This window comes from Rhipicephalus microplus, chromosome 3, assembly GCF_043290135.1.
Source record: "Rhipicephalus microplus isolate Deutch F79 chromosome 3, USDA_Rmic, whole genome shotgun sequence".
In the NCBI taxonomy this organism is placed as follows: domain Eukaryota; kingdom Metazoa; phylum Arthropoda; class Arachnida; order Ixodida; family Ixodidae; genus Rhipicephalus; species Rhipicephalus microplus.
In genome coordinates this window covers 255,729,791-256,018,137 of record NC_134702.1, presented here as the reverse complement: position 1 = coordinate 256,018,137, position 288,347 = coordinate 255,729,791, and the positions used below count along the sequence as shown (strand labels likewise).

The 288,347-nt window shown below is 46.7% G+C and overlaps 4 protein-coding genes and 1 long non-coding RNA gene across 5 annotated transcripts; 3 read left to right on the top strand and 2 right to left on the bottom strand.

Moving 5' to 3' along the window:
* Nucleotides 1–65,356: 65,356 nt before the first annotated feature.
* On the top strand, nt 65,357–111,824 carry LOC142804222 (testis-specific serine/threonine-protein kinase 2-like). The gene is made up of 4 exons (XM_075890916.1): nt 65,357–65,572; nt 98,059–98,233; nt 101,707–101,897; nt 110,963–111,824. The coding sequence occupies exons 1-4, from the start codon at nt 65,399–65,401 to the stop codon at nt 111,194–111,196; spliced, it is 774 nt and encodes a 257-aa protein (XP_075747031.1). The 5' UTR covers nt 65,357–65,398; the 3' UTR covers nt 111,197–111,824.
* Nucleotides 74,402–82,393, bottom strand: LOC142804223 (uncharacterized). The gene is made up of 2 exons (XM_075890917.1): nt 82,001–82,393; nt 74,402–74,501 (listed from the first exon to the last, which is right to left on the bottom strand). Exons 1-2 carry the CDS (start codon nt 82,375–82,377, stop codon nt 74,411–74,413), a joined length of 468 nt encoding a protein of 155 aa, XP_075747032.1. The 5' UTR covers nt 82,378–82,393; the 3' UTR covers nt 74,402–74,410.
* Nucleotides 111,825–122,115: 10,291 nt separating the features above from the next.
* Nucleotides 122,116–284,134, top strand: LOC142803193 (uncharacterized). The gene is made up of 4 exons (XM_075888286.1): nt 122,116–122,149; nt 122,329–122,706; nt 188,234–188,372; nt 283,141–284,134. Exons 1-4 carry the CDS (start codon nt 122,116–122,118, stop codon nt 283,349–283,351), a joined length of 762 nt encoding a protein of 253 aa, XP_075744401.1. The 3' UTR covers nt 283,352–284,134.
* LOC142804220 (uncharacterized) lies at nt 220,525–241,379 on the bottom strand. Its single transcript, XM_075890915.1, has 8 exons — nt 232,598–241,379; nt 229,093–229,202; nt 228,829–229,026; nt 228,677–228,764; nt 225,392–225,607; nt 223,651–223,825; nt 223,463–223,536; nt 220,525–220,846 (listed from the first exon to the last, which is right to left on the bottom strand). Exons 1-8 carry the CDS (start codon nt 232,736–232,738, stop codon nt 220,586–220,588), a joined length of 1,263 nt encoding a protein of 420 aa, XP_075747030.1. The 5' UTR covers nt 232,739–241,379; the 3' UTR covers nt 220,525–220,585.
* LOC142804221 (uncharacterized) lies at nt 272,688–274,507 on the top strand. The gene is made up of 2 exons (XR_012894525.1): nt 272,688–272,906; nt 273,029–274,507. It is a non-coding gene; the product is annotated as an uncharacterized LOC142804221 (long non-coding RNA).
* Nucleotides 284,135–288,347: the final 4,213 nt, after the last annotated feature.

Sequence of the window (288,347 nt, the reverse complement as noted above, 5' to 3'; positions counted from 1 at the left end):
AAGAATTTCTTGCTGAAGTGCCGGAACCAGCCCTCTTACCGGACTCCTCGTACAAAAAGAAAGACGTGTATCTGCGGCGAAGGCACGCAAACTTCAGAGGTGAGTAAAATATTTTATAAGATGCAAACTTTCAGAGACAATTCTAAATATTTCTATTCCTCTAACACTATTAGGTTGTGAGCTGTGTCTGAGGATATTTGGCGCCACAATCGCTCTGTGATCGTCGTCAACAAAATAATTTTCATGAATTTGTAGTTTTGGACGAAGTGATATTCTAAAACGGTTCATTGCATCAGGTATCGAAATATTTTCTCTTTTTTTCTTTGGCAGGCTTAACTCGTAGATGCTGTTGGCCAGCGCATTATGTCCACTGACGTGAAGCAGCTGGTATGCGGTAAAGAGCTCAGTGATATGCGGAAGCTGCAACTAGGCGCGTCATTGGAAAAATACAATGGTGCTTTGTTTGTGCGTGTATTACTGATGTAGTCGGGGGTCTGCCCATTAGACCAGAGCTAGCCAAAGTCCCGGGTAGATGTCGAGGAGAGGAACCGGTGTGGTTGACAGGAGCTTTTATTTACACTATATACAGGTTCAAGGTAGCGTGATACTACGATGTTTTTGGTAGCATGCCGCGAGCGTCTCTGCGCTCGTGTTTTCAAAGTCCATGTCTTCCAAGGATTTCTTGCAGGGGAAACAATGAAACCCAGGATGGTCGAATCAAATTGTCCTCTTCACCTCCGCCCTCGAAATTGGAGGGTGAAACACCGGCTCGTTCTTAAAACAGGGAAATAGGGGAGAGGCACGCCCAGTTCATACCATGGTGAGGGAAAAAACTCTGCACAAACATTGCACCAGGCGCACAACACAGCACAGCGCGAAGATATTGGGTTCTATGAAGAAATCAAGTCCGTAATTCGTTGCAGCGAGGAGTCAACGGCGCCAGACAAGCAGCGGTTTGTAGAAACGGTGGCATGGTGGCAACGCAGAGAACTTGAGATGCACTAAACATAGACTTCAGTCATTTGGCCCATTGTCCGCGGTACTCCGACGAGCAAAAACGTACAAAGATAACAACACTTTTTCAGCCACTTTGATTGTAAACAGCCATTCATAGGCTGTCAGTCGGACGAATAAGTTCAAAGGGTTCTACGAGAAGAGACGTCTGCGCCGCAAAATTCCAAGTATGGTTAGCGTGTCGTTGTCGCTTTTGGTTCACCTCTGGGAGCGCTGTCCAGCAACCGTCTCACGTCTAAGGGGCACCATGCCAGGGAGGCTGATCACAACAGCCCGTCCACTGTCACAGGAGGTCTCGAAGGGGATGCAGAACCAAAATACTCCACACATACCGTAGGCTTCCTCCTTTGAATTCATTGACGTAGGCAGAACCTCGTTTTCGGACCTGGACAAAGGTTTGCAAGCGCCAAAAATGAACCAAGCGAAACCCGAGGAACAACAAACGGAGAGCACTCAACCGATTTTGAGAAATTCCAGGTTATATTTTCTGATAAAAATTCCCTCAAAATTTTCTATCGTGCGTTTTTTCGTGAAAATCAAGAATCAGCTCATAAAGCGAAGAAACACAGACCTACTGTATGCGAAGAAAATAAAGTGCATAGCGTTTGGTATGATTTCTCAGAGAAAATCACAGCCTTTAAAGCACGCAGCTGCTACGGATGACACGGAAATGAAAAGAAGAGATTCATGAAAGGAGTAATACATGCAGTATATATAAAAGAAGGACACAGGGTGTAAAGGGCGTAAAAATGAATTGGCATTACGCTTGAAAGCCACGGCTTAACCCTTTAGCGTTGCAATCATCGTGCCCTTTTTTGTACTTTACATAAAAGCCGTGTTTCTCCAGTGCAAGTCTCCAGCGAAGCAACCTGCCATTTTTTGCAGACACGTTACGCAACCAGGTCAAAGGGCAATGATCAGTTTTATGAGGAACCGTGACCCTGCCAAATAACATTGCACTTTTCTCACGGCCCAAACTAAACAGGCACATTTTTTCTGCAATGTGCTATAGGCCCGCTCACATTCCGTTAGGTTTCAGCTCACGAATGATACCGGATACTCTTCATTATTGTTGCTCTTCTGACTGAGCACTGCACCCATCCCCCGGTCACTTGCGTCACACTGCAGAATGAACGGGCGTTCGTAGACTGGAGCTCTTAAGAGCGGTTTGTCAATCAGCGCTTGTTTGAGCGTGATGAACGACTCTTTTTTTTCCTAATTCCGCGTTACCCTCACCGGCTCATTCATTCGCAGACTGTCGGTGAGAGGGCTAGCGATCCCGAAAAGGTTGTGGATGTAGTGCTGGTGATAGCCAGTTAACCCTAAGAACGAACGTACTTCAATTTTAGTTAGGGGCCTTGGATACTTGGAAATCGCAGCTACCTTTTTCTCAGAGGGATGGCTGTATCCGCGGCCAACAACATGTCCCAAGTAACTGACCTCAGCCTTGCCTAGCTGGCATTTTTCGCCTTTCAGAGTTAAGCCGGCAGCTCGCAATCGTCCGAGAACGTCCCTGAGGTGACTCAGGTGTTCCTCCCAGCTGTGAGAAAATACAGCTATGTCGTCAAAATAGGGAAGAGCGTAAGCTTACGTGCCTTCCAAGACGGGGAACATAAGTCGGGAGAAAGCGAATGGTGCGTTTTGCAAGCCGAATGTAAGCACAAGAGGTCGAAACGTACTCAAGGGTGAGGTAAACGCGGCATATAGACTAGCTCGTTCGGTCAACGGCACCTGCCAGTTGCCCCTAGTCAGGTCTAGTGTAGAAAAATATTCAGCACTGTTAATTGTTTTCACTCGTTCCTGCAAATTAAGAATTGGGTAACCATGATCACGCGTAATGACGTTTAGACGGTGATAGTCAATGCGAAGTCTTGGATTTTTTCCGTGAGCATCTACCAGTATGAGCGGTGACGCATACTCACTTTCTGATGGAACAACCAATTCCAACTTTAACATACGCTGCAGCTCGCTTTGTAAAGTTTCTCATTGTCTAGGGGAAGGTCGGTACGGTCTGCATTGAACTGGCTCATTCGAAGTCAGTTCAATATCATGCTCGATCAAGCTAGCCCTTCCCGGCCGGTCGGCGAAACATTCCTCAAATTCTCATAGAAGCTCTTTAGGCTGCCTCTGCTGATCTGCGTTAAGATCAGGGTCCTGGGTTGTCTTTTCCAAGACCTTCTCAAGAGGAGCTGCAGATGGGAGAATGGGATAGCCACACTCCTCCTCGGGAACGTTTAGAACGAGCTGAACCTTCTGTAAAGCTTCATCAAGTTCGTATCACATATTGTCAACTCCTTGCGTCTGCCGGGTAGCCCAACTACATAGTTTGTGTCTGACAGCTTTGTTACAACCTCAGCTGGTCCTTTCCACAGAACGTCGTTTATTCTTTCGTGAAGCTCTTAACAGAAGTCCATGATCAACCTCATGAAAGACCCGTTTTCTCGCGTTTCTGTCATAGTACAACTATGCTTTGCTCTGCGCGGCTTTCATGTTTGCCTCTACCAGTTCTCCACAAGATTGCAGATGGTGCAGTAGTTTCAATATGTACTGGACCACTGTTGGGTTCTCTTCACGGGCTTCCCCTGTCTCACGCACCATCTGAAGGGGTGAACGAAGTGACCTCCCGTATACAAGTCCCGCAGCGCTGAACCCTGTGGTTTCATGAGGTACTGATCTCAAAGGAAACATAGTGGCTGGCAAACAAGCCTCCCAATCCTTCTTTTGTTCGTAGCACAATGCTCTTAACACTCCCTTTAAAACGGCTTGCCATGCTTCTACACTGCTGCTCTGTGGATGCCTTACGGAACTATGTATGATGGTAATGCCACATCTTTCGAGGAAAGTAGTGGTAAGAGCACTTGTAAAAACACTTCCCTGGTCACTTCGCAACTCGGCTGGGAAACCTATTTCAGAAAATACTGAAAGCAAAGCCTTGACTACTTCAACCGAACTTACATCTCTCAGTGGTATGGCTTCCGGAAACTTTGTTGTAGGACACAGGATAGTTAATATATACTTGTAATATATACTTAGTTAATATATACAGCCACCAAGCGCCTGAGTGGCTCAGCTATTACAGGCACCAATTTCATAGGGGCTTTTCAGCTTTCGTGCGGCTTCCCAATCCTCTGACATGCTTCACATGTTTCAACATGATTCTTAACGTCCCGGAATCACCCCGGCCAGTAAAATTTCCTAGTAGCCTATCTTTAGTTTTCTTTACTCCTAAGTAGCATGCCCAACCTTTGCCATGGGACAAGTCGAAAATTTGGTCTCTATTTCGAGGGAAGAACTAGCTGGTCATACTGCACCCCTTTCTTATCTTTGTACTGATGGTACGAAACCCCTCTACAACGTTGGAAGCTATCGTTTTTCTTAGCCAACCTTTTCTCGAGAGTTTCACTACGGAGTGAGGAGTCACTCTTTTTTCCGCAACTATCTGTTCTCCATCCACTTTTAAGAGATCCAAGAAGCTTTCCAAATGCGGCAATACCAAGGCACTTTCTTGTTGCTCCGCAATCATCGTTTCCCGAAACTCTAAGGCCTCGTCACTTTCGCACTGGTCGCAGCCTTCAACCTGCGCATCACTTGAGACTCGTTCTCCCTGAATCTCGTTGCACTTTATCTCAGCTGCGATCTCCCGAGCTTTCGAACGTGTGAGAGCCAGTACCGTATGGTCACTAAAACAGAAAACCTTTTTTCTTAAAAGCGTATCAGACTGATTAGAAAAAAATAGGGATAGTGCTTCGGTAGGTTCTGTGACACGGCAGCCCCTGTCACGAGCAGTCCGAAGAATCACTCAACCTTTACGCGTGCTATCGGCAGGCATACACTGTTTTACTCGACTACTTGCTGGATCCATGCGCACTCGCCAGTGAAATTTTCAGGTCTCACGTAGGGCGGATGTACAATGTCCATAGTTGCGGCAGAGTCAAGCAGTACCAGTAACTAACGTGAGCAGTACCTGTAAGCAGTAACTAACGTTAATTGTTAGCTCATAAAGGTAGGGCTTTAATAGCGCTAAGCTATCATCGCTGCTGTCGGAAAAATAAAAAAAACAGCTTTGGGCTTTCGGCAGCCTGTTGAGACATGACCAGGCTCATTGCACCTGCAACAAACGATTGGCTTTTTTGCTTCAAACGCCCTCTCTTTCTTCTTCTGATTTTTTGAGCCACTTGTGGCAGTTTTATTCTCGGCAGCTGCACCTTTCTGTGGTTCTCCCTTCACGGTTTCGGTACCCCTACTTTGCAAGGGTTGCTTATTGTCGTCTCTACGAAATTGTGAAAAAGGCTTACTGGGCGCTCTTTCGGACTCACGACCTGCCATGAACTCATCCGTTAACTCTGCAGCCCGTTCCATGTCCCCATCGCCTATTCTGTCATGTACCCACAAGCGCATTTTGGGGCTTAGTCAAGTGTAAAACTGTTCCAGGCATATAACCTCAACTACCCTGTCGTGGTTTCCAAAAGCGTTCTCCCCCTTCAGCCACTGACCTAAGCCAGCATTGTGTTTGTAGCTAAATTCCTGAATCTACCCATTCGATCTCTTAGCTGCTTCCCGAAAACGGCGGCGGAAGGCGTCAGCGAAAAGACGGTATTTCTTCAACAAGGTGGTTTTTACTTTATCGTAATCACCGGCATCCTCTTTCTTTAGCCTCGCGATTATTGCGGCCGCTTCACAAAGGAGAACACTCAGAAGCCTCTGGGGCCAACTGTCACGTAGAAATTTATGGCATTCTCAGAGCCTATCAAAGTTTACAAGAAACAGGCCCATTTCGTCATTGACCTTATAAGGTTTCATAAGATCTTTCATTTTTTTTGGCTGCAGGTCTCCCGTTATTCGAGTTAATGGTTGCCTGTGCCTCTTGCAAAGACAAACGGCTTGATTCGTTTTTCCTGTCCTCCGCTGTCTCTTTTTGCTTTTTTTCTACAACTTCTCAACACTCCCTAATCTGATCATCCTCCGCACCACACTGCTGAATTGCCCCGATCAGCTGCGGCTTTCTCTCTCCTCACTTCACCTCAATCCTCAGGTCTTCACACAGTAGCAAGAGGTGTGGTTTCTTTAGCTTCTTTACCAATCCCATGGTCTCCACGAGTTAGGACTTCCTTTCTTGTCGTAATGTTAAGTTGCGAATCAGCGAAGCCTACGTTTACTTAAAGTTACTGCCGGTTTACAATATTATTACGTAAAAATGACACGAGGTGTGTCTATTTAAAATCTATATTCAAAAAGATGCGAATGGCGTCGACTAAGATGGAAGCAGCACGCGCAACCGACAGACCACTTCCTCGTTGTCGTCTTTTCACCGCTGATACGTCAGCTACGTAGCATTACCCCCCCCCCCCCCCCCGGCGGTAAAAGCGCCGTCTCGGTGCACATTAACTATGGTCTTCAGAAGGCAGACGGTAAGGTTTTAGCCTGCTGACGTGCACAACATCACTGGGTGTGGTTGCAGGCAGGCTTGTGGTCTCAGATGCAGGAATCATCTCATAGGTGACGTCGGTTACCTGGCGGATGATACGGTAAGGACCCATGTAGCGAGACAATAACTTCTCTGATAAGCCAACTCGACGAACTGGGCACCACAGGAGAACAAGAGAACCGGGTGAGAAGTGAACGTCAGCATGCCGGCTGTCGTAGATGGCTTTCTGGGTGGCTTGCGAAGCCGAAAGTCTAGAGCGGGCGATCTGACGTGCGTGGTCGGCACAAGCAATAGCGTCGCATGCATATTCGGTTGACGGCGTTTTAGTGGTTGGAAGTAAGGTGTCGAGTGGTAACGTCGGATCACGGCCATGAAGCAAATAAAAGGGTGAATAACCAGTGGTGTCGTGGCGCGAAGAATTGTACGCGAAGGTCACGTGAGGTAGCGCCAGGTCCCAGTCATGGTGATCGGAGGACACATACATCGCGAGCATGTCCGTTAGGGTCCTATTTAGCCGTTCGGTAAGGCCATTTGTTTGGGGCAGGTAGGAAGTGGTCAGCTTGTGGTGCGTCGAGGAAGAGCGCAGAAGATCATCGATCACACGGGACAAAAATGCGCGGCCACGATCTGTGAGTAATTGGCGAGGAGCGCCATGCTGTAGGATGACGTCGTGGAGCAAAAAGTCCGCAACGTCAATAGCGGTGCTGATGGGGAGCGCTCGAGTGATGGCATACCCAGTCGCGTAGTCTATAGCAACAGCGACCCACTTGTTGCCCGATTTCGACTCGGGAAAAGGACCGAGAAGATCTATGCCAACACGAAAGAAAGGTTCGGTTGGGATGGAGATCGGTTGAAGAAGTCCAGCCGGGGGCGCAGTAGGTCGCTTCCTACGTTGACATTTATCGAAGGAGGACACGTAACGGCGAACGGACCGGGCGAGACCGCGCCAAAAGAAGCAGCGACGCACGCAGTCGTACGACCGAGATACACCCAGATGACCAGCAGTTGGTTCATCGTGAAGCTCGTGCAGCACGGTTGAACGCAAATTTTTTGGCACGACAAGAAGGAGCTCAGGGCCATCTGGCTTGAGGCTACGACGGTACAGCGTGCCATTCAGGAGGACGTACATGCGAAGTGACGTGTCGTTCGGAGCAGATTCGAGACGGTCAATAAGTTGTCACAGAGAAGCATTACGACGTTGTTCATCACCAATCTGAAGAAACTGGGACATTGACATGACGCTCAGGCTAGGCTCGATATCTGCTTTGTCGGGCTGATCAACAGGGTAGCGGGATAAGCAATCGGTGTCCCGATGGAGACGTCCAGACTTATAAGCAACCGAGTAGGAATACTCCTGTAGGCGTAATGCCCAACGACCAAGTCGTCCAGTGGGGTCCTTCAGAGAAGAAAGCCAACACAGCGCGTGATGATCTGTGATGACACGGAAAGGGCGGCCATACAAGTAAGGACGGAATTTCTAAACCGCCCAAACAAGAGCGAGTCATTCCTGTTCTGTTATAGAATAATTGCGTTCAGACTTAGAAAGCAGACGGCTCGCGTACGCGATTACACGGTCGTTGCCCCGCTGAATTTGCGCGAAAACTGCACCAATTCCGTGACCACTCGTGTCTGTTCGCACTTCTGTGGGAGCATCGGGGTCGAAATGTGCAAGAATAGGAGGTGTCGTTAGAACGGTGATTAGCTGAGAGAAGGCGTCAGCTTGAGGAGGGCCCCAAGAAAATGGGACGTCTTGTTTGAGAAGGTTGGTGAGTGGCCGTGCGAGTGCCGCAAAGTTTTTCACGAACCGGCGAAAGTAGGAGCAGAGGCCCACAAAACTGCGAACATCATGGACAGAGCGTGGGACTAAGAAGTTTGTTACAGCGCGTACTTTCGCCGGGTCTGGCCGTACGCCGGCAGCGTCAACAAGGTGACCCAATACGGTAATCTGACGAAGACCGAAGTGGCACTTGGAGGAATTGAGCTGCAGGCCGGCCCGTCGAAATATGGATAGAATGGTCGAAAGGCGTTCAAGGTGGGTTGCAAAGATAGGTGAGAAAATCATCACGTCGTCCACGTAACACAAACATGTCGACCATTTAAATCCTTGTAGGAGCGTGTCTATCATTCTCTCGAAGGTCGCTGGAGCGTTGCAGAGCCCGAATGGCATGACCTTGAATTGGTAAAGGGCGTCAGGGGTAACGAAGGCGGTCTTTTCTCGGTCCATGTCATCTACAGCAATTTGCCAGTAGCCAGATTGGAGGTCGAGAGATGAAAAGAAGGTGGCGCCATGGAGGCAATCAAGGGCATCGTCAATGCGTGGTAGAGGGTACACGTCTTTTTTGGTAATTTTGTGGAGGTGGCGATAATCAACGCAGAAACGCCATGAGCCGTCTTTCTTTTTTACTAATACCACGGGAGATGCCCAAGGGCTCGTTGATGGTTCGATTACGTTTTTCGTAAGCATTTTGGCTACTTCTTTCTGAATCACTTCTCGCTCAGATGCTGACACGCGGTACGGCCAACGGTGAATGGGTGCAGAGTCACCAGTGTTGATTCTGTGAGTGACAATTTTAGTCTGGCCCAAGGGACGATCGTCAGTGTCGAAAATGTCACTGTATGAGGCCAAAACTTGGTTGAGAGCGTCGGCCTGGTGAGGCGACAGCTCCGATCCAATCATGTTTCGAAACATACTATCGTCTGAGCTGGGTGACCGTGAGACTGCGCTTCGATCAAGAGCAGATACAGCAACAACACTGACATCGTCCTCTGTTATGGCAGTTAGCTGGGCTAGAGACATCTGGCAGGGCAACACTTGAGGGGTGAAACCAAAGTTGAGGAGCGGAAGTAACACACAGTTATCCGCTATGGTCGCGATGGTATAGGGCACAGTAACACTGCGCGTCAGCCGAACGTCAGTAATTGGCGTAACGATATAATCACCGTCAGGAACGGGGTCGATGACAAAGGCACGTACGGGACGGCTCGAGGTGGCAGGCGAACGAAAGGGGATGGGCTCAAGCGGCTGGTGGGCTTTGCAGAGTAGTCGGCAAAGATTGGTAGATAAGGCTGAGGGTACCAGACGAACAATCAATTAAGGCCGAGTGTGCCGAAAGGAAATCAAGGCCAAGTATGAGGTCATGAGGGCAGCAGGCTAGCAACGCAAAAAGGACCACGGCGTGACGACCGGCAATCCTGACACGAGCAGTGCACATTCCGATTACTGGTACAGTACCACCATCGGCAACACGTATTGCCTGCGTCGTAGATGGCGTCATAATCTTTTGTAAGCGGCAGCGTAGAGAAGCGCTCATAATAGACAGGTGCGCACCTGTGTCAATGAGGGCGGTCACAGGAACATGGTCGACTTGTACTTCAAGCAGGCTATGGTGCGTGGGAAGCGTCAGTAGAGGATTTTCGGTCGTCATTGGTATTGCAGCTTCACCTCTATACACTGCAATATCTAGTTTTCCTGCTGCGGTCGTCCAGAAAAGCTCGGCGAGGAAAAGCGCCGAGGTGGCAGAGAGCGCGATTGGCGACGTAGCGGCGACGGGGAGCGAGAGCTTCGGCGACCGGACGAAGGGGCGTCAGGGTAGCGGCGACCGGGCCAAGGGGCGTCACTGGAAGGCTCGTAAGATGACGACGAATAGAAATTAAAGGGTGTGGCGTCTGAACGTCGAGGGCTCGTCGGATGCATGAGCGCCGAGGCAGAGAAAGTCTGACGTGGTTGGTTTGACCAACGGCGTCGGCAATAGCGAGAAACGTGCCCAGGCTGGTGGCAGGAAAAACAAATAGGTCGGTCGTCGGGTGTTCGCCATTCCGAAGGGTTACGGAAGGGCATTGTTGGAGGTGAACGGCGAGCGTGTCCTCGGGAGTAGGACGGGACTTCACAGCGAGTCAGGGGACATGCTGAGGGAAGTCCGAGGTTCGCAAACTCCTGCCTCACCACAGCTTGTATTAACGCCACTGACGGCTGTTGTTGGTCAGAGGCGAGCGTTGCGAAAACGGGTGGCTGAAGAGGAGCCGGACAGGCGGCTTCGATTTCCCGACGAACAATACGTGTGACGTTGTCATACGTGGGTGATTGGCGGGCGGCTTCACACGATGAGGTCACGGCCGTGCTGGGCAGCCGGGTGAATCGCTGAGTAATACGGCGCTCTTGGCTTCTTCGAACCACCGGCACTCTTTAGTGATGGCGTCGACGGTGGCAACGTTGTTGTAAACTAGTAAATTAAATGCGTCGTTTGCTATGCCTTTCAGCACATGGACCACTTTCTCCGACTCACTCACGTGCTCGTCAATCTGGCGGCATAGGGTGATGACGTCGTGAATGTACGCGACGTACGACTCCGTCGACGTCTGTGCACGGGCCACCAGTTGATTCCGCACTGCGATCTGCCGCCAATGGCGTCGCCAAAAAGGTCGCGGATCTTTTCTTTAAAGGAGTCCCAGCTCGTAATCTCCGCTTCGTGCGTCTCGAACCACGCGCGCGGTGGGCAATCGAGGTAAAAAAGCACATTGGCAAGCATAAGAGTCGGGTCCCACCTATAGCTTGCGCTGACTCGTTCGTACCGGTTTATCCATTTGTTGACGTCAACGCCATCCTGACCGGAAAAGACACCGGGATCCCGAGCAGAAGGTAGAACGACGTATGTAGAAGTCACGGTAGGGGCAGGTGGCGAAGACGATGGTTGTTCAACCTGTGACATGGTTGGACCTATGATGATGCGGCCGTTGCGGAGCTTCGTGATGAAGACGGGGAAGTACCCAGCACCTCCACCACAAAGATGTTACGTAAAAATGACACGAGGTGTGTCTATTTAAAATCTATATTCAAAAAGATGCGTATGGCGTCGACTAAGATGGAAGCAGCACGCGCAACCGACAGACCACTTCCTCAATGTCGTCCTTTCACCGCTGATACGTCAGCTACGTAGCAATATGAAAGCTAAACGTTTGGTGAATACCTGTGACGTATGGTAGCGGTACAATTAAGCCTATTTGCACAGAAGATTACACATTGTTTTAGAAAACCACGAAAGCTAAAACCTGGCAAAACTCAAAGAAAGTAAAGCACTCACCATATCGTTGAGGCCCGAGTCCAGCATGAGACATCCCGTCGCTGCCAACCAGTTGATGTGTTGCGATTGTCAGCTGCATCCTATTACTGCCACCAGATGATGTAGTTGGCAGTCTGCCGATAATACTTGAGCCAGCCAAAGTCCCGGGGAGATGTCGGGGAGAGGAGCCTGTGCGGTTGGCAGGAGCGTTTGTATACAATATATACTGCCTCGAGCGTCCCTGCACTCGTGTTTTTAAAGTCCATGTTTTCCCAGGAACGCTTGCAGGGGAAACAATGGAACCCAAGATGGTCCAATTAAATTGTCTCTTCACCTCCGCCCTCAAAATGGGAGGGTGAAACACCGCCTTTCTGCCAACCCAGGCAAATCGGAGAGAGGCACGCCAAGTTCGTACCATGGGGAGGGAGAAAATTATGCACAAACATTGCACTAGGCACACGACACAGAACAGCGCGAAGATGTTGGGTTCTATGTAAAAATCATGTCCGTAATCCGTTGCAGTGAGGAGTCAACGGCGCCAGATAAGCCGTGGTTTGTAGAAATGATGGCATGGCGGCACCACAGAGAACTTGAGAACGTACTCAAACATGGACCTCAGTCGCTTGGCCCATTGTCCGTGGTACTCCGACGAGCAAAAACGTACAAAGATAACAACCCCTTTGAAGCCGCTTTGATTGTAAACAGCCATTCATAGGCTGCCAGTCGGGTGAGTAATTCAAAGGGTTCTACGATAGGAGATGTCTGTGCCGCAACATTCTAATTACAATTAGCGCGTCGTTGTCGCTTTTGGTTCGCCTGTGGGAGCACTGTCCAGCAACCGTCTCGCGTCTAAGCAGCGCCATCCCAGGGAGGCCGATCACAACACTACGTAAAGCATCTTGCGTATCGCGCTGCTTTTGGCAGTTTCTTGGCTTCACTCAAGCAGTCGGTAAATGGGCTGGCATGAACGGACCTCCACAGTCGGAAAAAATGTACAGGATTTGTTCATATAACTACACTTCATTTGAGTCAGGCACGGAGCACAGTTCGCGTGCTTAAGCCACATCAAAAGTTTATCTACAGTGCCTATTTTATAGGTATTGTGTGTGCTTGTTTCTTACATTGCTCCTATATAAAGGAAAGCTTTCTTGCAAGTATTCCTCAATTTGAAAACTGCTGTAAATTTCTTGTTATATTTGTTACTTGAAGAATTCTTCATTTCATACAAAATGTCAAGTCTTGGAGCACTCCACACTAAATCTCTCACTTAATTTTTTTGACGAACGTTCATATGAATATTGCGCCGAAAGAATACACATCAGTGGATTCATAGGAGGAATCGCCGAATGCAGTTGTGTCAGATGCTTTATGCAAGTTTGTCTTGTTTGCCTTTTACGGTGTTAGCACTTTGACCGCAAAGTTACAGAGAAAATCTGTATCGCTTTTAATTTGCCAATTCTACTGAGTTATGAACGATGCGTTCCAAAGATCTCGGGCCGCAATCGCCATGTCGGGCTTTTCAATCAGCGAACAGACCCCTTTCCAATGCTTACTCAAGGTCTAAGAGTTGGTTTTAGTGGCTTCATGCAGGATTTTGTTGCTCTATAGGATGTGTATCTGACCATCAGAAAGTGTTTCAAAATAAAGCTGAATGAAGGTAAAAGTTGCAGTGCTTTATTTTATATTGGTTGACGGCTGCTTGGAGGGTGTATGTACTTGTTGTCCAGTGTAAAACGGCTAATTACGATAATCAGCGTTCAGTTCTCATCCTGCTTAATTTGCCAGCTATATATTATTCACCTGGAACAGCATGACATAGAAACTGCAATTATATACAAAACGCACTGCAGATATTGAGTGGTGCTCAGACGCAAAATATTAGCTGTTGGATGCAACATTAAAAGAGTATCGAGTGAATTATTGACAGCCTGTCTCCTATTTGTTGCTGAAAGCCTGCACTCTAAACCATATTCCTTAATAATATTGTTACGTGAAGTTACACACGAAACTAGGTGCTTCAAGATATATTTACACAGCGCCAACGCGCAAGCCAAGATGGAGAACGAGTGCTGTGCTCTACACCAAAATCATGTCGTCTTTCTCCGCGCCTATCTAACCACAATTGTGGTATATTGTCTCATAACATAACCCCCGGGCGCTGAAGCACCGTCTCGGTGCTTTCTATGATGTTACCGAGTGGTAATGCTTAAGGCGAGATGCATGAACAATGTCTGTAGACAGCGAAGGGGAGGAGGAGGAAGACTCGAGCGCGGCTATCTCGTAGGTCACATCTGTCACCTGGCGCAATACGTGGTAGGGTCCCGAGTAGCGGGAAAGCAGTTTTTCAGAAAGTACAACGCGCCTGCTCGGAGTCCACAATAGCACAAGCGAACCCGGAGTAAAGGAATCTTGGCCGTGATGGGAGTTGTAACGCTGCCGCTACTGATCTTGCGATGCTAAGAGGCGCTGACGGGCAACTGCTAATGCTTTTCGAGCTCTGGTGATAGCATCGCGGGCGTATTCGGTCGTCGAGTCGACGGCTGTCGGAAAGATGGTGTCAAACGGTAAAGTTGTATCGCGGACTAACACGAGATATAAAGGTGAACCAGGTGCATCGTGGTGTGAGGAATTATAGGCGAACGTAACGAAAGGCAATGCAACGTCTCAGTCCTGGTGGTCGGACGATACGTACATGGCGAGCATATCGGTTAGAGTCCGGTTGAATCGCTCATTCAGTCCGTTAGTTTGCGGGTCACCATGGCTGTCGTAAATTTATGTTTTGTCTCGCAGGAGCGAAGCAGGTCGTCGATAACTCGGGAAAGGAAATAGCGCCCACGATCTGTGAGGAGTTGGCGTGGTGCGCCATGATGAAGTATGACGTCGTGCAGGAGAAAATCGACAACCTCCGTGGCACAGCTGGTTGGTAGAGCCCGTGCAATGACGTACTGGGGTGTGTGATCCGTCGCAACAGCTATCCACTTATTCCCAGAAGTGGACGCAGGAAAAGGGCCTAGGAGGTCAAGATCAAGTCGAAAGAACGGATCAAAGGGAACGTCGAGTGGTTGGAGGAACCCAGCAGGGCTCACCGAAGGTTTTTTTCGGCGTTGACACTGGTCGCATGAGGCGACGTAGCTGCGGACCGAGCGATAAAGACTGGGTCAGTAAAATCGGCGCTGTACACGGTCCTACGTCCGAGACAGTCTGAGGTGACCGGCAGTGGGAGCGTCGTGGAGCTGGCTGATTACGCTCGCACGTAAATGGGAGGGTACCACAAGGAGCAGTTCGTTTCCATCAGGGCGGACGTTGTAACGGTACAATGTGCCATCCTTGAGCACGAACAGTTGAGTAGACGGATCGAGTGCCGTAGAATGAAGCTTCTCGATGATGTTACGTAAGACAGGGTCTCGGCGCTGTTGCTCACGGATGTTGCTCAAAGCGGAGAGAGACAGGACACACGGCGCTTCATCGAACGCCTCAGGTAGGTCCACTAGATTCCGAGATAAGCAGTCAGCGTCATGGTGTAAGCAGCCAGATTTGTAGGACACTGAGTAGTTATACTCTGGGAGACGTAATGGTCATCGACCAAGGAGCCCAGTGGGGTCCTTCAAAGATGCGAGCCAGCAAAGTGCGTGGTGATCGATTGTGACGGTAAAATGTCGACCGTGTAAATAGGGCCGAAATTTCGCTACTGCCCAAAACGAGAGCAAGGCATTCCCTTTCGGTGATTGAGTAATTCCTTTCCGCCTGTGAGAGGAAACGGCTGGCATAGGCGATAACGCGGGCGCAGCCGCTTTGATGTTGGACCAAAACAGCACCAATTCCGTGGCCAGTGGCATCGGTGCGGACTTCTGTAGGGGCGGAATTGTCAAAATGGGCCAGAACAGGTGGCTCTGTTAGCAATGCAATAAGTGTAGAGAACGCCGTAGCCTGCGCAGCACTCCATGTGAATGAGACATCTTTTCTCGGTAAGGTTATGAGACGACGGGCTACTTCCGCATAGTTGTTGACAAAACGTTGAAAGTACGAGCACAGACCGAGAAAGCTGCGGAATTCCTTGGTGCAGGTCAGAATGGGGAAGTTCCACACGGCTCGCACTGTATCGGGATCCGGGCGTACACCAGAGGAGTCGACAAGGTGGCCCAACATGGTTAGTTGCTGGCGTCCGAAGTGGCACTTTGACGAGTTCAGTTGGAGACCGGCATTGCGAAAAACAGCCAGTATTGAGGATAGGCGGTCGAAGTGGGTCTCAAAGGTGAGAGAAAAGACGATAACGTCGTTAAGGTAACATAGGGAAATGGACCATTTGAACCCCCGCAAAAGAGAGTCTATCATCCGCTCGAAGGTGGCCGGAGCGTTGCATAACCCGAGGGGCATGACCTTAAACTGGTAAAGACCATCGGGCGCGACAAAAGCGGTCTTTTCGTGGTCCATGTCATCGACAGCAATCTGTCAGTACCCTGATCTTAGATCAATGGACCCAAAAATACTTAGCGCCGTGAAGACAATCCAGGGCGTCGTCTATGCGGGGTAACGGTAGACGTCCTTTTTATTAATCTTGTTCAGATGTCGGTATTCAACACAAATCGCCAAGTGTTGTCTTTCTTTTTGACAAGAACTACAGGGGAAGGCCATGGACTACATGATGGCTCAATTATGTTTCTGGCGAGCATTTTGTCGACTTCTGCTTGAAATATGTGACGCTTGGTTGGAGATACGCGGTATGGCCGTCGATGGACAGGGGAGGCATCGCCGGTGTCAATGCGGTGCTGTACAGCAGCGGTTTGACCTAGCGGACGATCACAAAAGTCAAATACGTCCCAGTATGACTCAAGGACGTGAAGGAGTGCGTCAGCTTGATGCGGGCAAAGGTCTGAAGCGATCATTTTTTTAACGTCAGCAGACGGGCTTGCTTGCGAAGATCGAGCATGCGTGTAGCGATAGTGTCCAGCATCGTTCGAAGAGAAAGCTGAGATGACGCATTCGTCAGAGGGAGTCAGCATGGCGAGGACAATTCCACGAGGGAGCACTTGTAGACACAGAGCAAAGTTGAGCACAGGAATCAAGGTGTGGTTTGCACGTAGCTGAATAACAGTGTGTGGTAAGGTAACACTGTGAGTCAAAAGAATGGATGTAATGGGCGGAAGAACATAGTCACCATCGAATACAGGTGGCGAGGGCATTACGGTGATGCAGGTCACAGTTTGCGATGACAAACGGACATGCTCAACAGAGCACGTACGAACTTGGGTGGACTGGGCGGATCAATCGGACACGATAGGTCAAGTTGCACAGTACCAGCTGAGTAGTCGATGAGGGCAGAATGAGTGGACAACAAGTCAAGACCGAGGATCACATCATTGGTGCAGTGAGAGAGAACAGTGAAGAGAATTGAAGTTTGACGGCTGGCGATAGTGACACGTGCAGTACAGACGCCATGCAGAACAAAAGCCGTACCACCATCAGCAACACGAACACTGCGTGAAGGGGCTGGAGTAAGGACTTTCTTTAGGCGGTCATGAATGTGCAAGCTCATCACAGAAATATGGGCGCCAGTGCCCCCAAGGCTTTAACTGATAAACCGTTCACTTCAACGTCGATCAGGTTCTGATTGGTCGGCAGCGTCAACAGAGGAATTGAAGAGCAAGTCGTATCAGCAGCGTCATCTCCAGGAGTTGCAGCCTTTAGTTTTCCTAAGAAAACTGCCGGGCAGAAGATGGGGACGGGGAACGGGGCGGCTGCGGAGACCGGGAAGATCTACGTCGAGGTGAAGTTGAGCGACTGTACTGGGCAGTAGTCATATTGTTGGCGTCGTAATTAGCTGAGCCATCACGCCGTGGTAGTTCCCGACCATAGAGATGGGCTGGTGAGTGGAGCTTGGAGAAGCTTGCGTTTGCCCGATACGGTGAAGTCCACGTGCTTCGGCAATGGCGGGAAATGTGTCCCATTCGTTCACATCGAAAGCAAATCGGCCTGTCGTCAGGCGTCCTTCACGCATTTGGGTCACGGTTACGTGGAGCAGGGTGGCGATAATGCTGTGGGTGGCTGGAGGTAGACGAACTGACAGCGCCGGGACGGTGCACAGAACAGACCGCGTGAATACCCGCGTTGGCTAGTTCTTGGCGAACAACGGTCTCTATTAGCGAGATGGTTGGATGAGGATCACTCGGTGCTAGTGCTCTCAAGGGTGCGGGTGATATGGCCTCGATTTCGCGGCGCACAGTTCTCGGATTGTCACCGGAGTGTGAATAGGGATGCGTCGCTATACGAATATCCTCGCAAGTTGACGTTGCAGCAGTGTTGGGAAGGCGCGTAAAGTGGTGGGCAATGCGACGCCTTTTAGCCTCTAGAAAGCGTTGGCACTGCGAGATAACATCTTGCACGGTAGAACAGCTTCTGCACACAAGGAGGTGAAATGCATCGTCTGCGTTGCCCTTGAGCGCGTGCGATACCTTGTCTGCTTCAAGGTATCCATACCTTGTCTGCTTCAAGGTCAATTTTATGGCAAAGGGTCAGCACACCTTGTATATACGCCAGGCAGGACTCCGTGGACATCTGAACACGTGTGCCAAGTTCTTTCCTAGCGGCCTGCTAGCTGCCGGCAGATTGACCAAACAGCTCCCGTAACTTGGTCTTGCATACGTCCCAGCTCGTGATCGCGCCCAAATTGTTAATAAACCATGCCTTGGCCGTTCCTTACAAATAAAGGATGATGTTCGCCAGCATCAAAGTCGGGTCCCACCTGTGGTTTTCGCTGACGAGCTCGTAAAGTTTAAGCCACTCGTCCGCGTCCTCGCCTTCCGTTCCCGAAAAGTTGCCGAGATCGCGGGGTGGAGCGGCCACGAGAAAAACAGGGGAGGTCGGCGCCGTTGATGCATTGGGCGTGGCAGTTGACGAAGCGCTGCTGCCGTTGAACATGTCGGAAGCAGCAACTAGGTGTCCTCTGCGTAACTCCGTCGTGCGTTGTAACCCAGCACCTTCCACCAAAATGTTACGTGAAGGTACACCCGAAACTAGGCGCTTCAAGATATGTTTACACAGTGCCAACGCGCAAGCCTATATGGAGAATGAGTGCTGTGCTTTACACCAAAATCACGCCGTCTTTCTCCGCGCCTATCTAACCGCAATTGTGGGACATTGTCTCATAACAATATTTCAAGCTCATATTGCGCTGTCACCGTGTTGCGTTCTATATAGCTTGCACATGTGCAAGATAAAATGTGCAAGACAATTTTCGTTATTAGTCAATTAATGCCAAGCATATACGCGTACACACCCTCCAAATGGTCACCAAGACCATACAGCCTAAGAAATATTTCCTTTCAGCTTTCATTTTATGACCTGTAATCATGAGAAAAGCACGTAAAAGGGCAGGAGACTACCGCATTAGGTAAAGAGTGAGAATAAACGTTTATTAGTGCACTGTGAGTAACTAAAGCGGGTGAGGTCCTTCATACAGAGCTGCACTGGCTATAGCGGCTCGCTGGGCCTGTATGGTTCAGGGTTGCCGATTGGCTTCGCAAGGAATGATCCGAGAGTGGCACCTCCTACGACGAGTGTGGTAATGTGTGTGCTTGTATGATCGTCGAGTTTGCCGAAACAGGGCTTTAGGGACAGCCGTATGTAATGTGAGTAAGCGGGTATCCCTCTGCACCAGGGGCGCTCATCATGGTATTCGGAAGAGTGTATTTTAGAAAGTGTGTGTAGGTTGGGGTACGTATTCATGTGAAGACGGCGCCAGTCTCTCGATTGTGTTCTCTTTGGTTTCGGGTGATGTGGTGCTTCAGCCGTTGAGCTTCGAGAATATCCACTCGACCACTTGGTCGCTTATCTTAGTCAGGGGATATGGTGTCGTTTACAGATGCGTGTGTCATTCGGTATGTACTTGCGCGAGCGAGTTGATCGGCCCGTTTATCACCGGGAACACCCGTATGCGCTGGGCACCAAATGATGCCGTGGTCAGATGCGATGTGTGAGTCGCCGAGGATTCTTAGAACAGTTCGTCGTATTATACCATGCATGTAAAGTCGACATGCTGTTTGTGAATCTGTGAAGATGGTGGAGTTTGTATTTCACTTGTCTGCATCTGTGATGGCCAGGGTGATTGCGGCGGCCTACACTGTTGCAATGGAAGAGGTGCTTATTGTCGCTGCTGCCACCAGCTTTTCTCTATTACTGACCACTGCCGTGTACGTGTGTGACCCAGCTGTAGTGGTGCCGCAAGGGCAGGCAGGCGTCTGCATAGTACACGTGAAAATCAGTGCCATGGTTGCGAAGCTTCCGAGCACGAGCGTGGCGTCGCGCACTGTGGAAGACTGGGTACATGTGACGTGGTGTCGGTGCCACGTGTATCTACGAGCGTATAGTTGGCGGCAGTAATTCTATACTATCTCCACAGTACTGCGAGTGAGAGGAAAACCAAGCTTGACCAGTATAGCCTGTCCTTGTGGTGTGGTCTTTAGTCGTTAAAGCTGCGCAAGGAGGGTAGCTATTGCATATTCTTCATTCGTATTCAGCATTCCGAGCTAAAATAGAGCTCTGGTGCTGGCACTTTGCGGCAGCCCAAGGGCTGCCTTGCAAGCGATTCCAAGGAGTCGGTCCGCTTGCTCGATGTCTCTCCTACGGGTTGCTTGATAAGACAGTGCACAGTTAAGTGATACGGCTGACTACGAAAGCGTGCACTAGCCGTAAATTGTCAGTTTCGCGCATGTAGTTTCTACTGAGTGCGATGCGACCGAAGAGGTCGGTGATACTCCTCATGGTGCGTTTGAGATTCGCAAGACTGTGCACTGTACTGTACGTTTCCTGGACGTTCATACCCACAATTTGAAGCTGCGTTATTTTTTTGATCGTTTTGCTTTCTAGTAGAAGTTGGAACTCGAAGGATCTATCAGCCTGAGTATACTTTTGTCGCACATGAATGTACGCCGATTTAATCGGTGAACAAGCCGTGTTCAATTTTTTTCATTTATTTATTTATTCATTTATTTCGACATACTGCCAATCCCATCAGGGATTTTAGCAGGAAGGGCGTGAACATAAAAATTCTAATAGGTACACAATAAAGACATACATCGCGATAAAGTACAGAATGAAACTAACAGAATCGGATCATTTAACAATTTCAGATTAAAGAAGGCATAAAACATTAGTGTAAAGAGAAGTTGTCAGAAGAAAATAAATGCAGCGACTTGGTTGACACATTGGTTGACATATTGGCATATGCATCAAGAAACACAACAAGAAATCACAGCAATAAGAAACTACCCTACAATATGGCAAAGTATTTCAAGGAAGGGCAAATTTATACACATTGAAAAACAGAAACATGTTCAAGAATCAACAGGGCGATTTCTCTTCACCTGGATTCAGTACTAAAAATTGCTTAAAGAAAAAAAAATGATGACATGATACTTCGCTCGTACATTGTTCACACGAATACCCATAATAAAATCAACCAGGTGATTCCGTTTGCATAATACAAAGTTCATTTTCGACAAGGGTTAGAAATTTTGCTAATTCGGTAGTGCTGGAGATACTCGGATCCAGTTTATTCCATTCATTAGTGGCTAACGGAAAGAATGAGTACCTAAAGCAGTTTGTGTTGAAGGAGTATTCGTTAAGTCTCATTGGGTGTTTCTGGCGTGTTTTTCTAGTTTGATCAAACGTAAGATAGGCGGATACTTCAATGTTTAAATGACCATGTATTAATTCATGTATGAATTTTGCACGTGCTAACCTTGTTCTATTCATTAGAGTAAGTAATCCAGCTTTTTTCATTAGTTCAGTCGGAGAATCTGTATGTCTGTACTTGTTGTAGATGAACCTCAAAGCTTTCCTTTGTATTCCTTCCAGTTTCGTTATTTGCTGTTTTGTGAATGGTGACCAAATAATATTACCGTATTCCAGTAATGATCGCACAAGGGAAGTGTATGCAAGCAGTTTTAGAGAAGGCGGGGCCTGGCGAAGCCGGTATCTGAGTGTAAACAAACGGCGTAGTGCAGCTGAAGTAACGTAACTTATGTGTGCATCCCATCTTAGATTTTCAGTTATAATAATTCCAAGATATTTATGCTGACTTACTCTAGTTATGGGAATGTCATTAATGGTGTAAAGAAAATTTGACCTAGTTTTTTTTCGACTTACTGATAAAATTGTACACTTGTTTGCATTAAGTGACATCTGCCATTTACGGCACCAGCAGGAAACATCTTGTAAAGCACTATTTAAAGCTACATGGTCCTCCGTGGAGTTTATTTCTCGATATAGCACGCAGTCATCCGCGAATAATTTGATTTTTTCCTTAATATTTGTAGGCAAATCATTAATAAAGAGAAGAAACAAAATTGGCGCCAGCACACAGCCCTGCGGAACTCCAGGTGTGACGGAGGTGGTAGCAGAGGTTTCATCGTTAAATTCCACATACTGTGTACGATCAGTAAGATAATTTTTGATCCAGTTAAGAACAGTAGAATTTCCTAAGGTGGCCTCAAGTTTTTGAAGTAGTTTCTTGTGCGATACCTTGTCGAATGCTTTGGCAAAATCGAGGAAGATTAGATCAGTTTGTTTTTGGTTGTCAATACTCTGGGATACCTCATGTGTTAATTCCACTAATTGAGTTATGGTTGAAAGACCTCGGCGGAAGCCATGCTGATATGGAGATAATATACGTTTTTCTTCTAGGAAAACAGTTATTTGTTTAAGAATTATGTGCTCCAAGATTTTACAGATTGTACATGTCAGGGATATAGGTCTAAAGTTAGATATATTATTTCCGCATCCTCCTTTATGCACAGGAACAACTTTGGCCTTTTTCCACTCCACAGGTAAAGAGCACGTTGATAGTGATTTGTTAAACATGACGCACAGATATTTAGCTAGCACCTCTGCATATCTTACAAGAAAGATGTTAGGAATGTTGTCAGGCCCTGCTCCTTTTTTTGTGTCCAAGTTTAACAAGAGATTTATGACACCGGCCTCATTGACAATAATCGGTTCCAGGGTACCTTCCGCACTAGTGTCGATGTCTGGAATGTTTCCGTCATCGACAGTGAATACAGACTTAAAATAGTTGTTCATTTTGTCTGCAGTGATCGGGTTATCTTTTTCCGGGGGTGTGTTGCTTTTGTTGTTTTTTGCAGGCTTTAGGTAGCTCCAAAACTTGCTGGGTGAATTTTTTAGAAAGTTTGGCAATGTTTTAGTGAAATAGTTGCTCTTCGCTGTTTTGATTTTTGTTTTTAAGTCACTCACAGCAGCAGTCAAATTATCTACTGTTACTGCTCCGGGTTTTCGTTTCATTCTCTTTCGTATTCGCTTTACTTTGCGTTTCGCATGTATTACCTCACGTGTTATCCACGGGTTGTGTTTCTTAATTTTTTTCACTCTAAGAAGCACAAAGGTATTAATACAGTGGTGCATAATTTCTTTTAACTGAGACCATAATATTTCAATGGTCGTGGAACTATCATTCGACAATTCTTCGAAGGACGGAAACTTTATAATTAGATAATTTAGTATGCTGGTGTCGTCGGCATATTTAAAATCCGGGTAAGTAATTTTTATGTTCGTTGGTTCTATTTTATCACGAAAGGGGACAGTGCACAAAGTGAGCTTGTGATCAGATATGCCATCCATAACTTCAATCTTTGATTCATCGGCTGGGAAGTGGTTACTCAAGAATATAAGGTCAAGAATATTTGAAGTTTCTCCCTGGACACGTGTTGGTTGGTTGACTACTTGGTGAAGATTAAATCGCAGCATTGTGTCGATAAGGACATCTGAGCATGCGGAATGAAATTTCATGGATTGCCAGTCGATATCAGGAAGGTTAAAATCACCCAACAAGATGAATCTTGCGCTTTGTATGTTTTGTTCAATGTAGTTGTAGAGCGATTGCATGCTATCTTCGCCAGAAGTAGGACTGCGATAGCAGCAGCCCACAATTGTTGTGTGAAGGCCAAATTTTAGTTTCAAAAAGACAGCTTCTACACCTTCAACCTCTGGCAGCACAGTGTATTGAATTTCGCGTTTTATCATTAACGCTACTCCACCGCCTCGTGTCGGTCTGTCCTTCCGTATTATATTGTAATTTGCGGGCGTTAGTTCACTATCTAAAATGTCATTATTTAACCAGGTTTCGGTTAAAGCAACAAAGTCTGGCTCAAGGTCGAGAAGTAGGCATTCAAGAGATTCTAATTTGTTTAAGACACTTCGGCAATTCACATTTATAAACCTCAACTGGGGCGGTTTCGAGTGCGAGACGCCGGCCCGTTGCTTGGCAGGTTTTTTTTTCCAGTTGAGGGATTTTTTGCCTCGCCAATCATCACTTTATCGTTTACGGTGTCATCCCAGCGATAAAGAATACGGTCTATACTAATTTTGTCGTAGACAAGATGTACCTTTTTCCCGGATTTCTTATTTGGTTTCGCCGAGTCCCACAATTTTTTCCTTATATTACGCACACGCTGGGAAAAGTCTTCACTAATTGATATGTCGGTATCCTTTAGTTTATGACAGTTTTTCAAAATCTTTGTTTGTCTCGATCATCAAGGAGTTTGAAAATTATTGGTCTAGTTTTCTTCGCGCTTGGTTTACCGAGCCGATGTATCCTTTCGATTGAAACAGGTTCAATTTTCAGAACACCTTTCGCAACTGTATTGTTTATTACTTGCTCTAGTGATTCCTTGTCTTCTTTTTCATCCTCAGGGATGCCATACACTATCAAGTTACTTCTTCTTGACCGGTTTTCTAATTCATCCAGCTTTAATTCTAGGCCTGATACTACTTTTTCTAAGGCGGAAACTTTGTTGGTGCAGTCCAGTATTTTTTCATCTAAGGCAGCCAGTTTTTCTAATTTGGACTCAATAGCGGTTAGTCGTTCTTCTTTAATTTGTTTAATATCACCAGCAATTTGCGTTAGTTGTTGAGAAATTTGTTTTAAGTCGGGCCCGGGGTTTGTCTCGACGTCACCTGCTAGTAATAACAGGTCCCTCAAATAGCAGGACAAGTTACACAAGGGATCACAAAGCAACCGTGGGCACGGCAGCACAATCAAGAAGAGGCAGTCAGAACGCATGCATTCGCCGTAGCGTTTTCTCACCTGTACGACATACAAGAAAGGATTAGCGCTCTGCATGCTTCGGGTGCCGCCGTGCCCATTGATCACCGTCGCTTGGGGGGCCGTATTTATATCCAGGGTTGTCGACGTTGAGTGAGGCACCGAGGGGGCGCTGAAGATGGCGTCGGCGCAGTACGTCGCTGAACCCAACGGGTCCAACTTGAAGGGCCGGCCATCCATACCAACCGGCGCGTGATGCACGTGGCGGGCTCTGACTGTGGTATAAAGCCTATTGCCCTTTGCAACACGTCCTTGCTAATTTCATACCAGCCCTTATTTGCCCAACATTTGATATTATCGCCCCGCCGCAGTGGTCTAGTGGCTAAGGTAGTCGGCTGCTGCACCGCCGGTCGCGGCATCGCATACCGCCTGTGGCGGCTGCATTTCCGATGGAGGCGGAAATGTTGTAGGCCCGTGTGCTCAGATTTAGGTGCCTGTTAAAGAACCCCTGATGGTCGAACTTTAGGGAGCCCTCCACTGTGGTGCCTGTCATAATCATATGGTGGTGTTGAGACGTTAAACGCCACATATCAATCAATCAATCAATTAATAAATCAACATGTATTTTTATCTGGGTAAATGGTCAAGCCAAATTGCCACGCCGCGGTGGTCTAGTGGCTAAGGTACTCGGCTGCGGACCCGCAGGTCGCGGGATCGAATCCCGGCTGCGGCGGCTGCATTTCCGATGGAGGCGGAAATGTTGTAGGCCCGTGTGCTCAGATTTGGGTGCACGTTAAAGAACCCCAGGTGGTCAAAATTTCTGGAGCCCTCCACTACAGCGTCTCTCATAATCATATGGAGGTTTTGGGACGTTAAGCACCACATATCAATCTGTCAAATCAATAATGGTTTAGCCCAAGTCGGGATTCTCCTGTAGGTCGAGAACCATTCTTCGCATGGCGAGATTCTTTTCCCACTTCTCTTTAGAGAAGTGAGAAAAGAATGAAGCCTTGCACGGTTCCCCTGTTTCGAAGGCTGTATAGTGGACAGTGTGTTGTGCCCAAACCAATAGTGGCGGTATGGCCACTCAGAAAGTCTCGTACGTATTTGTAAATGCGTTCACCAAATCTAATATCCTGAAGGCCTTGCAGGAGTGCTTCATGAGAAACGCAGTCAAAAGCCTTATTGATGTCTAGGGCGAGTAAAATCCTGTCCAGACTACCAGGATGAGGATTGAGGACGTCCTCTTGAAGCATCAGGAAGACATTTTGGGTGGATATGCCTTTCCGAAAACCAACTGTGCAGTCTGGCAGAAGGCCGTGTTGCTCGATGTGGCATTGCACGCGCGTGAGGATGACCCTCTCAAAAGGCGTTATTAAGCACGACGTAAAAGATGTCAACTCAGATTCTTCAAGTCCCGTGGCGATTGCCGAGTTTCGCAATCAATACAATAGCTCCGACCTCCCAGCGTTCCGGTATACTTCCATCTGGTGCCCAGACGTCTTCGTTAAAATAGTCTGTGAGTAGTTCGAAGGTATGGTCACGTAGATTTTACAGCATTGCACTTGTTACCCCGTCTGGTCTTGGAGCTGTGTTTTTTCGGAAAGCGTGTGCAACGGCATGAAGTTCCGAAGTACTGATGTTGACGTCCAAGGAATAGTTTGCAGGACTTCGATATGCGCTGACAGATGTTATCCCGACGTGATCCCCATTGTTGGTACCAGTGTAGTCTCGTTTGAACTGCGTGAACAGCTCTTCCTCTGAACCGTCGTACTCTACCACAAGTTTGGTGAGGGTACTTGCGGTTGCTGTACGCGTTTCCACGAGGTCTAGCCCGAGGTCGGTGGCTTTGAATCTATCTATCTATCTATCTATCTATCTATCTATCTATCTATCTATCTATCTATCTATCTATCTATCTATCTATCTATCTATCTATCTATCTATCTATCTATCTATCTATCTATCTATCTGTCTGTCTGTCTGTCTGTCTGTCTGTCTGTCTGTCTGTCTGTCTGTCTGCCTGCCTGCCTGCCTGCCTGCCTGCCTGCCTGCCTGCCTGCCTGTCTGTCTGTCTGTCTATCTATCTATCTATCTATCTATCTATCTATCTATCTATCTATCTATCTATCTATCTATCTATCTATCTATCTATCTATCTATCTATCTATCTATCTATCTATCTATCTATCTATCTATCTAGCCGCCTACGACTTTTAGCTCTCCTGACCGTTTCAATAATGGTATCCATACCAAACTTGGTACGCCATAACATGACTGCATAAAGAACATATTTGACTAGTCATAACATGAAAATCATGACTTGTATGTCATGAATGTCAAGAATAATATTTCATGGTCCTGCAGCACTTGTGATGGTTTCTTTCACATGACTTGTTGCAAAACTGGTATAGTATGACGCAAATGCATGGCTAACATAAGCAACAGACCCTAACATGATAATCATGACATGCGTGTCTTGTACAACATGACTACATGCTGCGCTCACGATGCGCTCGCTGCCGTTTCACTAGCTTCACTTACACCAAATTTGGTATTACGGGACGCGAATACATGACGAAGGTATGCGACTGGTGCAAACATGATAATCATCAGGTGCGTGTCATGTAACAACATTATTACATGCCACACTTACTCTGCACTCGTGCCGTTTAGATGACTTCACATATGCCAAATTTGGTATTACGTGACGTCAATGGACGTCGAAGCTATTTGACTGGTGCAAACATGAAAATCATGACATGCGTGTCATGTAACAACATGACTACATGCTACGTTCATTATACGCTCGCGGCCGTTTTGCTAGCTTCACATGTACCAAATTTGGTATTACGTGACGCCAATGGATGACGAAGGTATGTGACTGGCGCAAACATGGTAATCATGAGATGCGTGTCATGTGAGCGCATGACTACATGCCACAGTCAAGGAGCCAATACATTTCGACGTGACGTGGTGCGCGTGCTCGCCGGCGTTGCCACGCCAGGCGCCGGTCCTGCCATATACTGGCAGGCGCGCGCCGCGCTGCGTTGCTTTGACGCATGCGCGTTTCAGCGCGTCCTGTGTCCCTCCGCCACTAAACGGGGAGACGCAGCGTCGTCTGGATAACGCATCAGCGCAAAACGCAGCATGTCGCATTTCGCACTGGTTGCCGTCGGGCCCAGCCGACGGCCGCTGGTCGTGCCTGGCGTCAGGCTATAGAGTGCTTGCGTTTTTCGAACTTAGCGGCGGTGTGCCCAGCGTGCGCGCGCGTTGACGCTACATTGGAGGATACTGGGCCCTTCAAGATGCGCTCGCAGCCGTTTCACTAGCTCCAAATATACCAAATTTGGTGTTACGTGACGTCAATAGATGCCGAAAGATATGACTGGTGCAAACATGATAATCCTGACACGCGTGTCATGTAAGAACACGACAACACAAACAACGATCATAGCGTTCTTGTGGCCGTTTCGCTAGCTCCACATATACCAAATTTTTTCTCACGTGACGTGAATAAATGACGAAGGTAAACAACACATCCAAACATGATAATCATTACACGAAAGTTATGTACGGCATCACATACCTTCACCTCGTAACGTTGTACTGATTTCAAAGTGACATACCTAAATTTATCATTCGTGCTTCGCATATCACCGATTCCCACTGCACGTGAGATCTGCCAATTTCTGGTGGTTGTAATTACCACAATATTTGTTTTATTTTCATGTTGCTTTGTCTTTACACTATATACCATTGACCATATTTCTATTTTGTTAAATATATGCAACGACGTACCATTTTAATTGCTTTTGAGAATACCGTGAGATTAGCGCTGTCAAATTGATGGCTTAATGAAATCAGTTGTTAGTAGGCGTTTGTCCATGTCTGTTGTTGTTTTCGTCTCGTTCGCGTCTAATTGCTTCCGTAAAATATGCACCTTACAAGCCCAACAAGAAGTTCTACAAGAAACATGAAGTTCCAAAAGAGAAGGATGTGCCAATAGGGAAGAAGTGAAAGCTAGTACAAGTTTTTATCACGCATTGCGTGACACATGGGAGTAAAGTCTGGAAAAGGGTCAGTAAAGGTATAGGAAGACAGGCGAATTCCCTCCCTCTTGTAAACCCATAAGGAGACAGCTAGGAAGACCAGTCGAACTTCTTAGGGGCCTACTTCAAGCAGGCCTCCAGCTCGTCACACTACACCAAGGTTCTTCAACAGTATAAAACAAGAGTAAAAGACAAAATCTGGAACACCAATGTACAAAAGATGAAGCATACTACCAGCCTTTTAGCTTGGCTGAGCTGCAGACATCGCTAAGTAGCTGCAATGATTCCGCCCCAGATTTCCACCGCGTGGTTTATGAATTATTGAAAAACCTACCTCCCGAAACGATAACAATATTACTTTCTCTAGACAGAACCTTATGGTTCTCCGGGGAGATCCCTACTTTTTGGAAAGAGGCTATTGTCGTTCAATTATTGAGGCATTGCAAAGATCCGTCATCTATGTAGGTAGTTACTGATCAATATTACCATGTTAACTAGCTGTGAGCATTCCGAAAATATGTATAACGAATGACTAATATATTTTCTGCATACCAACAATCTAAAGTATCAATACCAGTGTAGATTTAGCGACGGTAGATCTACCGCTGACCACCTGCTACACATTGAGAGTGAAATACGCCACGCTTTGGTTGATAAACAATTTTTCTTTCTATATTTGTCTATATGACGAAAGCCTGTGGCATCATGTGGCGCTTCGCTATCCTCCTATCGGTGTTCGAGGTAATACGCTGATCGTAATCGGAAGTTATTTGCCGAATCGTACAGTGTTTCTCAGGGTGGCTAATGTATTGTCTCGAACATTTTTCAAGGCGACTGGAGCACAGCAAAGCGGTGTCCTGAGTTGCACACTTTTATTATAAAAATGTATACCTTGCATTCCTACATTCCACGCATTATGTTTTATTGCGCATACGTCGAGAGTGTACCGATAAGGTTTAAGTCATGCAACCTCACAGTGAGCGAGCGCCAGGTTTACATAGGTTTGAATATAAGGTAAACAAATGGGCTGAAGAGAATAGTTTCACGCTTAATTCGCAAAATAGCACACGTGTTTTATTTTCAAGAAAAAGACATCTTCAACCAGATTCGTTCATTGAGCTTCATGGTCAGCGGTTACCTGTGACAACACAACACAATTTTTAGGTATAATTTTAGACATAAAATTACCACTTGTACCCTACATAAAATATCTCAAAAAGAAGTGTCCGAAAACCATGACAATTCTCAAGTGATGTCACGTACTACGTGGGGAAGTCATAGAAAATGTCTGATGAGTTTTACAGAAGCTTTATACGCGAGCGTCTCGGTTTACGGGGCAATCACCTATCAGTGAGCAGCACCAAGCACCTTGTAAGTGCTTGATCCTTTCAACCATTTGGCCATTCGTCTCTCTACGGATGATTTTCGCATTAGCTCCGTAGATAGCCTCTACATAGAATCAAACGAGAGGTCGCTCCATCTGCAACATTCTTACACGTCCTTTGTATACTAAATGAAAGTGACCGCAGAACAGGAACCCGCATCATACTTCTCAATCAGTGATATATCCTGGTCTGTGCTGTTTGAAGACCGTCTTTTGTTTCCACAGCCCTTGTTAGGGCTCTAGCCGAGGAAACGCATGTCGCACTTGAGCACTGCTTGCTGGCTGCTGCAGCAACATGGCAGTGGCTGATTATAAAGTGTGATGTGCCATTCTTAGAGGTTACGAGGGGGATGAGGCCCATTCTTTTTAGGATTGAAAATCAAAGCAAAGGTGATCCCCGCAACTGTTTGCAGCGGATGGAGATGTATGAATAAGTGGAGGCATGGATGCGTTCAAGTTAAGCAGTGCTATAGCTGTCAAACAATAGACATGGCGCAAGCTTTTTTATGCCATTGAACAATAAACATAGAGCTACTCCTCTAAGGACACATTTACTTTCATGTTTTACCGATTGATATGACGTAGCAATGAACCATGTTCTTTTTTGAACATTGACCTTGAAACACAGGACTGGGCTCACTGTCTCCATGGGAGAGGGCATTTCCTCAACTGTGGGCGCAGTCATGCCGCTAATATATTTAACATCATCAGCAAGCAAGAAAAGAAAATGTGTGAAAGGAAAGGCGTGGATGTTAACCAGTTTGCTCCAGGTTATGCTACTGGTATCTTACCCTGCGCATGGGGAAATAATGGGGCAGATTCAAAGAGGAGTAATGACAGAGAGAAGCACACACGCACACACATGTCTTCAACGCACCGAGCGTCAGTGTTGTGCGGTATACGGCCTCATAAGAGCTACTCATGTGAGTCTGTTGCCCTTCGTAAGTTGAGCAATGCCTTGGTCGCTTGAATTCTGGATGACTTTTCAGGATGGTATTTTAGAATAATTTCAAGTGTCATCATTCTGTTGCCAAGACGAGTGACAGCGCATGAGAGGGGTCGTCTCAGCACAGCGTAGCGTGAGCAGTCGCAGATGGTAAAAAAGTCCTCTCGTTGCTACAGACATCGCAAAGGGCGTTGTAGGCCATTCGAGAACGCTTGGCGTCGACGTTGAGCGAAGTCGAACCGAGGGCTTAACGACCAACTGAAGTTCGTTTAGAGCTGTGGTTGCACCTGCGAGAGGTGCAACTGTTAGCTTGGAGACCAACCACTCAACAACATTAACGGTGGCACAACGCGCAGCTTTTCGCGCTGCACTTTGCGCTGTCAATCGCGAATAACCACAACGATGGACAACTTTTAGTCACTGCAAAGAAGCCTTACAACTTCTCTTATCAGTCCTGCGGCATGGACCATAAGAACAACTGGTATTCAATATAAAACAGCTTATTCATACGTCTTTCGAGAAGGGCCACTATGTCGGCTACGAACATGTTTAAAATACTGCCCAGTCAGCTTTACAAGATGACCCAAAAAAGGCTATACCCTTTCCAAAGTTTGATGCTGCGATACTTCGAAGAGTCACAAAAGATATTTCGCACTTCACACTGACTACACCAAGAATTGAAAACTATCAGCAACGGCATCTGTAACCTTAACCTGTACCCGCAACCTCTAGGGGTAGCATCTGTTTAAAATGTAACGAATTCACGCTAGTTAGGCATCAAGATTTTTTTATAAGTTCGGAATATTTGACAGATGATCTGCCTTGTGTTTTTTTTTCATGTTCAGACAATGTGCTTGAGGACGTATGGTAGGTCATGGATTACAATTTCGTCGCATATATAGGCAAACAATTATTTCAAAAGTGACATTTGACAAGGCATGTGGCCATAACTATGCAAACAAACTCATTCAACATTAGAACTGGCTATGTTTTATAAATATTATACTATCATATACATAGTACGAATTAAAATAGTGCATTTAACAATGTCAGCTAAAAAAGGTGTTAAATATTTTTGCTTTGACCAACTTTCGGATTTAAGATTGACGAAGTCTGACCAAACAACCTTTAACTGAGGTAAAGACAGACCTGAAATTAGGGAGGGTAGTCTTTTGCTCGTTACCTTCTGCTCACACTGCCTACGACATACCGGTAGAGGGTACATGTCTTACTCAAAGCAAAACAAGCATGGTGGATTTGTGGAGCGAGTCCCCGAGAGCGTCCGACTACTCACCGGAGAGCGCCGAAGCCAAGGTGCTCTCTAGGAACGGCTACATGCTCGGTGCCGAGATTGGGTCCGGCTCTTACGCCACAATCGCGTAAGGAAGACGCTCTGCATGAGTCTGTCGTGGCATGGAAGTCTGCCAATATTGCTTCGCTTGCTGCATTTATTCATGAATCATTCACTTTTTCATTTCGTTAACAGACATTTCGCATTAACAGGAAGTACTTGATATTGTATAAAAGATGGGTTATGATGGCCTAACCAAATTATAAATTCAAACTTGTTGGTTGATGCGTATATAGAGAGTTCTATGCTTGAGGAGGAGGGCATCTGATAAATGTTCCTTGCGGTAATTTTATCCATTGCTTTACAAAAGGGGCCTGAAACACCAGTTTGCCTACTCGAAACCTGCTCCGAAACACGATGTTTTACCTGCTTCTGACGTAATTTCTACTTTCACCAGTCTAGTCTAAAAAATGTCTTTTTATTCTCGATGTAAAAGCACAAAGACTACATCACGAAAATCATGTCGAATGCATGACGCCACTAAGTCATGCATGCCACGCGTGACGTAATTTTTAAGGCTTCATCTATCATCTATGCTCGTAAGGCAAGCATATCATGCCATGACATGTCATGCCATGTCATCATGCCATGTCAAAATGACTTCTAGAGCACGGGGAACGCAACATGCAAGTTATAACCTACATTGCAATCATGGCGTGATAATCGTGGTATATTTTCTTTTTATGTTTTTCATACATTCACGTCATGCCAGCTTTGCTGCATGTCAGGTTAACGAAACGTCCGCGGGGTCGCAAAGGTCGTTGCATGTCTCGCATGACATGAACGATGAATGACAAGATTTTCCATTGCGTGACTGGTGACATACAGGGTGCTTCAGCTAAAAAGCACCAAGTAATAAAAAAATTAGTCATGATGACTACGTTTCTCCGGTTAGTACAGTATTCTTCCGGGCTACAAAGGGCACGTCCGATTACTTTTTCTTACGTTCTGCCAAGCTTTTAAATTAACTTAAATTGCTGAATCAAGTTTTTGAACAGTGACTCTAGAAAAACATTTTGAATACAAAACTTGGAGCACTTCTTCAAATTTTATAAAATTTTCAGTCTACGTTACTTTAACAGTCTATACTATACGTCTACGTTAATGCTGCTTAAGTTTTTTTTTCCAGATTTTGTTCAAACTGCGCCTATTTGAAGAAAAAAAATAATGCCACGCAATTGTCGCCTAAAGTGCACCGTTTTTAGCGCTCTCAATTGTAAGTTCAACAAATTATCAAGGACTGCCCACACGAAAAAGGTCGCTTGAACAGGGTATCGGTGACTATGATGGACGTTAACCAACGGTAGGTTCGTATCGATAAAAAATCATGATGAGAAGTGGGGCAAAGCGTCCATCTGTCCGTCCGCGCTTTCGTCTATCCGTGCGTCTATCTGTGCGATCCTCTTTGCGTTCATCCGTCCAACCGTGTGTCCGTCCATCCGTGCGTCCATCCGTGCGTTCTTCTTTGCGTTGATCCCTGCGTTTGTTCATTCATCCATTCATCCATGCGTCCGTACGTCCGTTCATTCATTCGTGCATCCCTTTGTGCATCTTTCCTCCGTTCGTTCGTTTTTCCGTGCGTCTGTTCATTCGTCCGTCCTTCTAGTGAACACTCCATGTACCGTCATACATCGACATTCCAAGGACTAAATGAGAGGTGGCATGGCCGGACTGAAGAAGCGGCACGCATATATTTTGTTACGGCCTGAGCTTCATGTCTAGTTACCAGTTCTACCTCTCACCGCCGCAAGAGTTCATGACACTGCGTCCCAACCCTCGCGAAACTTTGCTGAAAACAAAGAGGTCACGCCCAGCGAGTTTAACGTAGCAACCCTTTCTGGTCAGATAGTGCGCAAAATGCGTTCTTCTGATACTAGTTTTTTTAGTAAGCATGAAATTCAAGGAAAATTTCATTGGAGATTACGTCCACGATTCTCGTCTCTGTAGGTTACTTCAACAGAAACAACAATTTTTTATATATGATTAACGTGCGCGGGTATCTACCTCAACTCAAAAGGGTGCGCGCGTGCCGCTCCTCTAGCCCGGCAGTGGAGGTGGTTACCTACTAAAACGACGACGACTACAAACATCGCGGACACACAACCCACGGCTTAGGGAGGTTCACACCTAAAAAAAAACTATGGACTATCTCCCCGAAGAAAACACTGGTGGTAGGCGAAGGCATGCGCACGATGTTGACTCGGTTGAAATGGACATCGACTTGGTACTGGAAGATTGGTTCGAAGCGGAACTCAGTATAGCGTTTACTCGAGTAAATGATTCTTTGAATACGGCTGGACTAGAAACGCGCGTTCTGTCTCACGGCCTTCGCATTGAAGTTCAGAGCAATGGTAGCGTTTTTCCGCAGTTAGAGCCACTGCTCAACGCGAGGGGCGCAGTGACCATGCCGTAGGTAAAAGCGTTTTCGCCTATGGCTTGGCGTCTGAATCTGTGTTTTTTCTCCGTTGCGTGTCCGCTTTTGCATGGCCTGCAGTCACGAACGCAACGGGGAGCAATGGCATGGTCACAACGACAACACGGTGCTGCGGTGAGAGGTGAAAACAGACGCACTGCGAAGGCCATAAGACGGGACGCTCGCGCGCACTTCCAGTCCCGCCGTGGTTTAAAACGCCGACACGGGAGGCGGGACGCGCTGAAGACGCTTGCGCTCGACTTCCTTGGCTCATGTCTTGTCGATATTGCCCGTGCGCCGTCTGTATTCTCGAACACGATCAGTGTTTGTGACTCGCACCTCCTCGGTGTCGCTGGTCTTCCTCTGCCGACGCTTGCGTTTGGCTTCCCTGGCTCGCGCCTCGTTGGTGTTAACGTCACCATTCGCAAACGCGATCGGCTTCACTAAAGCCCTGACCACATGCATGCGATCACCTCACGACAACGACTAACGACAGCGACAAGCGACAATGTTTGCTGTTGCGGAGGCCCATCCGTCACCGACGCTTGTCGCGTCACGCGTTTCTGGAAAACTAGAAAAGGTCACTTGTCGCCAGGAAGCCAGCGTGGCGATTTCCGGCCACATGGCTGTGCCCTTGGTGGTCGGTTTGGTTGCCATTTGCTCTCGATGCTTGTTATCCATGCGCACTTCAAGGAATGCAAGGTATCAGCTACCTTTTTTACATTCTCCTCTCACACGAAGAGTGAGAGAGCGGCCGTATTTTGTCTTGAATCTCGTTATGGAGGGTTTCTTTTGATGTCTCGACGCATTGTAGCAAGCGGCAGTTGGGTCTCTTGCTACAATGTGAAATCATCAGTGAAGAGCATCGTAGTCGTAGCGTACGTTTTTGGGTAGCCTGTCGTATTTAAACAAAAGAATGCGAAAAAATGAGTTCGTGAAAAACTTTCGTGGCTTCGTTATGTCACACAAGACAGTAATAAATTTGTCATGCTGTCATGCTGTCATTGACCAACTTTTAAATTTCTATTCGCAATTTATGGGTATGCACGTGACAGTTTTCAATCAAGCAACAAAGACACTATGTCTCCTACAAGCGGTTGCAGTCGTCGTGTCGTGACGGAGTGACGGAGCAAGCTTGTCGGGGCCGCTTGGAAATCACGTGCATGCGGTTAGGGCTAAACCACCGCAACGCCGGCGGCGGCCGGGAAGGGTACGCGCACATTATCGTGAAGCATGACGCGACAGCGTCCCACCCGTCTGCTTGATCGCTCGGCAAGTAGCGGGGGGAAGTGATTTTTAATGAAAAGAAGAGAAAGTTGGGCGCCGTAACTGTCTCTCAGGGGGATCTATCTATCTATCTATCTATCTATCTATCTATCTATCTATCTATCTATCTATCTATCTATCTATCTATCTATCTATCTATCTATCTATCTATCTATCTATCTATCTATCTATCTATCTATCTATCTATCTATCTATCTATCTATCTATCTATCTATCTCTATCTATCTATCTATCTATCTATCTATCTAGCAGCCTACGACATTTAGCTCTCCTGGGCGCTTCGGTAAAAGTACCGATACCACACATGGTATGGCATAACATGACTGCATGAACATATTTGACTAGTAATAACATGAAAATCATGACACGTGTGTCATAAAATTCATTATTTACATTTCATGGTCTTGCAGCTCTTGTGATGTGTCGTTTACATGGCATGTTGCAAAACTGGTATGGTATGGCATGATCGCATGGCGAACAAAAGCGACATAGCCCAACATGAAAATCATGAGATGCGTGTCAAGTAATAACATGACTACATGCCACGCTCATGATGTGCTCGCGGCCGTTTCGCTAGCGTCACGTATATAAAATTGGCTATTACAGCACCTGATTGGATGACGAAGGTATGTGACTGGTGCAAACATGGTAATCATGAAATGCGTGTCATGTAACAACACGACTCAATGCCACGCTCATGATACGCTGGCGGCTGTTTCGCTAGCTTCACTTATACCAAGTTTGGCATTACAAGACGTGAATAAATGACGAAGGTATGCGACTAGTGCAAACATGATATACATGACATGAATGTCATGTAACAACATGACTACATGCCACACTTATGATGCGCTCATGGCCGTTTCGAAAGCTTGCTTCACTTATACCAAGTTTGGTTTTACGAGACGTCAATCAATGACGAAGGTATGCGACTGGTGCAAACATGATAATCATGAGATGCGTGTCATGTGAGAACATGACCACAGAGCGCAGTCAAGGAGTCAATACATTTCGACGTCACGTGGTGCAGTGCTCGGTGGCGTTCATTTCATCGCGTCACGCCGGAGTTGCCACGCCAGGCGCTGGTCTTGCCATATACTCGCGGCCGCACGCCGCGCTGCGTTGCTTTGGCGCATGCGAGTTTCAGCACGTCCGGCATCCGTCCGTCACGAAAATAGGGAGACACAGTGTTGTCTGGGTAACGCATCGGCGCCAAAATCAGGCAGCATGTCGCATTTCAAGTTGCTTGCCGTCGGGCTCGGCCAACGGACGCTGGTTGCGCCGGTCGCGCCTGGCGTCAGACTAAAGAGTACTCGCGTTTTGCTAACGTAGCATCGCTGTTCCCAGCGTGCGCGCGCGTCAACGCTACATTGGAGTATATTGGGCCTTTCATGATGCGCTCTCGGCAGTTGTTTTGCTAACTTCACATATACCAAATTTAGTGTTACGTGACATCAATTAATGGCGAAAGTATATGACTGGTGCAAACATGGTAATGCTTACAAGCGTGTCATTTAAGAAAATGACAACATACCACGCTCAAAGCGTGTTCGCGGCCGTTTCGCTAGCTTCTCATGTACTAAGTTTGGTATCACGTGACGTGAATAGATGACGAAGATAAACTACACACCCAAACATTATAATCACGACACGGAAGTTATGTACTGCATCATTTGCCTCCACCTCGTAACGTTGTGCTGATTTTAAAGTGACATATAAACACTTCTCATTGGTGCTTCGCATATCATTCATTGACGTAGGATCTGTGCGCGGGATCTGCCATTTTTTATTTTTGGTTGGCTTGTACCGATATATCTGGAAGAAGTTTAGTAGGAAGCTCTGTAAACTTTAGTTGTTTGATCGACCAGTTCTTTCATAGTGTTTAGCTATAAACATTGGTGAAAAATTAAAATAGTAAGCGATATATTCCTTGCTGATGGCGTCCTAGTTACCTTTGCCATATAAGTGAGTTGGTTTATTTCATGATTCCTGTCTTGGCAATGTGAAGCTGAAGACTGCATGGATTATTCTGTTGTCGCTAATTTCGCGGAGGTAAGAGATTGAAGAGAGGCTATCAGGACTATTTGTTCGTATTAGGTCTAAACCCTAGCTGAGTCTTGCGTAACGCGTGTTGGTTGCAACACAAGCTGACCTAAATTGAAATTTAATCAAAGATCAATTAAGTAATTATCAGTTTTCTCAGTGACGAAGGTGGATTTATGTGAGAGAAGTTAAAGTCTCCGAAGAGCAATTTATGAGCGTTGGTGTATTTTGTCGTGAGTCTGTCTAAGACGCAGCTAAGCTTCTCACTAGAGCCTGTATCTGTTCGCTGTGGGTGGTAGGCTACACCAAGTAAAATGGTCTGACCAGAGGAACGAAAGAGCAGCCATAGTATTTCAGGGTCACTGGGTATATAAACAATGAACTCATTGATAATGGAATAATTGGAAGCGCAAACCAACGGGACACAAGAGAAGAGACAAACAAGCGCAGATCGAAACTCAGTTTATTCAGAGAAGACGTTATATACCAGAAAGATGAGAAAAGGAAACAACTGGGGAGAAGGTTCCACCTTGATCGGGTGTTGTCCAGAAACGATATTTCACAATCTAACAGTGATATAGACGGTGAACTAACACAACTATCAATATTCTTTTTAATAAAAAAGGCTTCCGCAATCTCTCTAGTTTTCGTGTCATCATGGCTGTATAAGATAGATGTGCGTCAAAAATCAGGTACGCAGCCACACTTTTTGCAATGGGAAACACTTAACAAATACATCCTGATGAGAGATATTATTAGATACCGTGTCGCGTTTAGAAGTGTTTCGTCCTTTTGGGGACTAATGGAGCTGATTGATTGATTGATTGATATGTGGGGTTTAACGTCCCAAAACCACTATATGATTATGAGAGACGCCGTAGTGGAGGGCTCCGGAAATTTCGACCACCTGGGGTTCTTTAACGTGCACCCAAATCTGAGCACACGGGCCTACAACATTTCCGCCTCCATCGGAAATGCAGCCGCCGCAGCCGGGATTTGAACCCGCGCCCTGCGGGTCAGCAGCCGAGTACCTTAGCCACTAGACCACCGCGGCGGGGCGACTAATGGAGCTGCCACAACCATTAACCCCTTTAAGGACTAACGGCACCGGGTCTAACAGTTAGTCCCCACATACGAGCTCAAGGAACTAACATTTAGTCCTCACATTTACACCATAGTGAGTAACCGTTAGTCCCACAATTCATCTCAAAAGACTAACATTTAGTCCTCACGTTTGCACCCAATAGGGCAGCTGTTAATCCCCACATTTACACCTTACCGGGCAACCGTTAGTAATCACAGTTGCACCTTGCCGGACGAACGGTTGATTCACTCAAGTACTCTAATAGGATGAACGTTTTGTTCCCAGTTCAAACGTTGTTTTTTGTTTATTTTCCGCCAGGTCTAATACTTTTTCGCCTGTTTTTCTGCACAGTGAGCAACACATTGCACTGAAAAGAACACGCGAAAAAGTAGTTAGCCACCACTGTGTAACTGCTTTCGCAGTCACGACAACAATGAAAGACAAAAGTGAGACATCGAAATATTTTATTTTTCTACATACACATGAAGTTTCTTCATTCTTTTAAGTGAATTCATGGTGAAGTGTCCAAGTCCAGTCTCGTTGTCAAATCTTGTTCACTCCTTGGGGAGCTCCTCTGACGGAAGCGATAGATGACAGGCAATGCAGACACCAGCACACGCAGCCTTCCGCGTGTTGTGTTCCCACGGCTGCACGTACAATCATATGGTAAAAATGACAGGAGATGACACGTGACACGTGACAGTAAAAACACGTAAAATGACACGTAAAAATGACTCGTGACAGGAGATGAAGATGCACGCATATCACGAGTACGTGCACGTTAATATAAAAACAAGCGTTAAATTATGACACACAAATAACGTTACCTTCACATCTCGCACAGTCCTCCTGAAGCTGCCCTGACGAAAGAGATGGATGACGGGCATCGCAGACGCCAGCGCACACAGTCTTCAGCATGTTGTGTGCCACGGCTGCACTAACAGTATGCAAAATAGTGAGACACATGTGACAGAAGATGATTACAAATGCATATGAGAAATACGTGCAAGGTGAAATATAAAAATACGTGAGATATGGCATGCTAAAAATTTCACCATGATGTCACACTTCGTCAAAGACTCATTTCGATCCCCGTAGCGCAACAGCTTAGGAGCGGCGGCCGCAGCCACAACTCCGCGAACCCCCATACCACTAACAAGTCGGCGAGTCTAAGTGAGTGACGTCGTTCAGCTCGAGCAAGCGAACGCGAGACCAAACACGGTGCTGCACGCGGAGTGTCTGCCGCCAGCGTACTTCGAACTAGAGAGCGAGCATACGCTTGGCCGCCGCCACCAACAGTGCCGAGCTGGTTTGGAGCTAGTGCCGGAGAAATTGACGGTAATGCGGCCCTTTTTCACAAACTCGAGCGAGTGCAGCGCTCAAACGCGAGTCCGCCGCCACGCCCAATGGACGGCGCCGAGCTGCTTGCAACCGACTGACGGGAAAGCCAACTGTAATGGCGACCAATTTTCAGTGAGTTCCGACGCTAGCGAAAGCCCCGCCAGCCCATGCTGGTGCACTTGCAGCGTGCGACATACTACAATCAAGCTCTTTACGAGAACCCGCAACGTGTTTTCGACGACTCCCAGCACAGCGACGAAAACTCAGCCCAATACCATTAGCCCGGAGCTCATCGCGGCGGCGAAGACAGGTGAGCACTCGATGAGTGAGCGTACGGGAAGCCGACGGCAATGGCGGCCGATTTCCAGGCGATCGCAAAGCACAGGCTAACAGCAGACGCCGAAGCTGACGTTCGCGATGCATTTCGTGCGTGCAATATACAACATGACCGAGCCCGTTGCCGGCAAGCGCGATTCGTATCACGCACGCGACAAGTGTAGTAGAATAAAGAATGATAACCTACTTGCCTTAGAATCCAGCGCTGTTTTCTGCCCTGTGTCGGGCTGAAGTATATATTCGATAGGCATGTTGTCTTCTCGGCTGCTATATTGGCCCTACCAACTGTTGCTGTCGTGTGTTGGTCGTGACTATCTTGAAGCCAGAGATATACAGTGTTGCGTGGTGACGTGTCGAGACTTTTTCGAGACTTCATGGGTGCAGCAAAACGCAAAAGCAGCAGCCCACGCTCATCCAAATGCACACACAAGAACCACGTCGTAATTCTTAGATCATCGAATCCAGGCGCCCGTGGTCGAGCACTCCGAGTGCGACGCAACGCCAACCGTCGCCGGCAGAATACGGGGAAAGACTGAGCCAGCAGAGGAGGAGAAGGGAGGAGGAGGGATGGTCACCTTGGCAACGCCTTTCGCGCTGCCTGCAACCCCGGGCGGTTCATCCCTTTGGAGCGTGTTTGGAGACTAAGTGGTTTCGCGCGGCACGATTTCCTCTGTGGTTGCTCCTCAACGGTCTATCCGTTCATCGCGCGCGCCTATTGGGCTCCGTTACTCCTTTTCCGGGTAATTTTGCCTTAGAGTATGAGGTGGGCTGAAGTGGCAGAAAAGGCCTACCGCGAGTAAGATCTCTCGCCTATAGGCAGCCACTTTCCCTTAAGATGGGATAAATAAAGTTGTTTCTATCTCTCTTTCCACCGCAAGCAGAGCTCAAGGTGATAGACAGCAATATATTACACATGTTGGAAACCAAATGTAGCCTGCAGGAGAGGTGGAGGCGTCAATGCCACAGTGGAACGCTACGCAGACGCATTGCACGGCTAGCAGAGATATAGAAGAGCATGTCTTACTGGTATGCTGAGCGCAATGGAAGGAGACGCGTAACGGCATGGAGAAACAGCTGGGATAAAGAACCAGCAGGAAACAAGTTACTGCACGAATACGAAGGACCGTCAGCAGATTTTATAGATGACGTGCGCAGCCTTCCAAGTCCTCAAGCCCCATCGCGCACCCGGCATACGGACGCTATGGCGAGAGTAATGCGCAGCTAGAGGAGGACTTTATTGCGGCAGAGATGAGAGTGGTACTGCGCAGGCTCGACCAGAGTGGGTGTGAGATTGACTTCCATGAACATATGCTGAGGAGGCTAAGAAAGTGCCATTTCAACCCTTAATTCAGCCTGGAGGCTCCGCCCAGAGTGGCACTGGCAGCCGAAGGCTTGTAGAGATGACCCGGGTCCTCTGGACTGCCTGTAGTTGCTGCTTGTATTCGTTGCTCTTGAGGGCTTCCTACCAAGCCGCTTGGGTATTCAGTCATGCTGCGCTGTGGGTAGGGCACAGCCAAAACATGTGTTCGAAATTGCAAGAGATGGTTACAAAGGGAGCATGTGGGTCGTCTGTCGGGATCGACTCTGTATAAGGTGAATGGTGTTATGTACATACGTGTTTGCAATCTTCGTAAAGTTAGAGCTTGTGCTTTGTTAAGTTTTGGGTGCGGTGCTGGGAAGGCACGTCTTTGTCCCCTGTAATTTGAAGTGACCTCGTGGTATGTGAGTGATTTGTCCTGACTGCAGAGATTCTCGTAGAGCCCTCGCCTCGAAGGGTCGTTGTCCACGGCGCGGCGTGTGAGTTCACGTGCCAGGCGGTTGACCTCTTCGTTGGGATTGGAGTGGTAGAGTCCGAGTAACTGTCCCATGTGCGCTGGGAACCAGGATACGTGGATTACATTGATTAATTGATATGTGGGGTTTAACGTCCCAACACCAGTATATGATTATGAAAGACGCCGTATTGGAGGGCTCCGGAAATTTGGACCACATGGGGTTCTTTAACGTGCTCTGAAATCTGGGCACACTGGTTACAACATTTACGCCTCCATCGAAAATGCAGCCGCCACAGCCGGGATTCAATCCCGCGGCCTGTGGGTCAGCGGCCGAGTACTTTAGCCATTATACCACCGCAGCGGGGCTACGTCGATTCGAGCTTTCTCTTTTTCAATAAGGGATTCTTTGCTCTCGTACTGTCCTTTTACGTCGATGGTGATCGGCTCCAGGCCCGGACCGGATAACAAACAAATGCTGTGCAACTTTAACGATGAGTCGTTAAAACTGACAGCTACATGAACGAGTGCTGGGGTGCGGGCGTAATAGCAAGCTCGTGGAAAACTGCGCGCATAACTATAATCCACAAACCGGGCAAGCGAGTACAGATTAATAATCTTCGACCGATATCACTGACTTTCTGTATTGGTAAGGCCATGGAGCACGTGGTCCTGGCTCGTCTGACCGACTACCTCGAAGGCCGAGACATGCTTCCACACACACTGTTGGGGTTCTGTCGTAACTTTTCCCAGAAGGACGTTGTGCTTCAACTCAAAGATGATATCGTAGACAATACCAAGCAATCTACAAAAGTTATACTCGGGATCGACTTCAAGAAGGTGTTCGACAACGTTAAATCCTCCGCAATACTTGAAAGCACAAAAACCGTTGGAACTGAGCGAGAAAACATACCACCAGCGCCTCCTTTATTTCTTTCAATGCCAGTGCAAACGCGCGCCGAGAACCGTCATCCCACCTTCGTTCAGGGAATGGTCGTGCTGCGACGCTGCGTGAGGGGTCACGCTGCTTGCATCGCACGTACTTTTGAGCACTTTCCGCCGGAGGTGGGATAGACGTGTTTCCCACCCCAATATCGTGCGCTTGTCAGATTTTTTTTGTTCTCCTTTTTTGTGGCTAGAAGCAACGCCACCACCGCATCAAAGCACAGCGCATGTAGTAGCGTTGCAGTGCCGCTTCCTCACTAGTTGCCCGCATAGCACCACGTATGGTGACGCACTATCTCAAAACACCGTATTTTTTTACGGAACCAGCGTGACCGCCAACATAGTGAACAAGAGGAATGCAAAACGTTGCCCTACGGATGTGTGCACAACTGAAAGAATAATTACTTCTTATGGTTTCCGTCGTGAGGCACTGTATGAGAAGGCACCCTCCCCCAAGAATGACAGCAAAGCGCTCGTGAAGGCTATAGGCGATGGGCGAGAGCAGAAAAGGCCTAGAGGCGAGGGTGGGTAACGGCTAGATTGGGCGCATCTGGCTGGCATTGATAAAATAGAGGAGGCTTTGGTACCACAGAACATGCATCTGCCTCATCAATTTGGTCAGTGCAACAGATGGGCGCAAGACCTGGAAAAGAAATTCGGCAACAGTAAAAACACCCTTTACGTAGATGCGGCCCGTAACGAGCGGCATCATGTTTCCCCCGTAGCAATCACGAATCACGTAGGAACTTGCATCGCGAGTGGTACAATACGCACGGAAGAAACGAAGGTGGCCGAATAAGTGGCAATAGCTACAAGTAATTCCGATATATGACTTTGAGGTGGTCATACGAAACTACGCCAGCGGCTGGACCTCCCTTGAAGCGGCACAGATTAGGCACTTTTAGCTGATCGATTTTGTGATCAGTTTCCCGTTCCGCTTAGACGCTCCACGTTACCGGAGCGCAACGGGCGTTTTCGGTTTTCGACAAGCGTCATTCGGTCAACGAAATTGTGACGCCAACAGTATATGAAAGTTGTAGTAAAAAAATGAAAATTGTTCTTATCTTGCGGCAAGATAGAAAATTTTATTTCAAAAAAGTATGGAATATTTTATACTGTTTGACGCATAAGCTTACTTTATTTTTTGTCACCCTAACTTAGAGCTAGACTACAATCGAAGCCTTAAAGGAAGCGCAAACACGTTTCAAATGCCCTGCCCAGAAGCAGCGCCTTCATCGCAGTCCCTTGTAGCTAAAAACTAAAGTGTTTTTTTGAATAGGTGAAATAGTGACTGCTGGTAAACTAGATCGTTTCTCTTGTTACATAGAATCATTACTATCGAAGATTCACGGAGCCCTTTTGATAGAAGTGCTAAAGAAGCATCTAGAGATGCTCTTTTATGGTCTTAAGTGTTAACTGTAGATAATTTCGTGAACATTTACGCCACATGTGCGAAATCTTGAAGGAATTGGCTGCGGCGACTTCTCAAAGGAGGCATAGATCCTTGTGTGCCCTGAAAAGCCGTTGGTGCTTTCGTGTTTGCCGAAAAACCACTGCGTTTCTCGGCCCCCACTGCCAAAAAACTGCCATTTTGGTCGTTTATTTTCGCGTCACGTGGTCCTGTGCTTGCTACAACGGTCCCCTCACACGCTCAGTGCCTGCCCATCTAGCGCATGCGCAGTGGCGCAAAACCTACTTGCTGGACGGAACGGGAGGCAAAATACGATCTGCTAAAAGTGCCTACTCTCAGAATTTGTGAAGGCAATATTTGCCATAAAAAACATTTTTGAGGGAAAAACAAAACACATTTGCCACAGTTTGCTCGAATAAACCTCCGCCAAAACGTAACCTTCACTCGCGGGCATCGCGTCTACCCACGCTGCGGCTCAAGACCTTGCACGCTGAGCTGTGGCACCTGCCGGCAGCCCCGATGTCTATCAGACATAGAGAACGATGAGGAAGTGGACGAGGGGGGGGGGGTCGCACGACTACTTTCAGATACATCACCCAACACTACAGTCTGAACAGGTGCAAATATCCACCACCACACGACAAACTTAACAAGAAATAGCAGGTTGCGTGGAATCAATTACAGACTCACACGCACCCGAACCCAGTGATCCTACGCCTCTGTTACTCAGAAATTTATACACCCGACAAACGTAAAGCGTGTGGAGCAAGACCAGTGTGCACCACATGCTCCGGCAGTGTACCGTTAGCGTGCAGCAGTACCCTATGAACCGGTCGACAACGCAGTTTCGAACTGCGAGGCGCGATACGAGGTGGCTCTGCTCAGCCGCGGCCTCGCCGATCATTTGTGGTCAGTCCGGAACGCCCAGGTAGCCACCCGTGTCCAAGGACTCGAGGACATCAACTAGACTGAGGTGCTCGAAGCCCTACCCCGATAATTACCGCTACACATCGTTAATAAATATTTTAATCTCTCACTCGTATCCACGAAGTGAATGATGATGAGTGGGATGAAGCGTCCATCAGTCCGTCCGTCTATTCTTGCCTGCATCCATCCATGCGACCGTCCGCGCGTTCGTAATACCCCTGTCACACGGGCCCGCGGAAAGACCGTTTCACTTCCTCGTCCTTACGACAACAGAGATGCGGTCCGTGTCACACAGCCACCCTTATGCAAAGGAAGGTAAACGGAGCACTTCGCAAAAGACGTTCAACGATCTCCCTTCGCAGCGAATCGAGGTACTCGCGTCCCCAGCAGTCTAGAGGTCAGAGAAAAATTTTGAGCACTAAATTGCCGCAGTAAAAAAGAATAATACATTTTGGCAATATTAAATGTTCGTCTGTTGGAGTCGCCATTCACAAGGCGTCTTTGTTTACATATATTTACACCCTCCAGAGATCACTTACTCTCAACATCGATGCCCTACACACCGTGCCTCGCGAGTAGGGCCAGCCAGTGACATTTAAAAATATTTCGTCCATCCATGTGGTTGTCGCCGCCGTGTTGACGTTTGCGAAATGACCGACAAGGCTGCATCATCGTCACCAACCTCTACGGCTGCGGGTATGAGTAATGGGACCCCACCAAATCCGAGGGTACCCTGGCACGAAAGTGACACCTGGGTGTTGTTTAGAATCTGGGAGGACCACCTTCCTGACCTCAGAGGAGAAAAACACAACGAAAGAGTGTATGACGCTATTGTCGCTGCTTTTGCACAGAGGGGTATTTTGAGAACGCGCCGACAAGTACTACCCAAAATCGACAACCTCACACAGAAGTACAGGTGAGTTCGCACGCTGTTGAATGCATACAGCAGAAAAGCACGTGTGTTCCTAATAGCTAGTGTGTGACCATGTGCTAACCGTGAAAGTTTTGTTGGCACTTCCCGTTGGTGTTATTGCATGACGCAAATTTCGTTACAACTGTTATTTTGAAGTGCTAATTGCGTGTAGATATTCAACCGCTGCGTTACGTGATTTCTGTGTGTGAACGTTCAACTTTGCTTATCTGTAATGATGCAATTGCAGGTACAGCTCGTGCGCGTTATCTGGTTAAAAATAACGTACATTTGGGTCACCACAAACATTGAAGTATTCGACTGATTACCTGCGTACGCGTCCTATCTTCTCTTTTAGGACTCCCAGCATTTGTGAGCATTGTTAGCAACCTGCGAAATGAGCTATATGGTTGAGTGAAATTGCGCGCACGAGCTACTTGTCTTTATACAGGTCTTCATTCTGAACATCAAAAATAGCTTGTGGTTGCCTTGCCTACATCGTTCACCGTTTTATTTTTAGCATGATTCAACAGTACAGGCTTGCGCGTCTACACAAGAAAATAAGGAACAAACGTTGCTAACCGTGACGCGGAGCATGACACGAATGTATAAATGCAGTGCACTGACTCGCTAGGAAATGAACCGAAAGTTACGTAGCAAGTCCAGAGATAATGTGCTTAATACATTACATCACTGCTTTTATAAAGGCAAATTGAGTTATCAGGAATGAAGCCCGGGAGAAAACTACCGGATCTGCACCTAGTGCTTGGCCGTTTTTCGTAGAACTCCATAGGTTTCCGGCCACACTGCGCATAAACGACCGCTCTTTCGTGCAAGAGAGTTGCCCTTCAGCAAGGGAAAATGTCGACGAGGTATGTAAATCATTTTTATAAGGTAATGTCATTGCAATAATAACTAAAATTTGTCGGTGCCACGCCCAACTGCTGATTACAGAATGCAACCTAGGATTGCGACACTCCAAACCGAGCTCTATACTGTAATGTCAATTATGATTATCGACTCCACTCAAGGGCATTTGATATCTACACGCAATGGAAACAAATAAAACACAGCATGGGACGAAACTTTTGCACTAATATGCACCCAAAGAACAAACGTTTTGTGACAGGTAAAGCTTGGAGTGCATCTTTCTAGGGCTACCCGATATGATTAGTTCATTTTTTTGCATGCTTCATTCTTGCGACACTTCAAGAATGTGCTACACCATAAATGCCACATTAGGCTGAAAGCAGCTTGATGTTATGCACGCACTAACAGATTTTTGCCTTTCATATTATTCGGAGCATGGAGACGGGGTCAAGTCTGTCCTCAGATGAATGCTGGGCCACTGAAAGTTGTTCCGTGACAGATGCCTGCAGCAGTCCCTTGGAGCTGCAGCAGGAACCCCCGCACAAGCCAGCCTGGCACCAGCACGAGCCAGCCACAAGGGAAGCGTCGAGCGCGAAAGAGAAAGCGGATGTCTACTATTGAAAAATTTTAGAGTGCGCTGCTTGAACAGCAAGAAAAGCTCATTGCAATCACAAATTTCAATCATAAAGTCCAAAGTAAACATGATACTGAATATACGACAAGCCATAACATTTCAAAAAACGATCTCCAGTCCACCCCAGTTTCAAAAGATGACAGCGAAGGTTTGTTTTTCAGACCTGGTGGACATACTTTACAAGATCCAAAAAGGAACAGAACAATGGGGATTAAAATGTGCAGATTTAAGGAAAGAATGTGTGAAATATGCAAACTTGAAATTTTTTTACAGACTGCCAAACTAAAAAGAAGACATACGTAGATGTGGTGCTTGGGGGGGACACAACAAAGAATCAACATGGAAAAAGGTATAGCACTCTGAAACGCAGTTTCGAAAACACAGCGCGGTTTATTAATGCATCTCCGCCATTTTTCCAACTACTTCTTTTTTTTTCTCCTCAGCAGACTACCCACTACTAGCTTATGTCCCAAGTGTGTCGTGCCGGAAGAAGAAAAGTATGCCACAACTAGGCCCCCCCATCCCCCCTGCAGACAAGTGGCCGTGGGCACTTTAAGGAAAAAAAAAGATCAGAACGGGTGCCGGCTTGTCAGAACGGGTGCCGGCTTGATCCTTTCAATGCTGACTGTGTCTTCATGCCCATTACGCAGGATTGTAAAATGATGTTTAGAACGCTTCATGACTAGGAAAGGACCGTCATAGCGAGGCTGAAGAGCACGGCGAGACGCATCGACACGAACAAAAACGTGTGAATACGTCTGTAGGTTTGCCGGCAGAAAAACGTCGTTCTTAGTGTGAGCTGAAGTTGGGGATGGGCGCAAGTTTAGCATGAAGATCCGCCGACGCTGGATGAAAGAAGATGGATCCGAAACACTCTGCATAGTAACGGGGCTGACGAGGACACCAGGCAAACGGAGTGTGCAGCCATAAACCATCTCGGCTACAGAGCAGACAAGTTCTGGCCGAAGTGTTGAACGAAGGCCGAGAAGCACGATGGGGAGGTGTGATACCCAATCTTCGGCGTGAGACTGCGAGGCGAGTGCTGTTTTTAGATGACGGTGCTGTCTCTCCACTAAGCCATTTGATGCTGGATGATACGCAGTTGTGCGAATACGCGCACAACCCAGTAGAGATGTAACAGAGGTGAAAAGCGCTGACTCAAACTGTTTGCCTCGATCAGTAGTCACCGTTGATGGTACACAGAAACGACTAATCCAGGTAGCAAGAAAGGTACGAGCAACTGTTTCTGCCGTGATGTCAGGCATTGGAGCTGCTTCAGAACACCTAGTGTACCTGTCAATACACGTAAGCAAATACGTATTTCTCCGACATGGAGGTAATGGCCCCAGAATGTCCAAATGAATGGTGTCAAAACGTGCATCAGGGAGAGGGAATTTTCCCCATGGAGGCTTGGTGTGCCGTTGCACCTTGATACACTAACATGCTCTGCAAGTGTGAACCCAGTCACGATTGTTAGCGCGTATGCGCGGCCAGACATAGCGTTCAGTGAACAGATGTTGCGTAGCTCTTACGCCTGGATAGCAGATGGAGTGGAGGGTGTCAAAAACAGCACGACGAAGCTGTGAAGGAACATAGATACGAGTGCAGTTGTGAGAAACATCGCACCAGAGCGTAACGTCGTCATCGGGAAAATTGACTTGTTCCAGTCGGAGGGAAGTAGAGGATCGGAGTTGTGGAAGCTCATCGTCTAATGCCTGTGCCTCTGTGAGCGAGGACAATGAAAGGTCGGTAGTGCCTGTCGTGGCATTGATGGTAATACGACTGAGAGAGTCCGCTGCACTGTTAAAGCTGCCTTTTACATAACGTATGTCTGTGGTGAATTCGGCAATGAAAGCAAGGTGTCGATGTTCTCTAGGAGTGTGCGTGACACTGCAGGAACGTAAAGCCGAAACAAGGGGCTTGTGGTCGGTAAGAATGGCAAATGGTCGCCCTTCAAGGAAGTACCTGAAATGCTTCCCCGCAAGGTAGGCCGCGAGAAGCTCCCGTCCGAAAGTACTATATCGGCGCTCAGTATCGCGTAACTTGCGGGAAAAAAGGAAATTGGAGCCCATGTACCATTGATCAATTGATGAAGAGCGGCCGCAACTGCTTCTGAAGAAGCGTCCACCATGAGGCTAGTGGGAGCAGTTGGTGAAGGATGGTGCAGGAAGGTGGCCTGGGCGAGCGTGGTCTTAACTGCGGCAAAAGCTTGATCCGCGACCGTGTCCGAGGGAAGCGCGGCTGACTCGGCTTGCGAAGTCGAAAGTAGTGCTTCCAGAGGCTGCAGCAGTGTAGAGCATGTAAGGATGAAGCGGCTATAAAAATTGACGAGTTCGAGAAAACATCGTAGACTGCGTATGGACGTGGCAGGTGGATACTCGAGGATAGCTTGAACGTTGTCAGGTAGAGGAGTGATGCCATGTTTAGTGATCTGATGTCTGAGGAATGCCATTTCCAAGACTCCAAACTGACACTTTTCTACATTGATGACAAGGTCGTAATCACTCAGTCGAGTGAAAAGCTGACGTAGATGTGCCTTGTGCGTTTCAGCGTCCTTGGTGGCAACGAGAAGATCGTCGATATAGGCGAAAAAAAAACGGCAAGCCTCTTGTGACTTCGTCTATAAAACGCTGAAATGTCTGAGCTGCGTTTCTCAAACCGAAAAGCATTCGTATATACTCATAGAGCCCAAATGGGGCAAATATTGCAGTTTTGAGAATGTCAGAAGGCTCAACGGGGATCTCGTGATAAGCTTTCACAAGATAAATCTTCGAGTATACAGCTGTGCCAGTTAAAAAGGCAGTACAGTCCTGAATATTGGGTAACGGGTACCGATCTGGAACGGTGACTGTATTGAGAGCTCGATAATCACCACAGGGCCACCAGTCATCGTTCTTCTTGGGAACCATGTGTAGCGCCAACGACCACGAGCTTGATGACGGACAAATGATTTGCAACTGTAACATATGCTCAAACTCGTTGCGAGCAATTCGAAGTTTATCAGGGCTAAGTCGGCGAGGGCGTCAGTGAACCGCTGGGCCTGTGGTAACGATGCAGTGGGTCACAGTCTGCTTGGGGGTCTTATTCATAGGAGACTGCGTTGTAATCTCCGGATACTCGTTGAGCAGAGCTATATATGGTGACGTGGGCGGTTTCACGAAAGTGGGGTTTAGGTCCGTAGCGCGTGACAGAAAACCATTGACCGATAAGTCGGTATAGCTATCCACCAGGCGACAGCGGTTCATATCCATGAGCAGACGAAAATGCCTTAAGAAATCGGCGCCTAAGATTGCGTAGCGTACGTCTGCTATCCAAAATAACCACTGCAGTTTCCTCTTAAGACCGAGATCAAAGGTGATAGACTTCTGTCCGTAAGTTGCGATGACGGAAGGATTGATCGCTTGTACAGAAGTTGACTTCTCGCGAAGACGCTGGTCAGTTTTGGACGCTGGAATTATGCTGACTTCTGCTCCAGTGTCCACCAGCAAGCACAGACCTGTGGCTTTGTCGGTGATGTGGAAGAGGCGGCTTGATGCTTTGTCTTGATCGCCCGCCGCTGTTATTGACGATCGGCCGGAGCGTTTCCCATGCGCCATGAGCAAGGTGGCACACATCTGCGAGCCGCGGCACGAAAACGCCGATGATAATAGCATGTGTTCTGCGGTGAAAAACAGTGCTCGGGCTAGTGGAGGGGTCGTGGCGGAGCAGCCGACGTGGGATCGTCGATGTGGACGAGGCTGGTTGGCGCAAGTTGGTGACTTCTGCTGCGAGATCTTTTACCGTTTCTCGAAGGGAATCTGCTTCGGAAATCGGAGAGGTGTGGGCAGCATTTATGACGGCCGCAGCAACGTCCATCATGTGATCGGACATTTCAGCCAGCTCCGACGGTGGCTTAACCTGAGCTGGGACAAGAGCCATTCGCATGGTAGGCGGAAGACGCTGTAGAAACAACTCATGTAGTATAGATGTTTTCGAGCCGTCCGGCTGGTCCCCAAGCAGGTGCTGCAGGTACGTAGAAACTGTGTAGGACGGCGGTTCCCGAGCTCTTCGTTGCACAGAAGTTGCTGAATGCGCTGATGCTTAGGCGGAACGAGTCGGTGAAGAAACGCCTGTGTGACTGTCGTATATGGAGTGTCACCAGGCGGGACACGAGGATGTCGCGTATTTCGGCCATTGCCTGTGGCGGCAACGCTTCTACGAGGAGCTCATGCTTGCGAACTTCTGACGTGATGCGATGAATGCGGAACTTGTTCTTGACTTGAATGAACCATAAGGAGAAATCGGCAAGCCACAGCTGTGGTAGCGTCATGGTAGCAGTACCTCCAACAACACCCGAAGAGGGTACATGGCCGGGTGCAGTGGCAGTGGTGCCAGGGCTGAGGCTGTCGAGATGCTCACGCTGCTTCATAGAAGGTCGCGCTCGTAGTCCGGGTCACCAATAAATATAGCACTCTGAAAACGCGCTTCCGTAAACACAGCGCGGTTTATTATTGCATCTCCGCCATTGTTCCAACTACTACTTTTTTTTTCTCCTCAGCAGACTACCCACTCTTAGCTTATGTCCTAAGTGTGTCGTGCCAGAAGAAGAAGAAAAGTATGCCACAAAGGAAACTTCTCGCGCATACAATACAAAAGATAGCGATACTGACTCCAAGGCACACCCCAAGAAGCTCACAGGATGTTTTCAAAAGCACACAGCAATACAGCAGGCACCTTCAAAGCAGCCTGGTAAACCTACTGAGCTTAAAGCTGAAGCTTCTTGGTCTCTTTTGAGAGCAAATAAATATTTTCTGTTGCATAACCTATTCGATTTTAATCTAACTGCCTCCATGCTGCTGAAAATATTGCACGAGTGCACCTCTGACATCTCTGCCAAATCCAACTTGCATGGCTGTTGTGTGGTGTGGCTGCTCGTGCAGTGTGTTCTGCAGGTCTGCCTGATTTATCTATTACTGGAATACACTGTCATTGAAGTGTTCACAAATGTTGTTCAACACACAGCATGCTCTTATAACAAATGCAACATTCGTGACCTCACACCCCATACGCTTCACCACAAATCTGAAACGGGCCTTGAGTCTTGCAAAGGCATTGTCTAATAATTCGCCGACACCTTGAGAGCTGGTAACTGAACTCTTTTACGGCCGAGGTTTTTGTTGAACCAGGGACAGGCCTAATCGAATTGGGCGTCAGCGGGAATGCTTGATCGCACGCTATCAATGGTGGCAAAACAGAACTGTTGACAGAAATTGTAGGACTCCGAAATTTCGGTTTTCTCACATTGATTGGCAAGCTTTAGCTGTGGTAGAAATGGGTGTCGTGGCACCTGCCTGGGCAACCGACGTCGATGAATCAAAAGCGGTATTTGTGGTCCACCAAAGCCAGAACGATCACTCTGTACCTGCAAGTATATTAACATCACAATCAATAGGAAGATGATAGTGCACAAACAACTACCCAGTCACATTGTATAGAAGTGTAATAGAAACATGCCAATACCATGTACACTTGCATTATAAGGCAAGATGTGGCATGTTTGTGTGCCCATGCTAGAACAACACTGGCCTTGAGCTGTGTGCTGGAATGAGACACCGTAATATAGCTGATGATTCACATCTGAAATATAGTTTAGTGCGTAATAAAGCTTATCGAAAACAGGAATCATACGTTTGATATGATTTTTACCAAGTGACGCTTTCAATAATGAATTCATTTTATTTATTTAGAAGTTTATCTGGTGATACCCATGGGCTGATATTCCGTGTACATTGTGGTTCACCAAGTTTTCGTATTCAATAATGTATCAAGCAGCCCAGCTTTCAACTTTGTTGTAAGTTGTACACACTTACCAGCCCTTGTAATTGTAGTAGTTGATGGCATTTTCTTTGGGAGGCGGAACAGCAAAATGACAGCCATCTAGTGCTCCAACTGCCCGAGGGAAGCCAGTGACAACGTAAAATTCTCGTATGTGGTCAGCCATTTCATCAGCTGCAAGCATCCTGACCTCACTGATCTTGTAGGGCTTACACGACGATGTCACGAAATTCTCTATATATTGCATTCACCGTCGACCTGCCCAGGTCAAACAAATTGGTGACTGTTCTTCAGCAGAGGAACACAGCAGAGGAATCTTCAGCAGAGGAACACAGCTTGCAGAGAGCAACAGTGACCCTTTTTTGCACAAACACCGCTTCCCGCATGTTTGTAGTTTGTCGTTGCATTTGGCGTACATACATCTACGAGATATTTGAATGTAGCACGTGAAACTCTGAATGACTGCCGGAAGTTGTTCATGACAAGAAGGTGCTTTGTAGCGTGCACACTGTATCTAGCAGCCTCAATCTCAATATTCATGGGGCCGATCAACGTCACTACCAGCGCAATATCATACCACTTCTTCACGTCGTCCACTGTGTCACTCATGGCTGAAGAACACAAAATGTGCGCTCATGAGGCAATAAAGCACAAGAACTTTCGTACACGAGGATGTACACAGGCAACAAAACAACTAAAAGCACAATGTGGCAAGCATCACTGGCAGCATCGGTATACATTCAGCAAATGCGTTTTTATTTGAAAATATTTTTAATAGTTTGTTAAGTTCATACCTTCCTAATAGTGCTTTTTGTAAAAACCGCATAACGAGGATTCACAAAAAACAATAGAAATGAAATTAGAATAATTCTCCGAAAATCAAACGGTGCCAGCTGAGCTACTCGCGGCAACTGTTGCAACCTTATAATTGCCGTGTGACACTGCCACAACTCCTTCTCCGTCGAGCCCCCTATGGGAGATTTACGTTGACGGTGTTAACGGAGTTCGGTGGTGGCCTTGTGACAAGGGAATAAGTCCGTATGTTCATATGTCCGGCAGTCCACCTAGTGAAGACTTCAAGTACCGCCGCTTGCGTGTTTTCACCATATATTTGTTATATACAAGTACCACCAACTAGCGGACATTGTAATAACTAAACAAGAGCTGGCTAGTACTACAAACACGGAACGTACAAACCGCGGCGTAAAGAGCGTCGCCCTTAAATAAAAATTCGGCAGATGTCACGTACCTGGGAATCCGCGTTATGCGAAGCATGCGGAGGAAAGGTGACCATGTTGCAATTTTTTATTGAACGACACGTCATGAAATGACGCTAAACATATGTACAAATGTTGGACGCACAGACAAATGCTGAAAAGGTGCAGATGTTTACATAGCCAGTTGTTTGCACTTGCACAACGATGTCAACTGGAACATTGCGCATTAGCAACCCCAGACGCTGATATGAAGCGCTGATGCTCGCGAAGATGCTGGACCCGGACACAGCTGCATTAATCAACTTAAGCGCATGTCAGCTAACCACATCTGACGTTAACCCGCCGCGATAGCTGTATCAAAATAGCACATATGTAATGTTTACGAAATTGCGTAGACAGGACTGCAACCACTAGTACGGTGTTGTATGCAAACGTTATGTACAGAAAGATTTCATCCCAATTTTCGTGTTCAGTGTCTACCTACATCGAAAACATCTATAGTTTTGTTGAGACGCTTTGTCAGCTCGTTTGCCTGCGGGTGGTAAGTGGTGGTCTTACGACGCGTCGTTCCACTCAGAATTAGGACGGGATACCAAATAGCTGCCGTAAATGCGATTCCTCTGTCTGTGATCACGGCAGTTGGTGCACCGTTCCTCAATACAATATTCTCGATGAAAAATATTGCCACCTCCGCCACTGCACCTTTCTGAATAGCTTTCGTCTCGGCATAACGGGTCAGATAATCCGTCACGACGATGACTCAGCGGTTCCCTAGAGTAGAAGTAGGAAGTGGATCCAAAATTTTCATGCCTATCTGGTCAAATGGAGCTGTTGGGACTTGCACGGGTTGCAGGAGGACAGCTGGCTTAGTCGGTGGGGACTTGCGTCACTGGCAGTCGAGACAGATACGAACGAGGTGCTTCACGGCTGTGGTTAGTCTTGGCCAGTAGTAGCTTTGCTGTACTCTGGTAAACGCTCTCGTGTAACCTAAGTGGCCAGAAGTCACCTCGTTGGGGCATGCTTTGAGTACTTCGGTGCGAAGGGCCGCTGGAATGACGAGCAGATAGGCGGATCCCGTCGATGAAAAGTTTCTTTTGTAGAGCACTCTGCTCCCTAAACAAAACGATGACAACGCTCTTGAGAAAACTCTTTGTGCCTTCGAGATCTACCACCCAAGTAGTTAATTAAGGCAAGCAACTGAGCCTCGTCACTGGTGGAGGTGCTGTATACGCAACCCTGCCTGATGCTCCATACTCTCGCTGGGAGCCGTTCATACAGTTCGGACGCATTTTCACCTGTTGCAACTCCTGTGCATCGGTTCAGTCGATGGTTGCGAGGCCTCGCGCCAGAGCTCACTCCCTCTCCGGGACTTCGCAGCCACCGCTCACCTCAAACAATGGCCAACGCAAAGCCGCAACAGGCGCTCCAAGGCAACTTTCCGACACACCCATCTCAGGTGCCCCTCTTTCAACCGCTCGTTCCTGATCACTTTAGTGGCGGCGCGCATGAAGACGTTGACGACTGTCTTGAGCCCTGCGAGCGTGTTCGCAAGATTTAACAGTGGTTGGAACATCAAACGCTTTGTCATGCCTATTTTTACCTTAACGATGGTACTTGTACTTGGTATGAGAATAGAGAAGTTAGTCTGTCCACTTGGCCCTACTTCCGAGAAACGTTTGTCGAAACGATCGCCATTGTCGATCGATCGAACCTTGCGCAGCAGCTATTGGAGGTACCGGTTCAAAAACGAAATGAGACTGTTGCCATGTTTGCCGAGGACATGTCTCGTCTGTTTTGTCGAGATAACCTGAACATGACGGAAGATAACAATTGGAGCTACCTCATGCTCGGTAAGAGCAGCTTTTCGCCGGGCTACTGCACTAACCTCCAAGTACCGTGGTTGACATTATTAAGGAGGCCACGGTTATCGAGCGGACCTTTCATCAATGCTGCAAGCAATGTGATCGCATGCCCAGCAATTTCGCAATCAATGCGGTCGTCATGACGACAGAGAATCAGCTCCTCGCAAGTTTGGATTAGGGAGATAGTTCGTGAAGAAGTGCAGAAGTTCCAGGCTCTGGTTGCTTAAACTCCACTACCTCAGTTGTTGAAGTCATGCATGACTAAATCTGCCAAGCGCTGTCTACAACTGGTCCTGATGCTGAACAGCGTCCCATGAGCTACGCCGCCGCTCTCCGACGCCCCCCACCCGCTATGCCGACGCCATACCACCAGGCACAAAGTGCCCCTTCGTCACCGCCACAAGAGCAGACACTGCACCAACCACCCATCCTACCGCCATACCACAAGCCGCCCAGAACCACACCATGAGCAACGTCTCAAGAAGAGATGCTTAGAGGTCCACCACTTCGAAAAACAGGTGCATGGCGAACATTGGACAGGCGTCCACTATGCTTGAGACTGCGGAGGTGCAGGCCATATTGCCCGTCATTGCTGGCATCGAGGTGATTCGTTCCGTCCTCTTCAACCATGGTTTCATGCTCAACGTACCAACGACAAAAACACACCACGACACAACGAACACTCTTTCTGTGGAGCCCGTCCTCACTTTGAGGACTGCCGTACCACTGTAGAAGACGCATTGCCTGCTCACCAGCCGGGTCAGCAACGTCGGTCCCACTCTCCGTCTCCCACGTGATCGTCTTTGTTGCAGCGCCGCACGTACGCGGACCTCAATACAAGAAGGTCACCCAGCCCGCGCCTGGAAAACGGAGGGTGGTGACCTCCGGGCGTAAGGTTGAACGTAGCGAAGATGATGACAATAAGCCGCCCCCCCCCGCACGACGCCGTACAGTCGATAGGCCGTGAGAGCGATAAAATTGTCGCTCCACCGACCTTAGTGTTCTTGACGGTCACAAAGTGACAGCTTCAGTCGGCATATGTGTCAACATTTCTAGTATCAGTAACTACCTCGCCAACAGCCTCAAAAAAGTGAAGACGCCGTGGAGGGGCCCTGATACAAGAATGGCAAGCGGCCAGTAATAATGTCATCTAGAAGGTGTACAGCAAGAATCGACATCGGAAGCTCTCGTTTCGCTGCGTCGTTCGTCGTTTTCGACAACTTATAGACACGCGTCAATACCAAATTTTGTGCATGTAAAGCTAGTGAAATGACCGCGAGTGCATCATAAGCGTGGCATGTAGTCATGTTCTCACATGACACGCATGTGATGATTATCATGTTTTCACCAGTCATATACATTCATCTTTCATTCATCTCGCGTAATGCCAAATTGAGTGTATGTGGAGATAGCGAAACGACCGCGAAAGCATTACGAGCGTAACATGTAGTGATGTTCTTACATGGCATGCATTTTATGATTTATACGTGAGGACCTGTTACTTACGTTCACCATGCAGTCATGTGATACCACACCAGTTTTGCGGCATGTCATGTGAAAGAAACCACCGCACGAGCAGCAAAACCCTGACATTCAAATCATGACATTTATGACATACATGTCATAGTTTTCATGTTATGACTAGTCACCTATACTTGTCGTACAGCCATGTAATACTAACTTTGGTATTGATACCAATATCCAAATGGCCCGGAGAGCTGAAAGTTGTAGGCGGCTAGACTGGTAAATATTACGGTCAAACTCGCTAAAGTTGGTGAACAAATGCTTCACATAAAAAAAAAGCCCGCATAGTCGAAGCGATGCGACATGGCTCCTCAGCAGAACAAAGAGCCTATGGCGGGAAACGCCGAAGTATCGACGCAGCAGATTGAGTTCGCAAAGGCGGACCGGAAGAAAACAGACTACGAAAGAAACGGCTCGTACTCCACCTCGCGCCATTGTTTTGTCGGGTCAAACTGACCGCGACGCCGACGAAGAACGAAGCGCCGCAGCACGCCGACGCTGCCGGTGGCAGCCACCCACGACACTGTAGCGGAGCGCTGAGTGATGTCCGCAATGAAGAACTGCTCGTCATCAACTGCTTTATTTACAACTATATACATGTAATGAACACGTGCCTTTCAGGCACCACCTAGCGGTGCCTTTACAAATCGTTGCTGTGCGAAGCGCCACACGAATCAAAACCGAAACGGGAACTTGCAGAACAGGAACAGCACAGCAGTGGGTGCCATTTGATAATACTGTGTCATTATGATAATACTATGTTCTCACATCATGAATACTATGTCAATAATACCTTGATAATACTGCCACAAGGCAGTAGTGGGATTGGGGCATAAAGCGGTAGAGGGTCCCTGGCAAAAAAGAGAAGACTACGAAGTGGATAGAGACTGGTTCCAGCCCGCCAGTGCACCAGGCATTGTCATCGCGTGTAATCGTTGTAAATATCTGTAAATATACGTTTTCTTGTAAGATTATTGGTGGAGGTGCTGGGTACGCCTACCTGGCTTTTCCGGCAAACCAACACGGAACTTCGGAGTGGTCGCCACCTTCATTTTTCTGCAATGGCTCAACAGGCCCACCCACAAGAGCAACAGCAGCCGCAGCTGCAGCCGCAGCTGCACCAGCAGCAGCAGCACCAGCACCAGCAGCAGCAGCTGCCTCCTCTGATTCTCCTGCCTCCACGAGACCCCGGAACCTTCTCGGGCACAGGCAAGGACAAGGTGAATGTTGAAGATTGGGTCGCTTTGTACGAGCGCGTGAGCGAATACTATAGGTGGGACCCTACGCTGATGCTGGCCAACGTTGTATTTTACTTGCGGGATACGGCGCTCACCTGGTATGAGACGCATGAGTCGGAGTTGACCAGCTGGGACGTTTGCAAACTGAAGCTTCTCGAGTTATTCAGCAGGCCATTTGGGCGACAGCAGGCCGCGAGGAAAGACCTGGAATGTCGCGTGCAGACATCGACAGAATCGTATGTATCTTACATACAGGACGTATTGGGCCTCTGTCGAAAGGTGGACGAGAACATGAGCGAAACTGACAAAATCGCTCACATATTGAAGGGAATTGCCGATGACGCGTTCAATCTGTTGATCGTTAAAGATTGCGCCACCGTCGACGCGGTTGTGAAGGAGTGTCAGCGCTTCGAGCACGCCAAGAACCGTCGCATAACCCGCCAGTTTGCACGTCTGCCTAATAGTGCAGCCACTTCGACCTGTGAAGACAGCCCCAAGTTCACGCAAGCTACATCGTCCGAAAATGTCACCCGAATCGTTCGTCGCGAACTCGAAGCAATGGCTCCTGCAGCCATCGCCTCTGACGGTCCTCAAGACAACGCATCCACCGTCTCCCTCATCCAAGCCGTCGTTCGCCAAGAAATAGCAAATCTCGGCATCACACCTGTTTGCGCTGTTCGCACCACCGAGAGCTCGGCTTCTGTTAACCAGATTCCGGTGTACCCTTCACGCTACCCTTCCCGCTACCGGAACCCTGCTGAATGGAGAACGTCGGATGATAGACCAATCTGCTTTCACTGCTCTCGCGCCGGCCACATTGCACGCTACTGTCGCAATCGTTGGTCATCCAATTCATCTTGGAGCACTGGGACATGGCGTCGCTTTGAAGGCAGTTCTCGCCGCTTTTCTACTCCGTACGATCCACAGCCTGCTCCTACTAACGTTCAGGGCCGAAGGTTCAGCCGGTCGCCATCACCCCAAGGCCGCCGATCTCTCTCGCCGATGATTTCTCGATCCAGGTCCCCTGCACGACCTGGGCCCTCAACCTCGGGAAACTAGACCATGCAGCTCCTGGAGGTGACGCTGCATTAACGACCCATTCTGCAAATCCTCTGTTGACGATTCCTACACGCCGCAATATTTTGGACCTTTTGGTGGATGACGCTACCGTTACAGCCCTGATAGACACTGGTGCACAAGTTTCAGTCATGAGCGCTGCTCTCTGTACTAAACTGCGAAAAGTGATCACGCCTCCTATTAAGTGTGCAGTAATGCTTGCCGATGGGAGCACATCTGCCGTTCTCGGCATGTGTACTTCTCGCGTATGTATTGCTGGGCGCCAGACCGTCGTATTGTTCACCGTGCTTGAGCAGTGCCCACATGACGTGATTCTTGGCCTCGACTTTCTCTCTGCGCACTCCGCCCTTATCGACTGCTCGACAGGTCTTCTTCAGTTGGAACTGCCTTTTGACGCCGCTGTTGCCCATGACGCTCAAAGTCGCCTTTGTGCCACCTAGTTCCTGCATCTTCCGCCGCAAGCCGCGACTTACGTGCAGCTCGTGTGTGATCCGCCTGTGCGCGATGGTGAATATGTCGTTTCACCTATTACCGACGTTGTGCTAAAGCACTCCATTGCTGTCCCGCACACCGTCGTGAGAGTATGCCACAATCAGACCCATTTGTCTCTTTTGAACTTTGGTTTCTCCACGCATGTGCTGCCTGCTGGTATTAAACTAGGCGTCATGCCATCGCTGCAACAGTGTGATATTTCTGAACTGTCGGCTCAGCAACCTACTCCGCATGTCAACTTGCTCACTGCGCCCAACCTGTCAAGCATTGACATTGCCAAAATGATAGCGCCAGATCTTTCGCCCTCCGAAGCACAAGACCTCCACCGTCTGTTGACATCCTATGCGGACATATTCGATCTTGACAACCGCCCTTTAGGCCAGACATCAGTTGTGACCCATCACATCAACACCGGCGATGCCAACCCAATTCATCGCCGCCCTTACCGCGTCTCCGCCGCCGAACGCTCTGTCATCCAGAAAGAGGTCGAGAAAATGCTCGCCAAAGGCGTCGTCGAACACTCATCTAGTCCGTGGGCATCCCCGGTAGTGCTTGTCAAGAAGAAGGACAACACATGGCGATTTTGTGTCGACTATAGACACCTCAACAAGGTCACTAAGAAGGACGTTTACCCTTTACCAAGAATAGATGACGCCCTTGACTGCCTTCATGGCGCAAAGTTTTTCTCGTCCATTGACCTTCGATCTGGTTATTGGCAGATCGCTGTTGACCCACGGGACCGAGAAAAAACAGCATTTGTAACCCCCGATGGGTTATATCAATTTAAAGTAATGCCGTTTGGGCTTTGTAATGCGCCGGCCACCTTTGAGCGCATGATGGACTCCCTCCTGCGCGGCTTCAAATGGTCCACTTGCTTATGCTACTTGGATGATATAATTGTTTTTTCACCGACGTTCGCAAGCCATCTAGAGCGACTGTCCAGTATTCTCCAAGTATTTCGCAACGCTGGTCTTCAGCTGAACTCTTCCAAATGCCGTTTCGGCCGTCGGGAAATAACTGTACTTGGTCACCTCGTTAACGCATCTGGGGTACAGCCCGATCCGGACAAAATTCGCGCATTGACTCAATTTCCCTTGCCCTCTTCTCATAAGGATGTCCGGAGCTTCCTTGGTTTGTGCTCCTATTTTCGCCGCTTCATCCGAAATTTCGCCGATATTGCGCGGCCTCTCACCGAGCTTCTTAAAAAAGACGTCCCATTTACTTGGAATTCGCCTCAGAGTGCTGCATTTTCGGCGCTCATTGCAGCCCTCACGACTACGCCAATATTAGCCCACTTCGATCAGACTGCCCCGACAGAAGTTCGTACGGACGCGAGTGGCCACGGAATTGGTGCTGTTTTAGCTCAGCGTCAGCATGGACGTGACTGTGTCATCGCCTACGCCAGCCGCCTTTGATCCCCTGCCGAGCGGAACTATTCAATCACCGAAAGAGAGTGTCTTGCTCTTGTTTGGGCTGTCGCTAAATTTCGCCCGTACCTCTTCGGCCGCAGTTTTACTGTTGTAACTGATCACCATGCACTCTGCTGGCTTTCCTCGCTAAAGGATCCCACGGGACGTCTCGGTCGTTGGTCTCTACGCCTCCAAGAATACACCTTCTCGGTCGTGTATAAATCTGGTCACCTCCATCAAGACGCCGACTGCCTGTCACGGTATCCAGTGGATCCACCAGACGCCACAGAGAGAGCTACGGAGGCTTGCGTCTTATCAATATCAGACTTTCTTGATATCGCTTCTGAGCAACGCCGCGACCCGGATTTACTTCCCATCATAGAAAGCCTGAGTTCCGCTACTCCACCCACTTCTCTGAACTTGTATTTCCTTCATGAAGGAGTTCTCTACCGCCACAACATGCGCCCTAACGGCCCTGACCGCCTTCTCGTCGTGCCTTCCCATTTGCGTGTAGATGTTCTCCGACAGCTTCACGATGAACCTGCCGCTGGTCACCTGGGAGTCACTCGCACTTATGATCGCGTCCGGCGCCGTTTTTTCTGGCCACGCCTATATCGCTCTGTGCAAAAGTATGTTGCCAGCTGCGACCTTTGTCAACGTCGAAAACGACCAACATCGCTTCCAGCTGGCCTTCTTAACCCTATTGAGATCCCTGCTGAACCATTCTACCGCGTAGGGCTCGACCTTCTCGGGCCATTTCCCACTTCTGCATCCGGGAACAAATGGGTTGCCGTGGCGACCGACTACGCGACACGTTATGCGATCACCCGCGCTCTTCCAACCAGCTGCGCTACCGATGTCGCCGACTTTCTGCTACATGACATCATATTGCATCACGGCGCTCCTCGACAGCTCGTTACTGACCAAGGCCGATACTTTTTATCTCGCGTCGTCCAGGATATCGTACGTTCCTGTTCCACGAACCACAAGTTCACAACGGCATACCATCCACAAACTAATGGACTTACAGAGCGCCTGAATCGCACTATCACGGACATGTTGTCAATGTATGTTTCTCCAGACCACCGTGACTGGGACGCAACGTTACCCTACGTCACCTTCGCTTACAACTCCTCCAGACATGACACCGCAGGCTATTCCCCGTTCTACCTTCTTTATGGACGGGAACCCTCTCTGCCTCTTGATACACTCCTTCCCGCTGGTTCAAGCTCCCCTGTCACATACGTCCGCGATGCCATAGAGCGAGCCGACGCAGCACGACAGATTGCCCGAGAACGACTCATGCTTTCTCAAGCCTCTCAGAAAGATCGATACGATCGTCACCACCGTGAAGTTTCGTATGCACCAGGTTCTCTCGTACTCTTGTGGACCCCATGTCGTCACATCGGCCTCTCCGAAAAACTTTTATTTCGCTATGACGGACCATACAAAGTCCTTCGCAAGATCAGCAACCTCACCTACGAGATACAGCGAGTCGTCGACGAAGCGCACTCAATGCAACCACCATCCACTGTTGTGCACGTCGTAAGACTGAAGCCTTATGTGTCACCCAACACTCCCCTTTCGTGACAAGCGCCAGGTCGGCGCTTTAACGCCGCGGGGTAGTGCCACAAGGCAGTAGTGGGATTGGGGCATAAAGCGGTAGAGGGTCCCTGGCAAAAAAGAGGAGACTACGAAGTGGATAGAGACTGGTTCCAGCCCGCCAGTGCACCAGGCATTGTCATCGCGTGTAATCGTTGTAAATATCTGTAAATATACGTTTTCTTGTAAGATTATTATGCCATTAGGATAATACTATGTTCTCACATCATGAATACTATTTCAATAATACCTTGATAATACTATGTCATTATGATAATACTAAGTTCTCACACTCGATGGCAATGTACGCTTGTGCCACGCATTATTTGGGCAATATTTTATGTTGCAGTGTGAAGCATGTATACAGGACGTGTGTGTTTGTATAGAAAGTTTTTCTCACTGCTTTTCCAAGCAGAGGAAGTGTTTTTAACAGTATTTACAAGCAGCGGTGTGGCTGTGGGGTAAAATACCCACTAGTCATGCAAACAACCCGGGTTCAACCCGCACTCATCCCCAGAGTTTTCTAATATTTATTTTATTGCCAGCATTCTCTATTTTTATTATCGCAATGGTCATAATTTTTAGCTCACAACTAACGACGCCGACGACGGAATTTCAGAAAAAACGAGCTCGTTAACGTTATCGCGTTAATTAATAATATAAACGGCTTCGACAGCCGCCGATGTACGTGTGAAGGATGAGAACAGCATACCAAGTTAACCAAAATTTGCTTATGAACATAGGTGGGCAGGCGTGCCTTGCAATCGCAATAGACATTCACAATTGATGGCATTACTTTGGTGACACACTTTATTCCACTTCATGTTTCCCTGATCATATTTTACATTTTTCGGACCACAGAATCGTCGCTAAAGAAAATCTCGCCTATGCTTGCAAGATCGTGAACATGGGAGAGACTTCCCGAGAGTATCGAACAAGGTTCCTGCCTCGGGAGATCAACATATTGGCGCGACTTCGCCATCCAAACATCGCCCGCGTCTTCCAAATCATTTGCGAAGCGAGGAAAGTGTTCTTCATCATGGAGCTCGCCACAGCTGGTGACCTCCTCTTTAAAATTCAGGTGAGTCACGATTCTCATCCACTTAGAACACTGTTGCCGCGAAATGATGGAGTGTTCATATTTTTCTTATGTGATCGCAATCTAATAGACACTCTAGCTAGGCGGGTTCTTGCCGTCGGTTCTTGCCGTTGATTCCATGATAGCCCCGCGCATTCTGCACGCGAGTGCTATAGGGACGAATGCGGCTGATTTGAAACAAGCCATTCACCTTCTTCACACAAAAGGCGGAAGCCATAACATTGCCCTGCGTACGAGGCCTGCCTTCAATGTCTCTTCAAGCAGAAAGGAAACGCTCCGAACGAATGAGGGGCGTAGGGCGGTGATGGTGCGTCGTAGCGCAGCGTAGAAGTTCCGTCGTCGTGGTGTTGGATGCAATGCAGCCAGAAATTCACCTGGGAGATGAATTGGTTTCCTGTAGACAAGCTCTGCGAGAGCATAGCCTGAATGTCCGCTTTGGAGGTGGCGTGAAGACTAAAAATGATGGCTAGGATGGCCTCCAGCCAGGTTGAGTCCGGGCGGCGCCATGCCGTCCGGCTATCGTCGAGCGAAAGAGCATGCAGAGGCGATGGGGTCGGGGTGCGTCGCTTGAGCCGCACCTGCGAACATTGATGAAAAATTCGTGGTCCTGGGCACTTACTCGTCAAATAACTCGTATCCCCTTGTGTGGCCTGTACTCTCAACACTTCGCGCTGACAACCACTTCTTTCCTTGAAGCCTCTTTTTTTAAGGCTCGTTTTTCTGCTGTTACGCAATATTGGCCATCATAGAGCAAACTTACTTCGTAGAACAATTCAATTCATAGCTATCCTAAATTTCCGGAGCCCTTCACTACGGCGTCTCTCATAATCATATAGTGGTTTTGGGACGTTAAACCCCACATATCAATCAATCAATCAATTCATAGCTATCGCATTGTCTCCTTCGCAATTATGGCAACAGTATGATTTTTTTTGTTCTTGAAGATTTAAGGTAGCTGGTTGGGCACAAAGCACTTTATGTTTTTTTTTCCTGTGCTGCGTGCACAACACTGCGTATTTGCGGTCAGATTATTTACTTGAGAATGTCTAAGAGTAAATACGCACAATTTGGCCCGCATGCCCCAAACGCCCACATAGCCAGGCTCACCAGAGCCATCTAAGTAGATGCAAAATTTTCCCCACGCATTCACCCAGTCGGATGTGTCCTGTCACAAGGTCTTGACGTTGCCGAAGACAGGAGACTCTATGTTGAGATCAAACTGTTTATTTAGGTGAACCTCTACCCGGTGAACGGAAAGTCGGCTTACAGTAGCAGTCTTGCACTGATAGCGGCGAACGAAGCGGCGGCCTTCGATCAACTGAGAAGTGGTGAAACGTGTCGGCAGTTACACACTTACTATCGAAAATTCTAGCGTTATCGCTAGCGGTAACGAGGGTTCCGGAGTAAACTGAAACGTTTACGAAGTGGGCGTAATCTCAACAAAATTATTTGCGGCAACCCTGAAGCTTCTCGAACACTGTAGGCACGGTTTGCACTGAGAATCGCGTGCAGCATTACGGGGTGATCAAAAAACTTGAGGAAAGAACGTGGCATTGCCCTCCTCTGAAAAAGGCATCGTCCCGATGCTTCACCAGGAGATGAAAGTACAATAATTGTGCAAGAAAGTACAAATAAAATAAAGTGTGATACAGCAATAATAACAGCAACAAAATACGTTTTCAGTTCGTCAACGTACATGAAATGGCTTGAAGAGCGCCACTTGAAAGACTTCAGGTCGCGATCAGCGCCGTTGAGAGTTCGTAATGCCATCATAGACAAGTCGAGTGGGCTGAGACGTCGTACTACCCTGTATGGTCCGAAGTACCATAGCCGAAATTTATCACTAGGTCCACGTCGGTGTACTGGCGTTCATACCCAACCACGTTCACTGGGCTGGTATTCCGCAAAGCGTCGCTGAAGATTGTAACGGCAGCTGTCGATCGTCTGCTCATTCGTGATGCGCAGGCGGGCGACTTGACGAGCTTCTTAAGCACGCTGAAGAGGGTGACGTCGATGTTTTATTCGTCAGTGACGTTGGGCAACATTGTGTGGAGCGTCGCTGCTGGTTTCCTTCACTCTAAGAGCTGGTGCACACCGGCGACTAGGAGCGGTCGCGTGACCATTTGCGACTGGTCGCAAGCAGTCGCGAACGGTCGCAAACGCTCGCAAAGCGACTGCTTTGGCTAGTCACTTTCTGATCGATTTTTTGGTCGCGCGACTGCAGTCGCAAAACAGTTGGAGGCAATCAGCGAAGACGAGAAGTGACGTCAGCCTTTGTTTACATCCGGGGTCCTCGTATGCTTTCCTTTTTCTCCTTACGGTGGCCAACTGCCGTGAGGTACGAACGACGAGTGCGTTCCTCGATGGATGTTTGCTCACGTCTGGCGAACGCTACCATGGCCACCTTTGAGCCCTCGGCTGAGCTCCTAATCGGTGCGATTAAAATCTCCCCATATATGTATGACAAGCGGCACCCTTCTTTTAAAGATAGGACGAAGAAGGACCGGGCTTGGGCAGAGATCGCAAACATGTTCGGCATGCCGAGTAAGTACCAAGATTTTGTGTTTGAATAGCTATATAAGCTATATTAGCTATATATGTAAACTATATAGCTATATAGGCAAGAACAGTAGTGTAGTGCATGGCTGGCGTTGAATGATCAATAAAAATATTGGTACTTGTAGTGCAAGGTGACATGGTTAGTTTGCATTAGATGTATTGACTCTGATGTATGCGAGCGAGTTGTGTGCACGTTTATTCTCGCGATTTTTTGAGTTTAACATCGAAATCTACGCGAAAGAACATTGCATAGCTGATATTAAAGCTCAGAGATTCGAAATACTGCTCGCGGTTCCCGACTCACCTCGCGCATGCTCCTTGCTGTGTTTGTACGTCATCGTCTGGCCAAGGGCTTTTTTGAACGTGTGGCCTTTGCAATGCATAATACCGAGTGAGCAGTAAGGGAGGGGGGGGGGGGGGGCGTGGAAGCGTAATTTTGTCCATGTATTGCAGTTGTACTGTTTTAAAAAAGAATACAAAGTAGCTTCTGCTTGGGGGCATTTTGTGTGCTCCATAGAGGAGCGTGTAATTAAGACACACAAAATATGTTTAGCAGCACTCTCAAATTTCCGGATTTGGGAGTCAGACAGGCTGTTGATGCCAAACGACATAATTGTGAAAAAAAAAGATATGGTAGCGTTCTGGTGGCTGGGCGAACACTGAAGATGGGGGAATTTATTCCTCTGTAATGTGGCACATATCTATTTCTCATTTCTTCACAATTGTTCCTTTCCTCTCCTGTGTTTGTCTATTGGTGGCTTTATCTCTGGATTATTCCTCTTTATTCCCAGAAGTTATATCTCTCCGCTTCCTACTGTGCCTTGTTTCTATTTCTGTTTGTTTGTTCCTATATTTTAAGGCCAATTTTCCATGTCTGCTTCTATGTGTTGGTATGTTTTCATGTCTTGGTTTCTTTATTTTCTTCTTATATTTTCCTTCCTCTCGCTCTCCCTATGTTACACTTAGAATCATATACTATGTTTGTTTCATTTCTCTCTCTCAAAAATTGTCATCTTGCTCTAGTTCGTTTTATCCTTCTTTTCAAGTTATTCAACATGTTTGCTGTTGTTTGACAACACTCGCTCCCGCTGTACATGGCAGGGGCGCTTGGCCGATAGCAATGGCATATACTCACCTGGGGAGTTTTGCACACTGCAGTAATGCTTAAAAAGCTTCACTGTGAAGATGATGAAGACGTCAAGTGCTGGTTCACGAAATAGACTTTTTACGTGTAAACCTCAGTTGCTTACAGCATAAACAGCCTCTTTTGTACAATAGCTTGGCAGAGAAGCTTACCTTCAAAAAACAGAGTACATAACTCTTTGCGCAATTAATCATTGTGTCAGCTGTGATGTCGTGCACACGTAGGTGGACGGTCCGAAACACTAGGTGGTGGTGGCATTTCTCGAATCCTCGACTGCAGGTTCCCTCAATCATGTCGTGGTTTTGCGATGTTAAGCCCCTACCAATACTTTAGTATGGATAGCAAGCGATTCATTTTGATGCCCAATATTCTTATTTTTAGGGTGCTGCAACCGAAATGTGCTGCAACTGCAATCGGCGGCTGTTTTCTTACCGAAAACAGCCGCCGATTGGAACCACCTTCCCTCTTCCGTTGTATCAATAACAGACCCTTTGTTATTCAAGACTGCAATTTCTCAGCAATGCTTGTAACTATACGCAGTTTCCATTATCTATCTTTGTCTTGTATGTGCTTGAATTCTTATACATTTTTAGTTGACTTCTGTTGCCTTCCTGATTTGCGCATCTGATACTTGTTTCTTTATTTTGTCTTTTTTTCTTGTGTGTTATATATGTTGTACCCACCCCCTCTGTAATGCCCTACGGGCCCTGAGGGTATTCTAATAAATAAATAAATAAATAAATGTTCCGGACAAAGAAAATAAGGACCGCTCACAGTTGTGCAGAAATAATGTAAAAAATTTATCAGCGATACAGTATGCACAAGACATTGTTACAGCAAAGGTTTTGTTTTTAGGTGTCCTTGTTGGGAAACGATTTAAGAACCTTCGTGATATCTTCAAAAGGAAACAACAAGACATACGTGAGAAACAAAGAAGCGGAGTCGGAGCAGCCGACATTCTAACAATAAAATGGCCCAATTTTGAGGCCATGCTTGAATTAATGGAAGGCGAGTCTGAGCCTGTGGCATAAGCTCAATATTAGCTGACTATTGAGTACTAAACAGGGAAAGTGTATTTATTTCACATTACAGTTATAGATACACATAAATACACAGATATAAATACACAGAGGTACACTGCACATAAACATAGAAGTCCCAAGAGGTATTTCACAGTGGGCATGTATGTGATCATGAACATAGTGGCAATGGGCTGTTTTAATGTCGAATAATTGTGACTACAGCTACGAAGAATCACTCTGTGCATCATTCTTTCAGGGTACTGTGCAACATGAGTGCCATTGACCAAAGATAATGAATAATGCTTTCCATTCATTGAACAAAATATTAAATATTTTGGTTAGCATAGCACAATGCATCAAAACAACGCAAAAAATATAGCATACCGTACAAGTGGCATGTGGACAGCTTCACAAAACAGAACTTCGAAGACAGAACACCAAGAATGAGAGAATTGAGTGTACTTCTGTGTCATTCACAGTTCTCAGTTACCGAAAGAAAGAAAGCTTAATACAAGATCTAAAAATCTGGAGAGATTGCTTATTGCGTGTGTCATGAGGCTGTTCATAGGCAAGCATTACACATATTTATTACAAGAATGCAGCATGAGTGTTTATAGTATAGCAAAACAGTAAAAATGCTCTAAAGATGTACGCAATAGCACTGACAGAATCACATATTGCATGTTCTCTTGCAGCATCCACATCACAGCGGACGAGGCTAACGAGAAGTGAGCATGCACAAAAATGTTCGGTACCATGTGCATGCACTTGAATTTTTACACGAATGAATTCGAACCTAGAAACAATACTTTTTATTGCTAGGTGATTGTACTTTGCAAAACTATGAAAAATACAAGCATGTTTGAAAGGTGGTGTTCAATTCATTAGCTTGCCCCTACCACTGCAATTTTTAGAATACATTCAGCACTCAACACTGAACAGAAGCAGACGTCAATACATGGGGGCACAGGCGCTGTTTCTATGCGAATTTGCTTATTGTGCAACGTTAAATATTTCTGAAAAAGCAAAGTAGTATTCAGCGACAGGCCGCAATTAAGCAAACCAATGCATTATCTACACACACTGGCAACACATTCCTGTCATTTCATTATGAACAAGTGCCCAGCGCTGATTTCCATACAGGTGAGCTGAATAATGTGAAGCAGTCACTCATTCGTAGCAGTAAATTGATGCTGCGAGAGTCGCAAACAGCATGTGTTCAAAAAGCATAATGACAGCACGCACATTTTCATCAGACACATCGTTGCACAGCCATTTAAGATTTACTGTATAAATTTCATTCACATAGTCAGTGAGATATCTGTTGTTGTCATTTCGATGTGCAGCCTACATAGCATTTTATTAACATAATAGGTTCATTAAACTTGTGTCTGCACACCTTCTATACAGCAGTGCTTAATCAAAAACGCAAGTGACTTCTTATGATGAATGAACCTCGTGTTTAGTGCAATAATATTGGCATTTTAACTCCCGAAGAATGCCTAAAACAGTTCATGTACTAGTGGCACCGTCAAATACATAGAGAGAAGTTTTCATCACTGCAGTTCACCGTCTCGGCCAAGCCATGCAAAGGAACCTGAACGTACCTCTGATACGGCTGAGGAGACTGGTGTCGACATCTGCAGCAATGAGTAAAGCCTTTATAAATCCGCCTAAGTAATAACAAATTAAGCACATGCATAGAGAGCTAATCTAGTAAATCTTAAAAACATGTTTTGTAATTTTCTTCGTGTTCTAGCACATTTGGAGAATGTGCCTAATGTTTTCACAACACATTCTGCTGCAGGCAATTGTAACAGTTCAGAAGTTGTATAGTCATACTTCCTTCTTCTGCAGTGACGCTTCAGCAACCACCTCGTGAGAGCAGCCACCATCAAAACGGTGTGTAAACGGAAAAATTATTTTAGGTACTCCTGGCGAGAGATCACAATCACAACTTTTTTTAAAAGAATCTCTTTCTGTACATTTAAGCAATATGTATAATTCACAGCAGGTCACGCTCGTCAAGACGACAAAGGACCTGCGAGGGTGCTAGATGAGATATACCGCAAGAGCTAGAGGATAAAATTGCAGATTTTTTTCTAACAATTCTGCACATGATACAAAAAACAAAACTTTATAAGGTTAACGCTTGGTCAAGTTGGTACACAGACATAATAAAAAAAAGTGTGAGAATGACAAGGTAGAAATAGAAGAAACAGGACAGAGCACTGACTTTAAAATGATGTTTTTTATTGTGGGCACATTTATACTATGGCAGACAGAACCCATGCAACTACCGCAATATTAGACGTAAATACCACAACATCAGCACCCTGTCGAAAAACACGAATGAAAAGCCCCTTCATTTCGCAATGAGAGGTAGAAGCCCCATTTAAACATTTATCTTTTAGGTGTGCTGTTTTCTTTGCTTCAGTTACTCTATTTTTTTTCTTTCATAGTGTCCGAAATCAGAAACATCCGTTCAAAGTCAGTGCTCTCTTTTGTTTCTTCTGTTTCTACCTTGTAGTAGTTCGCACACTGTTTTTTTTTTACTAAACGGTGCTTTATGAAGTAACAATGGAACCTTAAATCGTTTCCCTGCCACGGTGGTCTAGTGGCTAAGGTACTCGGCTGCTGACCCGCAGGTCGCGGGGTCAAATCCCGGCTGTGGCGGCTGCATTTTCGATGGAGGCGGAAATGTTGTAGGCCCGTGAACTCAGATTTGGGTGCACGTTAAAGAACCCCAGGTGGTCAAAATTTCCTGAGCCCTCCACTACGGCGTCTCTCATAATCATATGGTGGTTTTGGGACGTTCAACCCCCCAAATCAATCAACCTTAAATCATTCATATGCATGAATCACAGATCACACTTGCTTTATAGCAATGCAGGAGAGGGCACAAGCCATGAAGCTGTGGCGCAAGCGTGCATGGAGCATCTTGAACACATCGGAGTGAACAGGGGGGTTATCAGAAAAGATAACATTGGTTTTTTTGCTCTACGTACCGATGCACGCCTCAGAGAGCTACCAGTGCACATTACGCAAGATATAATACATGCAGTAGAACTTATGCTGTATGAAGCAGAGGCGAAACTGCGTCAGAGCAGTGAAGCAACTTGAAGTGTTTTTATAACGCCAATAACACCCACCTTTTTTTTTATCTTGTGTTCGCTTCTCTAGTCCCAACTTAAAGGGGTCGTGTCTGGTCACCCGACAATTGACTGTTATCAGCAAAAACAAAACCATAGAGTCAAATGTGCTAGTACACGTGTCAAAAGTGGCCTTAAGAGAATATTTTAGTCAAAAATAGGCCGTAGAAATTATCGGCTCTAAACCAATCACAGGTGACCGCCATTTTGTCATGGCGTGCGAGACGTCACAAGCCGAAGGAGCTGTGGCAATTGGTGCACGCATTGCACATTCACAGGACCCATTTTGACGTCCAAAATTATTTGCTGCAAGTACCAGCGCTACATTGCTGATGCAGTAGCAATTTTTCAACTCCTGGACGTCAGTTAGCTTTAGTGGCGAGTTCAACAATGCGGAAAAAATTTGATTGCAAGCGCAGTTGACGACAAAACACGAGCGTTTGCCAGAATGCACACCGTGCAGCAGCTTGCCTAGCAAGCGGTTCGTGATGTCACGACTACGGAGTGCGTCAGTGTTGGCCAACTGTCAGGCCACTAGCTCGTTTATAAAAATATTCGATTACAAATAACAGCTCAGCCGAATCGCTCAACTTTTGCCAGCTTCTCTGTGAACATCCAAGAATCAGCCCGTACAACACATATTATGTCTGAAAATTGGGTGTCATGACCCCTCCAAGGCAACTTAATTCTGTAATAATTGTAGTGAAAACCGTGCAATAACTCAAAGACTTTAACATGAATTATTTATTTTTGTGTTTTCGTGGTTATATTTGGACATGACATAGTTTTCCATGTAACGTATCTGTTGGGACACCGGTGATTTTTCTCTTCTTTGTTTGGCTTAAGAAGATGCTAAGGACATAAGTTCTGTAAGCAATAAAATGCATTTACAACACACGTTCACCTTGTACGCCTCAAGTGCTGTTCACCACTTTTGTACGCCTCAAGTGCTGTTCACCACTTTGTCCTGCCAAGGAACCTGGCCGTCTGTGACGAAGTAGTGCGCCAATTTATTTCGCACTTCCTTGGCATACCTGCAACACATAAGTGCCATATGAAATTTGTGTCAGCCTAGCCTGATGGAGGACACACACTGTGAAAGGAGCATGATTAGCTTGAAAATCTCACGCATAGTTGCATTTCAGTGTCACAGTCATGACGCTATATTGCCAAAGTGTTGCTCGTTTTTATGTATAATTGAGCGCTACCTCTGCTGTATATCTTCTTCGGCATCATCACAGTATGTGATAGAATGCATATGTACTGATTAACTTTAGAAATTTTGATATGTCAAGTTCCATGACAGCCAAGTTCAGCAACTGCTCCCATTTGGACAAAAGATTGTACACTTTTCATAGAACGATCGCCCTGTACAGTTACACCCAACGAAATGTAACTCAGCCAGTTCAAAATTCATCGTAATTGATGGACCCGTTAATTAGGCATCAGCAAGGTACTCAACACAAATATCGTTTTGTTTTGTTAAAACCTCATCTTGCGCGGCACATGACAGTGCCAGCCAATTTGAAACAAAGTTGACCTCTATGTTATCTTATTGCTGATTCGTTAACATATTGCCACGTTCTATTTCCCAAGTTTTTGTTATGGTCCCAAACTACCACACGATTCTCAGCGCGAACCGCGCCTGCAGTTTTCGAGAAGGTTCCGGACTGTAGTAGATCATTTCGATAAGATCACGCCCACTGTGTGAACGGTACAGATTGTTCTGGAACCTACGCCACCGCCAGCGATAACACTAGAACATTCGACGGCAAGAGTATAAATGCCGACGCGCTTCGCCGCTTGTCAGTTGATCAAAGGCCGACGCTCCGTTCGCCGCTATCAGTCCAAGACTGCTATCTGTGCAAGACTGCTGCTGTAATTGGATTTTCCGTTTACCGGGCACAGGTTCGCCCAAATAAACAGTTAAATCCCAACACAAAGTCTCCTGTCTTGGGCCACGTCACGACCCCGTGACATCTAATGGAGGTGCTGTTTCTTCCATGTACCGGACGCCTCCGTCAAGCCGTGGACCCAGCCCACACCGTGAAGACACCGACGCCAGCAACGAGCAGCGAGTTGGCCGCAGGCAACAAGGTCTGCCACCGGAGTACGGGCTTTTACTGTACAAGGCTCGGAAAACCAAGACGTTGACGTCTACCACGGCAACCATGTCAACGTCGGTTCTACCTGCACCACTCCTGCTCCGGCAACCCAAAGAGCCGCCAACTTTCCGCGGTTCGCCACTGGAAGACGCATAAAGCTGGATCGAAAGGTTCGACCGCGTCGCCGCCTTCAATGACTGGACAGACGAAGACAAGCTACGGCATGTGTATTTCGCCTTGGAAGATGCTGCTCGGACCTGGTTCGAGAATCAAGAGTGAAGCCTCACAACGTGGGACGCCTTTCGCGCCAGGTTCTTCACCACTTTCGCAAGTGTAGTGCGCAAGGAGAAGGCCGCAGCTCTCCTCGAAACCCGCATGCAGATGCCAAATGAAAACGTGGCGATATTCACGGAAGATATGATTAAACTCTTCCGCCACGCTGACTCCGACATGTCCGAAGAGAAGAAGGTGCGTCTACTTGTGCGAGGAGTAAAGCAGGAACTCTTCGTCGGGCTGATCAGAAACCCGCCTAAAACGGTCGCCGAATTCATTGCAGAAGCATCTACGATAAAGAAGACGCTCGAGATGCGCACGCGGCAATATAACCGTAGGTTCTTGTCTACAAGCTACGCCGACATTCAAGCGCTCGGAACCACTGACTTGCGTGAGACGATCCGAGCGATCGTGCAAGAGGAGCTGCGAAAATTACTTCCTTCAGCGCAGCCTGACGTGGAATCCCTCGCAGACGTCGTACGCCAGGAGATCCAGCAGTCGCTGGGCGTTCCTCAGCCTCAAGAGCCACAGCTGCAAGTCATGAGCTATGCTGCTGCAGCACGCCGCCACGCCCCTCCTCCACGCGCACGCCAAAACGCCGCCCCATCGCACTTACGTCGCCAGACACCACCACCGCGACCACCCCCACCGACGACCTACCGTTCGCCAGCGGGCCAGCGCAGAGCGCCGAGGAAAACCGACGTTTGGCGCACCCCTGACCACCGCCCACTGTGCTACCACTGCGGTGAGGCCGGGCACACATACCACCGTTGCCAGTACCGACAGATGGGCCTGCGTGGCTTCGCTGTCGATGCACCACGTCCGCAGCCAGGGGAACGGCCACGTGACATCGCCGACTACCTGACAGGAACTCAATGGACACCACGAAGTCCTTCCAGTTCGCCGTCGCCCAGCCGCCGCATGTCACCGCACCCCCGGCAGTACTCCGGTCCAACGCGGGGCCGGTCTCCTAGCCCGTATCCGGGAAATTAAGGGCAGCAACCGGTGAAGGTGTGGTTGCTGTGCGACGAACTACCGAACATCCTCCGACGACGATGAAGCCGCGACGGAGCTTTCCAAACACAACGCCAACCAGGCAAAGCTCTGACGGCGAAAGCTCACTTACCGAAGGTGGCCTGACGACGCAACATGGAAGCAGCGGAACAAGCCGACGCAGCCGTGACCCGACGCCACGCCCTAACTGTGATGCGAGACGGAGAACTAGCGACCTCGACGTTCTTATCGACGGCCACAGTGTGACCACTCTCGTCGATACTGAAGCCGACTATTCTGTCATCAGTGGGTCGTTCGCCGCGAAGTTAAAGAAAGTTAGGACAGCTTGGAAAGGCCCTGAAATCCGCACAGCCAGAGGTCATCTCGTAACGCCTGCAGGAATCTGCACAGCGAGAGTCACCATTAACGGCCGTATTTATCCTACAGACTTCGTAGTCCTACAGCGTTGCTCGAGAGATGTCATCCTTGGCATGGACTTCTTATGCCTCCATGGTGCTGTCATCAACCTAAAAACAAAGTCGATAACGTTATCCACAGAAGAAGCACTACCGCCACGCACGCCGTCAGAAAACCATGCCTTGAATGTGCTGGAAGAACAGGTCACCATTCCGCCTCGCTCAAGCGTCATTATTTCAGTCAGCGCTCCTAAATCACCTGAATTGGAAGGCGTCGTTGAAGGCAGTCAGCATCTGTTGGTCACCCGAAATATTTGCTTCGCAAGAGAAATTGCAGAGCTGCGGGGAGGCAAAGCAACGGTTATGCTCACGAATTTCAGCAATGAGTACAAACATGTGAACAAAGGAACAATGGTCGCATACAACGAAGAAATTGCCGAAGCCACCAGTGCTTTCGCCCTCGCCGATTCTGCGGAACCTGCTCAGAGGAACCAAGCCCCTCCCATAGCTTTCGACGTCGATCCCAGACTTCCGAACGATAAGCAAGAACAGCTCAAGGCCCTGCTCTGCAATACGAAGATTGCTTTTCGTCGTCATCGAAAATTTGGCAGACCCCAATCACGAAACATCGCATCATAATCAAAGAAAATGGCAGACCACTTCATCAGAGTCCGTACAGGGTTTCGACGCGAGAACGTGAGGCCATGAAGCGACAAGTTGATGAAATGTGGCGGGATGACATTATCCAGCCGTCCAAGAGTCCATGGGCATTCCCCGTGGTGTTAGTGAAGAAAAAGAATGGGACCCTACGTTTCTGCGTCGATTATCACTACCTCAACAAAATCACAAGAAAGGACGTGTATCCTCTCCCACGAATAGACGACGGACTTGATCGGCTCCATAACGCCAAGTACTTTTCGTCAATGGACCTCAAGACTGGCTATTGGCAAATTGAAGTCGACGAAAGAGACCGAGAGAAGACGGCGTTTATGACACCGGACGGCCTCTTCGAGTTTAAGGTGATGCCTTTCGGCCTTTGCTCAGTGCCTGCAACTTTTCAACGCGTTATGGATACAGTACTGGCAGGATTGAAGTGGCAGACTTGCCTTGTGTACTTGGACGACGTCGTCGTGTTTTCCTCGAGTATCGACGAGAATCTTCGGCAACTTGAAGCTGTACTTCAAGCCATCAAGACGTCCGGACTCACACTGAAGCCAGAAAAGTGCAGATTTGCGTATGAGGAGCTCTTGTTTCTGGGGCACGTTATCAGCAAGTCTGGAGTTCGTCCCGATCCACGGCAAACAGCTGCCATGGCCGACTTCCCGCCGCCCACTGACAAGAAAGCCGTGCACCGATTTCTGGGCCTGTGCGCCTACTATAGGCGGTTCGTGAAAAACTTCGCCTGCATCGCCGATCCTCTCACTAACCTTACCAAGGCCGACGTGGAGTTCAAGTGGCAAACGCCACAGGAACACGCTTTCCAGGAGCTTAAACATCGCCTCCAGACGCCTCCGTTACTTGCCCATTTCGACGAATTCACTGAGACAGAAATACATACTGACGCAAGCAGCGTAAATCTTGGCGCCGTTCTTGTGCAGAGGGCTGACGGACTTGAAAGGGTTATTAGTTACGCCAGCCGATCGCTATCCAAAGCAGAAGCAAATTAATCCACAACAGAAAGGAGTGCCTCGCCATCATCTGGGCTACGTCGAAATTTTGCCCCTACCTCTACGGCAGGCCCTTCAAAGTTGTGGGCGACCACCATGCCTTGTGTTGGCTAGCCACCTTGAAGGACTCTTCAGGTCGCCTCGCACGATGGAGCCTGAGACTTCAAGAATATGACATTACTGTCGTTTACAAGTCCGGCAAAAAACACTCCGACGCCGACTGTCTTTCTCGTGCGCCTGTCGACCAGCCGCTTTCCGATGACCCGGATGACGACTACTTCTTGGGAAGGATAACTACCGACGAATTCGCTGAACGACAGCGGGCCGACCCGGAACTTAAGGCCCTAATAGAATACCACGAAGGCAGGACCACCGAAGTCCCGAATGTATTCAAGCGCGCACTTGCATCGTTCTTTCTACGAAACGGTCTTCTACAAAAGAAAAACTTTTCACCGCTTCGAGCTAAGTACCTCCTTGTGGTGCCTTCAGCTCTGTGACCAGAACTCCTGCAGGCCCTGCACGATGATACGACGGCAGGGCACCTCGGTGTTTCTCGCACGCTCGCGAGGATACAAGAAAGGTATTACTGGCCACGTCTTACCACCGACGTCACTCGTTATGTGAGGACATGCCGGGACTGTCGGCGACGCAAGACACCGGCGACAAGGCCAGCGCGACTTCTGCAGCCAATTGATCCACCTTGCCGACCTTTCCAGCAGATTGGTATGGACCTACCGGGGCCGTTCCCGACGCCGGCTTTCGGAAACAAGTGGATCGTGGTAGCTACCGACTACCTCACCCGCTACGCCGAGACAAAAGCCCTGCCAAAAGGCAGTGCATCCGAGGTAGCTAAGTTCTTCGTCGAAAACATCGCCCTACGTCACGGCGCCCCAGAGGTCCTTTTTACCGACAGAGGAACGGCATTCACTGCCGACTTAACTCAAGCGATCTTGGCATACAGCCAAACAAACCACCGCCGGACGACAGCGTACCACCCACAGACCAACGGCCTCACCGAGCAGCTTGCCCCGCCGCGGTGGTCTAGTGGCTAAGGTACTCGGCTGCTGACCCGCAGGGCGCGGGTTCGAATCCCGGCTGCGGCGGCTGCATTTCCGATGGAGGCGGAAATGTTGTAGGCCCGTGTGCTCAGATTTGGGTGCACGTTAAAGAACCCCAGGTGGTCTAAATTTCCGGAGCCCTCCACTACGGCGTCTCTCATAATCATAGAGTGGTTTTGGGACGTTAAACTCCACATATCAATCAATCACCGAGCAGCTTAACAAGACGATCGCTGACATGCTGTCAATGTACGTCGATGTCGAACACAAGACATGGGACGCCATTCTTCCGTATGTGACTTTCGCATACAACACGGCGCTGCAGGAGACGACGCAGATATCTCCATACAAATTGGTCTACGGAAGGAGCCCGGCAACGACGCTCGATGCCATGTTACCCAACGTCACCGACGAAAAAAACTTCGATGTGAACGAGTACCTTCAACGCGCCGAAAAAGCCCGGCAACTTGCGCGTCTCTGTATCAAGAATCAGCAGACGACCGACAGCCACCGTTACAACCTTCGACTACGCTTCGTGGAATACCTTCCCGGTGAACGTGTTCGGGTGTGGACGCCGATACGCCGACGTGGACTAAGTGAAAAGCTTCTGCGACGGTACTTCGGCCCGTACAGGGTGGTTCGACGTCTCGGCCCACTTGATTACGAGGTTGTCGCCGACGGCATCACGAACTCTCAACTACGCCGATCGCGACCTGAAGTCGTCCATGTCGTGCGCCTCAGGCCGTTTCATACGCGTTAACCAACTGAAAGTGTTTTTTTGTATTATTGTTGTATCGTAATTTATCCGTTGTACTTTCGTGCATTATTATTGTACCTTCATCTTTAGTTAAAGCATCAGGACGATGCCTTGTTTCAGAGGGGAGCAATGCCACGTTCCATTTCCCAAGTTTTTGTTATCGTCCCAAAACACCACACGATTCTCAGCGCAAACCGCGCCTGCACTTTTCTAGAAGGTTCCGGACTGTAGTAGATCATTTAGATAAGATCACGCCCACTGTGCGAACGGTACAGATTGTTCTGGAACCTACGCCACCGCCAGCGATAGCGCTAGAACATTCGACGGCCAGAGTATAAATGCTGACGCGCTTCGCCGCTTGTCAGTTGTTGATCGAAGGCCGACGCTCCGTTCGCCGCTATCAGTCCGAGACTGCTATCTGTGCAAGACTGCTGCTGTAATTGGACTTTCCGTTCACCGGGCACAGGTTCGCCCAAATAAACAGTTAAATCCCAACACGAAGTCTCCTGTCTTCGGCCACGTCACGACCCCGTGACAATATATTCACCTACAATAGGAAAGTAGAAGAATCAAGGACTCATTTCTGGTAAGTAGACACAGTCCTAATTGGAACAAAAAAAAACTGATATAGGTATATAGGATGCTGTTTGTAGTAATTAATATGTAAATGTGAAGAAATCAAATGGACACAAAGATTGGCACTTCTAAGGACAAAACTTGTGCCCACAAATCTTCCTGTAAGTGATCGGGGAGATTTGGTAGAAGCTACCTTGGTAGCACGCAGCCCGTTATATTCGAAGGTCAGAGGTTCATTTCACCGGCACCAAGGTATCCCTTCACTACAGTTCTTTCTTCATATTGTCATTGTGAATACTACCAGCATCCCCTATATTTCCCTTGCTTTGATGTTTGGTACTACTTAAGAACTTTCACCAACTCACGCTTATAATTCAAAGTAGTGAAAATTGGCTAGCTCGTGAGCAACACAGACGATTTGACATACAAGTAGTGTTGATGTCTTTACATTTTTTATTTTACGAAGTGCTTTCAAAAACGTCACTGCAGAGCAAGATTTCTTACAATGTGTGCTTGTCGTATGCTTTAACACAAAACCTACTGTGCGAGCGCTGTTTAAATGCTTATTACTAATGCAAAACACATGTGAGCCTCTCAGCTGTGTCCCTTCTGCATGCTTCAGTCTTTGTCGGTCGCGCACTATATGTGTCACAGCACCTCAACAGTCATAAATTGAATGAAAACATACCTCGCAGCATTGCAGCCGGTAGGCCTTGACACTATGAGTGCTCCAGCGGCTGCTTCCTTGTCCCTCCAGATTCCAGGTAAAAGATGTCCTTCCCGATTGTCGCTGTCTGTGGCACCAGGCGGGCAATAGGCAGTGGAGGATGCTGTGGACTCCTTAAAGAGAATGTTATGTAGCGCTATGCATGCTCCAATGTATGCCTCTATATAGACTTCTTTCGCCTTAATGGGTCGGCGCAGCACCATCCACCTTTGTGCCAGAATGCCAAAGGTAATCTCAATAGTGCGGCGTGCCCCCTGGACATCCTGTAATTGAAGACGCGATGCTCGTAGGACTTGCCGTCGTCTTAGTGCAGTGCTGAAAAGGAGGACACTGAGCATTGTAACAAAAATAACCTCACAAGCCTTATCTAACATAACGCTATCATTGGTGATTACTGATGAAACATGCAGTGAACCGTGCACTGTCACATAGGTGCAGCAAAGATGCTAACTTGCCATCACAGATGTTTCTGTAAGAGACCTTCAAAGGCCGTGATAAACTGTATAATTGTAATTGCCTACATCCGTGCTCGAAAAAGATCTCAAAATTCAAAACAATGATCACACAAGTAAGCACAATTAAGCGCACTAGTCGCCAGTGTGTGCTTAAAGAGTACGTCCTTGTTTTCCTCCTCGTTCTCAGTTTTCGTGGCTGTTCTCGCATTGCACCAACCGAACCAGTTTTGCATGCTTCTGAAGCACGATTGCCTACTCAAACACCCCCTATTGCATATTGTTTTTACGAATCTCACAGGTGATTTGTCGAGTCATATAACGATGGAATTTTTACCTCTCTTTTTTTTCAAATGTATGCAGCGAGGTTCTGCGTTCACCCGTGTTTGAGGCATAATTGGGAGCACATATTGCGGGTGCAATGTGTTGTAATTGTACCAATGCAAGCACCTTTTTCCCACAACATTAAACACGTGTCCAATCATGAGAGAGGTGTGCCAACATTTTCCCCTAAAATTCATGCATAGTCTACATTTCTACAGACACATCACGGTGCAACAATTCCTTAGTAAAATTAAGAGGGCACGTAACAGAAAACTCACGTAACCAATTCGCCGAAAACCACTGCAGTGACCCATAAGCCTTGAAAATATTGTCATGGGGTCGTGACAACGACGAAAAGAGTAGACAGTAGGTCGAAGATCAAACTGTTTAATCAGCCGAACTTATGGCAATTAGGGCAGCAGTATGATTTTTTTCTTGAAGATTTAATCTAGCTGGTTGGGCACAAAGCACTTCATGTTTTTTTTTCCTGTGCTGCGTGCGCAACACTGTGTATTTGCTGTGAGATTATTTACTTAAGCATGTCTAAGAGTAAATACGCACAATTTGGCCCGCATGCCCCAAACGCCGACACAGCCAGGCTCACCAGAGCCATCTAAGTAGATGCAAAATTTTCCCCACCGCATTCACCCAGTCGGATGTGTCCTGTCACAAGGTCTTAACGTGGCCGAAGACAGGAGACTCTATGTTGAGATCAAACTGTTTATTTAGGTGAACCTGTGCCCGCCGAACGGAAAGTCGGCTTACAGTAGCAGTCTTCCACTGATAGCGGCGAACGAAGCGGCGGCCGTCGATCAACTGACAAGCGGCGAAACGTGTCGGCAGTTGCACACTTACTATCGAAAATTCTAGCGTTATCGCTAGCGGTGACGAGGGTTCCGGAATAAACTGAAACGTTTACGAAGTGGGCGTAATCTCGACAAAATGATCTACAGCAACCCTGAAGCTTCTCGAACACTGCAGGTGCGGTTTGCGCTGAGAATTGCGTGTAGCGTAACAGGGTGACAACAAAACTTGAGGAAGCAGCGCGGCATTGCCCTCCTCTGAAAAAGGCTTCGTCCCGATGATTTAGCGGAAAACGAAAGTCCAATAATAATGTAAGAAAATACAAATCAAAAAGTACAGTGCAACAATGATAACAACAGAATACACTCTTTCAGTTAGTTAACGTTCATGAAACGGCTTTAGGCGCGCGACATGGACGACTTCAGGTCGTGATCGGCGCCGTTAAGAGCTCGTAATGCCGTCAGAGACAACCTGGTAGTCGAGAAGGCCGAGACGTCGTACTACCCTGTATGGTCCGAAGTACCGTCGCAGAAGTTTTCACTGAGTCCTCATCGGCGTATCGGCGTCCATACCCAAACATGTTAATCGGGCTGGTATTCCACGAAGTGTCGCCGAAGATTGTAACGGCGGTGATCGGTCGCCTGCTGATTCATGATGCACCGGCGGGCGAGTTGATGAGCTTCTTTAGCATGCTGAAGATAGAAGGTGACGTCGAGGTTATCTTCATCAGCGACATCGGGCAGCCTTGCGTCGTCGAGCGTCGTTACCAGGTTCTTCCGTAGACCAACGTGTACGGTGGCATCGGCGTCGTCTCCTTCACGGCCGTATTGTATGCGAAGGTCACGTACGGAAGGATGGCGTGCCACGTCTTGTGTTCATCGTCGACGTGCATGGGCAGCATGTCGGCGATTGTCTTGTTTAGCCAATCGGTGAGACCATTTGTCTGTGGGTGGTAGGCGGTGGTGTAGCGGTAGCTTGCCTGGCAATGTTTCAAGATCGCTTGTGTCAAATTAGCAGTAAAGGCCGTACCTCTATCGGTGATTACAATCTTTGGGACGCCATGGCGAAGGATGATGTTTTCAACGAAGAACTTGGCTACCGCTTTCGCGCTACCTTTGGGTAGGGCCTTTGTTTAGGTGTATCGGGTGAGATAGTCAGTAGTTCAGACGATCCATTTGTTTCCCCAATGCGACATTCGGCCCTGGTAGGTCCATGTGAATTTGTTGGAATGGTCGGCGAGATGATTCGATCGACTAATGAAAGCCTGCTGGCCTTGTCGGCGGTGTCTCGCGTCGCTGTCAGTCTCGGCAAGTCATCACGTAACGAGCGACGTCGGCGGTAAGGCGTGGCCATTAGTACCTTTCTTGTATCCTCGTGAGCATGTGGGAAACACCAAGGTATCCTGCTGTTGGATCATCGTGCAGGGCCGGGAGGAGTTCTGGTCTAAGAACTCAAGGCACCACAAGAAGGTACTTCGCTAGAAACGGCGAGAAGTTCCTTTCGAAGAAGGCCGTTTCGCAGCGAAAACGACGTAAGTGCCCGTTTCAATACCTTCGGAACAATAGAGGTCCTGCTCTCAAGGTATTCAATTAGGCTCCTAAATTTCGGGTCAGCCCGCTGGCATGCAGTGAAGTCGTCGGCAATTATTGTTCCCAAGAAGCAGTCGTCATTCAGGTCATCGGGCGGCGGTGGCTCGACGGGGGCTCACGATAGGCAGTCAGCGTGAGAGTGCTTTCTGCCGGACTGGTAAATGACGAATGTCGTATTCTTGAAGTCTCAGGCACCATCATGCAAGGTGACCTGAAGGGTCATTCGAGTTAGCTAGCCAACACTAGGCGTGGTGGACACTCAAAACTTTGAAGGGCCTGCCGTAGAGGTAAGGACGAAACTTCGATTTCACAGAGATGATGGCAAGGCGTTTCTTTTCTCTTGTGGAATAACTGCTTTCTGCCTTGGATAGCGAACGGCTAGCGTAACTAATAACCTTTTTTATTCTGTCAGTGCTCTGCACAAGGACAGAGCCCAGTTCTACGCTGTTTGCGTCTTTGTGCACTTCTATTTTGGCATTTTCGTCGAAATGCGCGAGTATCGGAGGCATCTGCAGGCGTCGTTTTAGTTCTCCAAACGCTTCCTCCTGTGGCGTTTCCCACCGCAATTCGACGTCAGTCCTCGTAACTTCAGTGACTGGCTCGGCGATGCGGGCAATGTTAGTAGTCAGCCAGCTACGTTTAACGGCTTTCGCAGTCACGGGAACTCTTAGTCAAGAGTGAGACATCAAAACCTTTTATTTTTCTACATACACACGAAGTTTCTCTATTCTTTTAAGTGAATTTATGGCGAAGTGTGCAAGTCCAGTCTCGTTGTCACATCTTGTTCACTCCTTGTGGAGCTCCTCCGACGGAAGCGATAGATGACAGGCATTGCAGACGCCAGCACACACAGCCTTCTGCCTGTTTTGTTACCAGGGCTGCACGTACAATAATATAGTAAAAATAGATACACGTGACAGAAGATGAAGATGCACGCATATGACAAGTACGTGCAAGTCAATATAAAAATATGTGTGTAAATTATGACACACAAATAACTTTACCTTCACATCTCGCACAGTTCTTCTGAAGCTGCTCTGACGAAAGAGATGGATGACAGGCATCGCAGACGCCAGCGCACACAGCCTTCAGCATGGTGTGTGCACGGCTGCACAATAAGTATGTAAAATTGTGAGTCACACATGACAGAGGATGAATACGAATGCATATGAGAAATACGTGCAAGGTAAAATAAAAACATACGTGAGATATGACATGCTAATAATTTCACCGTGATGTCAAACGTCGTCAGACTCATTTCGAACCCCGTAGCGCAACACGTTGGAGCGGCGGTCGCTGCCACAACTCCGCGAACCACCATGCCGCCAACAAGTCGGCGATTCCGAAGCGAGCGACGCCGTTCAGCTCGAGCAAGCGAACACGAGACTAAACACGGCGCTGCACGCGGAGTGTCTGCCGCCAAAGAACTTCGAACAGGAGAGCGAGCGTGCGCTTGGCCGCCGCCACAAACAGCGCCGAGCTGGTTTAGAGCTAGCGCCGAAGAAATCGACGGTAATGCGGCCCTTTTCCACAAACTCGACCTAGTGCGAGTGCAGCATGCAAACGCGACTCCACCGCCGCAGCCAACGGACGGCGCCGGGCTGCATGCGACGGACTGATGGGAAAGCCAACTGTAATGGCGACCAATTTTCAGTGAGTTCCGACGCTAGCGAAAGCTCCGCCAGCCCGTGCTGGCGCGCTTACAGCACGCGGCATACTACAATCAAGCTCTTTACGAGAACCCGCAACGTGTTTTCGACGACTCCCAGCACAGCGACGAAAACTCAGCCCAATACCATTAGCCCGGAGCTCATCGCGGCGGCGAAGACAGGTGAGCACTCGATGAGTGAGCGTACGGGAAGCCGACGGCAATGGCGGCCGATTTCCAGGCGATCGCAAAGCACAGGCTAACAGCAGACGCCGAAGCTGACGTTCGCGATGCATTTCGTGCGTGCGATATACAACACCTCCAAGCCCATTGCCGGCAAGCGCGATCCGTATTGCACAGGCGACAAGTAGAGTAGAATAAAGAATGATAACCTACTTGCGAAAGAATCAAGCGCTGATTTCTGCCCTGAGTCGTACTGAAGTATATATCCGATAGGCCTGCTGTCTTCACGGCCGCCATGTTGGCCTTCCCAACTGATGCTGTCGTGTGTTGGTCGTGACTATCTTGAAGCCAGAGATTATCGCGGCGGTGATAAAGAGCCTGCAATAATACAGGCTATTTGCTGATGATTGTATTATATGCGATAAAATTACCACACCCCACGACCAGATAACATTAAATAAATCTTTAGACCAAATTCAAACATGGTGCACAGACTGGTAAATGACCATCAACAAAAAAAAAACTGTCGCAACGACAATTAGTCGCGAAATGCACCCTATAACGTTTTCTTACTGTTTTAATAATGAACCTCTGGAAGTAGTAACGTACTATAAGTATCTGGGACTTATCATTTCTTACGATCCTAACTGAAATGACCACATTGACTACATACATAGAAAGGCAATGAAAAAACTCGGATACCTAAGGAGGCGCCAGAGTAAGTCCTCTCTAGAAGTTAAAATATTAGCCTATAAAACATTTATTCGGCCACTCCTGGAATATTGTGCCACTGTTTGGGACCCATACTCAAAAAGAAACATTTCAATATTGGAAAAAATATAGAGGAAATCAGTTAGGTTCACCTTTAATCAATACAGCTGGGAGGCATCAGTAACATCTCTTCTAGAAACGGCTGAGCTGAAAAAATTAGCAAATCGCCGATAACGCAAACGAATGAAACTATTTTACCTTCTTTATCATGCACACTTACGTATCAAAAAGGATACATATCTAAAAGACTCCCACCGGCGGCCTACTTAGTCCTTTCATAATAAAAAGTAAGCGAGTTCTGTAGTCACACCAACATTTCCCAGTATTCTTTTTTCCCGCGAACTGTAACCAATTGCCGTTCCCTCCCTTCAGCCTTGGTGAAATGCCCGTCGTTATCATCCTATCTACAGGCCCTTCAGTCCATGGGACATAGCTGTGACATATTTTTACATGAACCCTGTCGCTTTTTTTTCTTCCATATGTTTACGTATTCATGTTTCCACTAGTTATTTCAACACCTTGCTGCTGTGCTTGTATGAACTCGTTGTACTCTTCTTTTTTTGCTATTATTATCGCCACAATGCTTCATGTGCGTTTATTGTAGCCCTTTTCTGTACTCAATTTTACCCACTTCTGCCTAAGGTCTGAAGATCAGACCGGCAGTACCGTAATAAATAAAATAAATATACAGCGCGGCGTGGTAATGTGCCGAGACTTGCTTCAGGCTTCATGGGTGCAGCAACACGTAAAACCAGCAGCCCACGCTGATCCAAGCGTACTCACAAGTACCACGTCGTAATTCCTAAATCGTCGAATCAAGGCGGCTGTGGTCGAGCACTCCGAGCGCGACGCAACACGAACCGTCGCCAGCAAAATACGGGGAAAGACTGAGCCAGGAGAGGAGGAAGAAGGCTAGTGACCTTGGCAACGCTTTGCGCGCTGTCTGCATTCACCAAACAGTTCATCCGTTTGGAGCATGTTTCGAAACTAAGTGGTTTGAAGCAGCGTTATTACACATGATATTCCTTCGACGACGCGCTCGTACACCCGTATGCTATAAACGAGGCGAGGCAATGTTTCGCGAGCTAACGATAACCCACCGGCGCTCCGGCTTCACATACTGCTCTACGGCCGCCGTAGGTGGTGCATTGGAATTTCAGGAAGTAGAGTTACTCGATGCGCACGCCACCGCTCCGTTCAGGGTGGAGACAAGCACATCGTCTGCTAGAGCGGTCGCCACTACTCATCCCTATCACGACGATAATTATAGCGCGAGAAGAAAATGGCGACACAGAGACAAGGTGCACACGAAGGACACGAACACTCATGTCCTTCGTGTCCTTCTTGTCTCTGTGTCGTCGTATTGTTCTCGCGCTATAACTATCGTCATGCCATACCAACTAGCCCAAGCTGCCACCCCCTATCATGAATTCGCGCACAGCCAGCGTGCCGCCACTTCGTTCAGGGTGAAGACAAGCGCGCCGTCTGCTAGAGCGGTCGTCACTACTGATCCCTATCCTGAATGTTCGCACAGCCAGCGCGTAGATTCGCAGCCTTTTATTCACTTTTTGCAGGACTTGTTGCTTGTTACACGAATGGTGTTTGCTACAGGTGTGTAGGAATGCATAACAACATGCAATGTACTTTTTCTCGCCTAAAAGTGTTGCAGAATATAGTGATTATCTTTGCCGGCGTCACCACTGGGCTGCTGGCTGAGTGGTGCATGGCTATTCAGTTTTATACTTTGCGGGTGTATATGTTTGCGTGTTTACTTATTGAATTGTTTTGCACAGCATGCACACAGCTTTTCCTAACGTGCATCAAGGGACATTAATTTGCTGACGTCATAACCCCGAGGTCTACTGAGTGTTTAGTTAAATCTTAAAGCAATTAGGATTAACACGCAGGTTCCGAGGTGGCTTTTTTATGTCACCGATTGCCGGATATGCTCGTCTTCGTGTATCCTTTCCAGTACCCATTTAAAATACGGCTGTATTGCCGGTTTCCAGTAAATACCAACAAAATGTGGCTGGCATTGAAATGTCGTTCGCAATCACAGTGGAATTAACTGTACTTATGTGATGCTTCATTTTTTAGGAGCGGTGTCTTCTAGGATCTCACAATGTCATTTGTCGTCATGCTAGCTTTTCGTCAGGCCGGAGCGCACGTGTTGCACATCACGTGCTGGCAACAGCAAAAGTTTGCGGGATGTGCAGTGCGTGGCATCCCAGTGGAAAACTTAAGTCCTGGATATCTTTAGGAAAGTATCCCGGCTGCGGCGGCTGCATTGCCGATGGAGGCGGAAATGTTGTAGGCCCGTGTGCTCAGATTTGGATGCACGTTAAAGAACCCCAGGTGGTCGAAATTTCCGGAGTCCTCCACTACGGCGTCTCTCATAATCATATGGTGGTTTTGGGACGTTAAACCCCACATATCAATCAATCAATCAATCTTTAGGAAAGTACCATCATTCTTTTAACCAAGCCGCCGCGCCGTGCATACTCCTCTCTCGCTTCTCGGGCCGCGACGAGCATCGCGCATGTTATCAGCGTGACATGGCATTCTTGATAGGAAAGGGGCACGAGCCCGGTTATAGGGCCGGCGCCCGCGCGGTGGCTGTTCGGGAGAGGATATAGATTAGGTTTGGACACTTGGGAGAGGATGGCTGGACACTTCGGAAAGGATATGGCAGAGAGTGTCACTACTTTCTTTATATTAAGGGGTTTTAGTGGAAAACTGCATTGCTGCGCCACCTACCATGACGTGCACCACTGAGCTCCGGTTATTGTTCACTGCTTTAGAGATTAGGTCTAGTAGCACCACGTTATCTATACGCGCCGTCGCTGATCATCGAGGCCACGCATGGCAGCCTCGACACTACGCTGCGGCACAGTAGGCGGCGCAGCAGTACAGTTTCTCACAAAAGCTCGGAGGGAAATCTGGCGCTAGTGAGCTCCTGGATGCAAGAAAATGCCGGGATGTGTGAGGTTCGAGTTACACTGGGATTTTGATACGTCAAAGACGTGTCTGGGTTTACTATAAAATGGTTGATTTCTTCCTAAAAGGGCACGTAATAAGCTATTCAGTTTTATCATCGCACAGAAACGTTTTTTTTATTTAACAATGGATACTTTTACGTCAATGTACACCTTTACAAACCATTAGAAGTAACCAACGGCCCATAAACTTGGCAGGCAGAAGACAAAGCGAGCGTTCCCTCTACCACTTTATGTCGTCTGTTTCTTTCACCGTTTGGTTGTGCCGTCAAGGCAAGTGGACTTCTATTTTAGAATATAATACGCGTGGATGAGATCGCATTATAAGCTTTTTGTTTGAGAGAAACTTTATTTACGCTGTTATATTCCCTTTTGAGCCGAAGCCTCACTCAACACCAGCCGACACAAGCCTCGCAGACACATATACCGCCATTCCCAGAGCTCCAACGGGGCACCGTAAGAAATTCGCATAGATAGTGGCGCCACATTTCCCTCTAAGTATTTCATGAGAAATTGTGTGGGCACCCAAACGCAGTTTTCCGCCGCTTTGCCATGCGCTGCACATCCCACAAACTTTTGTTGTTTACAGTACGTAGAGCGTTTACACGGCGCATATGTTTTAAAACTAGACCGCACTCTGTCCGCCCATCTCAGCATGCATCCGTCCGCCCGTTCAGCCATATATCTCTCCGTCCATCTGTCCATGTATCTGTCTGTCACACTACACGTGAGTCCGTCCACCCGTGCATGAGTGCGTCCACTCGTGTACATGTCCGTTCAACCATGCGCGCGTGCGTACATGTCCGTACAACCATCTGTTCGTTCGTTCATCCGCCCGTGTATCTGTCAAACCATCCGTAAATGTGTGCATCCTTCTATGTGTCTTACCAGGAGTGCGTCCGTTTGGGTATGAGTCTCTCCATCCGATCATTCATGACCGTCCACCAGTGTATTTACATAGAAACTATCGTGAAAGCGCTACTAGACAGGCAATAAAAGCATGAACAGATGAGAACATGCAAATGCTTCTAACTTGTCTGTTCTCGACTGTTCCTTCTCGTGTGTCCTCTTTCGTTGGGCTCTTACGATGCCTTTCATGTCAAAACACCAACTCGCCCAACAGTCAACTCTTGTGAAGCCCGTGTATCTGTTTCTTCATCCGTCCATGTATCTGTCCGTCCGTCCAACCATCTCTCCCCGTATCTGTCCAAAAGTACGTGTGTCTATCAATCGGAGCATGCGTGCGTTCATGTTTCTGTCCATCTCTTAATAATCGGCGACTTCAACGTATATATTACGTACCTTAGGACATTTGCCCTATTATCATCCTTCACTTGATAGATCCGCAGACATTTTTTTTGCGTCTTGAATTCAGAGTATTAGTTGATGACCACTTAAGGTCCACGAAAAAGCGTTCTTTCAGGGAGGTAATTCAGGCAAATTATTTCACTTGATCACGAAATAAAAATCTATTTGTCGTTCTTGTTCTCCCCAAAAGTACCAGTCAGAGTGAATAGGTGCAGTTTGTACTAGACGCGATGATACTCGTTATCACAACTTCATGCATCAAAAGAAGGAAAGAAAGAAAGAAAGAAAGAAAAAGAAAGAAAGGAACAAAGAAAGAAAGTAAAATCGATGCCTGCGAACTCAAAAGCAACACCAAATTTGTGAGAACGGATCAAACGCCATAAAACCATTCGACGTGATCAGGTGAACTCAACGTTCGATCATGTGAATGCGTGCCAAAAAGACATCAACACGCAGTCAAAACCACACACATTACTTGTACTAGTGTAATCTTTTACTGCATTGCTCGTATTATAGACGCCGTTTTAAAAATCACCCCAAGAGCACTCGACGTAGAAAAGAAAAAGGGAAAGGAAACCAAGAGCTTGCGTTACTCAAGCTTCACGCAGAGGAGGCATTCGTTGACTGCCATTAGTCACCCTTTATTCTCACTCTATATGAGAGTCTTCTTTTCGGATACCTTGGAAAAGAAAACATCTTCCATTCACTTCTAAAATGGTTCCTGTACTGCTGTACGCAACACTTAGTCATCTTGCGGAACTCGCGACGATTCAGATGGGTGATAAGGAATCAGGCGCCACGTGCACGTTCAAACAAAGCGCAGAGTGGGGTAAAACATGGCAGATACGGGAGGCGACGCAGCATCGGCCCTTTCAAAGAATGGCCATACTCTAAGTGGGGCCGCTCACTTCGAGGCACTGTACCTGAAAATTTTCATTTGTCATAATGGGCAAATGTGTTGCTGTGGCCTCAGTGGAGCCACTATCTGGGTCGGCCGTTTGGTGCAGCCTAAACGCGGGAGTGGTTACCTACGATTAAAACCGAATATTCCACAACTGTGCATAATTATTCCTTCAGCCAATCAATAATGAAATGATGCATACGGTTTTATTCACTTGTAGTGTATGTAAATTTTGGAAGACGCTTGAGCTTCGCCTTGAAGAAAAGAACACGACAGTGTAATTCAACCCTGTTTGCATCACCCTCTCAATTGCTGGTCTGGTCTCACGTCTCGGTGAGCACCTCATCGGCAAATAACTCGAGGACAGAAGGGCCTATGAACCTCTAATTTGGTTCTTTCAAGCTATGCTAGAGTCCTCTCTAGAAGTGTGCTTCGTTAACATGAATACGGGACAAAAAATACATCACACAACACAAGGAGCGCCAGCTCGTTTATTTACAGTTACAATAACGTAGCCCTCTAAAAGGGTGCGCCAATCAATCATGCTCCCAAAAAAGACTGATGAGGCAGGAAGGATGCGCTAAGCGAGAGAGAAAAAACACAGAGGTAAGCGGAAGTCGTGATTCACAGAAACAACATCTACTCATAAATAGCTCGTAGCTTTTAAAACACTTACGGCAGCCGCTTAATGAATGATAATAAAAGCCCCCGAGCCTTCTTTCATATTGCTCAGAATCTAAAATTTATCTGTGACACGCTTCTTTCATGGGGCTACGATGTTGCCAGCCAATAAAGCAGTCCGCGCTCGTTCTGTTGCATTCTGCATTTTTTCGTTCCATGCACTTGTTAACAAAGCTCACTTTTGAAGATGAATCATGCATCGCAATATTCTTCTTATAAACTAAAGTACCTACTCCATATGGTTTCGTAGTGCCAGATACGACAAGATTCTTTTTTTTTTTCGCGTTGTTAAGACACCCACTATGGGTCCGTAAGACAGCACGCGCACGTGCTGCTGCAGATGCTTTTGATGGTGTTGTTCATATTGGCTAAATATGCCTTTGCGCTTTGTGATTGATAGGCCTATTAATCAACTACTCGTAGCGTAGTGCACATCTTCCGACAGCTGGTAGAATCTGGCGTTATTACCACGGAATATTACAGCTTTACGCTCCTCCCATTGTAAAATGTTTTTACGAAAGCGTTCTTTTTTTCTGAACAATTTCTGGAGCATGGACGTATCTTTTTGGTAGACACCTGCTTGCCTCACCAAAAAAGCCCGAGCTCTATTCTTACTCGTTTTAATGATTTTTAGATGCGAAGCATCTTAGAGTCGAGTTCGGTCCGGTGTGCCTGCGGTGTAACCACCCTTACTGCGCATGCGCGTCCCCTCCCCCTTTCTCCTGATCTATGCTCCTCTCTCTCTCTCTCCTCGCTACGCCGACGCAGGAAACGTCCGTTTCCTAGCCTACGCTCGCATCCCTCGCTCTCCTGTAGCCATAGTTCCCCGCACCATTTACAACTCCATAGCGCATGCGCGTCCTCTGCCCTTCTCTCTCCTCTAGCTCCTAAGCTCTCCACTCTCTCACCTTACAACGCCGATGCAGACAGTGTCTGCTAGAGAGCTTCTTCATTAAAAACAAATCGACTGCTCACACTCCTCATCAGTTCACTCCTCACCCCATGTAGTAATAGGCACTGGATCTTGACGTCCAAGATAATGCCAGTGGGAGATTTATCCTGTGCTTTGTTGAACAACTGAAATTCGTTGTGTGCACGTCAACTAAAAGCGGGCTGCGGGTCTCTGTGTCCACTCGGAGTCTTCTGTCTCTCATTGGCCATTATCAGCGATTGGCATGTTGCAGTAGAAAATTCCGGTCCACCATTGCGTCCTTTGTGCCTCCCGAGACTTGTCTCCTAAGCAATGCCGCGATGAGCGCCAGCGTCAACGCCACTGCCAGTGTAAGCGTCCGCGCCCGCTGCTTGGAATTCATGGTTCATTTTAGTGGGAAACGATGTAACTTTTTAAAGTTTATTCAACTCGCACATTTGTAGGCTTTGCGTAGCGAGTAAAATGATAAAGCATGATATGAAACCGCCAGCCCACAACCGAAAGCAGGCTCAGCGGTCACATTCTTCTTCTATATAAACATACTTTCGCAACGCGAGACTACGAGTAGCTACGGCGTAACTACGGAAGACGAGACAAGGACAGAAAAGAGCGCTGACTTCAACTGAAAGTTTATTGGCGAAAACGCTGAAAATACATACTCGAAACAGAAAGCAGCACATCACAGCACAACCGCGCAACCTATTGCGTCACAGCTAGACAATCAATATCTCGTTAAGTGGGTACGACACCACACTTTAGCCAAACTCGGAAACTATTATGTCATAACCAGATACTCGATTTTTTAATGAGTGCAACTGAAGGCATGCTGATACATAGATAACCCAGCTAAGTTCTATGTTTGAGTGCCGAAGCGACGTAACGCAGACAAAAGTAAACACTGAAGCTAAAAATTTGTGCAACGCAGTGCAAATAAGGAGGCTATCAAGATTCATTGACAAAAGCAAGAAGTTTAGCTTGAATATATTCTTCACAGTCAAGACTGACAAAGTCGACCGGCCGCTTTGTGTCATTGTTTCGGAAAATAGGATGTGGAAGAAGCAAGTGGCCTTGTTTTTACAAGACAACCTAAACTTGCTGACTATCGACGACCCTTTTGCGGCGAAAGTTTCTAATGACATTATTACATTTATTTCATGCAACAACAATGGTCTAAGTGCTTGCTTCGTTGACATCAAGGATCTTTACTACTCTGCACCCCATGACACGCTGCTATGGTGCATTGAGGACTGCCGTGACAACTTTGGCTCAGTTGCGTTCCAGAACTCGGTGGCCGTAACAGTCAGCGGCTTTCTTGAGCTTGTTGGCTTTTACTTAAAAACAACTTCTGTATTTGAAATGAAGGCACTTGCATTCAAAAAAGAGGAGTGTGCATCGGTCCATCCATAGCGCCAGTTTCAAGTGACATTTTCCTTGCATAACATGATCGACTCTTGGCTAGACACCTCGACTAAACGGCTGTCATAAAGTTTTTTATGTTTTGTTGACAATGTTCTCATACTTTTTGACTGTGAAAATAGGGGCATCAAAGCTTCTGTTTTGAACAGATGATTTCTTTTCGATGAGTGTATGGCATCTCTGACTTTGACGCATGAGCTGCCGCAGGATGCTTTGTTAAGGTTTTTAGATTTCAGATTAAACGTCTCAAGTGATCACCTATGCTAGAAATACGAGCCTAGAGGAAGCGAAACACTTCTAATGTACTTGTCAGCTCATTCGAAGCTCGGAAGCTCGTAAAGAGAGGAATCGCTAATCATTGTTTCAGAAATACTCTCCTTAAGTCTCGCGGACACTGGTTAAACAGCAGCTTTGTTGAGGAGGCTTGCCGTCTGATTAGTGCTGGTTTCCCCGATCATGTGCTGGTTTCGGTGGCATAAAAGTTGCTTAGGACCATTAGACAGGCCCATGGAGCAAAAGTGAATTGCGTGGCCAGTAAATGAAAGCGTGTGGCTTCGATTACCTATCTCGATAACATTTCTAACATTTTGAAAACGATAGGTTATATGGTTGATGTTAAGGTTGTTTTCTCTGCTCCAAAAAAAAAAAGCTTTCAGAGTTCTGCAAACGGGTAAATGCGCAGTCCGCACGAAGTTGCTGCTGCACAATCACATATAGAAGGCTTTTCGTATCTTATCGAAGACAGTCGTTTATTGGCTCCCGTTGTCAGGCGGCAATATATGTGTTGGGCAAACGGACCGGTGCCTGAATGAGCGTTTAAAGGAGCATCATTACCATGTATACTAAGCTGTGCAAGGTCATTTGGGCATCCGTTGTAGGGATAGTGGTCGCACACCGGAATTTGAAAAGTGCACTGTTGTAGCCAAACACCGTCACCAGCTAACATGATAGATTATGGAGGCCACTTAATAGCAAATGCTGGGTGATCTATGTATCAGCGTGCCTTTGGTTGCACTCACTAAAAAAGAAAACGAGTATCTCACTTTGACGCAATAGATTGTGAGCATGCGCTGAGGTGAGGTGTTGTAACCATTTAATGAGATATTGAATGTTCGGCTGTGCTGTAATGGGTTGCGCGGTTGTGTTGTGATGTGCTCCTGCCTGTCGCGAGCATATATTTTCAGCGTTTTCGCTAATAAACTTTTTGTAGAACTGAACGCACTTTTCTATCCTTGTCTCTTCTTCCGTAGTTAGGCCGTATATAATCGTAGTCTTGTGCTGTGCAAATATGTCAATTCCATATCAGCACCTAGCCCAAGCATCTGTCTTATCAAATTTCATAGGAAGAATTCACACAAGATTTTGCAATGAAAGCCGTACTAGAAGTTTCTCAATTGTGGTCCAAATTTTCAAAATTTAACATCTTCCTTTTTGTAACGTTTAATTTCAGTGATTTTCGTTTTTAAGGGATTACCTAAACTAGCGCTTATCCCTTTCTTGTCCTGAAGCCACGCACGTAAAGCATGCCTGTTCATATATGCATGATAACCCGAATATAGAAAAAATCGTACCCAGGGATTAGAACGCAATGCTTGGACACTGTACAATATCGTTCGGACAAACAGTGCGACACAGTGCTATTTTTGTTGAGCTGGTTTGCATAGAAGAACCGTACGCATTGGTTTTAGGCGCCGGGCATCACCTTTCTAGACGAGAACACATCCCACCTAGTGATGAGCGCTCCAGAATATTATCAAGAATTGAACTGCTTTTCTCACATCCATGTTCAATATGTGAGTGCATAGTAAATCTGCCATATGCCATAGGGCGGTTTTTAAATCGCAATCACCTTAACGGGCTTGTGTTGCTCTTTTTCGCTGCTTCACCGTAACTATATTCATAGCGTAAACAATGGTATGCGGACGCTTCACATACAATTCTATGAAGGAGACCTAGAATATGTAGTCTAGAAAACGTGCTAGACGGGAGTAGTAAATACGGATATTTCGCTTCAGAATGCTGGGCGTCTGCATGAAAGAACGGCTCATCACATATTCGTTCAACTTGCATCCGCCGTCGCCTACCTCCACCGCCACAACATTGCTCACCGCGACCTCAAGTGCGAGAACGTCCTCCTCACCACTCAGCTTGTGGTCAAGCTCGCGGATTTCAGCTTCAGCCGGTACTGCAGTAAGTGCACGCAACCTCGTTGCTCGCCAGTGTCAATCGCACCTCTCTGTGCAGGTGGTATATTACAGAAGGTAAAGCATGCCTTTTTTTTCGCTGTTGCACCGATAGCCTTACGCTAAAGTGGAAAGCAAGCACGACTGACAAGGTCTGACTTTGGGCTTCTTGCATGCCTAAATAGATCGTAGAAGGGTAACTTCTTTCCGTTCATCAGACCACCATTCAACTAATTCTAAGGTGTTCCAAAAAAAGAAGACATATTCTTAGTATTCTTAGTATTTAATGAGGTGCTATTTTTTCACAACTTATTATTTCAAGTGGGTATAGTTCTGATATTCAACATCAAATAAGTAGGACGAGCTATTAACCACCACATAAACTACTGTTAGGTACACCTATATGACTACATGCGTTTTATAATGTATTTTTTATTATTCCGTATTCATAAAAAAGATTAAAATAGCGGAGAAACGCTACAGTATTTCATCATCACTGTACAGTACTTCATCGTCACTGTACAGTACTTCATCGTCATTAAATATGACGATGTGGAAATCAAGTTTTGTAATTTATGTGGGAAGTACCGTGGGCACTTTGGGCACTCTTCACGTGTGCAGATACGAATATTGTCCACTTGCCTTTGTTTGTACGCCGATTTACGAATTGCTACTGTCGACTACATTTTGGAGCATCTGGCGATTATAGAATCGACAGCACTTCCTCTACGAGATTGTCTAAGCGGTGTGGCACCCTATTCTAGGTACAACTGCTAAATGAGCATTGAGGACAAGAAGTCCTTTCATTTTAAGCGTGAATTCTACAGCTTGCAATAACTGGCACACACACTCCAGCACATGCACCCAATTTATGCATGTGACTGGATCAAGAACTACTCATTGCAGCACACTGTTGTAGTACAATGATCATGACGAATAAAATCATTATTATGTGGAGTTCAATGTCCTGAAGCCACCATGTGATTATAAGAGACGCCGTAGTGGAGGGCTTCAGAAAGTTCGACCACCAGGGTTTTTTTAACGTGCATCATAATCTAAGCAGACGCCACAATGAATAAATGTACATACATTTGTGAAACTCAATGAACACTTTTTCACTTTTGCTGTGCAAAAAGAAGACAACAACAAAAACATAGCTGATCCCTTTTTACGAATATGTTTAACACGAAAGTGAAACGTGCCCCGCCGCGGTGGTCTAGTGGCTAAGGTACTCGGCTGCTGACCCGCAGGGCGCGGGTTCGAATCCCGGCTGCGGCGGCTGCATTTCCGATGGAGGCGGAAATGTTGTAGGCCCGTGTGCTCAGATTTGGGCGCACGTTAAAGAACCCCAGGTGGTCGAAATTTCCGGAGCCCTCCATTACGGCGTCTCTCATAATCATATGGTGGTTTTGGTACGTTAAACCCCACAAATCAATCAATCATCAATCAACGAAACTGAAACGTGTCTTAACAAAGGTAATTGAGCGTTTATTCCACAGTTTTTTTTCGCCACAAGGGCGCAGAAATGAATGCTACAGCAACGAATTGCAATGTCATGCGAACAACGGCAAGCATCTCGAAACTTGCCGCACACACTAAAAGCAGACAGCATGCACGAAGTAAGCATACATAGGACGAGCGCTGAAAATGAACGGTCACAGCTTGACACTTGAAGCATGCTGCTCAGACAGAAAGACGCACAAAACGAACGCCCAAGTAAACGCAAGATAATCACGAATAACTGTCACAATTCTTACTTTTACGTGTGTGCGCTGCGTGCTCATTTGTAAACACGGCTTTGGCAGCGAGTGAAGTGACCTTCATTTTTTAACTTGCGGTGGAAGCGCGAAGGTACAAAGAGACCGAATTCTGAGATAAGCGCGCGCGCACTAGTGAGCGCGTTTTGACTATGCCTTGTGTAGGTGCGCGGGCATAGCAACGCACGGAATGACGCAGGTTGGCGACCTTTTGAGCGAGTGTGCCCAACCAGCACCTGGAGGCGCTGGTTTAACGCTACTAAACGCGTGCGTTTCTCGCGCAATATGGATAATGATCACGGAAACGTTCTCAAATTGCTCCGCTCTTAGCATCGCCAACAGTCCATGGCGTATATAGATGGCCTGCCGTTAACGTTGCTGACTATGTACGCTCCGTGGCGTAATGATGAGCGCCTCGCGCTGCTGATTGAAAGGTGGCTGGTGAGATAGACCGCAATGTTTTTGTTTGCGTTTTTTTAATCGATTGAGATACATTTTACAACGTCACATCCGTGACGGAAGTACATCATCAAAGCCATGGTTGACTCCGTTTTGAGATATTTTCGCGATAAGATAACGTGACAAAATAGGTGTAAACGTAAAAAAACCAATAAAGAACACGATTTCAGCCATCTACATAAAGTTGGTGAGTCGATTCTCAGTAACTGGTTACGTATAGGGGCTTTCATTTGGTAGGCACAGAAGGCATCCGTAAATTGTTTCAATTGATATAAAGAAGTCTATCTACCTTTAGCACTTGTCACGCATTTGTGAAAGGCGAAGCGTTAATATGATTGCTTTCAGATGGGTGTTTGGCCTCAGCTCCTGTGTGGCGTCAGCGACAGCGCGCTCCTGTCGCGGAGCTGCTACAGTAAATGTTCACGCTGAATGCTTGGACTATCAAGACCAGGCGCCTTAGTTAGACAACGAACCTGAATGAGATGTTTACCGGCGAAGAATGCTCTTTGTTGTAAAGAATCAGCGCAAAAGAAATGAAGTATACAAGAGTAGAAGGACACAAAACTGGATGTGCAGTTTCTTGGTGATGCTGAACTCTCTGACAGGCTACGTCGAGTATTAGAGCTTGCTCCTAAGTTCTGGTTTGAGCCAGAGCTCTGTACGCTTCACTCATTGTACCTTACTCTCTCAAAGGGAGCGAACGTCGTGCGTATTCATTTCGCAATGTTCCTAGGAGCGGCCCGCAAGTTTTTTCATCTCATCGTGACATGACTAAGCAATGACTAAGTGACTAATGACTAAGTGAAATGACTATCAGTGCTGTTGGACGAATTCTACACTAAGGAGCCCATCAAGTTATCTGATTGCGAAAGTGCCTGCTGATGGTGAAGTGCCTTCAGGCACCGTTTAACTTTTTTTCTGGCAACCGAACTGATGATGAATGTAATTATTACAACTACAATAAATTACAGCCTTGCTGGATGGCGCAGGCAGTGAAATGGTGGTCTCTTGACCTAAAGTGCTATCACGGCATGGCATAGGTTGGCTACGTGAATGCTGGATAACCCAGTGAGTTTAACCTGCCGTAAAGATGCGGCACTTTCATCGCGCAGTTGGGGACATCTTGCTCAGAATTCTTGCTCTCATCTTATTGCCGCATATTTTGTCACACTGGTTCCTGTTATTGCCGCAATACAGAGAGCGAGGGCAGCGTCCTTGTGTTCCATGGTGTCTGGCGCACGGTAGCCTGGCCTCGTTTGTGCAGGTGGTACTGCGGGGAGGAAGAAGAAATTCTACAGTGAGACGTACTGCGGCAGCGAAGCATACGCGCCCCCGGAAGTGCTGCAGGGCATCCCCTATCAGCCCAGAAAGGCGGACATGTGGAGCCTCGGTGTCATACTTTACGTCATGATGACCGCCGCACTGCCCTTCGAGGATGGAAACATTGTGCGGCAGGTGAGTGAGTGAGCACGAGGCTTTGGAAATACGTTGTATTATGTGACAGTTGAGAAGCGGCGACGCCGTGCAATTACCTCATCATGCGGTGCCTTGTGGCGCAATCTTGACGCCACAGTGACACCACTATGACACCGTAGAATATCGGATTGTCATTTATGGTGTGATTGTACATTCAGCTAATGTAGTTTTTGGTGCACAGACTTGACATATTCACCCGTGTATCACCTGGCTTCTGACTGATTTTTGTTGTTTAGATTTTTCGCTACAACCAGTTGACCCCGACCATTTCCTCCTAAGTACTGCGTGGTGTTTCAAAATCTCGAAAGTGTCTTCAAACGTAAGATACACAAGGTTTTTTTTAATATAAGCAAAAAAGTCACCTATGCAAATTTTCGTCCCCGTAAAAGACCACCTTATGATACAGAAAAGCACCTTTCCCGTTCGAAAAAAACTAAAAACAAAACATAAATTCGTGCATATATGTTCACCATCTGTACATCTGTGCTTCAAGACTGAGTCATTTCTTACCAAACATCCCAGTGATATCGGCAACCATCTGAAAGGTATTAGAAAAAAAACTTTGTGCTGATTATTTTTGTTGAGAGCAATAAATTGCAGAATATTTCGGGGGCGGATAATTTTTTCGGTTACTGGTAGCCTTCCATGGTTCTCAGGGTGTCGTCTGAGTGTTGTTTGACCAAAAATTCATTCTGAAATTATCACCCCCGGTTTCAGTATCAAATTTACTTTCAATCAAGCAAAGACCTTTGTAAAATGTATTTAGAGCGCAATATTGTAATATTCCTGTGAGTTTCATTCCTTGTGATGGATTAAAATTTGACCAACTTATTTCATGGTTTCAGGTGCAAAATGTTGATTCAAACCGAAGTCTCAGCTTTTATTCATTATTAAACATTTGTCTCTCTTTTCTGCTGTAGTACATGATGCATAAATAGTTCAATATTTATTACTGATATGGCATGATCCTTTTCTATTTGGTATTTCACTTGATGTTGAAATTATTTTCAGGCCGCTGAGGGCTCTTACGTCTACTACAAATAATCACTACCCCGAAAAGATTATCAATTTGTACAACATTAAGACGCAACAAGCAGCTTAAAATAACAGAGCTAAGTTAGTTGACAAGTATTCAATCTGAATAACAGGGCGTTCAAAGAATGGCACAATAAAAAACACAGAATAAAATAACCGACAATGTTTGGGCGAACCACTACGATCGTTCGGTGTTACCGTAAATCGCCCATGACACAGACGCATGTAAATGAGTGTAAGCAGTGTACAGTGTATACAATGTTTATTGGTGATAACTGGTAGGTTGTGTTGAGTTGTTAATTTCATTTTGCCTTTATTATTACTGCTTAATGGTATCGGATTTAGCATGCAGCTGGCCAAGACGAGGTCTGTGCACGTTCCCTTGGTGGTTCTTGGGTGCCTCTTTTCCGCCTCTTTTCCAAGCTGAAACTGCAGTAGGCACTGATTGTGCATATATGTTGACTTAGACTTTTTGAAGTCCAGCCTTTCCCTTCTCTCTTGGTATGAAGCTCAAATGTCGAGCCAGATTTTTATCACATTTTCGCGTTTTGTGCATCGGCGTCTAGCAAAAGAAGCCTGTACGTTGCTCTTGATTGCTCATAATCAAGGCATAATTCGCAAGTGGCTCAGAATTCTGCTCAAGAAGATGGAATCGGCTCTAGGATTTGTCGTGGAATACCTTGCAACGACGTTGGGCAGCTGCTTCTGAAAGTTACATTGCTGCAAAGAGTTCATTCATCACAGGTGTTGTCGAGGGAATTGCGCCCTGCAGTAGCGAGTATTGGCAATCCCTGGTTGAGCACGTTCATCAAAGCGCGCGTCTGGCATCTTCCGAAAGTAATGTTGCTTATCATCAAGAAAGCACGGAGAATGTGTTAAACACCGAAGAAAGAAAAGTTTGATTAACTCGAAAGACAGTTCAATAAATCACTTCTTTACACTATGAACAAGGTTGAGGCCCCTGTCAGGCGGCCACCACCAAATTTTGTTGAACTTCATCAACGGAAGACTTCCCTAGGGAGCTCGACGGATATGGCGTTACTACGCCCATGTTACTAGACAATTTTACAAGCTTTGGACAGAAGCCGAGAGGGGCCGATTAGGCACTGCTGCACAATCTCAGCATGGAAGATTTCGCGACGAATCCCTCTGATATTTTCAATCGTACGATTCGTGTGAATCATATATGAAGGATAATTTATTTACGCTGAAGCAAAAAAAAATTCACCTTTTTTTCACAGATGCGTACACCTGCGAGCAGGTTGGCAGTAATGCTGAAAAGAATGCTGGCAATGCTGTACGTATGTTTTGATGCGCGTTTTCTTTACGTAAGCTGATTTTCAAACACTGCAAATCGTCGCTGTGCTCCTTTAAGTCACGCTACCACACAAGTTACATTGTTTTTTTACATTCTCGGAAGAGCACATGTCTTATGTTCAGTATACACGAAGCCTTTGCTCTGGATTGGCCTCACAACAGTTGGCGCATCTGGTGCCGGCATGACCACCAGCGTCGACCGAGAAGGAACAAAGCCCGCATCAACTACTGCTATCAATTTTTGCAGTGTTGAAGTACAATAAGGAGAGAACAAGTTGCAGAGAAGTAAGCAACATGTCGTGCACGGTTAGTGTGGCTGGCACAGACTCGAAGAAACTTCTTGAAAAGGGCGATGTGATGATTTTTGGCGAGGCATGCTGTGGAGAGTATACGTACACCTGTACGCGTATTTACGTTTCGTTCAACGCACGTTATCAGCGAATTAAACAGTGAATAAACTTGTAATAGCCATAAGGTTTATTTCTGTGTTGACTGAGGACCATTTGTGATTGCAGTTTTTTCCGTAACTACAGTCTACTGGGTGTTATGGATCGTGAAGTTACGTTTGCGCGTCATCCAACACGCATGCGCCACGCCCCTGCACCTTATCGCTACATACAGCCCCCACAGAAACCGTTCTTCAGTGACTGCAAGAAATATGACAGAAACAACGTGGCCACTACAACAGAACGACACGGAGTCAGCCAGGCCTTTATAGTGGAAGACGAGTGTCCGTATATGACACACACAGCAAAGCGTGTCCCGCCACAGTGGTTGGTCCTGCCGGGCCAACGAGGTCGTACATTGTGGATACAGACAATGGGCAGTTGCAGCTACGCCGCACAAGAGAACATATTAGAGCCACAGAAGTCGTGGCGCCTGCCTGTGAGTCCCCTGCAGAAAAGCAAGCAGCACCAACAGACGCAACTCGAGGCTTTCTTCGAAGAAGTGAGCGCAGAGCCGCAGCGTTATCCACTGCCATAATTTAAAATATAGCAAAGCTACTCATGATTGCAAACAAAAATATCCTGTAACGCTTGTTTTCTTTTCTTTTTTTGCCCCAAAGAAGGCAAGATGTAATGGAGCAAGAAGTTGCGTTTGAGCGTCATCCAATGCGCATGCGCCGCGCCCCCCCCCCCCCACTAATCGCTAGCCTCCTTATACACTCGGCTGCGTTGATGAATAAACGACTTTTGTTCTTTGCTACTCGTCTGGCCTACCCCAGGGTCGAGAGTACTACCTTCCACCGTTAAGGAATATCATTGAACTTTCTTTGCGAAAAACGTAGTTTAACTTCCTTCATGTAAGGAAGACCATATGGCACGGACCACATCTTTGTTGTCGTAAAGACGAGGGAGATAAACTGAGCTCGCGGGTGGCCGTGCGACCGTGGCATTAAATGCGTTGTGGTAAATTGTGCTGCATAGCTGCTTTTAGAGGGGCACTCATGGACGCACAGAAAAAAAAAGCACAACCAGAACAGGTGGGTGCAAACTATCAACTTTGGGTCTTCCACGAAAGAAGAAAGTAAAAACGAGTGAAGGGCTGAAATGGCAAACAGCGAAATGGGAAAGACAGATTAGGCAAGTGAAACAGCATTCAACAATGTCACACGTGTCTATGCTGCGCAGTGCTACTCAGCTGAATCGTTTTGCATAAATCCCTTCTGCATGCTATTCTTCACTTACGTGACCTTACACGTGCACCTGTTTTAATTTCTGTGGGTTTCGTGCACGTTCCGATGCTTACTGATAAACATTCATTTAGACATGTAGCCTTTTGCTGGTCACTCTTTAGCATCGATTACGTTTACAATAAGTGAGTTGCGAGTCAGCGCTCGCATGTATCGTTCAGTTCCTTTTTTATGTCTTCTCTACTACGCAGTTTGCTAGAAGATGAACTCTTTTCCTGTTCAGTTATTGCAAGACCGTAAGATATTAGAGACTTTTCAAAATTAAACCATGAGGATGGACACTACAGTCATTTAGCGGAAGCCCATAGCACCTTTCTTTCTCAAGTTTCGATTGATGTCAATGGTTTATTACACTCTTGGTGAAATTTATGAGATAGCGCTATTACCGACACACTTTTGTCTGCTGGTGGTGCCCTGATATTCCTGCGAAACTTTCATTTCTCCTCAACTCGCCAGCTGGAAAGTGCAGGAATTAATGTACAACGCTACAAACCCTCAACTTTATTTTAAACTTCATCGTAATTTGCCTTACTAGAATCACTGATTACCTCACCACGAAAAGCTCGAAACTTAAATGAATCAGCAGTTGAGAACTACCACAGCTTATCGCCCATAAGATAGCCATTTTGCACGCAATGATGGACGTTATGTGGATCTGCAAGAATTTGATTCCAAATATTGCGACCTCAAGCAGGGTTCAAGAAGAACGGAGCAAAAGTAAAGTGTAACCACTGTCCAAAGAAGCCACTATAAGCACACTGCTACTGCTTCGAAGATTCTTGAATGGAGTGCTTTTTAATAATTAATTTACTTTTTGATACCTCAAGGGTACCAACTAGAACGTTATATGAGAAATTGAATTGAAAATATAATGTACAGGTATAGAGTAAAACAGAAAAAAACATAAAGACACAAAAACGCGGCAATGAATTCAAGTTTGCATAGCTGAGAAAAATCGAGAATTTACCCCCGTTTTTGTAGGTTGTTTTATAAAAGAAACAGCAGTTACACCTATTAGTTGAAGCTATGTAGTAGATCTAAAGCACGTTGCATAGCGGATGAGCGCAGCCTCTCCCAGAAGGTCTTTCCAGTCAGGCAGTTCGAATGAACCATAGTCCAGGATTGTAGTGGTGCAGGCTCTTTGTTTTATTAGTGTTCAAATGACCTGTCCAGAGAGCTGGATGAGGTAGTTAGATCAGCTGGCTGTCACGAGGTACAGAGTGATAAATCTGTAATAGAGGCATAGGCGAGAGGTTCGATGACGAGAGTTAAGACGAACTAATTCCAGTTTACATTTTAGCGAAGAAACGCTAGTGTTGGGTTGAGTCCTCGTGTAGAAACAATCCAGCAAAACGATTCTGAATAGATTTGATAGATCTGCTGATGTTAGTATGGTATGATTCAAAGCCAGCAGAAGGGTATTCAAGCTTCGATAACACAAGTGCTTTGTAGACGAGCAATTTTATGTGTGGCTAACCTATGAAGAGGTTTGTCAGTATTTTGTCAGCTGAGTTGATACTGTGTGTTACATGCTGTAATACTGTGTGTTACATGTTACTCTTAAGTTAAGTGAAGACATAAGTACCTAAAAGAATAGATATAACACATAGAAGAGTTTTTATTTTGTACACTAAGGGAATGTAATTAGGTTTATAATCGCATGAAATGCGCACATTTGATATGAGCCTTGTATCACACCAGTCATGAGTAGGAAGGAGGTATTGCTGAAGGGAAAACACGTCAGAAGGGTTATGAATAGAGCGGTACAAGACGCAATCGTCTACAAAAAGATGTATTGCAGAGGTTACAATAAATGGCAGGTCATTCATGTGGATGAGGAATAGAAGTGGTCCAAAAAAGAGGCCTCATGGTACACTGGCGAGAACAGGAAAGGTAGACGATGTATATATCTTAGCGTGTGCAAACTATTTTTGGTTGGATGAGAAACATTGAATCCAGTTACGAACAAGTCGATGAAAGCTCAGGCGTGAAAAATTTAACAAAAGACATGAATTAAGCACCTCATCAAGCGCTTTTTAAAAATCTATAAAGATAGGGTATCAGTCGGGATATTACAGTCAAGGTTTAAATAAAGCTCTTCGCACGAGCTCTGTCCGCACGTAATTACAAAGATGCGTTGATTGAAACTTGAATTGAATGCCGTCACGATAAGACAGCTGTAAGATGGTCCACGCACATCAACAGGCTATTCGCGAGCAATGTCAAGATCAACAAGATTGTAATGTAGCTTTTAGGCGAGTGACGAATTCGTTAGGAGTAAAAGAGTGATCGGACATCACAATGCGTCAACAAAAAAAAACTTTGTACACTCACGTACAAAGGGCCGTTTGAGCTGACTCACTTGACCTTTTAAGGGCATGCATTTCGTGCACATTCTTTTCATGGGGCACATTGCACGGCTATCTTGTACTGGCACCTCACCGTGAAAGAGAACTCTGAATTCAGGTTTGACTCTGTTTAAAAGTAGGAAGTGGGATTGATTTGTTGTTGCAGTCTTGGTGCTAAATCCTCTTCAGAAATGTTCCGTAAGGTCTTTTAAAATGGCAACGTGGACTGACATTTTCGACACGGAACGAATCAATATTCGTCACGGCCCGCTAGCTACGACCAGTTTGAGACCCTGTATCTAAGAGAACCGAGGCATGGCGATTCACAGCTGCAACGAGACAACCCCGTGTTTCATTCTACAAGGAAGAAATTTCAAAGGAAGGTAGGTATCTTATCTGAAGATGATTTAGCCTTCAAATACTCATGAAGCATATCCACGACGAGCACAAGGGTTTGCAGTGACCTGGTTGTAAAAGACCAGAGAGGAGGACGTGAAGAGATCTGTCTGCACTCACTCCGAAACATCCATTGATTGAGGCTGAGAAAATTGTGTCGAAGCTCAGAAAGACCTTGCATCTTGCTTGACTCTACTTGTAGCCCCAAGCTCATTAAGAAACGAGAAAAGGAGTGTTGGGCTCGAACTTCGTGCGTTCCCCGAATACCTTATGTTACCAACCCAGCGGCCGGTGACCCCTCGCCAACAAGGAAGCAGGGTCACCGGAATGCGGGACGATGACTGTCTGCTGGCCACAAAGGACGCGACAACTCCCGTGCCGCTGTCGGGCTCAATTATGGCGCCTTACAGGAGACCAAGCCAGGCTGCAGGTGGCTGGTACACGTGGAAGGTACACGTGGAAGGTACACGTTGTGGTGTACACGTATCCCGAAGGAGTACGGCCACCAGCGTGGGTCCGGTCTTAGCGAGCCGCAGGGCACGCGTTAACCGTCGCCGTGGCGGGAAACACGATACTGCTCAAGTCGCAACACTTTATTGTGGCAACACCAAACGCAGTACAGCCCGTTGCAAAAAGGCGCGGCGGGAAAGCAAGTAGGCTTATCCACGCCACGGGCACAAAGTACTACACAGGGTGCCACGAGCACGTCTCCGCGGTAAAGGTAACCCACGGAGACATCGGAGCAAAGGCCCGGTTGCTCGAGCGAGGGCAAAGGCGCTCGCGTTGGCTTCGAAGGGAGACGGGTCGGCGTAGCGAGGCCACGCACTAGGACACCGTACTGCCCTTCGGCCGTGAGTACGCAGCGGGGCAACAAAAGGTGAGCGTTCGCATCGGGCGCGAGGCGCCGTCAGCGAAGTCCGACGAGGCCCGAGCGACGGGACTCGACAGACGGAAAAGAATGCGTGGCTCACCGTTTGACGTCCCGGACTGTACTCGCCGCTCCCGACGCAGCGCGCGAAAGCCTCTCGGGGGTCCCCGCGAGCGGCGCCACAGTCAACATCCGCTACCGGGTGAGGGAGTTAAACGTCACTCCGCCCTTCCCAGCGCGGCTGACGGCAAAGGAGGGCAGACATGTCGGGACATGAGAATGGCAGAAAAGGCGGGAAGGCCCGCGCAAAGGCAGCGGGCCAGCCTCAATTCCCACAACGTGGAAGGTACACGTACGCGTCCACCGGACAATCAGCATCAGCGGAGGCGACGGCATTGGCGCAGGCGCCAATTGTATTGATGGCCTGTCAACCCGGCATCGCGGGAACTTACTCGGAGGCGCTTTTCCACGACCTGCCAACGCCCGTCGTCGACCATTCCGGGAACCGGTGTGAAAGAAACCTGAGCGATGGCGGGGAACCGATGAGTGGGCAAGAGGCGGTGGGTCTTCGAGGTTGTGGCGAGGAGAGACACATTCGTGCGTTCCGATTGGACTGTAAGAGTGGTGCGTTACGATTGGACTGTAAGAGTGGTTGAATGGGGAGACAGGGGATAAAACCAGGGGTGCAGGGACAGTGAAGGGAAAGAAGGAGAAACGAATAAACGTCTCTATATCCAGATGATGTCGGAGCGGTCGTTTCCTCAAGGTGCCAGCAGATGAAAAGTTCTCGTCTTCGGCTTCCTTGGCGGCAGCAGCGAATGTCGCGCAACAAGCGAGAGGCGAGTAGAAAGAACCAAACGGAACGTTACTAGGAGGAAAGAAAGGATGGGGAAGTTAGCCAATTCTATGAAAGAATCTTATTGGGCCCACCGTAAACGGTGATTGGAAAGACTTGAAAATTTCGAAAGATTTAACTTCACTGGTTGGCACAGCAGGACCCACCATCGTCATAACGAGTAACACAAGGTCATGAAGGCCTGCAATAGTCCTCTGAATAACACTGCTGATTAGCTAGAAACATCAAAGGATCAGATCTATTGGAAAGTTCGGTTGAAATATAACAAAGATCAAATATTAAAATACCGCAGAGGAAGGATATGTAGAGAAGGGACCTCATGTCTCTTGACTGATGCTGAGTGGCATAGGTTTGAGACGAGAAGTTATTGAATATTCCGTTTACTCACGTCTCTTCAGAATGAATGCCGCACACCGAGTGTATTGAAGTGTATTTACATGGGTACACTTGCGAGTATTTATGTTTGATACCTCTAATAAACCCTTTAATAAACAAAAAGAAAATCTTGACTAAAATTTTTTGTTTTCATAGGTTCGCCTCCAGATGAACCGCGTGATCCGTTTTCCCCGACACATGGAATCGACGCACGAGTACCGCAACCTGGTTCGCCTTTTGTTAGAGCCGGTGACAACAATACGAGCAACCATGGGCATGGTTGTCAAGCACCCCTGGCTCCTGCTCTATCCGGACCCTACGAACACGCAAGTTCCGCCTTTGGCTGCAGCTGTGCGCGAAATGCACATAGTTCATTACTTATCGGCCTAAGTAAAAACGACGTGTATGACCATGGTGACGCTAGGACAGTGATGGTTGCTTGACCATTTAGAAGTACTTCTTCGTCTAGGTTTCCAGGGCACATGGCATCCAAGATGTACGAGTTTGTGTAACCGAAAGTTTGAAGGTTTAAAACACATGCTATCTTAAAAGCAGAGAGAGTACTACCAGAGCAGAACACGTTTGTTACTCTCACAAGTGTTTCATCTTGTTTGAAGTCGGTGCCGGTTTGACTACTGGACTTACTATTTCAGGTACGACAGAGTGGAGTAAACTGCTAATTGAACCCAGGTTAAGTTTTGCTTTAGCTGTTCCACTTGCCTCGCTGGTTGCGCGACATAAGCTGCTGCCGCCAAGGAAGCCCAAGACGAGATTTTAGGGGTGAAGCTTCTTAAAGGGGCACCCGTTCATCCCTCGTAGTCATAGTCGTAGTGTGTAACAAGTGTTACATCTTGACCTTCAAGGTGGTGCCGGTGGGAGATTTCTTCTGTGCTTTGTTGAACACTAAAAATTTTACGGAGTGTGCGTTAACTAAAAGCCAAATGCTCCTGTCTTTCATTCCCCATTAGCATCCATTGACATGTTCCAGTAAGAAACGTAAGTAGAAGTAGAAGTGTTAAAAGCCAACTTCTGCTGTCTATCATTCCCAGTAGCAGCCATTGTTTACCTCCAAGGTAGTGCCTGGTGAGATATCTCCTGTGCGTGATTAAAAAATAAAAAAAAAATTTGTTCAAAACGTCATTGATTGATGAAATAAACCAACGAAAGACGCCAGATGTTTTCTAAAAGCAAAACAAAATACACCAGGTGTTTTCTAAAGCAGTGGTTTTATAATCAAAACCATATCGATATAGGTTTGCAGTTGTCGATGCTTGTTGCCGTCGGTGTGTGCTCGTGTGGTACATTGAGCACTATCTGACAGGAAAAGGTTGCTACGTTATACTCGCTAGGCGCAACCTCCTTGGTTTTAGAAAGGTTTAGCGAGCGTTGGGCCGCAGCGCCATGAATACAGTGAACTAGCATATACCATGAACTCGCATATACCATGAACTAGCATATACCATTTTTTTTTTCATCTGCTGGCACCTTGAGGAAAGGACCGCTCGCACATCATTTCGATAGAGACGTTTATTTGTTTCTTTTCTTTTTTCCCTGCCCTGCACCGCTGGCTTTTATACCCTAACTCCCCATTCAAACACTCTCACAATACAATCGGAACACAGAGATGTCTCTCTCATCGACTCTCGGTTGGATGCTGTTGAAGTTGGCAGGCACGGAGTCCTACCTCTTCGGATCTTCCTCGAAGAACGATCGCCTCTCGTCACGCTCAACTTCGTTTACTCCGGTTTCCGGAACGTTCGATGTCCGGCGTCACCGAGCCCTGAGCATGCACCTTATGGGCACGTGCCTGCAAAGCTGGGCTGACAGGCCATCAGTATATTTGATCTGTGTATCGATGCCGCCGCTGGTTTTGGCTGCTACAACGGAGCAAAAGTGCACCTTCCATCCTTGCAGCTGGACTCTGCTCCCATATGAAGTAGGCACCACCATTAAGCCCTTTGGGAGACGTCAGTCTTCTCGTCCTTTGTGACCGACGAAGGTGGGCTGACAGGCCATCACTATCTGGTTCTTAATGCGTAGATGGCTCTGAGTCGTTTCTTGCGCGGCCGTGTTGTGCGCGATGGTCATGCACAAAATGATGGCATCCCACGTTTTCTTTTCGACATCGACGTACATGGCCAGCATGTAGGTGATGGCCTTATTCACACGCTTGGTGAGACAATTGGCCTGTGGTTGGTATGTGGTGGTCCAGTGGTAGCTTTTCTGGCTTTATACGAAGGCCGCCTGAGTTTGATCAGCAGTGACGGCTAATTCCTTGAATGCTATTAGCCTTGACTCAGTACTCTAATTGGCGATGAGGACTTCCGGGGTACCAAGACGAAGGGCGATATTCTCAATGAAGAACGTGGCTACCTGGGTGGCACAGCCTTTGGGCAGGACCCCTGTTTCTATGTGGCGGGTTGGTAGCTATGATGATCTATTTGTTTTCACAAGTGGACTTTTGAAATGACTCCGGTAGGTTTGACCATATATGCTGGAACCGTCGGCGAGGTGGCCTATTTGGCGGTGTCTTCGAATGCTGACAATCTCGGCAAGTCTTCACCTAACGGGACATGGAAAAGTACGCTGGAAAAGCTTAACGATTTCTCCGCGTTAGTTGGTCGTGAGTTCACAATTATTAGCGTTGGAGAAAACATCTATATTACTAGCGGCCGCAGTAGGTTGCGTAACGGCACAAATCGAGACGGACACCGCAGGGTCAGGCACAGCCGCAGAGAAAACGCAGTCGAAAACTTCATAGTCTCCGACACATTCCCCATGGAGTACTAATGAAGCGCTAGCCGAAGGATTACATGCGACACCTCAGCCTAACCATAGTAAAATGCGACCATAGCCAATGGAAGCGAGAAGTTCCGAGGGTGCGTGGTACTGGCTAATGGCATAAAAAAACAGGTGCTGTCGCAACAGGGGCACATGATACCGGACTGAGAGTGATGGAGAACGACGCAATGGTGACGTCCAAAGCTCCAAAAACCTTTCTGGATTGGCAGTCTTCAGGATTGAAGCAGGGCAGAGATAATGTTAGCTCAGAACAAGCTCAGTCCACTAGAGCAGAATTTTAGAATAGGAAATTCTATTCAAGAATGACGTCATGCGAGAAACGGAGCAGGATTACAACTTTGATGATATACATGACAGCTTGAATATTGACTCGTGCGGTGCGCAATAAGGACGGCTGAATATGGTGTCACGTAGCCGTTCAAAAAGCGATATCGATACGGAGAATGATCATCTTGTCCAAATTGCGGCAGGATTTCTCGCTTATAACAGATACAACCAGTCCAGTGTCGACAAAGGCACGTATATGAGCGCCATCTACAGATAGTTTAATGTAGTTCGAAATACAAGTACTAGGTCTTGAATTGTTTGGCCGTAACGCTGCTCTTGCCTCCGGAACTGAGGCTGTTAGTTTTCTCCTCGTGGTGGGCTGTGGTGACGTAGCATAGGGGGATAGATCGGTGACGAGGAGACATTTACCGGCGTCTGTCGAATCGGCGGTCGCTGGTAGTTGGGTCCGGAAGAGGATCAACAGGAATGGCATAGGAAGGTTGAGCGTGGTCATTATTGCAGGCTGCAGCACATGGCAGTTGCGGCTGAACGTAGTTTGAGGCCCCTGCACTGTCACGACGAGGAAAGCCGAGCCAGTGGCAGTGGCGAGTGACGTGACTTGGAATGCCCCAGAGAAAACATATAGGCCGATTATTCTGCGTGTGCCATTAGTTCAGGGCAGAGGCAGCATTTGCTGAAGAAGAAACTGAGGGTGGGCATGTCAGTAGTAGCTGAGACGTCTGAAATCTGCCAGTAACTTGACAGACGGCAGGAGGCGGCGGAGCACACGATCGAGCCGCAACAACAGCTTAGGTGAGAGGGTCAGCAAGAGGCAACGGAGTTGGACTAGAGGGCAATACTTCGGCAACTTGCGTCTCGATCACTTGACGAAGAGATGGCGTCAAGGACACCATCGGCTCAGATCTGGTGATAATGATGGACAGTTGCCGTGCAACTTCCTCGCGAACGAACTGTTTTATCTGTCGAAGCAAAGCGGTATGATCCATGCTGTCACGGCGAAAGCCCAGGCATGAAAGGTCTGCGCTATCTTGAGCCTCGCCACGTGTTGAAGCACGCTTTTACGCAGCGCTTTTACGCACCGTAACTACGTCAGATTTGATGACATGCGCAACTCTGAGGGTTTTTCGCAGCAAGTACCTGGAATGTATTGTCATCAACGCCATTCAGGATGCGTTTGATCTTACCTGCTTCGTCCAGGGATGAGTCGACCAGCTTGCAAAGCGAGAACACTTCCTCAATGTAGATCGTGAACGTTTCACCCTGTCTTCGGACTCTGTCATGCAAGCTCGAAGCCGGCGTACAGCAGGCCGTCCACAGACCTCCGTGAACATTGTGAAATCTGACCCAGTGGTGTATACGGTTTTATGATTCTTGAACCAGCCTTTTGCAACTTCGTTCAAGCAGAAGGTATGGTTATTCTACTTGTCTCTGGCATCCCACTTATTGCAAGTGGCCACCAGCTTAGACTCAGCCAGCCAGTCTTTCATGTCGTGCTCATCTGTTGCACTAAACATGGGAGGATCACGCTACTGGTGGGCGGCAGGACAAAAAACAGGCGTTGGTGCTGCATCGAGAGTGGCCTGACAAGGTCCCGCATCAGCCAGCGTGGCAGGTTGTAGTTGCGTCCGGTTACGCAGTTCCAACAGATCCAGGATGAAGATCAGGCTCACCTAGCCATTCCACCAATTCAAACAAAGTTGTGTCAAATGCAGAAGTCGCAACAACTGGCCACAGTAGCACGGTTAATTGAGCTAGTTGGTATTCGTTCATTTTTTAACTGGATAAGGGCACGCACACAGACACGGACACTAGAACAAGAAAAGGCACAGAACATAAGCGCCACTCACAACTAAAGTTTATTTGAAAGGAAGGTAGGTACACGCATATCACTTCTGTCACATGCCATGAGAGATAAAACATCAAAAACATAAAATGGGCCTATAAACACGTGCCTTGGATCAGACCCTCAGAATGCTAATGGGGTATAAAAATGCGCTTTTTGTTAACGAGATGGAGGGTGCGCTCACGCAATTATAGCTGCTGAGAAGTTTGTCCAACAGCTGAGAAGTTTGTCCATGTCGCATGGGAGCATGGCATCCAACATCGTCTGCACATCACTATCGTACAGAAGACGGAACGGCATGAAGCGCGTGGTTTTTTTGCGTGGTGGTATTGTACGCGAATGTTACGTAAGGCAGTACTTCACCAGTCTTGTGCTATACGTCTAGGTCCATATAATCAGCATATCAGTTATCGTTTTTTTCTGTCTTTTCGTCAAGTCGTTCGCTTGTGGATGATATGATGTAGTTCTACGGTGCATGGTATAACTTAGCTGGAAGACGTGTTCAAGGAGCCTTGCCTGTAAACGCCGCTTCTCGGTCTGGCTCAGGATGAAGCACCGTGGCGTAGTACCATGCTCTACAAAAAAGTGAGCAACTTCCGAATCTGTGCCTTTGGGAAAAGCCTTTGTTTCTGCGTAGCGGGTTAAAAAATGGGTATGGACGATTATTCACTTGTTTCCCGAAAACAATCCGAAAAGATTCATGCCGACCTGATGAAAAGGTGTTCTTGGTCGTTCGATATGGGGAAGTAATCCTGCAGGATTCACAGACGGGGACGTTCAGCGATGGCATTCACGGCAGCCTTGAACGTAGTGTTTAACGCAAGCGGCAAGTGTCGGCCACCAGTAAGACTTGCCCACCCTAGTGAGTGTGTGGATGATGCCAAGGTGGCCAGATGAAGGTTGGTCATGGCAGAAAAATAGAACTTCGTCACGAAGCCCTGCTGAAATGACCAATAGGTAAGTTTACTCGCTGGCATCTGCGTTTTTGTATAACACGTACTGTCGCAAACAAAGGGATGACAATCCACGAGATATATGTGGGTGTACAGATACATTGCGGCCCTTGACACGTTCATTTATGCGTTACAATTAAACACCCGCTCACTGCTTTGTAGCTACGTCTGTTATGCTTACGGCTCCAAGAAAAGTGCAGTTTTCTTCGTGGCTTTGAGCGGTAGGCTCAATCGGCGCGCTTGACAACGTGTCTGCATCTTCCTGGGCACGACCCGACTCATACACGATAGTGACGTCATACTCCTGCAATCGTAACTTCCACCGGGCTAGTCATCCTGAAGGGTCTCTCACGTTCGCCAGACAGCACAGCGAGTGATGATCCGCCACTGCCTTGAATTGGCGTCCGGAGAGGTAAGGTCGAAACTTAGCTAGTGCTCGAACGACAGCAAGGCACCCCTTTTTCGTGATTCTGTAGCTGCACTCTGGGCGTGATAGGGTGTGACTTACGACAGCCATAACTTTTCAACTTCCTCCTGCCACTTTACGAGTACCGCGCCCTGACCGATGTCACTGGCGTCAGTATGAATTTCTGTCTCAGCTTCCACGTCGAAGTGCCCGAGAATAGATGGTGATGCCAGGCGATGCCACAGCTCGGTGAATGCCCTTTTCTGTTCGGAGCTTCAAACGAATGGTATGTCGTTTCTGGTGACTCGAATCAGAAGTTCAGCATTTTTTAAAAATACCTATAAAGCGCCGATAGTACGGACATAAACCAAAGACGCCCCTTACACATTTCTTAACAGTGGGAGGCGGGAAGGCTCCTAAAGCTAGTGTTTTCTTGGGGTCAGGAAAGTTGCCCTTCACGCTCGCAACATGGCCAAGGAACTTCAATTTCTCGTAACCAAAAAGGAATTTCGGAGGCTTTGACGTAAGGTTAGCCACTCTGATTGCCTTGAGTATTTGTCTTAGCCGATTGAGATGTTCGGACAAGGTGGCTGAAAACATGACCACGTCGTCAAATTAGACAAGGCAGCTCTGCCAATATAAATAGGCTAACACAGTGTCCATCATGCGGTGGATTGTAGCTGGCGCAGAGACCAAACGGGAACACTCGAGATTCGTAGAGACTATCCCGGGTGACCAAGGTTGTTTTTTCGTGGTTGCGCTTATCAACCTCGATTCACCAATAGCCTACGTATCTTATCAAGGGAAAAAAATATTTCACTCACCGTAGCTAGTCAACAGAGTCATCATTACGGGGCAGCGGACAAACGTTCTTTTTCGTGAAGTTGTTAAGTTTTCTGTAATTGACACAGAATCTTTCTTCCTCACCAGGACGACCATAGATAACCACGGTCTGTTAGAAAAATGAGCAACACCGCCGTTAATCATTTACTTCGCTTGTCTTTGATTGCTCGCCGTTCTTTCCACGAGACATGGTATGGCTGTTGGTGAATAGGTCGCACATCGTCGAAAGTGAATATTATGTGCCGTGGGATGGACGCGTGAGTGACTTCAGAGGATTACGCAAAGCACGCCTAGAATTCAAGTAGCAGCTGCCGTGAGGCCTTCTGGTTCTCTTCCGATAGTGCATTATTAACATCAATATTCGTTGTGGCTGTTCCATCGCGGCTGCTGTAATCACACGCAAAACATTCGATGCCGTCTTTCAAGGCTTCAGAGTAGGCGACGGTAGTGCCACGAAACAGGGATGATGTTCATTTTTGAAATTCGTGATCGTGTCCTCTCTTTGGCTGTTCTCAAAAGAGCGCCAACATCAAATTTACTCATGTCAAGATTTTTGCGTCAACGAGTAGCTATTGACCCCCTAGTAGTGATTTGCGACCTAAAATGCACCTGAGGTACGAATGAATATCTGTAGTATTGATTTGTATATCTGCTATCGAACATGGTTCAAAATGGGTCAAAAGCTTGCCAAATTGTAGTGCTGTGAGCGCGACTTCACGGCCACGTCGAGGCCACTGCACAGCTGATGCTGCTTTCACAAAAAATGGTGACGTCATGCACACTGGCATTTCGTCTGCTAGGGGCACACGTGCAGTCAGTCTAGCTGTGTGTCTGATGATGTAGACAAAAGCCCCTCCATGCACTTTCCGTTAGCAAGGTTAAGTAGCCTCCACTCGTTCTTCCCCTCTTCCTGTAGCCCTGGCCTCGAGAAGGGGCCTCGTACCGCCAGCGAACCCCAACTTGTTCACCAACACAACATCTACCCTGGAGTAGCTCGGCGTAAAGTGAAGCGAGCAAATGCAGCTGTTCTTCTTAGGCACCCAGTCACTCTGTCCATCGGCCCGTACTAGGTCAACTCTCTGGCTGCGTTGAGGTTCGCGACTTATAAAGGCATGAAACGCCACGAAGTTTCCGCTTTTGCCGCGCCTTGACGTGAAAGGTTCTCACTGCGCAGTGGTTCCCCGAATTTCTGGCACGTATTTTCACTCTGAATGATTGTTCTCACGCTGTGAAGCACACGCCGAATCAGGTGGTGTGACACGATGAATCGCACGCACGCTTCAACACAGCAAGGAGAGCCATTAGTGATGGCATGGCCGGGAGTCGGCTCCAAACACACTCAGATCGTTGACGTCATTGTAACTAAGGTATCGTCACTCTAGATGCTATTTGTGGAATATAAACACCGAACATGTAGCACTAGCGCCGATGTCGCAGGGAAGTCTATTTTCAGTTTTTTCTCCTTAGCTTTTCTACGCTGTTTCACATTGAATTAAAATAACTTGTACACGGCGGATGTCATTCGACTTTGGCTAAGAAGACCTATGCATACCAAGCGATTGAATGATGGGCAAATATCGATCTTGAAATTTGACGTCAGTGCTTTGATCTCAATGATGCCTCGTGGCACAGGTATTTTAACAGCTAGTAACAGGGAGAGGTTGCACTCTCCCAGCGTTTCACCATCATTTGTGTCCTCATGCGTCACCTGAATCATGATACTCGCACGAGATGGTATTGCGACGCTGTCGTCGGAAACACGAAAGGGGCTGTATGGCGGTGGGTATCCTTTACGGCAGCCTTGGCTGAAGAAAATGAAATGCAGCGTCGGCGCAGGTCAACTAGAGAACCCTAATCTCCAAGAAATTTTATTCCAATAATCGATTCGCGGGAACATTCACGTAGCACGAGGTAGCTAATCAGAAACGTGGAACCTCGCAGTTGCAGCCTGATGATGCACACATCAAGGGGCATGACGATGAGTCCTCCCGCTGTGCGTACGTTTGACCCTGTTGAAGCAGTGATAACTTTCTTTCAGTAGGCTTGCCAATATACCGCTAATAATCGAGTGATCTGCGCCAGTATCTACTGAGGCTGTCACATTTCGACCGTCAATGGGTACAGGTACGTCCATAGAAAAGTCACCAGCCTGAGACAAAGGCGTCGTCGAATTTCCGTTGGTCCAAAGTCGCGTCGATGCGTTGATTGAAAGTCGTTGTCTTCAGCACGTCGAGAATCAGGGGCCTCGCCTCGAGAGGTCACTGACTTTAGTTTTTCAGGCGAGGGCACGGAGACCGTCTTGGCGACATTCAATTCCTGTTGCCGGAATAGGATGCTGATCGTGCTGACGGTGAACGCGACTGACCCCTGGGCGGTATAATCTTCGATCTTAGGTGGTCGATGTCCGAGCCGGGGATGGGTTGAATTTACAGGTAAACCCTGAAGCTCCAGTTGGTGGTTGCCCTCTCGGTACACGTGACTCGCCTCACCACAGTGGTATCGAAGTAGCCATCGGTCGGGCATGCGCCAAATGTCGGATTTGCGTGCGACGGGTCGAGTGCTTTCAAAATAAGGCACTGCCTGTGCAGACTGGAGCGTGGCATACGGAATAGCCACCAATATTTGCGCTGGTGCGAGTGAGTTGTATATGAATGTGTCGGCACAACTGCCGTGCATAAAGCCGACTCTCACCGAAGGTGTCACTGCCGACGGTGTGCGTCTCAGGGTGTCGGCATATGTCACGCGTTGACGTTCGCTGGATAGAGCGAACGGCTGAAGAGGTACACCAAGGTGAACAGGTGTCTTACGACGAAGTGCGCCGTGCGTCTGTGTGACTCGTATTATGCTGGCTATGCACCTAGCAGTCGACTGCTACTGCACCTGTTGCAGTTGTAGCTTGTCGCGAACGACCAAGCGTATGAGCTAACCAAGTGCTTCTTCGTGTGTCTGAAATGATCCTAGCCCGATCATTCACTTGACGATCATACCGGTTCTGCTGCTGCAGTGCCTTTTCCATGGTGACGGCTTCAGTAAGAAACTCCGCAACAGTCATGGGCGGACTACAAATGAGACCAACAAAGCGATGTTCCTTCACGCCCCGCATCAAGTGACGCAGCTTCTTGGCTTTTAGCATGTGTGGATCGGCTCGATTGAAAAGACGGACAATATCCTCCATGTACAAAGCAATACCTTGTTGGGTATCTGAACGCGATACAGGAGGGCCCATTCCGCTCGCTCGCGAAAATAAGGCCTCGAGTACATGTCCTCAAGTTTGCAACATACCTCACGCCGTGACGTTAGGAGGCCGTTGCGGTTCTGGAACCATGTATGATCGCCATTCAAAAGACTGAAGTGCACGTTTCTGAGCTTTGCCATCCCGTCCCACCCTTTTGAAATCCGCTGGGTGCTCGAACTTCGCTAGCCAGTCTTCACATCTTTAAAAAGACCCCCCACAGAAGACACATTCTAAACGAAGGCAACGTTTAAACAGTGGCTGGGCAATGTCCAAGTCATCCCGAAGAGCAATTGGCACAGGGGTGTGATTCTGGACACAGTCTAATTCCGCCATATTGTCAAATTTTGTAATGGCGGTATTTTAAGCCAATCAGAGAGGTCATAGCAGCTCACTTGGTCAATTATCATGGATCAATGGCGGAATCTGACAACATGGCGCAATTGGACTATGTCCAGAATAGCACCCCAGAACAGCCGAAACATAAGCGCGTGCGCGAGAACTTCTGCGCCTTCGTCTGCCTCTCTCACGCTGGCTGGTAAAGTGCGTGGCAATATAACATAGCTAACTGCGGCATATTGAGCCCGCACACACGCTTCAAGAGAAGCCTTCCTCTGGTACTTCAAGCGCCTTGATGATGATATAACGGTGGAGCAATTTATGTTCCCGTGCTGTCCTGTGCGTTTGTCGCTTGGCGGAAGGCAGGACAAACTACGTATGAAAACTTAAAGCGAGAAAACAGTGGACAAATAGAAACAGTGAATGATTTATATAATAATTTAGTTATCTCTGAGGTTTAACGTTTCCAAACCACCATATGATTATGAGAAAGTATGTAACGCAATGTTGAGGAACTTTGTACTCCCTTGAATTTTTTAATGCCCACCGAAATCTGAGTAAACAGCCATCTAGAATTTTCGCTTCCGTCAAAAATATGGCACCATGGCCTCGATTGGATTCCTGAAACTGTGGGCCAGTAAGAGAGCCGATAAAAAGAAAAAAAGAAGAGAACAAGAAAAGGGGAGAAATGTGAGGGAGCTAACTTTCAGGCTTTGCACCACCAGGGCAAAGCTGCCTTTTTTATTCTGCTGCTGGGCATTGTGAGCCCTGTTTCAGACTTGTGTTGTCTGTAAATGAATGTACATGCAACGTGAGTGGACGACAAGCGGGATCCATCAGTTATTGTAGGAAATTGCAGGCTGACCCGAGAAGTCGAGTCGCGAGTGGTGAGCCCTGTGCTACAGGGTCCGGTGCTGGTCAACGAGCGGCCAGCGGTGATCGACGAGCGAGGCGACCCCCTGCCTCCGCTAACCCGGCAGGCGGCATCCGAAAACGTGCACACGGGGGCATTCTGGGCAGAACCACTATTCCCCGAAGAATCAGAGAGCGATGACTATTTCAACGAAGACTTGCACACATATGGCCAGGAAGAATCGGGCAATGTAGACAGTCCGCTGTTCCTCGAAACCAGCTCTGCGGGGTTGCGGGACACTGACTCTCAAGAGAACATTGACAACTTGCCACTTTCAAAAGGTATGTACAAAAACATACACGGAGAAAACTTTCGGCTGATTTCATGACTGGCCTCTCCCCTGGCATATTAGCATATGTTGAGTGAGCGCCTTCTTATTTTTTTCAGTGTCCGGGTGAACAATCTCTTTTGGCCGTCGAGCCCGCGCTCTTCTTCCGCTCACCGCTGCCGCATGCTGGCGCTGCGCGAGTAGACTACAGCATCCTGGCGCTGAACGGCCGCACGTATTAAGAAGCTTGCTAATTCGTGATTTCATGCGAGTTATTTGGCAGTCGTGCTTCTTGTCGACTTCACGGGTGCAAGGAGGATGAAAAGTAACCCGAACATAGCGTCGCGCTGTTTTCACCAGTCTCTGTCAGGCCGTGCTACCGGTTCAATATATGCGGTCGATTTTTATACCATTCGCGTATTATTTTCTTTCCAAGCTATTTAAACACCATGATTTGCATGCCTCATTATATACTACTGCTGTGTACCACTCTGCATGTCTGACGATAAACAACATTTTTTTTCACTTATCAATAGTTGAAAAAAAACTCACCGGTCCTCTTATGAGTTTACCTGAGATAACTTGTTTGTTTGGTTGTAGCCTGGGATCCATGGCACATACCTATTGTGGGGAATCGGCCAAGACAACATATATTATCTTAGAGACGGTAAATCTACCATTGCTTACAACAAAAAGAAAAGAAAAATGTTCCCACCTAGAGTTGTGAGCCGGCAAGCCCTAGCGACCCGAAAAGGGAAAAGAGAACAAAGAAGAGAGTGTGTGAGCGCTTCGTTTAAAAATACACGCTCGTGTCTTTCTGCCCCGCTCTTCCTGTCTTGTCTTCACGGCTCTTGGTGCGTGACAATATGTAGAAGGACAATATAAAAAAAAACAAAGATTCAGAAATTGAGAAAAAAGCAATAAAATAGTCTCTAATGTAATAATTATACCTAGATTTTGGGAGCTGACCCGACAGCAGAGCATATTAAACCCAAATAATTTGGGATGTATGCCTCATTTTTATTGACATTTCAAAAATTACTTCTCGACTCTGCTTTTTTTAAGTAAAGTGTTGAGTCAAAGTGTTGAATGAAGTGTTCTGAGTTAAATTTGTTAAGGTGGGCCTCATGATAAAATATGCTTAGTGTCTGGAATGAAATTGCACACTGCAACAAATACATCTCTGTGGCGATTTCTCAAATCGGAGGCACCAAAATTTAGGACATTTTGTGTGGTTAAACTTAATCCTAGCTTCGCAAACGGAATAGCGAGCAATCTTTTCCTAATTACCACGTAGTTACAAAATATTGTTCAATAGTTTCTGATTCTTCGCAGAACGGACAAAGAGTGGACAGTGTCAGACAAGCTCTGTGTAATTAAAAATTCAATGGGGGAACACGGCACCGGAGTCTGACGATAATAACTTAAAGTTTTAAGACGGACTGTACTAAGATTTCCATAGAAATCCGAGACGACTAAAAGGAAAGAACTATCCTCGTTTTTTTTTTTCAATTCAATGCACGAAATTTTTCCTCTTTTTCTCCGGGATATTTCTGCGCTTAAAATGGTTTTCTTACTGCCTCAAGAATTGCAGACTAAGCTAGCTTTTTGTCCCTCAGCTGGTTATGCGCTGCCTTCATGATCAACCCATTTCAACCAAGCGAAGATGTTATATGATGCCGTCAAGTTATGTGACCTTCTGATACTTCACAAACACTTATGATATGTGACGTCATATGATCACGTTTTCACGCAATGATGATTTTTTGTATCACTCGTGTTCGCGCCACCATCGTGAGAAAAAGCCTGACGCCACTGGCGATCAATTTTCGCTTTTCGTGAGACATTTAAAGCTATCGCCTTCATGCACTGTACGGCTCTAGCTTCGTGAATTTCAGATTCCACAGGTGTTCGGGGGAGCGTTCTTGCAGTAATCAGGCAGAAAAATGGGTCTCTTAGTTAATCTTCCTACCACATTCTAATATGTAGAGGTCATTTACAACCTGAGTATTTTATAGATCACGAGTTGTGGTGGCTTAAGACTACCCATCACGTTTGGCAACATGGTAATTGGGTCACTAAACGGGAGCGCGCATCATTCGAACAGTCAACAAATGAGTCTATTAGTAGCAACACTGCCTCGTGATCATTGCCGTGGGCAACGCTAACATTACGCCCTTAAGCTGAATCGTAGCCCATGGGCACCACACAGCCATTTGGCCTCTACTCTGCTCGCTACCGAAGTAAGATACCAGAGGGAAGCAGAAAGAAACAGAGCTAAGCAGCCAGATATTAGGGCTACAAAAATCCGTCCACGAATACACAGACAAGCTCAAGCAACTGACAACAGGCCGCATTTTTCATGTCTGTCACCTTAACTGAAGTTCAGAGTCAGCATTAGACTTCAGACTTAACAGCACCTGTTAAAAATACGGGCAACGATCACATATATTGCGCCTCATATGGAACTTTTATTTCACGATGATTTCATTGTTTAAACTCTCAAATGGTGAAATCACCTGCCACAGTTCTTCATTTTCAGACACTCGCTTTTTCTCGGTGGCAACACATGCCAGGCTTTGCGAAGGGACCAGATGATGAGCAATACCCCTGGACGCAGTGTAGTGGCATTGTCTGCTTTTAGGGCATGAAGTCCAGCCTTGCGCATAGGGTGCTACGCCACTAGAGAGTACCAAGCATCGGGAACACTAGGCATTCAAGCTTTTAATATTAGCTTCTGGCAAAAGCTTTCTTCAAAAGTCAACTTTCAGTTTTTCGAAAAAAAAACAACTCTCAGTCTAGCGAACGCCTCGGTGACAAAACGATCTTCCGTGGATTACTTGCATGAGCTATCGAGTATTGGCCTAGCTAGCAGATGACGCACGAGTGCCTCGATCAAGTAGCTGTGAACGACTCAAGCCTTTGAAATGAGCTGATTGCCGAGAACAACAAGTGCTTCACGATTCTCGTTTCCAAGTTTTCATTACACCTAAAAAATGCGATTACAGCCGAAAACCGAGCTGTATAGTAGCTTTGAACACAGCCGCGGCATTCGTTTCCACGAGAGACGACATGGCGGCCTCTCTGCTTCAATTTCGACGCCTGGCGGCGATATGCCGCACTAGCCCCGACGGCCGCTTCCCATTGAAATCCGTTCCTTAACCCGGGCACTGAAAAAAATAGAGGAGGCGCTGGTTGGATCTGTGCAAAAAATGTGATAGAACATGGATGCTATGAGGGGCCCGTTTGATGAAGTGGAAACTTGCAATGCACCAAGCTCCATTTTTATTTCTTCGTAATAACTTTTAGACCTGCAAGAAAAATGCGCGAACTGGCGGAAACCAGCGGCGGCAGCGAGCGTGGAGCGTGTCGTCTGCTAGAAAACCGTTTGCTCGGTTGCTTCAGTAAGACCTCCGAACGAAACGTATACATGCATACCCATTATGAAATACAAACTAAAAACATCGTGCCATTGTTTTTACACATATGTGAAGCACTGTTACAGAAATTTAGACAAAATGGACGAAAAAGCTGCTGAAAAAGAACGACAGAGCAGACGTGCGCCTGTCTTCCATGCCTCGAAGCCTGAGTTGCCGTATTAGCCAGACATTTTCATGTTACACCCTTTGTTTAAAATGTCTTGAATATGCTTGTTGATGCTCGAAGGGACAAGATATCTTCGTATCTGTATGTGAAGACGCGGGGTAACCGGACAGAGGGCAAATAAGTGTTTGGTTCTCGGCTAAGTGTCTGGTTATGGCAAAGTGTGGGAGAAGATTCCGCTCTTCGCGGTTCCATCTGATCCTCTGCTGCTAGATCAGTGGCTTAGAAAAGTACCCATGAGTATGTGACCCCTGAAATCGAAGGACAAAATATGTACTCGACACTTCTATAAGCACCTCATGTTTGATAGGTAGTTTAGCGAAACAAAGAAAACGTTCTACAAGACGTAATTTAAGCACCTCGACTTCGAAAGGGAGCAATTCGTTCCATGTTTGGAGCTAGCGTGGCTCAACTCAATCACTCTGAATATCAGAAGCAATGAGCAGATAATGGTGCCGAAGAGCGAGAGCACATAAATTTGTCTACAACCACATATGAAGTGGTTGCCTTTCTGTGCCCAGATTTATGAAAATTCTCAGCCATGTATATGAGAGGACTCCTTCAGTTGGTCGCCTGGCAGGGATCTAAAAAAAAGACAACTGCTTGAGTGTGCCACCTAACGAACAATGTGCGGCAGAAAGCGGTGCAAGTGGATCTACTGCTATAAGCGAGTACAGAGACTCTCTGGGCCGTGATTAAAGTTCACTTTTTGCATATTTAACTCATGTGTTAAGTTTATTTATATATTGCTACGTACGAGCAGCCTAGTGATCCACACGATTAAGAGGAGGACGACAGCGGACGGACTGACGCGAACTCATTGGGCTCTCCGCAAATTAACTGCACCAACTAGTTCGGCAATAATTTTAACTGATTCGCTGTCGGTGTGATCTTCTCTAACGCCAAATGACAACTCGCACGTGCTGAGTACTTTTAAATCATCAGCTCCACCGTATACACAGTTGGTTAAATTGGTTTGGGTACCAGGGCATAAGGGAATTTTCCTCGATGAAGTGGTGGATGCATTAGCTTAGTCATCACTAAATGGCCCCGTTATTCACATGCTTAATTCCAGCATCTAAATTCATAATAGGGGCTAGATTTAGGAGAAAAATTATGTTAGAAAAACTTTTTTTGTCATCCATAATAAAAACATTTCAATTTCAACTCCTAATCATCGTTGGAACAGTAAATTTTGTGAAACGCGTGCAGTTGAAGTCTCAATCACAAGGCTGAGTTGTCATACTCTATATCTAAATTTTTATTTACACAAAGCTGGTCTGGCTCCTTCCACTAATTGTTGGTTTTGTAGAGTCCCTGATAAATCAGAACATTATCAGATATATTGTAAAAATACGCTGCATTGCGCAAAATCGCTTTGGATGCCGTCTTTAGTCTCGTAGAACTGGAGTTGATCACTCCAAATGTACTTTCTTTGGGGGCGTTATCCCTCGGTTTTACTGACTGGAAAGTTGCCGATGGCTTGCAGGAGTTTATTAAAGCTTCAAAAAATTTCAGACTGTAGAACCTAATATTGCTCCTAAATTATCCTTTTTTTATTGCTCTCTACATTCATTTACTTAGTGCTGTTGGTGATACCATCTGCATCATTTTCTGTATTCATTATTTCTAATTGTATATTTCTAATTTATTTTGCCTTTTTTCGATAGCTTAAAACTGTAGGCTAATAAATTAACAGTATTTAGTCAAAACTATCCGGTTCATGGCCAATCCCCCAGAGTGGGTGTGTGCCAGAGTTTCCATGCACTTCCTTTCTTCCTTCCTTTCATTTGTGTGGCTGGCGCTGCACGCTTAATCAGCTGTAAATATATCTGTGTCTACTCTTCCGAGTCGGTCTCCTTCTCGTATTTTAGTGTGTGGATTTGTGCAATCCCCGTCCTCGCGACAGAACTCGGGAGCAGACGCTCACTCGCGGATTTGAACATGGCCACTGAAGACTCACCTATATACATCCTTTCTGGTCGCCCGGCCTCCTACCCAGCCGGCCAACCCAGCGGCCGCAACAACTTTCGTGACGCTGCCCACCCTCGAGGACCATGGCGTGTTCTCGGGCCTCGAGGTGTCCGACGTCGACCAATGGCTGCACCTTTACGAACGCGTCAGCGCCATTTACAGGTGGGATCCCACACGTAAGCTCGCGAACGTCATCTTTTACCTCGACGGAACCCATCGTGTCTGGTTCGATAACCACGAGCATACATTACGAGCTGGGACAGCTTGAAGGAAAAGATCCGTCAGCTTTTTGGGAACCCCTTTGATCGTCGTCAAGCTGCGAAGAATTAGTTGTCGACTTGCGCACAAACTTTCACGGAGTCCTACATCAGTTACATTCAGGCTGTCCTCGCACTATGCCGCCAAGATGACTAAAACATGTCCATGCCTGAAGAAGTTACGCATATTTTAAAGGTTATAGCCAAAAATGCATTCAAGTTGTTTGTCTTCAATGATGTGCCTTCTGTTGGTGCCATAATTCCAGAATGCCTTAGAAGTGTGGCAGCTTGGGCTAGTTGGTATGGCACGACGATAGTTATAGCGCGAGAACAAAACGATGACACAGGGATTCGTGTCCTTCTTGTCCCTGTATCATCGTTTTGTTCTCGCGCTATAACTATCGTCCGGAATGCCATCGGCTTGAACATGCTCAAAACAAGCGCACCCGCCAGTTCTAGTGCCTTGCGAATACAGCAGCGACGTCATCGCGCCTTCACCCATATCGTTCATCCGACACCTGTGATGGCTTAACTCAACTCGTCAGGCATGAACTTGAAGCGTACGCCCCTGCTACAGTGCACCAACGTCACCTCAAACCATTTCTTTAATTCCCTTGCCCCTTATTCAAGCTGTTGTACGACAGAAAATTGCCAGCATGGGTCTATGCTGCATTTCGGTGCCTTCCCGTACCGACTGGCGGCAACAGTACACGTCTGCGCGTTTATCCCCGTCTGGCTCCCCATCGACGGTCCGTAATCCTTCCGCATGGCGAACACCTGATGACAAGCCCATATGATTCTCTCGTCACCATATTGGGCACATTTCTCGTCATTTCAGAAGCCGTTGGTGTCCTACTGCACAACCCTTCAGCGCTCCTTCAATGCCCGACCTTTCTATCGTCAGGAGACCAGCCCCAAACACTTTGTCCATCAGGAACCTGTGACTGATCGCCGCTACTCCCGATCTCCATCCCCTCAACGTCACCACTTTCTTTCTCCACAGCCCCGCCGCCCACCTTCTACTGCCCACCTTCCCCTGACGTTCCCCGACGGAAAACTAAATGCCGCAGCCTCTGAAGACGGTGCTGCATCGATTGGACTGATCGAAAATCCTCTACTGACCATACAGACAAACGGGAACCTTAACGTGGAAATGGATGGTGTGCCTGTGACTGCTCTGGTGAGACTGGGACTCAACTTCCTGTCATGGCAACTTGTTTTCACCGTAAGCTCAAAAACGTCTTCACGCCTGTGCCAACTCAGTTCGTACGTGTTGCCGACGGCAGAACTGCATCTGTCGTTGGAATGTTCACCGCTCGTGGAAACATCGCTGATAGCCACACAGTTGATCTGTTCGCCATCCTCGAAAAGTGCCCGTACAGCGTTATCCTAGGCCTCGAATTTCTGACGGCACATTCTGTCCTGATTGACTGCTCTGCCAGTATGCTCCATTTTAGATTGACCATAATAGACCTCGCTGAACAACAACCGAGCTGCCTCTGCACTGCCAGATATGCTCGTCTTCCACCTCAAACACTGACCTATGTCCGGTTCAAATCAAACCCACCAGTTTCCGACGGCGACTATGTACCGATACCCGTCGCCGATGTCCTCATCAGCCGTTGTATTACGTTACCGCATACCACCCTGTCTGTCGCAGGGAACTCCACGTGTCTCCCATTTGTAAATTTCCGTTGGACAGCTCAGGTGCTGCCGCAAGGTATCACTTTGCAACTGCTTTCCACCCTAGAAGACAACGCTGTGAATATTTTCACCGTGGTCGCTCCTTTCAACCTTCTGCCCAGCCCCACTCAACTCATTGCTCCGACAGTGCAATTAGGTGGATGATTGCTCCTAATTTAACAGCGCAGCATACTGAAGAGTTCCTGCGCGTTCTGCTGTCTTACATCGACGTTTTCGACCTCGGCTGCCGTTCATAGGAGAAAGCTACTAGAGTTACCCACCGCATAAACATTGGTGACTAGCCTCCCATTCATAGGCGTCCGTATCGCATGTCGTTGATGGAGCGTCAGATTAGCCGCATCTCAGAAGCTCCGAGACCGTGCTTTCGCCGCCGAGGGTCATGCTACGTACGTGTCGCATAGCGATCCGCGCGATGAAGAGGAAGCTGACAGCGGAGAGACTGGCGCGAGGAGTGGGCATGGTGGACCTGCTACGGGCATGTGGCCTTACAAGCCATTTCTCTGTTTTATGCCCATGCTTGTTTTTGGTCTGACTGCAGTGATGTATTAAGCAAGCTTCTATTATCCCGCATCTACCAGCTTTCAAAACGTGCCTGTTTCTTCTGTGAGGCTTCCTAACTCGGGAATAACGACAGAGGCTTATCAGGAAACATTTCGTCTCATGCCTGCTTTGCTCACACCCACGTCGAACCCAGCGCCACCTGCACGTCATGTGACATCGGTCGATAACTCTATAAAAGGACAATCTGCACACCTTCAGTGGGCATGGCGGACCTCCAACGGGCATGTGGCCTCACAAGCCATTTCTTTGCTTTATTCAGGTTATATAGTACTCTACTTCATTTATGAGCAATTACAACTGCCTTTTTGTCCTGCCGTGCCCACAGCATTGTGCTATTATAGCTTAAGATATGTACTGTATGTGCTTACTTCTGCTGTGCAGTGATATTGAGACAAATCCAGGTCTCAACACAGAGAAAATGCTGCAAGAACTATTACTAGGGCAAGCCAAATTAATTGAGGACATGACGGCTCTTAGAACGCACCAAAACAATTTAGGAAATACTTTCGCTGAGTGGGACCATCAGTTCACCAATTTAGAAGAACGTACTGCTCGTGTCGGTGACCTTGAACGGACCGTAAAAACTCTAGAATCCAACATTGCGGGTTTAGAAGACAGGGGTAGGCGTTCTAACTTGTTGATCTTCGGCATTAGAGAGAAAACCGGTGAATCAGAAGCCGAGCTTAAGCAAAAAGTTGTTACCAGTCTATTTTCTGAGAAATTAAATGTAAACTGCAGTTCTATTGGAAGAATCTGTCGTCTGGGGAAGCCGCGTAAATCAAGACCAATTATCATCTTTTTTTCAAGACTTCATTAAAAAACCCGATGTTATAAAGAACGCCTACAAGCTTAAAGGGACAAATCTTCCGTACAAAACAATTACTCACGTGAAGCACTCAGAAAACGTAAATTGCTATGAAAGAGTGCGAAAGTAGAAAAAAAGACGACAAGAAGGTCACTTTGATAGATGAGAAACTTCGAGTCGATAATGATTACTTTGTATAAAGCGATACCCAAACAGCAGGATTAAACTTCATAACTATCATAGTAATTCTAAAAAATACTGACTTCCTCCACCTCGTGACTTCCGAATTTTGAATATTAATGGTAGAAGTATTCCTAATAAAACCTAAAAGCTTGAAGCGGTTATTCTCGGGAATAATCCGCACGTGCTCGTCATCACAGAAACTTGGCTGCATGACGAAGTAGATGATACGGACGTCTTTCCCTCTGGTTATCGTGCTTTCCGTAGGTATAGACACACTAGTGGTGGTGGTGTTGCTGTCTTGGTGAGGCAAGACATCACCGCTGTGCTCCTACGTCAAGCAGCTAATCTCGAAGTGCTCTCTTTAAATATTTCATGCCGTAATACATCTTTTCTATTATTTGCAGTTCACTGAGCCCCTGATTCCACTCCAGAGTTTTTGCAAGTTCTGCACCAACACATGGCATCTTTTTTACACAATAAAATTTTTAATAGGTGATTTTATACTTCCGGGCATTGACTGGATTCACAGTACATTTAGCGCTGATGTCAGCGTAAATATAGAACACTTGCGTGACATTATTTTGATGCAAATGCTACAGCAAGTGGTTACTGAGCCTACACGAATCAGTGCTGCTTCCGCGTCTATACTTGACCTTATATTTATTAGCCTCGTGACGTTTCGCGTGACGTAATAGTACTCTATAATTATCAAGGCATGACGCACAATCAATATGCATTAGGAATGCTTCCAGATTTCATGTATTTATGTTAGCTGTGATGAATAGTACGATCATTGTTTAGAAGGGACAAGTCAGCATGAGCACTACAACAACAGAGATGACTTCGTTTATTTGTTTATGCATATAACCTGAGGGTTCATGTGGACATTACGTGGGAGTGCAGTTAAAATACGGCAGATTAATGTTCATAAAAAATACTTACACAGAACACGAAAAAATTAAAAAGGTAGACGCAGAAAGCAGTTTGCATCAATGTAAACATAGTAATAAAATGCCGCACTCGGTAAGATATGAAACAAGGTGTGTGTTAACTGATGTATATTTGCACTAGAATAAACAAAACAAAGCCACGCAATGTTACAGTTCCACATTCTACATCCCGCACAGGGAAAACATCGCTTGGCACTTTATTTCAGTGATGAATTGCAAAAAAACATTGGGGAGTCAAGATGGAAGTTACTATGGCCAAACATAGGCGGTATTTTGTAAGCATGATCTACACGTGGAAAAATACGATAGGCTAGTTTAATCTGTGAATGTAAGGAAGATGAGTCACTCAAATAAAGCCTGTAAAATTGAGACAGCAGTGCAACAAGGCTCGCTTCTCTGGAGTGAGTAGTTTCAGCGACGTTTCAATAGCTGTTATGCTACATACCCGAGAATATTTTCCTGTGATAAAAAGGGCTGCTTTTTTTTGAATGGCCTCAACTTTATGAATAAGGTATTGCTGGTTAGAATTCAAAATAAGGGTGGCGTATTCCATTTTCGAGCGAACTAAAGTTATGTGTGCGAGAAGCTTAGTGGACTGGTTCGCAGAGTGCGAATCAGGCTTAATTAATCCTTGAGCTCTTGAAGCCTTATTGGCTTTTGCCTCAACATGTGCATTCCATGTGAGGTTGTGTGCAAGATGAGTGCCTAATTATGTTATTGTGGTCTCATTTTCGACCGGCCTATTGTTTATCATGCAAGAATCTAGCTCAGGTATCGTAGTTCTTGTAAATTAAATGTACTTCGTTTTTGAAACAATTATTTCCATTTGCCATTGATATACCAGCGGGTGATTTCGTTAATGTCAGACTGCAGCGCCCTCACATTGATATATTTAGTATTTTGTCTGTAAATTACACAATAGTCTGCAAATTCGTTGATTGGAGACGACTATTGTTTACTTATATCAATTACGTAAATAAGGAATAGAATCAGCCCTAGCTGGGAACACCTGATTTTACTTTTACTAATGCAGAAAAGGTATTAGTAACAAAAACGGACTGATAGTGATCGGACAAAAAATTAGCACTCCATTTAACCATATTAGAATCGATGTTAAGAGCACTCAGTTTCATATTTAGGCGGTTATGGGGGATCTTGTCAAAGGCTTTAGCTAAATCTATAAATAGAACATCGGTGTCTGTTTTGTTATGTACTGCTTCGTGAATATCTGGTATTAGTTCGAATAGTTCAGTTTCGCACGAAAAGCCACGCTGAAAGCCATACTGACTTGGTAAGAAAAACTTGTTCTTGGCTATGTATGTCATAATTGCAGATGATGTAAGGTACTCTAAAAGTTTACATGCTATGCTTGTTAGTGAAATTGGTCGATAGTTACAAAGCATAGAGGGGTCACCTGATGTAAATTAGAAGTGATGTGGGAAATTTTCCAGGTGTATGATACGCTTGCACTATCAATGGATTGGTTTAAAAAGCAGTTAAAATGTCAGATATTACATGCTTTGTTATTTTTAGCACATTGGTGCAGATGCCGTCTGGGCCGTGAGCTCAATTATTTGCAAGCCTTTCAATAGCTCGTTTAGTACCTTGGTGTCAAATATTTAAATCGTTCATTACTGACTCTAAAGTCATATAGTTATGGTAAGGCGGAATGGCATTTTCCTCTGTGAATACTGAACCAAAAAATTAATTTATTTCTGTTGCAACACATGATGGTGGAAGAAGTACATCATCCTTCGAAATAAACACTTGTGATGCCGAAGATAGTTTGGGGTTTTATTTGTATTTTAGTATTTATTTTACCCTGAATCGCACCTAGCTTTAGAGAAGGGAGTGGGGTACAGAAAAAAACTATAACCAAGAGCAAACATAGTAACATCAAAATAATAAAAAATGCAACGCAAGAAAATCTGAAGTTAGGCAATACAGTGAATGTACGTGTAAGTATCATCAAAAATATGGGGGAATCAATGTGTAAAAATAAATATTTACAATGTACACTTTGCGTGTCATCGCGTAAGTAATTCTGTATTGTAGATGAAAATAAGTCGTGATTTGAGATGGAAATCATGTTACAGGAAGGTAGTTCCAGTCGTTGGATGTGCGTGGGATGAATGAATGATGGAAAGTGTTAGTACAGCCGCTAATGACGTGTAGCTTATGTTGATGATCTAAACGGGCTGAGTAACACAATAGAGTGATAATGAACTGAGCATTCAAAGGTACATGATTGAAAAGCTTGTGAAAACGTATGAGTCGAGATGCTTTGCCACCTGATTCAAGTGACTGTAGCGAAAAGGTGTGTTCCATTGACGTAACACTCGTAGTTCGATGATAAATATAATGAAGATTGCTGCGTTATTCTGTACAATTTCAGGTGAGTGAGTTAGGTTCAGTTGAAAAGGGTCCCAAATGAAGCACGCATATTGGAGTTTTGGAGGAACAAGAGTTTTATACATGTTAGTTTCATGGCTTAAGTGACAAATTCCAAATTTCATTTTTTTGCATTTTTTCTTAAGAGCGTTGTTATATCTTTGTGGAAGAATTTGACTTTGGCTGCTTCAATTTGTCTTACATTGCTTGGATTGTTCATGGTAACATTCCCAATCACTCTCGGTCGCCAACTGTTTTGCTTTCGAGTAAAGTCGTTTTTTTATTTATGCAGCGTTTGACATGCAAGTTGAACCAGGCGTTGTGGGTTGACGCTGTCACTTCAATTTTACGGTATACTTTTCTGTTTGTTCGGTTATCTGCGTCTGCACAAGATGCCAGTTTTCATTAGTTGTGCGCAGCGACAAGGTGCACGAAAATTTCAAAGAAAAAGATGACAGATATGTGATAATCATATCAACATATGCCCGCGTGTAGCTGTTTATTGTTTTTCTTATTTTCTGGCTTTTCGTTCTCTAAAGTATATTCACAATGAAGCACATTGTGATCACTGCTATTGTCTGAAACATTCACAAGTACGTTATAAACCTCAGTAGTCAATACAAGGTCTAAAATAGCATCACCGCGAGTTGGCAGTGAAACCATTTGTTTTAAATTACACAAGGCTAGCACATCAAGAAATTCCTCACGGTTAGACCTTCCTGCACCACCTTCGGGTGTACACGTCCGCAAGTTCAGGTATGGGTGATTTAAATCACATGCTGAAAATATAGAGGACCGGGATGACTGCACTGTATAGTGAATCATTCAGTTTTTCAATGAAGTCGGCTGACGAGCTTGGCTGACGGTAACATACTCCGACAACACAGGTTACAAATGACGAAGCGCGGCCCATAAAATTTCAGTGTTAGCTTCTGTTTCAATTACACGAGCGTGAAAGCTGTTTTTTACAGCAACTAACACACCACTGTCTCGAGAAGCGGTTCTATCTTTTCTAAAACCTAGAAAATTATTCAACAGGGATAGCTGAAAGTTAGCCGCGTCCGGGGACAGCCATGTCTCCGTACCGAGCACTATGACGGTAGAGCAGCTCTCGATAAAAGAACACAGGTGGTTCTGTTTGTGGAAAATGCTTCTGAATTCCGGCGCAGTCAAAGATAAGGTTCTACTATTACAATGCTGTTTGGGTCACGTAGTTGAAGCAGGTGCGTCACGCCTCGAAAGTGGGACTACGGTATCGTTCGACTTATTATAGCTATACAGTTTGTTTTCCAAGAACATTGTATCGAACCGCAATCTGTACTTTTCATTATGTTTACGTTAAGCACATGCGAAGTCCCGCAGCCTTTTGAATAAGTTGAATTCCTAGTGAGAAATCTTCTATCCAAATGGATGGAGATGCCAGATTCTTTTAGGTTTAACGCATTTTGCAAGCTGTTGCTTTTGTCCCTGAAATTGAAGAACTTCACGATGATTTGGTGACTCTTACCGGGTGTTTGTTGACCTATTCTGTGTGCACGTTCAATTTCACCAATGTTAAGGGCAAGGTTACGCTAAACGAACTCACTTTTCAGTTTTTCCGTATCGTCCCATTTTTCACCTTCTTGTCTGGCACTTCGATTATTATCAGATTATTTCGTCTCAGCCGGTTGCTTAGATTGTCAACGTCAATACTAGCTTGTTCAACCTGTCTTGAGCCAGTATTTTGGAGATGAGCTTTTGACTTCTTGAGGACTGGGTCAAGTGCCGGTACGTCGGAGCTTGAGGTCAGCTTTTACATCATCTAGTGCTGAGGTTAGAACAGCAACACCTTTCCGAAGAATGTCTATATTTTCGAGTATTCTTTCTAGACTAGATATTCATTTTTTTTACGCCTGTGATGCCTTCTTTCATATCCTTCAGCCTACCTGTTACATTCTTTTAAATTTCTCGTTTGAAGACGCCCTCTCCTTCACGAACGTTAGTGGTTGATCTACCTTATCCGGCCCTGGATTAGTCTCAACATCTCCAGCACGAACAATGAGTTGTGGTAGGCAGAACAGGACAACTGAAGGCCTACTACTCACACCCAAAGAACGGCACATTGTTCTCGGGAGGAGTCAAACAAGTGAATGTGTTCGAACATGTCTGCTTCATCCTACGAAACAGCTGAATTGAACACGGCATGTGCGTAAATGAATACCCATGTCTATTTACAGAGTAATCACTCAATGTGAGTTGGTTTGTATTCCTGCTAAAAGACAGGGCAAAAAACATAGACACCAGGGAGAAATAAAGGTGCCCTAAATGCCGAATAACAACGAAAAGATGCAAAGCAGCAGAAAAGAACTTGCCTCTGCATATCTCGTGTCTCCATATCTCATATTTTACCTTTGCGCTTGTGATAACTAAAAACTAGGGGTATAAATTCTAACCACCAAATATTCACTTCAGTCCAAGCACTTCGTCATATCTCTATTGCTTCAGTGCTAAAATACTGCTTAAGTCTTCTTTCCTAAGAACTATTTAACATGAAAGCTTTCTTATTAAGCATTTGTGGAAACAGTGCACGTAATCCATGACTTCCTACCTTTCTTTGGAGCCCTTACCAAGTAAAATGTTAGGCATTAGGCTAAGCACAATTTAATGAAGAAACAAAGATTTTATGGGTCTTATTTATACTGCTATATTTCTGTACATACGTAACTTTACTAAAAAGTTGTGTTTTTAGGTTCTGGTATGTCTCAATAGATATTGTCGATAGTTATCCTATGCCCGGACAAACAAAACCTACTTTTTAGCGACTCGAAGGTCACCTAGTGAATCCTCACAAGCAACGTCGTGTACATTGTCTTTTTGTAAACCGCATGCGTTTACTACAAAAGTATATCTGCTGCAGTTGCTAAATAATGATTACAATTTGATGGGTGGGACCAGTTCTTCTGGTAGTATCCTGGTTTTGAATAATGGTGGCTGTTGGGCAAAGCAACATAAATGAGTCCCGAAATAAATTAAATTTGAAACAAGCCTATTTGCTGTAAGTAGAGGAGAACTATTTTCAATTCATTACAATGAAAACGTCCTCATTTATTACAATAAAGGAAACAGCGTCAAAAGACACTCACGGTGTGTTTGGAATTGTAATGTTAAATGAAATTTTCAATGGAGTCTCCTGGCTCTCTTTTCTTTCATTGTTTGTTTCATGCCATTGTTTGTTTTATGCTAATTTTGTTTCATGCCATTGCTGCCAGTCTCTTCCACACCTACCAAGCCAAAAGGAACGCTTTTTTTTCTTCTGACCTATATTTATTAACAAGTAAACTCGTGAAACCAAAGTGGCACACGTATCAACTTGCAGTTTCAAAAACTTCGTGAGGCAACGCTCACAGCAGACATTGTACTAGTGTTAATAATAAATACCAGACTATTATTCACTTGAACTGTGAACACAGGGTGTAAAGTTATACCATAACTTTATAAATATCTGTTCACTTTGACTGGGTAATGTTTTCATAGTTCACCAGTACACTACAGTCACACACGGCATGCAACACTTCAGGTTGGTTCAACAGAGAGCAGCAGGCTCGAACAAACTGTGTAATAAGCTTAATGATAACAGCAGGCAGTCAGTTATGGTAACATCAACATCTAACTCTTTAAGAGGTCTCCTTCTATTAGCACGTTTTGTTTAAACTGACAACATGCCAAAATGTGCTTGAAAAAAATCACCATGCAAAAAACGACCACATATGCACAAAATGATGGAGAGTGGAGCGAAGATGGTCCGCACCGTGCGGCCACGCCGCATCGGCCTCCCGTTCTCGTGCGCCGGGATCTTGTTCGCACCACCACGACGCTTCACGGCATGTTTCTGCCTCGCGTGCTCGCACATCTGGGTTCTGTCTTCGAGCGCGAGCCGCCGCCGCCTTGCGCACACGCCAATCTGGTGGCTAGAAGGAGAGGTGTCAGCATCGTCCCAGCCGCGCCTTGAAAGGAGGCGTGCTGGTATTCCACTTCGTCACGGGATGGCGCGGAGGTCATCACCGAGATCGGTCGAGAGCGCAAACCCGCCACTAGGTTGGCACCCTGTGACGGCACGTTCAGTCGCTTTCTCATGTGCTCGCAAGTAGGAACGCCTGCGCTGTGCCTATTTGGACTTGTTCGGGATCAATACATGCCATTGTGACCATGCCTCAGTGATGGGTAAACAGCACGGACACTGCTTTGCACCTGGATGCAATGCGGGATTTGTTTCGGCGCACAAATAAGGGAAGAAAGCGTCTTTTTTTCTTCTCCCGCCGGCCGACGATAAACGGCGCAAGGCCTGGGAGCGTGCGATTCTTCGCACTGACAAACCACTCATTTGAACGAAGCTTATTTGGATGAAAGATTCATCGTCTGTAGCTACAGCCATGTTATGAACGGGTTCTTAGCAACTTGGGAAAAAGTTGCCCCTAAGGACGGTGGGTTCCTGAGTGAATCAACTGCCGATTGGGCAGTAAATACTTGGGCTATAAATACTTGGGCAACCTTGGGCTATAAATACTTGATGACGTCTTGCCTCTGCCAAGACGCGCTTAAAATCTTTTTGGTGTTCTGAAGCAAATGCCTGGCCCGAACGATCACCCTGCGCCGACACAGTTTTTAATGTCTGTGAATTGCCTGAGGTTTTACAGTTTGGCACAGCCACCCTTCAGTGAAAACATACCTTCTAGAGATCTGAGCAGCCTTATATATCCGGGCATTCACAAGGATTCAATAAAACTGCAGAATAAGCTGTATGAGCTGCTAGATGTGGGTGCCTCAATGAAGTTTATGAAATGATAGTTGCTTGTGAAGCCCTCCCTCATCACACTGGTATCATTGGACGTAAAAGCGGCTCCCGCATCACTTATTACGTCAGTGGCTACGTGGTCTGGAAGATGGTGAAAAAGACGAAGGGCAAACAATGCAGCAGGTTTCTGCTTCACTCTGTGAATTGCAGCTTGCTTCAGTCAGAATCATGCCTCACACATTACATAGACAGAGGTAGCCTTCTGTAACTGTCCAAGTCCTTAACAGACCTGGTCAAAGCTATGAAAGATGCCGTCACCTAACGCTTCAGTTTCAGCAAGTTGAAAAGTGGCAGCATTACAGACCTTATCTCTTGGCTGACTGTGAAGAGGTTAAATATTGTCAGCTCTGACCACCATGAACTGGAAATGACAAATCAGATAATTATATTCTTTACACTGACCATAATGCATTGTCTTGTTGCTGGAGAAGATACGTCCAGTAGAAAAAAGAAAAAAAATGAAGTTCCTAAAGTTGAGAAATATAACCTAAAGCGGTACTGACAAAACAAAAAAATGGCAGTGGCTTAGCTCAGCTATGCCAGGATATACGTAGCGTTAGCCAAGGTTCAGCTGATTATTCTTCCTTCTCCTTGGCTATACCACAGTGGCAAACGCCAGTCAGAGGCGCCATCAAGCGGCTCCAGCGCAGTGTCAGATGGCGACTGCACAGGGAAGGCGTGCGCGTCGGCATCTATATGTCTACAAAGGCTATGACGGCACTCCTCCGGAAAGCGCTCACCGGCGTGGGCGACTCGCGCGCGACCACGGCCGAGTGCGAGGGAGGTGCCGGCTCCGGTGCGTGACACCACTGATCGTCTGCGCAGTGCATCGAATTGCGCGCACAGCAGCGGCGAGCCGCGCACGGCAGCGGCGGAGTATTATTGCGCATGCGTAGACCAGTGCCACGCGAAATTGATGCAGCGAGGCCAGTGTAGCTAACGCTACAAAACTTAGGCCTCGCGTTTTTCTGCTGCAATGTGTTGCTGGGGGTCTGTTAGTCATGACACGATACATCGTTTACCGTAACACGCAACAGATAATTATTTACAGGCACCTTGTTTTCGATCAGTTGCTGTTTAGGTTTGAGAGAGCTCCAGAAACTGGGTGAAACTGTCGCCACCTTGCGTGTGCAGCTTTTGGCCTCGTCAGCACACAGACCTGTGACACACTTCCGCACGGTCCGAATCAAGAATTACATTCGAGTAAGAATAGGGGCTGCAAGATCGCCAAACATAAATTTCTAAGCCTGCGCAACGGCCAGGCACTTGCAACCAGCCGCCGAGAAATATAGACTGCGGTAACAAACACAGCAAAAAAAATGGCGGCTATAACGTCATCAAATTTTTTGTTGACTGCGCGTGGTGACATGAGGGAAGTAGGGGGTCACTTAGGGGTTCCCTTCGATGGTGTGAGTGGCACGATGTAGTCGAGGGCTCGCGCAAACTTCAAAATTATTTCAAAATACCTCCTAGATATATTCGCAGTTCATATTTTGCAGGTGATACACGGATGTTCCTGAGAATCAATCCTGCAGGGTATCTCGGCCGCGAAATTTTGTGCCAGTGACCTTTTAACTGTCATAACGTTAATCCAGCGAACAAGGTTTTATATTGTTATTGTGCATTACTCACATTGTGTTGTTTCTTGTGATTTTACTATTGTCTTGTTCACATTGTTACAAAGCTCCCGATAACAACTGGGATGTAACTGTCTGGCTATGTTTCACATATGCAGAAATCAATTTTTTCGTCAACTGGTTTGTGACTGTATCTGTTTGCCAATGAAATCTCAATATCATGTGTGTATGTATGGCCATTGTATCATCGTATATTTACTGTTCTTTTTCAGTTGCCTTATTCACTTGCTTTAGCTGAGTTTCATATACCTTGCAGTTCTCTTCAACCTCGATGCATATCTTCTGTTTATTTTTCACGTTGTTTTTTTCTTTTCGTGAAAATAAATGTCTTGCTTGAAAAATTAGACGTTGATTGCGCAAGTCATCAAAATAACAGTTGCCGATACTTTTACCTGCATTGAGACGTCACAAGGAACACCGTGGCATCAAAGTGAAAACTGCACGAACTTTGTTTTTGTTTCAAGCTTACGGCGTCATTTCATGCACGATATTCTATGCTTCGTAGGTGATATACAGAAAGTGAATTGAAAACACCAATTTTCAATTCCAATACACACTTTGCAGCGCGCCGCCAGAATTGTGACCGGTAGACCTTGCTATAATCCACAGAGTAGCGTGAACTATTTGCAACAAAAAACGGCTGATACGCGCACGCGGGCGCGAAGATGCGCATCGCGAAAGCGACTGCAGTGCCGCCGCATTCGGATGAATTATCACTCGCTCTCCGGCACGCCGATGCTGACACCTCTCCTTCTAGCCACCATAACGCCGCTGTGCAGCCTTGTCGATCTGTCGACCTTCTGAACGTGCCCACGCGCTAAAGTGGATTTGGATGGAATGGATGGATGGATGGATATGGCTTTACACTTTAGATCGGGTGGTGGCTACCACCATCAAGCCGTAATACTTAATGAACAAAAACTAGATTTATTTTTTTCCCTTAAATAGCGAGGTTGAGGATTCGCACTTTGCAGTGAAGGGTCTATTTTCACTCGTGTCTTGACTTTAGCCACCAATCAGACAACCTACTTCTAGTTAATTCTACCCACTTAAAGTCTATTTTGCCCTCACTGTTCCTAAACCCCAGTGCTTTGAAAAACTCTGCGCCATCATCCTGAACTATAGGGTGAAGCCCTTTAAAGAACCTTATCTAGTGTTCGGCAGTTTATTCTTCCTCTCCACACACACTGCCTACCGTGTCTCCCCCTTCGTATTTGGCCCGATATGTCTTGGTTCGCAATATTCCCGTCCTGGCCTCAAACAGTAGAGAACTACCCCGAGTATTATCATAGATCCTTTCCTTGGCAATTTCCTGCTTAAAAGTTCGATAGATCTCTAGTGCGAACTTCTTAATCATGCCGATTCTGTCAGTCTCCGTTTCCTTCACTTTCTTCTTAACCAATAGTACTCTTTGGTTTGGCCCCCTGCTGTTTTTCAAGTATTTACCAGTCAATTTTCTGGTTCGCTTCCTCCCTTTTGCATCGACATTCTTCATGTACAAGTAGCTGAATACCTTCCTAGCCCAACGCTCCTCCTCAATTTCTCTCAATTGCTTCTCAAATTTTATCTTGCTGCTAGCTTCCCTGCCCTCAAATGATGTCCATCCCATATCATCTTGTACTCCCTGATTTGGTGTATTCCCGTGAGCTCCTAAGGCAAGCCTACCTATTCCACGTTGCTTAATTTGTAATCTTGCTTGAACTTCTGATCTCATGCACAAGACCGCATTGCCGAAAGTCAGACCAGGAACCGTGACCCCTTTCCATATTCCTCTCACAACATGATACCTATTGTATTTCCACAGCGCCCTGTTTTTCATTACCGCTGCATTCCTGTTACCTTTAGTCGTCGCGTATGTTTCGTGTTCCCTTAGATACTCGGCCCCATCGCTTATCCATACGCCCAGATATTTGTATTTATATGTTATTTCTAGCGTGATCTCCTGTATTCTAAGCTCACTACCTCCATTGTCAATAAAAATCATGACTGCTGATTTTTCCTTACCGAATCTGAAATCTATCCTATCTTCCTTACTACCGCAGATGTCCACAAATCTCTGCAAATCTTCCTTGTTGTCGGCCATTAGCACTATATCATCTGAGTACATCGATGCTGGTAGTGCCTGTTCAATGAGTTTTCCTTGTTTGACGAAAAAGAGGTTGAAGCCTAGTCCACTTCCCTCTATTTTGGCCTCTAATCCTTGTAGGTACATCATGAATAATAAGGGTGACAGTGGACATCCCTGCCTAAGCCCCCGTTTTACCTCTTCAGGCTTGGATACCAGTTTTTCCCACCTTATAATTACCTTGTTTCCTTTATAGATATCCTTTCAAAGATTAGTGACTACATCTTCCACGCCTAGTGTGTGCAATATTCCCCACAATTCTTCTTGAACCACACTATCGTATGCTCCCTTGATATCCAAAGATGCTGCCACAGGGGCCTGTGTGCCTTTTCTGCTATTTCGATGCACTGCGTCAGTGAGAACAGATTGTCTTTCAAAATACTGTATTTCAAAAACGCATTCTGCAGTTCCCCCAGCACCCCCTCATCCTCTATTCATGCCTGCAGTATTCCTTTATAATCTGCATCGCCAGCCTGTAGACCACTGATGTCACTGTTATAGCACGGTGGTTGTTTATGTCCGCTTTGTCCCTCTTTCCTTCATAGATCATGCTCATCCTGCTAAGTTTCCATCCATCGGGAACTTATCCATCAATTATTATTTTGTTCACTGCGTCTCTCAAAGCCTGCTTAGACTTCGGACCTAATGTCTTTATCAGCATAATTGGAATGCCATCTGGGCCTGTTAATGTACTACTAGGAACCCTTTTCTCAGCGCTTTCCCACTCTTGTTGTGAAAATGGAGCCATTGCGCCACTTGATTCATCCTTGCCTATTGTGATGCATAGAGCACTTCTTTGTTGAAATTTTTCTGTCACCCTTGTTCTTATATTGCCACGTTCCATTTCACAAGTTTTTGTTATCGTTTCGAAACACCACACGATTCTCGGCGCAAACCGCGCCTGCAGGTTTCGAGAAGGTTCCGGACTGTAGTAGAGCGATTCGATAAGGTCACGCCCACTGTGCGAACGGTACGGATTGTTCTGGAACCTACGCCACCACCAGCGATAACGCTAGAACATTCGACGGCAAGGGTATAAATGCCGACGCGCTTCGTCGCTTGTCAGTTGTTGATCGAAGGCCGACGCTGCGTTCGCAGCTATCAGTCCGAGACTGCTATCTGTGCAAGACTGCTGCTGTAATTAGACTTTCCCTTTACCGGGCACAGGTTCGCCCAAATAAACAGTTGAATCCCAACACGAAGTTTTCTGTCTTTGGCCACGTCACGACCCCGTGACATCTGGTGGAGGTGCTGCTTCGTTCATGTACCGGACGCCCCCGTCAAGCCGTGAACCCAGCCCCCTTCGCGGAGAAGACACCGACGCCAGCCAAGAGCAGCGAACGAGCCGCCGACAGCAAGGTCTCCCACCGGAGTACGGCCTGCTACAAGACAAGGCGCGGAAGACCAAGACCATGACCTCGACTGCAGCGACAATGACAACCGGAGCGTCCCAGCCCGCGATCGTCATTCATCAACCCAGGGAACCACCAACGTTCCATGGCTCATCGTTTGAAGACCCGGAAACCTGGCTAGAAACATACGACCGTGTGGCCGCCCTCAACCACTGGGACAACAAAGAAAAGCTCCGTCGTGTGTACTTCTACCTGGAAGACACCGCAAGGACCTGGCTAGAGAATCGGGAGTCCACGCTCCGAACGTGGGATGTCTTCTGCGGCGCATTTCTTCAAACGTTCGCAAGCGTCGCTCGCAAAGAGAGGGCCGCTGCTCTACTCGAGACCCAGGTTCAGCTACCAAATGAAAAGGTTGGAATTTTCACAGAGGAGATGACCCGCCTATTCCGTCACGCTGACCCAGACATGCCTGAGGAAAAGAAAGTTCGTTTCCTCATGCGAGGGGTCAAACAGGAGCTCTTCGCGGGACTAATGAGGAATCCACCGAACACCATCCGAGAATTTGTATCCGAGGCGACCACCATCGAAAAACGCTGGACATGCGCACCAGACAGTATAATCGTCGCCTGACTCCAGAATGCGCTGCTGCTCAAGCCAGTGACTCCGACGACCTGCGTGAAACGATCCGAGCGATCGTGCGGGAAGAGCTGCGCAAACTGTTGCCTTCGGCGCAGCCTCAAGTGGATTCGATCGCCGACATTGTGCGAGAAGTCCGGCAATCGCTTAGAATTCCCGAAACACCGCCGCCCGAGCCAGAAACTATGAGCTACGCCGCTGCAGTGCGCCACAGCGCTCCTCCCCGTCCACGCCAAAACGCCGCCCCGTCACACTTCCGTCGCCAGACGCCACCGCCGCCACCACCCCAACCGACGTCCTACCGTTCCCCAGCGGGCCAGCGCAGTTCACCGAGGAAAACGGACGTTTGGCGTGCACCTGACAACCGCCCCCTCTGCTACCACTGCGGCGAGGCCGGGCACACATACCGCCGTTGCCAGTACCGACAGATAGGACTACGTGGCTTCGCCGTCAATGCACCGCGTCCGCAGCCAGGAGATCGGCCACGTGACATCGCCGACTACCTGGCAGGAACTCAATGGACACCACGAAGTCCTTCCCGTTCGCCGTCGCCCAGCCGCCGCATGTCACCGCACCCCCGGCAGTACTCTGGCCCAACGCGGGGCCGGTCTCCTAGCCCGTATCCGGGAAACTAAGGGCAGCAACCGATGGAGGTGCGGTTGCTGTGCGACGAACTACCGAAGATCCTCCGACGACGACGCCGACGCGACGGAGCTTTTTGAACACAACCCCAACCAGGCAAAGCCCTGAAGGCAAAAGCTCACTTACCGAAGGTGGCCGGACGACGCAACATGGAAGCAGCGGAACAAGCCGACGCAGCCGTGACCCGACGCCACGCCCTAACTGTAATGCGAGATGGCGAACTAGCGACCTCGACGTTCTTATCGACGGCCACACTGTGACTGCTCTCGTCGATACTGGAGCCGACTATTCTGTCATCAGTGGGTCGTTCGCCGCGAAGTTAAAGAAAGTTAGGACAGCTTGGAAAGGCCCTGAAATCCGCACAGCCGGAGGCCATCTCGTAACGCCTGCAGGAATCTGCACAGCGAGAGTCACCATTAACGGCCGTATTTATCCTACAGACTTCGTAGTCCTACAGCGTTGCTCGAGAGATGTCATCCTTGGCATGGACTTCTTATGCCTCCATGGTGCTGTCATCAACCTAAAAACAAGGTCGATAACGTTATCCACAGAAGAAGCACTACCGCCGCGCACGCCGTCAGGACACCATGCCTTGAATGTGCTGGAAGAACAAGTCACCATTCCGCCTCGCTCAAGCGTGATTATTTCAGTCGGCGATCCTAAATCACCTGACTTGGAAGGCGTCGTTGAAGGCAGTCAGCATCTGTTGGTCACCCGAAATATTTGCGTCGCAAGAGGAATTGCAGAGCTGCGGGGAGGCAAAGCAACGGTTTTGCTCACGAATTTCAGCAATAAGTACAAGCATGTGAACAAAGGAACAACGGTCGCATACATCGAAGAAATTGTCGAAGCCACCAGTGCTTTCGCCCTCGCCGATTCTGTGGAACCTGCTCAGAGGAACCAAGCCCCTCCCATAGCTTTCGACGTCAATCCCAGACTTCCGAACGATAAGCAAGAACAGCTCAAGGCCCTGCTCCTGCAATACGAAGATTGCTTTTCGTCGTCATCGAAAATTCGGCAGACCCCAATCACGAAACATCGAATCATAACCGATGAAAATGCCAGACCACTCCGTCAGAGTCCGTACAGGGTTTCGACGCGAGAACGTGAGGCAATGAAGAGACAAGTTGACGAAATGCTGCGAGATGACATTATCCAGCCATCCAAGAGTCCGTGGGCATCCCCAGTGGTGTTAGTGAAGAAAAAGGATGGGACCCTACGTTTCTGCGTCGATTATCACCGCCTGAACAAAATCACAAGAAAGGACGTGTATCCTCTCCCACGAATAGACGACGCCCTTGATCGGCTCCATAACGCCAAGTACTTCTCGTCAATGGACCTCAAGACTGGATATTGGCAAATCGAAGTCGACGAAAGAGACCGAAAGAAGACGGCGTTTATAACACCGGACGGCCTCTTCGAGTTTAAGGTGATGCCCTTCGGCCTTTGCTCAGCGCCTGAAACTTTTCAACGCGTTATGGATACAGTACTGGCAGGATTGAAGTGGCAGACTTGCCTTGTGTACTTGGACGGCGTCGTCGTGTTTTCCTTGAGTTTCGACGAGCATTTTCGGCGCCTTGAAGCTGTACTTCAAGCCATCAAGACGTCCGGACTCACACTGAAGCCAGAAAAGTGCAGATTTGCGTATGAGGAGCTCTTGTTTCTGGGGCACGTTATCAGCAAGTCTGGAGTTCGTCCCGATCCACGGAAAACAGCCGCTATCGCCGACTTCCCGCCGCCCACTGACAAGAAAGCGGTGCACCGATTTCTGAGCCTGTGTGCCTATTATAGGCGGTTCTTGAAAAACTTTGCCCGCATCGCCGATCCTCTCACTAACCTTACCAAGGCTGACGTGGAGTTTAAGTGGGAAACGCCGCAGGAACACGCTTTCCAGGAGCTTAAACATCGCCTCCAGACGCCTCCGTTACTTGCCCATTTCGACGAATTCGCCGAGACAGAAATACATACTGACGCAAGCAGCGTAGGTCTTGGCGCCGTTCTTGTGCAGAGGGCTGACGGACTTGAAAGAGTTACGCCAGTCGATCGCTATCCAAAGCAGAAGCAAATTATTCCACAACAGAAAAGGAGTGCCTCGCCATCATCTGGGCTACGTCGAAATTTCGCCCCTACCTCTACGGCAGGCCCTTCAAAGTTGTGAGCGACCACCACATGGAGCCTGAGACTTCAAGAATATGACATTACTGTCATTTACAAGTCCGGCAAAAAACACTCCGACGCTGACTGTCTCTCTCGTGCGCCTGTCGACCAACCGCTACCCGACGACTCGGATGACGACTACTTCTTGGGAACGATAACTACCGACGACTTCGCTGAACGAAAGCGGGCCGACCCGGAACTGAAAGCCCTAATAGAATACCTCGAAGGCAGGACCGCCGAAGTCCCGAAGGTATTCAAGCGCGCACTTGCGTCGTTCTTTCTACGAAACGGTCTTCTACAAAAGAAAAACTTTTCACCGCTTCGAGCTAAGTACCTCCTTGTGGTGCCTTCAGCTCTGCGACCAGAACTGCTGCAGGCCCTGCACGACGATCCAACGGCAGGGCACCTCGGTGTTTCCCGCACGCTCGCGAGGATACAAGAAAGGTACTACTGGCCACGTCTTACCACCGACGTCACTCGTTATGTGAGGACATGCCGGGACTGTCAGCGACGCAAGACACCGCCGACAAGGCCAGCGGGACTTCTGCATCCAATTGATCCACCTTGCCGACCTTTCCAGCAGATTGGTATGGACCTATTTGGGCCGTTTCCGACGTCGGCTTTCGGGAACAAGTGGATCGTGGTAGCTACCGACTACCTCACCCGCTACGCCGAGACAAAAGCCCTGCCAAAAGGCAGTGCATCCGAGGTAGCTAAGTTCTTCGTCGAAAATATCGTCCTACGTCACGTCGCCCCGGAGGTCCTTATCACCGACAGAGGAACGGCATTCACTGCCGACTTAACTCAAGCGATCTTGGCATACAGCCAAACAAACCACCGCCGGACGACAGCGTACCACCCACAGACCAACGGCCTCACCGAGCGGCTTAACAAGACGATCGCCGACATGCTGTCAATGTACGTCGATGTCGAACACAAGACGTGGGACACCATTCTTCCGTATGTGACCTTCGCATACAACACGGCGGTGCAGGAGACGACGCAGATATCTCCATACAAACTGGTCTACGGAAGGAGCCCGGCAACGACGCTCGATGCCCTGTTACCCAACGTCACCGACGAAGAAAACCTCGATGTGAGCGAGTACCTTCAACGCGCCGAGGAAGCCCGACAACTTGCGCGTCTTCGTATCAAGAATCAACAGACGACCGACAGCCACCGTTACAACCTTCGACGACGCTTCGTGGAATACCAGCCCGGTGAACGTGTTTGGGTGTGGACGCCGATACGCCGACGTGGACTAAGTGAAAAGCTTCTGCGACGGTACTTCGGACCGTACAAGGTGGTTCGACGTCTCGGCCCACTTGATTACGAGGTTGTCCCCGACGGCGTCACGAACTCTTAACGACGCCGATCGCGACCTGAAGTCGTCCATGTCGCGCGCCTCAAGCCGTTTCATGCACGTTAACAAACTGAAACAGTGTTTTTTTGTATTATTGTTGTATTGTAATTTATTCATTGTACTTTCTTGCATTATTATTGTACCTTCATCTTTAGTTAAAGCATCGGGACGATGCCTTTTTTCAGAGGGGGGCAATGCCACGTTCCATTTCACAAGTTTTTGTTATCGTTTCGAAACACCACACGATTCTCGGCGCAAACCGCGCCTGCAGGTTTCGAGAAGGTTCCGGACTGTAGTAGAGCGATTCGATAAGGTCACGCCCACTGTGCGAACGGTACGGATTGTTCTGGAACCTACGCCACCACCAGCGATAACGCTAGAACATTGGACGGCAAGGGTATAAATGCCGACGCGCTTCGTCGCTTGTCAGTTGTTGATCGAAGGCCGACGCTGCGTTCGCCGCTATCAGTCCGAGACTGCTATCTGTGCAAAACTGCTGCTGTAATTAGACTTTCCCTTTACCGGGCACAGGTTCGCCCAAATAAACAGTTGAATCCCAACACGAAGTTTTCTGTTTTTGGCCACGTCACGACCCTGTGACAATATATTCAATAGCTTCGTTGCCTTCTTGCCTAGCACATTGAGCTGTAGTTATAAACCTCTGCTCTAGGCTTGTCTCGTTTCTTAGGGAATTTAGGTGGTTCCAAAATTTCGCAGCTGCCTTTCTATCTTTTAATGTACTTCTGCCAGCCACTGGGCTCCCTTTCTTCTAATCTTTTCATTGATCAGAAGGGATGCATTCCTTCTACAGCTCAGAAAGATTTACCATTTTCTTTCAACATAATCTGTCGGTTCACCCCGCTGCTTAGCATGTCTGTGTTCCCTAGAGGCTTCCTGACGTTTTTCCATGGCTCTCTTAACTTCCTCATCCCACCAACTTTTGGGTTTGTGTCTTCTTTTCCGGGGTAACTTGTCACGTGCCTTAACAAGCTTTAGCTCAGTCTAATTAAATTCGTGTATGTCCATACTGTTTTATTATTCTCAGTGATTACTTTCTCAATTTGTTTAGTGGCTATTTCAATTTGCCTTTTTGAATCAAAATTTTCCTGAATTTCTTCATCTTGTCTCTTTCCCACTTTCACTGCTCTTCCAAAATTTAGCTTGATACGTTTGTGATCACTACCCAGACTTCTGGAGCCACCTTTATCTATGTGCATTCCCCTGAGCTTATCATACATCCTATGTGACATCAGTGCATAATCTATCGTCGACTACAGCCATTCTACCTCCCATGTTATTTGCCCTTCACACTTCTCGGTACTGTTGCAAATGATCAAATCAGGCCTTTCACACATATCCATGATCATTTTGCCTGTCGGGTCGGTATACCCATCTATATCTTCTATGTGTGCATTCATATCTATTAGTATAAGTATCTCGCACTCTCCTCGTAACTTTTGAATTCCCTTTGATATACACTCTACCATTGCCTGGTTTTCCTCTCTGGCCTTTGCTCCCGTCCACAAGTACACGAAACAAAGGAGTGTCATTTGCTCTGCCACTTTCTCTTTTAGCCATAAATGTTTCTTGCACTCCTGCTTGAAGCTTTGCCAGTCTGTACTTTTATGAATGAATGCCCCAATACCACCCTCCTTTCTGCTGCCTTCTGTTCTATTACAATATTTCCACGCGTAGTCTACATTGTTAGGAGGTTGATCCATGTCCCTGAGATGTGTTTCTGCGAAACCGTATACCATCGGTCTCTCCTCCCTTAGCTGTTTTTCTATCTCTTCCCACTTCAGCCTGTTCCTACCACCCAGCATGTTAATATAGCCTATGTCTGAATTGGCTCGGTGCTCGTGGGTACGTGCATTTCTGCCCCGGACTCTACCTATCTTAGGTACTGGTGCCACTTTGGAATCGTACCTGTCCATACCACCTATCAATGAGTCTCTCTGGTTGTTATCCTCGTTACTAGCTATCCTGTACCCCGAAGGGCCCGCTTGCTCCCCAAAAAAGCTACTGCGCGTCCTGCAAGTAGCCAACCCACCTCATGACCTAGCCGCCCATCGAAGTAAATTCTATCTCGTTGAAAACTACCTCACCTATGCACCTCTCTGTTTATTTCCACCACCTCAAAGCCTTTCTCTTGACTCATCCGCCATATCTCTTGGTTTGCGTTGACAACTACTGTTTGCAGGTTGCTATCACGCATCGGTACCTCCGGTATCGTGCATATCGCTACCTGTACCCGAGGAGAAGTGGCGCGCATGTCATCGACGCCTTTCGCCAGTATAGTTGTTAGACCTGCTGTGTCTTCATTTAGGACATCGTTTAAACAACCTGAAATTATCACGAGGTTTCGTCTATCAGCTGTATTTTTGAGTTTTGCGCTCGCTTGCCTCATGACTGCTTCCAGCTTGTGTCCTGGGAACGCCCCTACTGCAACCCTCTTGTCACCTCTTACCCTCTCTTTGATGGCTTCTGTGCATCGATTCAAATTCGAGTCCCCGGCGATTATCACATGCTGTGACTTTTCAGCTGGAGCGTCCTGCGCCTGGGGGTTACTTGCACCTGTGACGCCAGCTGCTTTGTCTCCTCCCAGCCCCACCACTGCTTTGCTGAAGCTGGGCCTTGCGACAAGTGAACCGGCTGAACCTGTTTTTTTCAAACTTGCTTGCTCTTTCTTCTCCGCAGTTCTAGTTGCCGTTTCCCTACTGTTCTCTCCATAGGCTGCTCCTCTGTTTACCTTGGCTAGTTCTTCCTCGGCGGACTTCAGCTTTTCTTCCATAGCCCTCGTTTTCTCTTGCTCTGTCGCTAACGCAGTCTCGAGCTCGGTGATTCTCATCAGCATGTCACTCTGGGTAACCATCATTTTCTCCATTTTTTTCCTCGACCTCACATTGCCTACATTTCGCGTCAGCCTCTTCTCCTTCCGCTTCTACTCTTGGGGCCACTTTCAAACCAACCCCACATCCTGAACACTTCACAGTCTTTTTAACCATGTCTTTTCGACACCAATTGTCCCTATGACTTGTCTCACTCGATAATTACAAAACTCGAGCCCTGCCTTACCAAAAAGAGAAAGTCTAAGCTCTACTACAAAAATTCTCAAGCATTTCCCCGAGGGTGAACATGGTTAAGTGCGAATGCACGGGGTGATGCTATGAGGAGTATTTATAAATTCGCACTATTATATTTATTAATCACACTATGGTGCCTTTATGGTGTAATGGTTCCTGGGAATCGCAATTTGATCACACGGGGGAGTTTACGTTAACTCACTGGCGAATGCCAACGGATTTTAACTTTACTCTCCCTCATAGCATCACCCCGTGCATTCGCACTTAACCATGTTCACCCTCGGGAAAATGCTTGGGAGTTTTATTACTGATGATGACGATTAAAGTGTAATTAATGAATTTAAGTGTTCTTTGTCATTAAGCATTTGTACACAGATACATTATATACGAAGTATTATTTATTTACACTTCACGATGCGTCCGGACGAGCAAAGTCCAGGGCTCGCACCCTCTCCCGCGCGGCACGTTCTCTGGCTCGAACGGCTTCGAGAACGTCCACTCGCCGTTGACGATTGCGAGCAGCGTCTTGACGCCGGCCTTCATCGCCCTTCTCCGCCTGACGCTTGCGTTGTCGTTCCGCTTCTTGGGCCGCGTTCGTGGCTCGATGCTGACGCCTCATCTCGGCCTCGCGAGCGCGCAGTTCAGCATCCGCTGCACGCTTCGCCCGCTTGTCCTCGGCCTCGCGAGCACGCAGTTCGGCATCCGCTGCATGCTTCGCCCGCTTATGTTCGGTCTCACGAGGCCTTCGCAGCGCCGCCTTGTCTTCTAACGTCGGCGAAACCACCGCGGTACCGTCACCTCCAACGACGGGTGCAGGGCTGGCATTCGGTTGTACTGCATTCGTTGTTCATGGTAGCGTTGCCTCCGGGACCTCCATCGCACGACCCGCTCTCGACGGGAGACTGAGAGAGAAGGCGGGCGCGCGAGAGAGAGGAGTGCGCGCGCAGCTGCAGCGAGCGAGGAGAGCGGAGGAGCGAGCGAAGAGGGAGAGGGTATAAGGCGCGTTACTGACACCGATATCAGCGTCGCGTCCGTGGCTTATTCGGTAGAGCGTCCCGCTGCGGCCCGCCAAGTCCTCTTTCTTTTAAAGATAGAGAGAAGACTGCGGACGCCTCCGACGGTGGTGGATGGTTTGTGGTCGCTTATAAAGTGTATTCACACTTAAAAATTTGCGTGTTCAATGTACGTGCACCCCCCCCCCCCCATGGGGTGGCAAAAGAAAAAGAAAGACAACAAAAAACAAAAAAATCAAACACACACACACAAACAAATAAATACCTGGTGACTGACCCCCGAAAAAGCCGTACAATAAAATAAGTGCTACAGGGATTTTAACTGCTGCCCTATAATTATGAAAACAAGCTCAAAACATGCGAAAGAACTTATCTGCGCAGTCGATCGGGAGCGCTCAAAAACCACGTCCATCCACCATGACAGTCCAAACCAAATCTATTTTACTACCCCGTATTTATTTTACTACACCGCACCCTCTAGCGTACAGCGCCGACGACGGACACGCGATCGCCAACGTCTTCGTGTGACGTCCTTCCTATTTTCTCGTGTGCTCGCAAATTGTGGTTCCGTCTTCGAGTGCGAGCCGCTGCCGTCTTGTTTCTATCATACTTTTTGTCGGCCAACCGTGAATCATCCGATGGCGACGTGCGTCCGTCGTCTGTCTGTCTGTCTGTCTGTCTGTCTGTCTGTCTGTCTGTCTGTCTGTCTGTCTGTCTGTCTGTCTGTCTGTCTGTCTGTCTGTCTGTCTGACGCACAGACGGACGAATGGACGAACGCAAGGACGGGCGCATTGACGAACGGGCGCTCAGATGAACGCACCAAAGGACACACGGAAGGACGGACAGACGCTTGAAAATATGCACGAATGGATTGGCGCGCGGATGGATGGATGGAGACGCAGATGAACGGATAGACGCACGAATAGATGGACGCGCGAATGGACGCATGGACGAGCACAGGGTTGGATGCTTGGACGGGCAGATGTATGGACAAATGCTGGGATGGACGTAGCGATGTACACACGGATGGACGCACGAGAGAACGGACGAATGGATGGACGCAAGGATGGATGCATGAATGGACAGACGCACAGAAGGAGGGATGGACGCACGGATGGACAGATGAACGCACCGACGAACGAATGGATGGATGAACACATGGACGAACGCAAGGACGGACGCATGGATGGACGGGTGAACGGGCGCACAGATAGACGCACGAGCGGACGGACGGATGGAGGCATAGACGCACGGATGCGCGGAAGCAAGAACGAACGGACGGTCGGAAGCACGGACAGAATGACGGACACTTCGCCCCACTCATCATCATTCGCTCCATGGATATGCTGTGATTTTTCTTATTTATCATACTACCAGTAAAGTCCTCTAGTATTGTACCATTTGCATGTTTCAGCGTATATGCATTTCGTTGTAATAAAACCCCTTGATCTTGGGAAAGTAGCGCCATCCACTGTACTCGCCGCCGTGCGCTCGTTCTCTTCTCTCCCTCCTCGCCCCCCTTCACGTCCTCCTGGTCTGCGACATTTTTCTGCACGATGATTGGTCTCCTTCGCGGTTGTCCTTGGAGACGCGTGGATCTTGCGCTTTGCTCGTTATTTTTTTTCTTTTTCGCTCGCGCCATTTTTCGCAGATGCTCTGCATAACAAACGTAGCGCGCACTTTGTTTTCTGTGCTTTGGCGCGTGCTAAGCTGTGTTGTGCCTATGACTGCAACAAGTACACGAAAAATGGTTATGCACTTTTTTATGATACCCCAAAGAAAATGCGATGGCTTGCGCATGCAGCAGTGGCTGCACAGCATTGGCCAAAAAAAGCTTAGTTCTGACAAAGAACAGTGTGCTTTGCGAGGTAAGACGCCTTTCTTATTGCTCGTGTCGAAGCATCACCGGATGCTGCATCTGAAATATTGTTTCGGCCTGCTCACCAACATACGTGTTTTTTAAGGGTGAAGTTCCTTACGCCGTGGGTTGTATGTCCCTTGTCGTCGTAGTAGCTAGTTGCATTGCATTGGATGTCCATAAAAACGGTGTCACAGCATATCCACGGAGTGAATTATGATGAGTGGGACGTAGCACCCATCAATCCATCCATGCTTCTGTGCGTCCGTGTGTGCATTCATTCATCCGTCCGTCCATGCATCCGTCGATCTGTGCGTACGTCCGTCTGTACGTCCATACATCCGCACGCTTCGCCGCACTCGGCATCATTCACCTGATGGATATGCTGTGATTTTTTTTCTGGACTATTCGTACGTTGCTTCAAAGTAGAGTTGTCATTAGTATGCTGAATACCTTTGTTAGAAACAAGAATAAAGTTGAATCATTTAACGATTTTATACAAAATTATGTCAGGGAAAGTTGCCTTAAATAGACCTTGTTGCGTTCAACCAGCCACTGCTAGGAATACTCGCCGTAAACATGATCGATCCTTCACACCCATATTGGCACAAAGTTTCTCCGAAAAGTTGATGAATGCATTTTCTCCGAGCATTTGATGAATGCAATTCACTGCCTCATGAGATTTTTCGACTGGCGATTTAGCTATGTCGCTGAAATGTTATATACTTGGTAATTAGAGTATTCAAATATGTTATAATTTTTTTGCTGATTCACAGACATGTGACCTCGCATATACATGTTTTTTTTTTTGCTATTCTTGGTCACTTGACGTTTCCTATGCCCACCCTGCCCGGACTAAACATGCTGGTCTGCAGAACGTCTAAACAAATAAACAATATAAATAAAACTATTCAGCTCATATTTCTTCCCCTCGCACGCACGTTGGCGATTATTGATTAATATGTGGGGTTTGATATGATTGATATGTGGTGATATGAGGGACGCCGTAGTGGAGGGCTCCGGAAATTTCGACCACCTGGGGTTCTTTAACGTGCACCCAAATCTGAGTACACGGGCATACAGCATTTCCGCCTCCATCGGAAATGGAGCTGCCGCAGCCGGAATTCAATCCCGCGAACTGCGAGTCATCAGCCGAGTACGTTATGCACTAGACCACCGCGGTGGGGCTCACCTCGGCAGTCGTCGAAATCACACAACTGTTGTCTGCTTTCGCTGTGAACAATTACGTGGGATGACGCAGCTTCTCGGTCACTCTTTTTGTGACTGTTAGGATTCGTTTACGAGGAAGTTTGTTGGAGAAAACAAATGAATGGATGAATAGAGATGACACCAATTGGCGCTTCTTACCATAGGGAGTTTATTTTTTATTTGTTTTAGAGAGAGAATTGACACGCAAAATTTATTAAAGATATGTGGTCCATCCAAAGAAACAAAGAAAATGCAGAAGCGCAACAAAAAAATCATAATACGGTGAAAGCGAGTGAGCCATTTGTAGGAGACCGTGACCACAATCGTTTTTGTTACGCCTGCATCAGCATGTCTTCCATTTTCCAATAAGAAACTATAATATTTTTATACCAGTGTCACATGGGTACTTTTGACCGGGATTACTCAGTCCAGGTAAAAATTTTTAATTGCTATCGACGCGCAAATTACGATGGCATTCCTGGTTCAGAGTTTCTCCCCTCTCAAGTAACTTGATCGCTAGTTTCTTCAAAAAAAAACGTGAAAACAACGTTCTAGTTATTTGTTTTCTTATGTTTGTGTTATTGTGGTGTACGATTCACTGTCGGTGACACTTATTCGTATTGACATTGCTGAAAGGCCTTCTTTAGTTTGGAAACCACTGCGCAAAGCTACTTTCACACCGAGATGAACACATAGCTAAACGATCCACCACCCACAAAGTCATTGCTATATGTGACCTGCGTCGTATGCTGGCTCTCAAGCACGGAAAAAACAATCCGAACACAGACAGACGCGCCGCAAGCAGAACTACATCAGATGCAAACGTGCAGCATGTTATCATGCGGCAGAAAAACATCCCATAAAAGCTTCAAGTTATTTAGCATGCCCTATTTATACGACCTTTAGAAGAAGCCAATCTTTTCATAAACGGTTGACTCAGTGTTCCTAATTATGTTATCACCTTTTAAAAAACTGGCCCGCATCTATCTGCATGCTAATGTGCAAATGTCGTCGAAAGACGATAGTGTTGCGTGCGGAGAGATTCAACAAAACGTTTATTTGATGTTCTGTCAAGAAAATTGGTGAATGGTATTCTGGAAGCGCTGCGGTAGAGTGCCTCGAGCGTACAGCGGAAGCGAACGAGCGCATCAAGTCACGTCACACGTGAGACATGGGCGCCATCTGACAGTTGTCTTGGAAAACGAAGCGCGTGGCTTTGAGACGGGTGTGCGCACCCGTCTAAGAGGTGATAAGATGTAGAATGCAAGACGACAGGTAGGTGGCACCACCATCTCGTCTTACCAAAGCGTTGGAAACACTCGCCTTTTCGTGAAAGCGTTGAAGGGTCAGCGCAGCGTGATTAGCGCTACGGTCCTTAAAATTACCTTTCTATGCCTTTTCTAGTAAATGACGCACATTCAGAATATATACGTCTTGTATGGTACCCCAGACATGCGCAATATTTGCTTTTTAATTGACAATTGCACAAGTATGAATGCTAAACCTTGAGCAACATTGGTGGGCGCTGCGCATGGTGTCGGTGATTTCAAATACAAGGTGCCTTTAAAAGTGGACAAACAGACAAAGGTACAGACAGACAGACCAAAACTTTTGCGCTGAAGGTCCTCAAGAACGACTATCACCTTCAAAATTTTCAGCACTACTGTGGCGCGCAAGCTGCCGCAAATGAACCGCCTTCATTGAATTCTGCGGGGCAGGAGCGTCGGCGAAAAATGGCGCCGCGCACCGCGCGTACTGCAATAGGGCGAGGTGAATCGAGGAGGAAACGCGCGCGTGGAGGAGAGTGTCGTTACTTTCCCGAAATCAAGGGGTTTAACGTTATATCACGGAGGAAGGAAAAATTGGAGAGGCCCTGACGTCACTCGTTGTGAAGCCGTGATGAAGCCGGAAGTCGGTCATATTGACTGGGCAGATTTTCATCTCTTGTTTACATCCGAATGTAAAGCAGAAGGTGCGACTCACTCTCCGGCTCGGAAAGCATGTGGGCTGCGCAGTGCGCATGTCGTGATGCTCCAAAATTAATGCAACAGAGCTCAACCCTCTGGGCCAGTGTGACAACTTCGTCAAATCATTTCGTTCGAGTATAACAGCGAGTAACAGCTCGCCGACAACGAAAAAAGTACAAGAGAACTCGCGCTAGATGCACTGATAATGGTGAGTGCTTTCACGTCAATAACTGAGCAACTGCACAGACAACACGATCGGTCGTGCGCCTCGTTGTACGGTTGCATTCCACCAGGCGGCTGACGCGGCGCCCGGCCGCTGTGCCCGTGTTCTGCGAGAAACTCGCCGGCGTCAGCATTCTGCAACTGCGGTGACTTTGAGCACGGTGCGAGTGACACTTGAACGTGGTTGCTCCAACACTGAGACTACAACGCTGGGTGCGAGTATAACAAGATGAATGAAAAAGGTGTTTTAATACGCACATGCAAGTTGTTACTGTACACATACAGAACACGAAACTACGTATGTACCCATGGTCCTCATCGCGTCTTGCTGGGCACAGCAGTTTTGTCGGTTGTCCCAAGCAGGAGCACTGCACAACCGTCACTGTCCTGCGAGGCGTTCGTCGTCGTTCCGCTTCGTCACGGGGCCAAACGCAATTTTGCTGAACCCTTCAAATGTTTCATCCGCATCATCCGCCACCAGACACATAAATATGCGCTCGTTCTATGCACTGTTGAGGCCTCGTAGTGAACAAAAGGTTTTGTAAACGTTGCTAGGAGTACAGTGACTGCCAGGACAACACTGCGTAACCAATAACGTGGCGCAGAGCCCAGATATTGTTCGTCACGGCTCAGCACGAGATCTGCAGAGGCACACGTGCCGCCGCCAGCCGTGGCCACTCACTGCTAGACCAGCTTCACTGCGGAACCCGTAACCATAGCAATGCCGCCATTGTGCCCAGTGAATAAGGCCGCCATGATGTCATTTCCTCCACACTTTTCACGCCGCGCGCCAGCTCGGCATGTCCTCTCTTATAATTCCTTCCTCCGTGCATTATATGTACAAGTATCACCCTCTACAGCCAGTTCACTCTAAACCAAAAACGGCTGAAATGAGATCAACGGCTGTTTTAGTCCTTCAGACCAACTGTTACTCCCCGAAAGGACCAAGCGGAACAAGATGGCCGACATGTTCGAAAACGGGGGAGCAACTATTCGTCTGAATTTTCTAAGGGAGTAACGGAAAGAATAACCGTTGTAAATGCTCTCGTCACGCAACGGTTACTCCCCTGAAGGACAGCGCATACAAATATGCATGGCGCCCACATCGATATTCACGGGCCAGATTATTATTTGTTCTGTGTGCCAAACTCCACCAAACCAAAACAGTGGTTTATTTTAGCATCCGCAGGTAATAAAATAGCAGCTATGGCTGAACACAGAAGGCCTGAGAATATAGCTACTGCAAGTGCCTAACACACGCTGCACCAGCATGGAGAGTTGGCACGTCAAAGCGGACTAAATGCCGAAACACGTGCAAAACAAGGATGTAAAAAAAAAAGACTAGGCATGCCGTTCGTCTGCTAGGGAAGGGCGTCAAAGCCGATCAAGCACCAAAACACGTGCAAAAGGAGCCCCCCCCCCCCCCCCAAATATATCAGAGAAAAAAAAACAGACCCAGACGCGCTTTTCATCAGCCGTTAAACTTACTAGCACGTTTCAACGTGTAGTTTGAGGGCACAATGACAAATCTGCGTCATCTGCGCCCGCACGACAAGTGTGGCGGTAGTATAGCAAGCGATGTAATTTACAAAGTGATCATTATTCAATGTTTCTGTGTACTAGCACTATATAAAATCTAAACTCATTTTTTATAAATAATTGTAAGTTTTAGTACACCTAAGTTTTTTTTATAAGTGTATTAGAAGAACACACAGAAAGCACTGCGCTGACGCCTGTGCTGCCACTGCTTGACGTTTTTTTTTTTTTTTTGGCGCAACTAGGTTCGCGTTCGCACTGCTCATATTCATATGGTTTGTGGTCGGCGAGCACATGGGCATGCGAACTTGTGTGCTATGTTTTGATCGTGCATTTGTGTCGCATATTTGTGTTTCTACTTAATCGTGGGGAAGGTTAGTGTACATTTATCTTTAGAGAGTGCAATGTTGTTGTGGATTTTGCTCCTGGATGGAACAAACACAACGTAAACACGTTTTCAGCTATCTGCAAGCCTGTTCGCTCATCGGACAAAAGACTGTGCATGCATCAGCGTGAAGGTGAGTGGCGTTTCCAGCAACATTTAATGCTCTTACAGTGTTGGTAATTACAGTCTAGCATTGGTTGGGGCGTTTTCAACCCCAAATTTATGCTTGTTCACAGCTTGTGAAAAATGTTGAGTTCTCGAACAGCTGGCTCATTGTTTCTTCTCCAAATACATTGTTGAGTGGTTGCGCTATCAAAAGAGAAATGATTTGCTCTTGCTTATTCACCGTATCCATTGCCAGCCCTATCGGACTAAATTACCTCTATTATTACCGCCTGCATACCCTCTTGCTTCCTCTGTCACCACTGCAGTGCCGGTGTACTTTTGCATTTAAAAGTTCCTTTCCGCAACAGTACCTCGCTTGAAAAAACATTGGGGCGGGGTTGTAGCTGCCTTCATACTGGTACTTTTCTATCATTGGCTTTATGTAACGTTAACGGCTGCGTGTTGGGGCCTTGGGCCACGTTTTTTAGAGCTGTAAAGTGTATGTAAATCAGTAAGTGAACAAATCATTGTCGCGTCACTTCACTGGCATAGCCAGGCGGTAGCGCACAGAATTTTTTTAGGCCAGGCGTAGGGAGCCCTACGACGACCATATTTGCTTGCCCAGTCTCCAATTCAGATAAGCGTTCCCCCCCCCCCCCCTCCCCGCACGCCTCAAAAAAAAAAAAAAAGTCTGCATACATCACTGCGTCAATTGCTTCACCTCTACGCTGAACGTATTAATTTATAAGCGCACCATCAAGCGATTACTTTACATATGGACCGAACAATAACAGGAGGAATGACCCAAATATTTCAGATTTCTTTAGTGATGCAAAGCCTTCGCAAAACTGAATATTGCGAAAGACAATCATAAATGCTGTAGGTTCACGTTGGCGTTGTCATTATTATGCATCATGAAATCTTTATCCGCTGTGAAAACGTGGCAAGCCGTTGAAGTCACATTTTGACGTTAATACCGATCGACGAAAATTTCGACAACTTCAATAACGCCGTTTAGGGATTTGCCGCATGCACATAATTAGGCTGATTCCCACTTGGCTGCTCTTAACCAGACTTCACTGCTACCAAATAAAACAATATTTGATGCATGTCCTTTACAACTTTTTTTCTGGTGTATGACACAAATTTGGTTATACTGCAGATAATGATGCCCCCAATTGATGCAGAAGTACAGAAAGCAAGTTAATTTTGGTAAGTGAAGACTTTTTGTACTACATATATGAAAGCATCGCTTTTTTGGGGGCAAACTACGCATGTGTTGGCCAGCAAAGAGTTTATCATGCCATATGGTTACACTGGCACTGACAATATGACATGGCTCCGCTGGCCCGTTTGGGTGCTCACACTGTTACCGTTAAGATAAAATGTTTATGTTTTCATTGCAGGGATTGCTGTTTGTGCTAGAAAGCCAACTGCCAAGATTTGTTTACGCTGGTGCTACTAAAAGTACGCTTTCCCTATTTACGCGGGTTTTGGCTTGCACAAAGCATCACACTTGGGCCTAGATTCACAAAGCTATCCGTGCGCAGGCCTTCATTACAGGGTTTCTTGACTCGCCTTTACCCTGTTTTTTGCAGATGTTTCGTGGGTTTAAAAGTGCCACAGCATGTTGACCTCTCCCACTCTGAAAAATTATCGTTCAAAGTTCTGCAAAAGTGGGCTTAACTTTCTAGTGCACCTCCTAGCTGTTACAAGATCCTGAAGTGTTATGCTCTTGCTAGAGGTGGCAGTGTTCCTAATGTTTGTATTTCCATCACGTTGACCAAGTATGCGATGTTGGCTTGAATGGTAGCCCATCCTCAACAAATGTCTTTGTGGCACATGTAGAAGGCAGTACAAAATAAACAGGCAGACATTCACACTGGGCGCTAACTACAAATAATGCTTTTTTTTTTGGAAACCACGGTGCGCTTGTTCCAATTTGTCCGATAGAGCAGTAACCTGTTTGGCTGTGAACCAACAAGACGTTGAACTAATAAAAGCTTCACATATAGTTGCGCTCAGATATATATGTATCCGCAAGCTATCTGTGACACTGTCAAACGAAAAATCAGAATATCTGCGCATGCCTTAAGATATATTGCTTCGTTCACATATCTCGTGGCTGTGACTCGTCAACCGAGCGAACGAGTGCACCCTAGTTTTTTTAAATTTAGAGCATTTTTGGAAGGTAGCATGGTCTACATTTTATTGTCTATAGATTTATCCAGCCGTTTGCCTCAGGTACAAGGAAATATACTGAAGATTATCATGTAGCCTCTGCTAATGGTTGATTTCAAGCAGGCTTTGCATGCTTGGCTTGTGCCTACAGGTATTGCACAATCCAAGACACAGCAGCGTATGATAGAACAGTAGAATCGAGAGAAACTATGTGCACAAGCTAAATATGTATTTTAACAAGGGCGGACGGTACGTGTTATTTGCCACACTCATGATCTCGCTTAGAATGCCCATTGGTGAATGGGCTCATAGAAATTTCACTCAGCTGTGTATAGGAAACAAGTTAACTGAACCTAAGGGTATCTTTAACTGCTACAAATATGCCTTCCTGAGGTGCTGCACATTTCCTTCCAGAATATTGCTATCTGAGACATCATGTGAAGAGCGTCTACCACATCAGCATTTATATGGCTTGCCAAGTAACGTTTGGCCAAACCTACCATTTTTTTCACATTACCTTTTGCAGTAGACATCCTAGAATGTAAGCGCTGCTGCAGTGTGTGTGACTCATTGTTATGTATTGATTCTGGCATGTTAAACCTCACACTTATATATTTTTTTTCTTGCAGGAATGAGATGCTTGATATATGCCTGCGGTGACATTCCGCTGCGCTAGCTTAATGGAAACACCAGCTGCGAAACTTGAGTCTTTCAGAATTGTAGAAGTTGCCCTTCTCTCCCCAATGATGACACAAAGTGCCTGATGCTAGAAATTCAAGATTGTTTTTCCACGGAAGACGCAAAAACCTTTGATGTATTATGGCGCTTGTTTAGTGCTGGCTGTGGTGTGGCGAAGTCTACTTCTATGTGTGCTCACACGTCGCCTGAAAAAAAAAGAAAAACAACAAAGCATTTCTTTTCCTTTCAATATTGTCCACTTTTTGTGTTAGAAGCACCCAAGCAGTGCTCTTCCATAAAATCACATAACCTTAGACAAAATTGGTCATTTGTTTGAACCAAGTTTGGCCCTGGGGCCACTGTTTAAATTGTGCACTTTTCAGCAACAACTAGCCTCACGTTGTATGCTATGGCCTTCATGCAGCACGAGTTGAAATTGACAACTTCTTCACGACAAAGACGGAGAAACAGGTTTCAAGAAGCTTGCTGTATGACGAGAAAATTCCGATAAGACTGGACAGGATTACAGCTGGCTACAGTCTATGCAATCGTGCACAATGCAGGCATCCAACACTTTTTCCATGGCCCCCGATCGGCACATGTCAATTTAAGTTTATCTCAACTGGATACTCTTTTCAATTGGTATGCACTCTTTAAAATGTAAAGCAGATTAAGCCATAACTTTTTGAAAACCTTGGGTGTAGAGCACCGCCGGTAGGTTCCCCGGAGTCTCCCACCATGTTGAAAGGTGCTCTGTGATGTCTTTCTTCGCTAGACAAGAAAACCATAACTAGGGGGCACTCCTGCCTCACAAAAAGTATTGCAAAATGTCCCTTAGTAGTCGGACATGGTGCTCAATTTGCAATTTGTTTGTACGGTAACCTTGTGGCTCTCTGCATGCTAGCTGTGTCTCCCATTCGTTGGTTCATCACGCCATCGCATTGAGCATGCACTAACCCAAGGCACTTGTATGCTGCGTTTGACTTCCTTTGCCCTGTCCTGAACAACAACGCTCATGATTGCTTGTGGCGTTTGTGCAAGAGACTTAACAGTTGCTGGGAAACTCCGCTGACTTCGTGCTGCACTGCTTGTCTTGTGTACCTAATGTTGAACCATTCATAAAAACGACGCCAAGGCTATGTTATGTATAACATCAATAACCAGGCCTTCTGCAACTTTGAGCTGCAGGCACGCAACAAATTTGAGCAAAACATCGCCAGAAACATCTAGTTCTAATACCTTCGGGATAAACAGTTGCTTAGTGTCTGAATAAACAGAAATATTTGACCCTTTTATGATCACTTGACATCAATCAGTCTTCACACCCAGTAACTCACGCTCCTCTCCATTTGTTGCGCTTGAAACCTTGCCTGCGATCGACAATGTGGAAATTAATGAAACAGAAGTGTTTAACCTTCTCTTGAAATCAGGTGATAAAATCCTCAGAAACAGGCCTTTGGACGCGTGTTGCTTCGCTTGTGCGATACGTTGAGATATGGAAAAGACCAGCATGATGTTCAAAAGTAGTTCGCACCTGTATGCCTCCCTGTTGCTGAAGATTAAGTTATGGCAGTCAATTTTGGTAATGTTGAAGTCACCAACAACTACCAACTTCATCCAATCGTGCATTTTCTTGAGAAGGTAGTCGTGCAGTTCTATAAGAAAAGTTTCGAATCACCAGGTCGTCTGGATGATCCATCTATCCGTAAAACCATTACTTCAAATGTGACAGTGCTCAAAGACTCATGGTTAGGCACACCATCCCATATAGCGATGGCTACACCAGCTCCACAATTATCAATATCGTTGTGGTTTAGACTATATCTTTTTGGAGTTACATCGGAATCATGTACACAGGGATGAAGTCATGTCTTCGTAATTAAGATACCAAGTGTATAGGCCAATGAAATCGCTTATGGCTGATCCGTCTTCTTTGGTAAGACTTTAGCCTTTGAATATAAAAAAGAAAACAACAGCGCATTTTCCTGACATCATGCATTTAAACAACGGCCCTTGTGGCCAGCCATCTTGGAACAAGCCACTTAAGAGCTATTTTTTTCCACATGCTGATCCTGTGCGAGCTGCATGTGATTCATTTTTCACTTTCTTCTAAGAAAGCACAACATTATCACAGCAACAAGAACAACAATAATAATAATAATAATAATACTATTAATAATAATAATAAGAATAGTAATAATATCTGAGGTAACACGTCCCGAAACCACGACATGATTATGAAGGACGCCATAGTGTAAGGCTCCGAAAATCTCAACCATCTGGTTTTCTTCAACCAGCACTGACATCACAAAGTACAGGTGCCTCTACCATTTTACCTCCACTTAAAAGAGACCACTGTGGCTGAGATCAAACCCACGAGCTGTAGGTCAGCAGCCAAGCATCGTACCCATTGATCAAACATGGCGGACAACCTTATCGCAGCCTTCTTCGGTTATGTCTTGATGATTGCCACAATATCCTGCACCATTTACGAACTGTGAAAGAAAAATCCTCTGTTACTGATAGGCTTGTGGCTTTGAGCATTTACGCAGAACTGTAACTTTTTTGGCGAAATCATTAAACCCCAGTATGACGGGTCAGTCGTGACTAGTTCATATCTTGCCAACGTGATGGACACGTTCCGCGGTCATTACTTTTGTTTTCATCAAATATGTATCCTTCACGACGTATGAGTTTCCTTGAATACCAAGTATTAAAATGTTGTTACGATGGCTTCTGTTTTCCAAGTCATCCATTTTGCCATTTAATTTTGCAACTTGTTCTTGAACACTATTCACTATTGCGGCACACTTTTCATCCTTTTATTAGCAGTCATTAAGCGGCGCAAGTGTATTCTGGATGAGAGACAGGTGTGTTTGGACACTCTTCATTCCAATTCATTCCGAGATTTTATGCAAAACCTTAATTTTTGTGGCAGTGTTTAGGATCTTCTGCGAAAAATCGCTGCTATGGCCTAGGTTTTCTTCATCACGCTTCATATTTAACAATAACAAAGTTATGCAATACACAGCTTTAAAACATGACCACAACCAGGCAAAGCTCCGCAAAACCACAAGGCATGCATAGCTTGTCGCAAAACACTTTGCATATTGATATTTCGCACCAACCTGTGCACATAAGAGCACAGAATTTAGCATAGTAGTGGGCCTGGCAGCGTCACCAAGCCCATTGAAAGTGCTGCTAATTATGAGTAAGCAGAGTAAAAATTTTGGCTACTTGGTGTGGGTTCATCTTGGTCAAGCTACATGTTGGGCAGGACACTAAAAAGTAGCGAAAAGAAAACATGTGCAGAATTACAAGTTTTTGCGAGACGCCATTCTGTTATGTGAGGTATGATTCCATTAACTACAGAAAGAAGTACGTATATGTAATCAGAACATGTCGCGTGCGTTGAGTAATTTTATAAGATTCTAGATTGCTATCTCTTCTGACTTCTATCAAATTTACGCAGGTCACTGAAGTTTTATTTATCATACTATGGACCGGATATATAAACAATGTCAGACACTGCAGTGGACAGAAGATTTCGCTGCTGTAGCTTAGGGAAATACAACCCTTGTATAATGATGCCGCTTCTTTGGTATGAGTGCAAGTTAACCAAAAACCTGTCTAAATAAAATGCAAAGCCTAGCCTTTCATTCTAGCGAATTTAATGTTGCATATTGTGAGAATTTGCAATATACCAACTCTTCATTAAGTGCAAAAGAACCAAAAGCTAATGAGTCTGTCCATAAATTACGACAGCACCTACTACTCCATGTAACTCATATGCCTAGGTTGCATTGAATGCACAGGCGTCATCACATGGCTAGTTGGTTCTGATAGTAAACGTAGTATGCGTGGAAAATTTATGCATATGGAAGCATAAGGGAAAGTCGTTCTTATTAGCGAATGGAATGTGTATCACAAGAAAATGTCAAGAAGCCTGATGTCAAGACTATACATAAATCTAGGGCTGGCAGCCAGAAACCTAGAAGCGTGGGTTAATTTCAATTTTTTCGACAGTATATACAGGTGAGCATGCATATACCTATTTATAAATACGGTAAACTACTCGTGTTTAGAAACCTAAAAGTTGTGTTAAAAAATGTGCGATTGTCAAGTGTAAAAAGAAAGACTGATTTGCTGCTCAAAAATGAGTTTTTTTTTTCTGCTCCAGATCTCCAGATCTCCAGATCTCCTTGTTTTCCAGCGTTGTCCGAGGTGAAGTTCAGCATGCCCAAAAGGAGTACTGACACAAAAAATTTAGCCTCGTGTTTTTCTGTTGCAATGCGTTGCTGTAGGGCTGTTAGTCATGACGCGACACAATGTTTCCCACCGCACGCGGTACATAATTAATTACAGGCCCCTCATTATCGATCAGTTTCAGTTTCGGTTTTAGAGAGCTCCAAAAACTGGGTGCAGCTGTCACCACCCAACTTGTGCAACTCTTGACCACGTCAGCACACAGAACATTAAAGCGCTTCCGCACGATCCACATCAAGAATTACTTTCGAATAGGAAACTGCACTGGAATGTCGCCAAACACGAAACTTTCTAAGCGTGGGCCATAGCCACGCACTCGTGAACAGCCGCCGAGAAATATAGACTTCGGAAACTGACGCGGCAAAAGAAAAATGGTGGCTATGACGTCATGATAACTTGTTTTGTTGACCGCAGCGTGGTGACGTGAGGGAAGTAGGGGGTCACGTCGAAGTCACCTCCTAGAGTGTCTATAGCGCTATGGACTCGGTCGCTCAAGCAAACTTCAAAATAATTTAAATTCCTTCCAAGCTACATTCTCTGTTGATATCTTGAAGATGATATACGAATGTTCACGAGAATTGATCCCGCAGGCTATCTCGGTCCCGAAGTTTAGTGTCAGTACCCTTTTAAGAGAACCGCCTTTTATGCGGAATTATCAACCACCCAGTGACTTCGCCCGCATGTCGTATGCTCAAGATATGCGGAAACCTTGTACACTTGCAATTCCGCATCCCACCGTGGCCCCAGCCATGCTGCAGATGGTCGAAACGGCCAATTATTACAGCGCATCTCGCCTGAACTCGCGGAAATCAGACGTCTCGTGTGCGCCAGATTGACGTTCTCTCTGCTTCCACTGTGGCGAAGCTGGGCATCTGTACCGACAGTGCTCTTGCCGACAACTTGGACTACCGGACTTTCGACAAACTCACTGCCACCCAAATTCGGCCAGCGGCCCCCTAAAATTGAAGCTTATGTGGTTCAGAAGCGCGGAACTTCGTCATCCTTGCACCAGCCACGCTCCCCATCACCACGGTGATTTTCTCCTAATCGCCGTACCTGTTCGAGCATGGCGCAGGGTTGGTAACCCAGCTCACGCCGGGAAAACTAACCACAGTGACCTTCGGGGGCGAGGCCGCTCATACTGGACCGAAGCACAAGGCCTCACACTGACGCTTCTGCAAACCCACGATTCCCAGACGACGACGACACCAGCTGGTTCCGCAAAGATTTCATTAGACATTCCAGTGCTGCTCGACCGTCGCAAAGTCAGTGCTTTAGTAGACACGAGTGCGAATTTTTCTATAATAAGTGAAAAACAGGCCGCCCTCCTGAAGAAAGTGACGCCAGTCATGCCACTCGGTGTTTGCACGGCACGAATGCAGATTCGCGCTTATACCTTTGTTCTCAGCTTGAGCGTTCTCCGTCAGTATTCTCAAAACCTGATCATTGGCATTGACTTCTTGAGGGAGCACGTTGCTATCATCGACATTCGACAACGCCTCGTCACGTTCTCAACAAAAAGCGCCACACCAGAGCATGATCCCAGACACGATCGAGTATGTCGGCGTGTAATTGACGATGATGTGATGATATCACTGCGCTCAAGTGTTATGGTTGAAGTGGCGTGTAATTAATTAGCACACGGTTAGATCGTCGCGGAGAGAAATCGATCCCTACTTTTTTCCCAAGGTGTCTGCGTAGCGCGAAGCCTAGTCGACCTCCAGGCCGGCAATTCTGAGGGTCCTATTACAAACTTCAGCTACGAGCGCCAACACCTTTTCACTGGTACTGTCATCGCCTATGTCCACCCAGTAACCAATGTGAATAAGTGTTTTGCTTCCGAGATGACCGATAATGCCGAAGCACCTCTCCAGTGTGTCGACGTAAATCCAATGCTTTCTGACGAAAACAAACGAAGGCTCAACGACCTGTTGATAGAATTTCACGCCTGCTTTGCACGTTCGTCGAGAATCCATCAGACGTTGATTACCAAACACCGTATTATCACCTATGGCGGCGCGCACCCTATACGGCAGCAGCCTTTCCACATTTCATCAACCGAACGACACGCAATTCAAATGCAAGTGAAGTAAATGCTTCAAAACAGTGTTATACAGCCATCAAGGTGCCTATGGTCATTGCCATTCGTCATTGTAAAGAAGAAGGATTGTACATTTTGCTTTTGGGTTGATAACCGGAAGCTGAATGACGTCTCAAAGAGAGACGTGTACCTGTTGCCTCGAGCGGACGATTCTCTTGACAGGCGGAGGCGAGCAAAGTATTTTTACTCAATTGACCTCAAAAGTGGTTATTGGCAAATTGAAGTCGATGAACAGGACCGTGAAAGAACTGCTTTTGTTACTCCTGGCAGTCTGTATGAATTACAAGTGCTTCCATTGACCCTACGTTCTACTCCGGCCACAGTCCAATGAATGATGGACACCGTTCTTGCTTACCTCAAGCGGAAACGTCCTCGTCTATCTCAGTCATATCGTTGTTGTTTCGTTTTTGTTTTCAAAAATGCTTGACGGACACCTTCGTCGCCTACAGAGTGTTCTTGAAGCTATACAATCCGCTGACCTGACCCTCAAGCCTGAGAAGTGCCATTTTGGCTACAAATGAGTGAACTTTCCGGTTCACGTTGTGGGCGCTGTAAGTGTTTGGTGCGATCCTTAGAAGACTGCCGCTGGGGCCACTTTTCCAGCTCCGACAAACAAGAGAAATCTTCAACAATTTCTGGGGCTCTGCGCATACTATCGACGCTCTATTCATTACTTCTCTATGATTGCAAAGCCGCTTATCAGACTTACGCGTGACGACGCCCCATTTCTGTGGACTGACGAACAAGCTGCTGCCTTTGTGGAACTGCAACATCGATTGTCTTTCTGCAACATCTATTGTCATTTCGATGAGGGTGATGACACAGAGGTGTGCACTGACGCAAGAATCATTGTTCTTGGAGCTATTTTAGTGTGAACACAAGATAAGACCAACGTGTAATTGCCTACGCGATCCGCACTCAGTCACGCGCCGAGACCAACTATTCAACCTCAGAGAAGGAGTTCCTCGCGGTAATATGGGCGATTACGCCCATATTACCGCGAGGAATATTACCGCGAGGCCTTATATCTACAGGCGCACATTTAAAGTTGTGACTGATCAGCACGCTTTATGTTGGCTGGCTAAACACCGAGACCCCTCTGGGCGATTAGCACGATGGAGTATGAGACTTGAGGAGTTCGATGTCACCATCATATACAAGTCGGGTAGAAAGCATGAAGACACCGACACGCTATCACGAGCACCTCTGAAAAGCGACCCTACAGCTGTACAACACGACAGTTTTTTCCTGGGCACACTCAGTAGGGCGAACCTGCTTAGTAAGCAATGAGGAGACCCCGAGTTAAGGCCCATCATCGATCATTTAGAAGGTAGCACCGCATCTATTTTTCGTCCACTTTCACGTACGTTGCCGTCATTTTGCTTACTATACGGCATATTATACAAAAAACACCGGTGTCAGCAGCAGATCTCATGTGCTAGTCGTTCCTCAAGACCTTCGTGATGACATCCTATAGCCTGCCCCGATGAGCCGACATCCGGCCATCTGGGATACTCACGGATGCTCGACCGGGTACGACAGCTATATTTCTGGCCTAAACTCGCAGCTTGTGTCAAACGCTACGTGAAAGGATGCGGCGAATGTCAGTGTCACAAGTCACCACCTGTAAAGCTTGCAAGCCTCCTAGAACCCATCGACCCACAGCGTACGCCGTTTGATTGGGTTGACATGGACCTTCTTGGACTGTTTCCTTTGTCTCACTCCGGAAACAAGTTAATCATCGCCGCAACTGATTACTTGACGCGTTACGCGGAGACGAAGCCACTGCCACGTGGTAAAGCATCTAAAGTCACCCAGTTTTTCATGCACAACGTTAGGCTTCGTTAGAGCACCCCGTTATTCATCATTACTGACCGAGGGACAGCGTTTACGGCAAAACTGTTCGACGACATTTTCAAGCTCACTTACATGAGCCACCGATAGATAACCGCATACCACCCCCAGAGTAACTGCCTGACAGAAAGGCTAAACAAAATGCTGGCGAACATGATTTCTATGTGCGTGGATGTGCAGCATAAAACGTTGGATGAGATCCTGCCATACGTAACGTTTGCATACAAACACCTCAACCCAGGAAACGGCAATGTTCGCACCCTTCCGCTTTGTTTACGGTCGGGACGTGCAAACCATGCTAGACGCCATGATTATTTGTGACATTGACTAGCATGAGCTGTTACCTCCTCACGTCGAGGATTACATTCAGCGTGCAGAGGAACCACGTCAACTAGCTCACGTGCACCTACGATTGCAGCAATGTGCAGACGCCCGAAGGTACAATATCCACCATCGACAAGTCACCTATAAACCGGACGACCATGTGTGGGTTATGACTCCTATTAGGCGACGAGGTCTGAGCGAGAAACTCCTTAGCAAGTACATCGGACCCTACAAAGTATTACGACAGTTGAACGAGGTCCACTATGAAGTTATTCCAGACGGAGGCTCGGCAATGTTTCAGCGCCACTCAGCACGAACAGAAATTGTACATGTCGTCCGCCTAAAACCTTATTTTACGCGGTGATACTCGCCTTATTGCACTTGGGCAGCAAACATTTTTTTTTAACACGATAGTCTTCCTTGGGGGCCTTCGACACAAAAATTTTGGTCCGTCTGTCTGTCTGTCTGTACATTTGCGTTCTTGTCCGCCCTTAAATGTACCCTAAACGGCACCAAAGTGGTTAAACAATAATCCGAATGGCCGAACCCAACCGCAGCGCCCACCAATATTGCTCATGGTTCAGTGTTCATACCTGTGTGATTGTCAATTAAAAAGTAATTATTGCGCATATCTGAGGCACCATAACAACACGTCAATATCTTGTATGCGTGTCTCTTACTAGAAAAAGCATACATAAGTAATTATAAGGACCGTAGCGTTTATCACGTTGCGCTGACCAGGCAATGCTTGCACGAAAAGGCCAGTGTTTCCCACGCTTCGCTCAGGCGACATGGTGGTGGCACCTACCCGTCGCCTTGCGTTCTACTCTTTGTCACCTCCGAGACGGGCGCACAGGGTGTGCGCGCTTGGATTTCCAAGATAAATGCTAGATAGCGCTCATATGTCACGCGTGACATGACTTGATGCACTCGTTCGCCTCCACTGCACGCTCGAGGCAACGCAGCTCCTCCACAATACCAGTCACCAATTTTCTTGAGCAGAACATCAAATAAACGTTTTGTCCACTCTCTGCAGACGCAAGACTATCGTCTTTCGACGACTTTTGCAGTGTAACATGAAGATACGGGGCCATTTTTTTGACGTTGTCCGTTGGGTCTCTAACAAACTGTGAACTGCGTTAATTTTCTTCCTTATGACCAACCACAGACAACATTTTTTTTCTGCTTCTGCATATGCCCTGTGCACTGTAAGAATCGTTTCTTTCTTTCTTTTCCATGTGGGCGCTTGTGTCTTCTTGTGTATTAGCATTCAGTCGATGCTCTAATTGGAGGGGGAATAGTGTCACGAGGAATTATGAGCCACCAAGCACTAGCCAGCCGAAAAGGGGGAAGAGAACAAAGTATAAGTGTGTGTCAGCGCTTCGTTCAAAGATACTCGCTCGTGCCTTTCTGCCCTGGTGTTCTTGTCTTGTCTCTACGGCTCTTGGTGCGTGACAATATTAATTTGTTTAAGGCCTTCTGTACATTTTTCATGCACCTTTGATATACAGTTATTATTTTCTGTTGGTTTTAGGTAGCCATGATTTTTAGTCCTTACTTGTCATGCGCGAGGACATTAAGATGCCGCATATGTAAACTTTTCACATGTAACCTCACACTGCTTGCTGTGATTTCTCTGCACATACCTTTTTACGTTGTTTATGATCAAACAGCTGCGTAATTGCGTTATTTGCTTGCTTTCGATTAACTATGTGGTTCAACAATTAGTTTGCCTTGTGCAGTGCCAAGTTCAGTCGCATGCAGCACTACGGTTCCGTATATAGTAATTTCTCAGATTTATTCACATGTTCTTTCATTTATTTTTAAATCGTTTTAAATTCAGTGCTGTCCAAGAGCGGCAGTATGTTCGAGATGACTAAGTAAAAAACAACAAGCAAATCAATAAATAAATCAGCTGTTGGGGCTCAAGTCTGTGCCTACCAGGTGGGATCGTAAGCCCAGTGCTACCTCTAAGACAACACTAATGTTCAAGAACAATTTTGAGGGCGAGTTCGTGCTTGCTGAATACCATATTGTGCGAAAAATCAGTGCGAGAAAGGTTAAAACTAACTAAGGGGTGTGACGTACAGTAAAGAAAGCTCCATTGAGTGGACGGTGGATTCGCATAACCTGGACGATTGAATGACTGATGTGTGGGGTTTAACGTCCAAAAACCACAATATGATAATGAGAGACGCCATAGCGGAGTGCTCCAGATATTTCAACCACCTGGGCTTTTTAAACCTGCACCTAAATCTGGGCACACGGGGCTACAGCATTTTAGCCTTCCTCGGAAATGCAGCCGCCACAGCCGGGATTCGATCCCGTGACCGGCGGGTCAGCATCCGAGTACCTTAGCCATTAGAACCACCACAGCGGGGCTTGAGCAAAGCGTAGGAGCACATATCTTTCTGATAATGGCTTTCGGGTGCAATTTCGTGGCATCTGTGCAAGGTATTAGTACACACAATTTGCTTCCAAAATTTAACACCACTTCACATATTGCGGTGTTTTAATTCTGTTTCCAATAAAAAATCATCTAAGTTAGGCTGCTGCATCGTATGTTGAATTGAGAGCAGCAGTCTCATTGTAATGTGTTCATGACATTATGTCTCTCTTAGATAACATGCATTGTGAAGTGCTCTTCTTCACTCGTTCGCTAACACCATGTCGGAAACTTGGCTGAGTGACCCCAGTGTCAGGAACCGCCGCCTACACAAATTGGACCCATCGAGAAAGCTTAAAGTTCTATCGGACCTCTCCCGCCAGGATGCAACTTTACTGTGCCGCCTGTGGTTAGGAGTAGCTTTTACAAAGGCGTACTCTTTTCGCATAGGAATGGCGGATAGCTCCCGATGTGAATCGTGCGACACTGACGAGACAATAGAACATCTACTGTGTTCATGTGAACGTTTTGCGAGCGAACGCAACTTGCTACGCGAAACGTTAGAGACACAAAACAGTATACCTTTTTCCGAAGAGAAGATACTTGGCTCATGGCTCTACGCGTCGCTGGCCAGCAAAGCGACGCGGGCATTGCTAAGTTTTGTAAAGACGACCGGACTACACGACCGCTTATAAGCGTGCAATGGACAAGGTCACATCTACACACACGTTGCCCTTCACTTCTTTCTCTCTTCTCCTTTAATCCCCTCACCCCTTCCCCCAGTGCAGGGTAGCAAACCGAACGTGCGTCTGGTTTACCTCCCTGCCTTCTATTTCTTCCCTTCCTCCTCCTCCTCCTCCTCCTCCTCCTCCTTCTTCCACATTGTCATTTATTTCAAAACATGTCCCTGTCTAGGAAACCTATTTACAGTTAATGGGTTTGCGGACTAGTCGGTTTTGACACACAGTCAAGTGATTAATGACACAAAGGGAAACAGACTAAAGGAGACATACAAGTGCTATGACTCACACATTGTTTCATTTTCAGAAGTGCATTACGTATAAAGCATTTTATTCTTTAACGAGTGAATATGTCTGTCTCCTTTTGTGTGTCTTTTTATACTGTGTAATCTATCACTAGTTTTCTTAGTTCTATTTTCTTGCTCAGCAAATTTATCATAGTTCATTTGTCAATTTCTCTATCAACAACACTTTTGTGTATACTATGTTCAGTGACAGTAAAAAAAATGAGCACAATAATAACAATAACTGTGTCTGCAAATACCACGTGTGGCTGTAGTGTACAACTATGTTTCGGAACACAGTAGCCACGTTTTGTTTCACAATACACTTTTTTTCAATATTCAGGTTGCATGGACAACAGTGGACTCTACTACTTGCACTGCATGTTTCACTTAACATGACAGAGATATGCATTGAGATGGCATGTACCGTTTCCTGCTTCATATTTTATTTTTTTCAAAGCAGTCCAAAACATTTTAGAACTTTAGTTTACCCATCAGTCAGGGGGGGACAACAACGCTATCTACTTTTTAATGTGGCAAAGCCCACGCTAATCGCATTTCAGTGTCTCTAAATGTGAACTTGTATCTGGGGAACGCCTAGGCTCAAACCGCTTTGCTACACAAGTTTCTTGAGCACTGTTCCCGTTAACAGCGCGCAAGCTGGCAGTGCATCGCGTGATATAAAGAGAAATAAGATGGTAAAGGACCCTTGGGCAAACGCATGGTGCCATGAGAATGAGCTCCCCGTCACAAACGGCTAACATTAACACAAGTTCGTCCCCTTGGTTTACGCGTGAAACAGAAGACCACAGCGCTAATTCCTCCGGTGATACAACCCACCTACTTTATAACAGCTGACATCCGAAGTACAAGTGGCACGTCTTCTTCGCCGGCTGCCCAAACCAATGCATATTAAATAAAAAATCGGAGTGCACCTACTGCCTAAGAACACAACTCTTTCAGCGACACTGTCAGCGAAAATGCCACAGATTTCGGCGTAATGTCTAAGGCGTACAGCTTCTACGAGCTTCACCGGCGTCTTGCAAAATTACCGTCTACGCGCTCCGCCATCTTGCTTAAAAAGACGGACAAAAAGTCCGGAAGCGTGTTTATATCACGTGACTACCTTTCCCCTATACATCTCTTGGGATATGTTACGGAAACACGCTTCCGGGACTGGTTTGGTCCCCTCTTCGGGGGTGACCCTCAAGTAATGCCCTCGGGCCTTTAAGGATGAAATGACTGTTGAAATAACTGGAATGATGAAATGACTAGAAATGAAATGACTGTTGGCCGGCTCCTAACTAGCGTCTTTTGTTAGTGGTGTGCCCGCCTCCAATTTCTTTTTCCCGCCGTTCTTGCTGCTCCTGTCTTTTTACATGTGAAGCAGCCTTTCGAATAGCCTGCGTAACGCTGTCCCTCCGTCCAAACTGCTTCCCTCGCCACAGGTGTTGAAGTGGTGCCAAGTACCTTACGCCCTCTTAGCAGTGCTCGGTGACGTCTCTCTCCGTCGCCTACCAAGCGCTTGCCGCGTGTCGGCTCTCCCTCGCTTCACTCTCTCCACCACTCAACACGTTCGAGTCCAATCTTCACGTGGGCATCATCTCACCCGCACTACCTCTCTCCATCTGTTGACAAGAATAAGCCGCAAGTCGGCGGCTGCGCGCTCTGCTCGCGTCTCGAGAATCTCGCGGCGCCGACAATCTGAACAGTGCGCCGCTGCTTGCCGCGTGATTCTGACGACGGGCGGGGCGCCGTCGCAGCATGCTTTCCGTTAATGTGCGCGTACCTTTTCCGGCTGTTACCAGCGTTGCGAGGTTTAACGAAGCCGATCGCATTCGCGAATGGTGACGTGAACACCGACAAGGCGCGAGCCAGGGAAGTCGAACGCAAGCGTCGCCAATTAAATACCAGCGAAACCGACGAGGTGTGAGTTAAGAACACCAATCGCGTTCGAAAATACAGATGGCGCGCGGATAACACCGACGAGACGCGAGTCAAGGAAGCCAAGTGCAAGCGTCTTCGATGCATCCCGCCTCCCGTGTCTGAGCGTTTCAAACGAACATTTACTCGCGTAAACGCTACACCAAGTTTCGCATAAACTATTCTTCCAGCACTCGCATCGACACCCGCTTCAACCAGGTCAAAGCCGTGCGCACTGCTTCTGCTTCACATATCATCAGAGTTTCCTTCGGGAAGATGGTCCATATTTATTTTTTTGCGCGGGTTTCGACGACCGCGCTCGTATACAATCAGCAAGTCCCATTTGAGCGTTTTGGTTTGTCGGCATTGATTGAATATGTAGGTGTAAAAAAGCCATGCGGTAAGTGCAGAAATCGGACACGGGGGCACATTGCCCTTAGCATCCTCAACATTCTTGCCTTCACTCACATACTCAGGTTGCCCACGTTTATTCATTTTCTTTGTACTCCCCCTGCAATGCGTTGCAGGATATCTCGAGCTTCGAGAGTTTCTGTTCTGGTCACCGCACAGTGTTGCCTACTTTATCTTGACTCTACAGGCTCGTACGACACTGTCTTTACCGGGAACTTCTACCACACGGCCAAACGCCCAGATGCACCTTGAAACACATGACTGCTCTACAAGAACGCCGTCTTCCACTTCTATGTTCTTGCTTGTAGGCGTTGCATACAGATGACAAGCGTGCAGCTCCAGCAGGTATTCCATTCTACATCGTATCCACAGGCGGTAAAGCAGCTTTTGACGATTCTTCAACTTTAAGCAAGGTCACTCGTTGTTGTTAGGGTGCATATAGCTTTATATTCGGAACAAGGTGGCCCTGAAGAAGCAATGAAGAAACGTCCAACGAGAAAGTGTGCGGGCCATATTGGGACTGTTCTGTGTGTAGAATAACGGTTGTCACTTGGCACGTTGGCATTACGTGTTTGCCAGAAGTAGGAAATTATTTTCGTTCTGAACGCCAGGTCGGTATTCTATGATACAGCCATCTAAAATCCTTCCACCAGGCACTGTTCTCACGGAAGGTTTGTACAGATATCCCGCGAGTTAATAAGTTGACAGGATTGGGCTCACCTGGGCAGTATCACGATACATCTAGTGCAGTGGTGTCTACCAACTCTGTCACTATATTCCCGACAAATTAGCCGAACACACCCTGCTTGTCACGCATCCAACTCAGCACTAATCTAGAGTCATTACAGATGACACAATGAGTAAACATCCCACCACACGACACCTGTGTATACTTCATCAACCTTGTTCCTATGACTGCGACAATGAGCTCTAGTTTTGGCATCGTAATTGCTTTTAACAGCGTTACTCACCAGCAGGTCGCGGAATCGAATCCCGGCGGTGGCAGCTGCATTTTCTATGGAAGTGAAAACGCTGTAAGTCCGTGTGCTCAGATTTGGGTGCTTGGTAAAGAACCCCAGGTGGTCGAAATTTCCGGAGCCTTCCACTACGGCGTCTCTCGTAATCTTGTGGTAGTTTTGGGACGTTAAACCCCAAATATCAATCAATCAACCGCACTACTCGTGGTTTTGGTGCTACTAGTGACGTCGACACGTTGCCAAGGACGTCGACTGTTCGCAAAAAAGCTCACACCCCGTTTTTATCATTCCGTGCGTTATGGGCGTGTACGTATCATTGGCGAGGCTGGGATGCTGACGGGTGAGAGACTGCTGAGTGATTTATTGTGCTTACTCATAAAGCCATACTAACACTTGAAAGGGAAAGGCAAGGGCTCGTGTCGAGTAGACACGATGACGTCAGTTGCACTATCACATCACGATACACCGCAGGCTTTCAAGCTGGCATCAGAACATGAACTTACACATCCTCCAAGAACATTTTTACCTTGAAATGAAGCGAGGAGCACTCCTCTGCTGTATAGTTTTTCTCTTTCAAGACGGCGATTGTCATCAGGGACACGCACCACCACCAGAAGATGACGTCCCTATTCACCCTCTTAAAACTAACATGCCAATGATGACAAGATGCCTTGGCCGAAGATAGGTCCTCCTATCCAATCGTCGGCCAGCCTGTCTGAGGCACCTCTACTGTTCAACCTTTAGAACAGCAATTCTTCAAACGACAACATTGCTGTCACCGTGAACTGTGAGAATATTCTAACAGGATGGGAAAGTGTAGAAGCAGTTCTCAGTAGAGTACTTATCGTGTCACCTTTGGTTTGAGTTACGTACGAAAGCAAAGAACCTGGCGAGACTTCCCAAGTGAGCATTCGTTCTGTCCAACTGCTAGCCTAAAACCGAGTTTTTTTGTCGTCCCTCAATTTACTCTTTGTTTGGATCAAGCACTGCTTGCAGCCACTTATCATTTGTTTTCCATTTACGCACGTATCTATCATGCTTGCACCTCTCATGATTGTTTTCTATCATTCATAGAAGTCTACACTTTCTTTGAAAGTGTCTGCCTAATTAGTAGATCTTCACTATTAAAGGCATTTCAGGACTACGGCTCATGCTTTGTCATCCGGTACTATGTTGAGGAATATTGAATGGTCACTATGAGAAGAAAAAGACTTGAGCTTGACACAAAGGGTACCCTTGTCGTAGGCCAGTGCACAATGCCATGATCTGGGCTGAAAACGACCTTGTCAAACCACATAAAACTTGTTTCACTTCTCAAAGTTGGTCCATAAACTATGCACAACTACCCATAAAATGGCGAAGTCGTTGATTTTTTTTTCATGCTAAAGCGTAAATGAAACGCGCACCTCAAAACAGGGGGGAGTGTCGTTGTCGTCTGCGCTCCCTGACAGGCTGATGACTACTTTGTCAAAACAATCACTTCAGTACTATTGCGGACAAATAACAGATTGTGCTGTACATATAACTTTTTAGTCTGACGCGCAATTTTTGAAAGATTACATAACGATTGGTACTTTATGAATACCCTTCGTAGAAATGTTGGTTATACAAATTTTGACGAAGTGAACACTCATTGCCCAGTTTTCCATTGCTGCCGTGACTTCCAGCATAGCTTAGTTGTCTAGTCTACTCGTGTTCCATATGTCCCTATTGTGTGCGCATGTGCAGTGTATTGTGAGCGCTGTCCACTGGTTAATCATTTTTTTTCGCTAGTGAGTGCTAAAAACCCACAGGTATACTCTTTCTCACGTGTCAGCTGATCAAGAGTGGGTGAGCAATTATGTTTCAATTCTCTAAACTTGCCATCCTTGACAACTTTGACAAGAATGTCAACTTACTGAAATGTGTGACCCTGGCTAATGCTTTCATTATTCGTCAGCTGTCATTCAATTGAAAAGTGTGTCAAAGCATTGTTTTTACTTCTTATGAAACGTAAATTAAGTTTCCTCTTTAATGGGACCTCGTAAATGATGTTTCCCTGGATACACGTGCTTAGCACAGTTGAAGATTAATCTGGTTGATCGGAATTTGTAGCGAAACATCTGATGGGTCGAGCAGGAATTCAGAAATATTAAGCACAATAACGAGTAAAATCCAGCATACAAGCATGGTTTCATTTGAAATGTGAAGCATTTCTTAGCGAACATTGTGAGTTGGGCCATATCTCTCTCTATCTATCTATCTATCTATCTATCTATCTATCTATCTATCTATCTATCTATCTATCTATCTATCTATCTATCTATCTATCTATCTATCTATCTATCTATCTATCTATCTATCTATCTATCTATCTGGACGCCTACGACCTTTAGCTCTCCTGGCCGTTTGGTGACTGTACGACAACCGTCAGCGAATAGCCATAACATAAAAAAACATGACATATATGACATGAATGTCATGATTCATATGTCAGGGTTTTGCTGCTTCTGTGATGGTTTCGTTCACATGACATATCATAAAACTGGTATGGTATGACATGACTGCGTGATGAGCATAAGTGACAGGCCCTCAAGTGGAAATCATGACATGCGTGTTATGTTAAAGCATGACTACATGCCACGCTTATTATGCGTTCGCAGTCATTTTGTTAGCTTCATACACCAAACTTCGTAATACGTAACGCGAATGAATTATGAATGTATATGACTGGTGCAAACATGGTAATCATGACATGCCTGTCAGAACGTGACTACATGCCAGACTCGTGATGCGCTCTAGGTCGTTTTGTTGGCTTCACATACACCAAGTTTAGTATTACATGATGTGAACGGATGCTTAAGGCATATTACTCATGCAAACAAGATAATTTCGACATGCGTGTCATGTAAGAAAATGACTACATGCCACGCTAATTATGCGCTCGTTGTCGTTTCGCTTTCTTCATATTGTGGTGAGTAAGGGGTTTTACTCGATGGGCCCAGGTCATCGGAGGCACTCAAGACAACCTGATAACACAAAGACGTTCTTTATATTGGACGAGGACAAGAACACACACGAAGAAATCTCACAAAGAACATCACGACGATAGGAGGTGAAAGAAAGTCTACTAACAAGTTCCTGTCCACGCGAGACGTAAGTCTACATCTTAACACTCAACGCACTTAACACCCACGCCACCAAGTTTTAAAGACGACACTCACGCGCACCGTCGTTGCGGGGACCTTAGCTCCGGGCAACGTGGCGTTGAGTCTGTCGCGGTAGCGTCCACAGTGGGAACACACCTTCTCGTGTAGCTCGCTGGCTCGAGCTTACGTCGATGTCTCGCACCCTGACATCTTGCTGGCGTCCAGGTCACGCTCGACGGGGCGAGCGCCCGGGACACGGGGTCGAAAGCCCCGACAACCATCGAAGCCGGCCATGCACGCTCGCTGCCCCAGTCTTCTTTCTTCTCTTCTTCCTTTTTTTTCAATTCCGCTCTCAGGGTTTTGCCCCTACGGCTCAGTCGTTGAAGTCACCACATTTGTCCCCCCTGTTTCAGAAAGTTGCACGCACTTTGGCTGCTGCTGTTAAACTAGTCCATAGAGCGTGCAACTTGACAATGGCGAAGGATGTAGAGGTGGTGTCAGATAGACACTTTGTTTGGTGACATTCATACGGTTCATAGTCTGTTGCCGGGTCGAAGTTCAGACGCACAAGTTCGAGACGTAGTTGCACCAATTCTGTAGGCTGGGAATGTCCAAATGTTTCACTGGCACTTAGGGAGCACTTCAATACACACTCAATGATTTACCGGCATAGACGCGCATTATTTGCAGCATTGGTACCGATGTCACATTGAATATGTTCTCTACGTTTCACCAAGGAACATGTCTTGCGCAGATTTGAAGTGAGTCTATCTCAAAAGTGGAGAGCGATTCAGCTATTTTGTTGTCATATGACATGTCACGATACCTAAAAGGCGAAAGTGGGCATCACAAAAGTATACATACAATGGGAGCACAGGTCAGTTCCGTATCAGTGCACCAGCTTTATCGGCCGATTCTTTTTTTTCCAAGTGCTCGCGCAGAACCAGCGTTCTTCATTTCGGCTCGCTTCTGGGTAATGCGGAGCCTTGTAGATGCTGCTAAAATCCAACGACCAGTACTCAACCATGCAATCTGTACCTGAGTATCCGGCTGGGTGGTACCCACAGCACAGCAAGCTTCCTATGGATGAATGCCCTTCTGTTCTGAAGTGGTACCAATAGCCATATATCGGGCTCGTAGCGTTCGTAACGGCTCTAGTGCTTTGGGCGTTCAGTTCTTTTTTATGCCCTTGCAGCTCCATTTCAGGAATGTCATCAGGAACTTCCTTTAACTTGAGCTTCTGAACGATCATTTCAGCCGGCAAAGTAGTTTTCTGACTCGGGCCTAGCATACCCTCTGCTGGCGTGCTTTCGCAAAGGACCCAAGATTCCTGCACGTGAACAGTACCATGGTTACTGGCTGCACTTTCCTTTACATCAATCCTGCTACCGCGACCACTTGACGGTTCTGAAGTCATGGACTGAGATCTGTTTGCAACAGTGTTAGTTTCACTAACAGGTCCTAACAGAGGAAGGCAAAGACTAACTTGCTCTCTATTACTGCGAACTGTGTTGTCACCACATGTCCGCTTCGCAACTGTAGTTACAAACAGTGCATCTGGAGCAACAACGTCAAGTTCTTTATTATTCACGTTTTCGCGTGTCAGTGAACCAGCGGGATATGTCTCGTATTGGTGAGGTTTTACCCTATCCACCTCATTAGCCTCATTACGTGCTCCTTCTCGTCTTGCAATCTTTCGTATGTCTGAGATAGCCGTGCGTATTTCCCACAGTAGCTTCTCTCCTTCCTGTCTTACACGCTCATAGTCATTATCATCTTTGCATATATACTGCAGTTCGAAATCAATCCTCTCGCGTTCCTCTTCGAGGTCTTCTAGCAACATTCTCTCTAATCGGAGCAAGACCAACCGACCTCCTCTCCAATACACAGTAGGCTTTGCAAGTTAACAGGCATCTTGAGCGTGACGGATTTTATGCGGGAAGTTGGTAAGTGCCGATCCTGGCTGGCTCGCCAGTTGTGGTGAGTAAGGGGCTTTACTCAATGGGCCCAGGTCATCGGACGCACTCAAGGCAACCTGATAACATGAAGACGTTCTTTATATTAAACGAGGACAAGAACACACACGAAGAAATCTCACAACATCACGACGATACGAGGTGATAGAAAGTCTACTAACAAGTTCCTGTCCACGCGAGACGTAAGTCTACATCTTAACACTCAACGCACTTGACAACCACGTCACCAAGTTTTCAAGACGACACTCACGCGCACCGTCGTTGCGGTGACCGTAGCTCCGGGCAACGTGGCGTTGAGTCCGTCGCGGTAGCGTCCACGGTGGAAACACACCTTCTCGTGTAGCTCGCTGGCTCGAGATTACGTCGATGTCCCGCACCTTGACATGTTGCTTGCGTCCTGGTCACGCTCGACGGGGCGAGCGCCCAGAACACGGGGTCGAAAGCCCCGACAACCATCGAAGCCGGCCACGCATGCTCGCTGCCCCAGTCTTCTTTCTTCTCTTCTTCTTTTTTGTTTCAATTCCACGCTCAGGGTATTGCCCCTACGGCTCGATCGTCGAAGTCACCACAATATATACTGAATTCGGTATTACGCAACTTTATTGAATGACGAAGGTAAACTACTGGTGCAAACATGCTAATCATAAAATGCGTGTCATGCAAGAACATGACTACATGCCTTGTTCATGCCTTGTTCACTCACGGCCGTTTCACTGGCTAACCGGTCAGCTGGCGCTATGACTTATACACACATACAGTCGTTTCAAAAATATGGTTTTGAATTCACAAGCACCCTGTCATTTTATAAACGTTTCTTGAAATCGCGAACCAGTGAAAGTATTTCAGCGCGTATATAATTATTGCCAAGTGGACCACAATGCATTAAACAGACGCAGTCGTCGTAGTTATACATAACGAGTTTACAGAGAATTTTCTGACTGCCCACGTGCGAACCATGCTCTCTGTGCGTCACACGATCTGTATCGACCATGAAATCACGTTTTCAACGGGAATGAATAAAGAAGGCAGTGCGTCTGCTTTGAGGGGATGCCTCTTCATATCAATACAGAACTGCTGCATAAGAACGGAATTGCGTTCTTAGTCTTCCAGCTCAGAGTGGCGACCGCCTACGCGTAAATTCCACCGCTCATCCTTTGCGGGCAGTCCGATGCACTGCAGCCACTCGGTGCGCCTGCTGCCTTCTCCAGACACATGGTGTCGTATCTTCACTTGTCGTCAATCGCTGGACTTGCTGCCCACAACGCAGCAAGGACGATTCATGGTGTCACAACAACCGCGCGATGCCCACTGGTGGCACAGCTCACGTCAACATAGAGCGTGTGAAATCCAAGAAGACGACGTCCACCGTGTGCCGGTAGTCCCAAAGTTTTACACTGCCATCGTGCTCTCTTTATTTGCGACAAACATCAACTGTAAGGTATTTTTTCAAAATACGAACGACATCTGTTCCTGTTTAGTAGAAAAGAAATGTCTGCGTTACGCATTCCACAGCCAATCGTATCACCTAGAAACGATGACGTCAATGGAGCAGAGCGGGTCGCGTGGTATATGAGTGGTTTAAAACGCGTGTGACCGAGTCTCAGCAATCTGCAATGATCTGGAGTGATTGGCAGTTTTAAAGCATTGTAATAAATTACTCTGTTTACACCGAGAGCCCAAATCGGTCTCTGAATTACTCTTGGTACTTGGTCTGCCAGTCCATTGTGTTTGTAAAAAATCGTCAAACCTGTTTTAGGGCCCCTTTAACATGTGAGCAGGGCTCTGCTACTGTCGCGATTTTTCCTGTGTGACGTGCAATAAATCAGACGGCAGAGAGAACGTGCAGAAATGTGGAAGGAGAGGCATCAAAAGGAAGAAAGTAAAAAGACAAAATATAGAAAAACTGAGGAAGAAATAAAGAGATGAATAGGAACAAATAAAAAAAAGAAAACACTGCCTATAATATAGAAAAACTGGGAGCAAAATAAAGAGATGAAGAGGAACAAATAAGAGAAAAAGAGAAACACTGCGTATAAGATGACGCTACATAAGTCGCCTGATATATCCCCGCCAAAAACGCGTAACGCTAGCCAGGTGGCTTAAAATCACGCTCCGCTAAACACTGGCATGCGGCCGACAAAATTACAAACACTATGGTCACGTGCCTGGTCTCCGCCACACTGACTTGATATATGTTTCCGCCAATGTTATGTCATTGTTCTCAGCAGTGATGTTGTGGCTACAGGGGTGGTCACCTTGTTTAACCTCCAACCGACAAAATTTTTCGCGCACCCGCTCCCCTGTCTTTCGAAAGACAAATTATCCTTGAAAACAAAGATGTCCACCCATCACTGTCGTCGGGTATTTCTTCGCTCTGTTTATGTGTTCTTTCCCGGCTTGAATATGTAGCTCGCAAAGACATCATTCAAGAAACTAAGTGGTGCTACTACATAACTTCACATTTCCGTTTAGATTGGTATTTTACAGTAGATATGTCTGAATACGGAAAAACATGTCACGGTGTTTGCGAACGCTTTGTCGCTCTGAGGCTTTGGGCGGGAATTCCGGCAGCGGGCGTTTGTAAGTTCACCTGCCGATTACAATAACACTGGGTTGATTGTCATATTTGTACCCACCGGTACAAATCTTACCAGAGGAGATCTCTATCTCCCCTCATCATATGGTCATCGAGCATCTACAGAATAGTGTACGAGGAAGTAGCCGCTGGGGCAACCCAAGTGGTACAGGACCTTCCGCGTAATGCTAAGCGTGTGGGTTCAAACTTGCAACGTTGTTTCAATTCAGGTGAATATCATAAAGTTAAAAAAAGTACAAATATTGTCCCCTACGCTTTGCTTGGATTATGTTTCTATCCGTTTTAAAAACACAAAAAAGGAGCACCTCAAACAGTTTTTCTGCTTTGCAGTTTCCACTGATTCCAAGTTCAAGTAAATTGAACTTTTTCACCAGTCGCGTTGTTCGCAAAGTCCACTCTAAAAATTAAAACTGCCAGCTGGCCTAGCGGGGACGAATTTATCTTTTTGCCAGTTTGTGCGAGACAAACAATGGCCAAGCAAATAGGGTAAGTAAATGAGCGCAATCTAATGACTGCTATTTTTTAAATACATCTTCTCAACATGATCTCGTTGGTTTATACTTTTTGGTTCGTTCTTGTTTGTCTCGCGCAAAGTGGCTGAAAGATGAACCTTACGAACTATTTGTTTTCATTATTAAAACTCAAACGCAGATGTTTGAAACTCACATGTTCAGATATTCACATGTTTTTTATCATAAGCAGTCTAAGTACAAATTGTTCACGCATGAGAGGTTGATGTACCGGTTGTGTTTTCTCTTTCACCAGTTTTGCTTGCACATTCCAGTGCACGTTTTCCCTTATGTCGTTAGCAAGAAACCCTTCGTGAGAGTTGGGGTTGTCCATGTGTGCTTCCGGTTATCCGTGTATAATAATGACGTGTAGAGCTTCGTATAAAGTATTGATTGTTCACTGTGACGTGACATGCCAATGCTTAACTTGGGGATTTCCTATGTGTAGTTATCTGTCAATATTGATACCGTTGCGATACACCTTCTACTTATTTCTTCAACGTTTTGGTGCAAAATTAACTGACAGAGCAGTTGTGTACATTTTCTCTCAGTCTACAAGTGGTTACTTTTATGACTCCTGTGTTCTAATAGCAAAAGTATGGAATGCTCCGTCTGCCTGGGCACTTTAGGGGCTTTGAACTGTGTTCACTTTTACAGGTGGCGCAAGCAAGAAATTCTCGGAACACAAGGGCGACGTCCTCACCGCTACCGTGGTCTTGGACAGCTCTACAGACCCGCGCATCACCAGTCACGCCGGCACTAAGACGGCTGGTCTAGATCTGCAAGCCCGAAACAGGTATGGTTTCCTTTCCCTTGTTCCCAGAGGTCATGGAGGTGGTGCATCGTTCCGGTACCGCGCGCTTGACAAACATTAAAGGGGCGCACTTGCCGCCGGCTGCTTGCCATCGGAAGGTTGCAGGTTTGCTCCCAGCAGCATCATTCCCTTTATTCTTTCCACAAATACATTTACAACAGTAGAGCTAACCTCTTTTACACTTTTCTTGGCTTTCACTAACGCCGTGTTGAACAGAAACAATGGAGGCCGTCTTCATTATTTCATAGCGAGGGTTTCATTCCAGCCCACTTTCAGGTAGCACGCACAGGCTTTCTAGGTTAGCTATCCACTGGTAACAAGATCGTGTTGAGGATAACGTAGTGTGGTACGAAACACATCGTCCTGTGTCTTCTTTTCTGTTGCACTTTACTCAAGAGAAAAAAAAAGGGACACAGGAAAACGCGCCGATTCATTGTTTGCATTTTAGCGCCACCCAAAGTTCTCATGAATAAACATCTCGCTGAAGTTCTTATTTTACTGCATAAGATAACGTGCTACGTAGCGCCAGCAGGAAACAGTGCTCTAAACTCAACTTTCATGGCCGTTGTCAGCGCCGACTAACCCTTCCACTGTTTGCATACACTTAAATAACCCCCAAAGTAGAAGAACAGTGCCGTAGCTCGATTTTAGGTGGGAGCATCGGGCGCGTAATCCGAACTTTGCTGCAGGTTCTTTCTTAGCAGGCGATTTCGTCCACTATACTTTCTTCACATCGTTATCATAAAAACTACAATACACTTTATACAGTACATCTAATATCCCCTATACTTTCCTTGGCTCCTCTAACTCTATCATTCGGGAACAAGAAATACAGTGCTAGAACTGCTTTAAGCCAGGCGGGACTCATGGCATACGCCAAAGACATGCGCTCGTAGCTTTCCAGGTCAATATTAAAGACAATGATCTTTCTTGGAGACCTTCGACGCAAAAGTTTTGGTCTGTCTGTTCGTACATTTGTCTGTTTGTCCGCCTTTAACGGTACCCTAAAAACCACCAGACGATACTCCAAACGGCCGACCCCATCCGCAGCACCCACCAACGTTGCTCAAGATTCATCGTTCATACTAGTGCGATTTTCAATTAAGAAGCAATTATTGCACACATTTGAGGCACAATAACAACACGTTTGAATTCTATATGTCTCTCTTTATACAAAAAATGGCATACATAAGTAATTCTAAGGACCATAGCGTTTATCACGCTGCGCTGACAATTCAACGCTATGAAACGGCAAGTGTTTCGAACGCTTTGCTACGACGACACGGTCGTGGCACCTACCCGTCGCCTTGCGTTTTACATCTTAACACCCCTGAGACGGGTGCGCACACCGCGCGCTTCGTTTTCCAAGATAACTGCCAGATAGCGCTCAAGTCTTACGTGTGACGTGACTTGATGCGCTCGTTCGCCTCCGCTGCACGCTCGAGGCAACGTGGCACCTCCAGAATACCATTCACCGATTTTCTTCTGCAGAACATCAAATGAACGTTTTGTTCGCTCTCTCCAGACGCAAGATTATTGTCTTTCGACGTCATTTGCAGTGTAACATGCAGATACGGGACTTCTTTTTCGCGGTGTGCATATTGGGTACATCATGCCCTTTAACATATTATTCATGGAGTTCAAATCCCGTCATCCAATCAGCAAGTCGATAAGACGCGATGTCTGTGTAGCAATAAGTCTATCAACAGTTTTTTAACAAGTGTACAGAGGTCTGGAACTTGAGCCAGGTTCGTTTTCTTTTAGGCAAGGTGTTGCATTCCTGGTGACTTCACAGTGATTTGCGATAAAGCACCTATACAACGGTAAAAATGATTTCATATGAGAAGCTCTGCGCCGCGTTATACGTTCAGCAAGTTGAAAAACCGGGGTTGCAACATGTAAAACCTGTGGTCACGCATTTTCAATGTAAAAAGAGGGCTTACTGCTCATTGCTGTTGGCGCTTCAGAACGCGTCGTTTGGCCATGACTCTTGAACGTTGCGCCCCTTGTCACCTATGTCTCTGCACTTGCACTTCATCTACTAGTGCAGGTGGCATCACCTCAGATCTCCAGATTAACGAAGTGAAAACAGTATATACAAAAATGAAAGAGCGAAAAAAACGTCAGGTGGATGCAAAATTTTTCAAAAAGGCAATCAAATAATGATATAGAGACAACCTCAACAACGTTGCATAAAAAAAGCAAAACACGCCATGGAACATGTGAAGGAAGGTAAGAGAATGTTTCGATGTGTGTAGATTGGTCCCGAGACGTGATTATCAGGGCGCGTACGGTGTGAATACGCTGAACGATTAAATATTTATCAGTCTCCAATGTGAGAAGTCTTGAAGACATGCTGCGATAAATCTGCTACCATATATAAATCCTCGTAATACTTCCTCATGTGATATCGAACTACGGCTGCTTTTTTACAAAGCAAATGACGCAAAATAAGTTGGTAATTTCGCATGCGCAAAAAGGCCCGTACGACAGAGCGACAAAGGTTGCCTACAAAGACGGCTAGGGTGGGAATCGCATGAAACATTCAAACTAAATTTGACGCGAACAGTTGTCTCTTGTGTCCATTTCATAGCAACAACGATTGCTTGGGTCTTACGTGGCGAAGCCGCAACATGATTCTGAAGAACCCAACCTCGAACCCTTTATTGTGCGACTTACTAAAGACATGGGTGTCTACGCACTCTCACTCTCATCGAAATGTAGTCGACAATGCACTGCGTCCTCCCCCGTATATATTTTATTGTAAGGACTTCATTTTTCGAGCACTGTCAAAATTCACTTCGCTTTTGATTGAAGTAATATTACGACAGGTTCAAAATGTGACCAAGAACTTTTTCGTCATGCTCGAGATAAAGGCCAGATTGGCTTCTTGTGGGTGGAGGACCATCTGCATATACGCTAAACTTCAAGCTCCTGTCAATATTGGTTGTAGGCTGTTTTATATACATTAAACGCACCAAAAATGCTGTCTTGGAGGCCGCCACATATTAGAGGGAGGACGTATGATTGGATAACAAAATAATTAATAAAATTTACAACAAAACCCGCAATCTGAGAGTTTTACGTGTGAGCATATTCTTGCTAATGTAATAAAATGCCCTACTACAAAATTGCAACGGTCATGTCGGTCACCTAAGCAAACTCTAGCTAGAGTTTTAGGAACTAACAGGGTCTAAAAAACTTTTGGCTGGGCTAGTTGGTACGTAATTAGTATAGAAAAGTGCTGCAACACGGTACAAAGACGTTGACGAGAGAACAGCTAAAAGTGCACCCTACCAACTCATTTATTTTCTGTAAAGCACTCTATGTGTGTAATAGTGGCATAGCGCAGAGGGCTAATTAAAAAAAAACAACTTGCAAAAAAAATATTCCCTCTTGTGCAAGTTGACCAATGCGAACACAGCTGATGCCAAGCAATTCAGTGAAGTGAGCATGAGTCGATTCTCTTGCCACCACGTCACGACTTCGTTTTCACATGTTTTTGAAAGAAATGATGGGATACAGGCACAAAACTTGCAATGAACTGACAGATGCGAGCCCATACCAATTTTTAGGGACAGCGCATACTCCTAAAAGCAAACGTTAATGCGTTGGCCTTTCTGGCCGATGTATACTTTACCACAGCGCAACGGAATCTTGTACACCACACCTCCCCAACAGATGCTCAAGCTTTTACTGAGAGAAACTTTGTGGAGCTTTTATTAGACGCCTACAAACACTGCATAATTTATATAAAGCTGAAATTATTACATAGAGTTGTTTTATAACAAGATCCCCTTTGATGTTATCTAGCCCTCTACGCATGTTCGTATTGTTGCATATACGAGTATGAGTGCTCTTTGCAAAAAAAAAAAACAGTTGGTACAAGTTCGCTTGTTCGGCGTCCTCATCCCGTGTTTCCTTTATTGTAGCAAACAGGGCTTGCTGCTACGGCGTGGCCTGCAATAACCTTGACGAGTGAGACGACAAGCACAGAAAGCGAGAGAAAGATAGAAAGAGAGAAAGAAAGAAAGGAAGAAAGAAAGGAAGAAAAGAAGAAAGAAAGATAGAAGGAAAGAAAGAAAGAAAGGAAGGAAGAAAGAAAGAAAAAAACTGAAAAAGAAGCGGGAAATTGATATTGTGAGAGATAAAAAATGCTTCCCAAAAAAATTCTGTGACGTCCCAGGCACCATATGGTACGGGACTGAAGACAATACTCTTTAGCATCACTACAGTTATTAAAGTGCAGCGAGAGGCTAAGCGATTGGACCCAGGCCTGAAGGATTTGCAAATCTTGGTTCAACGGGTGCGAGAGATGGTGAATGCTCGCGGCTACCTGGAATAAGAAAACTGCCTGCCTTTGTACGCACTGTGTTCTCACACAGTAAACGCTTATTCTATTTGGTTCATTGGCGCGCAGGTCTAGCGTAAGTCGGGAGACGTCCGCAGTGGAGCATCGAAAAGCGGTGGGTGTCAAGCAGCCTAAATCCGGGAAAGCACAAGCTCGTGACCAGTACTACGCTCAGGCTTGCTGGCTTGCTTGTGTACTTTGTCGTCGTACTCTCTTCACTACATTGGCCTCCGAGAAATAGCGAAGCCATCCTGGTGACTTGAAGGGCCACTTTAATACTTTTCACGACCTCATTGTTTTACATGTTGTTCTAGCTGGTTGCGTACGTTGAAAATTTAAAAGATAAATGTCGCAAAACGGCAGTGATAGGGGCACGCAGCTTAAAGTTATTCAGCGTCAAAAAAAAATCTAAATACGATAAAATGAATGCCTACCCTCAACTCGATATTCGCGGGTGCACCTGCGCAAGTTTTCTTTGCTCTATGACGTTGGATGGATGCTCAATGAAATTCACGTGAAGCCCTACCGTACAGGAAGCTCACAGGTCATATCACCCATTATTTCCAACGCATTCAGGATGCCGTTGCGATGGTAACAAGCAATGTTGGTACTTGAAAAGTGAATGGCATGTGCGAAACGAGGCAGCTCGCGAACGCTTTTATATATAGTGCTTTGTGGCTTTACTGATCATTCTTTGTTCGATGGCGTCTGTACACGGTGTTTCAAGAAAGTTGTCCAATATTCTTTAAAAATCGGGAAAAGGCGCTATTCACTCGCTGTGTTCACAATTGGTTCTAATATAGTGGCAGGCATCTTAAGAGGTTTGAAGATGTTATTTGGAACGGTAATTAGAAAATATAAAATACGTAACTTTTTTATTAGTGAAGTTTGGCTGTTAAGTCAAATATGAGCGCTGAAATTTATTTATGCGAAAAACTGATTGCCGCTTTGAGATCTCGAATAAGCGACCTTTAGTAATATTAGTGAGTTAAGTAAATTCTCCCTAAGTCTGCGGTGAAACTACAACTGAATTGCGAAACAGCGCAACTGAAAACAAGGAGCTTATCATTTATCAACCGATCTCGTTGTGTGGGCGTGTGGGCTGCGCTTGCAATGACAGCGTGCATGACGCACATACGTTATCGAACGAAGAACAACTGCACCCCTGTAACCGCTGTTTTGAAGAGCTACGCCATTGTAGTCGTCTGCTTATTGCGCTTATCGGTCCTACGGTTTCGGTTTTACCGCAGAATCTAGGAGGATATCATCAACTCGTAATGATTACTAGAGACTGCTTTTCTGTAATCTCAAAGCGGCTATGGGTTTTTCGCGTGAAGAACTTTCATTCTCCCATTTGACCTAGCAGCCAAACTCCTCATATAAATAGTTAATCATTGTAACTTTCCTAATTAACGTTTCAAATGATCTCTTCAGCCTTTTTAAAATGTCTGACGCTACAAAAAGCAACTATGAAGACAGTGAGCAAATACCGTGTATTGCTGATTTATAAAGAATATTGGTGACATTTCAAGAAACACTGTATATCAACACTGTTACGTGTTTTTTTTTTCTTTAGTTTCTTCGAACAACGGTGCCTGGAGCGTCCCTGGCGCGTTTCCTCCAGCACCATGGCGTTCGGCGCGTTCTTTCCCCCAGCTTGCAGTTTTCAAGCTGAAAATGTCGAAGAGCTATATTCTCCTGCGCGTTCAGTGAAGAACCATGCTAAATAAAAATACCTTGTAGTAATCTATACTTTGATGCAATGCCGCCAATAAGTTTAACGCTACATTTATCCAATCACAGGAATGCCTCCTCCGTAGTCATATCCACTCGCAATAATTCTGGCGAGCGCCAATACAAGTTGATGTGGTCAGCACCGATGTTTTGAATTGTTGAAGGACCCCTTTAAGGCGTTCGCTTATTGTGGGTTGATAATATAGCTGATTAGAGACCTATGAACGATATCTCGACCACGACGGTGAAATTCATCAGGTGTATTCAAAAGCTCAACCTCGTCATTCACGGAAGAAGTTTGAGTGAGAATGTGGTAGGAGCTGTGATACCACATAAAGGAAAGTACAGGAGTACTCGATGGGGACCAAAATGCAAACAAGGACGCCGGTGTCTAAAGCAGCTAGAGGTCAGTCGTCGTCACGCCTAAGCTTCTGGCGGTCTTCGTATTCAGTGATAAATGAATGGCCAACTGTCGATAATATTTTGCGTACCTGACAACGTTGAAAAATTGACTGTACTCGCACGCGCGAGGTGTGTAGGGAAGCATGGTGTCCAGCATGCAGTCTTGAAGTTCGGCAGCTGTCGACAAGTGCGGGAGTTGGGAGGACGAGACAAGCCTTGAAAGCGATGCGATATAAAGTGGCAGTAAGCATCGCTGCGTCGGTGGAACGCAAACGTCTCATTGCGAAAAACAGAAAGAAAATCGACAGCGGCAAGTGAATGAAGTGATGAAGGCGCTTGGATGAGGTCAGTCACAGGTGGTGACAGGCCAGGTGTTTCTGACAAGGATGCTAAAAGACAGCAGCTAAGGGCATCTGCATCGTTGTGTTTCTTACCGGATTTTTAGGTAACGTTGAAGTCATATTCTTGAAGACGAAGTATCCAGGAACCAAGACATTCAAATAAATTTTTTAACGTCGACAACCACCACAAAACGTGGTGGTCAGTGACGGCGGTAAAGTGGCGGCCGTGATGATAAGGTCGAAGCTTCTGGATGGCGCAGACAAAAGCGAGACAGGCCTGCTTAGTGATGGTGTAGTTTTTCTCGGCTGCTGTGAGGGTGCGACTTGCGTATGCGATGACGCGTTCGCCAGAACGCTCTGTTCATTGCAAAAGTACAGCGCCGAGTCTGTGTGCCCTGGCATTAAAATGAAGGAGAGTGGGTGCGGTGTTATCGAAATGACGAAGCCCTGGCTCAGACGTGAGAGCACATTTTATGGTGTCAAAAGTCATTTGGCACTAGTCCGATCATACGTATAACGTCGCCGACGAAGCTAGTAGGGGAAGTGGTGCAGCAACTGTGGCAAAGTCTCGTATGAAAAAAGCCCCGCCGCGGTGGTCTAGTAGCTAAGGTACTCGGCTGCTGACCCGCAGGTCACGGGATCGAATCCTGGCTGCGGTGGCTGCATTTCCGATGGAGACGGAAATGTTGTAGGCCCGTGTGCTCAGATTTGGATGTGCGTTAAAGAACCCAAGGCGGTCAAAATTTCCGGAGCCCTCCACTATATGGCGCCTCTCATAACCATAGCGTGGTTTTGGACGTTAAACCACACAAATAAATCAATCGTATGAAGAAAGCCTCAGATTGTGTTCTAGTAACAGAGCGACAACTCTAGGAAGAGAGAAAAAGTACCGGAAAGAGTGCTGACTGTAAACTGAATTTTAATAAAGGCGCTACGACCGCTTTTATACCAAGTACAATAACAGTGTTCATGCGCGACAGCACATGTGTGACCGTGACAAAATAATCTTAACTGAGAAAACAATACTCTCTCCCGTAAAAGGTAAGTGAAGGTGTACTGATGCATTGATCCTTGGCTTCCTGGTGAAAAATGCTTCTAAAATTTCTTTCATTTTTTGTTCCTGCTCTTTTTCCGAAAACCGTGTTTTGCGAAACATATGACTGCACTTACATTCTTTACAGTGTGTGGCCATAGCCATTCTTAACATTTAAACCATGCTGTCTTGCTCGATTATTGAAGCTATGCCCAGTTTGTCCTATGTTTACTTTTCCACATGTCAACGGTATCTCACAAACAACATTATATTAACATTCAGTACGAGAGAAAAACAACTTTATTGATGGCATATCAAGGTCGGTAAACTTAGTTTGCCGGTGGTTCAAAGTGTGGTGGCCAAAAGCTTACCACGACCGTTTCGGCCCATTTAACCACTTCTGCCTGTAGGTGGTAGTCAGCTGATGAGAGGAGCGACTCCCACGCCTCGAGAGAGGAAGCTGGCAGTATTGGTCTTGGTGGGGGGTTACCCTCGCATTTCCAAAGAATGTGACTTCGGGTAGCTTTTACGCAGTTGCAATGTTGGCAGTTTGGTGTAATCTCTTCTGGATAAATTTCAGACAGCCGATGAGGGTTGGGCAAGGAATCAGTTTAGATTTGCCTCCAGATCGTGGCCTGTTCTCTTGACATATCTGCCTGCGGGGCCGCGTATGTCTTGCGGTTCTCTCGGTAATACGCTGTAATTTCGTTATTTGTGGTGATCCCTTCCTGCGAGAAGTCCAGGGTGGAGGGGTCCACGTCCCGATTCATTAAACCTCGGGCTACGCAGTGGGCCACCTCAATCCCTTGATTCCCCGCGTATAAGTTATATGTTATAAGCATAACTTATAACTTATATAATAAGTATACAAATAAGTAGAAGTATAAGTATATAATAAGTATATAAATAAGTATAAGCTATAAGTATAGGTATATAAGTTGTATATAAGTTGTATTTATTGTCCCGTGTCTTATTTTTGATAATGTTGGCCGCTTTCAGCCCAACACAGCCCATCGTAAAATTCATGAGCGCTCTTTTCGAATCACTCAGGATGTAATTGGTAGCCGGAATTGAGGTGACCCGCGCGATGGTGGATTCTTCTGCTTCTAATGCTGAGGCCGTTTTTATGGTGGCTGCAGTAATAAGTTCCCCACTGCCGGTCACCGCACATATGAAGTAAAGGTCTCTCGCTTGTCGAGCGGCGTCAACATACAGAACGTTTGGGCAATCCTGAAATTGTTTTGCGAGGTTTTCTGCTCTTGCCTTTCGTCTCTCGTCATGTATTCCTGCCAGCATATTTTTGGGCAGGGGTTCAATTATAATGTCGGCACGAGTTGCCACTGGAAGAAAAACCTTGTTGTTGAGCATGCAACTAGTGCGTCGTCTGAGATGGTTGAGTATGCGCAAGCCTGCTTCGGTTCGCGAGAGCCTTTTTTTGGGGGGGGCCACAAAATGCCCTTCTATTAGTTCCTCCACTGTGGTGTGGATACCAAGGCGCAGTAGTTTTTCTATGCTTGAGAATCTGGGAAGTCCTGGGGCACGTTTATATGTTTGTCTAATTATGAAATTTAGTTTCTCTAGATCATTCTTTCTGAATTGGTAGTAGGGGAACGAGTAGGTGACTCGACTGATTACAAAAGCGTGGATTATCTTGCATAGGTCGGATTCCTTCATTCCCTGATTTTTCGTTGCCACTCTCCTTAAAAGCCTAGTCGTTTGCTGAACGGATGCATGTAACTTGTTGATAGCTTCTGTGTTGTGAGTATTATGCTGTATGAGCATTCCTAAAACCCTGATGGAGCTAACAGTCGGAACAACGTACCCATTTACTGTGATATTGATTGCGGAGCACGCTCCACTGTAGGGGTCATCCTTTTTGTTTTTGGTTCTGATTACTGAGAGCTCGGATTTGTTGGGAGAACAACTAAGGCCCACTTTCTTTGCGTACTCCTGTACAGTGTCGGCGGCTGTTTGCAAGGCGTCATAGATTTGCCCATCTGAGCCTGTGCAGGTCCGTATGGTGATATCATCAGCATAAAGCGAGTGCCTAATGTTTGGGATCTGATCCAAGAGAACGGGCAGACCACGCATCGTAATGTTAAAGAGGAATGGTGATAACACGGCTCCTTGTGGAGTGCCCTGTGTTCCAAGGGTGATTTTGTGGCTTTTTAGGTCGCCAATGGTTAGTTCAGCCGTGCGTTCATGCAGAAACGTTCTGATATAATTGTAAGTGTGACTGCCAACGTTCATCTGGGCGAAGTAGTCAAGTACAGCAGCATGGGACACATTATCAAATGCGTTAAAATATCCAGGCCCAGGATGGTCTTGGTAGCCGCTGTGTGTCTATGATATAATATATCATTGTGAAGTTGCAGCATTATATTCTGTGTGGATAATTGCTGGCGGAATCCCACCATCGTGGGGGGTAGCAGGTCCCTCGATTCTGCATAAGCTGTTGGTCATCGTAGAATTGCATGTTCTATTACTTTCCCTAAACATGATGTAAGGGAAATAGGCGAAGATTTTCCAGACTCAATGTCTTGCCCGGCTTGGGAATAAATATTACTCGAACATGTTTCCGACTTGGCGGTAGTGTGCCAGACGCCAAATGTTTGTTCATAAGGTCAGTAATTGCCGCAATAGACTTATCGTGCTGGTTACGCAATATTTTGTTTGAAATTTGATCATCTCCTGGGGAAGCCGTTGTACGAATACTATTCAAAACAGCACGTATTTCCGCGTCGGTTATATCTCAATCTAGCTCATGGTTAGCATTTCCGGATTATTCAGTCGTTTGTGACGAGTCTACCTGTGTGTTTAAATACCTGTTTTTCAGTTCTTTCACTAATTCATCGCCCCGCCGCGTAGGTCTAGTGGCTAAGGTACTCGGCTGCTGACCCGCAGGGCGCGGGTTCGAATCCCGGCTGCGGCGGCTGCATTTCCGATGGAGGCGGAAATTTTGTAGGCCCGTGTGCTCAAATTTGGGTGCACATTAAACCCCACATATCAATCAATCACTAATTCATGGTTTGTGCCCGTGTATTTATAAACGAGCATATGCATTTCATTGCGCGACGTGCTTCTAGTCTGCTCCACATCTAATAGGTGCCTGAGGAGATGCCAAGTGTTTTTATTTCCTAGCGGACCGTTGAGCCAGTCGCATACCTGACGCCATTGTGTTTGACTAAGTTTTTTTGAGTACTCCTCGATGTCCCTGTCAATTTACGTAAGTCGGCGTTTCAACTTTCGATTGTGCTTTTGGCGGAGCCATCGGCGATCTAAGGGGAGATGCGGGTCGAAAAACGAGAATTTTCTAAAAAATTATCGATTTTTTGTTTTCACCTGTTTTGTTAAGATTAGTACCTCTACTATTCTGAAAAAAAAAAATCCATGTCGAGAATCAACTGTAAATGCTTTAAAATTGCGTCTGAAGAGCACAAGGTGGCTGTCAAAAGGCCGAAAGTGTGTCATCTTCGAGCACCTTACCGCTGATAATGCGCCGCTGCTCGCCATTGTCGACCGCATGAGGCGAAGAACCGAGCCTCACTCTTCAAATAGCGATGGTTTCCCGCTCTGCTGCAACGCAAGAAATAATAAAGAGAAGCGCGCTTTTGCCGCCTTTTTCGAGCGCCGCGACTGGCTTTTAAATCACGTGGTACGGATCGGGAGCCGCCATTGGCCGCTGCGCGACTGTGTGTGCTGTGAAGCCTACTTGCAGGATCCGTGTCTCGTCGAGCAGCACAGCTGAACAACGCTTTTCTCGAGTGCTTATTCGTTAAGGATGAAGAAAGCCGTAGGAAGCGCGGTCACCGGCCTGTGAAGTTTCACGCGGCGCACAAATTTCGAGGACGCCGGCGCAAATCAAAGCCGAACGCTCAAACCACGAAAAGATCGTCTGCTGCCGCAAAACGTAGTGGCAATGACGCCGATGCGCCCGACGAGTTTGCCGCGGCATTCGAATATGTGAGTGCCTCCCAGAAAAAGATCGGACTCTTCGAAGACGAAGAAAAATCACAGGACGACGAGTCTTCGTTGATTGCTGATGTGACAGCACTGAACATGCTTGTGCGCGGTGCAATGTGTCCGACGTGTCGCCATTTGGGATTACGTGTCCGGGAACCGGCCGACAAGCGGAAAGGACTTGCGTCGTTCGTCGAACTCCACTGCCCAAACAGTGAGTGCCCCGAGACTATTCTTTCGGCGACATATACTTCGCGGCGAGTAGCTTCAGGCGGGGAGGCCAGCGTGAGCGTGGCGGGTGACGGACTGACCGCGAGGAGAACATACGACAGCGGGAGCTCGCGCGATAGCTACGCTGTCAACGTGAAAGAGCCGTGAGGGCCAAACCTATGGTGCTGGCGCATTTTAATGGCAGTGGCCACTACAAGGAGGATTTTTCTTTCTTGTGTACAAATTTCGTCGCATTCAATGACATCTTTGATAAATAAACATGCAATTTTGACTTTAAAACTTCTTTTTCTCAAAACACAAATTTTGCCATTTTTGTCAATGTGCCCCTCCTTTTTCGGGTACTTCTGGTGCTCAGATCTGCATGAAATTTTTCCCAAATTTTTTCCAAAGTACGAGAAATGCAATTATCTTGTTTAAGTTTCAATATTCTTTTTATATAATAAAAAAAAGTTATGTAAACTTTTACTAGGGTAGGAGAAATATGAACTTCCCACGTTAAAATTTTTCACGTCTAGCACATATTTTGTATGGACTTCCAAATTAGTTGTTTGCATTCCACACTTCATTTGAAACATTATGAACTATCAATTGTAAAAAAATAATGAAGTTTAGGTATGAAAAGAGGGGGGGGGGGGGCAAAGGGCTTAAGTTTTTCACTTTGTCATGTTGCAAAACTAAAAGTATGCAACTTGCAAGACAACTCATTATATATTCGAAATCAGCATAAAAAGTTCTATAAGCACCTCAAGTTACATTGCTCTCGAATGAATATTAAAAAAAAGTGTCTTCGACCCGCATCTCCCCTAAGCTGGCTTGTGCTTCCCACAGGTGCACAAGCTTCGAGTCCGGGACGGGGCCGTCCCGCTCCATTGGCGTTTCGCGTGTAGCCCATTCAGCATCATTAGTGAGATCGGTAGTCCACTCATTGAGATCTTGGATAGTGGTGGTTAAATGCTTGTCTCTCAGGAATCAAAAGACATCCCATTTCGTATGCTTAGTAGTGAATTCTGATTTTTTTGTAGCTTTTATTGGGTACGTTGATGGAAAGCAGATAATGGTCGCTTCCTAAATGTCGTTCAGTGTTTTCCCACGTAACTGCGTAAGCGTTTTGAACAAGTGTCAAGTCGGGGGTTGTGTTGCGACTGATGCTGTTCCCAATCCTGGTTGGTCGGTCGGGGAGCGTGAGTAGGGTAAGACCCAAGTCCCTAATCGTTTCCCATAGTTTAGTGCCCTTGCGGTCACATTTGGGGTAGTTCCATTCGGTATGTTTGGCATTAAAGTCTCCCATTATCAGCTTTGAGTGACCCGCTATTCTGCTACCTTTTCTTATAAGTGAAGCAACGTGGGTACTAGTATCTCTGGGTGGACTTTACAAATTTAAAACGTATACACTGTTATCTGAGCGTTTGTGGGGGAGACGTTCTACGAGAGTGCGAGCGATTTCTGTATATTGCAAGTCATGTTGGATTGCCGTGAGATAGCGTTGCACCAGTATGGCAGTAGCCGGTTGCTTACCAGCAGTGGTAAATTTGTTGAATGCGGCATATCCAGACAGTTTCGCAGGATAGCCTGTCTCCTGTAACGGAATTATATCAGGGGACTGGCCGGTGGATTGGAGGTAAAATTGCAAAGCTGCCCGTTTGTTGTGGTAGCTCCTGAAATTTCACTGCCAGAAGAGCGTGCTAGTCGCGTTGACCATCTTTTCGTGAATATGGCGTTGCCCTGACAGATTGGGTCGAGGGCATTTTGGGACTTTTGTGAGCAATGGGCTGCGTGGGAGTTGAGGACGGTGTCGTTGATGTGATGTGTGATGTTGAGGACGGTGTCGTTGATGTGTGATGGTGTCGTTGATGTGTCGCCGGCCGCAGCTACACTCTCGGTCAGAGCGGGAAGCGAGTCTAAGCAAGCTGTAAGGTTAGTGAGAGCCATACCAATAGCACCGATACTTTCAGTGTGCTGTTGGTTTTGAGTTGTTTGCTCCCTAGACATTTTGTCGAATAAAATTTCTAGCCTTTCAATTCGATCATTGATTTGTGAGACGTTCGGGTCTGCGGTGGTAATTACGGCTGTTGGTTCGGCAGCCTTACGTTTTGTGCCTCTGACCGCGTCTACGTTCATTGTAGCAGTGTTTTCATTTTGCGCGGCACAGGCCACGAACTGTTCGGTACTGTTCGTAATAGTGGCGCTAGCAGGCGCTTGTTTGTGTTTCAATTGTTTGATTTTATCATTAGCGGCAGCCGACTGTTGTTGCAATAGTTTGACCTGTTCTGCCAACTCCCTCACCTGTTGATTTTCGAAAGGTTGTGTCTGTGGCTGTCGCTGCTTGTCCGTCTGCCAAGCAACATTATTTGCATGTGGGACGGCCGGAAGTCTGTTGTGGTGATCCCGGGTCCTTGACGGGGGTCGGGAGCGGGCCCCGTTGTCAGGTCTGGTAGCACTGGTGCTCCTTCCCCAAAACGGTGGGAAAGATTCTTGACAGTTCTTATTGTCAATAGTAGTACTCTCGGTATGGGAGTCGGAAAGGTGTTGAGTTGCTTTGTCGGTGCTCTTGTCGTTTCCTGGAAGCTTCTTTTTGAGGAGCCGGTATTTACAGTGGTGACTGCTGGTTAGGTGGCCACCTTTACAAACGACGCATTGCGCCAGGCAAGTGAGTTCTTTGCTGTCGGTAGGTTGCAGGTGGCTTTCGCCACAACGACGACAGTTATCTTGTTTCGGCTTCGAACACACGTCGGTCCTATGACGAGTTTGTCTACAATTGAAGTACGTCTCTACCCGTTTTCTGAAGGAAAAGATCAAGAGCGTGAAAGCAAGGTAGCGGACCTGCTTGAGTAGGGTATGACCAGCGATGGTTAAGATGAAATGTCTGGTCTTTCCCAGTCGCCGAGCGCTTATAATGTCGATAGTTGGATTGCTGGTGCAAAGCTCGTTGAATATCTGGTCATCACTTTCTAAGCTGTGCGCATTGAATATTATGACTCTAACCGAGGCATAATATTAAATAAACCATTTTTGTACACAGCCATGGCACAGGATTGGTCGGCAATTTTCACTTGGGTAATCTTCAGGTAAGCCATTGCTTGGTTCACATCAGGCGTGCTGACAGTGATAGTGTTGTTGGTCGGTGTGAAGCGCATCTTATCGGTGTGAAGGACTTCGGGTGAGTTGAATGCGGCAGCGGCGCATAAGGCTTCAGAGAAGCGGGCTGGTACCAGATCGGCTAGGTGTAATGAACCCTGCGGTCACAGGACTATTTTGTAGTCTTCCGGTGGTAACCGTGGTAGTGGGCGTCGCTTCGGAGCGGGCGGTGGTCGTGCACGGCAAGGAGTCGGCTTGCTGCGTTGGTTGTCGGTGGTCACATTGTCAGCCACGTGTGAGCTGCGCTCAGGATCAAGACGGCAATATCGGCGCTGCATAGCCAACGCAATATGTGACCACAATCCGTCATTAGGTTTTCATCATTTATTGGTGTTCCTGTTACGACAACTTCCATTTTACTGTCTGGGACGCGCTCTGGAAGCGAACGCTGACAGAGAAAGGCGGTGTCTTGTCGCAACGACGTCAGAGTTAGGGTAAGCACGGCGGCCTAGCGTAGTCGGGCATGATGCAATGCGTTCACAGAAGCAAAACAATGACTTGCTGGTGTGAAGTGGTGATTTCCGAAGGTGCCTGGCGTCGTCTTGGAGCGTTGGGTCACTTTTCAGACGTAGAAAAGGGAACTTGTGGCGATGCAGCAATGTGAAAATGCAAAGCCCATGCGAAACGTGTTCGTGAGCTCTGGCGATCACAGCGCTTCCCCAGCTGTCTGACATTCAGTAAAACCATTCTCGTACCTAATCGTGCAATAATGACTATTCCTGTTGTTTAGTACACCAACTTTTGAAAGCTTGCAAGGGGTGAAAAACAACAAGTGAATATCAAAGCTTTGGAGCTATTTGGAGCGATGAAGCACCGGGAAGCAAACAACGGTGATAACCTTGTCAAATCAGGCCGGATGCTATCTTTTCTGTCGAGATGTCCAGGTACATTAATACACCCGCTGGTAAAGTGGCACTTTTTGGTGTTAACCTGGAGACCAGCAGCTGCGAGACACGCCATAGCTTCGTCTAGCCACTGCAAGTATTGTTCGAATGTTGAAGAAAATATTACGATGTCGTCAAGGTAACATACGCATGTGTTCCACTTATGACCCCGCAGTACAGGGCCCTTCATTAGTTCAAATGTTTCTAGTGCATTGCAGAGTCCGAAAGACATGACATTAAATTCGTAAAGTTCGTCAGGTGTGGCAAAGGCGGTTTTTCCTTCTCATCCTCATGCGTTAAAATTAGCCAGTAGCTGGAGCGCAGGTCAATACTGGAAAAATATTCCGCATGTTGTAAGGAATCTAAGGCATCATCAATTCCAGGCTAGAGCTATTGGTCATTTGTGGTTATTTTGTTCAGTGCGTGATAGTCAACGCAGAAGCGCACCAAGCCGTCTTTCTTGCGCACGAGAGCCATGGGTGACGACCAAGGGCATGTGGAGGGGCGGATAATATTTTGCCTGAGCATATGAGCAACGTGCTTGTCGATGATCTCGCGTTCGCTAGAAGAGACACGGTGTGGTTCACTACTGACAGTAGAAGCTCCGTCGGCGTGTAATCGATGAGCCGCCGCCGAAGTGTGCCCTAGAGCAACAGAATGTACGTCGAAAGACAATTTATGCTTGGACAACAACACCAGTAATTCGTTGGCTTGCAGGGGAGATATGTGCTGATGGCATTGACGAGAACCGTAGTAGTTGGAACATCTGTAGGGATTGAGCGTGGTACCACCAGACTACTACTCGTAACCATTACAGAGATACGCTGTGTATCCACGCTGAAAATACAACAGTGCCCTTGGTAAGCAAAATCGGTTCATTTCGCTTGGTTTTGCCCGGCCTCAGCACAGCGAGAAAGGTGGTGCTGTTGGTGAAGCGGACAAGGCCCGATGCAAGTGCGATTCCTCTGGATAGCCAACGGCCTGATGGAGTGACTACGACGACACCGTGGTCAATAAAATCAGACATAACAATGATAATGTGCTCATGGTCAGGTGGCTTCAGAAAGTCGTTGAGTGTTCGTAGCCTGTTAAGTGAGGATTTCGAGGAAATATCATCAGTCTTGCATAAGTATGACTCCTTCTTCACAAGAGGTACAAGCAGGAGGATTAGAAAGTGTCATCCTAAAACAAGCATATAAGCACAAAAAGACCACATAGTGAACTGAATATAGCATTGGATCCAAAACAATGAAACCTGTAGCAGTGCATAGTGTTGATGGCCGCATCTGGAAGTCATTTGCACTATATAAGAAAATACCAGTATAAGGTGTGGCGACTTTACGTAGACGAGAACAATGTGATGACGTTTATTGAACCGGAGAAGTCGCAACGATGTCGCAACAAAAAATGGCCGTACGACAAGTCAGGCAAAAGGCGGCCCAGGTTCTCGTGCAATCAGAGCACGGGGTTTTTCCTTCTCTTTGGAAGGCGCATACACGTTAGTGCGTATGCTCCACTACAATACCCCCCGGGTTGAAGAGTAGCCATCCTGGCGACTCAGGGAGTAGGCACAATGAGGGGGTCGTAGTAGGGCTTGAGACGGTCCACGTGTACGGTCTCGCGTCCTCGACGGCGCAAATCTGGCGATTGTGTTAGGGGCTCGACGATGTAATTCACTGGTGAGGTTGCGTCAATGACACGGTATGGACCATGGTACCGGGCCAGAAGTTTAGAAGACAGGCCAGGAACGTGCGGGGGCACCCAAAGCCACACGAGGGAGCCAGTACGATACGTAGGCGCTATGTGATGAGCGTCATCATGCCGGGTTTTTTGTAGACCTTGAGCCTCACTTGTCATAGACCGAGCCAACTGACGGCAGTCTTCAGCGTATCTGGTGACTTCCGAAAGCGGGGAGCACTCCGATACATCAGGGCGGTACGGGAGTATGGTGTCGAGTGGGTGGGATGGTTCGCGGCCGTACAACAGAAAGAACGGGGAAAAACCGGTAGTCGCTTGCGTCGCGGTGTTGTAAGCGAAGGTAACAAAAGGCAAGACAGCGTCCCAGTTAGTGTGGTCGGAGGAAGTGTACATCCTCAGCATGTCGCCAACTGTGCGGTTGAACCGTTCAGTGAGACCATTCGTCTGTGGATGGTATGCGGTAGATTTCCGGTGGATGATGCTGCATTCAGCGAGTATAGCTTGGATGACCTCCGACAGGAACACTCGACCCCTATCACTGAGTAATTCCCGTGGAGCCCCATGGCGGAGAATGAAGCTGCGGAGAATGAAGAGTGCAACTTCGTGGGCGGTCGCTGCTGGTAGAGCTGCAGTCTCAGCGTAGCGTGTCAGATGATCGACGCCGACAATAATCCACCGGTTTCCAGAGCGACTATATGGGAGGGGGCCATAGCGCTACATTCCTCGCCAGTAATATCGTTGGCGCAGCCTTTCGTAGGTTTTCAGGACACCTGCGTGAGCACTTTGAGGGTCTGCATGGAAATTCATGCAGATGTCAGAGCGCATATGAGTTGGGACAGCAAGGAGCCACTTCCGACCACCAGGCATGTAGTTGCGGCGGTACAGAATGCTGTCTCGCACGGAAAAGTTGGGTTCCTTGTCGGCATAGCGCTCTCGTGGAAGGAACAGCAGACGGATCGGTAAGGTAGTCGAGTAACAATGCAAGGTATGGATCTTTACGCTGCTCCGAAAGCATGTCAGTGGTGTCTATTGGTGACAAGGTGGTAAAAAGTGGTGACAGAGAAGCCACATCTGGGGTCAAAGGCGATCGCGAAAGTGCATCGGCATCTGCATGCTTGCGACCGGAACGATATACTACACGGATGTCATATTCTTGCAATCGAAGTGCCCAACGTCCCAGGCGTCCGGACGGGTCTTTCAATGTGGACAGCCAACATAGAGCGTGGTGGTCTGTGACCACGTCGAAAGGGCGGCCGTAAAGGTACGGGCGAAACTTCGTCAAGGCCCAGATTATGGCCAAACACTCCTTCTCTGTCACGGAGTAATTCAATTCAGCCTTCTTGAGAGCGCGACTTGCATAGGCGACTACGTATTCGACTTGGGTGCCTTTCCGTTGTGCCAAAACTGCACCAAGACCGATGCCACTTGCATCGGTGTGAATTTCTGTGGCAGCAGCGGGGTCGTAGTGACGAAGAATGGGTGGTGAGGTCAGCAGGCGGCGCAGCTGGCGAAATGCGTCGTCACATGCAGGTGACCATGCAGATATACCTTTGCTGTTGGAAAGCAGACTCCTCTGAGATGAGATGACGGACGCGAAGTTGCGCACGAAGCGAGGAAAGTAGGAGCAGATACCAATGAAACTTCTTAGGGCTTTCAGTGATGTCGGCATTAGGAAGTCAGCGACAGCTCAATCCTTATCGGGATCTGGAAGAACACCGTCTCTTGTGATGACATGTCCCAAGATGGTTAGTTTTCGTGCTGCCAAGTGGCACCTCTCGGCGTTAAGCTGTAGGCCTGGAGAAGTTAGACGCGTCAGAAACTCATGAAGACGACCAAGATGTGTCAGGAAATCAGCTGAAAAGACTAGGACGTCGTCCAGGTAACAAAAGCAAGTTTTCCACTTATGGGCACGCAAGATGGTATCGATCATGCGCTCAAATGTGGCAGGTGCGTTGCACAGCCCAAATGGCATCACTTTGAACTCATATAGACCATCTGGCGTTACAAAGGCTGTTTTAGGGCGATCACATTCAGCCATTGGCACCTGCCAATACCCAGAACGCAGATCCAAGGATGTAAAGTACTCGGCGCCTTGTAAACAGTCAAGAGCATCGTCTATTCGTGGTAGCGGGTAGACATCTTTCTTCGTAATCTTGTTTAAGCGGCGATAGTCCACGCAAAATCGAACGGTGCCATCTTTTTTCTTGACCAGAACGACAGGTGATGACCAAGCGCTTTGAGAAGGCTGTATCACTCCACGTTTAAGCATGTCGTCTACTTGCTCCGTAATGACGCGGCGCTCTTCGGCGAAAACGCGGTAAGGACGCTGTCGCAGAGGCAAATGTGAGCCGGTGTCAATAGTATGAGTGATAGGCGTGGTGCGGCCCAAAGCAGGTTCTTGAAAGTCGAAAGAAGAGCGAAACTTGTTAAGGAGAGCAACAAGTTGGCGGCGATGCGAGAGGGGAAGGTCTGCGTCAATAGCATTGTCGAAGGCTGACAAACTTGATGGCTCAGACGCATGAGTTATTGCGGCAATATGACATGGCGTTTCGTCGGGAAGAATAATATCATCGATATGGTCGACAGGTTGCACATATCCCAACGTTTCACCACGAAGTAAGCTGATGGGGTAGTTGCAGTGGTTGGTAACCAGCATTACGGTTAAACCAGATGCAATTGTAAGAACGGCAAATGGGAGAACGATGCCCTTGCGTTCAGTAAAAACAGGAGATGGCGTAAACACCACCGTGGCGTCAGGTTGCGCCACACATGAAAGGCTTACAGGGACCGAAGCTTCCGGGGGCAAGGTGATGTCGTCGTCAGCGATGAGTTTGCAGAGCCGAGGAGACCGGTCGGGTGGTGGAAATTCATATGTTGGCACAAGGGACACTTCGGCACGGGAACAATCGATGATAGCTTCATGACCTGATAAGAAATCCCAACCGAGGATAAGGTCATGAGAGCAAGATGGCTGAACAAAAAACTGTACGACGTACAAAACATCTTGGATGACGACGCGCGCCGTACACAGAGCCGAGGGATGAATGCGTTGCGCGCTAGCCGTGGACAGCACCATGCCACAGAGAGATGTGGTCACTTTCTTCAGTTTCCGACAAAATTCGACGTCCATCACAGAAACGGCGGCCCCGGTATCAATTAACGCTAATGTGGCGACTCCCTCAACATCGACATCAACAACATTTTTCGGCGAAAACGGAGGCCTTGGGAATTGCGCACAAGTTGCAGTTCTTGCCTCCGGAACTGCACTGATTAGTTTCCCTCCTCAGGAGGTGGTCGACGACGCATAGGCGATGGCGACCGGCGACGAGGGGATGGGAAACGAGCAGTCGATGGGCGGTGATCCGAGTCTGAGTGCCTCTGTTCATATGCAGATGCGGTGGCCTGCTGCGGCGCGTAGGTAGGAGTTCCGAAGTATGCGTTTGCAGGTGTGGGGCGACGGCGGCAGAAGCGTGCAATGTGGCCAGCGATGCCACAGGCGAAGCAGATAGGACGATTGTCTTGAGTGCGCCACTCATTAGATCGATGGAAAAAGCGAGGTGAGGGCCTGTAACCTGGAGGCGACGCCGGAGGAGGTGGAGCTGATACGGCGACTGGATGCGGTGGGGGCCGCGCGACCACAGCTGCGTAGCTGAGAGGTGAAGGTGGTGCAGGTGGTGCGTAGCCGACAGCTGAGAGATTAGGCGCTACTGAAGTGCACGGGTAAGGGGCCTGCACTGTAGGGAGGACATCACAAATTTCCGTGCGTATGGCCTGCTGCAGTGTCGTAGGCAGGCTTGCGGTGGGCGCGTCGCTATGCGGCAGCAGGGAGAGCTGTCGGGCGACTTCCTCCCTGATGAAGTCTTTGATCTGGTTGGACAGACTTTCTTTGCAAACGTTGGCATTTGTGAGTGTGACGGCCGAGATCGAATCCGGCGGTAGGACACTCTGTCGGGCGATGGAACGCTGACGGCGCAATTCATCAAAGCTCTGGCAGAGGCTTACGAGGATTGCCACCGTGTTCGGGCTTTTCGCTAGCAACATCTGGAATGCGCCATCCTCGATGCCCTTGAGAATCTGCCGAATTTTTTCTTCTTCGGGCATAGATGGATTCACACGCTTGCAGAGGTCGAGCACGTCCTCTATGTAACTAGTAAACGTCTCGCCAGGCTGCTGGGCTCGGTGGCGCAGGCGCTGGTCAGCGCGGAGCTTGCGGACCTCTGGTCGGCCGAACGCTTCAGTGACGAGTGTCTTAAAGGAAGACCAGTTGGCGATGGCGGTTTCGCGGTTCGTAAACCAAAGTTTAGCTACGTCTGCCAAGTAAAATATAACGTAGGCGAGCTTAGAGTCGTTGTCCCACTTGTTACTGGCGCTTACGCGTTCGTACAAGGAGAGCCAGTCCTCGACGTCTTGCTCGCCACTGCCGCTGAAGATTGGTGGGTCCCGTTGGCGAGTAGCGCCGGGGCAGGTAGACGGGACAGCCGGTGGTGCTGGCTGGGCTGGGATGGGCTGGTTGGCGACTGCGTCAGTCATGTTTTGCAGTGGTTTCTCGGGCAACTTGCGAGAGCGGAGCTCCAGGTCTGCTTGGGGATCTCAGCACCTCCACCAAATGTGATGACGTTTATTGAACCGGAGAAGTCGCAACGATGTCGCAACGAAAAATGGCCGTACGACAAGTCAGGCAAAAAGCGGCCCAGGTTCTCGTGCAATCAGAGCACGGGGTTTTTCCTTCCCTTTGGAAGGCGCATACACGTTAGTGCGTATGCTCCACTACAACACGAATTCGCATAAATAACAGAAAAAGCAGCCCTCGTGTCCACTAATCCTTCAACTGACCCCCTTTCGGCATACACTACAAACATATTGACTAAGTCCTCTGGAGGACTGTGTTGGTGTTTGTTCGAGTGATGCAGCTTTCCCTCCAAAAATTGCACCAGCTAGTTTTCTGAGTGGTAGTCAGAAAACGGGGCAGCCAGTCTCAGAGGAGATATTGAGCGTCGCAGGGGGAAAGGCGGCCGGTGGAGTCCCGGAAGGTAGGAGTGAGGTACGTCGCGTAGATGAGACGCAGAGAAGGAACGCGTCGTAGGGCGGGTGCTGGTACTGTATCGGAGAGGGCACCTAATTCCTTTCATAAAGGCGTAGCCGCGGCGTTCGTCCTTGTGGCACTAGCGGCAAAATTGTGAGATATTAACCTCAATGCCACAATAGTAACAATACAGTGCCTTGAATAGGCGCTACGCACTCGGGGACAACTTTCTGCGGCAATGAAGGAAATGCTAAGGAGCCAAATTGGGCATGCGCCACCACAGTAGACTATAGTGCCACGATTGCCTCCGTGTTTTCCACGTGAAAGTAATAAAAAAGAACAACATTACTTTCTGCCAGATGCTGGTTATAAAAATACGCTGTACATGCCGAGGATATACTATTATTTGTTGTTGCTTTCTGAACAGTCATTTCGCGTTTATGCGCGTCTGAAAGCGTCGCACGTTTTCCGTGCACCTCACTGTCGAAATGGCGTCTTCATCTTAGGTGAGCGCGCGTCGCCCTCCAGCTATTCCGACGACCCACCGAAGAAGCTTGTGGCAAATTTTTCCCTCAAATGGCTGTGTAAGCAGGCGTATCAAATCGTGTGCATTGGAATTACACAAACGTGGCCGTCATTCGAAACGCAAGCCGAACCAAACTACTTCGCAGAAGAGTAAAGGAGCAGTAGCTCCGCCCACTTATCCTTCCCTTCATTGCGACAGAAAGTTGTCCCGAGCATATAAACGTATTGGGCGTGGCGAGCACTAGGGGGCGTAGAATTCCGGAGCTAGGACATGCGCTGGGACAGGTGAATGTGGTGCGAATGCTTCTACGTTGGACTGTGCAGGAACCAGATGCGCGTTATGAACCAATGCAGGCGGCGTGGCAGCGACTTGTGCATATATCATAGGCGGCGTTAGTGGCGTCGGAGATTATAATGGGAGAGTGCAAACCACGAATGAGAGCTTCTTTGATCATGTCGCGTAGACCAGCAGACGAGGAGCGAGGCTGAGGGGCGGGATCACATGACAACCCTTGCGCTTAAAGCTCTTCGTAAATCAAAGTGCGGCAAATACGCACCCGAGGAAGGGTGGCTGTCACCGGCGCCTGGGTACTCGGAGTGCAATCGAATGGCTGGGAGTTCGTCGAGATGTTGACATGTGTTATGATGGCGTCCTCAACGGTGGTGGGGTTTCTGACCGCCAGAGCGTTGAACGCTACACGACCTATCCATTTGAGGATATGGCAAACATGGTCAGCTTCTGTCATCGCGAAGCTCACATGGTGGCAAAGGGCAAGGACGTCTTCAATGTACAAAATGTACGTCTCCCCGGAATTTTCGGCACGCCTATCGAGCTTTTGTTTCGACACTTCGGAATGAATGTTCAGTTTCCCGAAAACCCTTCGGACTTTTTCAGTGACCGTAGTCCAATCAAGGAAGCTGTTCTAGACGGTTTTTGTGAAATCGGACTGATAGAATGTGACATGGAGAAGTTTTACAGGCTCCTACCATTGGTTGTAAACACTTGTCATGTTGTATTCTTTCAGCCATACCTTGACATCGTCGGGTGGAAGACCGCAGAATATAGGCGGATCACGCTGTCGGGCGTTGACGATCCAGGCAAGAATGCTTTGTTAGGCAGGGATGCTGTATGGTCTGGACAGTGCTTCTTGGGCCATGACAGCGGACGGTTGGAGCAAGCGGTCACAGAGCAAAGCTTCGGGGGAACGTGACGTCGCATAGGACCTTGGGATTAAAAGCGGCCTCCACTACTCTGCAAGACAGTAGCTGCGGTGGGGTCGCGACGGCGTTTATTAGGCAGAATCGCCTGATCAACGCTTCGAATGAAGAAGACGTTCACAGTGTGATGACTATATACAGATGAAGAGGATGAAGATCAAATGCTGTGAATATTGCGCCAACAATATCCATCTCTCTCTCTCTCTTTCTAAGTGGGTGAAAACATAACTTGGGGTGAAACTGGGTGAAAAACTAGCTTGCCGTGAACAGGGCCTGCCCACGGCAAGTTATTTTTTCACCCGCTTTTCTTTCCTCACAATTACATTACAATTGGCCTAATAACTTCCCTATACTTTCCTTGACATTATTGCCTGTTATACCTCATTGCATTGCTTGCTGAGTAACTCAGGGGACGAATTGCAACTCATGATTACGGAGTTAGACAAGGAGACCAGAAAAGTAGGTCTTAAAGTTATTCTGCAGAAAACGAAAGTAATGTACAACAACCTCAGAAGAGAACAGCGCTTCGAGATAGGTAATAGTGTGCTTGAAGTTGTAAAAGACTATGTCTACTTAGGACAGCTAATAACCGTGGAGCCAAACCACGAGACTGAAGTAAGTAGAAGAGTAAGAATGGGGTGGAGCCCATTTGGCAAGCACTCTCAAATCATGACAGGTAGATTGCCACTACCCCTCAAGAGAAATGTATATAACAGCTGCATCTTGCCGGTACTTAGCTACGGAGCAGAAACCTGGAGACTTGCAAAGAGAGTTCACTTTAAATTGAGGACGACGCAATGAGCAATGAAAAGGAGAAAACAGCAGAGTGGACCAGGGAACAAACCGGGGTTAAGGATACCATAGCTGAAATCAAGAAGTGGAAATGGACATGGGCCGGGCATGTACCACGTAGAAAGGATAACCACTTGTCATTAAGGGTCAGTAACAGGATGCCTAGAGAAGGCAAACGGGTTACGGGGAGACAAAAGGTTAGGTGGGCAGATAGGATTAAGAAGCTTGCGGGTATAATTTGGCAGCATCAAGCACAGGACTGAGTTAACTGGCGGAACATGGGAGAGGGCTTCGTCCTGCCGTGGACGCAGTTAGGCTGATTATGATGATGATGATACTCTTCTTGGCAATATTACCTGTTATATCTCATTAACATTGTGTCAAAATATGGAAAAACGAGCCCTCAGTTATACAAGTCTCTCCCTTATATATATATATATATATATATATATATATATATATATATATATATATATATATATATTGCCGAAATTGGGCTATAGAAATTGGGCTATAGGTGTATTTTCCGCTTCAAGAAGAGGCCCGAACATGGTTTACAAATCGCGTGTGGTCGTCTTGGGACGAGTTCCGGCAGAAGTTTATCGATACGTTTGCGAGCACCGAAAGACGAGAAATCGCACAGTGTCTCCTCGAGTCACGGATATTGGACTAGGTGTATTTTCCGCTTCAAGACAAGGCCCGAACATGGTTTACAAATCGCGTGTGGTCGTCTTGGGACGAGTTCCGGCAGAAGTACATCGATACGTGTGCAAGCACCGAAAGACGAGAAATCGCACAGTGTCTCCTCGAGTCACGGATTCAGAAACCAAATGAATCCGTTACGATGTTTGTTGAGGTCATGGCACGGCTGTTTTGTCGAGAAAATCCCCAAATGCCCGAAGGCAAAAAGGTTAGCCACCTCATGCGGGGCGTTAAGGAGCAGCTGTTCACTGGTCTCGTACGAAACCCGCCTACAAGTGATGAATGTCGCCTCCTAGGAGGCGACATTCATCGAACGCGAACTGCATCTACGCTACCGGCAGTATGACCACCCAATTCACAGTACACCGATCAGCGCGGCAGCCACGAGCACAGCAACGACACCCGACGAAGGTTCTTTGCGCCAACTGATACTAGATGTCGTACAAAAACAGGTCAAGAAGCTCGTCGCCAAACCAAATGACTGTGCAATGACTTCAGTAACAGAAGTTGTGTGCCAGGAGATCAAGCAAGTGCTCTCGTTTCCTGAGCTGAACACGAGCACCCCCAGAGCAAGCTATGTAGACATAATCGACCGACAGCCAGCGAACGTGCAGACACCGCATCAGTACCACCAGCAACATCCGCCAGCAGCGCCTTGGTACTACAGGGAAACTTCGATGCCAAGGCGGCCACCACTTCGCAAAACTGACGTCTGGCGTACCCCTGACCTTAGGCCCCTTTGCTTTCATTGTGGGGAAACAGGCCAAATCGTTCGGTATTGCCCTTATCGCGTCGCAGGGTACCAAGTGTTTCCTTTTACTATTCCTCGGTGCCATTTCAACGAAACACATGACGTCGACACGAGTGTCGTGACCCCGCCGGATGTTCCTCATGGGTTTCGGTCACCCTCACCCTCTCCTGGGCGTTATTCTCCATCCTCTAGACGGAGCACCAATGACATGCCAAGAAGGAGATCTCCTAGTCCACGCCGGGGCAACTAAAAGCAGTCACCTCAGGTTGGAAGGTTGCGAATTGTTGAAGTTCTAAGAATCCCCCAATACTGCCGAGCGAAGAGACACAAATTTTCAATGATTCTAACAATTGTTGGCCTAGTTGGTACTAGGCCAACAATCAAGCAAGTTTCAATACCTGGACGAAAGATGGAGTTGTTACTGCCGAAGTTGCAATTACGATTGACGGTCATGCCGTCATGGCATTGGTCGACACTGGCGCGAACTTCTCAATAATGAGTGAGAATCTGACAGACAAGCTCAGGAACGTAAGAATAGAATGGACAGGACCGCAGATTAGAGGAGCTGGAGGGCAGCTGCTCAAATCTACCGGAAAGTGCACTGCAAGATGAAGATAGGGGATGTATCCTTCGTCACAACTTTCGCTATTCTTTCTGAGTGTTGCAAGCAGACAATCTTAGAGATGAATTTCTTGCGTGAATATGGTGCCATCATCAATATACCGGATGGTGCACTGAACTTTTCAGCGGATCAAAGCGCAGCGCTACACCGAAAATGCCTGCGAGTCATTGACGATGTGACCGTACCCCCGTTATCGTGCCGTCTTGTTTCGGTCACGTGCTGCACGCAGCATACTGGAGAAGCAATTGCTGAACAAGTGTTGACGCTTCTACTTTCTCGCGGTGTTGCAATTGCCAGAAGCATTGTCAATGTTGTGTGCGGTGAAGCGGGGGTTCTGCTGACGAATTTTACCAGCGAGCGATGACACATTACACAAGGCACTTTAGTAGCCTACTTCGACGAGATCACCGAAATCCGCGAGTGCTGTGTAGTACAACAAGACGAGACGCAAGCCACGTCATCACCATCACCTATTGACGTGAGCACGAATTTATCACCAGCGCAGAAACAGCATCTAGTAGATCTTCTTCACCAGTTCAAAGACTGTTATTCATCGACCTCGAGGGTTGGTCAAACGCCACTGATGAAGCACCGCTTAATAACGAAGGAGACAGCAAGGCCAATACGACAGAACCCATACCGCGTAGCGCCGAAAGAGCGTGAAGCAATCCAGGGACAAGTGAAGAAAATGCTCGATGATGACGTCATCCAGCCGTCAAGAAGCCCTTGGGCATCGCCGGTAGTGCTGGTTAAAAAGAAAGACGGAAGCTTGCGATTTTGTGTCGACTACTGCAAGCTGATCCGTGTGAAAAAGAAAGACGTGTACCCATTACCGCAACAAGCATCGATGATTCACTCGACAGGCTGAGGTATGCACGCTACTTCTCGTCAATGCACCTCAAAAGTGGGTATTGGCAAATTGAGGTCGACGAGCGAGATAGATAAAAAATGGCTTTTGTAACGCCTGACAGGATATCTCAGTTTAGAGCCTTGTCCTTCGGGTTGTGCTCAGCCCCCGCAACATTTCAGGGACTAATGGATACAGTTCGCTCAGGCCTTACGTGGCAGACATGTCTGGTCTATCTGGACGACGTCATTGTTTTTTCAAAAACATTTGAGGAACACCTGAGCAGGCTGCTGTCGGTATTCAGGACATTAAGGTCTGCCGACCTGACACTGAAACCCGAGAAGTGTCATTTCGGTTTGAAGGAGCTCCAATTTTTTGGTCATGTGGTGAGCCATAAAGATGTTCGACCTGATCCCGATAAGATTGCGGCCGTCAGAAAATTTCCGGTGCCAACAGATTAGAAAGCAGTCATGCGTTTCCTTGGCCCACTGAAACCCGAGAAGTGTCATTTTGGTTTCAAGGAGCTCTAATTGTTTGGCCATGTGGTGAGCCATAAAGGTGTTCGACCTGATCCCGGTAAGATTGCGGCCGTCAAAAATTTCCGGGGCCAACAAATAAGAAAACAGTGAGGCGTTTCCTTGGCCTATGCGCATACTACCGAATGTTTATTGCCAATTTCTCACACACAGCCTCGCCGTTAACACGACTCACAAGGGAAGACGTTTCGTTCACATGGGGCGGCGATCAACAAGCGGTATTTGACGATCACTGACAACGCCTGCAGACACCGCCTGTGCTTGCTCACTTTGATGAGGATGCTCCTACTATGGTCAACACAGATGCTAGCAATGTGCGTTTAGGTGCTGTACTCGTCCAGTGGCAAGACTAAGACAAGCTTGTGATCGCATATGCTAGTAGGACGCTTTCTCGCGCAGTGTCCAACTGCTCCAAAACAAAAAAAGAGTGTCTTGCTGTTATATGGGTGGTTATGAAGTTTCGTTCATACCTCTAGGGTCGTTCCTTCCACGTAGTCAGCAACCATCCTTTTCTCTGCTACATGACCAACTTGAAAGAGCCGTCTGGTCAACCCGCACGGTGGAGCTTACGCCTTCAAGAGTTTGATATGACGGTCGTGTATAAGTCCGGATGACAGCACGTCGACTCCGATTGCTTATCAAGGTCACCAATAAAGCGCGACGATGACACAGAAAATGACAGCATGGCGTTTGTAGGAGTCGTCGACACCACTATGATTTCGCTCAAGCAGAAGGAATACAGCGAGTTGCTTCCCGTTATTGAATTTTTGAATGGCCGGACAACAACCGTCCCTAGACGATTGGCAAAGAGCTTGCCGTCATTCTGCTTACGTAGTGGTGTTCTCTATAAGAACTTTTCTCCCAGAGGAAGCACCCACCTAATTGTCGTTCTGACGTCAATCTGTGAGGAGATACTTAGTGCTTGCCACGATGAGCCAACGTCCGGTCATCTCGGATAAACACGCACATTGGCTAGAATCCAACAAAAATACTACTTGCCAACACTTTCAGCTATTGCGAAACATTACGTGCGCACGTACCTCGATTTCCAACGACAAAAATTGCCACCGTTAAAGCCAGCTGGACTATTACAACCAATTTGAGTGCCCACAGTACCTTTTGCCCAAATTGTAATGGATCTCCTCGGACCATATCCGACTTCCCATGGAGGCAACAAGTGGGTAATTGTCGCCACTGATTATCTTACGCGCTACGTGGAAACGAAGGCTTTGTCAAGTGGCACTACCGTTGAAACAGCACGATTCTTCATAGAACATGTCGTCCTGAGGCACGGTGCTCTTACAATCATAATAACGATTCGAGGTACCGCTTTCAGGGCCGCGCTCCTGAAGACAGTGCTTGAGCTCAGTGAAACAGCGCATCGGAAAACCACTTTCTATCGTTCATAAACAAACGGCTTAACAGAACGCCTCAACAAGATTATTGCCGACATGTTGAGTATGTAAAATGACGTCGATGACAAGAACTGGGATGACAGTCTACCGTACATCATGTTCTCCTATGATACAGTGCAGCAAGAAACTACACAAAGAACGCCGTTCCGTCTCCTTCATAGCCTTGAAGTGACGACGATGCTTGACGCCATGTTACTGCACGACTGCAATGACATCGATTTGGACACTGCATTTTTACCCAACGAGCAGAAGATGCGAGGCAGCTTGCACTCGTCCGAATCACCCAGCAGCAAAATTAAGACGCCCAACGTTACAATCTGCGACACCGACATGTCGTCTACCGGCCCGATGAGAAAGTCTGGGTATGGAGTCCGAGCCGCTGCCTGGGACTGTCTGAACAATTGCTGAAGGGGTATTTTAGCCCCTACACAGTTTTACAACGCCTGAGGGACGTTAATTACATGGTCGTTCTTGACAGCCCCTTGACACCTCACCGGCAAAAACCAGAAATCATGCACATTGTGCGAATGAAGCCCTATTTTTGGACCGATTTCTAGACCAATCTCATTAATAATGTGTAAAAACCCGGATAACAAGCCCTTATGTATACACTTCTTTCCTTAATTCATTTACGAGGGTCTCGTACTGGCAGACTTAGTGCCTTTAGGTTGTATACGAGGGACTATTAGTCAGCTGCCCACTCGTAACAAGTTCACGTGCTACGTTACGCCAAACAGGCTCAAAGGAGTGTGCAACGCTCGCCGTCATGGCTACTGGTGGCGCTGACTGACACTCCCATGTTTAAATTCACATATAAACCCTATAAAGTGGCTGGGGGGATAGCTGTCGTGGTAGCTCAGTGGTAGAGCATCGAACGCGCCATTCGAAGGTCGCACGTTCGGATCCTGCCCACGGCAAGTTATCTTTTCACCCACTTTTCACTCTTAAAAAAAGGGTTGTAATACTTACTAAGTTTCACTTACTAAGTGCTTGTCACATATGTTACTACCCTCTTAGTAACTGGAGTTAGTAACAAGAGGCTTAGTAACCGCTACTAAGCAAGTATGTTAGTAACGGATACTACCATCTTAGTAACAGGTGCTACCCTCTTAGTAACAGAAGTTGCAGCATCTTAGTAACATATACTACCCTCTTAGTAACTGAAGCAAGCAGCGTGTTAGTAACAAGTACTACCCCCTTAGTAACTGAATCAAGCAGCATGTTAGTAACAGATACTACCCTCTTAGTAACAGAAGAAAGCAGTACCTTAGTAACAGATACTACCCTCTTAGTAACAGGTTCTACTATTTTAGTAACTACAGCAAGCAGTCTGTTAGTAACAAATACTACCTTCTTAGTAACTGCAGCAAGCAGCATGCTCGTAACAGATAGTACCCTCTTAGTAACTGAAGCAAGCAGTATCTTAGTAATAGATACTACCCTCTTAGTAACTGCAGCAAGAAGTCTGTTAGTAACAGATACTACCCTCTTAGTAACTGCAGCAAGCAGCATGTTAGTAACACATACTACCCTCTTAGTAACTGAAGCAAGCAGCCTCTTAGTAACAGATACTACCCTCTTAGTAAATAAAGCAAGCAGCATGTTTGTAACAAATACTACCCTCTTAGCAACCAGTTAGTAATTGGTCCTAACCACTTACTAAGTGCAAATCGTAACACGTCCCACACTACTTGATAAAAACATTACGAACTTAGAAACTTCAGTAACATACTAATCGCTAATCACTCTCCGACTGCTTTAGTTGCACGGTAAAGTGCAGGAAACCTCAGATAATGAGAGGATCCCAAATATAGGTGAAGTGCGGCTCTACAACTAGATTTCTTGTGCATGTTGTTGGTGAAAGGCTTTCTGCAGACATGACGAAAACCACAAGTTTCATCATCTAACATGCCATAAATACATAACTTTCAGCATTTGATACACACACTTCAATCTTTATTATATAAGCTCTGCTTATTGCACATTGCTGTCAGATCAGCTCTTGATCGACGAAATCGTCCTTAAAAGTAGTGGTGCTCTGGGCACACTTGGTAGTCCACAAAAGTACTCGAGGAGCGTTAAGGTGTTTTTGTTACTCTCCGAGTACATGATGTCCAGTACCCAATACAGTTCCATGATAGCCGTCATGCCGGCTATAACATCGACGACATGAATGTTGAATGCCTCAAACACTACGGTCATTTCTTCGGCCTCTCTGATACTTGTTCCCTCAAAACAAAGAGCAGGGTAGATGTCCTGTAAAGTTAAACATTAGTATTAGCCATTAGCAGAATCAAAATGCTAAAAAATGGAAAAGAGCAAATTTTTTTCAAATGGTGACAACGAATAATAAAAGAAACAACACAAATGAGAGTTGACTCGTGACTCAAATTTCATTGCACATGAAACGTATATATTGTCACAGAGTCATGATCCGGACGAAGCAAGCAGTCGGGCTGCCGAAGATTAAATCTTTATTTCGCTGAACTTGTGGCCGCGAAAGGAAAAGACACTTTGCAAATAATGTACAGCCGCAGTCACGTCTGCGTATAGTGCACGAGCAGCCGGCGTTGCTCTGTGGCAAGACACCTTGCGGCCGTTGTAGGTTGTGACGCCGCGTGCACAGGAGCATGCGCGGCCTTACAAACGTGCAGGCCTGCTCTGCACGGGTGACAACGTTGGCAGGTGTGCTTGTTTAACCAAAAATCCGCGCTCGCTCAAGGCACTTTGGTCATATCTATTGCATAAGAAGAGGCGCGTTTCGACTGATAACACACGCTGCAAAACAACGCACTCTTTGTGATCGTTTTGATTCTGTGGCCGTCTAGACTTTTTTTTTTCCGCAGCTGTTGGCATCATCATATCTACATATAATCGCATGCCTCAAAAAAGCCACAAAGCTTGCATCATTGGTGCAGGCTCGCTATATCCATCAAAATGCCCTTTGTTTTATGAAATAGATGTGACGAAAGTGCCCTGAGGGATCGCGAATCTTTGGCTAAACAGGTACACTTTCCACCATTCTCACCTGTGCAAAACAGGCCCGCATGTCTGTAAAGCTGTGCATGCTCCTGTGCACGCGACATCACAACCCGCAATGACCACACAAGGTGTCGTGCCGCAAAGCAAGGCCGGCTGCTCACGCGCTATACGCAGACGTGGCCCATCTGTACATTGCACTGTTAGTGGCGAACAAAGCGATGTCCATTGGTCCTCTGACAGGTGGTAAAGCGTGCTTGTTTTTATACATGTGCGATCAAAGATTCCAGCATTATCAATGGTGGCCGCGTAATCACTCAACGAAGCAAGACTACAGTCGACGTCGGATTTCCCGGACGCCCAAAATTCCGGACATGCCCGATTTCCCGGACTCATCTGCGGCACCGTCAAGTTCCCCATAGAGTCAATGTATTAAAAAGTCCGAAATTCCGGACGCTTATAGCCTTTGGCATCCAATTTCCCGTACTTTTTACTGTTAACCGCCGACCGAAAGTTACCATTGACGCCGCCATTTTGTTTGTTTTTATATCCTCGAACCCGCCATACTCGCACCGTTGCCAACTCCCGCACCGCGCCGCGGCTGCCGTAACCTCGAAACCGCATGTGTCAATCTATTGCTAGCCGCGGCTTAGCCAAGCCAAACCTCGCTGAGTTCGTTCACGTGTTGTTTTGTCAGCTCTGCAGTCGTGCCTGCGGTTGATCGTTTGCTGCTGCGCGCTATCTTCAGTGATCACGTTTCCCGACCTCCAGCATCCATCGAGTTCCTAGCCGTTTCGTGCTGCACTTTTCGTCTAGCGGATTCACCATTTACAGCGATGGCACCAACTGCTCCTTCGTCCTGCGCCCTGCCGGCGTGTCGATTCCAGCTGGGATAACCTTTGAGGGCTTCGCCGACGCTGACAAAGACCTTGAGCTATGTGCGGACTTAACCGATCACGAAATCATTCGTCAAGTTACGGAGGATTCCGACGACTCTGACACCGTGAACGAAGAGCCATCACCTACCCAGCCAACGAGCTCGGAGTTGACGTGAGCACTGATGACACTATCATCAATGTACAGCAGCAACATGACGTTGACTGAAATTGAGGCAGACATGATCGCGGGCAAGAGGAACGTCGTGCAAAAGAAAATAGGCGACTACTTCGCGCCCAAGTGCTGACCTATGAGGTAGCGCAGGCCACGTCAGATTTTTTTTATAAATAAACGGCTATTTTCAGAGCCACCTAAACGATGTATTGGCTGAATTGCAATGGAAATCTTGTACTCCGGTCATTACCCTCTCAGTCAGCGAAAAATACCTACAAGAAAAGGTGCATTTTCACGTGCATTCGTTTTTGCGGACGTTTTCGTGGTCCCTTGAGGGTCCGGGAAATCGGACGTCGACTGTATTGGCGTCCGGCGCGCAATCATAACGGAATCATCTAACACAATCGTGAGGCTTCCAACACACCACGCCGTGGTCTGAGTGGAGTCTTGTAAACAAACATTGCGGGTGAGACCCGAATACATCAAGATAATATGCATTGCAATATACTAAGAGAAAATTTATCAACGGAAACGCTAAAGCACGACATGACCTTCTGGCATAAGCACACGTGCTCATCTAGAAATGACAATTCCCTCTGCGACAAACAGATGCAGAAGAAATGCTCATTTCTAAAGAAGCAGGCATGGTCATTCCAAAAGGTCATGTCACGCTTTAGTGTTTATTATAATAGGGTTTTCCTTAACATATAAACTTTTAGGGTGCAATGAAATTTATGTCAAAAGTTTTTATTTTTCACTTTACCATTGTTTCTGTGCAAAAAAATTGTGCCGTTTCCTTTTCAATATGCTTTACTTTACTAAATGAAACGTAAAGTTACTTACAGGGCCCCTCAGAAATTTCGGCTTCTCTTTCAGCAGCAGTGGGAGGAGTTCTATTAAGGCAACTGCAAATCGATCTGGAAAAGGATTGTTATTGCAATATCACAGCAATAATATCACAATCACACAGCAATATCACAACAGTAATACAAAGAGAACCTAGAATGACTGAACATACTTTACATACTTACATTTACGGCTATTGCCTTCCAGTTTTTCAAGCTCCTTCTCGAGCTCCTTCACCAGGTCCTTTGTTGAATGGCGAGTTTTCAGTAGCTCCAGAATCCTGGGTCCAAAGTTGTTGAAAAATTCCAACAGCTTTTTTTCCATCTGGATGCTTGTTATTGCTGTAAATTCTTCATGAAGCTATAATCATAGAAGTATATTTAAATTAATTTGCAATTACAAATCTGGGCAACAAGTTTCCAGCTAACATATAAATGAAATGAAGGTCAAAAAGACACTTGGCAGTCAATTCGTCGTAGAGAAAACAAAAACACACATGGGTGTATCTAGATATTTACAGAGCAGGTCCCAATTTTTTTTGGCTGAACACATTAAAAAATTTTTATATCGCGAAGTGGCTTATTTTATCAAAAACAAGTTTATTTGCTTCTGCAGGTGTAGTTGTTGTCAGAATGATACTAACCTAAAAAAAAATGATTCAAATGCAGTTTATGGCATCATTTCAGTGCTTACGTCAGAGTGAATGCGAATGGACAATGCCCAATATACCTTGATGCATTTTCAGATTTGTCTGAATTTGAGCACGAAAAAAAAAATTGACTCAAATATTGACTCCACTGCAGGCCTTTGTCCTGCAGTGGACGTAATCAGGCTGATGATGATGATTCAAATTATCAACACTATGTGCCATCTGCTACCCAAAATTATTTTTTTTTTGGCAACATCATAAGACATTCTCGAAAATTTCTGTTGTAGCTGACAGCCATCATGAGTAAAAAAAGAAAAATAAATGCAAAAGCAAATATATAAAACTAAGCAGACAAAGTTGTCTCAATGCACAAGTCATTTACTGCAATCTGTTTTGCTATTGCTATTGTGGAATGGTGGCATAAACATGTTATTATTTTACATGTCGGCCAGTGTTTGCCCACTGAAATGAAATCAATTAAAAATGCTTTGTCAAACAAACAAAAAATAAATAAAAAAGCCAGGAGTTAGTGTCAAGTGCTTTCATAACACTGGTAGCGGCTTAGGCTTGTTGGATATTCATGACAGTAGAATACTAGCGCGAGAACACATGGACAGAAGAAGAGTGAACGGCACACTGCACTTGTTACAACATAGTTTATTGCTGCAGCCGTAACATACACCTAATTAAAAAAACACGAAGGTGTGTAACATAATTTTAATTATATACTTGAGGAGTTGCACCTACATGTATTTAAGCGCATGTTACAGCTGCAGCAATAAACTATGTTGCGAGAAGTGCAGTGTGTCGTCCACTCTTTTCTCCATGTGTTTTCGTGCTAGTATTCTACTGCTTTCATAAGCCTGGTAGTCAAGGATTTGGGACTGTATAATGATCGTATCGAACCATCCACGGGACGCTTTTTGGTAAACTTTGTTAGAGTGTGAACATACTTAAATTTTAAAACAGATTTGGAGCCAGTGGTCTGGGAAGCAGAAATATGCTCGAAATAGCTAAGCAGACAGCCTCTTGCTTCCCTGCATGCATTTAACATAAAAATGAGGCTTTAAGTCAGTAAAGAATGAATGAATAATTCCTTAAAAACTTGACCATAGCACTGTTGTGCAAGCAATGCCTGCTTCAATGTAGTACAGCTAAAGACCCACTAACCTGTTCACAAGCTACTTTTGAAAACCTATTCAAGTTTCAAAAAGACAGCTGGTAAATATCGTAAGTGAAAGCATGCAATGCAGATGCTGCATTCACATGATACTGACCATCTCAACATTTCCTAAAGCGGGATACTTTTCAAGTATCTCAGCTGTTGTAGGCACTGTATCTTTCATCCACGACCTCCTAGAAGAGCGTGTCTGCTTCATCGATTCGCTCAATTTCTGGAGGTCCGGAGCACGCTTCGACATCTCTTTGGACATGAATTCCAAGTGTCCCACTAAAACACCTTCATCGTGGTCATCATATGGGATGCTTGTTGTCTAACAGGGTAAAAAAAAAAAGTAGAACGAACACTTGTATAAGGCAACCATAGTCTTCCTGGAATTAAGGCAACATGCTGCTACCTAGTTATGTCATTAACCCCCCCCCCACATTTTTTATTTTTTTTAAAATGGGGCTTGTTGAAGCAGAAAAAGACAGCTCATGCGGAGTGCCGTTTTAGTGCCAAAACATTCCACTTACTCAAGCGATGATGAAGCCGTAGACTGTTATTAGCGAGCTAAGCCCCATGCAAATGTTACTTGTAAAACATTGAAATGAACTTAAAAACAGAAATTGCTACCACGCGGCGTTGCCGTTTAGTTTGTGCAGCAATGGCACTATCTTGAGGTTTCCGTTTTCCATAGACCTCCTTGGCTTCCTGCACAGCAGGCAGAGTACTGAGAGTTCTTCGCATGTACCCGAATTTATACTGGATGGATACTTTCCAAGAGTCCTGCAAATAAGCATATTGGACTTTGGAAGACTATTTACATAGAGATTACGTAGTGGTCTCATTGAAGTTCATGCTACATAAACAAATATTTGAGATAAAAAGAAACATGATGTTAGGTGCAACACATTAAAGGGACACAAAAGAGAAACAATGAATTTGTTAAGATTGATAAATTGTGCTCAGAGTTCTATAGCGTAATTTATTTCACCATCATAGGTGTATTGATAGAGGAGAAAATTGAGTTCAAAATTTCATTTTTAAATTTTGTGTGCACGTGATCTAAAATATTTCAAAGCGTATTGTATTTTGATAGTGCCATTTTTTGGGCTTGCTGGTAAATAGAACTTGACGACATATTGAGCGCTAAGAGACAGGGACATGAGGGAGTGGACAACACAATGCGCTAGCTTCAACAATTTTTATTTTCAGGAAACGCCAAGCTATATATCCGTGCACAGTGGTGCCACCAGTCTATCCACTAGCCACTTTCCCGATCTAACAGGTCAACTGACGGTGCACTTACGCACGTGTCACCTTTGCGAAAGATAGCATCAGCTTCAATTATCTCTCGCACGTCTGTATCTTCATGCTTCGCCACAGCAGGCCTGCTGTCAGGTGCTCCTAGAACTATCGCAAACATTCGCAAGCATGATACATTCGCAAGCAGAAACATTCGCAAGCAGAACTATCGCAAGCATGATATCTCGTTAAAGAGCCCTGAGCCTAATTTAGGCATGTGTCAAGTTATAAAAAAAACTTTTAAGCATCTGCAGGATCCTTCATCCGATGCAAATGAAGCTGCAATCTGCAACCACAACAATAGAGTGTTCTTCACACTTAAAAGTGGGAAGAACACTACGGTTCATAAAAATATATGTTGCTATATCAAGGACACATAATTTTGCACCAACCTATGGCACTGGTCAAACATCATCACTTTTATAGGATTGTGTGTGTTCATAAGTGCAACTTATCTGGTATATTCAAGCAACAAATATCTTTTTCTTTTCCCACATTTAATTAAATGTGTAGGTAACAAAGTATCACACACATGAGTGTTAATTACCCCTTATGTAATCAGACAATGCGGGCCATCAATGGAAGCCGTACGAGGTTAAACACACTCCAGTAGGGCTCGCATTTCTCACTGACCAAGGCTAATACTCAATATAAAACATTACAGTAAGCACAGACAACAATGCAACGATGATTATGCGATTATGTAGTCTAGATGTTCCGCTGCAGAACTTGAGCCAACGTATGTTTTACTTACTGCTAGACGCATTTCTTCGATGACAGAACACGTGCAAGAACCAGTAGTACACTTCACAAATATTTAACTTTCTTAAAACAAAAAGTAATTTGATAAAACTGTCTCCACGAATAGATAATTGATGTTGCTAGTAAATATGCTATTTAGCATAATTTTACTAGAACAACCTCAGTGTAAAATTTACGACTAAACTAGAGCAAAAATTACCTTTTATGCAACTTTGTCGCCAGCTTTGCAAGCCATTTGACAGTATATGTGTCTCAAACTATTTTTTGTGTGACAGTAAAAGTTTCTGACACTCAAACAATACAAAATATTGCATATCACTAAATGTAGTCTGTTTGTAAAAAAATCCCAAACATTAAAAATTGTGTCCATATTTAAGGTAACATAAAAACCCATGCAAACATAAAAGTTTGTTAAACCTATTTTTAGTAAAAAGCCTACCATCATTCTATAGGAAAAATTTTGTCCTAACTTAATTTGGAAAGACCAGATTTTTTCACTACGCGTGTTACAAGCTAAAGTTTCAAGCTTTCCGAAAAAACTTCATGTGTGGCTTGCTGCTCCCAGTCAGTCAGTGAAGAACTTTGTTTATTGATCCTGAGGACCTTTTTTCACCCAAAAATATTTCGGCGGGCCACTTCTTGCTTTATATGGATGGTCCATTGTTGATATCGCAGATGGTTGAGCGCCAAGGCTCGTACAAGTTGGCGTTGAATGACCCATACAATGACCCATACATTAGCTTACCGACTTACCCAACTCCAACGCACACAACATTTACATGAAAAAAAAAAAAATAGTGCAAACCCCGATTCTAATGTGCACTTGTGCTCCTTCACCCCCCCTCCGCCCTCAGATAAAAGGACTTGTTACTTGCTTGTGCTACATTCTATGTTTAGCCTTGTAGCTCTCAAATGTTTGTTTTCGTTCTTTATTCCTAGTTTTCCCATTCACATACATTTTGCTTTTTTTTTTTATTGCCATGAAAGCAGATGTTGGTGCACAAATGAGGCACCAGCTACTCCTTAGTTCTAGAAGTGACAAAACATGCCACAAGCCAGGTTCGAAAATTGCACGTAAAATAGTGCATTCCGCGTGACACCAGATTGTTACTAATTAGCATGCAGCACACACAATATACAATTTTAATATCACCGTGCCGGTCCGATATGATGTCTCGAGAATGCAAAGAATATAGTTATTCAAACAATCTTATATGTTTCACCGTTTTCTTTTCCAGTCCCTTTTTCTTTCCAACTGATAGCATTATCATAATCTGCCAAACATTTTCTGTGGATATTGCGATATGTCCAAATCGTAAAAAATTTCACTTACCCAACCAGTACCAATTGTGTCTCTAAGGACAGGGTATTCAACAACGAGTGCCTTTGAAGCAGCCTCATAGAGCCGCCTTCCTGGGTATCTATGAAAGCAACAAATGTTCAGCCGGTATTCAATAATATACAGGAGAGTACGGAGGCACTTACACAGTGAAGTTCATCAAATGGTGGCTTAACCAAGACACAATCCTTGATTTTGTCCGACTCGAAACTTTTCCGAGTTCTGTATTGCCAATGGCAACTTTTAGGTCTAAGGGAAGGGGTGGCAGTCTATAATCACTTCCGTGAAAAGGTTGAGTAGTTGATGGCTCCAACTCGGGAGAAACCACAAGCAGTTCATTTGTGCTGAAAACAGGATAAAAATCAGCAGGCTTTCAGTTTGGTGCAACAATTCGAAGTTGAGCTACTCACCTGCAAGCATGAGGCATGGCCTCATCAGTGATTATTCTAATTTTGCTCCCATCACAAAAGACATGGTTCCCTGGAGGGTCGACATAAGCTTCAAATTGTGCATTGTAAACCTGAAAGAAATTTAATGCTTATACAAACACAATTACCGTGGGCAACAAATAATAAAACTTTCAGCTGTCAGTATTATTTCAAAGACATTACTATGCTAGCCACACAGGTGCAATTTGTATGCATGAAGTGAACAAGTGGCAAACTGTTCTTGTTCATTCTTTCCATGTCCCTGTCATGTTTATTTACACATACCAGTTTTACTTTCAAGTGGCAAAAGACAGGCTAGTTGGCGCGTGTACGAGATAAATTAACAGCGCAACCACAGGACGAAGAAAGAAAACATGAGGATAGACGCTGAATATCAACTGTATCAGATAAATTAACAGCGCAAACACAGGACGAAGAAAAAAAAAAAAAACATGAGGATAGGCGCTGAATGTCAACTGAATAGCAAATCCCACATACATCTTGCTGCATGAACATCGAGTGAAGCTTTGGGCTAGTTGGTTTTGCATAAAAAAGTCCATATCGCGCTGTATGTAATTCATTATGAACATCGAATTTTATAGACGATGCATGTGGCAGACTTTGTGTGTTTTTGGAACAAGCAGCACATCCTCTTCTCTTTTTGTTCACTAGGCAACACGTACCACCTGTTTCGTGGGCACTGAGAGCACATGTGAGCAGTAGCACGTCTGCCAGCCTCCTTGATTCGACACTACACCCTATGGATGTCGGGACTGACTGCAGCTTGTCAGATGAACTTCAGTACGACATGAGCAGATGATGCAGAAAACCAGCAGTAGTCAGTCTCGAAAAGCAGGGCTGCGTCTTGTGTGTGCGAGTGTGGTATAATGAATTTTGAATGATGGACAGTTCGATACTTTTTTTCTTCTTCAAATAAGTGAACTCAAAGAGCAACAGGCTCTGCTATGAATGAGGCTTTCAGGAACGACAAGTGCAATGTTTGTGAAGAGGAGACAGAGAAACATTGAAAGATGAAGAAATGCGAGGGGCGCACGAGGAGGCCAGCATGGAAGGCTGGAGTTTCATTGCTTGTTTCCAGTTGCTTGATTTCCATCTGTGCTTTTTATACAGCTGGCAGTGCCTATAATGTGCCAAAAACACATGTATTGACTCAGGCTCGGCACCAGTTCTCGGTGACTTTCTGGAGAATCGGTTGGTTTATAAGTGGTTCACATGTTCGGAATGTGGTCGATCTTCTAGCGATATTTACGTCTACAATGGGGAAGCATTAAGAAGCACAAAGCATCATCAGAACATTCGAAATCGCTCGGAATTTGTTCACACTAACAAATGATCTTTTGTCAAAAAGTAGCATAAGATTTCTTGACCTTGTTATGCACTTCTTCACCAGCTGTGTTAGCTAGGAGTATTCACCCTCTCATAGAGCTTGTTGCCCTTTTGAGAGCAAAAGGAGCTAGTGAACCATCTGCCATGTGGAATGCAGTATTTCGTTCCTGCACACACAGGGTGTGGCCCAGCTTTCCAAGCTAAATTGAGACTAATTACTGCTGGTTTTGCATGTCATCTGCTCGTGTCGCTGCTTGAAGTTCTACTGATGGTGGTGCATGAGCATGATGCAGAATTAGTAATACTACTGTCATTCCTTCTTTCCATAGTGTGTCGCATCAAATAAAAATGACAGCTGGACACACTAGTGCTCACATGGTGTTTTTCAGCACCCTTGAAGCTGGTTATACATCACTTCCTGAACAAAAGGTAAGAGGCAGTGCCACTTGTTTCAAGAAAAAGACCATGTGTGCTACAGGCAGCATCTAAGAAATTCAATGCTGATGCGGCAAGATCACGGTGCAAGAATATTCTAGGTGAGTGAACGCCGGGACTATTCGCTGCCTGATAATGTTCTGGTTCGCAAGAGGCCCGAGAGATGGCGCTACAAATTTTGCCCCGGCTTCTCTCCCCCCCCCCCCATCTGGGTGTAGGAAAACCCCGTGACGTAAGAAAGTAACGGCGCTCATTTATTGTCGCCACAACAACTTCGCGCCGCCATCAACCCCGTTCCCTTATCACCCCCCTTTTCAGTGGTGCCGCTCTATGGGTGTCGCGTGGTTGATATCGTGCGATAGGCCAGTTTTCTCAGATTGGGACCCACCGCCCACGTGCTGGATGTGCTTTGCGGATTTTGCCAACAGCCCGCCATGGTCCTCAGTCTGTCGAGCCATCTATCGGCATGCCGCAAACGAGAACATAATCGGTACCTCCCCGCCAAGCGCTCGCTTCGCAACGTTCGTTCACCTGAAGTATTCTTGCACCGTGGGCAAAATGTATGTGGGACAGGCTGAGTGGTGAATGAATAGGTGGCTTCGAGAAGATGCAAATTAATTAAACACTTGTGTCGGGAGCAGCAATTTTGCCATACGTTGTCAGCACTCGTCCTCATGTTTTCTTTTCTTCGTCTTATGATTTTACTGCCAATAACTACTTTGATGCAAGCATGGCTGATACTCTGCAGGATCATTTCTTGTGAGCAGCCTATTATATTCAATGAAATTTCAGTTTATTTTATGCTTTGCATTCTCTAGTGTTGCAAGGTATTCATCATAACATTTCGCAGTAACAGTAACATTTTGGCATTTTTCACTGTGCCAAAAGTGACCCTTTCTCCAATGTAACATAGATAACATAGTAGCAAAAAGGCTGGCATTATTTCTTGTCGTTACAGCTGCATTACAAAACGGAAAAGGGACGTCATTTTAGTGGAAGTAAATACAGCCAGGGGCTTAGCACTTTATTAAGTGCACAGTAACAGTGTGGCCACAGCAGCTAATACAGAAGCTACAACTACACCCTACATTCATGCTTCCCATTATCACGTTTCTTGGTGGCATTGGTTCATCCAAATCCCTTTAGCCATTTGTGCACTGACAAGGCCAGCATACCACAACCTACTATCCCTGACTGAACTGTTGGAGTGGCTTCTGGTGCTCACACAAATGAAACACTTAGGTTCTATTCAAATAAAGGCATCCGATTTTTTTCATTTGGTTTACGTCACCACTTCCTTCGAATTGACACATCACACGTGACACACTATGTATTTTACCTTGGTGTTTATCTTTACGCACATAAGGCCAGTGCTAATTACTTGCGTGAACGAGCACCGGTGCTGAAACACGACCGCCACATTTATGCTTTCATTAAGTGCTTAACAAAGGTACACTATATACGACAAAAATATTGCAGCTCCTCAAGTAAAAAAAAAAAGACTGCCTCCCAAGTTGGGACACACTTTCCTTCTTTGTTCTCCTATTCGCGCGCTATTGCAGATGGGTCCCCTGGGTTACTCAGCAATGCCATGTATTGTTCTCCTATTCGCGCGCTATTGCAGATGGGTCCCCTGGGTTACTCAGCAATGCCATGTATGAGCAATGTATGAGCGAAGAAAACAAAAGGCACTTCCAGAACGTACCTCTATTCTGCCGGTTGACGCGACATCTCCAAAATCTGTAGCCTTCACGGCAGCCAAGACATCTTCCATGGTGTGTCCGTTAATGGAGATAATCTTCTTGCGCTCCTTCCATGACACCAAGCATTGAATCGGTGTCGACATTTTCACGGCAGCAAAAAGAAAAAAGCACACAAACGGAGAAGCAGTCCTACGGCAAGTTCAGCAAGGCGCGAAAGAGGCGAACGGCTTACGTGCTTGTCTTGGCTTGTACTACAGTGGCACACAGCGATGGAGAAATAAACACCTCGTTCTTTTACCTCTTTACTCTAGTTCTAGAAAGGCTTCAGAGGTAGTAGTGCGCGCTACCTGCAGTTTTTTTTTATTTGATAATAAAAAGATATTTCTGACGTTGAAGAGTTTAGTTACGCCAACTGCATGTGCCTTTAAAAGAAATGAAGGCAGCGCAACATAAAATTAGCACATATTTTTTAGTAATTCCTTAGTAGAGCCGATCTCCTTCATCATCGTATTTGTCTTGGAATGTTGCTGTTGCTGTGATGGTATGCTCAAGCTAGTTGCCGTGGCTGACGTTTTATTGTGCTGTGCTCCTCTAGTTTCGGGCCCAGTGCGCGCAGATTGTTCTGCGGGAATGAATCGCCGTAGTTTGTGTGAGTGAAACAAATTCACGCCATGCATACGTGCCCACGGTGCCCGTTTTCGTCGGCAAAGTTTTGCAAGGTCATATGGCACATCAGAGATCATCGCCACGATGCGGATTTTTCTGTCATGTGTGGTGTGCAAGGGTGTGCAAAGACATATCACGAGTTCGAATCGTACCGGAGACACATTTACCGCTGCCATAGAAGCTACGTGGAGCTCGACGAGCCTCAACAGGGGAACGCTGCAGGAAGTGTTACACCGCGGCTGGATGCTACAACAGATGTCACTGCTTTCGACGACGCAGAATTGCCTTCTTCGAGCTCATTTGCCGAAGATACGAGCAACGGACAAGAAAGTACCTGCACTGTGACTGCACACGGTTCTTCTAGCTCTATTCACGACTTCACACTAAAAGTCAAGAAGCAGATGTGTTTACTTTTTTTTCGCGTAGCTGAAGTGCACAAGCTGCCGCACTCTATAACAGAGAGCATTTTTGCCGATTTCAAGGACACCTTTTTTGACATAATGAAGGCATTTGCTTCTCAAATACAACAAAACATCCCCTTAGATTCTGCTGGAGAAGATGTGCAAAAGTTGCTTGCTTGTGACTTTCTGGAAGATGTGTTCCAAAGTGCCAGCACGAAGTCACTCCGGGAAAATTTCGCAAAGGAACATCTTCCTTATGTCAAACCCGAGGAGCACATTCTTGCTGTTGGCGAGACATTTCAGTATGTGCCTATACCTCGTGTCCTCCAAAACCTGATGTTGTCCGAGACTTTTCGTGAACGTTTAGACCAAAGCTTCACAATTGGGCAGCCATCACCAGTTCTCCGAAGTTTTTTTGATGGTGTATTCTTCAAGGAAAAACTGTCGGCACTTCTGGAGAACGGGGCACAATACACTCTGTTTCTTGTTCTTTACAGCGATGAGCTCGAGATTGTGAACCCCTTGGGGTCAAAACGAGGCATTCATAAAGTAATTGTTGTGTACTTTAGTGTGCTCAACCTACATGCTCGTCACAGGTCACAGCTACGCTCCATACATGTAGCTCTTGTTGCGCCATACAGGCTTGTTGACAAGCATGGCATGAAGGCAATCTTGGAACCTGTTGTTTCAGACATTGTGAGATTGGAAGCAACCGGCTTTACAGTGCACATAAATTCAGCTACTGCTAAAGTCAGAGCAATTCTCGTTGCATTTAGTGGCGACAACCTTTCTATGAATAGGCTGGGTGGATTTACCTGTTGTTTTAACAGAGGGCGCCCGTGCAGGTTTTGCACTGCACCATATGCAACTTTTAGCTCTGTATTCCATGAAATGGATGTGCGAATTCGAAACAAGAGTTTGCATGAAACTCACATTGAAGGTGCTAGGGTGAACCAGCCACTAAGCACTGCACTTTATGGTGTGAAAGGTGAATCGCCCCTTTTAAACATTTGGTACTTTGATGCAACACTGCAGCTACCGCCGGACCTGATGCACGATGTGCTTGAGGGAAGCATACCTCACGTTTTAAAGCATGTTTTGCAAGGCCTCATCAGTACCAATGTTATTAGATATTCAGACCTAGATTGCATCACAGCATTCAGTTTTGGTGCACATGACAAGAAAAACAAACCACAAGCTGTCGAAAAACACTTTCTTACTTCGAAAACTCCATATAAGGGCACTGCATCGCAGAAGTGGTGCCTGTTTAGGTTTTTGTCCCTTATGATTGGAGACATTGTTCCGGAACTCAACGAGCACTGGGAAGTGTACTTGCTTTTCAAAAGGATTGTTGACCTCATATTTGCTGACAGCCTTCCACATGACCACCTTGCATGTCTGCAGGATGACATTCGTTACTTTTCATCTTCTTTTGAGATTCTGTACCCTGGCCACGTAATTCCGAAACTTCATTTCCTGGTGCATTATCCAAGACTAATCAATGAACTTGGCCCACTGAAGCAATACTGGTGTATGCGCTATGAGGCCAAACATCAGTATCTCAAATCCATTGCTGTGCGTAACCAAAATTTCAGGAATATTTGTAAGACAATTGCGGGGCGACACCAGTTATTACAGAGCTATGAACTCTGTAATTCAGAGTTTCACAACTCTATTCAGACAACTAAAGCCAGGCCTTTAAAAGAGAAAGATTTGCCCCCTTGCATGGCTGAAGTTTTCTCACCCGGCGTTCCTGTGTGGAAAGTTAATTCTGTGACTGTCGATCAGATAACGTACAAAGTCAAAGATGTGGTCATTCTGCAGAAAGCCATACTACCTAGTTTTGGACAGATCTCAGAGCTGTACATATATTGTGGAGATGTGTTTTGTCTTGTGAATGTGCTCGGGAATACAATGTTTGACAGACATCGTTGGTGCTATGTCGTCGAGAAAACATCAGAACAGAAACTTGTCAAACCGACAAACCTTGCATCATCACAGATTCTCGACCTCTACTTTGATTCTCGACTTGTGTTAAGGCCTGAAGTAATGCTGACTGGTTGAACTCGCAACACTCATCGTATGCAAGCTCAAAAGCTTGAGAAACTACATGCAATACATCGTCGTGCAGAACGTAGATACATACGGACAAAGTGCATGGATGATTAGAGGCTGGCTAGACGATTTGATATATATGTGGCGTTTAACGACCCAAAACCACCATATGATTATGAGAGACGCGGTAGTGGAGGACTCTAGAAATTTTGACCACCTGGGGTTCTTTAAGGTGCACGCAAATCTGAGCACACGGGCCTACAGCATTTTCGCCTCTATCGTAGGCTAACTAGATGCACTCAAAAGAAAATACGACGGCACATGAATAAACTGGCTTGGTGACGTTGGGCATCCTTCTGCGAGTCGTCGGATCCGTGAAAAGCCCCTATTTCTGATATGGAGAACTGTCCGGGCTCTTAGCACAACCTTTGGTCAGCGAGACCCATTCACATCTCTGGCACTTCACCTACAATGTAGATAGATTGACCTCGCAGAATCCTTCTGTCGAAGAATCGCCGTCAAGTCCAATTTCATGAAAACAAGAATAGCAATACTCGACAACCCGCTTCTCTCACGTGATCCCCGCATAGAATGCCCACTTTCTATGGATGAGGTAGAAGTGGCACTGGCACTGTGCAGACGTTCTTCAGCACCCGGACCTGACTGCATTGTGTACCCTTTGTAACCTTGGAGACGAATCTCGGAAGGCACTCTTATGCCTATACGATGACTCCTGGCAGACTGGTATGGTTTACCAAGCATGGAAGTCAAGTCGCCTCATTCCGCTTCTCAAAGCTGGTGAATCTCGTGGATATTGCCTCATACCGTCATATTGTGCTTATCAGTTGTGTGGGAACAACAGTGGAAAGAATTACTTTAACACAAATGAAGTGGTATTTAGAGCACTATGAAATTTATCTAGTATCCATGACTGGATTCAGGCACGGCCATTCATCAATTGACAATGTTGTTAATCTGGTGACATATGTTGAACACCAGAAAGCCTCTAAGAAACTGTGTGCTGCCCTGTTTCTAGACGTTAAGGGAGCTTAAGACAATGTCGCCCATGAAGCCATCCTTAGTGCTTTGGAAACAGTAGGTCTTGGTGGAAAGGTATATGTGTGGGTGTACAGCTACTTACAGCTGAGATCATTCTACGTGACGATGGTGAATGGCCCAACACCTGAGTATTGCAGTAGCCGAGGAGTCCCTCAAGGAGGAGTGCTAAGCCTTACACTTCGCAATATAACCCTCAGTGGACTAGTCGAGCACCTACCAACCACTGAAGAATTTTCTATCTACGCTGACTTCATCAGGTGTGACAAGGCTACAGCTTCGAGACTGCCTTCAGAAAACTGCCACAACGACGTCATGCTACGTTCGTAAACAAGGTCTCGAGGTGTCCTGCGGAAAATGTGCAGTGGTAGCATTCACGCGGAAACCGATGCCTGCTTACAGCATCTCGATTAACGGAGAACACATATCGTTCAGCAGAAGCCACAGATTCTTAGGAGTCATAATAGACAGAAACCTGTTGTGGACTCCGAACGCGAACTATGTGAAGAAGCAGTTGATCGCAACATTCACATGTTCAAATTCCTTGCAGAAGAGAAATGGGGAGTGCCCGTACCGTCCATGCTACAACTGTACAGGGTGCAGTTTATCGGATTCTTATGGTAGAGTTTAATTACAATATCTAACACAGGCAAGACTAACCTGCATAAAATTCAGAGCATTCAAGCCCAAGCACTCAAGATATGCCTTGGATTACCCTGCAGTGTTTCAACAGCTGAAACCATTGTCATTGCCCGAGATCACTAAATCAAGACACATAATATTACCGAGACAACGCGTATGCACCACAGGCATTATACCAGGACCCCTTCCCACCACCCGGGGAGCCTCGCTGCTGAAAGGCCCCGCACGACATACGGTGCCACTGTCTGCAAGCAATGCTCATCATTTACTGAGGCGTATGCACCTGCATCAAAGCCACTGCTTCCTCCTTGGGGCTTGAGTCGGCCACGAGTTTACTTAATGAGCCCAGGAATGCGGAGAAAATCTGACCTACCGACACATGCCCTAAAACAACTGAGTCTATTAGTACTGGACCAGACCTGCAGTAACCACGTGCACATCTACAGAGATGGCACGTCTACATCGTCTAGTTCATGTGGAGCAGTGGTTATACCATTACAAGAGGTAACTCTGCGTTTTAAGACTTCGCATGCGACGATGTTCACGGCGGCAGAACTCGAGGCTTTGCGCAGTGCACTAGAACTCGTCAATTTTGAAGAAAGACCAAGTAAATGGGCCGTGTTTTCTGACTCAAAACCAGCGTTACAGTGCGTGCCATCAGTTCACCGACGCGGATGCCACGGGCAGTTGACTTATCGAACCGTGAAACTTCAGCACCTCTTAATACAAAAAGGCCACGACATCGACTTTCAGTGGTTACCTGGGCATTGTGGCAGCAATGGAAATGATTCTGCAGATCATGCTGCTCACACATCAGATCAGGAAGTAAACAGTGTTTTGATTCCGCTTTCAAGAGCGGACGCTGCGAGGCAAATTCGCCAACTGGCTCGCAGTCTCACATTGACTGAGTGGAACACACCAAGCATACGACGTACCAGACTACATGAACATGACCCTTCACTACAACTCTGACCTGCACCCGGCCTACATCGACGTGACACTTCGCTTCTCTATCGTTTTTGACTGGGACTTGCTTTCACGAAAGCTTGTACCACGTTAATCGGAATGACTGATAGTGCAGCATGCGATGTTTGCAACACTGATGAAAATATTGAACACCTGCTGTTCTCGATTGACCTCAGAGAGACAAGTACTTGCCAACGCATTGCGGCGACTGAATGATCGGCCTCTTTCTGTGCAGGTGCTAATACAGCACCGTCCACATCCCTCGACAGCCCACAAGACAGTGAAAGCCCTCTTATGTTTTTTGAGGACTACGAGTTTGTGTGAATGCCTCTGACTTGCGGTAGAGTTCTACACGCCACAGTGAATTGACTGTCTGTCTTTTCCTTTTTCTTTTTCTTCTCTCTTTCTCATCTTTCTTGTCCCCTTCCCTAATTCCCCAGTGTAAGGTAGCTTACCTGATGTCTTTCTGGTTAACCTCCCTGCCTTCTACCTTTGGTTGCTTCCTTCCTTCCTCACTGTACGCAAAATGCTTGCAATGACAATAAACTTATTAATTTAAAATCATGTTTATTTGTTATATACTACCTACACATTACTTGCCACAGTTTGATACATATCCAACTGGAGGAAAAATTTAGGCAGAAGACATTTTGATATGAGTGCCAGGGTTTAATGTTGTACATTCATAATCAGTTCACCACGTTCATTATTTCTATCTATAAACATTTTGTAGTCCTCTCATAGAAAATTTCAAGAAGCATTATATCACATTGTGGACATGAACGTTTTCATAAAGTGTCATGCCAGCTACAACAAAACTAATGTAAAGTAAACTTGCTTTAAGTGAGGACTGCAATACTAGTCAACTGTTATTTCAGAACTTGAAGCAGAAATATAAGATGCACAGTGAATGCAGTTTCATAATTGCATACATGCCCAAGCTAAATTTAGCCAGAAAAAGTAACAAAAAATTGCATACAGACTATCACAATACAACCAAAATAATGCTTGTGGTTATTGCATGGAGAATATTGCGCTATTTCGTTGCTTCATTTAACACTGATTAATTAGGCAAGAATTATGTATCAGCTTTTGAGGCAATGAAGCTGGCCGAAAAAGTTTTAAATAAGATGTAGTTGATCGGTTTGTGAAACATCCCATTTGACTGTTTCTAACTTATTGTGCTTGAAGTATTGCTGTTCTCTGATTATTGCAGATGCCCGCGAAATAAGAAAAAAGTTTAAGTGGCGTGCCCGCTTACGCACCTTGAATACAGTGCTCCCTAATGTTCCGCGCGCAAACGACCCCTGTATTTGACCGAACGTTCTGCCACCGCGGCCGCTCTGCGACGATGGCTGTGGCTCTGCGACGACGCACCTGGTGGTTGCGAGAGCAAAAGTGATAACCGCTGCGCCTGCCTATCGCTGTTATGAGCCGCCGTGAACGAAGCATATAGCTTATACGTTAAAGGGCCATTAAGGATAACAACAATTTTATCTCATTAGTGAATTTCCAAAATCGGCGCGCTTGCCACGAGAAGACCCGCAAAAAGGAAGTGCGAAGAGAAAACACCTGAAGTTCCCGAACCAAACGCCTTGACGTGATAGAGTTTGATCGCGTCTACGAAGTCCTATGTAGTTCGTAATCAGTGAAAATGAAGTACATTCTCCACTGAGGGGGCCATCGGTATTACTTACCAAGTTTAAGAGAATATCGTTTATCATTCACGCGAAAGTACAAAATATATACGTGGACTTTGCGGCGCAAAATTTAAAAATGGAACAGTGATCAAAATTTTCTCTTTTAGTAGACTCTTAATAGTGAAATTACGACATTAAGGTTCTCAGAGAGCAACTTATCAATCGAAACGATTTCATTGTTTCACTTCGTGAAACACATCGTGGCGCGAAAGTGAACACGTCACAATTTTTTTTGTAATTCACGGGCTCCTCATTAAGCTCATTATGGTGAAACAACGCCTTACTAAACGAAGGACGAGAAAATGTGCACAGGGCGCAGTAGCGAGTTCAGCGCAGGCAGTGTTTGCAGCATAAACTCGCCTAGCAATGACGTATACACCACCATGCGTTCCCTAGCAAGGTGTTGGAGGAAAGAAAAGTGGATAAATGCAGAGAAGAAGAAGAAAAAAAAACTCATAGGGTCTCATGTGCTTTCACGTAAGACGAGTCGAAGACGAAAGCCATCATCTTGTTCATCTCCGTCGTCGTATTGATCCCTCCGAAAGCTTCTGCACCTAACGTGCATGGTTTTGCACATCATCCGTGATAGATCTACCTTTGACCAAGCTACAATGTCGTGTGATGACGTTATTTTGTAACGGGACGTGATAACGGCATAACGGCGTCACATATTTTGGCGATTTATGACGTAACATCAATAGTGACGTCATCACGACATAATTTCTCGCTTCACTTGTGCTTTGCCCGACGCCGCGGGACGCTGACGGTAACTTTTCAGTTCGATAAATCATCTAAGGCTATTTTGGCTCAAAAGAAAAAAAAAAACAAATTTCTGGGCATAGTGGGGTTCAAACCCAGGGGCCCATGGTCCGAAGAAGAGCGTCGTATCCAGAGGAACAAAGATAAACACGACAGCATAAAATTTCGGGTGACATGCAGTTAGACTCAAATATCAATTCCTCTAAAAATGTTGGCCGTATAAATTATATGCATTCAACCTATGATAAAAAAAAGTGAATATACGGGAAGGGTTTGAGAAGGTACGAGGGGATAAATGGCAAAATTTATTAAAATCTTTCACTCAGTGAGTGAATGCGTGTTTTTGCAGCACTGTGAAGGGTTATAAGCAAGGTAGCTTTTTGTTACTAACTCGAGTTAGTAACTAGGCGGTTTGGGTAGTAACAACACGCCTGTTGCTTTCAAGTTTGTAAAAGGTTAGTAACTGTCTCAGAGAGTTAGTAACAGTGGCTGTTACTAACATTTTCCTTCCAGTTACTAGGTTTTTACGAACTTTTTTTTAAGAGTTTTTTAAGGGTTGGTCAAACGCCACTGATGAAGCACCGCTTAATAACGAAGGAGACAGCAAGGCCAATACGACAGAACCCATACCGCGTAGCGCCGAAAGAGCGTGAAGCAATCCAGGGACAAGTGAAGAAAATGCTCGATGATGACGTCATCCAGCCGTCAAGAAGCCCTTGGGCATCGCCGGTAGTGCTGGTTAAAAAGAAAGACGGAAGCTTGCGATTTTGTGTCGACTACTGCAAGCTGATCCGTGTGAAAAAGAAAGACGTGTACCCATTACCGCAACAAGCATCGATGATTCACTCGACAGGCTGAGGTATGCACGCTACTTCTCGTCAATGCACCTCAAAAGTGGGTATTGGCAAATTGAGGTCGACGAGCGAGATAGATAAAAAATGGCTTTTGTAACGCCTGACAGGATATCTCAGTTTAGAGCCTTGTCCTTCGGGTTGTGCTCAGCCCCCGCAACATTTCAGGGACTAATGGATACAGTTCGCTCAGGCCTTACGTGGCAGACATGTCTGGTCTATCTGGACGACGTCATTGTTTTTTCAAAAACATTTGAGGAACACCTGAGCAGGCTGCTGTCGGTATTCAGGACATTAAGGTCTGCCGACCTGACACTGAAACCCGAGAAGTGTCATTTCGGTTTGAAGGAGCTCCAATTTTTTGGTCATGTGGTGAGCCATAAAGATGTTCGACCTGATCCCGATAAGATTGCGGCCGTCAGAAAATTTCCGGTGCCAACAGATTAGAAAGCAGTCATGCGTTTCCTTGGCCCACTGAAACCCGAGAAGTGTCATTTTGGTTTCAAGGAGCTCTAATTGTTTGGCCATGTGGTGAGCCATAAAGGTGTTCGACCTGATCCCGGTAAGATTGCGGCCGTCAAAAATTTCCGGGGCCAACAAATAAGAAAACAGTGAGGCGTTTCCTTGGCCTATGCGCATACTACCGAATGTTTATTGCCAATTTCTCACACACAGCCTCGCCGTTAACACGACTCACAAGGGAAGACGTTTCGTTCACATGGGGCGGCGATCAACAAGCGGTATTTGACGATCACTGACAACGCCTGCAGACACCGCCTGTGCTTGCTCACTTTGATGAGGATGCTCCTACTATGGTCAACACAGATGCTAGCAATGTGCGTTTAGGTGCTGTACTCGTCCAGTGGCAAGACTAAGACAAGCTTGTGATCGCATATGCTAGTAGGACGCTTTCTCGCGCAGTGTCCAACTGCTCCAAAACAAAAAAAGAGTGTCTTGCTGTTATATGGGTGGTTATGAAGTTTCGTTCATACCTCTAGGGTCGTTCCTTCCACGTAGTCAGCAACCATCCTTTTCTCTGCTACATGACCAACTTGAAAGAGCCGTCTGGTCAACCCGCACGGTGGAGCTTACGCCTTCAAGAGTTTGATATGACGGTCGTGTATAAGTCCGGATGACAGCACGTCGACTCCGATTGCTTATCAAGGTCACCAATAAAGCGCGACGATGACACAGAAAATGACAGCATGGCGTTTGTAGGAGTCGTCGACACCACTATGATTTCGCTCAAGCAGAAGGAATACAGCGAGTTGCTTCCCGTTATTGAATTTTTGAATGGCCGGACAACAACCGTCCCTAGACGATTGGCAAAGAGCTTGCCGTCATTCTGCTTACGTAGTGGTGTTCTCTATAAGAACTTTTCTCCCAGAGGAAGCACCCACCTAATTGTCGTTCTGACGTCAATCTGTGAGGAGATACTTAGTGCTTGCCACGATGAGCCAACGTCCGGTCATCTCGGATAAACACGCACATTGGCTAGAATCCAACAAAAATACTACTTGCCAACACTTTCAGCTATTGCGAAACATTACGTGCGCACGTACCTCGATTTCCAACGACAAAAATTGCCACCGTTAAAGCCAGCTGGACTATTACAACCAATTTGAGTGCCCACAGTACCTTTTGCCCAAATTGTAATGGATCTCCTCGGACCATATCCGACTTCCCATGGAGGCAACAAGTGGGTAATTGTCGCCACTGATTATCTTACGCGCTACGTGGAAACGAAGGCTTTGTCAAGTGGCACTACCGTTGAAACAGCACGATTCTTCATAGAACATGTCGTCCTGAGGCACGGTGCTCTTACAATCATAATAACGATTCGAGGTACCGCTTTCAGGGCCGCGCTCCTGAAGACAGTGCTTGAGCTCAGTGAAACAGCGCATCGGAAAACCACTTTCTATCGTTCATAAACAAACGGCTTAACAGAACGCCTCAACAAGATTATTGCCGACATGTTGAGTATGTAAAATGACGTCGATGACAAGAACTGGGATGACAGTCTACCGTACATCATGTTCTCCTATGATACAGTGCAGCAAGAAACTACACAAAGAACGCCGTTCCGTCTCCTTCATAGCCTTGAAGTGACGACGATGCTTGACGCCATGTTACTGCACGACTGCAATGACATCGATTTGGACACTGCATTTTTACCCAACGAGCAGAAGATGCGAGGCAGCTTGCACTCGTCCGAATCACCCAGCAGCAAAATTAAGACGCCCAACGTTACAATCTGCGACACCGACATGTCGTCTACCGGCCCGATGAGAAAGTCTGGGTATGGAGTCCGAGCCGCTGCCTGGGACTGTCTGAACAATTGCTGAAGGGGTATTTTAGCCCCTACACAGTTTTACAACGCCTGAGGGACGTTAATTACATGGTCGTTCTTGACAGCCCCTTGACACCTCACCGGCAAAAACCAGAAATCATGCACATTGTGCGAATGAAGCCCTATTTTTGGACCGATTTCTAGACCAATCTCATTAATAATGTGTAAAAACCCGGATAACAAGCCCTTATGTATACACTTCTTTCCTTAATTCATTTACGAGGGTCTCGTACTGGCAGACTTAGTGCCTTTAGGTTGTATACGAGGGACTATTAGTCAGCTGCCCACTCGTAACAAGTTCACGTGCTACGTTACGCCAAACAGGCTCAAAGGAGTGTGCAACGCTCGCCGTCATGGCTACTGGTGGCGCTGACTGACACTCCCATGTTTAAATTCACATATAAACCCTATAAAGTGGCTGGGGGGATAGCTGTCGTGGTAGCTCAGTGGTAGAGCATCGAACGCGCCATTCGAAGGTCGCACGTTCGGATCCTGCCCACGGCAAGTTATCTTTTCACCCACTTTTCTTCATGTCTACGTTACAATGTGGTCTAATATCTTCCCTTATACTTTCCTTGGCATCATTGTCTGTTAGATCTCATTAATATTTTGTAAAAACACGGATAACGCGCCCTTAGGTATACACTTCTATCACTATATATATATATATATATATATATATATATATATATATATATATATATATATATCTTACAAGGAAACGTATATTTGCAGACATTTACGACGTTTACAAGCGACGACAATGCCTGGCACACTGGTGGGCTGGGACCAGTCTCTATCCACTTCGTAGTCTTTTCTTCCAGGCAGAGACCTTCTACCCCTTTATGCCCCAATCCCGCCTTGTGGTGCTACCCCACGGCGTTAAAGTGCCGACCCGGCGCTTGTCACGAAAGGGGAGTGTTGGGTGACACATAAGGTTTCAGTCTTACGACGTGCACAACAGTAGCTGGTGGTGGCATTGAGTGCGCTTCATCGACGACTCGCTGTATCTCGTAGGTGAGATTGGTGATTTTGCGTAGGTCTTTATATGGTCCGTCATAGCGAAATAAAAGCTTTTCTGAGAGGCCGATGTGACGACATGGGGTCCACAAGAGTACTAGAGAACCTGGTGCATACGAAACTTCCTGGTGGTGATGATCGTATTCATCTTTTTCAGAGACTTGAGAAAGTATGAGTCGTTCTCGGGCATACTGTCGTGCTGCGTCGGCTCGCTCTATGGCATCGCGGACGTATGTGATAGGGGAGCTTGAACCAGCGGGAAGGAGTTTATCAAGAGGCAGAGAGGGTTCACGTTCATAAAGAAGTTAGAACGGATAATAGCCTGCGGTGTCATGTCTGGAGGAGTTGTAAGCGAAGGTGACGTAGGGTAACGTTGCGTCCTAGTTGCGGTAATCTGGAGAAACATACATTGACAACATGTCGGTGATAGTGCGATTGAGGCGCTCTGTAAGTCCATTAGTTTGTGGATGGTATGCCGTTGTGAACTTGTGGTTCGTGGAACAGGAACGTATGATATCCTGGACGACGCGAGATAAAAAGTATCGGCCTTGGTCAGTAACGAGCTGTCGAGGAGCGCCGTGATGCAAAATGATGTCATGCAGTAGAAAGTCGGCGACATTGGTAGCGCAGCTGGTTGTAAGAGCGCGTGTGATCGCGTAACGTGTCGCGTAGTCCGTCGCCACGGCAACTCATTTGTTCCCGGATGCCGAAGTGGGAAACGGCCCAAGAAGGTCGAGCCCTACGCGGTAGAATGGTTCAGCAGGGGTCTCAATAGGGTGAAGAAGGCCAGCTGGAAGCGATGTTGGTCGTTTTCGACGTTGACAAAGGTCGCAGCTGGCGACATACCTTTGCACAGAGCGATATAGGCGTGGCCAGAAAAAACAGCGCCGGACGTGATCATAAGTGCGGGTGACTCCCAGGTGACCAGCGGTAGGTTCATCGTGAAGCTGTCGGAGAACATCTACACGCGAATGGGAAGGTACGACGAGAAGGCGGTCAGTACCATAAAGGCACATGTTGTGGCGGTAGAGAACACCTTCATGAAGGAAATAGAAGTTCAGATAAGTGGGTAGAGTAATGGAGCTCAAGCTTTCTATGATGGGAAATAAATCCGGGTCGTGGCGTTGCTCAGAAGCGATATCAAGAAAGTCTAATATTGATAAGACGCAAGCCTCAGTAGCTTTCTCTGTGACGTCTGGCGGATCCACTAGATACCGTGACAGGCAGTCGGCGTCTTGATGGAGGTGACCAGATTTATACACGACCAAGAAGGTGTATTCTTGGAGGCGGAGAGACCAACGATCGAGACGTCCCGTGGGGTCTTGAGTGCGGAAAGCCAGCAGAGTGCATGATGATCAATTACAACCGTAAAACTGCGGCCGAACAGGTATGGGCAAAATTTAGCGACAGCCCAAACAAGAGCAAGACACTCTCTTTCGGTGATGGAATAGTTCTCGGCAGGGGATAAAAGGAGGCTGGCGTAGGCGATGACGCAGTCTCGTCCATGCTGACGCTGAGCTAAAACAGCACCAATTCCGTGGCCACTCGCGTCAGTATGAACTTCTGTCGGGGCAGTCTGATCGAAGTGGGCTAATATTGGCGAATTCGTGAGGGATGCAATGAGCGCCGAAAATGCAGCACTTTGAGAAAAATTTCAAGTAAATGGGACATGTTTTTTTAAGAAGCTCTGTGAGAGGCCGCGCAATATCGGCGAAATTTCGCATGAAGCGGCGAAAATAGGAGCACAAACCAAGGAAGCTCTGGACATTCTTAGGAGAAGAGGGTACGGGAAATTGGGTCACTGGGCGAATTTTGTCCGGATCGGGCTGTACCCCAGATGCGTTAACGAGGTGACCAAGTACAGTTATTTCGTGACGGCCGAAACGGCATTTGGAGGAGTTCAGCTGGAGACCAGCGTGGCAGAATACTTGGAGAATATTGGACAGTCGCTCAAGATGGCTTGCCAACGTCGGTGAAAAAAACAATTATATCATCTGAGTAGCACTAAACAAGTGGACCATTTGAAGCCGCGCAGAAGGGAATCCATCATGCGCTCAAGTGTGTCCGGAGCATTACAAAGCCCAAACGGCACAATTTTAAATTGGTATAACCCATCGGTGGTTACAACTTCTGTTTTTTCTCGGTCCCGTGAGTCAGCAGTGATCTGCCAATAACCAGATTTAAGGTCAATGAACGAGAAAAACTTTGCGCTATGTAGGCAGTCAAGGGCGTCATCTATTCTTGGTAAGGGGTAAACGTCCTTCTTAGTGACCTTGTTGAGATGTCTATAGTCGACGCAAAACCGCCATGTGTTGTCCTTTTTCTTGACAAGCACGACCGGGGATGCCCACGGAATAGATGAGTGTTCGACGACGCCTTTGGCAAGCATTTTTTCGACCTATTTCTGGATGTCAGAGCGTTCGGCAGCGGAGACACAGTAAGGGCGGCGATGTATTGGGTTGGCATCGCTGGTGTTGATGTGATGGGTCACAACTGATGTCTCACCTAAAGGGTGGTTGTCAAGATCGAATATGTCCGCATAAGATTTCAACAGACGGTGGAGGTCTTGTGCTTCGGAGGGCGAAAAATCTGACGCTATCTTTTTGGCAATGTCAATGCTTGACAGGTTGGGCGCAGTGAGCAAGTTGACGTGTGGAGTACGTCGCTCAGCCGACAGTTCAGGTATATCACACTCTTGCAACAACGACATGACGCCTAGTTTAATACCAGCAGGCAGCACGTGCGCGGAGAAACCAAAGTTCAAAAGAGACAAATGGGTCTGGTTGTGGCGCACTCTCACCACAGTGTAAGGGACAGCAATGGAATGCTTTAGCACAACGTCGGTAATAGGTGAAACGACCTATTCACCATCGCGCATAGGCGTATCACACACGAGCTGCACGCAAGTCGTGGCTTGTGGCGGAAGATGCCGGAATTCGTTGGCACAAAGGCGACGTTGAGCATCACGGACAACAGCGGCGTCAAAAGGCAGTTCCAACTGAAGAAGACCCGTCGAGCAGTCGATATGGGCGGAGTGCGCAGAGAGAAAGTCGAGACCGAGAATCACATCATGTGGGCACTGCTCAACCACGGTAAACAATACGATGGTGTGGCGGCCAGCAATACACACGCGAGAGGTGCACATGCCGAGAACAGTAGATGTGCTCCCATCGGTAAGCATTACTCCACACCTAATAGGAGGCGTGATCACTTTTCGCAGTTTAATACAGAGAGCAGCGCTCATTACTGAAATTTGTGTGCCAGTGTCTATGAGGGCTGTAACGGTTACGTCATCCATCAAAAGGTCCAAAATATTGCGGCGTGTATAAATCGTCAACAGACTATTTGCAGAACGGGTCGTTAATGCAGCGTCACCTCCGGGAGCTGCGTGGTCTAGTTTACCGAGGTTGAACACCCAGGTCGTGCAGGGGACTTGGGTCGAGAAATAATCGGCGAGAGAGATCGGCGGCCTTTGGGTGATGGTGACCGGCTGAACCTTCGGCCCTGAACGTTAGTAGGAGCAGGCTGTGGATCGTATGGAGTATAAAAGCGGCGAGAATAGCCTTCAAAGCGACGCCATGTCTCAGTGTTCCAAGATGAATTGGATGTCCAACGATTGCGACAGTAGCGTGCAGTGTGGCCGGCGCGAGAGCAGTGAAAGCAGATCGGTCTATCATCCGACGTTCTCCATTCAGCAGGGTTCCGGTAGCGGGAAGGGTACCGTGAAGGGTACACCGGAATCTGGTTAACAGAAGCCGAGCTCTCGGTAGTGCGAACAGCGCAAGCAGGTGCGATGCCATATTTCCTATTTCTTGGCGAACGACGGCTTGGATGAGGTAGACGGTGGATGCGTTGTCTTGAGGACCATTCTAAGCGATGGCTCCAGGAGCCATTGCTTCGAGTTCGCGGCGAACGATTCGGGTGACATTTTCGGACGATGTAGCTTGCGTGAACTTGGGGCTGTCTTCGCAGGTCGAAGTGGCTACAGTATTGGGCAGACGCGCAAACTGGCGGGTTGTGCGACGGTTCTTGACGTGCTCGAAGCGCTGACATTCCTTCACAAACGCGTCGGCGGTGGTGCAATCTTTAACGATCAACAGATTGAAGGCGTCATCGGCAATTCTATTTAATATGTGAGCGATTTTGTCAGTTTCGCTCATGTTCTCGTCCACCTTTCGACAGCGGCCCAATACGTCCTATATGTGAGATACATACGATTCTGTCGATGTTGGCACGCGACATTCCAGGTCTTTCCTCGCAGCCTGCTGTCGCCCAAATGGCCTGCTGAACAACTCAACAAGCTTCAGTTTGTAAAGGTCCCAGCTGGTCAACTCCGACTCATGCGTCTCATACCAGGTCAGCGCCGTATCCCGCAAGTAAAATACAACGTTGGTCAGCATCAACGCGGGGTCCCACCTATAGTATTCGCTCACGCGCTCGTACAATGTGACCAAATCTTCAACATTCACCTTGTCCTTGCCTGTGCCCGTGAAGGTTCCGTGGTCTTGTGGAGGCCGGAGAATCAGAGGAGGCAGCTGCTGCTGCTGCGGCCGCTGTTGCTCTTGTAGGTGGGCCTGTTGAGCCTTTGCAGGAAAATGAAGGTGGCGACCACTACGAAGTTCCGTGCTCGTTTGCTGGGAAAGCCCTGTAGTCGTACCCAGCACCTCCACCAATATTATTACGAGGAAACGTATATTTGCAGATACTTATGACATTGACAAGCGATCACAATGCCTGGCACACTGGCGGGCTGGGACCGGTCTCTATCCACTTCTTAGTCATTTTTTCCAGACAGAGACCCTCTAACGCTTTATGCCCTGATCCCCCTACTGCCTCGCGGCTATATATATATATATATATATATATATATATATATATATATATAAGGGCAAGAAGTGTATACATAAGGGCTCGTTTTTCCGTGTTTTAACACAATATTAATGAGATCTAACAGACAGTAATGCCAAGGAATGTACAGGGGAGGTTATTAGAACCAATGGAATGTAAATAAGAAAGAAAAGTGGATGAAAAAATCCTGCTCACGGCTGGTTATTTTTTCATCCACCACTTTTCTTTCTTCTTATTTACATTTCATTGGTTTTAATAACTTCCCCTGTACATTCCTTGGCATTACTGTCTGTTAGATCTCATATATATATATATATATATATATATATATATATATATATATATATATATATATATATATATATATATATATATATATATATAGTGAGCATTATTCATACGCGTCCTCTTATCATATGTACATACTCATCATCATCAGTGTGACCTGTGTTGCGGGGCAGAGGCTAGGCAAGTAAATGAAGTGTCTTGTAGCCAAAACGTTGCCTTACAAGTGGAGGAGAGTGCTTTCCGGTCCCCTGGTCCTCTCCCTGAAGCACTTTTTCGTTATCTTCGACTACAAACCATCCTTGGAGGTCCGGTCGGGTCACCGTCTGCGCAGTCAGCCTACGGTCACGTCGCAAGACAAGCACAACAACACGGCTCCATCCACCCCGCCTGCACCCCTGGGCATGTCTTCTCGGATTGTCGCCGCCCCTCAAAAAGATCCGCCGATGTTCGCCGGCCTTCGTGGTGAAGATGTTGAAAACCGGTTGGAAGAGTACGACCAAGTGAGTGCGCTTAACTATTGGCATGATTCTGTGAAGCTTTCTCGCGTACCATTCTATCTGACGGGGGTCGCTAAGACTTGGTTTTTCAACCATCAGCTAGATTTCCCAGACTGGCATATCTTTAAGCAGCAGCTCGGTCAGATATTTGCCAATTCTTCTGTACGTGCAGATATAGCCAAACGGAAGCTTACTAAACGTATTCAGCACTCCGGTGAGCCCTATACCTCGTACATTGAAGATGTCCTCGCCCTATGCCGTCGCGTTGACAGCTCGATGGCGGAGCATGACCGCGTTCGCCACTTGCTCAAGGGCTTAGGCGCCGTCGCATTTAACGCTCTAGCGGCAAAGAACCCCACTACGGTCGCCGATATCATCAGTACGTGTCAGCGACTCGATGACCTTCAACTTATACGTTTACAACCTGAAACAGCAGATTTCAAGCCAACGCATGACGGTGAGCTCCGTGCGTTGATACGGTCCATGATCCGCGAGGAGCTGCAACTCCAAACCACCTCGTGGTCTTATGAGCTCCGCATGATGCCTCCGGCAGGCAGCCTCCGCAACATTGTGAGGGAGAAACTTTGTGAGGGAGCGTCCAAGACGTGTGAGCAAGTCTCGAGCTCGCATACCATGGACTCCAAAGCTGACGTACGCTCAGGTGGTTGCAGCATCACCTTCTCAGCAATCACCGCAGTATGGGTCAACTATGCAACCTTCACTGAGTGTCCTCGCCACAAGGGCAACGCCTCCTTCTTTTCAAGCCTGGCGTCCATCTCGACCAATTTGCTATCATTGCGGAATACGCGGCCACATCTCACGGTTCTGTTGTCGACGTCAACAAGACGAAAGGCGTGGCTATGGTGACTTCGAGATGGATGAGTTTGAAATGTACTTTCAGTTTGTGTTGAGGGTATATGGACTGAAGCCTTGGTGAACACAGGTGCATCGCTCTCAGTTATTAGTGTGGACTTGTGTACCCGTTTGCGCAAAGTGAAGACACCATATGATTTCCCTCCCCTTCACTGTGCTAATGCGGTTTTTAATCAGCCTTCTGGTGTTTGCACAGCACGAGTTTTTATTGAGGGCATCCTTCACCTTATACAGTTCCTCGTTCTGTCACCGTGTACCATTGCGCTCATTTTAGGATGGGACTTCCTCTCCTCAGCTTCAGCCGTGATATCTTGCCGTCGGAGGGTCAATTTCATGTCAGATACTGCGCTTTCTTCTGATAACGATGCTCATAGCCAGCGCTTCGTCACCGCGGATGACTGTTTTATTCCTCCAGGTAACGAGCATATTCTGAACCTGACATCAGATAAGATCGGTACTGGTGATGTGTTCCTAGCACCGTGTGGGCGCTACATCTCTGGTGGACTTACCATCGCTCCTAGCCTGGTGCGCTTTCGTGATAGCAGAGCATTAGTTACGGCAGTTAACCCTACTTCATTGCCTGTTGCACTGCCCCAACGCACCAGTGTGGTTTGCTTCACAGATACCGAACCACTTTATTTGGTGCCCCTTCACGCAGAGGCGCCATCTTTCTCTAGGAGTACTGATGAACACGCTACAACGGCTGCTTTAACAGCCACAATAAATTCCGATCTCACGTCAGCTCAAAAGCAAGCACTTTTGGATATGCTTCGAAAACACAGCGCTTCATTTGATGTCAATTCCAAGCTTCTGGGTCGCACTTCTGTCGCCGTGCATCGAATTTAAACGGAAAGCAATAGAATCGTACGCCGCTCATATCGAGTGTCGTCCGCAAAGCGGAAAATCATCGAGGACAAAGTTGCTGATATGCTAAAACGAAATGTTATCCGGCCTTCGTCCAGCTCGTGGTCTTCACCTGTAGTGCTTGTCCGAAAAAATGATGGTTCGGTGCGATTCTGCGTCGATTATCGAGCACTTAATAAGATCACGCGCAAAGACGCCTACCCGATTCCACGAGTCGACGATGCACTTGACTCTCTGCAAGGCGCTGAATTTTTCTCCTGCCTCTATTTCCGATCTGTTTATTGGCAAATACCTATGCACGAAGCGGACAAAAAACTGCCTTTCCAACACCAGACGGGCTGTACAAATTCAACGTCATGCCATTCGGTTTGTGTAACGCTCTTGCCACGTTTGAACGCATGATCGACAAAGTTCTACGTGGCCTAAAATGAGAAACTTGTCTTTGTTATTTAGAAGACGTTGTCATTTTCTTTTCTTTTTTTCGTCAGCATCTTGATTGTTTGGACAAATTTCGACGTGTATTTCAAGTGCTGGACTTCAGCTAAACACAAAAAATGCCATTTCGCCCACAGGAACATCAAGGTGTTGGGCCACCTTGTAAGCAAAGATGGCGTTCGTTCTGATCCTGACAAGCTTGCTGCCGTGATACGCTTCCCTAAGCGAGAAAATAAGAAACACCTACGAAGTTTCCTGGGCCTGGCGTCATACTTCCGCCATTTCATTAGTCATTTTGCTGCCATCCCGTCGCCACTGCACAATCTGCTGACATCCGGATCAACTTTAGCTTGTAATGACGACTGCGAGCGTGCCTTTCAAGACTTCAAGAATGCTTTAACGGCCGACCCTGTTCTGTGCCATTTCGACGGGAATGCACCTACATGTCTGCACACCGACGCGAGCGGCCATGGTATTGGTGCAGTTTTTCTACAGCGGGATGCCACTTACGGGAAAGAGTTATAGCGTAGGCTAGTCGTGTTCTTACGGCTGCTGAACAGAACTACTCCATAACTGAGCAGGAGTGCCTCGCTGTCGTTTGCGCCATACAAAAATTTCGACCGTATCTTTACGGACGCCACTTCACAGTTATTACAGAGCACCACGCCTTGTGCTGGCTATCTACACTGAGAAACTTGTCTGGTCGCCTCAGTCGTGAGGTGCTCTACCTACAAGAGTACGATTTTGACGTCATCTATAAGTCTGGCAAAAGACACCAAGATGCAGATGCTCTCTCTCGCTGCCCCCTTCTACTGTCATCATCAAGTACGCCAGCTGATTGCTCGTCTGGTGAGCAAGGCACCACGCCACCCCTTACATTATCACACTTTGTGGTTATGGACACGCCGGCTTCAAATCGCTACACCGAGTTCGCCACACGCCAGCATGGTGATCCATATTGCAATCGCATTATCCAACGCCTAAATGGCATATCACCTACTCCTAATGCTAGATCGCGCCGACAACTACGGCAATTTAAGCTCGATAACAATGTGCTCCATCGTTACGTTTACACTATTGATGGACACCGCTGGGTTCCTGTACTTTCGCGTTCTCAACGTCATCAAGACCTTGAAGCCTTTCACGACGACCCTTGTGCAGGCCACTTGGGATTCCACAAAACACGAAGCCGCATCAGAAACCGTTTCTTTTGACCGGGCATCTCTACCTTTGTGGCCAAGTACGTTGTATCTTGCCATCTGTGTCAACGGCGGAAGCGACCAACTTCGTCTCCTGCTGGCCTTCTGCAACCTATCTCGTGTCTCGAGACTCCTTTCGCCATCGTTGGCATAGACCTACTCGGACCTCTCCCCATCACGCCAGCAAGTTATCGTTGGATTGTGACTGCTGTCGATCACCTGACACGGTACGCAGAGACTGCTGCACTACGCACAAGTTCTGCTTCAGACGTCGCAGACTTCTTTCTCAACGCCATTGTATTGCGTCACGGTGCACCTCGCGTCCTCCTGAGTGATCGCGGCAAGACTTTCCTGTCCGCCATAATCGAAACCCTGCTCACAACCTGTGGCACAGTACATAAGACGACGTTAGCCTACCATCCCCAATCTAATGGGCTGACAGAGAGATTTCATCGGACACTAACAGACATGCTGTCGATGTACATCGCACCAAGCCACAACAACTGGCATACAATTTTGCCTTTTGTGACGTTTGCCCATAACAACGCTGTTCAAAGAATTACTGGCTACTCGCCTTCCTACCTCGTGTACGGCCGTTCACCGACATTCACCATCGACGTCTCTTTTCTAAATGTGCCAACTGACGCCTCGGCAACCGTATCAGAGCAGTTCATCACAAGGCTCGAGGAATGTCGGCTACGGGCTCGCCCTAATACAGTAGCTAATCAGCGAGATCGCAAGCAACGCTACGACAGCTCCCATCGCGACGTCTCCTTCAGTCCGGGGGATGAAGTGTTGCTTTGGACGCCTATTCGTACTCCAGCATTGTGTGACAAGTTTAAGTCACGCTTCATTGACCCTATACAATCAATGAAAAAACGTCCCCAGTGAACTATTGTGTCACTCCCACCGAACTTTCTTCGGATCATCGCTGTCGTGGTTCGGAGATTGTACACGTATCGCGTCTGATGCCATTCGTTCGACGTTCCGTTTCCGTCTAAGACGCGTCCGGGCTGGCCGCTCACACGTGGAGGGAAAATAAGTGTGAGCATTATTCATACGCGTTATCTTATCATATGTACATACTCACCATCATCAGTCTGGTCTGTGTTGTGGGGCAGAGGCTCGGCAGGTAAAAGAAGTGTCTTAATAATAGCCGGTAATAGCCGTGCAACCAAACTACGAGATTATAGTAACTAGAAAAATAAGAATGGCGTGGAGCATATTTGGCAAGCACTCTCAAATTATGACAGGTAGATTGCCACTATCCCTACAGACGAACGTATATAACAGCTGTATCTTGCCGGTACTTAGCTACGGAGCAGAAACCTGGAGACTTACAAATAGGGTTCAGCTTAAATTGAGGACGACGCAGCGAGCAATGGAAAGAAAAATGGTAGGTGTAACCTTCGGAGACAAGAAGAGAGCAGAGTGTATTAGGGAACAAGCGGGGGTTAAGGATATCATAGCTGAAATCAAGAAGAGGAAATGGACATGGGCCGGGAATGTAGCGCGTAGGCAGGATAACCACCGATCATTAAGAATAACTGACTGGATTCCCAGAGAAGGCAAGCGGGTTAGGGAGAGAAAGAAGGTTAGGTGGGCAGATGAGATTAAGAAGTTTGCGGGTATAAATCGGCAGCAGCAAGCACAGGACCGGGTTAACTGGCGGAACATGGGAGAGGCCTTTGTCCTGCAGTGGACGTATATATATATATATATATATATATATATATATATATATATATATATATATATATATATATATATATATATATATATATATATATATATATATATATATATATATATATATATATATATATATATATATATATATATATATATATATATATATATGCAGGTATGAGATATGGCACAACGGGAGCGTTGTCAACAAGGATAAAACCACTGTCAACACTGAGAACAAAAACAAATGTCCGTGTACGTCCACATCCGGTTCTTGTCCCGTGCTGGTCAGTTCTCGGCGTGTGTCCGGCCACCCAAGATCGTCGCCGCGGTGGCGGGAGGGGTCCGTCACTGGGTGCTTAAGGAACGGGTTTCCCCTTAATGGGTCGGTCGGCTCTCTTTCATCTTCGTCCGTTTCCCTTCAATGGTCATCAAGTGGTAGGCGAACAGAACCACTTTGTATTTGCATGTGAAAAAAAGAGAGAGAAAAAAAACAAGAAAGGACAGTGCACACGTACGAGTCAGTCAGAAAAAACAAGCATGGTCTCCAGCTATCAATCTTTGTCACCAATTTCCTCCTGGCTTACTTCTCGGAGGCAGGAGAGTCTTCCGCGGTCTTCGTTGATGCCGGCTACTAATGTTCGAAAATTGAAAATAAAATATGCCTCACGCTGTTCGCGCTCGCGTCTGTTTGAGAAACCGGACTGCAAAAGAGTTACGCTGATATTTTCAAAACTGTGGTTTGGCAGGCGCAGATGTCTAGATAAAAGTAGTTTCGGCAGTGAAGTGGCGTGGTACCGGTGATTATTGAACCGCAGCCGAAATAGCGTGTCTGTTTGGCCGATATATTCTTGTCCGCAGATGTTGCAATGTAGCATGTATATTACGTTACTGGAGTCACAATTAAGGCTTTCAGTTATGCAGAATTTGAAATCCGAGAAGTTCGCTTTGGATTCACGTGTTGTGACCATCTGTGGCATACCTTCCATCGAGCTTTTCCGCAGGGATGGCACCCTGATTGAATTTTGGGGGTGTTTGTTTTTGCTCTGACAAGAATGTCCTTCAGATTTTTATCCCTGCGGTACACCACGTGAGGTGGCTTCGCGAAAATAGAAGTTAGTCGTTTGCTTTGCCTGATTATGTTGAAATGGCGGGAAAGTATGTTGTTGATTCGTGGCGATGATGAGGAGTAAGTTAGTACACGGTTCGTTTGGGAAGTCGTTTTAGATACTTTGTTTGGTCCCTTAATTATATCATTCCTGTTCACGTTGCAAGCACGTAGTATGGCATCGTCAATAATGTCTTCCGGATAATTTTGTTTCAATAAGGAATGCTTTAGGTGTTCTGCGTGTCTGTCAAATCTCGCATATCGGTGCATATTCTTCGGTACCGGTAGGCCTGAGAATATGGAATACCCGTTTTTCAATGCTTTGGGTGGCTGCTATTGAAATGTAGGTACATTTGACGGTCTTTCAATAAGGAATGCTTTAGGTGTTCTGCGTGTCTGTCAAATCTCGCATATCGGTGCATATTGTTCGGTACCGGTAGGCCTCAGAATATGGAATACCCGTTTTTCAATGCTTTGGGTGGCTGCTATTGAAATGTAGGTACATTTGACGGTCTGTAGGCTTTTTGTAAAGGTTTGTTGGCAAGCGGTCATTTTTGACCTCGACACTGACGTCCTAGAAGTTAATGCTAGTTTTGGAAATTTTGTGCGTGAAATTATTTGACGGGTGGCACTTGTTAAAATCCTCTATGAAGCGGAAACGACTTCCCTCATCGTGGTTCCATATCATAAAAATATCGTCTAAGTATCGTCTGTAGTAGAAAGGTTTCAAGGTGCGTCGCTCAATGAATGTGATTTCAAGTGAAGCCATAAAGGTGCTCGCGAAGTTTGGGGTCATTTTCGTGCCCATTGTAGTGCCACTAACCTGAAGGAAATGCTTGCCATTGAACTCAAAATGATTATAGTTTAGTACAAGTTCAAGATGTGTAAACAGTACCTCGCCACTTACACTCGTTGATGAGTCATCTTTTACATATTCAGAAACCATAGCCGCTATTCCGCCATGGTGGGGTATGTTGGTGTACAGTGAGCAGACTTCCATGGTCACCAGAAAACTATCGCCTGGGATGTCGAGACTTGAAGTTTCGCAGATGAAGTGATTTGTGTCCTTTAGGTAATAGTAAAAATTTGGGGGGATGTCTTATATTAAGGAATTCATGAATTCTGATATATTTTCTGTTGATGTGCTGTTACTGGATACTATCGGACGTCCCGGATTGCCTGCCTTGTGTATTTTGGGGAGCAAATAGAATCGACTGGGAACAGAATGGGCCGGTAACATTGCTTTTAACATTTCGCCAGTAATTTTCTCGTCCCGGCGGAGATTATTTAGGGTTACTTTTACCTCCCTTTCAAATTCGGGAGTCGGGTCCGTTGGAAGTTCTTTGTAGAATTTTGTGTCTGATAGTTGTCGTTCCCCTTCCATTAAGTAGTCCGACGTGTTTAGAATTACTATGCAGCCCCCTTTATCAGCCGGTTTGATGGTAATTTCAGTGCTTTTTCGTAGTTCATCGAGTGCCCTTCGTTCTGACTTTGATATGTTGTTTCGGATGGCCGATTTTTTTCCTACGCTCTGATGATATCTTTTTTAACTGCTGATATATACATAACGAGGTGTTTGTCCCTCTGCTCACCTGGACACCATGATTTGTCACCACCAATATATATATATATATATATATATATATATATATATATATATATATATATATATATATATATATATATATATATATATATATATATATATATATATATTTATTGTTACGTAATTTCGGCTGACTGAAAGAGGGCATAGTGGGGCATACCCAAGAAAGGTGCCTCAGACTGAGAGTGAAGAAGTGGACGTTGTCGGTGAGCTGCGTGGTGGCTGCGGACTGACAACTGTTATTTTCCACGTAACATTTTGGTGGAGGTGCTGGGTACTCTTCTGACAACGGAGCTACGCAGTGAACGCCTCCTTAAGTCTGCTACTATGGCTCCGGGTGAGGATACGGCTTCGCCACCTACCTAAGCAACGACAGCAACCCGGTAAATCGCCCTAACGCAACCCCGTGATCCCGATATCTCTACTGGAGAGGACAACGCGAATGTGGTGGACAAGTGGCTTAGCATGTACGAGCGCGTCAGCAAGCAATATGGCTGGGACGCAACCGTTATGCTTGCGAATGTCATTTTCTATCTTGACAAGACCCCTCGCATCTGGTTTAAGACCCACGAGCACGAAATCACAAGCTGGGAAATGTTTAAACAACAGCTCGGCGACCTCTTTGGCAACCCGTTTGGTCAACAGCTTGATGCCCGAAAGCAAATGGCTGTACGTACACAGACGTCCACTGAGCCCTACTTGACTTATATTCAAGACGTCTTAGCGTTGTGTCAAAGGGCCGATCCCAACATGACTGAGGCCGACAAGATTTCGCACGTTTTAAATTAATCGCCGACGATGCGTTCAGCCTGCTTGTATTTGCCAAAGTAACGACCATAGACGCCGTGATCAAAGAGTGCCGCCGTCTCGAGCAGGCGAAGAGTCGACGCATTTTGCAGCAGTTTCAGCGCCTACCCAACACCGCGGCAACGTCGTCTTGCGAAGCCACTCCTTGTCATCCGTCTGCAACCGAAGACGTGACGCGCATCGTCCGACGTGAACTCGAGGCCGCTTACCTGGCTGCCAACAAACCGACGTTGCCCGACGCCTCAACGCCAGCTGTCGCCTTGATCCAGGCTGATGTCCGCCAGGAATTCGCTAACCTTGGTATCCTGTCCACTGCACCCCCCTGTATAATACTGGTCCCTCGATAGCTTCTGTGGACATGAGACGTCGCCGTCCGTACTCTATTCGAACCAGGAACCCGTCTGAATGGTGAACAGCTAATGATAAGCCAATCTGTTTCCGCTGTGGTCGCGTTGGACACGTCGCTCGTTACTGCCGCAGCCAATGGCCATCTATGTCTTCTGGCTCGTACCCCGCTTACAGTAACTCATTCCGTCCACCAAACCACCGTTATCCGACCCGCACTGAGTCTACAGAATTTACTGCCCCTTGTAACGTTTGCAGTGCTCGCCCTCTTTCTACGTCGGGGCTTTCTGATAACATTGCCCGATTGCTGTTATCTTGCTGTTTTCTTTTCTTTCGTGCCAACCTGCGATTGGCTGCGTAGCGCTTAAAAACGCGCCGCAAGGTGAATAAACTGGGATTGTCTTCCTGGCACTGCTTGAGTCGTCTCTTTCCTGGGCCGGCTGTCGTCCAGCCGCCGAATACGTAACAGCTGGTGGCAGCGGTGGCGGCGGTATGGAGCGCACGTCGAAGGCGGCCTTGGCGTCCGGTTTGGTGAGAGCACGGCTTGCTTGACTTCATTGGGAGCATTAGCAGCATTTACTTGGTAGTCGAGGTTCTTTTGTATTTGTTGTTGACTTTGCTAAATAGTAGTACATATCAGGGTAGCACTTGTTAACTGCAGTCATGATCCTCACGTCGTTAACGAAACCCAACCTAGTGCTGCTAGCTGAAGAGCTCGGTATCCCTGTACAGAAGTCTATGCGGAAGCCTGCAATTATCGAAGCGATATCCAAATGCGGAGCAAACGACGACGAAGTCGAGGAGTGTTGGAGGGCAGTCTCGGAAAAGCTCAAAGAACGAGAAGTAGAACTGAAGTTAAAAGAGATGCAACTGCATAACCTTGAACGCAATGACAGTTTCGATATGCGAGGATACATGCAACCTTTCAAGGCTGGCAGTGACATCACTTTGTATCTCGTCAACTTTGAGAGGACGTGTACAAGAGCTGCACTTGCAAAAGAGACTTGGTCGCAACGCCTGTTGACATTACTTCCAAATGAGGCAGCCGATGTAATCGCGAGAATGCCAGATGAAGATGCTCATGATTACGAAAAAGTGAAACTTCATTTGAGGCGAAGGTACAGCTTGTCAACAGAAGCCTTGAGGATGAAGTTCCGTAACACGAGGCGTGGCCAAGGGGAGTCATTTTCAGAATTCGCCTACAAATCCATGAGCTTGTTAGAGGAATGGCTTAAGAGTGCCAACGCATACGAGGACAAGCAACGTCTGATTGAACTGTTTGCGCTCGAGCAGTTTTATGCGTCCATTCCGGACCAAATGCGGCTGTGGATTCAGGACAAGCCAAACGTAGAGACTTTGCAAACGGCAGCCAGCTTGGCGGACGAGTACCGTTCCCGTAGAATGGAAAGTTCGGAAGAACAAAGAAAGAAGCCGTCAGGAGCGTTCAAGAAATTTCAGAAAGGAACGAAAGAAACTAACCAAGGGAAACCAGGCGACAGTGTTCCAGCCCAAGGGCATGCAGCCAACGCGAGTGAACCGAAAAGTTCCAAGTTCGAAGAAAAACAACCGCTGGTCTGCTATAAATGCCAACAACCGGGTCACATCGCAGTCGGTTGCCGACAGCCAGCAGTTTCCGTCAATTTGCTAACCGAAGAGAGCGATTTACTCTTGCCCTACACATATGACATGAAGGTGAACGGCATCAGTTGCAACGTTCTGCGCGACACAGGAGCAACATTTGATATCGTCCACCCGTCATTTGTTAAGCCCGAGAACTTAACAGGTTCATGTGTATGGGTACGCCAGGCACTAGAGCCAGACATGAAGTGTTTGCCGGTAGCCAGAGTCGAAATGAAGGGCGCCTTCGGCACATTCGAAACTGATGCTGCGGTTTCCGATAAACTTCCTCAGAAAATTCCCTACATTTTTTCTAACCGATCAATGAGGGACTTCCAAAATGCAGGACTGGAACTTAATGCTAACCCTGTAATGGTCGTCACGAGGTCCCAAACAAGAGCTCAAGCTACCAGCGCTACCCGTAACACGGAAATTACAGACCAGAGTGAACCGACACAAGCTACTGCACCAAGCGAAACTGTTCCTGTCGACACCAATTGTGTCGCGCCAGCCTTCGATAGCAGCACTCCCGTCGGTAATGCGCTCCCAGGTGAAGCGATAAACCCAGTCAGTGAAAATTTTCAGCTTCTAGCAAAGTTAGACAAAAGCGCTCTCAAAATGGAGCAGGCAAACGACGAGTCGCTGAAGACGTGCTGGGAAAAATCAAAACGGAAACAAAAAGGAGCCGTGTCGCTCATAGTCAAAGAAGGCATTTTGTACAGAATATTCAAAAACAAGAAAGGCAGAACCTTTGAACAGCTTGTCGTTCCCAAAAAGTATCGAGTCGCACTTTTGGGTTTGGTTCACAGCGATAGCTGGGCTGGCCATTTAGGTATCAACAAGACCAAGAGCAGGTTATTGAACGACTACTACTGGCCGATGTGCTTCAAAGAATCGGAGAACTGGGTACGTTCCTGCAACGTTTGCCAAAGGACGGGGCGGCCAAACGAAAAACTCAAAGCACCTTTGGTCCAAGTGCCTTTGATTGGCGAACCCTTTCGCAGATTAGTTGTCGACATTGTAGGTCCATTACCAGTAACAGCGGCGGGCAACAAATACTTGCTAACACTCATTTGCCCTGCTACGAAGTTCCCGGAAGCAGTGGTATTACCCGAATTAAGCTCCACTGCAGTTGTAAACGCGCTACTCGGTGTCTTTGCAAGAATTGGATTTCCTAGTGAAATCCAATACGACCAAGGTTCTGTGTTCACAAGCGCGCTCACCACGACGTTCTTGAAGAAATGCGGCATATCCGTTCACCACAGCTCAGTCTACCATCCGCAAAGTAATTCAGTTGAGAAACTTCACTCTGTAATGAAGCGCATTCTGCGTGCACTCTGTTTCGAGAAAGGCGCCGACTGGGACGAAGCTGTTCCCGCGATGCTCTTTGCTCTGCGCTCCGTCACTCACGAAGCGACTGGGTTCACGCCGGCGGAACTTGTTTACGGTCGAGCGCTTCGCTCCCCGCTAACGTTGTTGAAAGAAAAGTGGGAAGACAAGTTCGTAGACAAGTCAGTTGTCGAGTACGTGCTGACCTTGTTGAAGCGCCTACGTGAATCGCAAGAACTGGCGCAGATAAACATGGCAGAAGCGCAGCAACGCTCAAAGGTGTACTACGACAGATCCGCACGCACACGAACCTTCAAGGAAGGCGATAAAGTGCTGATTCTGCGGTCGTCAAAGGCAAATAAACTGGAAGTAGCATGGGATGGGCCGGTCACGATTAAACAAAAGCTCTCCGACACCAATTACTTGGTAACGACGCCCGGTAAACGCAATGATGTGACGATATATCACTGCAATCTAATGAAGCCTTTTATCGAACGCAGTGAGACGTTGAGCATTGTCCTTAACGAGCCTGAAGAGATCAACGTTCCTCTACCCCAAGTGCCAAGCCCCTGCTCTTCCCCATCAACAGAAGAGATAGTCCAATCTGTCACTAAACAAGCTTCTCTAACTGACAAGCAAAGAAAGGAGTTAGAACTGCTTGTGCGCAACTTCAGAGACTTGTTTAGTCCCACTCCCGGCAGGACAAATCTCGTGGAGCACGACATTGAGTTAACATCCAACCAACCTTTCCGAACCAGGATGCACAGATTTTCCCCCCGTCACGAAAAGATCCTGAACGATTGTGTTCAAAACATGTTGACACTGGGTCTAATCGTGCCAGGAGAAAGCGAGTATGTGTCACCTATGTTTATTGTAGAAAGTCCAGGCAAGGAACCGCGACCCTGCATCGATTATCGAAAATTGAATGCGATAACAAAAACAAAGATGTTTCCCATTCCAAACGTTGAGGGCTTGATCGAGAAAGTGTCCGCGGCACGGTACGTTTCTACGTTAGATTTGGTACGCGGTTTCTGGCAAGTGCCACTAACGGAAAACGCCAGTAAGCTCGCCACTTTCATGACACCGACAGGCACATATCGCCCTCTTCTGCTCACTTTTGGCCTCAAGAATGCACCCTTCGCATTTTCAAGGTTAATGCATGAAGTGCTCAAAGGAGCCGAGTCGTTCGCTGTTCCGTACCTTGACGACATAGCTGTTTTTTCGAGCACCTGGCAACAGCATTTGGAACATCTGCAGCAGGTATTCCTTCGAATACACGAGGCAGGCTTGACTCTCAAACTCGCCAAATGTCGTCTTGCGAGCTCTGAAGTCCACTACTTGGGGCATGTTGTTGGCCAAGGGAAGCGACGTCCTTCCGAAATAAAAGTTGAAGCAATCACTAGCTTTCCTTTGCCGAAAACAAAGACTAACTTGCGTTCCTTTTTGGGTTTAGCCGACTACTACAGAAGCTACATTCCCAACTTCGCAAATATCGCTAGTCCTCTCACAGACGCACTGCGCAAAACTGAGCCAACTATTGTAAGTTGGAATAAGGCTCGTAAAGATGCTTTTGCTGAGATCAAAAAGATTCTTGTCAGCAAACCGGTCCTCGCGGCACCAGATTACTCTCTCCCCTTCTTAGTTCAGTGTGACGCCAGTGACCGCGGAATGGGCGTTGTTCTAAGTCAAGTGAACAAAAAGGGCGAGGAACATCCTCTTGTCTACGCCAGTCGAAAACTAACATCACGCGAGCAAGCCTACAGTACAACTGAAAAAGAATGTGCTTGCTTGGTCTGGGCTCTCGAAAAGCTGTCGTGTTACCTCAAAGGCTCCTCATTTGTTTTTGAAACTGATCACTCACCTTTAGTGTGGTTAAATCAAATGTCGAACAAAAACAGCCGCTTGATGCGTTGGAGTCTAGCACTTCAGCAATTTGATTTCTCAGTGCGGCACAAGAAAGGCAAACACCATGCTAATGCGGACTGCCTTAGCCGAACCTATTAAGTGTTTCTTGTTTCTTTTGTGTGCATGCAACTTGGCGCAAGTATATATTTTTTTTTTCCTTATCGTGTTCGGCTTTCACGTTATCTGCTCCCAGTGAAATCAACTGTCGGGCTTTTCTAAGCTTGGGCGCCAGGTTGCTTTTGACGTAGTTTCTGCGTTTCTACCGCTCGTCCACTCAGCCATTTCAGATCCTGTCGTACCAGATGGCGAAATCAACCCTGCTCCAGGCGCCTGCAGCCAACTCCCGTGCTGCAGCCAATCAACACTCGGCGAGTGGTGCCCGTTCTGAACATTGCCTGTTCTCGACATTGCCTCCTCTTGGCCTTTAATGCCAACCTTCGCGGGCGTGTTCCAGCCAGACGACGCGCAATGCCATTTCCATTTCCTTCTGCGGTGGCTACTTCAACGACCAGTGCCACCATGCACCTCAGGGTCTTCGCCCACGCCGTGCACAAAGACAATATGACCGTGCGAAACGTGTCAGTGCTGTGCTTGGAGACCTGCCCACGTGTTGGCTACCTGTTACCACCTCCAGCCGTTCATGAAGCGTCATCCTCTTGAACGCCTTCCGCTAGGGGTAGCTTTGGCCGAGTTGTAACGTTTGCAGTGCTCGCCCTCTTTCTACGTCGGGGCTTTCTGATAACATTGCCCGATTGCTGTTATCTTGCTGTTTTCTTTTCTTTCGTGCCAACCTGCGATTGGCTGCGTAGCGCTTAAAAACGCGCCGCAAGGTGAATAAACTGGGATTGTCTTCCTGGCACTGCTTGAGTCGTCTCTTTCCTGGGCCGGCTGTCGTCCAGCCGCCGAATACGTAACACCCTGAGGACTACGGCCACCCCGTCCCGTCGTCGCCACCGCCTCAAAGCCACCCTTCTCGTTCAAATACGCGTCGCCGCTCTCCCTCGCCATCGTTTAACCGCCGCATGTCCCCGGAAAACTAGGTTGCGTAGCTTCTGGAGGTGAAGCTGCCCTGTCGACCTTACCCAAAAATCCTCTGTTGCCCTTACGCTTGAACCGGAACACCCTAGAAGTATATAATGGTGGCACACTTGTTGAAGCTTTGATAGATACGGGTGCTCACGTCTGTATTATGAGTTCGCGTTTTCGTCATCGCATGATGAAGGTCCTCACGCCCCCCTTGACCAGTGTCATCCAAGTTGTAGATGGTGCAACAGTCCCTGTCGTCGGTATGTGCACAGCTCAACTTACCGTAGCCGGTCATCAAGTGGTCGTCCTTTTTACTGTGCTTGCAACATGTCTCCACGACCTCATACTAGGCCTCGATTTTCTTGCCGCCAATTCTGCTCTGATAGATTGCTCCGCTGGTGTGCTCCGCCTTGAACTGCCACAAATCAGTGCCGCCCCGTACCAACCTACATGCCGATTACAATGCAGCGACTTTGTTCGCCTGCCCTCCAAAACTGTGACGTACGTTGATTTTCTGTGCTCACCAGCTGTGCCCGACCGTGACTATTACGCTACGCCTATCACCGACGTACTCCTTGCGCACAATGTTGCAGTGCCCTATACGGTGCTCAGCATCACAGATAACAAAACTTGTCTACCTCTTGTCAATTTCGGCTACATGAATCATGTGCTTCCACAAGGCATTTCTGTGGCCCACCTGTGTCAGTTGCTCAATTCACAAATTGAAGTGCTTGCCTTAGACACACTTGTTTCACCGCAGTGCACATCACTCGCAACACATTCGGGCAGCCGTCAAATTGTAGACATGATCGCCACTGATCTTCCGCCTCCGCAAGTTGAAGCCCTACAACATCTTCTCGAGGCCTACCAGGATATTTTCGATTTGAACGACCGACCTCTTGGGCAGACGTCCTTTGTCCAACATCGCATACACACAGGTGATGCCAACTCTGTTCACCACCGTCCCTACAAAGTGTCTGCTTTTGAGCGGAGCATAATTCAGAAGGAGGTGAACAAGATGCTAGCGAAGGACATTATTGAACCATCCTCCAGTCCCTGAGCATCCCCGGTGGTATTAGTTAAAAAGAAGGACGAATCGTGGCGATTTTGTGTGGACTATCGCTACCTTGACAGCATCACCAAGAAAGACGCATACCCTCTGCCCCGCATTGACGACGCCCTTGATTGCCTCCATGGAGCTGCCTACTTTTCTTCCATCTATCTTCGTTCTGGTTATTTTCAGATCGCCGTGGACCCCATGGACCGAGAGAAGACGGCTTTTGTAACACCCGATGACCTCTACCAATTCAAAGTCATGCCTTTCGGCTTATGTAATGCCCCCGCCACCTTTGAACGAACGATGGACTCCCTGCTCCATGGATTCAAGTGGTCTACGTGTCTTTGTTATCTGGATGACGGGATTGTGTTTGCTCCCACTTTTGAAGCGCACGTTGACAGACTGTCGAAAATTCTTGATGTATTCTGTCTCGCCGGCGTTCCGCTGAATTCATCCAAGTGCCGGTTTGGTCGCCGTCGCATTACAATACTTGGACGTATTGTTGACGCTTACGGCATACAGCCTGACCCAGAAAAAGTTCGAGCTGTGAAGGACTTTCCTGTGCCAAAAACCGCCAAAGATGTCCGCAGCTTTGTGGGGCTCTGCTCCTATTTTCGGCGGTTCATCAAGAACTTCGCGGAAATCGCTCGGCCCCTAACAAATTTGCTCAAACCAGATGAGACGTTTACCTGGGGTCCCTCGCAAGCAGCAGCATTTTCCGACCTGACCACTTTGCTCACTTCTTCTCCTGTGCTGGCTCACTTCGACCCAACAGCACCGACCGAAGTGCGCACCGATACCAGTGGTTACGGAGTAGCCGCTGTGTTGGCTCAGCGACAACGTGGGCAGCATCGCGTGATAGCTTATGCCATCAGGCTGCTGTCCACCTCGGAACGTAATTATTCCATCACAGATCACGAATGCCTAGCGCTGGTGTGGGCAGTCGCGAAATTTCGCCCTTACTTATACGGCCGACCATATGTAGTTTTCACCGACCACCACGCTCTCTGCTGGCTGACCTCCCTCAAAGATCCCACAGGTCTTCTCGCCCGCTGGGCACTCCGCCTTTAGGAGTATTCTTACACCGTAGTGTATAAATCAGGAAAACTGCACAAAGATGTGGATTGTCTGTCACGCTACCCTGTGGCCGACTGCGATCCTACGCGCACTGATTCTGTGGGCTGCATTTTTTCCATCTCCCAGCTGCTTCATCTCGGGGACGAGCAGCTTCGCGATCCGGATATCAGCCGCCTAATACAACAGCTCGAATCTTCACCGCAAGACGCTTCTGTTCGCATGTTTACCTTAAAGGACCGCACCTTATATCAGCGTAATTTATCGCCCAATGGTCACGACCTACTTCTGGTCATACCAAAGCACCTGAGTTCCACAGTCCTACGCGAGCTCCATGACGCGCCAACCGCGGGTCACCTTGGTGTCTCTCGCACGTATGACCGTGTCCGCCGCCGCTTCTACTGACCTTGCCTTTCACGCTCTGTACGTCGCTATGTCAACGCTTGTGAAATTTGCCAGCGTCGCAAAAAGCCGTCGGGACTACCTTCCGGATATCTTCAGCCCATCGACATCCCATTGGAGCCATCCTTCCGTGTTTGTTTGGACCTTCTCGTTGCCTTCCCAACATCCGCCTCCGGAAACAAGTGGGTCGCGGTGACTACGGATTACGCGACTCATTATGCAGTTACACGAGCCATGCCAACAAGCTGCGCTACAGACGTCGCTGATTTTCTACTACCCGATCTCATTTTAGGGCATGGAGCCCCTCGTCAACTGCTGACAGACCGAGGCCGTACGTTTCTTTCGAAAGTGGTTGACGATATCCAGAGTTCCTGCTCTACCCAACATAAGCTCACGACATCGTACCATCCCCAGACAAACGGGCTTACAGAACGTTTAAACCGCACCCTGACAGACATGCTATCGAAATACGTCTCGGCCGACCATCGTGATTGGGACCTTGCGCTATACCCTACGTGACGTTCGCATACAATTCCTCCCGGCATGACACTGCTGGGTACTCGCCTCGCCATTTTACCTTCTGTTTGGACGCGAACCAACATTGCCGTTGGATACCTTCCTGCCAGGTGCTGCACAGTCTACTTCTGAATATGCACGCGACGCTATTACCCGAGCTGACCACGCTCGTCAGCTTGCGCGCAGCAGATTAATGGCGTCCCAAGATTCGCAGAAGCATCGTTATGACGAGCGGCATCGCGAAGAACACTTTCCAACAGGTTCCCTCGTTCTTCTTTGGTGCCGTACGCGACATGCAGGCCTTTCAGAAAAACATCTCTCTCGTTTCACGGGCTCATATCGCGTGCTTAGACGAGTGACTGACACTACATATGAAATTGTCCCTGATAATCCATCAACCTATTCCGCTCTGCTGTCAAGGGACATCGTCCACGTATCAAGGCTCAAGCGTTACCACACTGCTCCTGCTGTGGCCCCGTAAACTCACCGGGTCGGCGCTTTTGCCGCCGGGGGTCGTGTTAAGTGATTTCGGCTGACTGAAAGAGGGCATAGTGGGGCATACCCAAGAAAGGTGCCTCAGACTGAGAGTGAAGAAGTGGACGTTGTCGGTGAGCTGCGTTGTGGCTGCGGACTGACAACTGTTATTTTCCACGTAACAATATATATATATATATATATATATATATATATATATATATATATATATATATATATATATATATATATATATATGGTACAAAAAGAGGTCGGCAAACGTGCGAAAACACAAATTTTAGTAACGTTTCGGCAGGTCGCCCTGCCTTCGACGGAGTCTGCCTTCGATGGCCTGCCTTCGATAGAGCCTGCCTTCACTCCGACGAAGGCAGGCCCACCTGCCGAAACGTTAGTAAAATTTGTGTTTTCGCACGTTTGTCGACCTCTTTTTCTACCGCATTTTTCACCGGTTCCATCGAATTTCATCCCACCGTTTATATATATATATATATATATATATATATATATATATATATATATATATATAAACATTTGTGGACAAAAATCACGTGTTTTGCCAGTGGCATTCTATTGATTTTTCTGGCACCTAATTCCCTTCAATTTTGACAAGATCTACAGTTCAAAAACACAATGTCTCTTATGCTTTCCTTGGATGAAATGATTGTTAGTTCCTTGTACATATATAGGTATTTCTCGCTCTGCACTAATAATTCAGAAAATGTCAATACACTGCAGCTGGATTTACCTAACCAAGCAGGATGAGTAGCTAAACATTGCGTAAGAATGCTAGAATATGTACTCAAAGCTAAATAAATTTTTCGGCAACTGCATTCGTGAAAAGCGTCTAGATCAAGCCACGAGAGTGCTAAATTGGCAGCACTGCTAAAGCCGGTCCCCTGTTCAGAGTGCGCTCATTTTTTTAATTCAACGCCGCCTCGCCACACGCGTCCGCCATGTTTTGGCCTACGCCGCGCTTGTTTAAACGTGTACGGGGTACCAGCCGCCTTGTCGCCCGTCTGATTCGTCACATGCCTCGCAAGATGACTGCATGCTCCGTGCCACACAGTGCACGAAGCGATTTAGAAATGAATGAAAGATGCTTTCTCTCTCAAGCGATCAGTGAGAATAAAAGAGTACCAAGTGGCAGCCGACGAATGCCTCTCGTATATGCACCGTAAGTATTGCAAGCTTTGTTCCTGTTTTATATCACTTTTACTTTGATACGTTGGGTACTTGGGAGTGATTTCGGAAACTGTATATTACTAGTAACAGAGTCACTGATTAGACGGTTACAAGGTACGTGCGTGGTTATGACTTTGAAGCGCGAGCGTTGCTTCTACGCGGATGGTAAGTGGCTTTTCCTTAAGACATTTGAATCCAACATGGTGTACCTTGGCGCAACTCGGCTACCTAAAGGTAGCTTATACAGTAACTCTACACGAAATTGTACGAGTGCGCCACCGCGTGGCATATCTCACCCTTTCTCACCACCTCGCGCGTCTTCGAGCGCGCCACACATTGCCGTCTCATCAGACTGCCATGTGGGACCATGAGGGACCTTCTACAACCCACGGGCTACGATGACCATTGTCATGGAGCCCTTAATTGTGGCCTTACTCGACTTCCTTGAGGACACCCGCTTGACCAAGCGACTTATATAGGCCGCTCGTCACGGTGAAGCGTGTCCTCCCATCACGCTAGTTTTTTTTTTCTCCTCATTGACTTCACCCTGCCTCCCTTTCTTCGTAGCTTAGTTTCTTTTCTTCACTTTAACTGTCCCTTCATTTCCCGTTTCCCCGTGAGTGTATTGATTTAGGTGTCCTCACATGAGAGACAGTTGTCGTCCACTCCACACCCCTTTTTCTTATGTTTCCACCTTTTTCTAAAAAATCACAGCCCCCCTCCCCCCACCAGAATCCAATGACGCAATCGCGTCGACGTGCAGGCTCAGCTGGCTCTGCGTTCCGTGCAGCCGTTCGCCGTCATGAAGTTTTTCGTGGGCTTCGCACGCTATGAGCGTGCGCGTGCGATGTCGAGCTCGCATATTTTGTGCATCGTACACAAAGGCTTCGAGTGAAAACAGTTGAACTTGCAGAACAAAAAAAAGAAATAAAGAAATCGGGATTAGTTCAGGTTATCGGGTAATTCGATATAGATATTTTAAGTGCGCAAGTTAGCTTCATTTAACGGCATCCTGTATTTTTTTTATTTTTTGTAATGTGTAGATGCGGCGTCACTTAAAAGGGCGGGTTTCACGCGCGAAAGTACGTAAAAATGTAAATAGCGCCTAAATTGTTCATACGCTGCTTTGCGTACCCGTAGGACGCCGCAAGTTTAGTGGGTACTACGACTTGTGCGAAAATATTGTTACGTAAAAATGAAACGAGGCGTGTCTATTTAAAATCTATATTCAAATTGATGCGTATGGCGTCGACTAAGATGGAGGACAGCACGCACAACCGACAGACCACTTCCTCGTTGTCGTCTTCTGACCGCTGACATGTAAGCTACGTAGCATTACCCCCCAGCGGTAAAAGCGCCGTCTCGGTGCACATTAACTATGGTCTTCAGAAGGCAGGCGGTAAGGTTTTAGCCTGCTGACGTGCACAACATCACTGGGTGTGGTTGCAGGCAGGCTTGTGGTCTCAGATGCGTCGTAGATGGCGTCATAATCTTTTGTAAGTGGCAGCGTAGAGAAGCGCTCATAATAGACAGGTGCGCACCTGTGTCAATGAGGGCGGTCACAGGAACATGGTTGACTTGTACTTCAAGCAGGCTATGATGCGTGGGAAGCGTCGGTAGAGGATTTTCGGCCGTAATTGGTATTGTAGCTTCACCTCTATAAGCTGCAATATCTAGTTTTCCTGCTGTGTTCGTCCAGAGAATCTCGGCGAGGAAAAGCGCCGAGGTGGCGGAGAGCGGGATTGGTGACGTAGCGGCGACGGGGAGCGACAGCTGCGGCGACCGGACGAAGGGGCGTCAGGGTAGTGGCGACCGGGTAAAGGGGCGTCAGTGGAAGGCTCATAAGATGATGACGAATAAAAATTGAAGGGTGCGGCGACTGAACGTCGAGGGGTCGTCGGATGCATGAGCGCCGAGGTAAAGAAAGTCTGACGTGGTTGGTTTCACCAACGGCGGCGGCAATAGCGAGAAACGTGCCCAGGCTGGTGGCAGGAAAAACAAATAGGCCGGTCGTCGGGTGTTCGCCATTCCGAAGGGTTACGGAAGGCATTGTTGGAGGTGAACGGCGAGCGTGTTCTCGGGAGTAAGACGGGACTTCAGGGCGAGTGAAGGGACATGCTGATGGAAGGCCGAGGTTCGCAAACTCCTGCCTCACCACAGCTTGTATTAACGCCACTGGCGGCTGTTTTTGGTCAGAGGTGAGCTTTGCGAAAACGGGTGGCTGAAGAGGAGCCGGACAGGCGGCTTCGATTTCCCGACGAACAATGCGTGTGACATTGTCATGCGTGATGGACTGGCGGGCGGCTTCACACGAAGAGGTTGCGGCCGTGTTGGGCAGCCGGGTGAATCGCTGAGTAATACGGCGGCTCTTGGCTTCTTCGAACCGCCGGCACTCTTTAATGATGGCGTCGACAGTGGCAACTTTGTTGTAAACTAGAACATTGTTGTAAACTAGACACACGGGTGGCGGCGGCGGCGGTGAAAGGACGTTCGCCTAATCAGCTCTTTTTGCTTACCCAGACTACCTGAAAACGGTTGCCGTGGCTACGGAATCACATCTTGACGTCACTGAGCCTGCGGAAGTGTTTACGTGTTTCCGGCGTCGACATCGTACCTGGACACACGGGTGGCGGCGGCGGCGGTGAAAGGACGTTCGCCTAATCAGCTCTTTTTGCTTACCCAGGTTGGTGTCCTGCATTTCGGCGGCCGGTGCTTTAGGGTTCCTGCCTTGTTGGAATCGTTGCGCTGGAGCCATTTATCAAAGCGGCGCTCCTTTACAACGTTCAAATTTCCTCCATTTATTAGACTACCTGAAAACGGTTGCCGTGGCTACGGAATCACATCTTGACGTCACTGAGCCTGCGGAAGTGTTTACGTGTTTCCGGCGTCGACATCGTACCTGGACACACGGGTGGCGGCGGCGGCGGTGAAAGGACGTTCGCCTAATCAGCTCTTTTTGCTTACCCAGGTTGGTAAATTCGCTTATTTCTCAATACCGCCTTACCGCCACCGCCGTTGCCACCGTGTTTCAGTGCTTTGCTGAGTTCTCTGTGCATAATGTGCCTTTTTCCTAATTGAATGCTCCCGAATTGAGTGCGAACTGAGTGCTACTGTGAATGCCTGGACAACGTACCATGACAAGCACGTGCCAGTCTTGTGATGAGCCCCTCCCCTGTGATGGGCGTGTCCTGAAGTGCAACGAATGTGAGTCCTCTTACCATGTTGGCAGTTGTTCTGGCTGGTCGGAGACGACATTTAAGACTAAAGGAGAGAGCGGTCGCAGGGCATGGCGATGTGCTGCTTGCCGTTCATCTAAAGCGAAAAGTGGGGAGAAAACTAGCATGGACTCTGAGTTAACCATTTGCCTGGCAGATATAACTAGGAGGCTTGATGCTTTAGCAGGGCTGCCGGCTCAGGTTGGTGAGATTAAGGTCTCAATCCAGCTGTTGTCACAAAAGTACGATGACATCTTGAACTGTCAAGCTAAGCAGGAAAAGGACATTAGTAGCTTAAACAGACGCGTTGGGAAATTAGAGGCGGACTGCACCTCAAGTGATATTCAACAACTGAAAGCTACGGTGAATGATCTCGAGTTTCGTAGTCGGAGACTAAACATAGAAGTTCACGGCATCCGGGTTACGCCAGACGAGAATTTGCTGTGTAAGTTGAATGATGTGGCCAAGATTGCTAACCTGCCAGAGCTGACTGGGAATGACATCGCCGCTATCCACAGACTTCCGGCAAAGCCAAACAAAACACCCGGAATTATAGTTCGATTTGCCCAGCAATCAATTCGTGATAAGTGGCTAGGAAGGCGGAAAGCCCTAAGAGATGCTTCGAATGTTTCGATCACTGAAAACATGACCCAGCAAAACAGAGAGCTGCTGCGCAACGCAAAAGACTGGGCACAGAACAATGGCTATCGTTTTTCATGGCACTGCAACGGCAAGATTCTCGTTAGGAAAAGAGAGGGTGATAGCGCGGTTGTCATTCGTCGTTTGGGTGACCTTGATAAGCTGTGATACTGTTACCCCGCATTGCATTGTTTACTTCCTGATATTCTTTTGATACTCGTCTTAACATGTTTCCCTTAACCGCACCTATAGACCTTATTAATCTTAAAAACTTGTATGACACTTGTTGTGAAAAAAGCCTCAGTTGCGTTCATTTCAACCTTAGATCGGGAAGGAATAAACAGGATGAGCTCGAATATTTTTTTAGTGAAGCACAAGTAAATTTTGACGTTGTGATGTTTTCGGAAACGTGGTTTGCTTCGGAAGATGATGTATTTACGTTTCCAACTTATAAATCATACTACATGAACCGCACAGGCAAAAGGGGTGGTGGCGTAGGTATGCTAATCTCAAGTAAAATAGACTGTGAATTGATGTCTGAATTCTCCTGCATTTCTCCTCTATATGAAATACTCACTGTTAGATGTGGTACATCAGTGTTTTGTGTATGTTACCGCCCTCCATCAAATAATGTCCGTTTGTTTTTTTCTTTTTTAGACTCACTGTTAGAATTTGTGAGTGAAAAAAAATATGCCTTGATTTTAGGTGGTGACCTCAACATCAACATGTTAGCTGAGAGCAGTGTTAAATTAGAACTTGAATCAATGTTAAGCTCGCATTATTGTCAAAATGTTATAACGGCTCCTACGCGAATCACTTCACAGTCATCAACACTCTTAGATCTTTTTATAACAAACTTTGATACTTCCCTTGTTACGGCTGGCACTTTGATTCACAATATTAGTGACCACATGCCTATATTTATGTTTGTTAACCAACTCAATAACGTACCCAAACAAGTGCGTGCAGAATTTTCCTATAGACTTATAAATCCTGAAACACTAACCCTCTTTAGAGAGCGCTTAGGCAGAACCGACTGGAGCAATGTGTTCGCAGCGAGTGCCGCCAATTTGGCATACGATTTATTTATGAACAAGTTCACCGAAATATACCTTCAATGTTTTCCCCTAAAGTCATTTAAAACATTTAAAAAAAGTCGGAAACCTTGGGTAAATAAAGAATGCCTTAAGCTTATAAGAAAGCGGGACCAATTGTTCAAGGCATTTATTGTGAGTAAGTCCCCTGAAGCCCTCAAAGCATTTAAAAAGCACCGAAACTTTGTCACCAAACGCCTTCGTGATGAAAAGAAACTATATTATTCGAACCTGTTTAACTCAACGCAAGGGCGTACAGAAAACGTTTGGAAGGCAATTAACAGTACGCTTAATAATCCACCGGAGGAATTAACCAAAATTGTGAAAGATGGTACAGAAATTCAAGGGCCTGATTTAGCTGATGCATTTAACGACTTCTTTTTGTCAGTTGGCGGCCCTACAACCAGTAGTACTTCTTTAAAATATATGAATATTCGAAATAACCAAACAATATTTCTAGAGCCAATTTCAGAGAGTGAATTAGTAGCGACATTTTTGACACTCAGTAATAGCAAAGCCACTGACGCGGACAATATTCAGATGAAACCTGTTAAGTATGTTATTGACATACTAGCACCCTGTCTTGCCTACATTTTTAACATATGTTTGTCCACAGGACATTTCCCGCGAAACATGCAGATAGCAAAAGTGACAGTTATCTATAAAAAGGGTCCCAGAAATGACATGTCCAACTACCGCCCTATATCGATTCTACCTGTATTCTCTAAGGGTCTGGAAAAAATAATTTTGAAACGTTTGAACTCTTTTACTGACAAGTTCAACTTGATTACTTCAGCGCAGTATGGCTTCCGGAAAAATAAATCTACTGAGCTCGCGCTACTGGCACAAAAAGAATACATTCTAGAGAATTTTGAATCCCGAAATATGGTACTCGGTCTTTTTCTTGATTTCTCAAAAGCCTTTGACCTCATTAATCATAAAATTCTCCTACAAAAGTTGGACCATTACGGTATAAGAGGCGTTGCACACAAATTAATCACTTCATACTTGCAACACCGAACTCAATTCGTCGTAATTCAAGGCAAACATTCCGCAACAAAATCCATTAAAACAGGCGTCCCGCAGGGAAGCATTTTGGGACCGTTTCTCTTTATACTTTACGTTAATGAGATAGTTCGTATTGATGAATCTGCCCATTACATTATATATGCTGACGACACAAGTTTGTTTTTTTCAAGCAGATGTAGCAGCGATCTAGGTAGCCGAGCGAATAACGCACTGTCTAAAATTAACACATGGGCCCAAGAAAACTCTCTAAAACTAAACATAAAAAAAACAAAAGCTGTTTTATTTCACCCCCGCCACACACAAGTTCAGTTTCCCATCATTTCGTTAAATAATTTAGAAATTGAAGTCGTCAAAAGTTTTAAATCATTAGGCGTGTATTTTTCACAAAACATGACATGGGATGATCACGTGAACCATATTATTACTAAACTATCTCGTATAATCGGCGTCATGCGCCGTCATTGCTACTATTTTCCTGTTTCTGTAAACATGCTCATATATAACTCGTTGTTTTCTTCATTATTGAATTATGCCTTTCTTGTATGGTCCACAACGACAACTGTAAACGTTTGCAAACTTACCATCTTGCAAAAGAAAGCTTTGCGTCTTGCCTCTAAATTACCACATCGCAGCCACACAGCAGAATTGTTTAAAAAACACTACATCATTCAGGTTGCATCAATATATGATTATAAACTAAGCCGTTTATATAAGTTCGGTTTATTGAAAAATAATGATACGATTGCTAGAATAGCCAGGTTAGAGAAAAATTTTCCTGCTTATAATGTACGTCAACCTGAAGTGTGGCACATATCAAAATGTAGAACGAAATACGGAAATCAAATGTTAAAGTTTCAACTGCCTACACTTCTAAACCGCATAATTAGGGAACATAACATTGATATATCTAGCATATCACCAAAAAAATTGCGATTAGTGTTTATATAATAATGTGATCTAGCGACTACCTCGGTGATCTTTCATTGTAGTCTTTCATTGTTTCTTTTTTTTTGCACATTGTGAAACACTTTTATTTTGGTTGTCCTTAGCCGCACGTCTTTCTGTGCTACCCTGTGTACTAGGGGGTCAGGGCTTCTCAAGCTGTTCTCACAGCTTTTACCTGCCCTCCTCGTAACATGTATTTTGTTGTTGCGGAATAAATTTCAATTTCAATTTCAATTAAATGCGTCGTCTGCTATGCCTTTCAGCACATGGGCCACTTTCTCAGGCTCACTCATGTGCTCGTCAATCTGGCGGCATGGGGCGATGACGTCGTGAATGTACGCGACGCACGACTCCGTCGACGTCTGTGCACGAGCCGCCAGTTGATTCCGCGCTGCGATCGGCCGCCCAACGGTGTCGCCAAAAAGGTCGCGGATCTTCTCTTTAAAGGAGTCCCAGTTTGTAATCTCCGCTTCGTGCGTCTCAAACCACACTCGCGGTGGGCCATCGAGGTAAAAAAGCACATTGGCAAGCATAAGAGTCGGGTCCTACCTATAGCTTGCGCTGACCCGTTCGTACCGGTTGATCCCTTTGTCGACGCCAGCGCCATCCTGACCGGAAAATACACCGGGATCACGAGCAGGAGGTAGAGCGACGTATGTAGAAGTCACGGAAGGGGCAGGTGGGGAAGACGATGGTTGTTAAACCTGTGACGTGGTTGGAACTATGATGATGCGGCCGTTGCGGAGCTTCGTGATGAAGACGGGGAAGTACCCATCACCTCCACCACAAAGATGTTACATAAAAATGAAACGAGGCGTGTCTATTCAAAATCTATATTCAAACTGATGCTTATGGCGTCGACTAAGATGAAGGACAGCACGCACAACCGAATGACCACTTCCTTGCTGTCGTCTTCTGACCGCTGATATGTCAGCTACGTAGCAATATCTTGGACAAAGGACCAAACATATACGAAGATGCACCTGTTTGGATCTGTTTCTTCCTTCGTTAAAGATATTTATCGCACGTGAAGTAGCGGAACATACCTGCTAACCAAATTGTTGTAGACCTTTTTTTTGTTTTTTATCTGTTTCGTACCGGAAGGGAGTAGTCTAGCCTGTCTAACATTTGTGGCTCACATCAGAGCGAACATCCTTGTACCCAGTCTTGTTCGGCTTTATCGCGATGAAAAAATGCTGGCTGTCTTAAACAGGTCTGTAAATATAATGCTATACACCTCGTGCTGCTGCTTTGAGCGGTAGTGGGGGCGCCACCAACGGCAAACGGTGGCGAAAAGCGGATCGTATGGCTCAACTTTCTGCAAAGTGCCCGCTGCAGAGAATTTTACAGAGAAAGCTATTCCAAGATCACAACTCGGCTCACGCGCAGTTGTCCGCCGCTGCCGCTGCCGGTGTCCGTAACCACATCGCACGAAAAAAAAAAAAAAACTAGCACCAAATGCACAGTGGAGCTCGATCCCGGGTCCTCTTGGTGCCAGCCGAGTATTCGGCCACTGAGCCACGCTGGTGTTTGTGAACTGTTGGCAAACTTGCCTTAGGCAGGCTTCATGAAGGAAAACAATCGTTTTAATACGACGTATAAAGCGTTTTAAAGCAGCGAAAGAACAACAAATCGTCGCACAATGTCAATAAGGTAATAGGTGGGCTGTTTAATGCTCCATCCTATTACAAAAGCCTGTTCTTGTTGCACTATTAACTGTAGCGCATACCCTCTTGAGCCATAATTCCCCATCGTCGTCAGCCACTGCATGAACGATTGGCTCAAAGTTCCTCGCAATATTTAAGCGGATATCTCGCTTCTAAAAAAAATGATGAAAAATAGCATAGCGAATGTCGGCCTCCTTCCCTAATCTTTTTATTATTAATGCCGTTGTGAGCCTCAAGAAAGTGTGCTTGTGGCAGTTACCCAATGAGTGGTAATAAAAGGCCCTGAAAGGCCGCTCTTAGAGCTTTCGCTGTGACTTTGCTGCGCCTTCCGCACAGGTCTGGCTTTTTTTAGGTTAGTTTATATTCTAGTTTTTACTCTTGCTTTTTACAGCTGACGCTAGCTGCTCCGCTAGACAGCCATGACGTTTGTGACGTCGATGGTTCTATTTTATTTGTTTGAAAATTACGGGCCCGTTTTTTATTGCTGAGCGCGAGTGCGGTATATTGCATGCGTTTCTAAAGTGCGTGTGTTTAATAGGTTTGCGTGACCATGATTGATTGATTGATATGTGGGGTTTAACGTCTCAAAACCACCATATAACGTAATACGTTATATTCCTGGATTTCTCGAAAGCGTTCGAAAAGGTACCTCATAAGCGACTGCTAATGAAACTTAGATCTTTAAATATACATCCCGATATTTTAGCTTGGATTGATGAATTTCTAACTAACCGCTTCCAGTTTGTTTCAATTGATGACGTGCCCTCTAACCCCCTTCCAGTAACATCAGGTGTCCCCCAAGGCTCCGTTCTTGGTCCCCTTCTCTTCTTAATTTATATTATTGATTTAGCTTCGCATGTCTCCTCCAGTATCCGTTTGTTTGCTGACGACTGTGTAATCTATCACTCAATCACTAACCCGACAGATCAAACCGCTATTCAAGATGACCTTAACCACGTGCAGGACTGGTGTGAAAGCTGGCTTATGAAACTTAACCCTAACAAATGTAAAACACTCTCTTTCCACCGCCGTAGCAACCCTTCTTTGTTCCCTTACTCAATCGCTAACGTCGCCCTCGAACACGTGTAATCACATAAGTATCTCGGTGTCACCCTGTGCAATGATCTTAACTGGCGCCTGCATGTTACCAACATTATATTATCTGCAAACAAATTCCTAGGTTTTCTGAAACGTCACCTTCGGCATGCCCCGCAGGACGTCAAGTTACAGGCCTACAAATCCCTTATTCGCTCTAAATTGGAATATGCCTCTGCAATCTGGAACCCACACCAAGCATATCTCATCGAATCACTTGAGGCAGTTCAAAACCGTGCTACTATGTTCATTCATTCTTCGTATTCGTATAATATTAGTGTATCATCCCTCAAAAAAGAATCTGCTCTTTTAAACCTTGGCGTTCGCCGTCGCATTTCCAGCTTCTGCCTGTTTCAGAAAATTTTTCACAGCCCATTCCGTCATCCCTACATTGTTCCACCAGCCCGCATATCTCACCGCACTAGACATCCACTTCAAGTTGCCCGTCCACGCATTAGAACGACCACTTTTTCTATGTCCTTTTTTGTACGGACTGCAAACGACTGGAATGTTCTTCCCCACGACGTCGTGGCCATTTCCTGTTCATCAACATTTTTCGACCAACTGTCTGCACGTCTTTCGCAATGAAAACCCGTGCCAATAGAAAAAAAAAAAATAACAGAACTTTATTTGTCAACCCACCCCTTATGTAATACCCCCTCTGGGGTCTTTAAGGAAATAAAGTGAAGTGAAGTGAAGGTATGATTATGAGAGACGCCGTAGTGGAGGGCTCCGAAAATTTCGACCACCTGGGGTTCTTTAACGTGCACCCAAGGTTTGCGTTACCAGCTGACACAAGCGAAATAAAAGTTGTTGCAACGTAGAACGGTTTTCGTTTCACTGAACAGTTTGAACAGTGCAATAACAATGCAGGTATGGGTAGTATACATGCTTAGAAATCGCACAAAAGACACACATTCTCCGCTACGTCCAGCACTTGCAACTTCATCGAGCCACTTATGCATAATAAGTACTGACAGAAAGCTGATTAACGCTGTTAACATGCGTCACACAGATGCATAATAATGTATGAAGGCACAATAGCAAATGAAGTACAAACATTCACAGTTTATTTCACAACCACAAAAAAATTTGAGGAACATAAACTGCAATAACATCACGTACTTCGGGAGATGTAATCACTAACACCGTTGAAGCAACTATTCTTTGTCAAATACATTTCAAATTCAGCATGAAAATTTGAGGTTCATACAAATTTATAGGCGTGTAGCATGTATACCGTACGCTACATTCTTCTGTGGTAAGTGTAAGTACACAAGACATGTGATTCTAGAATTATTACTTGTGGAATAGCGAGAGTATAAAAGGGTGATTTACAGCGTCACTCACCTTCGTAAAAAAGAGTATTCCAATTGCAACTCAATATTAGCCAACGCAACAACGATAACAACACACTTGGTACTGCACACTGGTGTCGAGTTAACGCGTAGGACCAAGGAGTGGTGTTTCAACTGTAGCACAATCGTGCGCGTACAGTAACGTCATAAATTTTCCCGCTGTATGACACCATCGCTACCCTCGATGTAGCACCTCTTGTCCTCATCGCACCAACAAACTGCCATGAAGCCGAGAGCTACAAACACTGTCAAGGAAAATAGTGGTCTTGTAGGAGGCCATCCTGCACAGCAACTAACGAACAAAAGTGCAAGTTTGAAGCATGAAGCATTGCCGTTGAAGCGATGTCGGGTGATCGTGGTGAGGGCTCATCGTCCAACGTGTGGCCTTGACGTTTACACAATTTCAACGTTGCAAATTCCAAGGAAGACGTGACCATTACGAAAGTGACGAGCCAAGCCAGTCTTGTTGGGTGCGCTGCCGACAGCAGGAGAGCGCGCTCGCACGGCAATTGAAAGAAATAGAAAATAGTGCAAAGAGTGGTTTATTTGATGCAGGCCAACGCGGTGGAAGCGAAAAGAAGGTGTTTTTGATGGTGTGAAATACTTTAGAGAGATAGCGCTTCATTCTTTTTTTTTTCACAATGATTGGGCAAATTTTATTCAGAATGCGTCGGATCTTGTTGGGAGTTGGGAGAGGATGCAACCGCTTCTCCACACTAGTCGAGCGCCAATCGAACGGCACCGCCACTATACTGGCGCACGAAGCGGATAACTGTCTATGACAAGCGAGGAAGAGATGGTTGGAATGACAAGGAAGGGGAGAGAGGAATAGGAGGCGAGGGGAGAGGTAGAGAAGTTTAGATTGTGGAGCGGAAAGCGGCCGTTTGTCTTAACGCCCACTAGGACGTGGCCTATGGAAACAGCTCTGAAAAATTCAGCTAACGGCAACAACAATATTAGTATTGTTACGGGGATTACAAATACACGAAAGAGAGAAACGAGTGAGTTTTCAATATTTACAGGTAGGCGTGACACCCCAGGGGGGCTAGGATCTCTCGCGCCGAATCCACTTCTTCTTCATCGATGCGTCTACGACGGGGCGGAGTTATGCCCACTGCCTCGTAATATTAATGATATTATAAGATTGTTAATTTTGTTTTCAGTGCAGTGACAATCTTTTCAACAAACCCATTACTAATAATTATAAGAAGATGAGTAATTTTTATTGTAATAGTATTACACTACTGCTACTACTAATAATCATAAATAATTGTCATAATTATTATTGATTGATTGATATGTAGAGTATAACGTCATAAATAATTGTTATTATTATTTATTGATTGATTGATATGTGGGGTATAACGTCCCAAAACCACCATATGATTATTAGAGGCACCGAAGTGGAGGGCTCCGGAAATTTCGACCACAAGGGGTTCTTCAACGTGCGCCCAAATCTGAGCATACGTTATTATTATTATTATTATTATTATTATTATTATTATTATTATTATTATTATTATTATTATTATTATTATTAGCAAGGAACATACTACACACGTCCTCCCGAGGAAGTTGAGTGGACCTACGTCAAGCATCGATAGGGAATTGTGTTAATATATGTTGTGGGCATGGCTATGTGGGCCTCCTTAGTTCGTCCCACAAGGGAATAGGACGGTGAAATCTTTTCTGGACATCCACGGGAGATTTCGTGTTGTCTGGAACGTACGCTGCACTTTTGTATAAACCAATACGTTTAATCAGGAATCCAGCACATTTTTATTACTATTGACACATCTCTGTAAAAAGAAATAGTTCACTGACGCACCTTTTTACTGCAGCTTTTTTTTTCTTTTTCCGCTTCTCCCTTGACAGCGTAGGGATGGAGCACGACCAGCGTCCAGACCATAGCACTGATCTGGATGAAAGCTTTGGAATTCGGCTACCGGTGTTAGACTCACAAGACAACTCCATATTCGCCGGTCGCGGGCCGTCGCAGGAGTACGAAAGTACCGAATGGGGCCAGTCGGCTAAGGAACGCTCGGCGCCAGAATCTCTCGATTACATACAGAAGCGATACTGGTGAACATCGTCTCATATACGTCGAATTCCCCGGTCCGAACGCGCAGCACACGCCATCTTTTCTCTTACTTATCCGCAAAATATCCCTTAAATCGCATATGGACTACACGCACCCATCCAAGTACGTTATACAATAGACTCATCGTGCACGGGTAACTTAATCTGTGTACATGCATGTAGTCTAGATATGCGAATCTATTAAATTTTTTTCTTCTGCATGAGAATGAATCAGTCGAATGATTATTTGCGGTCGTTGCATGAGCATAAAACAGGACAGCAATTGAATATTAAATTTTTTTCCGCAGATGAATTTGGTCACTGTACTTCTGCGGAAGCTGTTGCAATTTTGAAGTTTATTTCATGAGCATGATTTTCAAATGAGCTGGATGAAATTCGGCATCGGTCCAAATTTGGGAGCATGAAAGATCTGACAGCATGCCTTTTTGGGTGAGTTAGAGCATGTAATTTGTAATGACACTCAGCGCAAACACAGGACAACATACTGGCAAGAAGAAGTTTACGCAGAGAATTCTTCCAACTATTTTTTAAAGAAGTACATTGTATAAAAGGTGTTTCAAGAAATGGGTTCAATGATACTTGAAAATCACGGAAAGCCGGCATCTGTGTGCGACCTGCGGCGTTTTCTTTACTTTAGCGGAAGGCATCTTCTAATGTGCACGAACATTGTTTATGGCAGTAATTGCACAAACTAAGAAAATTGACTTTTTAACCAGTGGAAATAGGCTATTGATTCTAATGAGTGAATTGAAGTGCTTTTAAATGTGGAGCATTTCTTATTGAACTTCGGCGACATTGAGCGTATCTATCTATCTATCTATCTATCTATCTATCTATCTATCTATCTATCTATCTATCTATCTATCTATAGCCGCTTACGTTTGTGTGCTCTCATGGCCACCCCTTAACTTGGCGTGAACCAAAATCAGCATGGGAGGGTAAGATGGCTTGACGAGTATGACGCGCTGGTCAATACATGAATAATGTCACAATCCCGTCTCGTACGTCGTCTAACGCTTCCCGTTAGACAGTAGCACATACCCACGGGCGGGTATGTGCCGCTGGTATGCGGGTATGTGCCATAGGCGATTGACAGTATTTACCCTGGAACGACGAGAACACACATTGGGTTAACGCGTGAGCAATAAACAATACCTGACATCGGCAGCGTTGACCCAATGAAGGCATGGAACAAAACGTCAGTGTTAAGAAAAACCTCACATGGGCAGCGTTGACCCCTCGACGAATCCAAATAATAAATTTCAGGGTGCCAACAGAAATCGAACCCAAGCATTCTGCGTTGCAGTCAAGCATTCAACCACAGAGCTACACCAGGTCCCGGAACTACTTTTGCAGTGCTGCCTACCCAGTTTTATAAACATTACATATCTACTCCTTTGATGCAGCTGTCGCGTCGGGTTTACGTCAATTGAGATGTTGATTTATGTAGCAGTATCAAGGCCCAGTATCTTCGGGAGCATCAGCGCTTCATATCAGATTCTGCTGTTGCTAATACGCATGTTCCAGTTGACATTGTTGCGCAAATGCAAACAACTGATTATATAAACATATGCAACTCTTCAACATATGTCTGTGCATGCAACATTTGTACATATATTTAGCGTCATTTCATGACGTGTCGATCAATAAAAGAAAGTGCAACGCGGCCACCTATCCTCCGCATGCTTCGCATAACATTGGTTCCTCGGTACGTGGGATCTGCCGAATCTTTTACGAATAGTTCATACCTGCTTGGAAATTTAGGAAGAACGGTCACTGGTAATCACCATGGAGTGCTAAAATCTGGTCAATTCAGCTAGCGAAACCGAAACTGACGCACGAAACAGCGAATCTACTTTCATTTCGAAAATGCCTTCAACGATGACGACGCCTTTTTCCCTCGAATCGGGGGATCCCGGCTGCGGCGGCTGCATTTCCGATGGAGGCGGAAATGTTGTAGGCCCGTGCGCTCAGATTTGGGTGCACGTTAAAGAACCCCAGGTGGTCGAAATTTCCGGAGCCCTCCACTACGGCGTCTCTCATAATCAAATGGTGGTTTTGGGACGTTAAACCCCACATATCAATCAATCGAATCGGGGGAGAACAGGCGAGCGTCAATGAGCGGCCACGAAGCGAAGTGTCTGGATTGACAGTTGATAACGGTGAGGGGAACAGTGTCGTCACTGAGCGCGTTGTCGAAGTTGATGGTAGCTGCGCTGTTTGGTGCGTCGGTTTCTTTTTCACCAGCTAAATTGGCCAGATTTTAACGCCCCGCAGTGATTACCAGTGGTCGCCTTTCCAAAATTTTAAAGCGGCTATGGGCTATTCGTAAGAAGTTTTTTTGAATCGCTCATTTGACTCGATCGGCTATTTCCACTAGGGGGAAAGTTTATTGTTTTAATTTCTGTGGATAATTGACCATTTGCAGGAATCTGCAAGGTGGCTTTCTTGCAAGGCTGTTTTCCAACGAAAAAGGGAAAAAAAAAACTCTAGTGAACAGACTTCTTTTGTTTCTCACTGTGCTTTTACCACTCCTCTTTCAGCGAAGGCATCCTGTGTCGTGTATGAGATCGGTATGATCGGGCAAATTTTGCGAAGGCAGAACCCTTGTACGTTTTTATTGTTTGAATTGTGTGATGGAGTGTTGCACTCATGTACCTGTGGTTATAATGTATGTGTTGGGAAATTGATTTGCAATGTGAAATTGTAGTGAATGTTCTATTGAGAATGTTATGCGCTATGAGCGATGATCTGACTCAGAGACTCTGTATGTGAGACTTTTGTAATGTAGCTGTTTGCGCTCATTTGTGTGGTTTGAAATATTATGAGATAAGATGCTTAAAGTGGGGGGCACACTCAGAAAAAGCATGCGCCTCCGAATTCTAACCGCTAAGTGAAATTAAGACGCTAGATTGTTGCAACAAGAACCGGCAAAAAGAAAACAACAAGCACAAAAGAGCTCCTTCGGCGCGCCGCCCCTCCGCCTCGAAGGCGCCGCGCTATGCTGACCAACCTCCTCGCATCCATCGCTGAGCGACATCCAGAAACATTGAGAGGAAAGTGTGAGTCACTCCCTAGTGGCGTCACGTGTCGCCGATAGTTCGAGGGGAGTCTTGGCCCTTCCGCAGCTTTGGCTGTGTAGCGCCCCGACGAAGCTTCTGGAGGAGGGCCGAGCGACATTTCAACGAAGCAGGACGTGGGTCCTTGCGCTCCTGTTCTCACCCTGATTCTCGCTCCGCGCTTTTTGCGTGCAGCCCTTTAAGGACTACAAATGGCGCCTCATAGAGGCAACCGGAAAAAACCATCGCAGCTGGACGCTCTCATGGCTTTCTCGGCATCAACATCGGTGCCAACCCAACAGCAAGAGTCACAATCCACGCGCTCCAAAAAGAAAACGCAGCCTCAAGAAGACCGCAGTCATCGCACTGCCACCCTCTCCCCGTATTTGAGCGAAGCGAAAGTGACAACCGGTGCTTCCTCGTCTCGTTCCACGTTCGTGGCTTCTTGCAAGAAAAAAACCTCCCAGCAGCAACACCTCCTCTCGCCTCTCCATCACCGCGGTTGCCGAGCAATAGGCGCCCGCCCCGAGTGCACCACCCGTGCCTTCAGGCATATACATCACCGCGCCCCGATTGCCGCCACTTTGTCGTTGACCTTCCTCCGTCTGACCGTGCGGCCACCATCATCTTTGGGCCGCTAGAAAAGAAGGCAAACTTCCTGGCTGCGTCAGAGAATGTGATTGCCGCCTTTCTCTAGGGGCTCCTAGCAACCCAGAGTGCGGGTGAGTTTTTGGCGCAATCTTGTTGCAGTCCACATCCACCATACCTCCGATCTGCCCACCCTACTTCAGGTCGGCACGATTTGCGAGACCAAGGTTCGGGCCAAACAACTCGACCGGATATGTTGCTTTATAAGCAAAGGCACTTTGTTTGACTCCGCCAGCCCCGGCATCTGCAGGGCTCCCATTGCGGCCACTTCGGGCACGCAACAGCCACCTGCTCGCGAGACGAACGGTCCGTGCGCGGCGGCATAAAGCACGCCCCAGGAACATGTGCAGCACACCCTCGCTGCATAAACTGTCGCAGAATCATCCAGCAACCAAGCCATGCTGCCTGTCCTGGCAACTCCAGCGCAAGGCCGCGGTCATCATGGCCTCAACTGACGGCACCTTGAGTCACCGCCAAGCCCTGGATCATGCTAGGGCCCCTGGCAGCTGCGCTACCATCATCAAGGGACACTCCTTCCGAGATGCGCTCACCGGTACCGGCGGCACGACCTCGGAGGCCGCCCCTGTTCCCACAACGAGTGCGCCCGTCGTCCCCACATCAAGGACGACACCCTCCCCCTCATCCACATCGCAGCCGGCCCCTGCGGCCGTCACCCCATGAACACAACTACGCACCACCCGCTTCCTCCAAGCCACCGTCCCCTGCCAGCCCCATGTCGGCCACCACAATTAACTTTCTTGTGCAGTCAATACTTTCTGTGCTCCCGCTCCTCCCATTGGGCTGTGAGCAGCGGAAATTAGCTGCTGTTTCCACGGATTACGCCTCCAAAGAGCTCCAATCAGTGGGCATAACCGGGCTTCCCAAGTGAGTTTGGAGATCCCTACTCTTCTTCCTGCCAATGTTTAACTGTGCACATCACTGCACACCAGGCTTTCTCGGCGGTCTTCTCGATCTACTGCGTGTTTCGTGCGTATTTTCCTGCACGCGTACGTGCAGCGGATCAAATGCGCCATCTTTTTCTCATTCTTCTCTTACTTTTTTCTTACATTCCTCTTTTATTCCCACTACCCAGTCTCTGTGCTAACCTGTTGAGGTGTCATGTAATGATAGACAGTTAGGGCGGCACTTTTCTCTTCCTTTCAATTACATACTAATCAATTGGAAGCTTCTGAAACCCAGGACGAACGTATATAAAAGGGCAGTGGATGTTGGTGAGCAGGAGATGAAGAGTTTTCCACCATCGGGAGAAGGCTT

Bases quoted from the DNA above. Each gene is read 5' to 3' on its own strand.
- LOC142804222 (XM_075890916.1), top strand. From the start codon at position 65,399: ATGGGAGAGACTTCCCGAGAGTATCGAACAAGGTTCCTGCCTCGGGAG. The intron at 98,234-101,706 runs GTAAGTGCACGC...TCGTTTGTGCAG, and splicing joins CAGCTTCAGCCGGTACTGCA to GTGGTACTGCGGGGAGGAAG. The intron at 101,898-110,962 runs GTGAGTGAGTGA...TTGTTTTCATAG, and splicing joins ATGGAAACATTGTGCGGCAG to GTTCGCCTCCAGATGAACCG.
- LOC142804223 (XM_075890917.1), bottom strand. From the start codon at position 82,377: ATGCTCAGTGTCCTCCTTTTCAGCACTGCACTAAGACGACGGCAAGTC. The intron at 74,502-82,000 runs GTATGTTTTCAT...TATGTGTTGCAG, and splicing joins ACCGGCTGCAATGCTGCGAG to GTATGCCAAGGAAGTGCGAA.
- LOC142803193 (XM_075888286.1), top strand. From the start codon at position 122,116: ATGGCCTCGATTGGATTCCTGAAACTGTGGGCCA. The intron at 122,150-122,328 runs GTAAGAGAGCCG...ATGCAACGTGAG, and splicing joins ATTCCTGAAACTGTGGGCCA to TGGACGACAAGCGGGATCCA. The intron at 122,707-188,233 runs GTATGTACAAAA...TCACTTTTACAG, and splicing joins CAACTTGCCACTTTCAAAAG to GTGGCGCAAGCAAGAAATTC.
- LOC142804220 (XM_075890915.1), bottom strand. From the start codon at position 232,738: ATGTCGACACCGATTCAATGCTTGGTGTCATGGAAGGAGCGCAAGAAG. The intron at 229,203-232,597 runs GTACGTTCTGGA...AATTTCTTTCAG, and splicing joins CGTCAACCGGCAGAATAGAG to GTTTACAATGCACAATTTGA. The intron at 220,847-223,462 runs GTAAGTAACTTT...TTAACTTTACAG, and splicing joins CGAAATTTCTGAGGGGCCCT to GACATCTACCCTGCTCTTTG.